This window comes from Lissotriton helveticus, chromosome 10 (genome assembly GCF_964261635.1).
Source record: "Lissotriton helveticus chromosome 10, aLisHel1.1, whole genome shotgun sequence".
Classification (NCBI taxonomy): domain Eukaryota; kingdom Metazoa; phylum Chordata; class Amphibia; order Caudata; family Salamandridae; genus Lissotriton; species Lissotriton helveticus.
Window position 1 is genome coordinate 1,034,946,280 of NC_136071.1, and position 243,793 is coordinate 1,035,190,072.

At 44.1% G+C, this 243,793-nt stretch overlaps 1 protein-coding gene across 4 annotated transcripts; it reads left to right on the forward strand.

Moving 5' to 3' along the window:
* Positions 1-75,472: 75,472 nt before the first annotated feature.
* On the forward strand, positions 75,473-239,249 carry SGCE (sarcoglycan epsilon). 4 transcript variants are annotated; one of them, XM_078663736.1, is made up of 12 exons: positions 75,473-75,620; positions 102,814-102,936; positions 147,756-147,913; positions 154,931-155,003; positions 181,199-181,397; positions 190,460-190,622; positions 204,456-204,667; positions 205,952-205,978; positions 206,657-206,845; positions 233,996-234,039; positions 234,246-234,280; positions 238,882-239,080. In XM_078663736.1, the coding sequence occupies exons 1-12, from the start codon at positions 75,548-75,550 to the stop codon at positions 238,930-238,932; spliced, it is 1,347 nt and encodes a 448-aa protein (XP_078519862.1). In that variant the 5' UTR covers positions 75,473-75,547; the 3' UTR covers positions 238,933-239,080. The 4 variants fall into 4 exon arrangements, with proteins under 4 accessions (XP_078519862.1, XP_078519864.1, XP_078519863.1 ...); XM_078663738.1 differs by lacking the exon at positions 234,246-234,280 and having other exon boundaries at positions 238,882-239,249; XM_078663737.1 differs by lacking the exon at positions 205,952-205,978.
* Positions 239,250-243,793: the final 4,544 nt, after the last annotated feature.

Sequence of the window (243,793 nt, forward strand, 5' to 3'; positions counted from 1 at the left end):
CGGGGTGTCCCGGCGCTGTATTGGGCAGAAAATGAGGCAGCATACGGAGGAGCAACTAATAAAGCAGGCTAAATAGCCAGGTCTTAAGGGCTTTGCGAGACTCACATTCAGACAGAATCAGACGCAGCGGAAGAGGTAGCTTCGTCCAACATTGGGTGGTTCCTACCTGAAAGGTTTCACCTCCTGGTCTAGGTTTTGCAAACCAACGACTAATGAGCAAGTGCTTGTCATTGGACCGTAGAGATCGTGATTGACAATAGGGACGGAGTCTCCTCCTAAGGTAGACCGGACCATGGGCTTGTCCTGCCCTGAAGGCGAGTGTCAGCGCCTTGAATTCTATTTGTGTAGCCATGGGCAGCCAATGGAGTAGTCTAAGATACGGGGAGATATGTTGTCAAAGCGAGACTCCACATACCAGGCAGGCAGCAGCGTTTTGGACTGTCTGCAGTATACGCAGCAAGCCTCGTATGAGCATTTCAGTACAAAAGGAAGGGGTCCCAGATGAGCATTTAGCGTAGTCTAAATGGGAGGTAATCAGTGCGTGAACCACCGTTTTCCGGGTTGCATTGTGCAGATAGTTAATACATCTCTTGATGATTTTAATCTTGCCAAAACAAGCGGCACCCGCCTCTTGTACCTGTGTGGCAAGGGATAGCTGATTGTCCCATCTAACTCCCAGATTCCTGACCGAGTCCTTGTGTGCCGGAGCAATGGCCAGTTGGTTAAAAAATAGGATCTTGTTGTCATCTGGATTAAGTTTCAAGAAATTGTGGTCCATCCAGGCCGCAATATTCTTGAGACAATTTTTGAGTGGGTCAAGATTTGCGGCACACACAGCATTTAAGGTGAATAGAAGCTGAAGATCATCAGCATATGATATGATTTTGACTTCAGACATGGCAATCGATTCAGCCAACGGGGTTAACTAAATATAGGTCCGGACCTGCTGTGTGCGGTCAGATAGTAAGGACCATATGCAGTTCAGCACTGAGCCCCCCACGTCTATGGTCTTAAGGCGGTACAAATGAATGGGATGGGCAATGGTGTCAAATGCTGTAGACAAGTCTAACAGCCCCAACACCGCCTTGGAACCTCCGTCGACCGCCCAGCGTATAGAGTCTGCCATTTCAATGAGGGCCGAATAGGTACTATAGCCGGGATGGAAGCTGGATTGAGAGTCGTGAAGGAGGCTATTGTCTTCAACAAAGGCCATCAGTTGCTGCCAGAAATATTTCACTGAAATCTTGGACGGAGCTGGTAAAAGAGAGTTAGGTCTATGATTGCAAGGAGATTGAGGATCTGCGTTGGCTTTCCTTAAGATGGGCAGGAGGAACGCGAGTTTCCACGCATCCGGATAAGAGCCCAATCTGAGGGAAAGGTTCCAGATGGCGTTTAAATGGTGATTGTGAATCTTAGCAAGGATGTTGTATTGCTTGGCGGGCAAAGGGTCAGTAGGGGAACCAGATTTACACATCGGCAATTCGAGAAGAGAGGCTTCCTCAGAACTTGTGGCAAAATCTGAGACCACAGAGCTGGGAAACGGCTTTACTGATTGGTCCTCAGACATTGGACAACTACATCAGCACGCAGGCACTCACCTACACAGACTACATGGGTTAGGGGGACAGCAAATTCTGGCTGGAGGACAACCACAGCAAAATCCTGCATTGGTACATCAACATTTGCATCCAGTTGTCCAAAAAGCAACACACTGCACCACACTCCGCTACAGATCCCCCAAAAATGCTTGACCTAAGTCAACACAGACGAGCTGTGTGGCACCCTCACACAGGACACTCCAACCAACGACACCACCACACCCTGCAACCGCACTCACTGGATCAGCGACTGATCCAAAACTCTTGACACATTGGCAGACTTTTCTCTGCAGCACAACAACAGTTAAGCCACCAGGGACAAGGCAGACCTACTGGACTCATACAGGTCTAGCCGGACTCTTGTGCAAACCTTGTAAAACAAACAACCATCAGTTGCCTTTCAGCCCTGAAATCCAAAACACACAGATATCACCATATCATCAGCACGGACAAGAGGAAAACCTTCAGGTATGGCCTAGGCGCCAACACACACAACATGAATGACCTCATCGGCATTGTGAGTGAACTATCTAACCCCAGCTCTCCATCCAAAAGACATCCCACCCTTGCAAGGCCAAGGGGATCCCTTGAAACTTTCTACCACTCCAAGCTCGAGGATGTACACGACAGCCTCGCCACACTGAGGCAGACAGCGCTATTTTCAACAGGGCATACCCCCCCCTCAGGTCCTGGACTCCCGTCAGCAGCAAAGACACCACCCGGCTCATGTACACCATCCACTCCGGCTCTCCATCAGGACCCTTCCCACACAACATCTCAATCACAGCATACACCATCCTTGAAGCCTACCTCCGGCATGTCATGAATGTCTCCTTTGAGTATGCCACTTTCCATGGGAGCTGGAGGCATGCAGAAACCCAGGCCCTTCTTTAACAATGGACGGCAGTACCGCAGGATCTCCTGGAACATCACCCTGCTTCCCTACCCGGCAAATGTCATCAGAAAGACAGTCAACGAGCAACTGACCATCTCCCTCCAAGCAAACATCTCCAGGCAACCCGCCCTAGACCATCTTCCACAGTAATCAACCCACTGCAACAGCCCTCATTGCCACCACCAACGACATCTTGGATCCTGCTCAACAATGGTGAGACCACCACCCTCACCCCATCGACCTCTCAATGGCATTCTACACCATGTCCTACCACACTATCAGATCACACATCTCCAACACTGGGATCCAGAGGAAGGCCCAGGATGAAAACGCCAAGTACCTCACCAGCAAGGCCCAGGGAATCCGCCTCCCCCCTTCGGCACGTAGTACACTGGGGTCATCGGGCCCATGCCCCAAGGCTCATCTCTCAGCATGACAATCTACATTGTCTTCATGACCCCCCTCTCCAACATCACATGCGCACACAACCTCATCATCATGTCCTCTGCCATTGACACCCAGCTGCTCCTCTCCATCACCAAAGACCCAGCCACTCCCAGATGCAACCTTCAAGAAGGCATGAGGTGCGTTGACAAATGGATGAACATCAGCCACATGAGCCTGGACTTGGACAAGACTGAGCTCATCATCTGAGGAATTTCCCCTAACTGGTGGGACAACTCCTTGTGTCACACCGGCCTGGGCAGCGCACAAGCACACAGTGGCCACACACGCAAGCAGGTGCTCATCGTACACTCCTCGCTCACAATAACCATGCAACTCAACACCTTCTCTACCTCATGCTGCAAGTCCCTACGCATGCTGCAAATGATCTTCTGATAGATCCACTCCTAGTCAAGACAGACAGTCACCCAGGTCCACAACACCAGCCGGCTCAACTACGGCAACGCCCTCTACGCAGGTACAACAGCCACACTCCAGGAGGACTTGTGCACATCCAGGGTGCATCCGCACACCTCATCCTCAACATACCCTGCCACAGCCACATTACCGTCCACCTGAGATACCTACAATAGGCTCACTGTCAACTACAGGATCACCTTCATACTCCTCAGCCACACTCAGGAGGCACTCCACAACCCCAGCCCCAAAGACGAACATGGACGTCTCCCCTCCAACACCCCATTGCCCCAACTCCGCCCAGCCAACCTTGCTCTCGGCACCATTCATCACATCCACAGTACAACTGCACCTCCACATGACCAATGACCTCTACACCTTCATAAAACTCTTCCAAAACTGTCTGTCCGAGCAGTATGGCAAGCCCCCTCCCCCCCTCAGCAGATTGAAACCATCACGGATGAGTATTGTGCTCCATGTATGTATTTGATGATACATTGTGACCTATGTGTGTCCTCGACCGGACTCAGATCCCAGTGTATAGATGGCTTGAGTTTGTTCCACACTCTGGCATACTTTGACATATCCCCACACGTATGTTGTTGACTCATGTAAAATGACTGCAACATCAATTTCACTTGTGTTTATTAATCTGTCTTGTGCGGGAAACATGAGTAAGTGCTAGGTGCTGTACAAAAATGCTGGGAATCCAAAGTTCACAAAGGGAGATGTGATGCCTTGCAGTTTGAGTCAATAGAGTCCAGACCACAGTGCTTGGCATCATTGTTCAGACTGCAACCAGCAAGTCCATGTGGGAGAGTAGGACAGTGAATGAAGTGATGCTGTTGCGCACAAAGGCAAGATGCCAGACCAGGTTACCTCGGAGAAAATTGGCATGGCCCACTGCCTCTCACTTTCTTTTCCTTGGACGACTCACCTTCCTTGGGGGACCCTCATATGCAAGCCTTGACGATGCATAGGAAGCTCCGTCAGAGCCTAGGACTAATCTCCCCCATTGTTGGGGATAGATTCCGCACGTTGCCCTGTGGGTGTGAGAGAAAGACAATGTTAATGCCATTTAATGCAACATCAATTTTTCATATACATTGTCGTTGGCACTGTTCCACCTGGTAGTTGTCTATGCTTTGGATTGTTCTCAATGTTCACTTGTGGATGGGTATGTTGTGGGGTCAGATTGATCTGTGCTCAGGAGTCATTGACATGTGAGGGACTATTTAAAATGACTGGCACAGCCATGCATATCAGCAAGGATTCGCCAGTCATTGTGCACCACAGCTATGCCAGGATGGATGCAACACATTTACAATGCGGAACACCATGGTGGAAAAACGGCACAGCTGCGCCACGCATCTGTGCCGTAGGAGTGGGACATTGCTAGAGTTGAGTCGCCGGCGCAACGCAGCTCCACAAATGCTCTATGAGGCCCTATCTGCACAATGCTGCGTCAATCCTTACGCCTGCTTCAAGCATGCACAGGGTTTTGAGGCAGCATGTGCAGAAAAGTGACTGAGTGATATCTTTAAAATTTCACTCAGCCACTTTTGGGAGGTGTTGCGGTGCCGTGACGGCCATCCACCGCCCGCCCAGCACCAAAACACCTACTTCTGGTGCAGGGCTTTAGAACATGGCACATCTCCCAGATGCGACACCTTGTAAATACCCAGCACCATGGCGCAACTTTTGTGCGTCCGCTGCGTCACAAAGGTGAAGCAACTGCGTCGTGAAGGAAGCGCAAGGGGCTTGTGAATATGCACCTTGCATTTTTTACTTGGATGCTTCATCCGATCTGTATTGGTTTTGTTGTGTTACATGACCACTGTGACAGTGGGGCACTCCATTGCCTGTCCCAGGAGGGTATGTTTGTGTAAGGGGTGTGTGACAGGCTGCGCTGGTAGTTGCAGTCTTATTTGGAACTGAGCCTCCCTCGTGGTGTGGCTGTACCCCCATGAAGCATGCTGCCATGACAGTGGTTGTGAGCTCCTGTCCAAGATATCTGACCTTGTTGTCCTGGTGTTTGTGTTTAAACTGGTCCCAGGGGGCCTTGTGCTGCCCACACCAGGGCCCAGTGTCAGCTATCTTGTCAGTACATTCCCACTGGGTGTGTACCTGGACCATATGGGATGAGTGCGATTGGGCATGGGCGTCCTCAGAAATGTTTATAGGGGTGGCCAAATTTTTAGCTTCATCACCATGCCTTGCACCCTTCTGGCCCTCTGCCTTGCATCTTTCAGGCCCTCTGTCTTACACCCTTCTGGCCCTCTGCCTTGCACCCTTCTGGCCCTCTGTCTTGCACCCTTCTGGCCCACTGCCTTGCACACTTATCGCCCTCCCCTTGCACCCTTAACGCCCTCCCCTTTGCACCCTCCTCCCCTCTGCCTTGTACCCTTCTCACCATCCCCCTTGCACCCTTCTCGCCCTCTGCCTTGCACCCTTCTCACCCTCCCCCTTGCACCCTTAACGCCCTCCCACTTGCACCCTCCTCCCCTCTGCCTTGCACCCTTCTCACCCTCCCCTTGCACCCTTCTGGTCCTCTGCCTTGCACCCTCCTCCCCTCTGCCTTGCACCCTTCATGCCCTTTCCCTTGCACCCTTCACACCCTCCCCCTTGCACCCTTAACACCCTCCCCCTTGCACTATCCTCCCCTCTGCCTTGCACCCTTCTCACCCTCCCCCTTGCACCCTTCTGGCCCTTTGGCTTGCACCCTCCTCCCCTCTGCCTTGCAAGAACTTTGGATTCTTCTGTGCAGACATGGTGTGGGGTAAATGTGATTGGGGGTGACGGTGTGTATGGATGTGGGTGTGTGGGTCTGAATGTGAATGGGGGTGTGGGTCTGAATGTGATTGGGGGTATGTGTGAAGGTGGATGTGTGCAGTTGTTGGTGTGTTGTCAGTGTCTGTAGCTAAATGGGCATGTTGCAAAGGATCATGGTTTGTGTGTGTGGGTCATTTATATAGGTCCATTTGTGGGTGGGGCTTATTTTGAATTTTTGGTGGGTGTGTTATAAAGGGTGGGTCTGAGTCAGGCCCTCTGTTTGCCTGTTTGGATCTGGCCAGGACATTAATTTCCAATGGTTTGTACACAGGAGACATGTTTTGTGGTGTTGTGCGAGTCGTTTTCACCCTCCTTGTGCTGTTTTTAGGGGTTCGCATGCGCTTTGTTCAGGGGGGTTCGTCTCGTATTTACTTTTGTGGCTCGCTCATACGCGACGTTTTTACGGGGTTTGCGTGCGCTTCGTTCAGGGGGGTTCGTTTCATATTTGATTTTGTGGCTCGCTCATAAGCGACGTTTGTACGGGGTTCACGTGCGCTTCATTCAGGAGGGTTAGTTTCGTATTTGATTTTGTGGCTCGCTCATACACGATGTTTTCCGTACAAATCGCAGCTCATACGTGACGTTTTCTTGTATGAATCGCGTTCTCGGTCCCTGGTCCAGATCGTACTTGTCAGGTCGTACGGCATGTTTACGAATCGTACAGTTCACTTTCAGGGTCCGTTTCGTACGGATTTTCACTTGATTTTCGTACGGTTCAGAAAGATTCGGACGTATTTTTTACCAACGGATCGTACTACGCGATTCGGACGGATTTGTAAGATTCGTACGGTAACGGCTACGAATACGAATCGTCGTACGGATTCCTTTCCCGAATCAGAAACGACCCCTTAATGTAAAAAAATAAACATACATATATAAAATGAAATATATATATAGATATATATTTACATAAAAACAATCAATACATAATAATTTTTATTAATTTTAAAATGAAGTGATAGGGAAAATGTTGGATAGCGACAAGCGAGTGCAACAGTAGGGAAAGTGTTGGATAATGGAGAGGTAAAAATTAGTACTCCCACTACAGTGAATACAATAGTACGGAAAGTGTTGGATAGCGGAGGGGAAAAGTTTACTATTCCTACTCTAATAAGTGCAACAGTGGGAAAGTGTTGCATAGCGGAGGGGAAAACATTACTATTCCCAATCCAGCAAGGGCAACAGTAGGGAAAGTGTTGGATTGTGGAGGGAAAAAATATTACTATTCCCACTCCAGCAAGTGCAACAGTAGGGAAAGTGTTGGATAGCAGAGGGGAAAAAACTACTATTCCCACTCCAGCGAGTGCAAGAGTAGGGAAAGTGTTGGATAGCAAAGGAGTAAAAATTAATATTCCCACTCCAGCGAGTGCAACAGTAGGGAAAGTGTTGGATAGAGGAGGGAAAAAAATTCTTATTCCCACTTCAGTGAGTGCACCAGTAGGGAAAGTGTTGGGTAGCATAGGGGAAAAAAATACTATTCCCACTCCAGCTAGTGCAACATTAGGGGAAGTGTTGGACAGCAGAGGTGAAAAAACTACTATTCCCACTCGAATTAATTAATGAAATGAAATTTATAACCGTGCAACTAAGCCCGAAGGCATCAAGGCGCCTCCAGCGAGTGCAACAGTAAGGAAAGTGTTGGATAGCAGAGGTGTAAAAATAACTATTCCCACTCCATTAAGTTCAACAGTAGGGAAAGTGTTGGATAGCGGAGGGGTAAAAATTACTATTCCCACTGAAGAAAATCCAAATTTAAAAACAAACAAAACATATTAAAGCACAAAAACACAAAACATTTATAAAAATAGTAAAAAAATGACACAACATACAAACATATTATAATGTTAACAAATAGCTAAAAATTACATACAGATTCATTTTTCAAAATTTTTAAATAATTTACAAATAAATAAATATTTTGTAATAGAAATTATTTATAATCAAAAACATTAACTATTACATAAATATAACTTTATTTTGTACCTACCCTATAACACCACACAATTTAAAACACACATCTAAATTTTAAATAAAAGTGTACCTCCATAATTAACACAAAAAATGTCTCCTTGTTACAATCACTGGTCCAGTGAGTATTACTTTTACATACTTTGCACCAGGGTTTCTTTTGGCCTTCTTTCTTTTTGGATTGTTGGGAACCCCCACCATTAGAAGCTATTTGGGGACCTTGAGAAGACTTCTGGTCTTTTGCTTTCTCCACACCCTTTTTGTCTGACTTCTTCTGGTCACCACCTTGGTTCTGTACCTTCTGCGTCACCCTGGTTCTGACCCATTTGTCTGCCCTCTTACCCAATTCTTGTGGAGAGGTCAAATCAGAGTCAACCAGGTTTTGATGCAATAGCTGGTTCTGACAGTTATTAAGAATTTACTCTCTCATTATAAGGTTATACAATCCTGTATAGTCACTTACTTTACTGCCCAACAACCAACCTTCCAGAGCCTTAGCAGCACTATCTACAAAATCTATCCAGTCCTGAGTGTATGTCTTCGGGGTGTCTCTGAACAGCAACCTGTACTGTTCAGTGGTTAGGCCAAACCCATCTATTAGAGCACTCTTCAGGACAGTATAGTTGTCAGCATCCTCTTCTCTAACAGTGAGGAGCTTGTCTCTTCCTTTGTCTGCAAAGGAGAGCCACAAGATTGCTGCCCACTGCCTTTGGGGTACCTGCTGTACTTTGCAGGCCCTCTCCAAAGCAGTTATCCACTTGTGGATTTCACCCCCAATCTGATACGGAGGGACAATCTTGTTCAGGTTTCTATAGTTCATGAGACCTTTCCCTACTACTTGCTGCCACCAGTGGGCACTAGCCCACACAATTTTCTCTCTCTTTCAAGAGCCAGGGTCTCTTTGGCCCGGGCAATTTCTTGCCTCCTGATCCTAAGCTTGACTTCTTTCATTCTAGCTTTGGGCTCTCTTCTCCTAGGGAAAGTCATTCTCCTTTGAGCTGAGGCAGAGGACCCTACTGATAAGTCAGAATGTCCAGATTCATCTGAAAGAGATCTGTTTCTTCTGGGCACATCATTAGGCCTACGAGGGAGGGATAGAGGGAGGCCTTCCTATGCCCTCTCTACCCTCAGGTAGTCCTGTGTTTCCCAGGTCAGATTCATCAACCTCATCCTGGGCTTCATCCTCATCATTATCATTCTACTGGTGGGTGACCCCACTAGGATCCTCTTCTGATCTTCTGATGAAGGATGGCCCCCTCTCTACTACCCTGATTATCTGGATCTGGTGCTTTTTCTAAATGATCTATCACTAAGATATCTACCAGGTGTTGAAAGGTTGGACTCTGTCCTTGCTTTAATTTTCTTATGACACACAAGCTTCTCAGTTCTTGAAAAGTGAAAGAGTCATATTTAGAAGGCAACCATGGGTTGTCTTCTAGCAGAGGCACACTAGACACTGCTTTTAAAGCCATGACTAGTGAGGTGTGGTGTGTGTACTACCTTCGCTACTTGTTTTCCTACTAGAACCTCTCTAGAAGTTGTAGTCAGGGTGTGCTAAGCCCTTAACACCTACAACTGCTAAGTTCAGTAGAACTTATGTATTATAAAACTTGATTCATATGTACCTACAGGTACATTGATGTGGATTTTTTAAATGATATTCTCAAGATTATTTGTTAAAACAATGCAAGCTCTTATCCCATCCGCTGCACAACAATGTGAGAAGTTAGCCTGGAATATGATGTCCACTAGTTCTAGTGGGCACCTTGCACCAGTCTAATCGACCCTTATTGATGGTGGTTGTAAAGTCAACCTTATAGAAAGCTATCCTAGTGGTAGAATGGACCAGCAGTCATCAGACTAAGACTTCAGAGAGCGTATTAAGCAAGTTGTTTTACCAATTATAATCCCTTGAGTACCAAATAAAAGACACCACACAAGGTATATATCAAATATATATCTATATTTATTCTAAACACAACCCCACTGCACTCTTTATGAGGTCAGTGGTAAAAGTACAATACAAGTTACTCAATTAGCATACGATAAGTTGCACAGTATACGTTATGCCCTAGGAGCCTCATAAACCATACACTAAAATAGTGGTAGAAGAACCACATGAGAATTAGAAAGCAGGCATGGGGCCTGTGGAATCGGTGGGACTACTCTAACCCCTTCGCTGCTGGCCCGTTTCCGCCGCTGTGCGGTAAACAAACGAACAGGGCGGGCCGTGACGAACCCCAGCCGTCATCCGCACACGAGCACCGCGGAGCGTGACGGCTGGGGTTCGTCACCAGCATGCAAGGGGCTAAACAACCAAAGGTTAGGAAGTAGGAGGCCCATAGGAGCCGCGTGCAGTGACTAAACACAGCCGCGGGTTACCATTGTCTTTCTATGGGAACCTAACAAGTTGCAAATTTACAATTTAAGGTCACTTTTAAATAAACTACGATTGAACCCTTTTGGACTTAGACACTAGGAGGGCCAATACCCTCGAGACTACCAAAGTACTCCTGTTACCTCACCCATGGAAGCCGGGTGCATTGGTCTCTTTTTGTGTCGGGTTTCATCGTCGATTTCAATGGAGATCTGCAAAGAAGTGCTGCAGGCGACCAGAGGAAAAGTGTCCGGGTGGATCCAAGGGTGGATCGAAGATCTGTAGAACCTGAAAGCAGAAGGGACAGAGTCTGGGTCACTTGTCAGTGACCAGGGTGGCGATAGAAAGATGTCACCAGATGTCGGGTGATTTCAGGTAAAGATGTGAAGCTTGTCTCTTCAGCCACGAGGACCAGAAGGCGTCGACGACAACCAGGAGCTGGATTCGAGTTGTCCCACAAAGGATCTAGTTGACTGCAGTGTCGGTATCCGGACTGGACCCAACAAGCCTTGGTAAACGCAACCCACACAGGAAGTTGAGATGCGCTTTGGTGCAGACCAGCAAGGTCTGAGGAACTTCTCCTTTGCAGGGAAGTTGGAGCAAGCCTGGAGCAACCAGGAAAGCAAGTTAGATTTAAAGAAAAGTCTTTGGGGAGCTCACTAGCCAACGGGCAAGGAACTGCAAAGACGCGTCAAGCTGAAATGCAAAAGGGGGACTCACAGGTCACTTGTGAAGTGGGGGCCTCTGAGCTTCAGTGAAAATGGTGCTCGGGTCTGGGGTTTCAAGCACCCCAATGCACAACTTCGAGCTACCTCGTGAAGTAGGTGCAGCTTGTAAAATGCAGGATGTCCAGGAGTTCCAGTCCCACATCTCTTGTGTCTGCCATGGGTCTCAGCTTTGCTGTGAGCGAAGGTCAGGTCAGCGATGTCTGGAAGTCCATGTCTTGTGTTGCAGATTCTTCGGGATCCGGCTGGAGCCTCGAAAATGCAGACCGACAAAGTTGCTGTTGGTGCCTGTTTGAACAGGGTGGTCACTCCTTGACCACAAGGGAGATTCTTCCATCTTTCAGTCGAAATGGAATGTCGAAGGTCCAGGATATATGTTTCAGAGTTTCATCCAGGGTAATCTAAAGTTCTAGCGACTGGGTTCCTATACTTATACTAAGTTTAGGGGTTGGGCTACTTTTAAGGTCCCTCCTATGGGTGGACCTGGGAAGGGGGCGGTTACACCCCTTTCCCTTTGTCCAGTTTCACGCCAGAGCTGGGGCAGAGTGCCCCAGCAACCGGTTTGAGCTGGGAAATGCATGGAGCACCTTGTGTGCCCCAGGCAGTGCCTGGAAAGCATTCACTGAATGCAGCCCTCCCTGCCCCAATACACAAAAGCTTGTCTGGGTAGGTGCCAGCACCTCCTTGGACAGGAAACCTATTGTCCAGGCCTCCCCTGTCGAAGTTTCGTCCAGCAACAGGAGGGCAGACTCATGTCTGTGGCAGCAGCATCCATTTTCTGATGCTGAGTCTCTGTTTAACTTTTAACCGGGTAAACCAGTAACTACATGTCTTCTCCCTCTAGAAGGATGGAATACGACCCCCGCCGCCAGAACTGGCGGGGAGTAGTATTCCAAAGTGTTTGACACCTTACACGACATGTTTTGATAAAGCCAAACCAAAGTTCGCATTAACCGCAAGGATTATAATGCACTTAAGAGTGTATGGTATGGGAGGAGGAGCTTAGCGGGCATCCAAGATGGTCGCGTGAGCACAGAGCTCCCCGGACCCGCGCCGCCCCTCACGATTATCCTGGCAACATCCTGATTTTGAGGACGGGCTTTTGTTCGCATATCCTTGCTGATCTTCGAACACTTTGAAAAATCGAATTTGGACGCTGGGGTCCACTTTCGCATCGTCTCTACTTTTTGAGGCCCACCCCGAGGCGGACCGGGGGCTCGATTGCTGCCTGCGCCGTGGAGTAGTTGATCAACAACGGCTGCTAGGGTCCCCTTCGGGTCGACCCCTCTTAACTATTGGTTTCGATTTCTGCTCCTGGCTCTGATTGGCGGGGGTGCAGCCTTTCACCACCTTCGGCGGACCTGCTGTCTCCTCTTCGTCTGGTGCTGGCCCGACTACTTGCCCACGCCTCGGCCCCTTCGTCCCTACGACACTCGGATTTGGTCTTGTCAACTGTCTGGACACTTTGCGCCCGGCCATTTTCACCAGGTCGCGAGGGCCCCTTCGGGGTCCCTTTTCCAAAATGGCTACCGGGCAGCCCCTTGAGAAACGCAAGACTAAGGCACCTCTCCGTGGTGGCCAAAGCCAGACTAATATCATGGACCACTACTCACAGGTCAAGGGGTCGCCCGGTGCTTCTGGCCGTGCCTCGGATACCTCCAAGACCCTCTTCCCGACGTCCTCGGACCCATCATTGCAGGACGTCATGGGAGCCATAGCCAATATGCAGGCCTCTATGGGACAGCAATATGAGGCTTTGGCCTCTAAGATCGACACTGTGGCCGTCGACATTACGCTGATTAGGGAGGATCTGTCGAAGACTAATGAAAGGTTGAGTCATTGGGCCTGAAGACTTCTAGTCTCACTGCGGATGTCACGGAGGCCCAGACTGAGATCGCCAATCTACGTTCCTCGCATGACCTGCTGGCTCGTCGTCTCGAGGACTACGAAAATAGGGCCCGTCGCAACAATGTGCGCCTTATTGGTGTCCCGGAGAATTCAGAGGCTGTGGGGGTCGACCTCTTGGTGGAGGACTTGATTGCTAACCATCTGTCTCCCGCTGGACTCAGTAAGTTCTTCGTGGTCGAGCGCGCTCATCGTGTTCCCGGCGGAAAGGCTCAGCCAGGTGCCCCCCCGAGGCCCATTGTTGCCAGGTTGTTTCACTTTAGAGACCGGGACGCTGTTTTACAGGCCTCACTGGACAAGGTCCCAGTTAACTTTGAAAATGCCTCCGTTTCCTTTTATCCTGACTTTTCGCTGCTTGTCCAGAAGCAAAGACTTAGATTTCAGGGAGTTAAGAAGCGATTGCGGGACTTGGGTCTTAAGTACTCCTTGTTGTTCCCTACAAGGCTTCGGATTGAATATCGGGAACGTGTCTTCTTTTTTAATCACCCTGAAAATGTCAGTGACTGGCTCGAATCCCTGCCTATGGGAAACGAACGTACTGGGCACCCTGGAGGAGCCGACGGAGGTGTGGCTGAATGAGGACTTCACCGGTGGATCCCGGCGTCTGCACTTTCTTGCTGTGTCAGCTGAGTCTGGACTTGGGTCTTTGTTAGGCCTAGATCAGCCTGGGGGTGGCGGGGGGTGAATGGGGACTCTTCCTCCTCCTGGGTTCTTTGCGTAGCTAGTTTAGTAATGGGGCGACAGGCACACTGCAAGTTGGGGTGGCTTATTAGTCTTACGCAGGGGTGCAGGGTGGGGGAGTAACATGGTTCAGTTGGGGGGTGGGGGGGGCGTGTGTGTGTTTTTGTTAATTCACGAGGCATCGTATTGTTCTTCATTTCTGTATTGATAGTGGTGTTCTATGTGGGACCTGCTCTTTCTACCTTTCGGGGATGGGGGTCGGCGAGTTGAGACTGTTATCCTGGAATGTCAATGGATTAGGGGACAGGATTAAGCGTAGTATTGTTTTGCGGTTCCTTAGGCGTCATTCCCCCGATATCGTCCTCCTACAGGAGACGCATTTAATAGGCAACGCTTATCAGGCGCTGAATAGGCGCGGGTATCGGTTGGTGGCTCACGCGGGGTTTACTTCTGGGTCTAGGGGGGCTGGTATTCTTATTCGATCCTCTCTCCCTTTCGCAGTTGACGAGGTATGACTTGACGACAGGGGGCGCTATGCGGTGCTCACTGGGAGGTGGGAGGGGAAGACCGTGTCCATACTTTCAGTCTACGTCCCCCCTGGCCTGCAGGCTTCAACCTATGCTGATCTGTGTAGACTTCTATTGGATCTTCCTGAGGGGCTTCTGATCTTGGGTGGAGATCTTAATTCGGTTGTCTCCGGCACCTCTGATCGTCATCCTCCCAGAGATCTACCTAGGGCGCAAAGGTGGTTGAGTGATTTGTTGGAGACCTTCGGGCTTGTCGACCCCTGGTGACTGCTACACCCTACGCAGTTACAGTACACCTTTCACTCTGGGGCACACGGCAGTCTTTCCAGATTGGACTATTTCTTAATGCCGGCGGTCCAGTCCTCCTCCATCAGAGAAATTCGTCAGCTCCCTAGGGGTATTTCCGATCACTCCCCCTTGTGGCTCCGGTATGTGGTAGGGGCGGGCGATGAGGGTAGAATAGCTCCTATTAACCCGTGGTACTTTCAGAACCCCAAGACCCGCTCCGACCTTGTTAAAGCCATCGACCATTATTTTGATGACAATGTGGGGTCTGTTTCTTCTGCTGTTTAGTTGTGGGAAGCATTTAAAACTGTTGTACGTGGTCAGTCCTTATCCCTGATTGTCGCCGCTAAAAAGGCTGCAAATGTGGAGGTTGCGAGCTTGGAATCCGAGATATCCGTTCTGGAGGACGATCTCCGGCTGGGCGTATCTAGTACTAAACTGCACTCCCTTGCTTTGAAACAAGCTGACTACAAGGCTCTTGTGACGGATGCTGCGAAAGTGATGTACAGGGAGCAGCAGGGACGATTGTATGATGTGGGTGATAAGGCGGGTAAATTGCTAGCGTGGTTGGATAAGAAGGAGAGAGTGAATCGTGTGGTCCCCGTGATTGAGAAGCTTGATGGTGAGTGTGTCACTGACCCTGTTGGGATCGTTCAGTGTTTTGCGGACCACTTCGAGACTGTGTACACCTCTGTTTGTGACAGGGATGAGGATGACTCCTGTCTACTGTTGCGAGACATTGCTTTGCCTTGCCTCTCTGACGCTGACAGAGACCTCCTGGATGCTCCGCTTACAGTCGATGAAATTGCGGTGGCTATCCGTTCCCTCCGTTCGGGCAAGGCGCTGGGCCCCAATGGTGTGCCCATTGAATTGTACAAACTGCTACCCGACAAAATGGCGCCCTATCTGCGAGACATGTTTCTCGAGGGCCTGGACTCTGGCTCCCTCCCCCTTGACCAACGACTTGCTACCCTTGTCGTCATTCCCAAGGAGGCAAAACCTCGGGATCGTTGTACTTCGTATAGACCAATCTCTTTGCTCAACGCCGAGCCCAAAATTTTGGCTAAATTACTGGCTAATCGCTTAGTAGCGGTGATCAGGGACCTGATCCATCCAGATCAGTCCGGTTTTATCCCGCACCGCAACACAGCTTTGAATCTGCGCAGACTCCACGGGGTTCTCGCGAGAGCTGAGACGCTTACTGAACCGGCCATTTTGGCCTCTCTTGACGCTACCATGGCCTTCGACACTATCGAATGGCCCTACCTTTGGGCGGCCCTCTCGAAATTCGGGTTTGGGCCGGGCTTCATAAACTGGGTGCAACTTCTTTACGAGAGTCCCCTGGCCCAGGTAGTTGTTAACGGACGAGTGTCTTGCGCTTTTGCGCTTGGACGGGGCACCCGTCAGGGCTGTCCGCTGTCCCCCCTGCTGTTTACTCTCGCTCTCGAACCGTTGGCGGAGTGGCTCCGCTGGGAACCTTCTATGCGGGGCATCCGGTGGTCCCCTGACTTTGAGGATCAAGTCTCGCTCTATGCAGACGACATCCTCCTGTACCTCACCTCCCCTAAAAAGACCCTTAATGTGCTTTTTGATGTTCTTACTTCCTTCGGTAGGAACTCCGGTCTCGTTATAATTGGGCTAAATCCTGCGTCTACATTTTGGCTGGAGATCTCCCTCCACTGCCGCGTAGATTTCCGATTTAAGTGACGGAGACTGGTTTCAGGTACTTGGGGATTTATGTTTCCTTGGACCTCTCTAGGCGTTATGAACTCAATTTATTGCCCCCCCTTCAGCGGCTCAAGCTTGATGTGGCTCGCTGGCGTAGGTTGCCGCTGTCGCCCCTCGGCAGAGTGGCGCTTTTCAAAATGATGTCTCTGCCCCGATTTTTATATGCACTTCAGAACTCTTTTGACCCGATTGCTTCGGGCTATTTTCGTAAAGTGGAGAGCCTGCAGAGACAACTCGTCTGGGATGGGCGTGCCCATATCGCCCTTTCTAAACTCACTCTTCCATGGTACGAAGGCGGGATAGCCCTCCCGGATATCAGGCGTTACTATTGGGCATCTCAGCTGAGTGCAATTAACCACGCGACCTACGCACCGGGCCCTGCCCCGGCATTCTCCATGGATAGATTTATTTTGCCAGGGGGGACCTTCAGTAGAGCGTTGTACTCTGGTGGTCTCCGCGGAGCTCTGACCGGTCCCACCAGGATTGCTGTGAGAGTGTGGCATGATGCAAATGCGGCTTTGGGCTGGCGGGGCAGGTTTACTCAAGCCACCCCTTTGTATGATTCGGAATGCTTGGGCCATCTGTGGAGAACGAAAGGCTTTGATAAATGGGATATGATCGGTATTGGCAGAGTGGGCGACTTGTGGTCGAAGGGTACCGTTAAGTCCTTTGATGTGCTGCGAGTGGAGTATGAGCTTGGCGATACTGAATTCTTTAGGTATGCCCAGATCCGCCATGCTCTGTTGTCTGTGTTTGCAGCGGGTGTCGATATCCCTGAGTCTTCCCCTTTGGAAGACCGTATTTTGGATGGTCACATGCCCGACAGCACGATCTCTCTCATCTACAAGAAACTCATTAATAACAGAGCTGACTTGCTGGTCCACCTCCGGGCTTCGTGGGGTGCTGACGGACTTGAATTGGATGATGAGGACTGGCAATCTGCACTGTCCTCTCCCAAGGAGGTCGCCATTCCTGCTCGATTGCGGTTCGTCCAACTAAAGATACTTCACCGAGTGTATGTCACTGGCCTAGCCTGGTTCAAATGGGTTTTTCTTTGGATGGGCTGTGTAAGCGTGGTTGTGGGATGTCTGGTTCTTTTCGCCACATATTGTGGGAATGCCCGAAGGTGGTCAGGTTCTGGTCTCGAGTGCATGATGTCATGAAAAGTGTCACGGGTGTGTCCCTGCTGCCCGAGGCCAGGCGTTGTTTGTTGAATGTCTGGGATCCTAATGACTACAGCTCAGCTCAGATTACATGGGCGACTCTTGGAAATATGGTTGCAAAGAGGGACATTGCCCAGCTCTGGGGTTCGCATAGACCACCTACCCTGTCCACGTGGAAAGACAACATGGACTGGTGCATGTTCCGGGAGAAAACTGTGTACCTTTCCCGGGGACGGCCCAAGAAATGGGGTAGAATTTGGTCCTAGTGGAATGCTTACCGTGGTATTATATGTACTCCCCCACATGATGGGACCATTGACGTGTCTTTGTCCCCCTAATTGGCATTCACTCGTCATCTATTGTATTATGGTTGCTTGTTTCCTTGTCCGCCCCTACCCCCGTCTTCTCCAACGGTGCTATACTGGTCTAACCTTTGAGCTCCGCCCACACGGACCCATGTCAATGTATTATTATGTCCTTGCCTTGTGAAGTTTGATTGTTTAGTTGTATTTATGTTTCTTCAATAAAAAATAAAAAAAATAAAAAAAAAGTATGACTCCTAGGGATTTAGCTCTGTCGACAATGATGGGTTTATTGTTGAGTAAATTCAGTTGTTGGGCAAACTAGAGTAGGAATAGTAAATAATACTATTCCTAAGTCCAGCGCGCCCCCTAGTGGAAGACTTAGTAAAGACTTGCGTTGTAGATGCATCGCGTACTAACAACGCGGTTGTTGTAACGACCGCGTTGTAATGGCACGCGATGAAATACATCGCGTAGTAAAGTGCTATATTCCTCTTGGACCCAACTGGGCTACTTCATTAGACATGTCGTCAAACTGTGATGTTTTATATTTGCAAGACCAATGTGTTTTTCACCACACTTTCTAGCTTTTCTCCTTACTATTCCTTATACCAAATGTAATGTGGTAAGCTATACATGTATGACACTGTGACCTTTAAACTTAAATAAAGTTTTAAAAAAAAGAGTGTATGGTATGGCTATATCATAGAACAGCTATAAGGAGATGGTTCCGAAAGCTGCAGAGGGGCTCAGCTCATGCTAGGGCACCCTCCTACATAAAACCAAGCACTCTGCCTCCAGGATTGTCAAGGCCTGCCATAGGATTGACTTATAGGTGTATAAGTGTCTATATGTATTTATAGATATAGGTATACTATATCTAAGGAAGGGGTGATTACACAACCTTACCCAGGCTGTGTGAACAGACCTGTGGTGTCAGTTTGGAAGGCAAACCAGGGGTGGCACAATACATGCTGCAGCCCCTGGTAGGCCTAGGGTGCACCTATGCCCTGGGTACCTATGGTACACTATACAGGGGCTCACAAGGGTGACCCAGTAACCAATCTGGTATGTACCTAAAGTACATGGTATCAATTTAGAGAGAGAACAGCTGGGCTGTGGGCCTGATTAGCTGGTCCACAGCCACACTAAAGTCGAAAAACCAGAGAATCACAGCAAAAAGTGGGGATAACATAGGAAGCAGACCCTACTCTCCTACAGTCCCGAGGAGTGCGCCGGGCTCTGGCGTGCCACGCCTTGATGTTGCTTACAGAATGCCAGAGTGTCAGTGGCATTTTCAAAGAAGCAGCGCTTACTGTCCACCATTGCTCTCAATTTTGCAGGATAGAGCATAGCTACTTGAGCCCCATGGTACAAAGTTGTCGTTTAGTTTCCAAGTATTTCTGCTAGGCTTCCTGCACTGCGATAGTGTGATTGGGGTAAAAGGAGAGTACAGTCCCCTGGAATTGCACAGGCGAGTTCTCCTGGGCCAGGCGGAGAACCCTGTCACGGTCCCTGTTATTGAGCAGACGTGCTATAATGTGGCACGGTGGGCCTCCGGGAGGGGGCCTTGGGCCAAGGCATCATTTGCCCTTTCCACCACAAAGTTTCTGGAGAGGGTCTATTTTTTATTTATATTTTTATTAGGTTTTTATCCCATTTATGCAAGGAGAGCAGAGCAGAAAACAACAGCTATTACATGAGAAGATAACATAAGCCGGCTTCCGGCCGGCTCACGGCACGGAGTCGGCACTGGTGGTCGTGTTGGACACCCTTCGATCACGGGTCGAAAGTGGTCGATCAGCGTTTTTAGTGCTGCTCGACATGTCGGCCGCGTTCGACACGGTCAGCCACTCCATTCTTATCAACAGGCTGGTGGAGGCCGGGGTAGCAGGACTTGCACGAGATTGGCTAATTTCTTATCTACAGAATAGACACCAGGTGGTGACTTTACCTCCTTTTCGTTCAGGTATCAGGAGAGTGGGACAGGGTGTCCCTCAGGGGTCAGCAATTAGTCCCATCCTGTTCAACATGTACCTCTGTCCCCTGATTGCTCTGATTAAATCCTTCGGCATCTCAGTGATCAACTACGCCGATGACACTCATCTCATCTTCTCCCTAGAAGGAGAAGATGCTGTGTCCACAGAGACCTTCCACCGCTGCATGAATGCCACTGCTGACTGGTTAAAAAACAACTCACTCCAGCACTAAGACTGAGGTACTTCACTGCTCATTAGATCGCCTTCCGCGCTCTTTACCATCTGATCTCTGGCCTTCCTCGTCTTTGGGCAATGTGGTGGCGGCGGTCTCCGCTCGCAATTTGGGAGTCATGTTTGATTCTAATCTTCAGTTGGACAGTTTTGTGGACAAAACGATCTCCACCTGTATGGCGCTACTTCGCACCTTGCGGAAAATCCTTCCTCTGCTCCCGATCCAGGCTAGGCCAGAAGTGGTGGGTGGCATTATCCTCAGTAGGATAGATTACTGCAACGCACTGCTTCTGGGGGCACCTGTCACCTTGATCAACAAGCTGCAGCGCATCCAAAATATGGCTGCGAAGCTGGCTCTCTCGAGGCCTCGTGCTGCCTCTTCTTCCCTTGCACTTAAAGATCTTCACTGGCTGCCAGTCCAACAGCGAGTCCTTTTTAAATCATCCTGCCTGGTTTTTAAAGCCCTACATGACCAAGGCCCAGCCATGCTACACAACCTCTTTTCTTGGTACCACGCAGCGAGACCTTTGCGTTCTTCATCAGCTTATTTGGCGGTGGTTCCGAGGATTCAAAGGCTCCGGATGGGGAGTAGATCCTTTAGCTACGTGGCTGCCAGGCTTTGGAACTCCCTCCCTCTGTCCCTGAGAAGCCTGAAGGACTTCCTTCTATTCAAGAATAATCTAAAAACCCACCTTTTTCCTAGAACAGTTTAATAAACGTAATTGTGTAGGTGGTCAGTAGAGTCAAAAGCGCCAGGATACCCTCTGGGTGACAGTTCGCGTTATATAAGTGCATAATACATAGATACATACAATACAATGCAGAAACAAGAAAATACATACAAATACGAAAAAAGAAAAAAAGGAATGGCCAAACATTTTCCCTTATATCCAGTCCGTAACCGGGGCCCAGAACTTCATACCAGTAGACCTTTTTTTCAGCCCTTAGTCCTATATATAGCCACTTCCAAATTATACATAGCTTAAAGGCGAGCGCGCCATGTCTCAAAAGTAGGGGGAACAGGGCTAATCGAATCATGTGTGATGCAAGGTCGCACTAACGCCATACAAATTAACAAAAAACTTTTCCTAGATTTGGAAAGTGTATCTGAGGTTACACCTATCAAAACCAATTCCCCCGTTATGATAACCGTTGACCCCAGTAATACACCCAAGAATTGTTCAATAGAAGAAAATAAATCCATCAATTTCGTACAAAGAAAAAACATATGCAGTGCGTCGGCTGCAGGTTCCCCACATCTACTACACGTGGTCCCAACCGTTGTTTCCCATTTGGATATCTTGCCAGGCATATAGTAAAGATCATATAAAGCTATATAATGTTGTGAACGCAACCTTTCTGTCATCAAAATTCTATTTGCTAAGCTGATTGATTCCTCCATGTTAATTATATTCCTACCTAACTTTATTGACCATTTATTTTGATATACCTCTAAATCATCAGGAAATGAAAGAATAGGAAATGTATAATATTGTCCTATCGGTGTTTTCCTAAACATGCTATCAATAAGAGGAATTCTCCTCAATTGAGATTCCACCTGGGGACCTAAAGCATTGATATAACTACGAATCTGTAAAAATTTAAAGAAATCACTTTTTGATAAGCTACATTTATTCTGCAGCTCAGCGAAAGAGACAAGGCGTACGTCAAGCAGTACATCACCCAGGTACTGGATTCCATTCATACGCCATCTATTAATTACAAAATCACGAAAAATTGACGGGAGGATATCAGGTGCTGCAAAGGGTGTATAAGCAGTAATCTTTGAAATACCAAGCTGTCGCTTGATTAGTCTCCATGCCACATAGGCTGATTTCAATATCTTAAATGTTTTTTTTTTAAATAACTGGGTTCTATCACTTTGAGTAAACAGCCTCGAAATTCCTCCCCAAGTGCAAATTCATAAATGGAAGGAGAATGGCTCGGTAAGATTTGTGGATTAATAAACTGCAGGACAGACGCCAAATAATAAAACAGAAAATGCGGTATACCCCAGCCACCCCGATCTTTAGGCAATATCATCTTTTTATATGCCCGTCTCTGACGCCTGTAGCCCCATAGAAATCTTGCTGACATCCTTTCTAGATGCTAAAGCAGCTAGGAGGGAACTCAAGCGGTATAGTACGGAGCATATATAGAAACTTGGGTAGTACCGACATTTTTAAGACATTGGCACGACCACAGAGAGATAAATGGAGATGGTCTATTCTCTCCAGCATTGAGTTGACTTTTTTCAGAACCGTATTTATATTTAAATCAGGAATAGTAGAAAGTGGTGTGACTTCTGTAACAGTTCTGATATGAGCCGGGGGGGGGGTCCTGGCCAACATAAAATATTTGAGTCTTAGAAATGTTCAATTTGTACCCTGAAAGGGATCCAAACTGGGTTGCTAATTCCTCTATTGTTGGTATTGCCCTCTGAATATCCGTGGTTACTACAACTATATCATCCGCATAAGTGAGAGCCCTATAGTTCATGCGAGAAACTTGAACTGGCTTTATATTCTCAGCATAATTTAGCTTATTTAAAAATATATCAATATATAGGGCAAATAGTAACGGGGAACACGGACACTCTTGCCGTGTTCCACGAGAAATAGAAAAGGAATCAGATTCCTGGCCTGCCAGCTTAACAGAGGCTGTTGGAAAGACATAGAGAGCCTTCAGAGCAGAAGTCATCTTTGGGCCAAAACCCTTCAGATAAAGCAGATCCCACAGATATGGCCAGGCTACCCTGTCGAATGCCTTTTCGGCATCCAACAGGGTAATTCCCATTGCCGTCTCAGTTGCCTGACCCCAGTCCACAAGAGCGATAAGGCGGAGGACATGATCATTGGTATTGCGTTTTGGGATAAATCCATGATGGAATTGAGAGATGATAAATGGAATTATACCTGAAATCCGAGAGGCTAGAATCTTTGAATAAATCTTGCTTTCAGCATTGATGAAAGATATTGGTCTATAAGAGGCGGGCAAGGAAGGTGATTTATCTTTTTTCAGAAAGGCCATAATCGTCGAGTGACGCCAAGATTCCGGTGCGATGCCCTTCTGTGCTTCTAAAAAAGTTAACATCAAATCTTCCTTCAGGAGGTGCCGAAACATCCTGAAGAATTCTAACGGGATGCCATCCGGGCCCACCGCCTTTCCTAATGCAAGAGAGAGAATAGCAGCCTCCATTTCTTCCCATGTTACATCTTTCTCTAAATCTGTGACCTGATCTAACGTTATTTTGGATATATTACTACTACCGCTAAAATCCAGAAGGCAATCTGAAGAATACGTTATTACCTCATCTTTATATAATTTACTATAGTATTGTCGAAAAACCTCCAGGATTTCTTCTGATTTTTGATGACTATGTCCTGCCTCGTCCTGAATACTATCTATGCAGTTGACAGCCTCCATTTGCCAAATCTTTTTGGCTAATATGCGGCCCGCATTTTCTCCCATCTCATAAAATTGCGAGCGATGGACTGCTATCTGTGCCGCTAGTTTTCCAGCAAGATTCTCATAAAGCCTTGATTTTTGAATGGCCAGATCCAACATTATTTGTTCCGTATCTTGAGAAGACCTAATGGCTGTCATACGTTTATATTCAAGTTCCTGTAGTTTCTTAAACTGAACGTCTAATTGCTCACGGGTTTTCCTTTGATTGTTAACTGAATAAGACAGCGTCTCGCCGCGTACACCACACTTAAAAGAGTCCCAAACCATATGTGCAGAGGTGGATCCGCGATTAAGATCCAGAAATTCGGTGATCCACCTCCCCATATGTTCAATATAAAGTGGGTCAGCTAATAGTTTGCGTTCAAATGTCCACGAACGGCCAGAAGGACTGCCCCTTAGTTCTAATTCTAACTCTAACATAATAGGATTATGGTCCGAAATTATTTTAGGAAAGATATCATACCTAGAATTCTTAAGCAATCTGGAAGTAATGAAAAAATAATCTAAACGCACAAATTTCTGATGGGGAGCTGAAAGAAAAGTATAGCCAGGAGCACCCATACCTTTGGCGTGACCTACATACGACAAGCCAAATTCTTTAACTAACCCTCTCATAGCTTTGTACACTTTCTTTTTTTTGCCTGGATACAAGAGATCACTAGCTATATCAAAGTACCCCTCGAGATGGATATTAAAATCTCCATATAGTATTAATGGAGCGGGCCATCCAGCAAGTTCGATGCTAAGGTGATTTAACATTTCTGAGTCGTCTAGATTAGGACCGTAGATAGCACAGATAGTCCATGACAAGCCTTCAATAAGAATTTCACTTATCACCCAGCGACCATAAGAGTCAGCCTTTACCTGTTTACAAGTCTCTTCAAAATTGCAACACCTCTTGTGGTAGTGCCTTGTCGGGTACAGCCCACGTTTTCCAAGCCTAGGTCATTAAGCCAATGCCTGTTACTCCAAGATAAATGTGTTTCTTGTAAACACAGGTCAACCATCATAGATTGGAGAATTTGGGCCGCTAGCCCTCTTTTCTTTTTATCATTCAACCCACAAATATTCCAAGAACAAACCCTTAGTTTAGCCATTATCATACACCAGATAATTTCCTGACAATAGTTTGTAATATGTGAAACCTTCTCTAAAAACCAAAGCACAAATCTCAACATATGCAGTGCAAATATATTTAATTATCAATTTACAGCAATTCCTTACATTTAGAGAGCCTGCTCTGCTCTTTCTTGCCCCACTTGCTGCCCACCCTGACCCCACCCTCACCCACCCTAGCTCCCACCCAAAAAAGGCAAAGGGACTGAATAGTCCCTCTCAATGATAGAAGGAGGGGCAGGATGCGCCTCGCCGATCGCACCTAACCTCTTGACGGCAAGAAAAAACAAAAGACACAAGGTGAAAAGCTCACACAACAAAAGAAATCTACAAAAAAGGATCTATAACTATGATTACATTAACATTTCCCTAGATAGAGGCCAAGAACTCCTTGGCACTACTCTCCGACATCAGAAAATGCGTTTTCTCCTTGTGTATTATCTTGAGTTTGTAGGGATTAAGGAGGTATGCCTGTTTACCTTTGGCCTGAAACAAAGGTATGAGCTGACGAGGTTGCCATCTCTACTGCACAGTAGCCTGGCAGTAGTCCGGCCGAACAAAAAATTCAAACCCCTTCCCCTTTCGCTTGCGGTCAGGCCTGGCTAAATCATATAATGCTTCACGTGAAAGAAAATTATTTAAACATATTAGTATAGCTCTTGGCTTAACACTTGTAGTCCCGCTAGTGTTCTTCTGCTGGAAATGGAATCGATGAGCCCTCTGCAGTTCTATTTCCCACTGCCACTGGGTCAGCTCAGGGAAGGCTTCTGTAAACAGTTCCGTGACGAATTGGCGGATATTGCTGCCCTCACCTCTATCCGGAATACCTAAGACACGCAAATTATTTCTCCTAGATCTGTTCTCTAAATCGATCAGTTTCCAGTTAATATCTTCACGTAGGGCCACTAGTGAGGAGATCTGAGTTTTATGATGCACCATTTCATCTTCAATTACAGAGATTCTTCCTTCTACCTCCCCTACCCTAGACACCATTTCATTACAAGTCTTGACAACTCGTCGGACCGTGTTTTGGAGCCTGCGAACCGCTCCTTGCGTTCGCAGGTTCTCTGCCTTCGTCTCTTCACGATGCTGTAACATTGCTTGATATATATTATTTCATGTAATTTCAGGCTCATGGTGCCCCTCTGCCAAATCCTTAGCAGGTACGCCAGAGTGAATTAATATAGGAGATCCTTGATTCACATCTCCGTTTCCCGGAGGCAGAATAGACCTACCACTGTCCTCTGTACTTTTACGTACAGTATTCTCCTCTGCGCCCCATTCTTCCCTCCTTGATGGCGTGATATCATCATCCTCTAATTGCAATGAACTCGTTAAGCTAGTCAAGCTTCTATCATCCATCCAATCCCCCTCCAAACTCTCGGTCTCCAAGGCGTTAGAAAGATCCGACATGGAGTAGAAATTGCCGGCAGAGTCAATAGAGTCCGCATCGCCAGCTACTTCAGATAAATCGTTAGGACCTACAGCTGCACCCCCCTTTACAGTTATGATTGAGCCTCCAGCGCCTCCCAAGAGTTCTTCTGGATTTGTCTGTCCTCCAGAAGCAGTTTCAGATTAGCATATTGATAGGCTGTAACCCCCCGCAATATAACATTTATATTTGATAATATTGGTGCTGGGGGGATTGCTACTGCCTTTTCCGGGGCCAGAGCTCTTGGCAACTCATCTCCAGACTGTAAAGATGATGTTACACATTCCGTTTGACTTGCGGGGTCTGTACGGATCACACCAACAGTCACATCCGCAATAGAACTCTGCAGGGTATTTATAACAGCTAAAAACTGCTGCCTACCTTTGAGTTGAGTCCTTTTTAAAAAAAATCCTGGAATTTTAGGAGTTCCTCCAGCTCCTCCGGTCTCATTCAATTTTCCTGAAGTAGTTTGGGGAGACGATAGTGGCTTTTGTAGCTGAATTGTAGGCTGAGGTGCAGTACCATTTCCATTATCAGTCACAGGGTCGCTGACACCGAGACCCAAACTGCTATCATGTATCTCCGGCATATCGGGTGCTCCCCCTGTGGCAGTGGCCGCCGCCCGCGTCTTCGGTCTCAGTCCTTTAGGTTGAGTATTGGCGTTCTTAGGTGCCATCACGTTAGAAAGTATTCGCCCCTGAAAGCCAGTCCGTTTCTTCGCGATAGTCCGCTGGAGACCAGGCGCCGCCTCCACGCTGAGCGGGCCGGGAACAGGACACCGCAGTCTGCCGATCGTGCCTGAAGAACGCTCAGAGGTAGAGCCAGGGAAACGCCAAACGCTGCGGAGGTCTGGCGGTGTAATCGAGACCAATCAAGGAGCATACCCAGCGCCGCCGTGGATACAGCAGCTAGGTGTCAGAAATCCCTCGAGTTCCTGCACTTGAAACAAGCCGTCAGGTAAGGGAGGTGCATCCCAAGCCGTTCACACAGACGCGCCGGCATTCGCCATCTTGCCCCCACATGACTTTGATCTCCTTCTGGAGAGGTTCTAAGCGCCGAATAGTTCCGTTAGGATGTTTTCAATGAAGGGTTCTGGGCGGCGCATGTTAGTGTATTCCGCAAGGCCCATTATGCTGATATTTTTTTTGCGCGATCTGGCTTCTAAGTCCTCATTCTTTATCGCTATTATTTCCAACAGTCTCTCCACCCGCTCAAGCCTGCGTGTTGTGTCAGTAGCCTGATCTTCGTGGGCAGATATTCTTTGTTCTACCTCATCTAGCCTGGTGGTGTACCTGTCCAGACGTTCTCCCATTTTGTTAAGCCTGAAGGACGGAATGTCTAGTCTTGTGTCTATGCCATGGATCCTGTACGGAGCTCCACCATTACAGCAGTAACCCCATCCATGGGTTGCGGGGATTCTATACAGTCTGCGTCTTCCTCCCTCTCCGGACCGCGGTCGGTACGTTCAACTGTATCAATCTTGTCAAAGGTAATTTTGCACTGTTTGGGATCTTCTCAACCCATCGCCGCGGTTTGTAGCAGCGTGAGCAGCAGCCAGAAAGGGATCTCCACCAGGTTCAGCAGCAGGCGCAGGGATAGAACAAGCTACCCTCCCCGGTGAATTTCCCCCCCCCCCCCCGGGCCAAGCGATCTTGGGAGCAGAAGCTGTAAAAGTGTGCAGCGTAAGGCAAAGTATCAGGCCTCTTCACTACTGTAGGTCCCGCAGGCCACAGGCGTGCCACAGACGACAGTTACTGAGTCTCTCCCCAGTCATTGAAGGTGGTATCAAGCCCTGCAGCAGGGGGCAGCAGGGTACCGAGACGTCCTACACTTCCCCCAGCTCGCAGGGCCTCCGGTGTGCTTCCGCAAGGGAGGATGGCAGCGGTCAGGCCCAACAGCTCTATGGGTCCTATCCTCAGACCCCAAGCTCAGGCAGCCATGACAAGAGGAGAGCAGGGGTGCTCGGTCCCTCCCAGTGGCACGGTGGGCGCTGTGCAGAAAAACTGTGGTGGATGTGGCGGTCCCGGTCAGTGACTCCTGTAATCGCCAATGTGCACACCACTCCATGCTGTTGCTCACGGCCTGCCATCATTGGGTTGAACTACCCTGCGGCATCCAAGGCACCCATTAATGTCCGAGGAAAGGGAGGAGGGGCATGAGAGAGTGCAGGGGGCTCCCGGGAAACCACAAATGGCACCAACGCTGAGGGGAATCCACTGCGGCTAGGCCCAGACTGCCGCCCCCGCCTCCCCCACTCACCCGACCTCAGGTGCAGGCAGCATCAGAGGGATCCGTCTGTGTCACAAACGGGGCTCGCTCCTCGAGAAAATCAGGCTGGGCTTCACCGGGATGTGGCGGGACCCGGCGGAGTACCCCAACTCCGGCTTCAGGCTCACCCGTGGACCCTGTCTCCACGGGGCCTCCGAGGCGGGCAAGGCCTACACTGAGCACCTCTAAATGGCATTGTCTGGAGCTCGTGGCTGAGGGGGGATATTCTGCACTGCTTCTCCGGTCTAGAAGGAGTCCCGGCACAATACGTAGGGCTCCTTCAACGTTAGTTACGTGTGGCAGTGAAGAAATACTGCTGTTTCAGGGTAGGGACAGGCATCGGGCGCCGGAGCTACAATGCTGTACAGCCATTACGGTTGACGGCTTGGCCACACCCCCTTTCATTTATTCATTATTGTGCAAGTTGTCTGCTTATCGGATTGTACTTCTTCAACGTCTGTGCCCAGTTGCCAGGATCAGCCCATGATTCCTTCATAGTGCAGAGCAGCACCATAACCCAGCTGATGTCATAACTACTACCAGAGAGGGACTGATTTGTAGGTAAGTTTGATCTGTTCAAACTTTGTGAGGGTGAAGTCAGGTAGTATGATCAGGAAGTGTGCACCTTATTGTTGCGCTAATGTCTGTCTTCCATCTAGGAAACTCAGCGTATCACAACCATCCATTGTTGTTGGCACCGCTGAGGAATTCAACTATTCAAAAGGGGGTGGTGATGGACAGAGTATCTGAATTAAGCAGAACACTCCTACCCAGTCAAAAGATCAGGGCTTGATCCATCACCGTTTTTTAGCTCACTGCACCATCCCAGCTCAGAACCTGGCTACATGCAAATTAGTCTGACCCTGGCCCAGTGCATCATGGGAACAGGGCAGACCAAACTACCAAGCCAATTCTTTACTGGAAAGGAAACAAGCTTCCGGGGACCGGTTTCTGGCATTACAGCCGTCTTCGGCCCGGCTTGCTTGAATCCTGATGGTGCAGTGAGCAAGGGACTCACATCTGAGCATACCCTTCCACACTTGTGGTGGCCAAAACGATTCAAAAGGGGGTGGTGATGGACAGAGTATCTGAATTAAGCAGAACACTCCTACCCAGTCAAAAGATCAGGGCTTGATCCATCACCGTTTTTTAGCTCACTGCACCATCCCAGCTCAGAACCTGGCTACATGCAAATTAGTCTGACCCTGGCCCAGTGCATCATGGGAACAGGGCAGACCAAACTACCAAGCCAATTCTTTACTGGAAAGGAAACAAGCTTCCGGGGACCGGTTTCTGGCATTACAGCCGTCTTCGGCCCGGCTTGCTTGAATCCTGATGGTGCAGTGAGCAAGGGACTCACATCTGAGCATACCCTTCCACACTTGTGGTGGCCAAAACGATTCAAAAGGGGGTGGTGATGGACAGAGTATCTGAATTAAGCAGAACACTCCTACCCAGTCAAAAGATCAGGGCTTGATCCATCACCGTTTTTTAGCTCACTGCACCATCCCAGCTCAGAACCTGGCTACATGCAAATTAGTCTGACCCTGGCCCAGTGCATCATGGGAACAGGGCAGACCAAACTACCAAGCCAATTCTTTACTGGAAAGGAAACAAGCTTCCGGGGACCGGTTTCTGGCATTACAGCCGTCTTCGGCCCGGCTTGCTTGAATCCTGATGGTGCAGTGAGCAAGGGACTCACATCTGAGCATACCCTTCCACACTTGTGGTGGCCAAAACGATTCAAAAGGGGGTGGTGATGGACAGAGTATCTGAATTAAGCAGAACACTCCTACCCAGTCAAAAGATCAGGGCTTGATCCATCACCGTTTTTTAGCTCACTGCACCATCCCAGCTCAGAACCTGGCTACATGCAAATTAGTCTGACCCTGGCCCAGTGCATCATGGGAACAGGGCAGACCAAACTACCAAGCCAATTCTTTACTGGAAAGGAAACAAGCTTCCGGGGACCGGTTTCTGGCATTACAGCCGTCTTTGGCCCGGCTTGCTTGAATCCTGATGGTGCAGTGAGCAAGGGACTCACATCTGAGCATACCCTTCCACACTTGTGGTGGCCAAAACGATTCAAAAGGGGGTGGTGATGGACAGAGTATCTGAATTAAGCAGAACACTCCTACCCAGTCAAAAGATCAGGGCTTGATCCATCACCGTTTTTTAGCTCACTGCACCATCCCAGCTCAGAACCTGGCTACATGCAAATTAGTCTGACCCTGGCCCAGTGCATCATGGGAACAGGGCAGACCAAACTACCAAGCCAATTCTTTACTGGAAAGGAAACAAGCTTCCGGGGACCGGTTTCTGGCATTACAGCCGTCTTCGGCCCGGCTTGCTTGAATCCTGATGGTGCAGTGAGCAAGGGACTCACATCTGAGCATACCCTTCCACACTTGTGGTGGCCAAAACGATTCAAAAGGGGGGTGGTGATGGACAGAGTATCTGAATTAAGCAGAACACTCCTACCCAGTCAAAAGATCAGGGCTTGATCCATCACCGTTTTTTAGCTCACTGCACCATCCCAGCTCAGAACCTGGCTACATGCAAATTAGTCTGACCCTGGCCCGGTCCATCACCACCCCCTTTTTGTAATTATTGAGGAATTCAACTAGGCCATGGGAAGTCCGCTTCAATGAGGCCCGTGAAAGAATGCGGCCGCCAGTAAAGCAGGCTTTTGGGCTCCTGGATGACAAATTCAGATGCCTGGAGAAGGTTAGGGGCGCCCTCCTCTAATCACTCAGGAAGGTGTGTCAGATTACCGTGGCCTGCTGCATGCTCCACAACATCACCCTGCAAAGGAACATCCCATATATCGCAGAGGATGGTGACCATGAAGTGCCACCGGGTGTGGATCTTGAAATGCCAAATGATGATAGTGGTGAAGAGGAAGGAGCTGACTTATGTCAAGATCTCATCGACAACTTCTCCTCATGACTGTAAGTGTGTTGTGAGAGTTGTCATGACTTTGACTATTAAAGCAACTCTTGTGATGATATGAGGAGTGTATTTAAGGAAAATATTAAGAGGCTAAAGCTCACATTTCTGGTGAAAGATGTTTGTGGAAGAAGGTTTTGACACATGCTCATTTTGTTAGTGCCACTCGTTTTAGCTTAGATTTTTGTACTGGACCATATTCTCTTGAAGTTGATTGTGTGGATTGTGTCATAGGTATGGGTCAAAGATCATCTGTTTGTTTTGGGACGTTTTAGGTTACATTCACCATTGCATAAAAAAAGATTTGGACATTCCAGAGTTATGTCTTTATCAGGGTTATGATGCTGGTTGAACGTACAAAGTGGACATTGATTGTTCCTGTGAATGTCTGTCACAGACTTTGGTTGTACAAAACCTGTATTAACACAGTTTGCACAGCAATTTGTTAGGCGTTAAGAGAAATCCATTGGACAGGTTCCTTGTCATGTTATGGTCCTAATGCAATATGTTTGCCATCATGTGCTCCAACAAAATGTTGCTGTGGACCCAAATCATGCTAGTCTCCCTTTCCAGTGGCTAAATCCTCATTGTGTATAAACTGTAAGTAGCTGTTGATGTGTCCTTTAATTATAGTCCAACGTGATTGTGGCATATCACTGACATTTATTTATGACATTCCACCAGATGCAGCAACAATGGATTGGAATGACCCTGTGATCAGAAACAGTTATTCTGCCATGTGTCTGAATATTGGTTTAAATGATGTGGGATTACTTTTGTGAGACAGGCGATATGGCTCCAACTGATGACATAGAACAATTTTATTTCACCTATTCTATAGGAATGTGCCTGATTTATCCTCTCCTTCCATGTTGTTAAGGTCTGCACTTGAAAATGTGACCACTGACACAGAATATTCGAGTCATGTATGACTTGCTATGTTTCTGACATCATGCCAGTCTAAGATTTGAACAGTGGAATAAAGATGTTATAAGACAAGACACTTGTATGTATGTGTGAGTGTGACATGGTTGTGATCCTGAGCTAAACAATGTGTACATTAACATATTCATGCTTACATAAGTAGCCTGTTTTGGCATTGTAAAGTTTACATGAGAGTACATACATACATTGTTAGATATGGGATGTAATACAGCAATTAGTTTGTGATGTGTGTTTATTAAAGTGCTATAGATGAAGAGAGTGATCAAAAATCGTTTTTCATTTCCGTGTTCGTTCAATTATAATGTGAGTAATCACAACGTTATACAATCAACCATTGGTAGTCTACATATGAAGATACATATGTCACATCACGTGAAATCTTATCCTTCCATTATTTTATTTCTAAAAAGCATGTTAAAAATAGTTCAAAACATCCTGCTTAGTACAATTAAAACATCAGCATATGAATGTTGTTACAAAGATAAAAACAATTTTTTTGCATAAACAATACTTCATAGAGGTGAAACACAACTAGCGTTGTTCTATTCAAAAAGTACATCATGTAATCTATGTTTCACAAATTCCTAAATAACCCAAATTAATTCCAATACACATAGATAAATAACAACAAAATACAATAAAAGCTTGGTCCTTGTGACGACGCGTTTCGGTGTCTATTGTTCATGTACAAACACCTTCCTCAGGACAGAACATATTAAAAACATTCAATCTTCATATAATCAATCCTCTTCCAATAATTCGTAAAGGATCAGAATATTAACTGTTAACTTGTGTTTCAGACTTCCATCTGTGTTATTGATAGGGTCACTCCTTATATAACAGGCCTGTTTTTGGCTGCCCTCTCAGAAACGTTCCTATCTTCAGTTATTGTCTCTTATGGTCGGCCATCTTGACTAATTCCCCTTGTTGAGGGTACAATTCGAGTCTTTCAGTAGCTCTGTAGATGGAGATTATTAGGGTTATTATCACTTTGCCCTAAGGATCCTTCAAATGCCATTCATCAATATTTCGGCCAAATTTAGGACCTCCTCGTATAAGTTTGTACATCGCCTCTGGGTTTCATGGCCGGAAATGCTAGCACTTTGTAATACCCGGTCCTTTCTGGTTCACCTGGGAGACTCTCTTCTTTTGGAGGCTATAGATGAAGAGATACATTGTGCAAAAAAAAACATTAAAAAAGTGAAGCAGTTAGTCATGGTGAATGAAACCATAGTTGTAGATGCCTAATCGTCTGAAGTCCAAAATACTACACCACTAGAAAGAGATAAGTGTCCTGAAATAGTCCACAGAGTGAATGTGTTACACACACTGGAAGTCGAGCTTTATTTCTGGCAGTGGTGGGTGTCTTGCCATCTACATTTCCTGGATTTTTTCATTTACATCCTTGCTTGCGAAGGTGGAGGGACAGGGGTGTCTGCAGGCATGTCTTCCTCTAGCAGGACCTCCCTTCCTGTCCCAGATGTAGATGGCCCGGGTATAGTTAGACCACAAGAAGAGGTAGATGTTGGTGGAAAAGCTCTGCACAGGGCTGTGTTGATGTCCTGCAGCACCCCAAATATGGAGCCCATGTTAGTGTTGTGGGTGGCCAACTCCTGGTGTAAGCTGCTTCATCTTCCGGATTTTGGTCAGTACCTGATCCATTACGCCTTGGGACTCATGATAGACTTCCAAGACGTGGTCAACGGTGGCCTGGATGTGAGTGGCCCCATTGGCCTTACTCAGTGGGCCCACCATAACCCCCCACAACCCCTACATCCACAACCCTGTGCCCGTGGCCCAGGCTGCCCTCTCCCACTGGGTCCTGGCTCCTCTGTGACAGGACTGGTGATTCTCACCTTAGAAACCAGGACTGTGGGGAGGGGTCACAAGATTGTAGTAACTGTGCTTGGTACACAGGTGGGTGGGGGGATAGGGAATGGCTGATGTGTTGCTGCTGAGACAGGGAGTGTTGGATGGGCACAGTGAGACTCACTATTGCCATCTGCCCAGGCTGACCAGATGGGCCAGGACTATCATCCACGGCCACGTGTCTAGGAGTGTTGTCATCACTGAGAGATTCATCGGAGGGTGAGGTGGGAGTCTGTTGCAGATCAAGCTATTGTGTAATAGAAAACATTGCTATTGGTGGAAGTGTGATATCTACAGCCAGATGTGTTGTGTCACAGTAAGTAGAGACCTAGGAAAAACAAAATAAAATACTATTGTGATGTATTTCCATTGTATTGAACTTGTTAACAAGACATTTGGAGACATTCGCTATATGTACTAGAATTAAGCAGCTCATTAGATGTGCAGATACGTTGCATTTTGAATATAAGGAATAACCATAACATCTCACAAACATTTAAGCTAACACAATGGAGAAGTAACATGTGTATTTGGCCATTCCACTGCCTAGCTGTTCACAATTCAGGTGAACTCACTACTTGATTGTATATTAGCATTAGTCATCATGTGAGCAGTGCAAAGCCAATGGGTCACCAGCTAGTTCTTGTCAACTGACTTAGCCTAATGCCTTGCAAATATCAGAGGTCTATACAGTTAGGTACTAGTCAGGGTAAGGGGGTACACTCCAAAAATAACCCCTGCTCACCCCCTTAGTAGCTTGGCATGAGCAAACAGGCTTATCTCAGAGGCAGTGGTTGAAGCATTTGTGAACATATACAGTAATCAAGTGACAACACTATAGATGGACACCACACACGTTGTATATTAAAAATAAGTATTCTTTATATAGATTTCACACAAGACCACAAACGACAAATATCCACAATACTGTACTTAAAATGGTAGAATTAGCTTAGTTCTCTTTAGATCTTAAAATGCGACACTTTGAGTCAATGTACCTTTAGATGGGACACGCAGGGCAACAAAAGTGTTGCAAAGATGGTGATGAGTAGAACTTTTGGTGTAAAGAAATAAAGACGTAGTTGCGGCACGCTTCCCCGGTGATGTGAGAAGTCGCGACTCGATGGGTCAGCAGCAGCGGCGACACTCTTCTCCGACGTTGTGAGACGCTTCCGCTCGATGCGAAAAACTGCAGCGGTGACACCCTTGTTCCGTGATGCTCCGACTGCAGCTCCGACGGGGGCACGCTTCTCCGTGGGTGCGAGGCGCTTCTCTTGATGCGGTGCAATGCGACAGCTACAGCGGCGACATCCACGATGTGACAGCAGCAGCAGCGAAGGCGACACGCTTCTCCTTCATTGCGAGCCGGTTCTCTTGATGCGGTGCAATGTGACAGCTACAGCGGCGGCATCTACGAAGCGACGGCAGCAGCAGCGATGGCAAAACGCTTCTTCTTCGTTGCGAGACGCGTCCAGCTCCTTGCGACACACAGTTCCTCAGAAGCCCCAAAACAGCATCAGGCACTTCCAAAGAACTCTTGGGGAGCTGGGGGGTGAAGTCTGTTGTCCCTGAGACCGCCAACCCTGAACTTTGAAAAACAAATCCTGGTGCCTAGTGGGCTTTCTGCGCCCAGGGGGGCAGGAAAGGGGTTATTGTCCCTATCTCCCACCTGGGGGACAGAAAGACTGTGGCAATGTTTTTTGGGGTGGGAGCATTAGCATGCACAGTCTGGGCAGCCCCCGCTCCTGAACTTTGAGGAAAAAATCCCTTTTGTATAGTGAGTTTTCTCCCCCCCCCCCCCCCCCCCCCGGGTGGGCAGATCAGGGGCTATCACCACCATCAGGGGTTATTGCCCCATCTGCCTTACAGGGGGACATAAAGACTGTGGCAATTTATTTGGGGTGAGGACATTGGCATGCCCATTCTAGGCAGTTCTCACCCCTAAATATTAATAAAAACTAAACCCTGGTGCCTAGTGGGCTTTCCGCCTCTCTGGGGCAGATCAGGGGCTATTGCCCCCATCTGCCTCCTGCGGGGGCAAAAAAACTGTGCCATTTTTGAAGGGGGTGGGGACAATGGCATGCCCATTCTGGGTAGCCACCACCTCTAAACTTTGAAAAAAATCCCTGGTGCCTGGTGGGTGGCTGGCAGAAACACTTTTGCATTTTGGGGGGGGGGGTGAGGGCATTGGCATGCCCACTCTGGGAAGCCCCCACCCCTGACCTATAGAAAAATCCCTGGTTTCTAGGGTGCTTTCAGAAAGACTGTAAATGCCCATTTTCAATGGGGGGGGCAAAGACCCTTCCCTTGGGGCCGCTCCCCCCTCCCTGGTGCCTAGTGAATGGATCCCTGCTTGAGGATGATCCTCCTGGGGTGAATATTTTACCAGAATATCGACAACCAAAACTTCAAGGAGGTATGTGCACTGAGGGAGTTATATATGCAGGGCTTCAATTACAATAAGATGGTGCAGCGCTGCAATGCAAGCCACTTTACTGCATCGATCAGCGTCATTTTAAAGGCACAGGGTTGCCTCATATTTACAACAATATAACGCATCCCTGTGCTTTCCACTGTGTTGGCGCACAATTGGCTCCCATGCACCAATGCAGGCACCCTTGCTGCCTTGCGGGGATGATTGTTTTTGTGCAGGAAGATATCCAATCAGGTGTCCAATCATGGATAGTGTTTTCCTCTTTGTATATGAGAATGCAGCTTTGCAGAGAAAAAGGTAAAAACAAAGAGAAATAAAAATATTTCTCCTCTTTGTGCATCCTTCCGCCTCCCCTGGGGAGGCATAGGATTCTGACACATCCCCAAGTTTACAAAATGTTGGAAATCTGGGAATGCGGTAGAATCCATGAATGTTGCTTGGGAACACCCACGGCACGCCCCTTTCACGCAAAGTGATGGATGAAAAGGGGCAGTATTTGCAAGTCATGAAAAACCATGCAGGGTGGCTTTGCGTGGCCTTGTAAAGATGGGCCAGAACACTGCACCCCCTGTGGGTCAGAAAAATTGACACGCCAGCGGCTCTAGCGTCTTGTGAATAAGTCCCTCACTGTTCTTAACTAATTCTGACTAATCACTCCAAGTAGACAAGCCAAATGCTTAGCATCCCGAGCTTCCATTTCACAAATTAAGGCAGTTTGGATTTTGGAGTATTGTGATCCTCAACCAACTAATGCACCCAATAACAATGAATTGTAAAGGAAATGCTGAGAGTGCAAACTTTGTCCTGGTGCTATTGAGTAATTTAATTAACAATTTTGTTAAGTGACCAGTGAAGAAAAGGAGGGAGATCCAGCTTGATCCCAGATCTGGCAGCTATCAGTGAGCTCAATCCAAGATCCTGGCCATTCCAATTTAAATATATTGAATGTAGTTCTAGTATAATCTTCTGACTTTGAAACACATTCAGCAGTGCCTGCACATTGTCTGCAATCCGGGTTTTTTTATTTTCACTTCCAGCTTGGCCAAACACAAAGGCCTCTATCTGGAGCCTAACACCTACATGCCAACAGAACAGAAGAAAACAAAGGCACTCCTCTTTTATCATTTCACTAATGCCTAAGGAAAACTATGATATGGAGGCATGATTTTTTACTTTGTTCAAGCTCTTTATGTGAGAGATATGCATGCACTGTAAGAATGTCAGTTTAAAGCGCCTGGAGTTAAATTAAATGTTTTTTCTTTGACTTCATCTGACAGAGGTAGTGCCAACTTTACCAGTAACCAACGTGCCACCGGTGTCAGGAATAGCATCAGGTGACACCTCCCTAAATATAACCAATCCTCCCCTGCACACAGAGACCCTTGCACACTGGTGCAAGGGTGCCTGCTTTGGTGCTAAGTTGTTAAACTTAGCGCCATCGCAGGGGGAAATGCAATGCTGCACCACATTCTTCTAAAAATGATGCAGTCTTGTGTTTCCGAAGTGGCGAAGCGTGTCGTTAAGCCCAGGAAGCTAACGACACGCTCCCCCACTTCATTGTACATATCCCTTTTTGTGCTTAAAAGAACACATTCATTGATTTCTATGAACTAAACTGGCTTAATCTTTTTAAAGTGATATCTTGACTTCTGTATGTTGGATTTTTATTGTTTAGGTCTTGTTTTATTCACATATATATTGGCTTTTTTCTAAACTGGTGTGGACTTTTTTTATAGTGTTTTCACTGTGTTATTGTGTGTGGGTACAAATGCTTTACACCTTACTTGAGATAAGCCTGACTGCTCGTGCCAAGCTACCAAGGAGGTGAGCAGGGGTTATCTTAGCTTGGTGACTCTCATAGCCTAACTAGAGTGAGGGTGCCTACTTGAACAGGGTGCAAACCACTGCCAACTAGAGACCCAATTTCTAACAAGTCCCAAAGGAGGAAAAAGATGGACGGCAAAAACACTCCACGTAAGTTAAATAGAAGAAACAGTGGCTGCATAGACACAGCTGGAACAGAAGGTAGATCAAATGTTCATACATTTAGAAGATGAAAGGAAAATCTCCTCCAGACTATCTAAAGACACCTGTGATCAAAAATAATAGAATCAGAGGGTGAGGAACGTGACAATAAATACTTCCCATGCAAAAAACAACAGGTGATGGACAGAATGCAGAACAATCTCATACATTCACCCAGTACAGAGATCTGGGCCTAAATCCATAGTTTTTTTGCTCACCATGCCATTCCAGTTTGAACCCAGCCATATGCAAATCAGTCTTGACCCTGTGCCCCATGGGAACAGTCCAGCCCGAATTGCCAAGCCAGGTCCTCCCTGGACTGGAAACAAGCATCCAAGGACCGGTTTCGGGCTTTCAGCCCTCATCAGCCTGGATAGCTTGATTCCAGTGGCATGGAGAGCACGGGACTCACGTCTAAGCATACCCGTCTCACTCGGGGTGACAAATGCAAAAAACAACAGATGATGGACAGAATGCAGAACAATGTCATACATTCACCCCAGTACAGAGATCTGGGCCTAAATCCATAGTTTGTTTGCTCTCCATGCCATTCCAGTTTGAACCCAGCCATATGCAAATCAGCCTTGACCCTGTGCCCCATGGGAACAGTCCAGCCCGAATTGCCAAGCCAGGTCCTCCCTGGACTGGAAACAAGCATCCAAGGACCGGTTTCGGGCTTTCAGCTCTTATCAGCCTGGATAGCTTGATTCCAGTGGCATGGAGAGCACGGGACTCACGTCTGAGCATACCCGTCTCACTCGGGGTGACAAATGCAAAAAACAACAGGTGATGGACAGAATGCAGAACAATGTCATACATTCACCCCAGTACAGAGATCTGGGCCTAAATCCATCGTTTTTTTGCTCACTATGCCATTCCAGTTTGAACCCAGCCATATGCAAATCAGTCTTGACCCTGTGCCCCATGGGAACAGTACAGCCAAATTGCCAAGCCAGGTCCTCCCTGGACTGGAAACAGGCATCCAAGGACCGGTTTCGGGCTTTCAGCCCTCATCAGCCTGGATAGCTTGATTCCAGTGGCATGGAGAGCACGAGACTCACGTCTGAGCATACCTGTCTCACTCGGGGTGACAAATGCAAAAAACAACAGGTGATGGACAGAATGCAGAACAATGCCATACATTCACCCCAGTACAGAGATCTGGGACTAAATCCATCGTTTTTTTTGCTCATCATGCCATTCCAGTTTGAACCCAGCCATATGCAAATCAGTCTTGACCCTGTGCCCCATGGGAACCTTCCAGCCCGAATTGCCAAGCCAGGTCTTCCCTGGACTGGAAACAAGCATCCAAGGACCGGTTTCGGGCTTTCAGCCCTCATCAGCCTGGATAGCTTGATTCCAGTGGCATGGAGAGCACGGGACTCACGACTGAGCATACCCGTCTCACTCGAGGTGACAAATGCAAAAAACAACAGGTGATGGACAGAATGCAGAACAATGCCATACATTCACCCCAGTACAGAGATCTAGGCCTAAATCCATCGAACTGGGGTGGCAGAGTGGGCTAAAGAACGGTGATGGATTAAACCCAGATCAGTTGACTGGGGGGTGAGTGCTTGTATTGTCAACGCTCCGTCCATCATTTCACTTGGTTTTTCTTTGTTCGCCATAAGTTAGCAGGGTATGCTCAGACGTGAGTCCCTTGCTCACTTTGCCACTCGATTCAAGCAAGCCGGGCTGAAGACGGCTGAAATGCCAGAAACCGGTCCTCGGTAGCTTGTTTCCGGTCCAGGGAAGGCATGGCTTGGCAGTTCAGGCTGGACTGTTCCCATGAGGCACAGGGTCAGACTGATTTGCATATGGCCATGTCTGAACTGGGGTGGCAGAGTGGGCTAAAGAACGGTGATGGATTAAACCCAGATCAGTTGACTGGGGGGTGAGTGCTTGTATTGTCAACGCTTCCTCCATCATTTCCTTTGGTTTTTCTTTGTTCGCCATAAGTTGGCATGGTATGCTCAGACGTGAGTCCCTTGCTCACTTTGCCACTGGATTCAAGCAAGCCGGGCTGAAGACGGCTGAAATGCCAGAAACTGGTCCTCGGTAGCTTGTTTCCGGTCCAGGGAAGGCATGGCTTGGCAGTTCGGCTGGACTGTTCCTATGAGGCACAGGGTCAGACTGATTTGCATATGGCCATGTCTGAACTGGGGTGGCAGAGTGGGCTAAAGAACGGTGATGGATTAGCCTGCATGGTTTTCAGATTGCCTTAAGCATTGAATTTTACAAAGGAAACTTTTGTTTCACTACTGTCAGTGTTGGGGCTTCTAGCCAAAATAAAAAGACACAACTTCCCTCCACTGTAGGATTTCACTACCGCTGGATGTTATCTGTACATAACGTAGGTCTGGCCTATGTATACTGAATCCCTTGGTGACTTACTGGAATCATTTTTGTGACAGATATTTGAGTCAAAAGGCCAAACCACCCATACTTTCCTAACTGGGTTCTGATGTTGTTTTGTAAATAGCATCTAATGTTGCCACTGTTGATGTATGTGAACTATTCCACCCCCATGCAATGGTGTTTGGCAATGTTCCTACTGGTGTTTAAACAACCAAATTGCTAGATGCATTACAATTCTGTAGGAGTTGATAACCTTAATGAAGGTAACAGGTATAAAGCGTCATAATACAAATACATCTCTAACATTTCAGGATCTGAAAATGTAGCAATTATTCCTAAAACAGACAGCATATTATTCACTGTATCAGTAACCCAATTTTCAGAAAAATGTACTAAAGGTAATGACATCACTGAATGAATGATAAAATGAATGAAAATTAATGAAAGTTCAAAATACATTAATCAGAATAAAAAATTGGATAATTAAGTACATCATTTACAATACAAAGGCTTGTTCAGGCCGAATACATTTATAAGTCTCTTTTGCATTTGAATTGAAAATGGACGTTGCTTCAGTTTTATGTTGATCCTGTGTTGTAGAAAGTGTCCATTAAGAGTCATACTAAAAGCTAGCTCTAAGCAAAGCCAAAACAGAAAAAGATGAACCCAGAAATACTCCATAGTTCTACTCATGGTAAAGCCAGGTCTCTATCTTTTGGAAAAAGAAAAGGTTCAAAAGTTTTTACGTGCATGTTTGTTGTTTGTTTTTGGGCTGGCCATCGCTTCCTGTTCACGTGGAGCCATGGAAAACATATCACAGTTAATGAAATAGCCAGTAGCTGTATGATCAATTGTTGAAATTGCATCGTATTTAGTTGCAGTTATTTCTGCTGTTTTTGTTGAAAAACATTGAAATGTTGAAGCTAATAGTTGATGTATTTGCTAAAAAACTTTCAGATGTTGAAGTTAATATTTTATGTTTTTGTTGAAAAACATTGATGCATTTATTATTTTATGTTTTTTGTTGAAAAACGTTAAAGCTTTTATTATTTGATGCTTTTGTTGAAAAACGTTGAAGCATTTATTATTTGATGTTTTTGTTGAAAAACGTTGAAGCTTTTATTATTTGATGCTTTTGTTGAAAAACGTTGAAGCATTTATTATTTGATGTTTTTGTTGAAAAACGTTGAAGCATTTATTATTTGATGTTTTTGTTGAAAAAACATTGATGCTCTTATTAATTGATGTTTTTGTTGAAAAACTTTGAAGCATTTATTAGTTGTTGCTTATTTTGAAAAACGTTGGTGTACACATTTGTTTTTGGTCAAATTGCAACTTGAGTGTTGTCTTGACTTTTATTTTTAATTTGAAAGGTTGGTTCAAGGGGAACTAAATCCATTGCATTGTTGCATAGTCCCCCACTCCATGGATTTGATTTCTCAAACCTGATGAGCTTTTCAGTTTGAATTTCTTGAATAGTAGTGAGAGGGACGTCTACTACTGTGGAGTTCACGAGGCCTACTGCTCAGTAATGGCCACATAGTTTTTGGTTGATTCTTTCATTTGAAATTAATCTGGTGCTTTTATCGCGGCAGGATGTGGCAAAAGTACAATTCTTGTTACCTTTCACTTTAAGGACTGGCACTTGTATTTCTGTATGAGGGGCCAAATTCCTTTGTGTCCGCGATCTTTTCCTCTCTCTGCCCAGATCCCCTACTTTTGGGATTCAGACAGGTCTGCCGTGATTACCTCGACTTCCCAGTGGTGGCCTGTTTCACTTTGTCAGAATCTTTGTTTGTTTCATTGTTTCCTTTAGTTCCTGTAAAACATCCAAACGATTATAGATACAGAATGGTTTTCATCCGCCACTGTGCCTTCACATTTATGATCACGTTTCCACATTCGTAAATGGAGTGAAACCTGCTAGAGAGCTTCTTGGCTGAGTGTGTGTTGCCCCCTGAATCCATATAAGTGTTTCACCCCACTAATGCCCCGCCTAATACCCTAACTGTTAAGGATTGCTCTATGCCCCAGTCCTTCCTCTCCTCTACCTTAATTCCCTCAGGATGGCGTTGGAGAGGAGTACCACAATACTACGTCCATCCCTTCCATGACCTCTTAGTTGGCTCGAGAGCCAAGTGTGGAGCCACAGTCAGGGTGTAACGTTGATTGCGTATCTCCTGTTATGGACTTGCAACTCTTTCTATAACAGTTTTGAGCGTCAGTCGATTGCTGAGGCCATACCTATTGGAAACTTGAGCACGGATCCACTGCCACCAAGATATATTTTTAAGCCACCGCAAAATTTGAGGGGCCACAGTGGTCCTGTTACATGACACGATCAAGTGGACAGTCTGATGCTGTCTAGCAATGGGACCTGCGCGGGTCTTGTGATGGTGTAGCCTGGCATTTGTTTGCAGATGTTGCAGTTCAAGATAAAGCCAATATTCTGACTTCTGATCCCTGGCCACCAACAGCATTGTTGCAATGAAGAAATAGTAGCTATGACCCCTGAATGCGCGGAGCCCATGCCCTTGTGTGTTTTAAATGATTAATTCCTGCCTACTATCCATATTTGGAAATACTCTATCCCCCACTCCAGGAACCTGAGCATACGGATTGCTGTTTGCACCTAACTTGTAGGAGTATTTGAGATGAAATTTTCTTAGGCACTGCTGTGCTGCCTTTGCGTGAAGCAATTGCAGTCACCATATTCTAACCGTCTATTCTCGTTGTTGGACGAGTGTGCGCAGCTATGGAAGCTGTGTGACCAGCCCCCTTTGTGGCTTCAACAGCCACTGAATTCCCTTCAACGTGCACGCTATCACGTTGATGACTCAGCGTGTTAATCACGTGAGTTTTTGGTAGGTCGTTTTTCAACTCCACTACCTGTTCCCATAATTGTTGTGTTTAATTATGCCACCCTTTTTCATCTTTAAACCCATTTTGTTCCCAATGGTGTAAATATTTATTATATCATTGAACACAGTAAAAGAAATCACACACAATGAGTGTGGGAAATTCTCGATCCAGAAGCGGCTGTCTCTAGTTGGCAGAGGTATACACTTCTGACAAATAGGGACACACCTTTTCTAGTCAGGGCAAGAGGATCACACACTTAGATAACCCCTGCTCACCCCCTTGGTAGCTTGGCAAAGCAGACAGGCTTATCTCAGAGGCAGTGCGTTAAGCATTTATGACCACATACAGTAATAAAGTGAATACACTACAAATGGACACGACACAGTAGTATTATACAAATAAGTATTTTTATATAAGGCTTAGCACAAGACCAAATAACGACAAAAATATACCACAATCTTAATAAATACTCTTGGAAGGAAAAATAATAGTTCAAGCACGGTTTCTTCTTAGCACAAAAGTCTTTAGTATCAAAAGCAACTCTTCTTCTCTAAAACACAGTTCTTGGCAACAATGTAACCCACACGGGAGTCACACGACTTCGAGGCAAAGTTAATCCAAAGGTTCGGCGTCGACCGCGAGGAGCGCTACGTCGAGCCCGGAGTCGCACAGACCCCAACAACACAGTACCTTGGAAAAGTGAAGCACTCGCTGATCAGCGGCGTCGAGATGTCCGGCGTCGCGTCTTCGGCGTCGATCGGGCCTCGGAGTCGGGGCGATCTGCAGCGGCGTCGACCGAAGTCAGGCGGGAGCAGCGCTCACGAGATGAAGCAGGATACGACGTCGTCGATGTCGATGTTGCAAGAGTGAGCAGCGCTCACGGCGTCGAGAGGGCTCGAAGTCGATGCGATCAGCGGCGGTGCAGACACGAGGTCACTTGGAGGTGGAGCCGAACTCACTACTCACTGGCGTTGCTGCTGGCGTCGATCGGGCCCGGCGCCCGGCGTCGAGGAAGCGGGACACTGGAGCCGTTACTCACGATGTCGAGCTGGATTCGGCGGCGTCCGTCGGCGTCGAGATTGCTGGATTCTTTCAGAGGTGCTGGATTCACAAACTCCAGCAAATAGCACTTTAAGCAGATGAAGTCCTTTAGCCCTGTGACTTCAACAGGAGACTGGCACTCTTCCAGCCCTTGGAGATTTTCTTAGCAAAGAGTGAGAGTACACACACAGTTCCTCTCTCCTGGTTCCTTGGCAAAAATAAAGAAGCAATGCAGGATTCCCCCAACAAACAGCACTCTGGCAGAAGGGGTAGGCAGTCCTTAGATCAGCAGGCTTCTTGTCCTTGGTTCAGGTTTCCTTGTCAGAAGTGATCTGAATTCTTGGTTCAGGGGTCCTTCTCTTATACCCCTTTTTGGCTTTGATCCCTTTGTCCATGCAGGGGAATTTCCCCCCATCTTGGGTTTGTTGTGGGTGTTGCCAGGCCGAAGCACCTGGCCTATTCACTGGGCAGGGCAGAGTCCTCAGCCGCTCAGCAGGAGCGGAGCCAGCATTGTCACTGGCAGGGGCAGGGCCATCAGCTGCCCGGCAGGAGGTGGGCCAGGAAAGTCCCAGGCAAGCACAGAGTCATCAGTCGCCTGGCAGGGGGGCGGAGCCAACATTGTATCAGGCAGGGCAGGCTATCAAGAGCTACTCTTCCCCTACTCTCAATGCAAATGCCCCACTCATCCCACACTGACTCATTCAGACTCTCTGGAGCCACCCAGCTCCTGTCACACGCACACCAGAACCAGCAGAGACCGGTAGACAGTTAGACAAGAAAATAGCTACTTTCTAAAAGTGCTATTTTCAAACACAGAGTCCAAAAACCATCCACACAAACGGATGCGTTATTAAACCCTGAGTTCAGGGATACCAAACTCGACATTGCACCATGCTCCCCGAGCCCGCTAGGATTATAGAATTAATAATCCAGGCAGCCCATTCTAACTGATGGAGAGCAGGTTACCTTACAATAGTGAAAGACGACTATGGCTGTAATTCACTATTAGGACATGCCAACCTTGTCAGGCTTGTCCTACCTTATGCTTACAATGCACCCTGCCCGTGGGCCTACCATAGGGGTGACTAACATGAAGTTAAGGGAAGGTTTAGGGGCTGGCAAGTAGGTGTACTTGCGCAGTCCTCGTGACAGTCAGACTGCACGTGGTCTAGCAATGGTAGACCTTCAGACATTCTTTTACTAGGCCGCTCTTGAGGGTGGCACAACATGTGCTGCAAGCCCACTAGCAGCATTTGTATTTACAGGCCCTGGCACTCCTGGTGCACGCTACTAGGGACTGATAGTAAACCAAATAAGCCAAACATGGAAGTCAATCAATACAGCAATTTCACATAGGGAGCACTTGCACTGTGGCACTGATCAGCAGTGGCACAGTGCCCAAAGCATATACCAGCAAAAACATCGTAAACAGAGGAGGCAAACAGAAAAAATGGAGGAGAGACTCATGCCAATGATGCCAGGTCTAACACGTGTCCCCTCCAGCTGAAATGTGGGGAGAACTACCCTTACCCTAGGGAGTCCTCATCACTAAGGCGGAAAAATCTGGACAGACCATCAGCATTGGCGTGATCTGTGCCAGGGCGGTGTTCCACCGTGAAGTCCATCCCCTGTAGGGAAATGGACCACCTCAACAGCTTTGGATTCTCACCCCTCATCTGCATCAACTATCTGAGGGGCCTGTGGTCTGTCTGAACCCGGAAGTGAGTCCCAAACAGGTAGGGTCTTAGCTTCTTCAGCGCCCAGACCACAGCAAATGCTTCTCTTTCTATCGCACTCCACCTCTGTTCCCTGGGAAGTAACCTCCTGCTGATGAAGGCTACAGGTAAGTCTCGGCCCTCTTCATTCACCTGAGCCAGAACAGCCCCCACGCCATGCTCTGAAGCGTCCGTCTGGACAACAAATTCTTTAGAAAAGTCGGGTGCCTGGAGTATGGGTGCTGTGCACATTGCAGTTTTCAGGGTGTCAAAGGCCGTCTGACAGGCGTCAGTCCAGTTCACAAGTCTTGGCTGCTTCCTGGAAGACAGCGAAGTCAAGGGGTGCACAATGTTACCATAATCCTTGACAAACCTCCTGTAATAACCCGTGAGACCCAAGAAGGCTCTCACCTGAGTCTGGGTTTTGGGCGGTGCCCATGCCAGGATGGTATCAATCTTGGGTTGCAGGGGGGCCACCTTGCCACTCCCTACTTGGTGCCCCAAGTACACCACTGAACCCTGCCCAATCTGGCACTTACTGGCTTTGATTGTGAGGCCTGCTCTGCGCAGGGCCAACAACACTTCCTGGAGGTGGCGCAAGTGTTCCTCCCAGCTGGCGCTAAACACTGCGATGTCGTCCAGGTAGGCGGCACTGAAATCCTCCAGTCCAGCCAAGACCTGGTTGACCAACCTCTGGAAGGTGGCAGGGGCATTCTTCATCCCAAAGGGCATAACCCGGAACTGGTAGTGCCCATCTGGTGTGGAGAATGCTGATCTCTCTTTTGCCCCATCAGTCAAGGCGATCTGCCAGTACCCAGATGTCAGATCAAACGTACTAAGGTACCGGGCAGCCCCCAACCGATCTATGAGCTCATCAGCTCTGGGGATGGGGTGCGCGTCAGTCTTGGTGACTGAATTGAGTCCTCGGTAATCCACACAGACCCGAAGTTCCGGTGAAGCACCAGGCGCCGCAGCCTTCGGGACCAAGACCACTGGGCTGGCCCAAGGACTGCTAGAGGACTCAACCACCACTAAGGCAAACATTTTGGAGACCTCCTCCTTGATGTATGCTCTGACCTTGTCAGTCACTCTGTAAGCCTTGTGCTTGACAGGAGTGCTGTCCCCGGTGTCCACATCATGGACACACCACTGAGTGACACCAGGAATCAAGGAGAACAGATCAGGGAATTGTCCCAACAATTGGCGACAATCCTGCTGCTGTTCAGGGGTCAGTGTGTCAGAGAGGACAACACCATCCACTATCCCATCTTGCTCTTTTGCAGACAGGAGGTCAGGAAGAGGCTCACTCTCCTCCTCCATTCCAGCATCTGTAGCTAGGAGCATGCCCACTTCGGACCTTTCTAAGTGGGGCTTTAAACGGTTGACATGCAGGACCCGCAAGGGGTTCCTGGGAGACTTCAAGTCCACCATGTAGGTGACATCGCTCTTTTTCTCCACAACCTCAAATGGTCCAGTCCACCTGTCCTTGAGCGCACAAGGTTCCACAGGGGACATGACCCAAACTTTCTGTCCAGGCTGAAGCTCTACCAGAGTGGCCTTCTGGTCGTACCACCGCTTCATCTCCTCCTGGCTGGCCTCCAGATTTGCCTGAGCAAGATCTCTGAAGCGCCTAGTCTGGTTCCTAAAGGCCAGCATGTAACTGTATACATCCTGGGGAGGTTTCCTGGGAGATTGCTCCCAGCCTTCTTTGACCAGACTCAAAGGTCCTCTTACCGGGTGACCATACAAAAGCTCAAAGGGGCTGAACCCTAGAGACTTCTGTGGCACCTCACGGTAAGCAAACAACAGGCATGGCAAGAGGTCGTCCCATTTACGCCTCATTGGTTCTTCAAGACCCATAATCATGCCTTTAAGGGTACGGTTGAATCTTTCAACCAACCCATTACCTTGAGGGTGGTAAGGAGTGGTGAACTTATAAGTTACCCCACACTCCTTCCACAGAGACTTCATATAGTTGGAAATGAAGTTGGTGCCCCGGTCTGACACCACCTCTCTGGGGAACCCCATTCGGGAGAAAACACCCATCAGTGCCCGTCCCACCATGGGGGCAGTCACTGTTCTGAGAGGGATGGCTTCCGGGTACCGTGTGGCATGGTCCATCAAGACCAGGATGAACCTGTTGCCCAGGGCTGTCTTGGGGTCCAGGGGCCCAACAATGTCAATCCCCACCCGGTCAAAGGGGGTACTGACCACGGGAAAAGGTTGGAGGGGAGCCTTCTGCTTCCGCCCGCTTTTCCCACTTGCCTGGCAAGTTTGACAAGTCTTGCACTGGATGTCTACATCCCTTCGCATCTGAGGCCAATAGAAATGGGTGACAAGCCTGTCATAGGTCTTGTCCTGCCCCAGATGTCCAGCTAACGGAACGTCATGAGCCAAACCCAGTAGTGTCGTGTATTCCTATAGGTTCTGAATCGATCCCCCTATTCCTGACCCTATTCTGGTTAAACTAACTATCAAGTTAACTAGCAGTCAGCCCATGAGGCAAGAACAGCCCCCATGATGCAGATACCGTTATCTGACGCAGTCACACTACGGCACAGGAACGTGTTATCTGATTAGGTCATAACGCTTGAGATCTAATTAGACAAGCGACATTCCTCCAGCCCCTGATAAGGCATACGACGTTCTCATAACAAATCAAACCTATGACAACCTGGAAAATCCGTGCGGCCATTGTTTTGATTTCACAGAGAACTTTAGTAAAGAATGTGCTAACGAGCAAGTCGTATGACATCTTTATTGACGTATCTATGTCCATCCTTACGTCAATCTCGGCACCTTTAAGGTATAAATATTGCCGATCTTGCCCTATGCAAACACACGCGTGGTGACAAGACGGAGCAGCCATACTTGCCGAAGCCGAGAGCAGAAGCAGACCCCGCTGGCAGCAGCCCCGCCTTCCTGACGCGCTGAGAGACGCGCTGCTATCTCAAGCCGAGAGACCCAGCACCGGCGCTTCTGGGCAGCCCTCGCAGGCAGCCTGGAATATCGAGAGCAGAGAAAGAGATACCATTCCTCATTCATCCTAACTTCCAGGTACAGAACTGAATAACCCCTCACAGAGAATTCTTTAGTTATTCACTTGGCAAAAACAAACTTAACTTAAACTGTAACTTTCTATTCCCGCCCACGCATTAGACTTAGGTCAGGTACACGGGGTAGGCGTATTTAGAAACACCAGTTGAGTACGTTTAGTCAAATGTATATGTGTATGTAAATATATTTTAATCATTTCAAACATCATATGGCTCAGAAACCATATCAATGTTTTTAGAGTATTATTTTATACTATTGCTTTTAATGTATGCACTTTACTTAACTATAAGTATTGCAATAATATCGATCCATTTCTCATGTATGAGAAAAGAGACTGATCAATAAATAACACCTTTTTATTGAACACGCCCGTCTCTTCCTTTTCTCTACATTCTGATGAGACTAAGAATGCACGTACTGACTGAGTAAAATAATTGCCTTGTGCTCACACGACTCTTGAGATTGACTCTTGATTAGGGGAGAGCAAAGTTGTCATGTTCTATGGTTGTCAGAAACTAAATCCCTTCTTGTCTAATCAGGGGAGGTAATTCTTTCCTGAACATTCGAGAAAGTTTCTAGTGAACTCTGAGCTTAGCTGGCAAACCCAAAAATTAAGTCTAGTATCGACAGTAGTAGACCTAGTTAACGTCTGGTCTAGACCTTTACTGCTGTAGGTATTATTCCAATGCGCAGAGCCTATTGGGAAAATAGGAACTACACTACAGTAGGAAGGCTCTGAAGCGCTGGGGTACCACCAGCACACGGGCTGACCCAGGCTCAGCAGCCTTAGGCTCGCTATACAGGAGGTCGTTCTCCCAGTAAACAAAATGTGACCCTGACTGATCACCTGAGGTTTGGGCTGAGGCCTGCTGCCTCATACCCACAAGAGAAGGGCACACTTTCTGTTCTGCACAGAATTCTTCCCTGGAGGGACCACCATCCTGCTGCCAGTGGGTCAGCTCGGGCAGGTCTCCCAGTTCAGCAACTTGTTCACCTGTGGGTTCCAGGGCATACCCCTCAAGGTCTGCCTCCTCCTGGACCACGGGAACTACGGGGGACGGTTTCCCGCGCCCCCTGCCTCTTCTCTTCACAGCTGGGTCCTGGGCCATACTTTCAGGCTCCAAAACCCCATCAACACCCTTACTTGCTGTCATGGATCGAGTGGTTGCACACACCCACTCTGGCACACCCAACATTTTCAAATGTGTCTCCCTCTCCACCTTAGCCCAAGGGGAGTCTTCCAAATCGTTGCCCAGGAGACAATCAACAGGCATGGCGGGCCTTACAGCAACTTGAAGAGTACCTGAAACTCCCCCCCATTCAAAGGAAACTTGAGCTACCTCACACTTTCTCTGGGAGTTGTCAGCAGCTATTACAGGGTAGAATGCGTGGGGAACAACCTGCTCTCTGGACACCAAGTGACACTTGACAGCTGTCACACTCGCTCCGGTGTCTCTGAGAGCTTCCACTCTATGGCCATTAATGGTCACCCACTGCCTATATTTCTTAGTGTTACTAGGCAGAGGGGGTGGCGGGACCAATTCCATGTCTCCTAGAGAGACCAGGGACATCTCTGCGGGACCCTCCCCACCATGGGCAACCATCTCCTCCCCTCCCAGGGCTACACTCGCCAACTGACGGGGGGCGGCACGTGGTGGTGCACTGGGTGGTGCACTAGAGTTCTTCAAGGGACACTGAGGATCATAAAAAAAACGGTGTCCCACCTGCTTACAAGCGAAGCAGGTCATTGGGCCCCTGCGAACAGGTTTACCTGTCGGGGCCTCTGATTTCTTATCTGGGGGAGGCTGGGAACCCTTCCCTTGGTTCCCTTGGGGATTACTTTGGGGCCCTTTCTGGAACTCCTTCTGTTTACCCTTGTCCCCCCCAGTCTTCTGCTGGGGACCCTGCCCACCTTTGGCTGAGTCTCCCACTGGACCCTTGTGGACCCTGGTACTGACCCAGCGGTCCGCCTCTTCAGCAAGTTTTCTAGGGTTAGATATCTTGCTATCAATAAGGTGCTGGCGCAGCTCTGGAAAACAGTTATTAGACAAGTGCTCCCAAGCAAACAAATCATAAAGAGCATCATAACTTTCCACTTTGCTGCCCTTTACCCAACCATCCATGGCTCTGCAAAAATATGACACATATTCCACCCACGTGGTACCAGGCAACTTCTTACATTCTCTAAAGGCCTGTCTGTACTTTTCTGGGGTTAGGCCATACCTTAACATTAAAGCATCTTTCATATGAGCATAAGACGTCCTATCCTCCACAGGCATGTCTAACAGGGTATCTCTTCCCTCATTTACAAAGCGACCCCACAACCCCGCTCCCCAATCCTTCTCAGGGACCCGGTGGGCCAACAATGCTAACTCATATGCTTTAAACCATTGACCAATATCCTCATTCTTCTGAAAATCTTTGATCACATCTTTGGGAAAATAAAACCTACTTTCTGCAGGCACAGATGGGATGCTGCCACCAGAGGGATTCAATTCTAACTCTCTAGCTTTGAGCTCAAACTCCCTCAACTTGGTATCACGCTCAAAAGCTAACTTCTCTCTTTCAAATTCTAACCTTTTGATCTCCATATCAGCTTCTCTCCTGCCTCTTGCATTCTCTATCTCCAACTGCCCATTTATCTTAAGTTTTGCCATTTCCATGTTGTATGCTCGCTCCTTTGCCCTTTCTTCTCTTTCTTCAGGAGAAAGACCTTTGGAGGAAACACTGCTGCCAGGAGGGGATACAGGCCCATTCACGGGCACTTCCTCCTCCCCTTCCTCTGTCGGTACCACCACCGGATCAGAGGGATCTCTGGCCTCTAACCAGGCCTGCAATGCTTTGAGAAATTCTGGTTTGTTTTTGCAGCCTGTGGTAGGAACTTTAAATTGCTTGCAAAAGGATTTCAGATCCTGTAACTTGTAATCCTTTATCTTGCTCCTATAAAACTCCTCCACAACAACAACAACAGGGGCAGTGACTCCGGCGTCACTCATGGTCAAAACTGGCAGTTTCAAAAATCAAGCTTCAGGAAATTGGAGAACAAAAATAGAATATCCAACCAAAACAGATTGTGGCTGCGCTATGGTCTGCTTTCACTATGTAGCGCACACTAATCACTGCACATGGGTCATAAATGCAAAGTTCAAATCCCACCGCTGACCCACCAATGTTAGAAGCGGCTGTCTCTAGTTGGCAGAGGTATACACTTCTGACAAATAGGGACACACCTTTTCTAGTCAGGGCAAGAGGATCACACACTTAGATAACCCCTGCTCACCCCCTTGGTAGCTTGGCAAAGCAGACAGGCTTATCTCAGAGGCAGTGCGTTAAGCATTTATGACCACATACAGTAATAAAGTGAATACACTACAAATGGACACGACACAGTAGTATTATAAAAATAAGTATTTTTATATAAGGCTTAGCACAAGACCAAATAATGACAAAAATATACCACAATCTTAATAAATACTCTTGGAAGGAAAAATAATAGTTCAAGCACGGTTTCTTCTTAGCACAAAAGTCTTTAGTATCAAAAGCAACTCTTCTTCTCTAAAACACAGTTCTTGGCAACAATGTAACCCACACGGGAGTCACACGACGTCGAGGCAAAGTTAATCCAAAGGTTCGGCGTCGACCGCGAGGAGCGCTACGTCGAGCCCGGAGTCGCACAGACCCCAACAACACAGTACCTTGGAAAAGTGAAGCACTCGATGATCAGCGGCGTCGAGATGTCCGGCGTCGCGTCTTCGGCGTCGATCGGGCCTCGGAGTCGGGGCGATCTGCAGCGGCGTCGACCGAAGTCAGGCGGGAGCAGCGCTCACGAGATGAAGCAGGATACGACGTCGTCGATGTTGCAAGAGTGAGCAGCGCTCACGGCGTCGAGAGGGCTCGAAGTCGATGCGATCAGCGGCGGTGCAGACACGAGGTCACTTGGAGCTGGAGCCGAACTCACTACTCACTGGCGTTGCTGCTGGCGTCGATCGGGCCCGGCGGCCGGCGTCGAGGAAGCGGGACACTGGAGCCGTTACTCACGATGTCGAGCTGGATTCGTCGGCGTCTGTCGGCGTCGAGATTGCTGGATTCTTTCAGAGGTGCTGGATTCACAAACTCCAGCAAATAGCACTTTAAGCAGATGAAGTCCTTTAGCCCTGTGACTTCAACAGGAGACTGGCACTCTTCCAGCCCTTGGAGATTTTCTTAGCAAAGAGTGAGAGTACACACACAGTTCCTCTCTCCTGGTTCCTTGGCAAAAATAAAGAAGCAATGCAGGATTCCCCCAACAAACAGCACTCTGGCAGAAGGGGTAGGCAGTCCTTAGATCAGCAGGCTTCTTGTCCTTGGTTCAGGTTTCCTTGTCAGAAGTGATCTGAATTCTTGGTTCAGGGGTCCTTCTCTTATACCCCTTTTTGGCTTTGATCCCTTTGTCCATGCAGGGGAATTTCCCCCCATCTTGGGTTTGTTGTGGGTGTTGCCAGGCCGAAGCACCTGGCCTATTCACTGGGCAGGGCAGAGTCCTCAGCCGCTCAGCAGGAGCGGAGCCAGCATTGTCACTGGCAGGGGCAGGGCCATCAGCTGCCCGGCAGGAGGTGGGCCAGGAAAATCCCAGGCAAGCACAGAGTCATCAGTCGCCTGGCAGGGGGCGGAGCCAACATTGTATCAGGCAGGGCAGGATATCAAGAGCTACTCTTCCCCTACTCTCAATGCAAATGCCCCACTCATCCCACACTGACTCATTCAGACTCTCTGGAGCCACCCAGCTCCTGTCACACGCACACCAGAACCAGCAGAGACCGGTAGACAGTTAGACAAGAAAATAGCTACTTTCTAAAAGTGCTATTTTCAAACACAGAGTCCAAAAACCATCCACACAAACGGATGCGTTATTAAACCCTGAGTTCAGGGATACCAAACTCGACATTGCACCATGCTCCCCGAGCCCGCTAGGATTATAGCATTAATAATCCAGGCAGCCCATTCTAACTGATGGAGAGCAGGTTACCTTACAATAGTGAAAGACGACTATGGCTGTAATTTACTATTAGGACATGCCAACCTTGTCAGGCTTGTCCTACCTTATGCTTACAATGCACCCTGCCCGTGGGCCTACCATAGGGGTGACTAACATGAAGTTAAGGGAAGGTTTAGGGGCTGGCAAGTAGGTGTACTTGCGCAGTCCTCGTGACAGTCAGACTGCACGTGGTCTAGCAATGGTAGACCTTCAGACATTCTTTTACTAGGCCGCTCTTGTGGGTGGCACAACATGTGCTGCAAGCCCACTAGCAGCATTTGTATTTACAGGCCCTGGCACTCCTGGTGCACGCTACTAGGGACTGATAGTAAACCAAATAAGCCAAACATGGAAGTCAATCAATACAGCAATTTCACATAGGGAGCACTTGCACTGTGGCACTGATCAGCAGTGGCACAGTGCCCAAAGCATATACCAGCAAAAACATCGTAAACAGAGGAGGCAAACAGAAAAAATGGAGGAGAGACTCATGCCAATGATGCCAGGTCTAACACCTTCCATGACCTCTTAGTTGGCTCGAGAGCCAAGTGTGGAGCCACAATCAGGGTGTAACGTTGATTGCGTATCTCCTGTTATGGACTTGCAACTCTTTCTATAACAGTTTTGAGCGTCAGCCGATTGCTGAGGCCATACCTATTGGAAACTTGAGCACGGATCCACTGCCACCAAGATATATTTTTAAGCCACCGCAAAATTTGAGGGGCCACAGTGGTCCTGTTACATGACACGATCAAGTGGACAGTCTGATGCTGTCTAGCAATGGGACCTGCGCGGGTCTTGTGATGGTGTAGCCTGGCATTTGTTTGCAGATGTTGCAGTTCAAGATAAAGCCAATATTCTGACTTCTGATCCCTGGCCACCAACAGCATTGTTGCAATGAAGAAATAGTAGCTATGACCCCTGAATGCGCGGAGCCCAAGCCCTTGTGTGTTTTAAATGATTAATTCCTGCCTACTATCCATATTTGGAAATACTCTATCCCCCACTCCAGGAACCTGAGCATACGGATTGCTGTTTGCACCTAACTTGTAGGAGTATTTGAGATGAAATTTTCTTAGGCACTGCTGTGCTGCCTTTGCGTGAAGCAATTGCAGTCACCATATTCTAACCGTCTATTCTCGTTGTTGGACGAGTGTGCGCAGCTATGGAAGCTGTGTGACCAGCCCCCTTTGTGGCTTCAACAGCCACTGAATTCCCTTCAACGTGCACGCTATCACGTTGATGACTCAGCGTGTTAATCACGTGAGTTTTTGGTAGGTCGTTTTTCAACTCCACTACCTGTTCCCATAATTGTTGTGTTTAATTATGCCACCCTTTTTCATCTTTAAACCCATTTTGTTCCCAATGGTGTAAATATTTATTATATCATTGAACACAGTAAAAGAAATCACACACAATGAGTGTGGGAAATTCTCGATCCGTGTTTACAGGTGCAAGTATCAGGGCTTTTAAAGCTGCCAACCAAGCCGTGCTATTATCTAGAGGTAGTTTTTGGGGCAATAAGGACGGAACTTGCCATCCAGCATCTGATCTTTAACAAAGGGGGCCGGTGGGGCAGACCCATCAGTGTAATTTTTTTTAATTCATACTGATCTAGAGGCAAGATTTCATTTGGTAGATGGTGTTCTTTTTTATATTGCAGGAATGCCTGTGTTTTAAACTTGGATCAAATTTGCATTTGAAGTCTGATGCAGCAAAAGAAATAGCCCTTTGTATCCATTCTGGATGTAAGGCTTTGGTATTAGGAATTCTAGCCCCGGTACTGGGGTGACGACAATAATGCCTCTTCCCATGAGCCACTGCTCTTTCTTCTGTTACGTCGTAAAGAAAAAACAAGGGAACCCCTACTCACAAGCGAGCCTGGGTGATTAAGTATTATAAGAAACAACAGTGGCTCCAGTGAGAAGATACTTAAATACTGATTCAAGAATTGGTGAAAGGTTCGCGTATATATGCAGGGATTGGAGTGAGATGTCAGATAGAGAAAGACATATGGACACACTGATTCCGTTCTTCAATGTTTGTATTGAAAATAAATTTTTCAGTGAAAAACAATTTTTAACGATTTACAATAAATATTTACAGTTGTGTAGTGTGTCCCAAATGAAATTATGAACCAAAATAACAAAAAACATTTATATAACAATATGTGTGAGGTTTCAGATACACTTTGTGGTTTATAAAAAGAGACCACTATCTTTTTTCTTTTTTCAAGTACATAACATCTATATGATGATAGAATGCCAGTTGCAATGGTTCGCTTTTTCTCAATTGTCGACGGCGTTTCGACCCTAGTATGGATGTAGGGTCTCTTCAGGACCTACGGTGTGGGGGACATCTGATTTCGAATTGGCTAGAGTGTGCGTTGTGCATGTGATCAACCGTGTGCAGGTGAAGTAAAATACTTACTAGAGAAACCCAGCCGGGTTCCCTAATAAGCGTGCAGGTTGTAGCAATTCTGGGATGCACAATGTCTGTCCTTTAGGTTCTCTGGCTTGCGTGAAGATTCTGAAGCCTGGTATAATTTTTGCATTCAATGCGGGTGCTTGTTTGCATTTCACGGAAAAAGGGTTAATTTCTTTCCTGTCTTTTAGCAGCAAGACCGCCAGCGTCAATCTTCCGGAGGTGCAATGACCCATTGAAGAACGGAATCAGTGTGTCCATGTGTCTTTCTCTATCTGACATCTCACTCCAATCCCTGCATATATACGCGAACCTTTCGCCAATTTTTGAATCAGCATATAAGTATCTTCCCACTGGAGCCACTGTTGTTTCTTATAATACTTTCTTCTGTTACAGCAGTCTGAATGGTTGTCAGAATTTTTTTTTCTGTTGAATTAAAACTAAATTCTGTGTTGGTGTACAGATGAAATTTGTGTTCGATTGGTACAGTTTCACCTTCATTAAAGGTTTAATAAGTATACCCGCATTGACCCAAAATGATACTGAGTACCAAGTGGTGCAAGTTTACACATGTGTGTGTGTGTGTTTGGAAGCAATATCTTCCTGCAGTGAACAAAGAATATTGGTGTGTTCTTGTGTCCAGTGTTTGACTGAAAAGTCAGGTTTGAAAAAGGTCGAAGAAATGTTTTACTCTCTCTGTAAAATCAAAAATGTATGTTCTGCCAAAATCTAGGAAAATCCCAGTATTGATTAGAAGTTGTTTAATGTCTTTGGAGGCTGGAGCAGTGCACACTTTTCTAAAAAGTTAGCTGCCAGGCTTTTCCCTTCACTTGAAAGCTCATATCCCAAAAATAGAACACAGAGGTGGGCAATTTTTGATTTTACAAAATTAAATTTGTAGCTCTCAGAGACGAATTCCATAATAATGGTGCTCACCCTGGTCAAGTGTTTCCCCAATAGGTCGTCCGTTAGATAAATATCATCCATATAGGACAACGCTTCTTCATCAAAATGTTTTAGCAATTCAGTAATTCTTTCAGAAAATACCCCTGAGCTGTTCTTATACCCACGCGGGAGATGTCAAAATTGTCGCTGGGACTTTAAAATACTAAATGCTGTTAGGTACCTGTTTTCAGGTGCTATAGTTTGACAGAAAAATCCATTTGAGATTACAAGTGTCTTTTTGTATTTTTTCCTGCATATTGTTATTCATTAATGCAGCTCTATCTGCATGTTGGACAGCATATGTCTTTGTGCAAGTGTTCAAGTGTCAGTAAATGAAAACTAGATAATGTATTATCAAGTTTTGATAAGTCATGCAAGGGATTGTTCATTTGTGAAGTGCATTTCAAATGATCTCCTGGTATTCAAGTTGATCTAAGATCTCCCTGACCTGTGTTTTTAGCTTCTTGCTTAATAGGATATTGTCTTTGAGCATGTGGTGAAACTATAACAGGATCACATGGTGAGTTGAGTCCTCATCCCATCCAGCGTGATTTTTATACAATGCTTAAGCTTGGGCTACTGCCCACTCCTGTGCATATGTATGTATAAGGTGAACGGAAAATGCAGGAAAAATTATACTTTCTCCCTTCGGGCACTCCCTGATGAATGCTGGCGGCTAATCTTGTACTGCTAACAGTATGTCAAAACCAGACGATAGGTTCTTCGCAAAGAGACCTTTTACTTTCCTGTGTTCGTCCTCCTCCATGCGGAGTGTTATTTCATATAACTTGTGTGGGACGCTCACCCTTTTGTCTGGTTTTTCCACCGTGATTTAATCATTCAATTTTGCTGTCCAGAAATTCATTCAGGTTCTGGTGAGCTATGGTTACTGCTGCCGCTCTGTCTTAGCAGTGTCTGAGCCCAATCCCCATTCAGAAGTTGAGTCCTTAGTATTCTGTGCATGTCTAACTTTGAGACCTGCAACCATCTTCTTCTTTTCTTTTTTTTTTAATTGGGGTGTGGCTTGTCTTCTGTTTTAGAAGAGTCCTGAGCATACTTGTCCCTGGACTGCTTGCGCTCTTCTTTGGGTGCTGACTTTCCTTCTCTCCCTTTGTTGTTTGTCGAGAGGAATGTGTATCAGTATCCTGATACCTGTCAGGTTTCCAGTGCTTAATTCGTGCTGGGGCTTTCCAGTGCTCAGCACCGGCACTTAATTGCCAGCACCAAGGCTTATGACTGTCTGCCACATGGTAGTGATGTCTGCCAATTTAGGTACGAGCACAACAACTTCTGTTCATTATTTAAATTTAAATTTCCAATTAGTAGTATTTGCCTCCAAAGCCATTCTTATAGCTTTGAGGGCCTGTAATAGTATGAATTGTCACACTTTTAAGAGTGTGATGATTAGTAGTGTGTTGGTGCTGTCAATGGCAGTGCTGCTAGGGGCAACGGATGGTGCAAGCTCTAGTGTCCTCCTGTGGCGAGCTCTGGTACTACGTTTTTTACAAATTAAGCACTGACTGGTTTCCTAATATTATCCCTATTCCAAAGGTTATACCTCTTTGCAGAGGGCTCCGGTTGAGGAGACCTACCTCGGGACTGAGAATCTTTTCTGAAAAATGTTTTTTTTTTATTATTGTCCCACTTCTTTTCAGAACAAGTCGGTGTCTGCTTAGAAGTGTCCTTCTCAGGACTGCCCATTAGCTGTGGTTTTAAAAGCTTTCCCACCCAAACTGTCCCTTCCCAGTTCTGCACATGCAGTTTTAATTATTTTGGGAAGTTCTTGTGGTTGGTCTATAAGACTGACCTCTCTTAGGTGTTGGCGGATCGCCACTGAAGCTGCTTCCCCTTTAATGTTAGCTAGTATGATTTTGATACCTGGTCATAATTACCTAGTAATTTCATACCTAAGGTCAGAGCTGGTTCAGCTCCATACTTGTTCTGTATCTGTCGTAAGACATCTGGAATTACCGCTAAGGAAAGAATACCATGAGTTCTGGTATATATGGCAGCAATGACTGTACCCCAATTGGTGCAGTCCTCTAACTGTGGTGTTATCCCCATGGGCAAGCAGAGTGTTAGCATTAGATGCTTTCAAATGGTGTGGTATTTAGAAAGACTGCTTCTAACTGGGTGATATTCTGAGCTACCCAGAAAGGAATCTGTTCACGTTTCTTGGGCAGTTTACCCATTACTGTGTGTGTGTTTTGTGGAGTGATTTTAGTAGCGGTGCTCTGTGTAGGAGCTGTATCATTTGTATCTACTGTGGGCTGGACACCAAGTGTCCTCATGACGAGTTGCGTCATGGCTCTGTAAGAGTTTTACCAACTCTTTGTGTTGTAAGAGCAGTGCATCTTGTGGCATTATATCAATGTCAGGATGTGGTGTGTAGCCGGGTAATGTTGGTCATGTAGCTCCTGGTCTACCTAGTGGACCAAGCCTGGTTTTATTTGTTTGTTGTAGGGCGCCATTAAACCAGAAATTGTGGTCCTGGTTAGTGAGCGGAATCTTAATCTCCTCAAAAAGAGTATAGACCGCTGGGACTTTTTCATGTATGTAAGAATGAAAAGTCTGAGTTGTTGCATTTACTGCTGGGAATGTAACCCAAGAGTAGAACACATCTGTTTGATAATCTCTGTGTGCCTCAATTAATATTACTGTACCTCCTTGGTGTGTTAAACCATGTCTGAGGGGTTTTTGTGTGAGTGTATGCCTGATTTGGGGGGCAAAATGTATTGCATTTGCTTCCTCTTCTTCGTTTGAGACCTGTGTCCCAGTGACAGGAGCAGCTGCCTCGTCAGACATTGTGTTGTGAAACCAAAAATGTCATAAAAAGGGTTTTAAGATAAGGTTTTAAAAAGGCACAATTGTTCGGGAACTTTTTCCTTCAAGCTTGATTAACCAACAGCCAATACATAGGAAGTTTGCCTACTCAGCTGTGATGGAATTTTGTGCCTACCCACTCCAGACGTCTCTGGCGTTTTGTGAGTAGGGGTCTCTGAGAATAAGCATGACTGAACTACTCAGATTCTACTGGTAAATAAGTGCCCCATTCACGTTGGGCACCATGTAGTGTAGTTCCTATTTACCTTATCGGTTCTGCGCATTGGAATAACATACACAATAGGCTTGGCATAGGACTGAGGTCAGTATGCCCCTATCATGCATATTAAACTTAATTACTGTGTACCAGCTAGCTCAGAGGCCACTAGAAACTTCTTGAAGACAAGAAGGGAATAGCTTCTGGCAACCACATAACATAAAACCCTGATCCCTCAGGATCGTGGAAACAATATACTACTTTTCATTCAGTCACTCATCTCAGAGAAGTGCATAGAAGAAACAGTTGGTGTGTTTTCAATAAAATTAATTGCACAGTTGTTACTCTAGTACTGGTTATATGTGCTGCGACAACTGTTGGACAGTAGCAGAAATATGGGCAGCAATACAGTTAAATAAAAAAGCATTGTATAGTTCTACCATTTTGCAATAGTAATGAACATGTACATGAAATACAGAATGCATTAAGATAAAGCCTATACCCCTATGATGCCTAACTAGATGCACCTAAGTGTACCTAGCATGTGTGTAGGTCTTAGAGAGCCAAGAATCCCCCTAGGATTTTGTCTAACCCCATTACCTTAGTGGGACTTAATCCTGATCTCGAGCTGGACCCTCCAGGATGGGTGGATGGACTTCTACCGGTTGGAGCTGTGGCATGACGCAGGTTGGAGCGTCTCAGGTCAGAGTGTTGGCATGGAAGTCTCGGTCTCCTCTGCTTTGCTTGGGCAAAGGGAGGTATATTTATACCTGATAGGTGGCTTGGAATGTTGGTATTGAAGTAAAGTCAGTCAGAGGAAGACGTCAGGAATGAACCCTTAGGGAATAGTGTTTCATGCATATTTAATGAGTTCTTGGAGAAATCAATAATCCTGTGCTAGGGAAAATCCCAAGAGCTTAAGGGTCTGTTTCTAAGAATTTGTTGTGACTTAGGTTAGTCACTGTTGGACATGGAGATTACGTATTTAGGATGGACCATCTTCTGTGCCCAGAGCAAACATCAGATAAGGGACAGCCTCTGTAGGTGAAAGGGCCATAAGTGGGTGAAAGGGCCTGCCTTTCTTTGTGGCATGAAGGATTTGTGCCTCTGAAACGGCGCACCTATGTTAGGGCCTCAATCTAACACATAACAAAGGCTCCAGTTTGTTTTGGTATTAATGCATTTCAATGGAACTTACACATGTAGAGGTTCGAAACGAATGCTACAGCCTGACACACTACACAGTGATAACACACTGAATACAAATATACAAACATCAGTTACCACAAGTTGCCACCTTTGTGGATTGGGAGTATGTTCCCAAAAATGCCCCATAGCTTTCTGGGATTTTGAAGATGTTACTGGGAAAAAATGCCCGAAGTAGATGCAAACAAATGTCCATGGGCTCCACAGGCCAGGAACCAACAACAAGGGGAGCATTAGCAGGGCAGAGCAACCCACAGCCAAATGCTGCAGCTGCAAGGTAAGTGCATCCTGCCCACCAGATCTGCACATTAAAGAGCTGACCCACTCAAGGCCACCTGCATGTGAGAAGATCAGTAACTGCCAGTGAGGCTTCCGAGCAGGGCGAGTTAGGCACCAAAGAAGCACAGCAGTACACCTCCCCCTTCCGACGCACCAGGTTTGTCTGGGATTTGCTTCTAAAAATCCTGGCAGGGGCATGAACTGTGGAAGCATCTTTTCAGGATCGATCACTAGGCGGACAACCATTCAAGTCTATGAGTTACTATAGCATCCTTCTCCTTCTGAAAATTTGGGAGTCGCATATGGCTTGGACTTCATTTTCCAGAATGTTGTCTACTAAAAAGGGAGCCAATTGATGGCATGAGGTTAAGGCTTCTCCTCCCTCAACTGGAGGTACTTTACTATAACTAGCTCAGACTCTTTCAAGAAAGCATTGACCTGCACCTAGAATTCTTTGATGTTGAACCTAGTTTTAGCTGTAGGTGACTGGAACCTCCAAGTAACTGCATGATAAGGCAACAATAAGAATGTTTCTGGAACCCGGCATGTACCTGTTGACAGATTCGGATTGAAGAAATCACTCAACAAGCGTGACAACTGTTCATACATTGCATGCTGCATAGGAATTGCAAGTTTCGCAGGTCATGTGAGTCTCAAAGGGTTCCTGAGCCCCATCAAGTTATATCTACACTCTGTTGGGATACACTAACTCAAAATCTTCTTGGAGTTGAAGAAGGATGGCTCCCACAGCTTTATCAGCAGCATCCATCACAACAAAAATCGTCTTTGTAGGATCTGAATTTCTTACATTTGGGGTCTGAGTAAAGTCTTATTTAAAATCATTGAAGGCTTGTTCTGCACTCAAGTCCCATCAAAACCCTTGTTGCAACTCCTTTTTCCTAATTATGCAAGTAATGTCACTAGTCAAATGGGTGAAATTGCCTACAATTACCTATAGAAACTGACTATTAACCAAAAAGAATTGTGTCTTCTTTATATTGGTTGATGAAGGCCAATTATTAATTGCTTAAATTGTCTGAGGATCCATGGAAATTCCTTGTGCACTCAGTCTAAAGCCCAAAACTTCCACCCTAGATTTAGCAAATCTGTACTTCTCTGACGTTCAGGCTCAACCATTCTCCTTTAGCCTGGACAGGACTTGGACAACATGATTATGATGTCTCTTACAGTCCTTAGAATAGAGAGGAATTTTGTCCAAACAAATTGCCACAAACAATCTGTGCATGTCTGAGAATGCATGTCCACGAATCTCTGAAAGACAGACGATCCACTGCAAGGACTGAAGAGCATCCCTCTACTCAAAACCAAGCTGGTTTCGAAAAGCTGTCTTCCACATCTCCAGCATTGACTTGTAACAAGTGGTAAGCTACACGAGGACTCATTTAGCAAGGATGCTAGCCCATGCAACAGACTCCAAGACGTCCTTGATCAGTGGAAGGAAATAACAATCCTTGATGGTGATCTTGCTCAGTAATAAACATAAGGTCTTAACTCATTTAACTTCTTGGAGACAAGAAGTTATCGATGCCCTAGCTGGAGAGGTGGGCCAAGCAGTGAGAATTTTGGAGTATTTTTATTTTAAATAGTGTATCAAAGCTCCTTTTTAGGGTTTTGATAAGGAGTATATCCTGCCTAAGGGAACTATGAATCTCAAAAACATTAGAAAATGGTATTGACTGGATGACATTAACCATGTTAGAATTGTTGAACTGCGCATACAAATCTCATTTGAAGACCAATAATTGTCTGATAAATAATAATGCTTGTGACAGAAGAAACAGAGAAGAAGTGTCCTTGTTACCTACTCAATTGACATAGGGTACATATCACACTAGCTAAAGAATTCCCAGAATCCATCTATAGCAGGGCAAGGAGATTATGTCAAAAGATACCATCTCCATGTGATCACCAAATGTCAATTCTAAAGGTATTGGCATTTCCCTGAAATACCAGAAACCAGTAGAGAACCATCCATTGCTTGGATCTCCTTAGGTGAATGCTTGCAAACCTGTGGAATACTTCTCTCCATCGCCCATTGGTTATTCGTGTAGAGTCCACTAGTTCCACAACCCAAGAGCACTGATGTTTTAATAATCTTCTTTTCTGAGGTAAGACTTTAATTCCTCTCCAAGTTACTTGGAGGGGAATTAAACTTGGAGAGGAACTTGGAATTGCTGGGGTGTTAATGCTGTGATATGTTGGTAGTACAATCATAGAAGGTGGTATTCTAGTTGTGCTGAATGTTAATGCAGAGGTTTGGGTTTTAGTGCAATATAATACCGTAGCAGGATGATGGGGTAAGCTGATGCAGTAGGGGTGTGAATGTTGATGTTACTTCTGTAGATACATAGCATTGCGGAGGGTGGTTGGTAGTAATGCTTCCTCTTTTATGTTAGCCAATGAAAGGCGTCAACAGCGTTTCGACCTATTCAGTTCAGATTAGGTCATCATCAGGACGAGGGAAAAAGTTAAGAGCAACCAACCAATTGAATTTGTGCCATCTGTATCAACCATATAACAGACGAAGATTTCCACAGCGCCAATGGTACATAACTATGGCCCCAACCAACAAACTTATAACCACATGGAATTTACTGTGGCATTGGAGAGACCTGTGAAGAATTTATCGGGCCAACTCGAAGTTCAAGATACTTTAATTATTTGAACTGCTGAAGAAATCAAGCAAGCGCTTGCGTCGCTCTCCATACTGGTCGAAGAGCAACGCAAGCACTTGTTTGACTTCTTCAGCAGTACAAATAATTGAAAGGACCTACCTCAGGGTTGACTTATAAGTAATAAAAATTACGTTTTATGCCTGTCAAAAGGTTTATCTTCCCTTTCAAAACTGCAGCTTGAAACTGCACTACAGGTTGGTGTGGCTAGCATAATTCAGGTTTCAAAAGACTACTTTAGCAGATGGCACAATGGGTGCGGAAGCCCGCTTGTAGCATTTAATTTAAAATCACTGGGTACATGTAGTCCATTTACTAGGGACTTCCAATCAAATTAAGTGTGTCAATTAGATGCAGTCCAATTTTTCCTTGTTTTCGAAGGAGAGCACACGCACTTTACCACTGATTAGCAGCGAAGAAGTGCAGATTAGCCCATAAGTCAACAAAAACTGTTTCAGCAAAGAAAGGCAAACATCTGGGGTGACCCTGCAGAAAAGGGCCAGGTCCAACCGATAGTATCTTATTTTGTTTGTTTTTGTGTGATTCACCATTCATCTCCCATCATTCAGGTTGCAATGGAACAATTTAAGCGTAATAAGTTTCACAAAGCAACAGATCTCTATGGCATTATTTTAATAAGAGAGCTAATAATATCAGGAACATGGGAAGGTGTGGGTCCGGACAGAGGGGGATTATTCCCCAGACCCAGCATTTGCAAGGCTTTGCGTAGGCGCTACAAAACCGATTGTAGAGTTTGCAGCATGCCTACCCTTTTAGCTTTTTCAATATTTGTTTTGTTTTGTTTTGTTTTGTTTTGTTTTGTTTTGTTTTGTTTTCATGTTGTATGATTTACGCACCCTGTTCTGATCACCTCTAAAGGTGGCCTTATGATGACAAGGCTGTCGTGCATATGTTGATTTTGCTAGTCAGACTTTATTCCATCCTATGCTCTTTGCCCCTAATGTTAGTGATTCTCAGGAGATTAGGGTCTAACAGTAGTCTGTTGAGATTATGGGCGTACAATGCGGTTGGTGCCGAATGTGCTTCTGTTACAGGCTGATGCTAAGTACAGTGATCATCAGTGGTCACTGGGTGTTTGTTTGTGATTTGTTTTACTCTGACTAATTGTGCTTTGTGATGGTTTTGACAGTGGGACAGTTTGTCCTATCATATGTAAACTCTTCCTTGTAAACATTATCTTGTGCCAGTTGGCTTCATGTATACCTTGATGAAGGGCCCAACATATACCCACCTCTCTTCCCGGACGGCACATTAGTTCAGATTTCCTCACCTAATGTCTGGAATATGTGCCCCCTTTTAGTCCTTTTACTTCTCCTCACCACCGATTTCCTAGTAACACCCTTCTCATATCCCCCGCACTCCTTCTCCCCATTATCCCAACATGGCCACCACACGAGTTAAGGCTGGAATTAATTGCTACAAAATCATTTATCCTCCCGGCCAGACTAAAGCTTCAGTAAAATGATTGAAGTATAACACTATTAAACGTTTCCCTGATTCCCTTTTTGTTGATCAAGTTTACAATGGTCGTTTTGGGAGGCGCAAAAATGATTTCATTTTCTTCACTCACGATACCCCCTCTTGGTCCACCAGCTTGTATAATTCCCTTAACGTCACCTCCTCCTCCTCTATCCCTCATGGGAAACAACTAAATATTTCCCCCTCTGCGTATTTCAACGGCTCCCTCACCATATAAATCTATAACAATGGTACTGTCATGATCCAAGGCAAAGACACCTGTCTCTCTCTCTTTGACCACCTCTTCCCCTCCCTACTCCCCTCCTCTGCGACCCGGTTTTCCCCTGACTCTCCATCTAGATCCACCCATTACTCCCTTTCTCCTCCCCTGAACCCCTACACTCCATTAGGCTGCACACTCAGGAGGCACAGGTCAGCCCTCTTACCTCCCCCTGCTGTCACTTCCAAGGCTAGACCCGAACCTAGATGTTGACGTTCTCACCTCTCAATGCCTCTCAGTCCTTGCAGTCGAAATCAATAACGTCGCTCCTCTCCAAAGCAAAAAGAAAAAGCCCATTCCCTCAGCACCTTGGTTCAACAAATCCCTCTATGAAGAAAGGAAGCACCTAAGACTCCTGAAGAAACAATGGAGGCAAGCGCCCTCCACCGATTATTTGGCCACGCTTCGTTCAGCAAGATCCAAGTACCACAAGCACATCTTCCTTGGGAAAGCATCACACTTCAGAACCCTCCTTGACTCAGCCAAAATTAGACCCAAAAAACTATTTGATCTTATCAAGAATACTAACTGCTCTCCCCCAACCTCCAAGTTGGAGGATTCTACAAAGAAAGCTGCGGATTTCACTGTATTCTTCGACGAAAAAGTGAAATCACCTGTGGATCAGGTCGCTCATCCTACCCCTCCAAAGGAGCGCAAATCACTAGTCATTTGGCGGAACTTCGACCCCATCTCTGAAGATGTCCTCCTCAAGTGCATCCTCGAAACAAAGCCCTCCAACCATTCTCTTGACCCCATCCCTAGTGCCATTGCCATTGACTTCTATACCCATTCTCTTCCCTATTGGACCACTCTGGTCAACCTCTCCCTCTGTCAAGGCTCCCTTCCTGTTCCCTTCAAAACTGGGCAGGTCACCCCTCTGCTAAAAAAAAACACTGCTTATGCGAATGACCTCAACAACTTCCGCCCTATCACTAACCTACCCTTTCTTGCGAAGATCACAGAAAGATGTGTTGCGAAACAAGTCCCTCGTCATATCAAGGACAATGATCTTCTTGACAATTTTCAGTCCGGCTTCATCCAAAATTGCAGCACTGAAACAGCCCTGCTGCAAGTGATTGATGACGCGCTGCGAATACTCGATTTGGGGGGGTCTTGTCTTCTTATTCTCCTTGACCTTTCTGCAGCCTTTGACACTGTCAATCACAACACCCTCCTCAACACTCTTCAACTGAGAAAGGGCATGGAGCATGAATGTGCTTAAATGGTTTGCTTCCTTCCTCTCGGATAGATCCCAAATGATCAAAATAGCGGACAGTCTTTCATCTCCTTTGGCGGTGGGTCAAGGTGTCCCTCAAGGCTCTATACTTGCACCCACATTGTTCAATCTCTACTTGGAACCACTGGGAAATCTCCTAAGTAAATCTGGGGTCCACTATCATCTCTACGCAGACGACACTCAAATCTACCTCAAGGTTGCCTCTACTCACGATCTCTCCGTCCTAAGCTCTACTCTGGACTCCATTCAAAACTGGATGTCAACGCATCAACTGATTCTGAATCCCTCCAAAACTGAATTCCTCCTCCTCTCCTCCTCACTTTCTCCTCCCCCAGTTCAATCATGGATGGACCAGATGAATCTACTGAACAATAAACCCATCATGGTCGACAGCGCAAAATCCTTTGGTGTCATACTCGACACAAAACTCAATCTATTGTCCCTCATTAATTCAATTGCAAAGTCTGCTCGATACCAACTGCGCCTTCTTTGGGGGCTTCGTCGCTTCTTCCCGGACCATGACCTTAAAACTATGGTCCAATCGCTGGTCCTCTCCAGACTGGACTACTGCAATTCTCTTCTTACTGGCCTCCCCAAATCCCACCTGTCCCCCCTTAAGTCTGTTCTCCTTTCAGCAGCTCGCTTCATTTATGGGGCCTAAAGAAGCGACCACATCACACCCATGTTATCCACCCTCCGCTGGCTTCCCATCGAGGCAAGATCTATCTACAAGACAGCCTGCATCACCCACAAAGCCTTGCACTCCTCCACTCCTTGGTACCGGGTGAATATACTGAAACTCTCTGGAGGCACTAGACCATCACGAAATGCGGAAAATCTACTGCTTGAACCTCCCACTTTCAAGAAGGAAAGATCGATGGCCCAATCCTTTTCAGGTAACGCAGTGAGAATCTGGAGCTCACTTTGCCTCAGCTCCGGACCACCACCTCCTCCCAGGCCCTTCCAAAGTTAATTCATGCCCCCTCTATTATCTGAAGGAAGACCTTTTAGTATAGAACATTTCTATTCTCCATGACTATGGAAGTGCCTTCCCAGTGTGATCCTGTGGTTTGAGAGTCTGCCATTTATTGCAGTACTACCCTTTTACCTGTGTTTGGTACTCTTTTGTAACATGCACACGTCACTTTTCTCGTGTAACACACTGTTTACTACCTCTTATATTTTGTTTGCTTTCGATACTTGCACAAGTGCCACCATTGCCTAAGTAACATTTGTTCTTGTGTTTGAGTGTCCTCCATTTATTGCAGTATTATACCTCTATTTGTACTTTGTGCGCTTTTGTAACCTGTACACTTGTCACTTTTTCCTCCTGTAATGCACCGTTTGCTACCTCGTGTATTTTGTTTGCTCACAATTGTCACTTTTGCCTCATGTAACTTAGCGTTTGCTTTTGTAATTTGTTCACCTGTAATGTTCTCATGTATCAGTTCTGTTCCTATTGTAAAGCGCTCTGACACCTTCGGGTAAAGTCAGCGCTATATAAAAACGCATAAATAATTAAATGGTGTCGTGTTGTGTGTCGCGCCACGCACAGGAACCACACAGGACACAGATCGTGTGCAGAGGTACTCCTTTATTTTGTATATCGTCCGTCTGTCTGGGCACGTCCGCCCTCGTCCTCGTCCTGCTGCATACTGTCCTTTTCCTGTCCGTCCACAGGAAGTGGTCTGGTGACCTGGTCACCGCCCTGTGACCCACAGGGTCCTAGTGTCCGGCATCTGTCTTAGTCATAGTCATCACATCTCCCCCCCTGTCGCAACAAAGTCTTTTCTGCATGCACAAATTCCTGGTATGCTGTCCACACTATGGAAGAGAGAGAGAGAGAGAGAGAGAGAGAGAGAGAGAGAGAGAGAGAGAGAGAGAGAGAGAGAGAGAGAGTCTCTACATTTCTTCTATCAGTCTCTTTGTCTTTTTGCACTCTCTTCTTGGTCTTTGTTCTCCACTCTGTTCATGTTCTCCGCCTTCTTCTTTGTGTGTTTTCATCTCTCCGTTTGTTCCTTGCTCTCTTTCTTCCCCTTCCGGTGTTGTTATTGCTCTTTCCCCTTCCTCCATCTTGAGCTCCTTGAAGTGTGAGCTGTTTCTTGTTATTTTCCGATGATCTGAGATCGCAGTCACCATTGACCCTTTTACTCCAGTCACTACTAGAGGATCTTTTGAAAAAGGGCTGTCAGATTTCCTTTGCTGTGTTTGTTTCACTATTACTAAATCTCCTTCTTTTAGCTTGTGTTCAGCTGCATTTCTCTTTTTGTCAGCATATTCTTTCATTTTCTTTTTCTCTTGACTGTCTCTTTCGGCAATCTCTCTTCTGTTGCTGTCTGTTGTGGCCTCTGTTTGTGGTAGCCTTGTCCTGCTTGCTCTTCCTAACACCAGTTCTGCTGGACATCTGCCCGTGGTGCTGTGAGGGGTGTTCCTGTAGTCTCGTAGCACTTGACAAAGCGCTTGCCCAATTGAGATCTGTGTCAACTTTGCTCGCTGAATTGCTCTTTTGATGGTCCCCATAAACTGTTCTGCCATTCCGTTGGCTTGTGGCCACAGAGGAGTTATTTTCCTGTGTTTGATTCCCAGGTAGTCCATGAACCTGCGGAATTCTTCTCCTGAAAATGGAGGCCCATTGTCTGTTTTCAGTGTTTGTGGTGAGCCCCAGGCAGCAAATATGTCGTCTAACACAGGTAAGGTGGCACCTGCCGATGTCGACGACACTTCCCTCACTATTGGAAATCTTGAAAATTCGTCAATCACTACCAGCAAGTACTTTCCAGTCTCTAGTGGCCCATAGAAGTCTGCTGCTAGTTCTGTCCATACTGCCAAGGGCAGTTCCGACATCTTCAACGGTGTGGGCTTACTAGACGACCCTGTTACTTGACAGGTGTGGCATTGTGACACTTCATCCTCCACCATTCTGTCCAGTCCTGGGAACCACACTCTTTCTCTCAACATCTTCTTTGTCGCTACCATTCCTCTGTGTGACTCATGAGCTATCTTAACGGTCCTCTTCCTCAGCCGATGTGGTATTACAATCCTTGGACCTCTCATCATGACTCCGTTCTCCGTCTCAGACAGCTCTTCGCCAATCTTTTTGAACGCCAGCAGTTCTTCTTTGTCGACCCCTTCTTCTGTGACAGTGATGCTATTGATATGTCTCCATCTTTGTAGCCTCACTATCGCCCCTATTGCCTTCATTGTTGGGTCTCTTTTTGTCTCTCGCTCCAATTCTTCACTTGTTATTGACGCTGGAGTGTTTTGCTTCACAATGAAGTTCAGATAGTCTTCTGCCATTGTGGTACCACCCTTTTGGTGCGGGAGCGGGTGCCGCGACATATAGTCAGCTGGGTTTTGGTCTTTGCCTGGTTTGTGCACTATTTTGAAATTATAGTCCATCAGCCTTATTCCCCACCTTTCTATTCTTGGTGGTATTTTCGCATTTGGGTTGCCTTAAATGGTCACTAGTGCTTGGTGGTCCGTCACTATTGTGAAGGGTTTTCCATATATGAACATGTGGTAGTGTTCGCATGCCCATACTACTGCCAAGCTCTCCTTCTCTGGCTGAGAGTATGCTCTCTCGACATCTGAGAGACTCTTGCTTCCGTAGGCTACTATCTGTCGAGGTGAATCCTTTCCAGGTTTGTGTTGTGCTAGTATTGCGCCCAGACCTACCGGGCTGGCGTCTACTGTTAGTTCAGTGCATAAGTTCGGGTCGAAATATGCCAAATGGTCTACTGCCGTTACGGACGCTCTTATTTCTTCAAACGCCTTTTTGCACTCTGTGGTCCATTCAAATGCGTGTCCTTGTTTTGTTAGTTCTCTCAATGGTGTGCTCACCGTTGGGAAGTCTTTTATATACCTCGCGCAGTAGCTGGCAAGGCCCAGAAAGGATCGCACTTCAGCGACGTCTTTTGGTTCACTCGTTTTCTCAAGCGTGTCTATCTTGCTCCGGTCTGGCCTCATTCCTTTCCGTGAGAATATGTGTCCGAAAAATACTAATTCTTCCCTTCCCAGTTCACATTTCTTCTCATTTACTGTCAGGCCCACCTCTACTAGCCGTGAGCACACTTCCCTTAGTGCCGTGTCGTGTTCTCCGTCTGACTTCCCAAAGACCAGAATGTCATCGCTGTAGTTGAGACTGTTCCTTATCGGTCTTATTATCTGCCTGATCGTTTCTTGAAATATTTCTGCTGCTGAAGATATTCCAAAGCTCAGCCTTTTGTAGCGAAACAATCCTAGGTGCGTTGAGAACGTCGTTATGTATCTGGACTGTTCGTCCAGCTCCAATTGATGGTATCCCTTGCACAGGTCTAGTTTGGAAAATGTTCGTCCTTTTTTGGTACAGCCACTATTGGGGACACCCATGGCGTTGGCCCTTCTGCTGGCTCAATGATGTCCTGTGCTAGTAGGGCCTTTATTTCTTCCTCCACCTGAGGTTGTAGATGTATTGGTACCCTTCGGTGGTGTTGTGCGACTGGCCTGACAGCTTCATTTATGTGCAGCGTTATTTGTCTTCCTTTCAGCTTTCCTAGTCCTTCCGTCAGGGTCGGGAATTCCGGTAGTATGCTCTCCTTTTCCGACATGTGGTACGTCATTTTCAGTAGGCCCATTAGTTTTGCTGTTACATTGCTTAGTAGACACGGTGCGGGAATGTCTCCTCGTAACACGTGTATTTCTTCTGTGACAGTCTTGCCCTTGTGCGTCATGGTGTCCGTGAATTTTCCCATGTTCGTGACGGGATTTTGTGCACCCCACGTAAATACTCTTACGCTTGATGGTTGTAGCGGTGGCTTCCTCTTCATCTTGTCATATTCGGTGGCACACATGATGTTGCACGTGGCTCCACTGTCCAGTACAAATTCAATTTGGTGGGGCCCCACTTCAATGGTCACCCAGTCCGTCTTCTTTATTGACTTCCTGTCTATTAGCCTGATGTGTTCCTCTTCATGCCCTCCATCTGTGGTCATGAGGTATAGGCGTTCTACTTTTCTTGTTATTTCTTCCTCTTCCTCTTCTCCTCCTGACTCTCCAGACGAGCTCCTCTCCGTCACGTCCATGTGCCTTACATGTCTTGTTGTTGCTGTTCTTGGCCTTCCGGGCCTGCCACGTTCATGTTTAAATTGCCCACCTTGGCACATGGTAGCGAAATGGTTGCTTCTGTTGCATTTCTTGCATGTTTGACCGAATGCTGGGCATGGTCCTTTGTGAGGGAATTCCAGACCGCACCAGTAGCATTGGGAACCTTGTTTCTTCGCCGCTTGTTCCTTGTGTCCTCCCTTCCAGTTCCCTTTCTTGCCTGCGTCTGACAGTCTATGTATTTGCTCTCCCTTTCGGTCCATCTGTTTCGCTTGTATCATTGCTCTTGCTTCGGCCCTTGCTAGATCTAAAAAAAATTCTAGGGTGATCGGTTCTTTTAGTAGTCTTGTGCGAAATTCCGTGTCTCGGCAGCCTTCTATCAGTTTGAGGCGAAGTGCCTGTTCATTGTCGTATTTTTCAAATTCGCAATGTGCTACTAGCTTTCTCAGCCTTGTTGCGAAATCATCCATTGACTCTTCTGGTTGCTGATATGCCATGTGAAAGGAATATCTCTCAAAGTCGACATTTCTTTGGGGGTCAAACTTGGCCGTTAGACATTGTTTTAACTTCTCATAGGTCTCTAATTCACTCTGTGGCAGTGTTATGAGGAGGTCATCCACCTCATCCCCCACATAGTTTAGGAATAGATCCAGTTTTTTTCCGTCCACCACGTCAGTCGCCTTCATGTATCGTTCAAATTTCATGATCCATTTCTCCCATCGGATGCCCACTTGTGGTTCCGATACAGTGAAAGGCACTGGTCTGCGGAATTGTGCGCTTTGCTTTGTTTCTGACATTTCTCTTGTTCTTTCCTGTTCGCTGCTCTATTGCTGCTTGTTCAACCCTTATTTTCTTATTTTGCCTCTTTTTGCCTTTGCTTATGCTTGTTTGTGCCTTTTCTTACTTTTGTCCTTTTATTTGCCCCTTTTCTTCCACTTGTTGTCGTTATTTATTCTTCTTTGTGCCTTTTTTCTCTTCTATCAGCACTTTCCACTGTTTTCCGCCTTTTGCCTGACTTTAAGATGGCCGCCGCGCTTATTCTCTGTTTCTATTGGCTTGTACAGCCTGATTCTAAGATGGCCGCCGTCTTCTCGCGAGACTTCGCGGCCAACCGCGATGCAGCCTGACTTCAAAATGGCCGCCGCGCTTGTTCTTCGTCCCTATTGGTCCTCGCGCCTGGCCCCAATATGGCCGCCGAGACTCTCGCGAGAGCTCGTGCTGGCTTCCCTTTATTCTTTGAAGCTCGCGCTCTTTGGCTGGTGCTTACCAGACTCGTTTCTTCTTCGGTTGCGGCGGTCGGGGTGGGCTCCCACGTCGCTGCTTTCTTCTGGATGGCGCTTCACTCTTCCCTCTTCTTTTTTTTGATCACGACGCAATCCAGGGTGGGCTCCTGGTTTAACACGATGTTCCGATGGGCACAGCATGCAGTCCGTCGAACCCTCGTCGCCAGATGTCGTGTTGTGTGTCGCGCCACGCACAGGAACCACACAGGACACAGATCGTGTGCAGAGGTACTCCTTTATTTTGTATATCGTCCGTCTATCTGGGCACGTCCGCCCTCATCCTCGTCCTGCTGCATACTGTCCTTTTCCTGTCCGTCCACAGGAAGTGGTCTGGTGACCTGGTCACCGCCCTGTGACCCACAGGGTCCTAGTGTCCGGCATCTGTCTTAGTCATAGTCATCACAAATGGGTTTTGTAAAATGTTATTGTTGAATGAACTGGCAGGTCCCTGTCAATATATTTTTTGGGAAAAAACGTTTGGGTCTCAAAAAACGTGTGTGTGTAGAAGTGTGGTTTATGAAAGAGTAGAATGCTGTCACTCACAGTAAAGTAGCAAACCGCTGAAGTGGCTAACCCGTTGCTCCATACTGTGTGCTATAATAGGAAGAAGAAAATGTAAATAACTCAATACAGAGCTACGGGATCGTAGACAAGGCAGAGGGAATGAGAAAAGGCCAAACCCGAGAGAGCGCGCGATTAGAGAATGGGAAAATGGATTAACACAAAAAAAGATAAGACAATAATAAAGCGAGACGCTTTGTTTTAGATGACGAGGTGAGAGAGTAGGGGACAGTAGATATCGGGGGAGGTGGGGACAGGAAAGAATGAAAGGAAGAAAGGGACGCAGGGAGGAAGGAGTCACTGCAGGGGAGGGAGGAGGCAGATGTGTGTGTGGGGGGGGGGGGAGTGGAAAGCAGAGCTCGGATGCTGATGCTCGCCGTCTCCTCCTATCGAGGAGCAGAGCTGCGGGCAGAGCAGGGAATGCAGCCATGGAGCCGTCCTCCGGCCGGGGGCAGGGCAGGATGAGCATGGAAGCCTTCAGTACCCTCCTCTTGCTCACAGGTTCGTCTCACTGCTGGGGAGGGACGTTCATGAGCACGGGGTTCAAGAGAGCGGGAGGGGGAGAGGGGGGGAGCTGGCTTTAGAGAACCGAAACCGCGCCGTTGTGGCCGCCTGTTTTCTCGCTTGAGATCGCCACCCTTTAAGCGCTGCAGACAGAGCCTGACTCACAAGCACACAGCCTGGCAGTGGGCAGCGGGTGGGCGTGCACTGGAACCAGCGACGGGCTCTGCTGAGAGGGCACGTGCGGTCACAACAATGCCATCTTTAAACACATCGTCGAAGGATGCAGCTGGCCGCATACTTTCCACTGTGCGGGGGCGGGTCCGCCGAAGCTGCTCTGGCGAGGTTGAGGCATCTTTCTGTGGCCGGATGATGTCCACGGAGCATACACATCGCGTTCACTAAGCAGCCCCCTCCCCACAGCTGTACGCTGGAGAGAGCGTCAACATCACGTGGACCGCGTATGTCTTGCAGAGCTTGCCGGTTCAAATGCAATGGCATACATACATATATTTCCAGCATATGGAGTGGCGTGGCGTGGTTGAGGTTGCAGGTGGCCCTAATACAAGCAAACAAAATGACCCCATACCCCTCCGTTTGGATAGGAAAAGATAGCCTGAAGTGGGGTAAAGAAGCCCCCATGCACCTTACGCCCCAGTACACATATTTATCTATTCCTATCTCATTATTCTGTTTTTTCAAGTCCGCATATATCTCAGGGTTTTTGGGCCTGCTGCTAGTTACTGAAATCTGTCTGTGCTCTAAAAGGTTCAGTCCTGGAAGGATTCCCGTGGGCGTGCAATGGCGGAACTGACATCATTTATACCGTTTAGGAATGGAATTGCCAGACCAGCTGCATGCAGTTTTACAAAATACTACCGTTCCTCTTACAAAATTGGGTAAGCTAGTGCGCTTGAACAGGGTCACCCATGACCCTTTGTGCTTATGTTCATTGTTGTTATCTCCACGGGAAATAGCACCTGGAGGTTGGATTTCTGATGTTAAATTCATATTTTATGTTTTATTTGTTCCAGATTACTAATAAGGAATTTGGTACAAAATACATGATTTGTCAATACATAGATACAATATTATCACCGGCAGAAGTAATGGAATAACAGTGTATCCATCTACATATATCTCCATGCTTCACTCCATGGGTACGGGAATTAACAGACATTCAATAACATATTTAAGAGAGAAGGAACAGAGAGAAAAGAAACATAGATGGAACGAAAGACAGCTCTAGATAAGTAATTCTGCTATTGCTGTCGGTGGACTGAGTAGAAAAGTACCATATACTTAAAGTTCTTCTAAGGTCATGTGCTGTAGCCAACACAAGTGTATCTAATATAAATAAGAAACAGTGTCTAATTATAAATTAAGGAGGCTCAAATATCTTTGCATATATATATATATTGAATATGCCCAATAAATGATCTGAAGTGACTTGAATCTATAGAGAATTTTAAGCTATGGGCCCGCTGCATCTCCTCTCGTGGTGTGACAGTTTCCTGTGCCTTTCCAATAGAAGAGCACCAGTTTAAAAGTAACATTAAGTAAAAGGACATACAAAGATTTATCTGAAGCAGACATTGATAATCCTGTTCTGTATACCCACAGGGTTCTAAACACTCGTTCATAATTACATATCAATGCAATTTCTTCCATCACAGTAGACCAAAAGATTTGTACACTGGAAGAGCTACCATCATGTACATCACCTTCCCCTCATCTTGAGTACAATTACAACACATCCCTTCATATCAAAGGCACAATCTTGTCATCTTGTGAGATATCCACGGAAGGCAATGCATTAAGAAATATCTAGTTTGCATGAATATTGAAGAAATCTTTTTTTCAATTTTGATTTATTTATTTGCCACCAATGGCATAAATAATCCCTCATGGTGGATATTCTTCTAACTGAAGAAGTGCACTTCCCTTTCACAGATTTAGGTAAAGAGTGTTTGGTGCCAGATAAGCATATTTAATGATTTTAATGAATATAATTCACCGTCATCCCTGCATTGTTGAAAGCTCTGTCAGCTGGTTGAGCACACACTGGTGAAATACGTGCTTGCACCAGGCTCATATATCCAAGGTAATTTAATAAAACTATTTAAGATCAAGCAAACTTTGACAACTACATTTAGCACATAGAGAACTTTGTGGGATAGTCGCCAAGCTATTTCATGATATTAAGATTGTATATAGTAAAAATTCCTCAAGTGGCATGTTATGTTTTGTTATGAAGTGTATAAGGTGCAACAACTATCCTGGTTTTGTGACACTCAGCAGATATAAGCTTCGATTTACAATAACCAACCACTGACAGACAAAAAAAGCCTATTTCAGTTGAAATAGCCAAGCTTTTTTTTTTTTCGGATTATCTCATAGTCTCTTGTCTAATGGCAGTTTATTCCCGGCCCCTTGAAATGAAAAGATGCAACCAATATCCTATTTTTCTTGAATTTCGGTGCAATCACCATGAGTTGGTTAATGATCAAAGTGACTTAGACAGGTTTATAATTTAAACTCGTCCTTAATGAAACCGAGGGCCTCTTTTGTATTACACTATGGTCTAATTGTAAATTTAAAGAAAATATGCTTCTAAACGGGAAGCCATGTAGACTTTTGAGAGATGGGGTTACATGATCCCATTTCGATAACATGACCAGTGCTTGTGATGCAGCATTATCTAGCTTCAAGAGACTATGCATTAGGTTTTCCATTCACATCATTCTCCAGAATAGACTGGCCCCTACGATAGAAGGGTAAACATGGAATAATGCTAACAATTATGAAAAAGCCTTCCTGAGATTTCAGAGATAATTCCTGGCATACCATGGTTTTATCACTATGGGAACTAGTGTGGGGCACACAACCTGTGAGGGTCGGCCAAAATCCACCTGGTCCCCCCTCTACTGAAATCTCAAGACATTCTTGAAATGAACCTCAATTGATTTCTGCACACCAAGCCTTCTACAACTTCCAAACCTATACTGGTGCTTTATGACATACCTGGAGTGGATGGGAGTAATTGTACCCCATGTTGGACACCATCAGCATAATTTCACAACCTGAAACTGAAAGAATGAGTAAGAGGCATTACATAAACATTAATTCACATTGTACTCCACATTTGTAGACCTTGAATTGAACAGAATGTAGGGTCAGCAACCACTGATGATCGACTGTTTAGGAATAAGTTAATAAAGTCTCATATTAAGCCTTTGATCATGGTAACCCGCAGTCTGCGATCCAGATGGCATGGCTGATTGTGCTGCATAGTACTGACTGATCAAAAGAATCAAGGTCTTAACATCGCTATTTGCATAAAAGCTAATGTCAGCAAGACCTGAAAGTATTACCCCCAAATGTTTTTATCCAGAATACCATGTTCCTGTACTAGAGGCTATAGCGGTTGAACTGGTACCTACTGCACAGGTTTGGCTGGGCAAGGAAGAGTAAATACTTCTGTTAATTGTACAACTCTGCTCTAACCTCCTGGGTATTTTGACTTGGTGCTCATTCCTTCCAGCCCCTCAAAAGGGTATCCTCGATAAATTAACCCCCTTGATTAATGCACACCTCTTAGAGGTGAAATTAGTTTTTTAATGATCTCACTGTCACCACTCTGAGATTCTGAGATCTTGCTTGCCTGTACATAGCGATTTAAACTGGTCTCCATTAAAAAGTCAATTTTTGATCAGCTTTTCTTCTTTCTATATCTCTGCAGAATTCAAAGTCTATCTCCATTTCACGTAATCACTGGACCTTTTCTTGAATTAATTCAGTTATAGTCTCAATGTTACCAGCTAAATATCTTGGTACAGTGTCTCATCCTTCCAGGGAGTTACTGCTTTCACCAGGTTTTTGGCTAATTTTCTCAACTTCTCCACAATTTCCCACATTTGTGGGGTTGTACTACTGAATATTGGCCCAACAATAATGTGGTACAAGAATATCAAGGGGCAAAATATTGAAAGGTGAGTGCATATGGGGATTTACTATTCCTAACTCCACATCTACATTACCTGAAAATACATATATCACCAAGGTACATGTATATGGAGTAACATATTGAAAATGCAGAATCCAGACTTACACACCTGTCCATATTTTATTTTCAATATTTTGTCCTCTATATTGTGTCCCATCGATATTCTGGTGTAGATATTCAGAATGCGCACCTGTTTGTGGTTGTGGCGACCCACTGATTTTTCTAGTAAAATAAAGCTATATTCGCCATTCTAATTATTACTTTGTTTTGCTGTACGTATCTCTTGCATTTAACGTTGATATCCTCATCACGGGTGACACGTCTGTTCTTCTCCAGACACCGTTAATCCTGTTTGGCTTTTCAGACTTTTTCAACCTCCTACTTCCAGCTCCCTGTCTCCTTTTCATATATTGTTTTAGAGGGTAATCCTGACCTATCCCTAAATACCATAGCTTCAAAGCCTGCAAAACAGACATCATTGTTTTACTCTCCTGAGGAAGTCTGACCTCAGGAGAACGTTTGGAGACCTGGTGAGTATGGAAACAGGGCATAAGATGCTGTAAGCGTATGGTTGTGAACTGGCACAAGTCCATTCACAGCATTTTGCAGCAGCAGGAATGATTTCTTACAACAGTACCCCTGAAAGAGCATTAAAAAAACGTTGATATTTGTGCATTTTGCAAAACTTGCACAACTTATAAAAGAAATTCATAAAGGTTGAGGTAAAGACATTTCACAACAACGACACACCTTTTAACTCTTGATATGCATTTGCTACTGATAAAAGGTCCAGCCTCTCCTAGCCATTTTTCTTCTCTGTAGAACCTCAAATTAGCAAATGGCACATGAACTCTGGACAACTGCCTCCTCTTGCCACTGTGGTATTTTCATACCATGTGCTTCAAGCACATTACACCCAAGCAGTTAAAGATGTGAACTCTCATAAGTGGAATACAATTATCAATCTGTTCTCATGAGATAGACATTTTCAAAATCTCTTCAAAATTTTCGTCATTTATTGCTGATTTGCTCGTCTTATAATATGGCACTAAGCAATTTCATCAGAATTTATTATTTTAATTAATAATACTAAACCATCTGTAGACAGTAACACAAGGTTATGCCCGTTTCCATACTCCAAACTTCCACCTTTAGAACAAAATGATAATTATTGAGATCTGTAATAGATGTGTTAAAGCCAATATGGGCCAGGAGTCATCGCTGTCTTACTTCTCATTTGATAAGGAGCTAATCGATGGCGTCACCCTTCCTGCTTTTGTGTATTGAATCATGGAATCGTTCCAGTTAGTTTTACAGATTTGAGTTGATTCCTTCTGCCCTCAAAGATGTATAATTATCCATTAACAATCAAATCCTTGCATTAGATCAGGAACATTTGTACAAGTAGGTACCATCATCGATGTAACAACTCTGATGTCTACCAAACGCACCCAGTGCACAATTCCCTTAAACAATATTGTGCCAAACGTTTGTCAATTTCAATAATAAAAATGTATATGCATCTATTGTAAGTGATTCAGCACCATTTTCTTTATATAGGTGTGATATTTGCAATTCTCTTCCTTGGGTTAGTTTACTGTTTAGCAGTCTTTGAAGGTAAATACGATTTCCACACACATAATGAATTTTATCCTTAGCAAATAAGACCTTATTCGATCTTTGCTATTTACTAGTGCTTTCCAGTACAGAGAAACAATAGTTATCTTTCCTCTGTCATGCATCACTAATATCGCCACTAATAGGCATTCAAGAATGTCACTTTGTTTCATGACGTTTGCTTGGGTTTTGATTTGTATTTTGACATCAATCACCAGCGGCCCATTTAAGGGACTGTCTTACTTTTGCAGCATAGACTGGTTCACTGTATAAGGATTGTTGTCATCAGTGCCCATGTTTATGTTGAGGGGCCTGCATGAGTACTTCAACCCCTTATGCCTGTTCAGCAGCATCTCCTCAGAGGACAGCTCAGTGAGCTGAGCTTTTACTGTTGAAATGTGTTTATGAATGTCAGGTGAAGTTTGGAATCCCATTCGTTCTAAATGATGACTTGGTCCTGATGAGGTTAACCAACTGCAGACTTTTACACTGGGTGATAAAAATGTGCAACGTCTACATAGATATATTATTGAAAAAAGTCTGAAGTTAGCATGAAATAAAGCAATGATTTTGTCATGATCTTTTTCATGGCTTTTGGCGAAATGGTTATTTCATTTTTTTGTATCACAGGAATCCCTTTCATTACATCAGTTAAGTAGGATCTCAGTACCCGATTTGCATACAATAGTTTGGTGTAGCATGAATATTGATGTGTGATGTGTGATGAATAGAACACTTCTGGTCTGATGTGACATACGTAATAGTATCTGAACTGCAGGTGGGCCCGACCCATAGACAAACACACCGATGTGCCTAATATTGAGGCATCCCATTTCTGTTGGGCCCATCAGTAAGGCAGGAGATAGAGCAGGGTGTTGGTAACGCGACTCGAGGGTTAGGGAGAGCAGGCCAGAGAAGGCAGACATGTTGTTGGGGGACATGACAATAGGGAAAGAAAAGTCCCTTGGGATCAGATGGAAGAGACTAGTAAATTGGGAAGTGGGATTAGGGACAAAGAATGGTTGGTTAGCAATGTCTGACAGGGAACAGTAGAAGCAAATGGAGGCTAACAGGGGTGCCCCTACTTTCTTGTGCGAGGATTATTGGATTTTAAAGGATGTGATAGAGGTAAACCAGTTATTGCCCTTTGCCCAGGATGAGTGCTGCAAACCAGCTTTAACCACAGAGGCAATGTGCTCTGCAGCATGCAAATATCTAAAACTATTTCAGACACCTAAAGTATATTATGTGAAGCTCAAGGTGATGTCTGAAAATGTTAGATGCAATGAGGTAACTTTGAAAACAGGGAAGTTGCTGCTAATAAAGGCAGCGTAAACGAGTCCGTATTTAGATTTCCAGTCGTACAACAAACTATCTTCTCTTTACTCGGTCCAGTACGTCTTTCATAATCGCTCTGCGTCCATCCAAGATGGGAATTAAAGATCCATGTTGCTGTTGAGGGGAGTGTACTGGGGTCCAAAAATGCAAAAAGATCTCTTTTAAGGGGACCCATGTTTTCCTAAACTAGTACCAAACCTTTTCAAATGAAAAAAGACCACATAAAAATAGCTTTTTTATTCTCGATCCAAACTGAGAAAAACAGTTATGATGTAGGAGTGTGTTTGGACACCTTTTTGCTTCTCAAAACAAAGCAAAGAAACTTGTTTCTGCTTTTTAGGTTTCGCCTGTCGAAAGCTGCGCAAGCAGCGTTTCGCCAGGCGAAATCTAATGTTAGAACACTATGGGAGACTTGAACATGCCCCTTCTTCCATTGGCTAGCTCCATAAATGGAGGCTAGCCATTGGAAGATATCGCTGTCAATCACTTTTTCCCGGTCAGAACGCGAATCGTGGGCGTTTCGGACTCTTTTTTTAAGTCCCGCCCCTTGTCCCGGGCCACGCTGTGATTGGCTGCCGCCCGGGACACCCCCGTGATGTCATTTCCCGGGCCGCGCTGTGATTGGCTGCCGGCCCGGGACCTGACTTGTTGTTTGTTTTTTTACTTTTCAAAACTTTTTTTCCCTCTGTTGTTTTGTGTCGGGCTGCCAGTCCAGCGCCTCCGCCATGGTCTGCCTGCTTTGCACTTTAGCGGCTCTGATCGCCTCTGCGCTGGGAGACCTGAAGTCCAGGAGCTGCTCGGAGGTCCGCAGAGCCTACATTTCCAAGGGCTTTAACCAGATCGATGTTCCGTCAAAGGGACAGTTTAATGGGCCAGAATTTCAGAGCTCAAATGAGGGTGAAAGTGCAGCGCGGAGAGAGAGAAAAAAGTTGAAAACCCCCGAGGGCACCGAAAAAATGCCCTTCTCTTGTTTCCAGGAGGGGAGGGGGCCGTGGACATGTTTCCTCTGCGCAGTTCCCAGGCCAGGAAGGCTGAACCGACTGGGAAATCCGAACCCCAAAAGGAGCGCTGTGCCCAGGTCTGTCCTGCACACAGTGCGCTGCTCTCCCGACGGCGCAAGGGCCCTCCAGCTGTGGGGTGGGGGGGAAGCCTAGATGACCTGCTTCCTGCGGTGGGCCCGGGTCATTGCACCCTGCACACGCATTGTTACACGGGGAACATACCTTGCCGGCTCAGAACACACTGCAGCCCTCCATACAACATTATTTCCTTCAACACCTTTCTCGCTAATTTGTTTAATTTTAATTTATTTTCCCGTTTCTCATCTTCATTTAAAACTTAATTTTTTGTCGGTTTTCTTCCGTGGGCCTGGATAACCAGGCGGCCGCACACTCTATTTTTTTCACCCCGTCCTAGTTTGAAATTTGAGTTGACTTGTTCATCAGACACGAGAGGCCTTAGAAGGTAAAACTGAACTCGCATAATTTAGAGTGCGGCGTCAGACTGCTCAAATTCGATGTAACGACTTTTAAGTAAACGTATTTTTGTTTTAGATTCAGTGCCCCTACCCCCCACGATCCATTTTCCAAGCCCAGACCCCCTGTAAGGTACTTTGTGACGTGGGGTTTGACCCCTAGGTTAATTGCAAATGCAATTACAGGCATTTGAAAAGAATGATTACAGGAAATCTTAATCTCTTTTGTTTCGAGATGGTCATGCAAATGAAGAAGGCTAATCCTCTGGAAGGGAATGATCGCGTTTTTTTTTCTTCTGCTTTCTAGGTGTTTACAAAATCCCCCCTCAGTCCCATTCCTTCCCCCCCCCCCCTCCCCTCCACCTCCCCTCGAGTATTATTCGGTCAGCATTCCATTCTGGAAGATTTACTGCAGGAATTGGAGCTCTTTACAAAAGTACATGTTACTTTACACAAGGACACCTTCGCTTTAAAAAGAAAACCAAAAACTATTTAGGCTCGGGGATTAAGTGAGCTGTGCAAAATCACAGGCTGTTGAGCCGGCGCCGAGACTCGAGGCTGGTTTCCCAGTTATAAAGTCGGCAGCTCTGGCCTCAACGCTACATCTTTTCCCCAGAATAGCGAAAACTTATTACCATGGGCCTTAAACTATTTGTATACTACCCAGGTGTTCTAGCAGCCCCCCCAAAACCTACATTGCATACAATCTTAACAATTCTCTTGTTCCGTCAAATCCATTGAGGGCTATTTCAAGTTTCGACATACTCGAGCCCTTACTTTTTTCATTGCCTCCACAAAAAATAAAGAATGTTATATTGATTGAAGAGTTCCTCTACACACTTATTAAAATAATGAATGAAATGAAGATCCGGTCCTAAGTCATTGCCAGAATCTACAGGCCTTTTCTCCAGTGGTTATTTCATAATGTAATACACAGTAGCACTTGTTCACCACCTCAAAGTTTCTAATCTATCACGGAGAGTTTTTCGTCCACTGTGTCTAAACACTGAAACACAAAGGCCATTGAAGTTCACGGAGGCCTTGGACTTGGGAGGGAAATTAGGAAGTTTGGACTCAAACAGCAGAAAGCAAAAAGTAAACCATCTTCCAGAAGGCGCAGCAAAGCTACTTGCACAAATGCGGCATCAGAACGGGCTGTTTGATAAAAGTTTGCCTAGTTCGCAGCACCCGGGAGAGTTTCAGTTTTTGGCACTTTTTAGCCACAGGCTGGAAAGCCAAAACACTGTCTGGCTTGTTTTCTGTTGTCACCAAGTTAAAGCGGCTGCAATACTTTGATGTACCAATGGAATGTTAGGGATGTGGTTAACTGTTGAGTCCTTGATTTGTTCGTAATGATGTCTTGAGGCTCCGCATTACCTTTCTTGCTTCCTTATTTGGTCGGGTGTTAGATAAGTGTTGTGTGATGGCTCTAACAGAAGCAAAGAATGGAGGAGGGCAGTCATTAACTTACATTGATTTTTAGGTCTGGCTTGACAGTGCATTCATTCTTTGCTTGTGCTTTACCAATTGGTGTGGCAAATGGAAGTGGTGCTTGACAAACCCTATTTTATTTCGGTATACAAAATATAAATGCATAAATGTGTCCATGTCCATTTGGCATTTTACATGCATACCTGGATAACAAACCGGAATGGTAGCCGCACTTTTTCTCTTCTCCTTCAAATTGTGGTGTCTTTGTCAAAGATTAGTTTGGGTAATTTTTTTATTATGATTAATTTGAAACTGTAAAATTATCAAAAGGGTGCCTACTGGATCAATAGGCTTGTAAGGCCTTTATAGTGCTGCTCAATTGAGTCTGATTAGCAGGCACCTTTGTTTGGCTAATAATTTATTTTCATATCACCAATGACTTTGTTGAGGCACTCCTGGATTTGCATACTATTGGAGGACCCATGTAAGTTGCTTTAGATGTAGAATGTTACATAATCAATGGCATTGTATTAAATGGACTGTGCTTGCTATGTTCATACTTGAGGAAAGCCCCAAATTAACAGATGTATGTGCTGTGATAGGATATATCATACCTGCGATTGACTAGGATACGGCCCAAAGTAATTACTAGTGCCTGAGATTAATACAGGCATTCCATCCAGCACATTTTTGTATACTTAGATGTGCACGAAGAGCACAAATTCTCAGTACCAACTGCACATATTTGTTTAAACAGCTATTCAAAGAAGTGATCACCAGTTCAAGTGTAAAACGGATCTAAACAGGGGCAGGTCTGAGTTGGTACATGTGTGCTCTGCAGTGGAATCTGAAGTACCAGATGGATGCGTGGCTGGGGAAGCACCTGGGGAGGCGCAGATCAGAGGACTCCTGTCTCAGAAGGAGACGGTGGGCTCAGGTTCTCATCGACAACAACTCTGCACTGGTATTGCACCAAGCAGGGCAGAGTGGGGTCCTGCGTTCTAGCCAGGAGGCTCTATACCTATAAAGTTGGTGGGAGCACTGGGGCATTTCCCTGGCTTCTGAATGCCAGAGTAAGGAGCTGAGCTGACAGCATCTGGCAGATCACAAGTGGTATCTATATACCAAGATGTTGCAGGGCATCTTCCAGCAGTGGTGAGAATCCTGGGTAAATCTTTTTATCACCGTTGAGCCATAATGTTGGCGGTTTTGTGCATTTGAGTTTCCACAAGAAAACTTTTCAGAGTTGCATTCTGTCTGGAATACAACACAAGACTTCTGTACGCTTTCCCGCCCCTGTGCCCAGAGTTTTGAAAAAGATCAAGAACAAATGGGCCTGGTCATCCCAGTGCCTCCAGATTGGGAACTTCTGGGCATGAGCATCTGTCTTCCCATCTTCTATAGCAGCAAGAGGGCAGGGTCCTGTGCAAGCTGGCCGTAAAGTGTGGATGTTGTATTTTAATAAAAGCAACTACTACTGGTCTCGTGCTAATGTTCAGGATATTTTGATGGACAGACTCAAAATACTGATTCCTTTCCCCATCACAAGTGGGAGCTTTTTAAAGAAGTGTTATCCATGCTTCTCCTTTCCAGTAGTTGGCTGTAAGCAGTGTCTGATTCCTTGCACTCTGCAGAGTCCAACCTGTTATCATTCTGGAGGGGCAAGGATCCGGGCCGTGTGAGATGTGTGGTCTTCAATAAGATATTGTGCCTTCCATCAGGTTTATCTTGATCACTAAACACCTCCACAAATTTCAAAGAAGCCAGGAGTGTCAAACAGGGTTTGGCTCATTCACTATTTCATCCTGGCTGGCTTTTTGGTTGCTTCGTAACCTTTCCTAGAGTGGTGGGAAAGCAACCTAGATTTAGGATGGAAGCTACGTGGTAGCATCTCGTGTTATAGTCCTAATCTTACAGCTCCCCTTTTTAGGTTTCGCCTCGCCGAAAGGCTGTGTAGCAGACTTTCTGCGCAAGCGAAAAACTTTTGTTTACAAGTATGGGGCTTCGTTCCGCCTCTCTGTCCCATTGGCTAGCTCCATAAATGGAGGTGGTGGGCGGGGTTTATTTTTTGGGTCGTCGAGGTTTCATTTGCTCATTTTGCAGCCGACCGCCACCGGAAGAAGTCCTGGTGAGTGCTCCCCTCCCGCTGTTTGTGTGCCTGTTCCCGTTCCCGCCCCCCCTCCCTCCCGCTGTCCTTATGCCCGTTCCCGTCCCCCCTCCCTCCCGCTGTCCTTATGCCCGTTCCCGCCCACCCCCCTCCCGCTGTCCGTGTCTCCGGCCCCACTTGTTTTGTTTTTGGATCCATTTCCCAAGGAAGCAAGTCGGGCCGGCCTCTTCGCGGTTAAACTAATGAGGTGAAATCTTTGTCCAGGCCGTAATACTATTTGTAAAAATGACAAAATAATGAATACTATCAAAAAATGTAATGCACTGTGCCGTATAATTTGTCTTGTGCTTTTGCATCATTAAATCTACCACGCCGCATAATTTGGTGCTCTCTTGCCGCATAATTCCAGGGTACCTGAATATACTAGATAAAAGAATGCGCATTTATTATTACACTTGTTTTAAACAACACATTTTAGTCGGCCAAGTACATTTTTTACAAGGTGACATAGAAATGTGTTTTTGTGTGCAGATATGACGTAGATAGACTAGATCCACAGCCACCAGATTGCAGTAAAATAGAATCCACGCAATCAATGAGAAACGGGCATTCTGGTGCATGTACGTCACTTCAGGGTTGGGTTGCACCAGTTTTTGTAGTGCGCATAGGGCCATTAGTACGGTCCTGTATCCCTGATGAAGGGGCGTACCGCTAGCTCCTGCAGAGCAGAGGGCCCTTCAACCTTTCAGGGCCCCCACGACCATTCAGGGGGCCCTCATTCAGCCCTAGGACGATGAATGTCTGGGATATCAGAGATTGAAGGGGGCCTCTTCGCATTCTGCACGGGTGGGGGCGTCACTTCGCGTCACTTTGCGCGCCCGCTACGCCACTGCCTAGATGGAATATTTACTCCTGGCTCAGTTTGTGGTCCCCTGCTGTTAGCAGCCAGTACTCTTCAGACTGTGACTTGAAGGAGAGGCCCCTTGAACCCTCAGACCGTGCCCACAGGCTGGGGTGACCAGGCGTCCCGGATCTGCAGCTGCCCTGGCAGATTATGATAACTTTAGCTTATGTTCCGTTTTTTAAAGCGGGTCGGCTAAAAACAGGGGAAGGGCCTTTTTTATGCGTTAGAAGGCAGGGGGAGTTGGTAGCTCTTATAACTCCATTTAATTAACAGCCACGAGGCTGGGTTTAAAAGTTGTATTTGATTGAGTTCCTTGCTGCCTCTTTGTGTCTCTATGCTGACGCACGCCGTCATTTAAGCAATTTTCTGCCCCTCGACTGATGTAAACAGTCATTCTTCTATGTTTGCTAAATGTCCCGGATTCCGAGTTATCAAAATCCCCTTCCCACAGACTGCTCAGGCACCAGGCCGCGCACAGCTACAGACTCCGCGTGGACAGTGCACTGTGGTGTGCACTGTGCATTCAGATGGCAGGACCCGTCACACTGATGCTAAGATCCTGGTCACACACACGCACCTGCCACCTGGCGTGAGGCCGTGAGCCGGAGGCACAGATCACTGCCCTGCTTAACCCAGGCAAGCCCGAAAGAAACAAGGAACTCCCCCAGACGTGCTCTTTAAAGAAAGGCCTTTGATCGTTCCATCCAGCATGGGGTGGGAAATCTAATCTGTCCCGCTAGTTTCTCTGACTGCATAACACACGCACGCCATCTCTCTCTCTCGTGCTCTCTCTTTCCCGGAAGCACACTTTAGTTTCACATTAGTTTTAAAGGATGGCTTGGATTTCATTCTAAGGACAAACAAAGACGTGAGTAGCGCGAGATGACGGAAGTAAACGACGAATGTGGCTCTTGTGGCAACAAGGACACGCCTGCCCGGGTGAATATTGCCCGGGTGAATACAGCCCGATAGTTTAGTGCGAAGGGCTCGGCTATTCGCCAGTGTAAACAACCGAGTTAAACCGGTAGGTATCCTGAGAGCTCTTATTAAAGATCAAACACTTTGGGTTTAAAAAGTGTTATTTTTTCAAACTCGCAGTCAATCGTTCTGAATAGTATGCGTACAACAGTAAACAAATGTGTCACGCCAGAGATGGGACTTTTTTAGTGTGCTTCGTCGCACATCATTGACAGGGAATGGTACTTCATACACATGGCCTGTTTTTCGCTCATACATTTTTTATTTATTTTAGGATTTTACAATATTCAGAACACATGTTAAAAAGTGATTTGTTACAAAAAATGATTTAAAATGGCAGGATGAAATGGTATTTGGACCTGTCATGAAGGTGTAGTGAGCCACCCCGCTTGTCCACAACATTGTAACACATTCACCCTCCTGGACTGGTGCGGACCAGGAGGTATAAATTAAAGGTGACATCAGCGCTCGTGGCTGACGGCACGGACTACTAGCAACGTGTGGTTGTCCCGTTATTTCCCTGTGCTCCATAAGGCCCTTATACCCCCATATCCCCACACTACACTGGCGATGAGGCGGAAGGACCGCCGACGAGTCTGGCGGAGGAGGGCAGCATTCCAGGCAAAGAAAAACAAGCATTTGCAATGCAATAGGTCTCGCATTAGGAACGTTTCCAAAGGCGAAACCATTGCATTGTAAATGCTTGTTTCTATATCCCAGCACTATTTGTTGTGTATGATTTTGTTTTTGTCATTGTTGGGCCATACCTGGGACACATTAATGTACTATCCCTCTATCTGGTACTCGTTGAACTCCATGTTGTTTACTTCGTAAGAAGCTTTAACGAGGCCTCTTTTCCTGTGTGAACTACAATGTTGTTTTCAAGGTCTTGCCGTCCATGCCAGAAAGTAAGATAGTATGTGCTGTGTTTCCCACACAGATGGCAGCGGCTGACTCTTGATAGAAGGCTTTATTTCAAATTGCTTGTCATGCCCTAAAGGCAATCCAAGAAACCGTGCTACGAAAATGACCATATCTGGAGGTTTTTAGATCTAGCAGAAGCCTGCCCATTCCCCAGCTGGAAATTCCTGTTTTAAAAAAATGAAAGGCGAAATCATTCATTTATTTTAAGGAGTTGCTACTTTCTTCCCCTGTCGTTAAAAGTGAAATCTGCGTCCTGGATTTTTCCAAGGGCTTAAAAACCTTGAGCTTTGCTTTTGCTTTGGAAGTTGACTTAATTCTAGTTTTGGACTGCCTATTTTTGTCCAGTTAGGTTTTGCTTGGGTCTATTCATGATTTAAACACGTTCTTTGAGTGTTGTTGTATCTGATCTTAGGGCGTGGAGATTTTGTTATGAGCTATATGTGTTTTGCTAGTCACTGCTTGGATATTCTTGTTACCTATCTTTTTCTTTGTCATAATATGAAAAAGTACTTACATGAACAAATAGCTTTTTAAATGATGAGTACATATTTTGTGAAGATTTTATTAGGATGTCCAGGCTCCTCCTTTGTAATGCCAGTTTTAAGTTTGGTCCATTTGGATAACCTCTAACCCGAATATGCATGTAATTATGTACAAATAACCTGCGGAAAATAATACACACTCATTTGCAATTGACATAAATATTATAGTAATAATTTCAAAAGGCTGTATAAAGTATCTTTTTGGCTCACCCCTGTACCGTCATATGGCTGTTTCTATATCAGTAGGCCGCATTCAGCCTCAGTGGTGGCCTGTGTGTGGGGAGACACGTTGGATCTGCCCTTCATGGCCCTGGAAGCAAAGAATTTGGGCGATGGGGGTGAGTTCGGTCCCATGCATGATCCCCAACTCTGCTCTCCTTTGCGGTCTGTCAGAAGAAAAAGGGGCTGCAACACGGACATCACACATGACTATAGGAGAATACACTTTACTATAGTCATCCAACAGTGCAGAACAGAGCCATAAAGATTTCAAACTGTCTTAGGGAAAAAAAAATCAAAGCCAAAACCTCTAAGGGGCGAATACATGCTGGCTATCTTTAAAATTAAAAAAATTAAGAGCATTTGGAAGAATTACTAAATAGGCTACAATGTATTAAACATTAATCACTCTGGACATGGCAAAGCAGTCTCATCTTGCATTTGTACCACAAATCATGTGGCACGTCACAAATAACTGCTATATTTATTGATCTCAATTGCTTATGAATAGGTATTCTGGTACACAGCCTATCTATGACTATTTAAATGAATATATAGATTAATTAATAGCAGAACCTTTCTCAAATATTCCCAATAAGATATGGAAATCGTACTAAATAATGGAAGTAGGTTATGTTTTAGGTCTGTTAGCCCTGTCAGCCTTAGGAAGTTCTTCCCCCAAACATCTTGTCGTCATCCCTTCTATTTTTGCTATAATTATTTTTGCTGACCATAGGACTTTGTGCGTATTACCACTGCTGACCAGTGCTAAATGACTTGTGCTCTCTCTCCTAGACATGGTAGAATTGGCTTATATCCAATTGGCATACTTCATTTACTTGTGAGTCCCTAGGAACGTGGTCCTACATGTACCCAGGGGCTGCAAATTAAATGTTCCTAGTAGGTCTGCAGCACTGATTGTAACATCCACTTAAGTAGCCCTTCTAAGCATGCCTCAGGCCTGCAATTGCAGCTTGTGCACGTAGTTTTACACTGCCATTTCAACCGGACAAGATAAACTTCTTGCCAGGCCCAAACTGTCCTTTTGAATACACATAAGTCACCCCTAGGGCCGGCACTGAACAGCCCTGAGGGCACGTTGCATGGTATTTAAAAAGCAGGACATGTACTTTTGAGCTTTACATGTCCTGATAGTGAAACACTACCAGGACATGTAAAGGCCCACCTTTCCCAAAAGATGCCATTGGGTTACCTTATTGCAGTGATAACGTTCAATTAGGAACAGGTAGGAATGCTGAGTTTGATGTCTATGGAATTGTAATTAAAAGCTTTGTTTATTGGAAAAGTATGATATGTAATCACAATTCTGAAAATGCCACTTTTATAAAGTTGGCGTTTTCCTCTCCCAACCAGTTGGTGCCTGCTGCCTGTATCCTGGGTCACATGACCAAGTGTAGTAGGCAGCTGGTCTTTGTGTATTACTCACAGAGAGTGAGACAAAAAGCAGTTAGGTGTTGGCAGGATGGACCACTCTCAGCTATCGAGGGGGAGGAGCTGTCACCTACCACATTTGCACATCAGAAAAGACCTGCCTGAGCACTCTCACAAAGGGGTCAGACACTAGTCTATTGGGACCCTAGAACATCTGGGGCCTGGGCAGGGAGGCACAAAGTTCCAAGCACCTCTGGGGGTTGGAAAACTCTTGAAGCTTCTCCTATATCAAAGGGGGCACCAGGTAGTCATACTGGACCTCAGACCTCAACTCTTCGGTAACACACCTGGACCTGTGGAAGTCTCAGAACAAGGACTGTTGTGTTGCTTTCTGCAAAAATGACTACCACTCTGCTGCCCTGCTGTACTGCCCTGTTGCCCTCTTGCCTAACTGATTAGGACTGGACAGCATCTAGAACCTAGGACCACTAGAGTGACCCCAAGGGCTAGCTGGCGGGCCTCTGGACAGGAAGTCTTATGGACATAAGAGGCTTCATCCAATCTTAAGCTCAGCACCTGGGCTCTACCAGGCATGAGTTCTGCCCTTCCAAGTGGTCCACTCGAGCCCTTGACCCTTGGAAGTGGACATGATGGTGCTCTGCCAGTCCAATTTTGGTCCCAGCAGAATCTACTAATCAGAGACACTGTGAGATGCACCACCTTACCCAAACTCCACATCAGAGCCCCTGCAGAATGCATCGCTCTCCACACACCGCACTAGGAGCACTGTGTGAACCGATGCTGATGCAGGACTTGGCATCTCCGCCTGCAACCTTCTAGTAGCTGCCACTGCTTGCTGCATGATGTTTTGATAAGTATGCCCCTTAATGCCAGACAAAAACATAGGGGGGTAATTTTCTCTCAAATTATAATGACCCCTGAGCTAGCCTAAAAAATAGTACAGACGCAAAAAGTAATTTGTTCTGCAAGGGTTATGTACTTGAAGCTGAAATTAGAATATATTATGACAAGCAGTAAACACTTACTACAGTATTATAAAAGCTCCGGGCATTTTTTCTGTTGGACATTTATATGTCAGCAATAAACACCAAATTCAGAATTTACTGCTGAATACCAGTATCTGTACAAGATCTTATCTCTACCACAAATGTTGATAATTCATGGAGGAGGAGCAGTCATTTTCCACCCGTGTCATTTTTTATCTAATGAATCCTGATTTATTTTTATCCATAATTTTGCTTTCGCATGAGATTTTCTCATTCAGAGGCATATATATGAGCCCCTAGCGCCAACGGAACGTCACCTTTTGTGATACTCCAGCCGCGCAAACCACAAAATCATGTCTATGAACCACACAACAACCATGGATTTTGACACCTCTCCAGATTTAGGGGAGTATGTAAACCTGGGGATCCTCCAAAACCTTATGCCTCTCAAGGTGAGGCATAATGAGGAAAAATAACGTTATTTTTCCTCGTTTTTTTCCGACGATTTTTCTGGCCGACAACACAGGGACCCTTGCACCATGGTGCAAGAGTGCCTGCGTTAGCACTAGGCTGCCGAAACGGCACCAAGGCAGGGGAAAGGACAGGAATGCACCGTACTGCAATAGGGTGGGTTCCTGCACTTTCACTTTGGCGTTGGGCAGCGAAGCAATCTGATTTGCTGTGTTGCCCTATGCCAAAACACCATAAATGAGGGCCTTAACCCTTTAAGTGCTGCCGTCGGCCAACGGTCGTCACGGGCACTACCTCCCCAGTGCTGCGTGCGACCGCTGGACGTCCATTCAGCACTGGATAATGGATAGCGCAGCACTGGGGAGGTATATTTACGAAGCTCCTAAGGTGTTAAAGTTACCACAACAAATAAATGTACAGCTATTATTATCATGTTTATGGTGCAAAAATTACAGAAAGTTTCCAGCGAGTTATTTTTGAAAAATGTGCTCTGGATCTCACGAAAATTAAGAAAATTATTGCATTGTCACACTTTACATTTTTTTTGTCTTCGATATTATCATGTTACGTTTTCACTTTGTCTTTGTTTGTAAAAGCTATTTTGTTAAGCTGTGCTGAAGGCAAATATGAGTCAGGTTTCTGGAAGACTAAATCCGCGAACAGGCTTGGTATTAGCAGAATAAATCCTGCTGAGAATCGAGACGGTGAGTTAAGGCTATTCACTGTAACGCTCCTGGCCCGTTCGAACTCCCATTTTAATAGTCCCCTACCTATTTTAATACAACCTACTGATCATTAATACACACATTAACAGGTAAGTTTTTTTAGAAACAGTGTTTCAGCTTTCTAATGATCCCGCTTGAGTTTGTTTTACCAGTCACCTACGTTGTACTGACTACTTTACAACCTAAACCTCTGACACACTTACAATAAATATGAACTAATAGCACATATGACCCCCCTCTCTTGGTTGCTTAACTAGTGTTAGGGAACTTGGTAATCGTTAAAGATTTAATTCATACCTGGCAATATCTTGCTATTTTTTTCCTTAAAATAAACGTTGTGTTTTTTCCCTACGTTTTGAAATGTAAGGGTGTGAAGAAATGTCAATGGATCCCATGAAACTTATTATTCCTTTTGTCGTATTGTCCTAAAGTCTGCCCAGTGTCTCTTATAAGTGTGTTCACTCTTTTGATCCGATACAGGATTTTCCTTTTGAAATAAATTATATTAGACAAACGACTCTGTCATGTTGACAGAGCCGGCCATCAAAGTTAAAAAAGCATTGACAGGAACTTCCATGAATGCGGTTCAAGCTAATGCTTTTGAAATGAGTGCCAGCTTGGCGGTCATTTCTAAATATGGTGGGCGGATTAGGGTCGGCCTGGCAGACTTTAAGTACTCCGACAAACTGATGGAGAATCCTCTGTCTGCCAAAATTGTAATCTGGCCCTAAATGATATAGATAAGAGCATGGTTAGTGTAAGAAGAAGGACAAGTGATTTCCAGGGACTAGTTGGACATTGCTCGTGGAAGAGTAGTTTCACATATCACACAATGTCATAAACTAAAACAGTAAATCAGTTGGGGAATGAATTTTTCTCACTGTCCACTCCAGGGCTGCACACTAGTCTTGATTACTACAACATCAACATCACTAGTGGGGGCATAGATTGCCAAATTAAAATCTGGAAAAGTAGTAGACAGACAGAAAAATGTAGATTGGGAAAAAGTGCCACAGTTTCCTTGAGAATGTTTTCTCCTACAATAATGTACCCTATAAAAAAAGGAAGCGTCCATCCCTTGTACATACATTCTGTCTCTAATGAATGTATTACAGTCTAATTAAGATGCTACTAGTCAAGTGTAATAAGAAAACGAGATAGCTAGTCTGCTGTAATAAATAATGACTGATGAGTTGTGAGGTCATAATGTGCGCTGGCAGAGCCGGCACCCAAAGGGAATAGCAGGTAAAAGAAACGGATAGCATCTTCTGATTAAACCACTAATAAAAGAGCGTGTTTATAGTACCCTAAAATTTCTTATTCCTTACCTAATAATCAGGCAGTTATTATACGAGGTTTATTTAGGGCACTGCTTGCATTCAATACCATTAAGCTGGAATTGTATCTCCAGGTTGCAACACATTTTGAAACTGACTTCAAATGCTTAACATATGTTTGTAACAAGTTACGAGCCGCATTTCGAAGTGCTTGTTTTTTATGTTCAGAATAATTTTATTGAGTTTCCAAAAAGTGACATAAAAAGACAATACATAAAATCAAGAAATGTCAATAAAACCCAATCAATTGATCAGTGCAAACAATAAACGGATCATAATAGGTCAAGAGATTACAATTAGCAAAATATTCAATGGAAGGAGAAATAAAATCATGGTAAGGAAAAGGGGAAAGGGGGGAAGGGGAAGAGGGTGCACATTATATCATCATATAATGACCGTAGAGTTACTATTAACATCAAAGTTGAATAAACACTAATTGTGAAAATAACACATAAAAAGAATGAGAACTAGTGTTTTAACAACAAATAAGAATCAATAGGAGCCCAGAAGGACTGATGAGAAAACTGATTATGATTAACTCCATGTAATGATAATTGGGCACCTTTTCTTGTGAAAATAATCCATGACCACCAAGCATGAACAGAGAGAGAAGAAGCATCTTTCCAACAAAAAGTGATTGATTTTAACACAGCAGAAATTAAGAAATTAAACAGTTTTGCTTCAGAAACTTGAAGAGGATGAGTAAGCGCAACTGATTTGCAAACTAACAATTTATAAGAGAAAACATCCTGAAGAGGTAATATTTTTAACAAAACGTCCCAAACTTCAGACCAAAATGTTGAAATTATATGACAGTCAAATAGCATGTGGCGTAAAGACCCAGGATGTAAATTACAGTGTCAACAAACATCGGATGGAAGTAATTTAGCACGATGCAGCCGTAATGGTGTCCATAAGGAATTAAACAAAAGATAAGCATTAGTTTGGTAGAGAGACACTGGTAACCACCCAGAAATGCTATTAAGCCAAATAGCTTTCCAAGAATCATTAGATAATTGAATTGAAAGTTCAGTGTTCCAAAATGTTGAAATGATATTAATATTGGTACCTAATGAAGTGGCAAATTGCTTATACAAAGTGGATACAGTATTTGAAGATGAGGAAACAGCGTGGAGATAAATGATCAAATCAGTTGTAACAGTAGTGGGCACACCATTCGGGAAAGAATCTAAAATTGAGTTACACAGAGATTGATATTTAATTAAATCATTCTTAGGCAGCTTAAATTTAGATTGCAAACTGTCAAAAGAAATAAAAGCATTATCACAAAATACATCTTTAAGGTAAAATATGCCCGCCTTAATTCATGAATTCCAAAAATGTATATTTCTATTCAGTTTAATAATAGCACTATGCCACAACGATACATCCATTGTAGAGCTTAAAGGAGAAGCACAATTTACATTTAAATCATTAAAAATTAATCTGGATGATTTGAGTATGGATGAATGGTGCACAACAGTAGATTTACTAGACATTGTGATCAAAGAGGGCAACGGAAAAGGAGAAACAAGTGATTTTTCTATATCAAACCAAATAGGAGGGTTAACAACAGGTGAGACAGTGAACCATAAGGAACTTTGTTTCAATATGAATGCTTTGTGATAAAGAAAAAAGTCAGGAAGGCCAAATCCTGCATGACATTTAGGTATTTTTAACTTTCTATAAGCAATGCGAAGAGGCTTATTATTCCACAGAAATGTGGATAGCAATTTATCAATATCTTTGAAGAATTTTAATGGAAATTGAGTGGGTATCATAGCAAGGGAATAAAATATTTTAGGAGCAATATTCATTGTTATAGATTGCATTCTACCCCACCATGTGAGGAGGAGAGAAGACCATCTAGAAGTTTTATTTTTAACATAATCAAGTATAAAATTACTATTTCATTTTAACGTTGAAGGTAAGGAGGAAGAAAATAAAATACCTGGATATTTCAATTTGTGTTGTTGCCAAACAATATCAGATAAAGGTAACATATCAGAGGTACAAAGAATATTTAAAGGAAAAAATTCTGTTTTATTAATGTTAAGTTTATAGCCTGAGATTGCAGAATATTTGGCAATAATGTCTAACAATGAGGGAACAGATGAAATTGGATTACTAATAAACAATAAGACATCATCAGCATAGGCTAAAGCTTTAATGGTGACATCTCTAATTGTAATACCTTGAATATCAGCACAGTTACGAATATAATTAAGCAAAGGTTCAATTCCTAGCAAAAATAAAAGTGGTGAAAGGGGGCAACCCTGTCGTGTTCCTCTAAAAAGGGAGAATTGAGTAGAAATTTGGCCATTGATAAATAAACGAGCAGTGGGAGCAGAATATAATGCAGAAATCATACGAATAAAAGAGGGACCAAAATTAAAGGAAAATAAAGTTCGAAATAAAAATTGCTATTGAATTTTATCAAAGGCTTTTTCTGCGTCCAAAGCCATAACTCCAGCGGGAGCAAAAAGGGTAGGACTTTGTTCAATAAAATGTAGTAGGGTTCTAGTGTTATTAGCAGAGTATCTATTTTTCATAAATCCTGATTGATCAGGGTGAATAATAGAATCGAGTACAGGAGCCAATCTAGAGGCAAGGATTTTAGCATATAATTTACAGTCTTGATTTATTAAGGAGATAGGACGGTAATTGGAAACTAGGGTAGGATCTTTATCGGGTTTGGGAAGAACAATAATTAAAGCATCAGCAAAGGAGCCTGAAATGGTTCCAGAGGAGCTAAAGTGTGAAAAAAGCTGAAATAAATAAGGTAAAAGATGAGGCTGGAATTCTTTGTAAAATTCAGCAGGGATACCATCAGGGCCTGGAGATTTATTCTTTTTGAGTGATTGGATGGCTTTCAGAATTTCATCCTTAGTAATGGGCAAGTCCAATCCAGTTCTATCTGAGGGAGAAATTTGTGGTAAGTCACAAGAATTCAAAAAGGTATCAATTAATGAACTATCACGTAACTCTGGTTTGTTGTATAAGTTTGAATAAAAATCAAGGAACTCTTTAACAATATCATTATGTGACAACGCAATCTTACCCTGAGGACCATGAATTGATGTAATCTGTGTTTTATCTCTTTTAATGCTTAGGTAATTTGCAAGGAGTTTTCCTGACCTATTGGAATTGAAACGAAATCTAGCACTAGATTTAGCAAGTTGAACCCCAGCTCTTTTACTAAGAATAGAATTGAATTCATAAGGTAGTTTTTGCAATTCAGTTTTGTATTGAAGATTAGCAGAAGTAATAAATAACCGTTCAAATTTTGCTATCTGTTTCTCCAAATGTTTAGTATGAGCATTAAATAATTTATTCTCATGAGCCATAATAGAGATTGTAGCACCTCTAATGTAGGATTTAAATGCGTCCCATCTATTGATAACAGAAGTAGAGTTTTCTGGATTAAATAAAAAATAGTCCTGAATAGCTTGTAATAATTTAGGTTTATTATGCTCATTGAGAGCGATACTAGTATTCATACGCCATCTGGTTTGCTTAGTGAAATTGGATGAGATATTTAAAACAAAAGAAATTAAAGCATGATCTGATATGTCAATATTACCAATAACCGGGGAGGTTGCAATTTGAATAAGAGATGGAGAAATTAAAAAATAGTCAATTTGTGAGTGATAATTATGAGGGTTAGAGAAAAAGGTAAAACATTTTTCAGTAGGGAAATGTAGCCGCCAAATGTCAGCTAATTTGGTAGTTTGAGTGAACAATTTGAAGGCATGAAACACCTTAGGGGGACGAAATCTAGTTGTAGACAACCGATCTAACAATGGGTCAGCAATAACATTAAAATCACCCCCAACAATTATTGGAGCATTACCCAACTTTAAAACTTCAGTGGTGATAGAATACCAAAAAGTGGGATCGTCCGCTGTAGGGCCATAAATATTAAGCAAAAATATAGTAGAATCATGAATTTTAATTTTGGCTATTATATATCTACCCTCAGAATCTGTAGTTTTATTCAAAACCTGACAATGTAACCGCTTCGCAAAGAAAATAGCAACTCCATTTTTCTTTCCATTAGCCGGTGATGAAACAATAGTGTCAACCCATTTTTTATTCATATAATGTAGTATCTTATCATCAATATGAGTCTCTTGCACAAAGCAAATATCAGCTTTACAACTACCTAAATAATCCAAAATTTTTGTACGTTTAACTGGGTGTCTCAAACCTTTAACATTAAGAGAAACAATTTTAACATTGTGAACAGTAGCCATTAGAAGAAGAAAAACAAGGATAGAAGGCAATGGGACAAGAAGAGATGAAGAAAAGTAGAATTGAGAGACAGATTAAAATAGCAACTCTATATTTTAGAACAGAAGAGGAGGAAAAGAAAAAAGGGAGAAAGGAACAAACAAGATACATAAATAGAAACATAGAAACGCACACACGTTCCACAAGTATGGCCAGAACCGTTGAAGCCCATAAAGATAAAGATGAGTCATAAATGTGTCATTTAATTTCTGACTAAAAGGAGTCAAGTGTTAGGGTTATGAGTATCCATTGAAAGTGGAGCTGGTTGGTCGAGGAATTGCTTCAGGTCTTCAGGACGTTGAAAGGATTGGGAAAAGTTATCTTTCCATATGCGCATTGTAGAAGGATCAAAAAGTCCATACTTGAAACCAAGGCTCCTGAGCTGTGGACGACAGGCAGAAAATTCTTTACGTATAGCAACTGTCTCTTTGGCAAAGTCTTGGTGAATACAAATTTTGTGACCATTCGCCATAAGTGAGGGAATGTCTCTTGCAGCTTTCCTTATCAAGGCAAGATGGTGATGACGCAGTACCTTAAATATCATTTGCCTGGGTTTAGTATGGCGAGGGTTACGATATGAAGGGATTCTATGGGCTTTATCCACTTCAAATTTTTCCGGAAACTTGAGATTCAAAAGACCAGGAAGTAGAGATTCCAAGTATGATCGACAATCAGAACCCTCAACTTCTTCAGGCAAATTAAAAATGCGAAGGTTTTACTGCCTATTTCGATTTTCCAATTCCAAAAGTTGAACATGCATAGGATGACTTCTAGCCACAAGAGGTGTAAAAGCGTCAACTTTACTTTTATTATCTTGTATTTTGATGGCATTATCAGATATTTTCATGGACAGAGAAGCCATATCTTTGCGCACACTTTTAATGTCAGAGGCAATAGCTTCAGTATTAATGCGTAATGCCTGAATTTCTTCCAAAATTAAGGACAGAGAAGGTTCAGAAGACTCCACCGCCTTAGACTTGACTGGAAGAGGGGAAACTTGCTGCCTCCTTTTATTGTTGAGTAGATTTTTATTTTCCATTGTGAGGAGAAAAAATCCACAAATAGTCGAAAATGATACACAAATGTGCAAAATAACACACAATTGTGAATTAATTGAGTGAAGCAGTGAAAAGAGTAATGAAAAACTCTTAAAAGCTCTTAAAATCCACGGATTGGTGTCACTACAACGCATGCTTTTACCACGCATGCCTTTACAACGCGTTTTTTACCACGCAGTCCATTACAACGCATAATGCTTTTAGGCGCTGGATAGTGAATTATTTAATTTACTATTCCAACTCCAGTCCCCGTGGATAGCAGGGAAGGTGTTGGATAGTATATTAAATACATTCCCTATCCTAGAGCGCCCCCCAGCGCATTGCGTTGTAATGGTTTGCGTGGTAAAAGTTGCGATGTAATGGTAGTGCATTGTAAAAAATTCGTTGTAACCGTGCTACACCAAATTCACTGGTGCAGCAGCTATGTTAGACTGTGGGCGTGGCTAGGCCCAAGCCAGGCCCTTTCCTGAGGAGCACTCCTCCCCCTGGGTATACAAAGCAGGCAGTACCTTCATGTGTAGCTGGGAGCAGGAACCAGGAGGCAGGAAAACAAGCTTCCAGCGATGAAAACTGCACCAAAATCGCATAGGAGGTGAGAATCCACGTTATTGAGCAAGTCCCCTTATAAAATCGATAAAGTTGACAGAAAATCGTCGTTTATGAGGAAAAACGGGCCGACGATTTTTCGGAGCCTAAACGGCGGCGGCCTTCTTGATCGACGCGCTCGCGCGTCTCCCCCGAAGTGCTTGTTTTTTTGATGTACAGATTTCACATTGTTTCGACATTCATGAGCTTAAAGGATGTCTTCCACTAGACGGAGAGAGATTTGGGACACATTTCACAAAGACACTGCTGTAGGTAGATGAGATGTGCTTTTGTAGTACTTCGGGCCCCAAGAATTTGAAAGAGGATTGCCTGGAAAATCAGGGTGTATGCGACCATGCATAAGAATTAATAATATGCCCACTACCCTATATTAAAATATTGCAAGTCACCTTGAAGTTCTGGGACCTTATTAACTAATTCCATATTTATCTCTGCTCCTCTACAATGTCACCGATACCAAGGTGGCATGCAGTAGTCATGTGCCTTATGGTACCAGAAACTTTATCCCATGTATTAGCTCATTTAACCTAGTGTGACAGTGTTACATCATGTCTACAAAATGTCTGTTGTCACCAAGCCAAACTATTACCTGTAAGACCATGATTGCAGCATTACACTCTGCTTGATGACAAGAGTCTTCTGAAGGCAGCTGACGATGTGTCACTTGTGTGGCAGGAGGGCATTATGTTTCAGTTATAATTAAGCATGTTGATTGAACACTGTTCCTTACTTTTTTCTTTCACGTTTTGTTTTTCTGTTTGCAGTGTACACCATTGTCTCTAAGGTGCACTCTGACCGCAATGTCTACCCTTCTTCTGGAGTCCTGTTTGTTCATGTATTGGAGAGAGAATACTTTAAAGGAGAATTCCCCCCTTACCCCAAGCCTGGTATGAAACCATTTATTTTATATTTGTGAAACACTTCTTACCCTTCAATGATATATTAATTTAATGGAATGCTCTTACTTTTTCTATATTAAAAGATGTTTTATGTGCCTAGATTTTAATAATGTAATTATACCAATATAATATTTATAAAGATTTCTGGAGATTGTGTTACTGTTTATATTATACAATACGGGGGCAATTGTTTGTAAAGACACTTGATTTCAAACTATGATAATGAATATTATTTAAATAAGCACCACATACCAACTCCTGTTTTTAAATCCGCTAATGGACCACTCACCATAGACAGGAGGGGAAATCAGGCTTGGGGCGTGAACAGTACACAAACGCACAGAAAGATTTGGGCCTGAATCAGCTCATATCAAACAGCGTGATAGGAATATGTAATTATAAAAACAGATAAACATAACTTCACTTTTGCTCTGCATTGATAGGACAGAGAGGCTCACCCATGCACTTAATAGAATCTTAAACTGAGCCATTAGTTGTCCCATTTCGTAAAGAAATGTGCAAATCGAAACCTACAGGTTTACTGACTCGCATGGTTGCTTATATCTTTGAGACATTCACACATCATTTCAGAAGAGCACCTTTACAGCAGACTGTTGCAGGTTTCCAGGCATACTTCAGAAAACATTTGTGAATTCCTGCTTGCAAACATACCGATATATTTCTGCATGTGTCATAGAAAATGTTTTACAATTCCATTTAGTGAATTTTGTTCAATGACACTTTTTTTTTTGTTTTCTGTGGTTTCAATGGGGAAAATATTTTTTCCTGGGTAAAAACACCTTTTATTACAACCCCACGAATTTTGGGAGTTTTCCCTTCCCTTTGACTCTCCTTCCTGGAAAGGGACGCATTTCTGTACTTGTCTGGACTAAATGTCTGCTCATTTGCAGTTTGGAGTGTGATTATAAAGGAGTTTGGGACTTTCCACAAGCTCTTGACATTGTGGATGCTGCCAAACGTTTCAAGAAAATCAAGTCCTGAAACATGATTTCCCCTGCATTTTTTTTCTTTTTACAATAATTACGCTTTATTACAAATGCTTGTTTGCACCGAGATCATGACTATGAGGTGATGATAATTATCACATCTTCGCGGTTTTCCACAGATACATTCAGGCAGGTCAAAAAGGCCCATAAAGAGTTAAAAATTCAGAATACTGTGTGTTATATACTGATTCCTTATGTTATGCCTCATTTGAAAGCTAGGTCATTTAAAAAAAAAAAAAATTTAAATATTTAATTTTTCCCCTTTCAGTAATACAATACAGACAAATCATAAACATAAGAACATAGCAAAAATAAAATCAATTTACATACAGTAAAATAATACTGACAAACTAAAGTCATAATCATCATAAACGTTCCTTCCGATCAAAATGTGAATGATACTCCACCATGACGACAGGTCAGAACAAACAATCAGCTCTTACAATACTTAACTGCACAATTGGTGTAGTGTCCGGAATACATCAAGGCCATTCTTCCAATATCACCGCTGCATTTAGCAGTTGCATCACTTTTTTGTCGGTTTATGCATACAAGCTCCAGGTACGGCATTTATGTCTAGTGTGTCTGCGGATTTCCCTCCGCCAATGGAGGTGTTATTGTTTGCTGTGGGGTACGAGTCTCAATGTAAGTGGCATATAGGCTCCAAAAGTTCTTCGGGCGATTTCTAGGAGGGAAGGGGCTCACTGTAGGTTTCAGTTTGCATGTTGCAATACAACATATCCCTGGACCATTGTTTCAATGTGGGGGGGGGGGCCTCTGGACCAATGTATCACCAATACTCGCTTGGCACCTAAGAGTGCCATGTCTACCAAGTGCCGAATGGGTTTCTGTATCTTTTTTAATAACCTAGGAGCGCTAATAGCGGGTCTGGGCTTAGGTCTACCTGTGTTATCACCTGGAGTTCTGCAAAGATCTGTATCCAGTAGTTTGCTATCGGTGGGCAGAGCCATGCTAGGTGTAGGAAATCAGCCTCTGGAGCTCCGCAGTGGTCACAGTCAGGCGCATCGCGGAGCCCGTATTTGTGAAGGCGTGTATATTAAATGCGGTTCGAAATTTTAAACCATATAAGCCTATGGTGTCCATTGAGCGAGATACATTTAGTAGCCTCACAGCTGTACCTCCACATGGCGTCATCTATGTCCAATTCCACTTTGAGATAATCCTTCAGTGATGAAAAATTGTTTTGACATAAATCACAAAATAAATACAGTTTTTACAATCAAACAACATTAAAAACAGGAAAAAAAACTTTTGTCGACGCGTTTCGGTGCTTTCTTCTAGGTTTTGTAAACACCTTCCTCAGGACAGAGCTTTATTTAAAAACAGGATTTCTTCGTTCTAAAAAATGAATACATACAATTAGTTTCATAATGTCCTATTTGAGAGAAAAGAATACCTAGCTAATCGTGTCTTAGATGTCTTTTTGTCACTAAACTATATATGTATAGATAAGTTACAATTCTTACTTCTGTAACTTTGTAGGTGTCTCTCTTGGAGTACAGGACCTTGTGACTATATCTTTGGTCCTGCTAGACATGCATATGTCCCACGGCTCCTAAAGTCATAAAGATATATTTATTTATTTATTTTACTTGTAATCTCTGATTTCATTCTTTGAGATTCATTCTTATATACTGAGTCACTTACTTAAACATTCAGGATCTCGTTAATTTTGTTCTTATGACCCTCCTCATGCGTTCATCATCAATTCTGCGCTGAGTTTGATAAAATTATGGATTCTTCAATGCCTATGGAGTCAAAGGGTAACAGTGTTCACTGTCATGGGTGCCCCCTCTGTGACTTTATAGCTATTTAAGAATATAGATATCCACTTACGTACCGTTCTGGATACTAGGAAATTCCCTCAATACTTTCTTTTACTTCTGTATCGATTTCCTTGCTAGGTACCGTTCATGGGGAATTTTCAATGTCTCCCTCAAATCGATCCTGCTATGGATTCTTCAGTTGTTTCCTATGGGAAATCAACATTATTTTAGGTTTATTTAATAGTATGTGTCTGGTTACAATTATACTCGCTGCTGGGCATACATACTATCTTTTAACTCCAGCTCTGGCTCTCCGTTTGTGTAACAACCCTCTCCTTTCCTCAATTTACCTTCCATGATTGCCTCTATAGCTGAACCGGTCTGTCAGTATGGATCTCTAGATTATGACGTATGCCGGTATTCAATTCCTTATTTATCAATTGCCAAATCCAATTGGTTATCAGGCACTGCATCTTTTTTTAAAAGTATCAATGCCGGCCAACTAGCGACTAAGAATAGTATCAGGACTCCGCTTCTTTCTCTAAGGATTAATGCAGGTCCCCTGCCAGCTTTGGGGTAACGGCCTCGAAATCGCCGCATCACAAGTGGTTACCGGCTAGCGCTGCTTGCCCCCGCCGCCGCAGCTCACCAGCGGCCGCCGAGAGGGGCTGGGCAGCCAAAACCACATTTCCCAGCGTCCCCTGCTTCGTGGGGACGCCGCCAGACCGCAGAGACTTACGCCCGGAGGCGCATTTAGCACAGCGCTTCCTCCCGCGTCGTGGGACGCGCGCGGGCGTCGCAGGGCGGAGCCCGGGCAGAGGGCGGGCGGTTTGTGGCCGTCCGGGGATGGCAAGGGACGGGACGGGCCCAACCGCTAAGGATTGCAAACCAACATGGGTAAGCGGAAACTACAAGCATCCTTGAATGGTGGGAGCCCTAACGCTAAAATCCCACGTAAAACTGCCAGCATAATCTCCTACTTGACTTCAGCTGTAGGGGTTCTTAACAAAGAAATAGAAAACACTGAACGTGAACTGGGGTTAGATGTTAATTAAACATCGTCACAGATCTTGACGCCGAATGGTATTACATCTCCCAGACAGGTGCCACTGGAGCCGTTGGTCATAATCAAGCCCCCCAGTATCCCTATTCCATCTGACCCGATCATCCCATTGAGTCCTGCCCCTGAAACTTGTACCAACTCTGAAGCCCCGAGCGAATCCATACAGGATGTGCCTGCTAAAGTATTTGTTAAGAGACCCCCCAGAAAACCAAGGCGGAGATATATTACCCGAGCGGAAAGAGATACAAAATCAATGGCACATCTTGAAGGAACTATCAAAGACATGGTGGAGAATATTTTCTCGGAGAAACTTGAATCTGTCCTATCATCGATTGCCAAAGATATCATAGACACCTTGAATGAATGTGTGGCAGGGATCTTAAAAAAGTGTGAGCGCCTTAACACCTTTATGTCAGCTTATGACCAATCCAAGATTCTGACTGCAACTCCGCCGAGCAATCAAACGGGGTCCCAAAGGGGCGAGAACATGTGAGGGGGAGATATGTACCATGACACCTCTTATTAAGGCCCCCTGCCCTGCCCCTCCACACTGTAATTCACTTCTCCCAAAGGGAGGGACCAGTACCAAGGACTTGCTCCTGGGCCCAGTCCCTAAGAACCCCACATGCCACACTAGGGCAACGAAGATTGGGAGGGCTATCACGACGGAAATAGCCCCGGTCCATCAGCCCATCATCAATCTTCCACCGGAAGCCTCTCCTTTAGTTGCTATTTTGGTGAACGTCCCCCCCTTGAGGGAGGCCGAGATAGAAACCCAAGATTCCCTGTTAACATCTATTAAGTGTAATGACAACTGTACAGGTGATAAACCGATCTCCTCTAGCATCATCATGGGTAGACGAGTGGGATGGTTGGGCCCCACAAAAAAACACCTGAGGGGTGACTGCCTTATTGTAAATTTTAATAATCCTACAGAGGCATCACGTTTGTTTTGGGATGCCTCATCTTTAAATTCTGATGAAGAGGGCATAAGAGCTCTCCCGTTGGGCTTCTTCTATCCAGGTCCTCACACTAGCCACAGACAGCAGATAGTTCAACAACCCTGGAGTAGGAGTAGGAGTGACACCCATTGGTACAGTCCCAATTTCCCAGTACAAGCGATCAGAGCCCACCCATCCAGCTGGATAACCCATAAACCGGGGTTATTACCTAAGCCCCCTACTATGCCTAGCAGAGAGTCAGGGGAGGGGCTGATCCTTCAAAACAGATTCGCCCCTTTGTCCCAGTTGGAAGAGGTAGATTGACTGGATGGCTCGACCAAGTCGCCCCCACCTACCCCTAATCAGAAAGAGGGACTGAGGGAGACGGCCAAAATACTAAGCTGGAACATTGCAGGGTTACGATCAAAAAGGGACGATGAGGTCTGGGTAAATTTCTTGAAGCAGTATGACATTGTAGCCCTGCAAGAGACCTGGGATAGGGAGTGTAGGTTCTGGGTCACCGGCTACACATCATACTTTGTCCCTGCCTGCCGCTCTTCGGCAGGGAGAGACAGAGGAGGCTTGATGTTGTTGGTGTCGGTTAACTTAGCAGGCACAGCTAAAAAGTTAGAATCTACTTCTCCCAATTTTCAGATTGTAGAAGTTAGCATGACTAATAACACGACCCTCCTGCTTATTAATTTTTATAACTCTATGGTAGGGGAGAGCCCAAACGAGCATCTTTATGCATTGGTTAAATTTTTAAAAGCGTATATGGAATGTCAAACCACTTTTGTCTATTTTATTGTGATGGGAGATTTTAATATTCACCTGTGTCATCTAAATTGTCAGTTTGTTGATGAGGATGGCCCTCCTAACTCATCCCCCCAACATTTTGAACACTTTTCAAAGGGGGAAGCTTTAGAGGACTTTCTGTCAACTATGGATCTGTATGAACCTGGCTTTTTTGATAGGAATGACTGGGTGGTGACATATAGAGCCAGGGAAAGTGAATCTATTATAGATTATATATTTATTTCTCCGGCCCTTCTAGGCTTGGTAACCTTTTATAATGCCGTCCCCTCCACGTACAGCGACCACAACCCGGTGGTAATGGAGTTGGATCACACTATCGCCATTTTTAATAAACAGACTGCTATTACAGCTGTATTGGAGGCTAAACCTAAGGATCAAGGGAGGAGATTAAAGTGGAATAAAGTAATTCCAGATGAATTCTTTTATATTATTAGCTCGAAAGTCGGGGTTGAACTTAATGTTTGCTCGGACCCCTTAAGTCGGGGGGGACATTATTGCCTCCTATGAAACAATCTGTAGTCAAGTGGCCAAAGAACTCACAGTGAAAACACGGCCCAAAATAACATCGGGCAAGGGATGGTTTGATCGAAACTGCTCCAGAGCACATAATTTGCTTATCCGGGCCCTAAAAAAGTCTCCTCAGGATAAACTGCTTGTTATGCAGCTGAGGAAAGCTTATAAATCTACAGTACTGGCCCGCAAAAATGAAATTAAAAGGGATGCCTGGGCCGCTTTGACGGATAAGGCTACTTTAAGGGACAGCTCGAAATTTTGGGCAATAGTCAACAACCCGCTATTTTCAGGTGCCGAGAATGGAGCTTTGGAAATTAATATCTCTGAAAGGGATTGGTTAAATCGTTTTGAGGCAATTTATGGGAGGCTATCTTTGTCTTTTACTAATGAGGAGGTTGAGAAGGCGATAGAGGAAACTGCAGGCCACAAGGCCTCTGGCCCGGATGGTGTGCCTTCTGATCTATATAAGATCAACCCTAAATACTGGGCCAAAATTCTTACGAATGTTTTTAATACTTCAGTTGTAACAAGGTGCCCAGCTACTTGGTCCTGTTCAACCATCATTCCAGTATTTAAAAAGGGCCAAAGGGGTGACCCCAAATGTTATAGGCCAATATCCCTACTGGATTCCTCCATCAAAATCTTGGGGAAGGTGATATTGGCGAAAATAACAGACTGGGCTGTAGAAAACGACATCCTATCAAACGCCCAATATGGGTTTCGAGCCGGCAGAGGCACGGAAGATCAATGCCTCAATTTGCACTTAATTATAAATAAATATACGGTGGCAGCCAAAGGCTCAATTTATTTGGGTTTCATGGACCTGTCCACAGCCTTTGACCTAGTTAATAGGTCATGGCTGTGGACCTTATTACTGGATCTGGGGTTGGACCGTTCATTGGTGTACTTCCTGGCTGAACTTCATAGGGACCTGTATGCAACAATAAGAATGACACAGGAGGGGAAATGCACGGCTAGGTTCAGGTCTGGCAGAGGAGTGCGCCAAGGGTGCATTTTGGCCCCTATGCTCTTTACCTTATATATTAACTCCTTGGAAGATTCACTGGTAAAGGCATCTCTGGACATTCCGCGTATGGGAGGAACGTCCATCCCTGTACTCATATACGCGGACGATGCCGTTTTGTTGGCACGGACTCCTCTTGGCCTTCAAAGATTGTTAAACTCCTTCGGAGAATTCATGAAATCTTTGGATTTAGTCATTAATACCGGTAAATCAAACGTTGTGACACTGGGTTCTAATAAATATAGCTCCAAAACCTTTTTTTGTAATGAATGTGCGATCTCTAGGGTGAAAGTTTTTACGTACCTGGGAGTGGTGTTCGACGACAGAGGTACCTGGGGCCCACAACTCACCACCAATGTTAATGCGGTTAGAAGGTCCTCTGCCGCCATCCTAGGTTTTGCTAAACGGTTAGGTGGGAAACCGTGTGAAGCAATTTTATCCATTTATAAAGCAAAGTCTATTGCTATTGCAAGATACGGGGCTGGCATATGGGGGTACAAACAACATAAGCCTATCCAGACGGAGGAAAATAAATTCCTCCGTGTCCTCCTAGCTCTCCCCCAAGCAACAGCTACCTTTTCGGTCCATCAAGAGCTAGGGATGGGCTATACTTCAGACATCATAAGCTTAGCCCCCATTTTAATATGGATAAAAACATGGCTGAACCCGAAACTCACCCTGAATCATGAGATTTTAAGAGATTGCATGAAATTGGAGAAATGGAATGAAATCCAGTGGTTGTCCTTTATTAAGACAACCGCAATGGACTTGGGATGCCCGGAGATTTTTACTAACCCAGAAGGGCTGTTAAAGGAGGACATCAATCGGGTTAAGAATAATTTTAAGAAACTTAGAGACCAGGAGCCGGAATATGTGCAATTAAACAAACCTACCGTTAGGGCCCATTTCTTACTACTTATGTCTTTATCTATTCAACCATACCTCAATACCATTACGGTCCCATTTCATCGATGGTTGATAACTAAATTTCGCTTTAACCAAATTCATTTCTTCCTGTCTGATCCTATGGGGTGGTGTAGGCCAGAGGATGCAGTGCCATGCAAATGTGATGGTCACTCACCTCAAGATATAACACACTTTATATATTTTTGCTCCTTTTATAGCAATGGCAGGAAAAAGTTTATTCTCCCACTTTTAAAAGACAAGGGTTACTTACAAATTAAACCAGCACTTCTTCACTTGCAACTAATGGAATCCCCAGTGATTATGGGGCCGATTAGGATGGCGGACGGTCTTGCGTCCGTCCACCATCCCAGAGGTGGAGGGACCGTCCGCATGGGCTGCGGCGGTCCCTCCGTGCAAATTAGGATGTGACCGCCACCCTGGCGGTCACATCCTGGATATTTAACATTGCGGTGGGTGCTGCTTCAAGCAGCACCCGCCGCAATGCTGGGGGGTACCATAGGTACCCCCCATGTGCACCCCCCACCCGCCTACACCCTGGGGGCCCGCAACGGGCCCCCAAAATCAAAAGTACACATGCTTTTCCACGGCGGAAAAACCGCCGCGGAAAAGCATGTTTACAAATGTTTCCTAATTTGGCTGGCGGTGTCTGATAGACACTGCCAGCCAAATGAGAGCTTTTCCGCCGCGGTTGTAATCCGACCGCGGCAGAAAAGCAGCGGACAGAAACCAAGACCCACCAGCCATCGTAATGCGGCGGTGGGTCTTTGGTGACTCCGCAGAGGATTTTCCGCCTCCTCCGGGCCGGAGGTGGCTTCCGCCGGCCCGGAGGAGGCGGAAAATCCTCCATCCTAATCGGCCCCATAGTTTGGTGTTGCTAATTTTTTTGTAGCATCCATCCGAAGCAGAAAGATTAGACTGGCGAAAATAATATAATGGTGCCATAAGTATGTGATTTTAATGGCATAATAATTAATTGATGTTTTTAAGTAAAAATTGCTTTTTAATACTGTCTTTTATTGTATTGATGTAACTTTGGCATTATTTATTTGTATAGTATACTTTTATGATTTTTATTAATCGAATAAAGTGTGTTTTAAAATAAATAAATAAAAATATAATAATGCAATAATATTTTGCAAGTATTGATTCCCAGATTTAGACATCAGATTCTGTTTGCTATGTGTCAGGGTCATGATGTAACCTTTGTGACTTGTAGGGTGCATCATTATATCTAAAATTAGCAATTGCATGAAGAAACCCATATGAAGAACAAGGAAAATGAAAAAGAACGAAATCCAAAGCAAAAATACATTTACATACATACAACCCCACCTCCCTCCGCCCACACCATGCCATCCCCAACTGGGCATCGTGAAATTTCTCCACCCCCCTCCCAAATTGAAAACCATCCCATTGAGCAACCATGCAGTGTGTAACACGCAGGGGCGGATGTTTCCTAAGCACCGCAATCAAACCTTTAGCAATTCCAAATATATCAAGCGAAATAATAGTATGTCAACTAACCATTCAGAACCATCGGGTTAACCGTTACATAACATATATATGTAATGTAAAAAAGAACCACCCGCAAATATTTTCCAGGCATCTTACCACAGGGCCCTCTCCACCCCATTACGATAACTGACATTATTATCAAGCATTTCAAACTGTTCCGTTTTACTTGCGATTAGTGTCAGTGGGTTTAGGCCTCCGTACTCCGTCCAGCAGCATACCAATAGCAGTGGGGGTGGAGGGCGTCGTGGCGCCTATTACACCAGATTTCCATTATGGCGAGTGGGAAACAGCACTAGGAAGTCATTGGCATACGATATGAGAAACTAGTAGCCAGTGTTCTAGTCATTGTCCTCAAGAGCGCTTCCTCTTGCTTCCGCCTCCGCCGTCGCTGCTCCGTCTTGTTTCGATTCCTTTCTCGCCTTTTTGAGTAAGTCCTTCAGTACTTTTTGCAGCATCTTCGGATCTGTTAAGATACGCGTGGAGCCATTCATGTTGACCTTCAGCTTGGCAGGATAGAGCATGGTGTATGTGATGGTGTGATCCCGGAGTTGCCGTTTGAGGGGATTAAATTGACGGCGCGCTTCTTGTACTCTTGCTGTAAAGTCTGGGTAGAGGGAGATGGCAGAACCCTCATTTAAGTTCTCCCAGTTCTCTGGCGCACCTCAACGCCGAGTCACAATCCCAGTAATTCAGGAGCTTAGCTATCACCGGGCGTGGCGGGGCACCCGGAGCAGGTCTTGGCCCCAGTGAGCGGTGAACTTTTTCAAAGACAAACATGTCCGAAAATATTTCACAGCCTAGTAGAGAGATCAGGAGCTTTTCGATTAATTGTTCTACTTTTCCCATCGGGGTCATCTTCGGCAGGCCCGTTATGCATAAATCACTGCGGTGTGAGAGGGCCTCTAAGTCCTCCATCTTGTCTTGTAGGTCCGAGATGGTTTTGGCCATTTGTCATTGCAATTGGTCCATTTCAGTTTGTGCCTCTTCAACCTCCGTGATCCGTCTCTGTGCCATGTCTGTATGCTCCACTTTTTTATCAAGCCTCTCTGCGATCCTATCCATACAATAGACTAGAGAATCTATGTTCCCGTCTTTTTTGGATAGTGGCAAACATTTGTTTCACATCGCCATCCTCCTCCTCCGACTTCTCCGGTCTGGCGTCCGCAGATCAGGCCCGATCTGTTTCTTTATGTCTGGTGGTTTAGCATCAAAGGGTAGCTTGGTTTGTGTTTTGTCTACACGCCCCATGGTTTTAGCTATTGTTCCTGCACCACAGCAGTGCGTGGCTCTAAGCGCAGGGGAAGATGCTGCTGCAACAATCTAAAAATAACTAAAAGTTTTAATTAAATAAATTACATTTCAACTATAATAAAGCTGATACTGTAGTGAAATATTGGTGAATTATTTAAAGGAAATAAAAATGTCATGCTTGTGGAAACAATTCAGGCAAACTATTAGGTAAGTACGGAAAATCTAGAAAAAATTGGTAAAACAACACATACTTTAAAATAAATATGGCAACATCATGAGGAAAACATTTTTATGATTGTGTCTGCTACCTACAATGACATTAATGAACATAAGAATATGCTTTATTGTGTCCTACTCCAAAAGGTCTTGATCCCACATCCAACATGTGTTTCACGTATTGTAACACCTCTTCAAGCCTATTGTGGGGAAAACTTCATGGAGAGATGAATTGTAGCATGAATTGAACTGAAATAGCATTTGTATAGCGCATGGCTACCCGGAGGCATCCCAGCGTTAGCAGAAGCAGCAATGAGGTGTTCAGCAATTTAGGGAAATAGTAATGTTTTTAGGGATCTGCGAAAAGAGAAATGGTTGGATTCTGCTTGCAGGTGGGGGAAAGGGAATTCCAGAGTCTGGCCGCATTAAAAGAGAATTGCCGGCCTCCACTTCTGGTCTTTCTAATCCTAGGGATAATGGCCAGGTTCATGGTTTTGGAGCGAAGGCTTCTATTGGGCTCATAAGACTGGATGATACTATGAAGAATGGGGGGACCTGTTTTGAATAAAGATTATGGACAATACACAAGGACTTGAACTTAACTCTCTCCTGGATTGGCAGCCAGTCGTGTGATTTCAAAGCAGGTTTGGCTGAATGATGTTTAGGGATGCCCAGTAAGAGTCTTGCAGCCCAATTTAGGATGGACTGTAGTTTGGAAAGGGTGGCAACGGGGCACCCAAATAGAGAGCGTTCGCATAGTCCAGCCGGGATAAGACAAGGGCCTGGACCATAATTTTCCTTGCCTGAAAAGGAAGAAGAGGAAGAACCTTCTGAATCATTTTAAGGACACCATAGCATGAGGCGGCCGTCTTCCTTGCCTGAGTTTTAAATGTGAGGTCTTGGTTGATCCAAGCACCCAGACTCTTTAGCTGGGTCTTGGGGATGGGGCTGAGTCTAGGGAGGTAGGCCATATTGCCTTTAGGTGAAGAGGAGAACGAATGCCTAGGATCATGATTGCACTCTTTTCCCCATTCAATGTAAGAAAGAAGTCACTCATCTAGCTCGCAAATTTTTCCAAGTAAGAGCGCTGGCAGGGAGGGGAGCTTTCCGCTCTATTAAGCCCAATCATCAATTGTGTGTCATCTGCATAGGTGACTATGTGTATTCCAAGGGTAGAACTACCTCTGCAAGGGTACAAGTGTAAACATAAAATAAGGTGGGGCTCAAGGAAGATCCCTGAGGCACTCCACAGCACTGGGGTGTCTGTTTAGAGGTCACCTCGTTATCAAAGACTTGGAAGGATCTGTTGTTCAGGAAGGATTGTAGCCATGCTAGGGCGATTCCGGTGATACCTAGTTTCCTGAGCCTATGGATCAGGATACGATGGTTTATGGTATCAAATGCCGCACTGAGGTCAAGAAGAAGGACCACCACAGTGCCACCGGAGTCAACTATCTTTCTTGACTCCTCCACTGCTGAGAGCAGGGCCGTTTCTGTTCCCTGTAGTGGGCGGACACCTGTCTGGGTCCAATGGAGGAGTTTATGAGTCTCAAGGAATGAAGATAATATTAAATTGAAATATTTTTCAGTGATTTTACTAACCTCTGGGAGCAAGGAAATGGGGCAATAATTTCCCAGGTTGGAGGGATCAAGGCTGTTTTTTTTTGGAGAGCCTTTACCATGGCTTCCTTCCATGAGGGGGGACCACCCCCGAGGAGAGTGAGATGTTGATCAGGTCTAAGATCATAGTGGAAACCCCACCTGCCACCTTTCTCAGTATCCATAATGGGGCAGGGTCTATGGGTGACCCACATTTTACCTTAGATAGGAGGCTTTATGACATAGTCATCTCCTTCGCCGGAATTATTACAGAGTTGAGGGGCTGGAGAGTCATTTTTGATAGGGGAAAAAGAGGAGAAAATAGTTTCAATTTTATTTGAAAAGAACTCCGCTAGTTTGTCACACTGAGCTCCCGAGGTGTCAGGGATAGCTGGCGGGGTGGGGGTGGGGGGGATTTGGGGGTGAACTTTGGAAAGAGTTTTAGCAATGCTAAAGATCTCACGGGCGAAATTGGATTCTGCAAAAAATTTGTTTTCATAGTAGGCTGCCCGTGCTGCCCTAATTTCAGCTTTGTAAAAATTAATACTTTCTCTCTATTTTTTTTTCTTGTCCTGTGAGAAACTTTTCCTCCAGTCTCTCTCAAGTTTTTTGCAATTTTGTTTTAGGCCCCGTAGTGTGGCTGAGTACCAAGGTTTTTGAATATTTCCTGTTTTGACTTTGATCTTTTTTACGGGAACAAGGACATCTAAAGATTTTTGGAGCCAGTTGTTGAAATTATCATTGGCTGTGACTGCATCTAAGGAAGATGCAGGTTTAGTTTCTTCTAGTACCATGGCCCAGTTTTCAGTTGAGAGTTTGGACCAAGGGCGTCTTGTTAAATAAATGGGGATCTTATATGGAGCTATATGGGGTGGTGACCAAGTAAAAGGTATAAGGAAATGGTCTGACCATGGGACAGGGATGGGTTTCCCTCCTAATAAAAGTCCTCCGAATTTGAAAAAATGGGGTCAAGTAAATGACCCCTTATATGGGTGGGCTCACTCATTTTTTGTATGAGTTGGAAGGCTGCTAGGTCCTTGGTGAGTTCAATTGCCGATGCCTGTAGGGGGTCGTCAAAATGAAGATTGAAGTCCCCCAGTATGGTGAAGTTAGCCAATGAGCTAGCTAGGTTTGCAGCCAGGTCTGGTAATGAATTACAAAATTCTACTGAGGGTCCCGGGGTTCGGTATATTAAAATACCCGAAAAAGTGAGGGCTGGGGAGAACTCAATAGAGAAGGCAGCGTTCTCACAGTCTGGGACAGGGCTATCAGTCAATCGGCAGTTTAAACCTTGTTTGTAGATAATGGCTATCCAGCCCCCTTTCCCTATGGGACGGTCCAGCCTCAGAATGGAATAGCTGCTTGGAAGAGCCTGAATAAGATCAGGGTCAGAGCTGGGGGTAAGCCATGTCTCTGTGAGAAACAATACCTCTGGCGATTCTTCTTTCAGTAGGATGGAAATTTCTGCTGTGTGTTTAGGCAGTGATCTACAGTTTAGGAAACACATTTTATATTTCTGTGAGTTGGTGAGGGATGGGTGAGGGTCTGTTGTTAAAAGTGAAATCTGCAGTGCGAACATGTATAGAGATCACTAGAGGGTAGGATGGAATGTTTGCATGTTCCCCTTATCACACCTGCTAGGCGGCGTAATTCTCCCGAGCTATACTGCATCCGCTGGCCAGTACGGGGAGCAGGGGTTTTGGCCCGTGGACCCGGACGGACGTGGACGGGCGCTGGCGCGCCAGCGGCACGCCCGCTGCGCGTCCAGTCCGGCATCATGAATAAGAGGAGTCAGCCCGGAAGTGAAGAGAGGCAGGGGGAGGAGCCGGGTCCCTCCGCTTCAATCAGCGATCAGCTGCGATCAGCTGTGGCGGACCGGGGACCGGGAGTGCAAAGAACAATGTGCAAAGAGTAAGTTTAAAACAATCTGTTACCCCCCTGATAGAGAATTCCCATTTAAAAAGATGCGCGGTTCGTAATACACTGGGTTTTACTAAAAACAAAGCTTTACCCCACGCTGGCAGGTACACGCTGTGACTGATTAGCATGGCAGAACAAGGGGAAAAAAGAAATGAAAGACAAAAAGAACAACATCTTAGAATGCTTTCTTAACCTTCAACTTTTTTGAACATTCTTTATTTTAAGACTGGAGAATCAAAAGTTATCCTTTTAATACAATTGAAATACAATTTTAACCATCTTACCAAATAGTTGCTTCAACTGTTCAGTGGCCAACACAAATCCTTCAATGAACCATCAATAATATTCACATAAATCCAAAAATGATTTCACCTGTTTACATATTAGTGGGAGGCTGACCATAAGTGATAGCCCTGGCCAAATCATTCTTGGGTCAAAAGCCTACAAGTGTTAGATGATTACTTAGATACTAAATAGTTTCTGTAAAAAGAAAATTGTATTTCTCTAATAGTACACTCTCTTCTGTCTACATCAAGGGCAACCCATAAGCAACACCAACGTTCTCACCCAAATTACTGCTTGCATCAAGAGCTACACTGCCTCCTACACAGCTGACACACAGCCACATAAAGTCCTGGAATGTAAGTGCGGTGCTTCGGAGTTCTGTCTCTCGCTCTGCACTGCTAGAAGACACAGCATTGCCTGACTCCAAAAAGAGGACTATCATCATACCGTAATTTCTAACACTCCAGTACCTGATCAATAATTCTATTGTGCTTCTCCACCGTCTAATAGAATGCCATCTAAATCAGCACACTAGAACAATTTCAAACTAATTTTTTGAAGAACTGAGGCAGCAGAGGCCAGACCAAAGGGTATCCTAATCTGGAAGCACAAAAGGCATAATAAAGGTTGGTAAATACTCTGATGCCTTTGCCAGCTCTATTTGATAGTATGTAGATCTCAGGTTTATAGTGTAGAGAAAAACATACATTTCCCAATTGTTCAAAACTGTCCACATTTTCAGGAGCAGGTGACACGCTGCAAGAATGCTCCTTCTGAGAGACCTGAATTTGGTACACAATCAGATTTCATCAGATTTATTTTGCTACTACAACTGTTAACCAGTTATTTTTATATCGTCCTTCTTCAATTGCGTCAGATGATCAAATAGGTGTCCTCTAGTACTCAAAGGAACTTTATTTACCAAATGCCATATTGGGATTGCTGACTCCTTCAAAATGATTTGGAGATAAAAATCCTTTACAGATTCCAATTTGTCTTTGAGTACATCTTGATGGGAGTCCAAATACTATGGAGTTCTCCATTCTCCAAGGTGCTTGAAAAATTTGACACACTGTTTACAATTTATCTACCATACTCATTGTGCCTGTGCACACCGCCCAAGAGTATTATAACCTTTGAGTGCAACATAAACCTTTAGGAAATTTCATGATCTTTGTTGGACACTTTCTCCCGAAAAAGATCAACATGTCAGCTGTGTCTCCCCAGCAAGCAATAACCTTAATTTCAGGAAGTAACAAATGTACATTATTCTCTTCAGAGAAAAATATTTTGTTGTAAATTATAGCGATTGGTGATGTTCATTTCTGTAACATTATCCCTCATACTGTGTCATACACAGGATACCCCTTGTCATTGAGAACACCATCAGTGTCAACAATTAGTATCAATGAATGTAAACTAGCAACTGGAACTGTTTTCACTTTTGCTCTACACATCCTAGCAAAATGATCAAATTTGTGACATTTGTTGCAGGTCTTGTTTATGGCAGAACATGAAGGTGACATGAAGTTGCTAAAAGGGATCATGAATCACATTCCTCTCTATACATTTTCACTCTTTGTCTAATATGCGTTAGTTTTGTTAAGTAAATCCTGCAACCACATTAATTGAAAAAGAAAATTTGATAGTGCAGTGGCGGCTGCTAAGGAGTGGGGTGGTGAAGCAGGGCGGGCAAGAGATAAAAAAATAAAAAAGATCAATTACCTGAAAAAGGCTGCAGCTTCTCTCTCTGCCCTCTTTTCTTCCTGGCTTCTGGAAGCACACAGGCTGCCTGAAGCCAATTATGACGCTGCTGTCACCAGCTTGACAAATGCAAAAACAAAAATTGATGGACAGAATGCAGAACAATGTCATACACTCACCCCAGTACAGAGATCTGGGCCTAAATCCATAGTTTTTTTGCACTCCACACCACCACAGGTCAGACATGGCCGTATGCAAATCAGCCTTGACCCTGTGCCTCATGGGAACAGTCCAGCCCGAACTGCCAAGCCATGTCTTTCCTGGACCGGAATCAAGCATCCAAGGACCGGTTTCTGGCTATCAGCTGTCATCAGCCTGGATAGCTTGACTCCAGTGGTGTGGAGAGCATGGGACTCACGTCTGAGCATACCCATCCCACTCGGGGTGACAAAGGCAAAAACAACAGTTGATGGACAGAATGCAGAACAATGTCATACACTCACCCCAGTACAGAGATCTGGGCCTAAATCCATTGTTTTGTCTGCACTCCACACCACCCCAGGTCAGACATGGCCATATGCAAATCAGCCTTGACCCTGTGCCTCATGGGAACAGTCCAGCCCGAACTGCCAAGCCATGTCTTTCCTGGACCGGAATCAAGCATCCAAGGACCGGTTTCTGGCTATCAGCCGTCATCAGCCTGGATAGCTTGACTCCAGTGGTGTGGAGAGCATGGGACTCACGTCTGAGCATACCCATCCCACTCGGGGTGACAAATGCAAAAACAACAATGGATGGACAGAATGCAGAACAATGTCATACACTCACCCCAGTACAGAGATCTGGGCCTAAATCCATCGTTTTGTCTGCACTCCACACCACCCCAGGTCAGACATGGCCATATGCAAATCAGCCTTGACCCTGTGCCTCATGGGACTGGGGTGGCAGAGTGGGCTAAAGGACGGTGATGGATTAAACTCAGATCTTTTGACTGGGTGTGAGTGTTTGATTGGTTCAGATGCTCCGTCCATTACCACCCCCTTTTGTACCGTCACCAGCATGACAGCAGCATTGTAATTGGTCTGAGCAGCACGTTTGTCTGCTCAGATAGTGCCTCTGAGCCTTGGTACTGTTCTCCACCCAGCTGTGCAACACAGCTGGGTGGAGAAATGCTAATGGTGCATGACTGTTTGGCCAGCCAAATTGTCATGCTCACTTATGGTGCATACATATTACCTCCTCCCTGTGACCCATCCTCGCCCCGCCCTAACCTGGCCACGTACTAAAAATGAAATCATAATAACATTGTGTCATTATCATTTAATTTTTCCTTTTTCCACTGCTCATAGAAGAGGATCCGGCATTGTGGTAGTGTCTAGCCTGTTCCCTTGTGGCCATGGTAGATATTTCAATACATTTTGCAATGTCTATAGTTTCCTCTAAGCAGGGTTCTCGGCTGCACAGCAATTGTTCTTGAGCTTTTTGTTAAGACATCCCAGCAAAGTTTGACCAAATGAATTCTGATACAATCAAAATTGTATGATGTGTCCATAATTCATAATTCGGTGAGGTATTGATCAATAGGTTTGAGCACCATTTGCTGTCCAGTGAAGATCCAGTGTCTCTCTACTACAACTGTTGGTGTTCGAGAGAAACAGCAGCAGAATATTTATCCGACTGGTCAAAATCTGCATTATCAGATTTGTAGATGATCAAAGATTATTTGTCCCTGTGCACCCACACATGTTTACAGCAGGGAGAATATGCTCTTAATGTAAAAAAATATCGTCAATGGCTATGAGATACATTTCAACGCCCCATAACATTGTCCACAATATTCCACTTGATTCCCATAGACCACTAAGTATGTCTGTGAGGCATTTATTCTTTGCTTGACCCCCAGAATACAGACTGACTTGTGAGTTCCTTCAAAACTAATGGTAAGCATCTGGAGTTATTGGCAAGTTCATGAGTCAACACGGCTGAATCTAAAATGATATATATTTTCTCTGCATTCACCCCTGCACTGGCTTACCTTACTATTGTCCTTTGAACAACAGGGAAGGACTGGGGCATAATTCATCCCGCTACTGAGGTGAGAACTGAGCTTCTTAGGCTCGGGTTCACATTGATGGGCATAAGGGCACCCTTTAAGACTTCCACCATCAGTTATTTGGGCTGAACAAATTGTCACACTGTGCGTTAACATCAGGCACACAATGACATGTGTTCATGATGTTTCTATTTCCCTTAGAATAGGATTAAATGCCTGGCCTTGCCTGCCCTATTTGGTGCTTCTTCAGGTTCTGTAATAGTAGTCCCACATGCTTGACTTTGCCTGACCTTTATGTCACTTGTTCAGTGGTTCAAAATGACTCTGCGCAGGAGGCAAATAAGTGGGCTTCCAAAGTCTAACCTCGGCATTTGATTATTACTTATCTTGAATAAATCAGCGTCATTTATGGATGATTTTTGTGCTGTGCCACACTCTCTATCTGTAGCTGTCTTCAGACACATCATTGATCAGGTCTTGGGGAGCCATTTTCAAGCACATATGGACCCAGTGTACTCTTCTCACTAGGTTCAGTTGAAGTTGAAGCCAATATGTGGAAGCAACGAATGCAGAATTTGGTAAAGATAGGTTTATTTTTCAGTAAGTACTAATTATAAATCCAGCTGCTAGCTCAGTTCTCGCAGCACAGGTAGCTTCACACCAGCTTATTTAAACTTGCACATCGAGTTGGAACTGGAGTAGCATTCCAAGTTCCACCTGAGAATTCCATAATGGACATAGAGAAAATTATTGAGCAACTCATCAGTATTATCAATGTAAAATACAAATGCTTGAACAGGTGTATGTCTAATAAAAGAGAGGGACCCCGACAACCAAAGGGGTAGGGTTCCAAAAGACAGTAAGTCAAAAAAAGGTTTCCCCCTTGGATGAATTCAAACCATATATTATACTTACACCCACATTCTAACATACAGGATTAAGTCTACACAGTATATCAGGAGCAAAGATGATGCAAATGGTCAAACATAAAAGTGTATGCAATTTATTGTAACATTAATAAAAGAAGAAATACAGTAAAATAATTACACAAAAATCACAACAAAGTGGGAAAAATACATAGAAAATAGTTCCAATTAAAATGAAAAGGACACAATAGTCCACCGTAGGAGGAACCTAAAGAAACAGAAATAGACGGCTTTATATCGTGTAACCTATCTAATAAGAAGTGTGGACTCAGCATTGGAGTACTGTGAAGGCTCCTTTATACCCAGAGTGAGATATATTGTATAAAGTGGGAATTTATGTTTTAATCCTGAAGAAGGTGTTGGCTCTAAAACAAGTTGCCAAACCGAAACGCGTCAATGCTATTCTGAACTGTGACACGTTAAGTCATTGGACAAAAATAACTTCTCCATTGAAGATATATTTACACCTTGGAGTATGATTTAATTATGTCTGACTACTGTGTCCTTTTCATTTTAATTGGAACTGTTTTCTATGTATTTTTCCCACTTTGTTGTGATTTTTGTGTAATTATTTTACTGCATTTTTTCTTTTATTAATGTTACAATAAATTGTATACACTTTTATGTTTGACCATTTGCATCATCTTTGCTCCTGATATACTGTGTAGACTTAATCCTGTATGTTAGAATGTGGGTGTAAGTGTAATATATGGTTTGAATTCATCAAAGGGGGAAACCTTTTTTTGACTTAGTGAACAGGTGTATGGCCAGAGGGTCTCAGAGACTCTGGGAGCAAAGAGAGTACCTCCTCTATAAAGGTGTTATTTCATCATTAATAAATATAATCAAAATAGCTTGAATAAGCCATTAAGATGAACTATGTTCACTGTTTCCTCCATGGTCACTGTGTAGGATCATGTCATAAGTCAAGAACAATGCAGAGAAGCCACTCATAACGTTCTGAGAACTGCTTCAGCACAGCAGCCATGCTTTGCTGAAAACCTCTTGAATTCAGTAAGGACACTGTGATGAGAACCTTTTCAACACAACATGGATACTGTACAATTAAATTGAACTGCCGACTAGATTCACCAGAAACCTAAGGAGCGGTATCATGATCAAGTGCATAGGCTCAGCACAGAACCAATCACCTGTTTTTTTGCATCTGGAGCGTGTAAAGCTCATACATCTAAGTCAGAATTTTTCTGAGTAAATGCATGAACTTTAGACAGAACTAGTAAGAAATATGGATCAGAGATTGCCTCTCGTTTGTGACCTACTCTGTCTAAAGCTGATGCATTAACTGAAAAATTCTGAGATACATTTATGAACCGTAGAATCATCTAACATAAAGAAAATCACATGTCTGGCTCTTGCTGAGCCAATTCAGCTCATCATGATATAAGGACTCAGAAAGGAGCTTGACTGCCTATTAACTTTGTCCATTTGTCAAGAGTGTCACACAACCTCCCTGTCCTCTAAAGAGGCCAGTTCGTCCACCACACCCAGGATGCGCTGGTTACGTGCTCCACATTCAAGGTTCAGCTATTACTGGCAGAAACAGAAGTAATCAAAACAAAAGATGGACTCTAAAGTTAGATTACCAGTCCTTCTTCTCATCCTTTGTGTACTATTACTGCACCAGCAGCTGCACACAATATACTACTAAAATGGTATGAAGGATAATCATGAAAATAGTTTTTGGATTAACAGAATAATTCTTGTTAAATTATTGCTAATCTAATATGGACATTTTATCATTCATCATCATAGTGCTATTGGGGTAGAGGGTGGAGGGAAGCTACACCCTCAAATGACATGTCAGACGTTGGCATGGTGTTATGGCCTATGAATGAGGGAGTGGCAGACTGTGCTGCATTCCTGCCGATGGTTCAAAATGAGTTGCAGTGCACTTGTAGGAAAAAGAGAGAGATAAACTACTTTCTCTCAAGCTTCATTCACATGTGTAGAGTCAAAATGCTGTCACTTATACTGCCTGACCTCCCAAATTCTGAATGATTGCCCTGTAGGCTTGTCTAAATGTTGATGACATTGACAATAATACCAATGAGTTCAAGAGGCTGATCCGTTGGCCTTTCTAAGTATTCTGTCAAGTGGGCTGTTCCAGAATGTGATGACAACTCAACAAAGCAATGAATGAAGTGGGATGACAAAATGCCCCTTTCTATGTAGGTACAATGTTGCATTATTCTACATTTAGTGCAGACAAAATCTAAGATTAAAGACAATGAGGCAAGTATAATAGCAAATCCCTTTATTACTGATGCAAGCAACAACAATGTTATTTGTCATAACTATAAGAGACAGTCAAATCCAGAAACAACCTCTCATATTGTAGGCAGTAATTAAAAAGGCAAAGACAAGAAGACATATCAAGCCCATGTAAATGGCATGCACCAAGAAGAATGATTTCATCAGGAACAGTCCTAACACAGAATGTAGTTGTAATGGCCACCTAACCTCTACCCCGCAGTAGCAATCTGCCCCGAAAAACACACCATGTAATCCTCTGGCCATGCATGGCCAGAGGCTAAATAATAAATGGGCAGTGACTGCTCATGGTGTTCCGACTCACACCAAGTACCAAGTGTGCATGTGTCATTTTTTGTCCCACAGTGTTCAGTCCTTGCCATGTGGGACCGCAATCCTTTACTGTGGCCGCTGTTGACAAGAGGCCACCACGCCTGCTACACCTTCTGGCCCACACACCCTACACAGGGAGGTGTGCACCTTAGTGAGCTTCGATTGCCCCACACCACAACATGCACCGCGGCCGCCTGCACCAGACCGCACTGATATGCCTAAAGTGTGTCGGCCAACAGCGCTCAGGCATACCTATACTCTACAGTCTACCTGCATTCTATGGACCTCCACATAGCTGCGCGGTCCGGGGCTGCCTGCTTTCAGTGCGTGTCGTGCCTTGGTGAAGCAGGCTTCCCTCGTCCTCTTTCACACCCCGGAGGGCACTCCCATGAAGCTGCAGCTCGGTGAGTGGACTGGTGGGGCTCCAAACGGGTTGGCTTACGTGGCTCGGCAGCAATCCTGCAGCATTGAGTTGCCTGAGACATATTGGGGGAATAGAGGACAGTATAACAGAAAAACAACAAAACGTAAAATAATAAGAAGGAATACAGGAGAGGGAGTGGAGGACAGAAAGGCAAAGCAGGGCACACTACTGACCACATTAATAAAAATAGAAAGCGCTAACACCCTCATACTTGCTACCCTACAATATACACCCTGCATAGAGGCCCACCCCTAGGTAGACTTACAGCCAGCATCAGCCCGCAGGCCTCAGAAAATAGCATTGCAAGTCTCCACACCCAGACCGCATGCACTAAAAACAACCCACCATGGCTGATGGCGCCAAAGCAATGCCCCCGCAGGGTCTACAACGGGTGCAACCCCACAACATGCACTCTAAGGAGTGCTGCAACCATTTAGTAAGCATGCTGATACAGTCACTACATCACTGCGCTAGAAGACTCGGACTGGAAGGCCGGAAAACTACTTCGTCACACACTGCGAAACTGATGGAGCCTGCTTCACTATGCAGGTGAAGAAATCTCAAATTATTCATACATCTACCAAACACAGGTGCAGTCAACGACTACTGCGCTGCTGGACGCATGCTCAATGTGCACTTTGATCTATAATTTAACCCTTACTTTGAATGCTTCAACGTTTGCCAAGCCTGACAGCGAAAAGGGGAGAGCTTAGAGATGTTCTATGGTCGCATACGTCCACTTGCCAGAGTGTCTACAGCAGATGACCAACATCAGGCTCAATTACATCTTCATCATGGTCCAATCCCATGATCTGTCTGCACCCTCAGCAGCCAAAATGGATCTCGCCATCACGCAACAGCCTGAAAAGACCTCTTGGTGAAAATAGAGCACACAGATGCCATCCACGTGAATGGAAGGCTGAACAAGCCCAAGATTCAAATCAACCCTCAGCCAGGGCACTGCTGCAAATACTGTGGACGTGACGAGCATCCACTTGAGGACTGCCTGACACAGTGCCACATGTGTTCGAACTGTGGTTATCTAAATTACTTTACGACCGTGTGCAAAGGGGTACCCAGAGGAAGAGGCACAAAGGGCAGGGAAACCCCTACCAAGGCCTTATTGATACTGGATGACTCAGAATCACAGGGCACCACCAAGTTGTCGCCACACCACCAACATCAACTGAAAGACAATGAAGAGGAAGCCTTCCTCATCTCATTCATCAATGACCTGAAATGGCATAGGCTGCCACAACCCACAAACGGGGTCCAGATTGCCAGTTCGGATGTCAAGCGATACCAGCGCCTCAGTAAATGCAATGGGAATCCAACAATACCTTATCTCCCCAACAAATACCAAGATCTTTACCTATGGCAGCCAACCCCGCTGCCCCTGAACGGGCAAATGACAGTTCAAGTAAAAACGGAAGATCAAGAGATCACAACCGCATTCCACGTGGTCGACAAGGAGGCCAACACTCTCATCAGGAGCCACATAGCGGAAGATCTAGGCCTTGTAACTTTCGCACGAAACATAACAGCCTTCCAGGTCGATTAACTCCTGAGCTTTATTCCATAAACTCTTCAAAGGACTAGGGTGCCTGAAAGCCCCTCCGATCAAACTACATATTGATAAGTCTGTCAAACCAGTTTCCCTTTGTCACCCAACAGTACCTTTTCATCTACTGCCACTGGTTGAAAAAGAGGTAGACAAGCTTGAGAATCAAGGCGTCTTCAAAACTTTCAACACTGGGGGTGTTTCCCATGGTCATCGCTGAGAAACCAAAACAACCAGGGAAGATACGTCTCTGCATCAAGATGCATCTCCACAATCAGACCATCAAACGGCAGAGACACATATCAACCACAATGGATGACATCATAGCGGACCTCAGTGGGTTGAGGTGGTTTTCCAAGTTAGACCTTAACGCAGGATACCACCATTGCTCCACTCTTAAGAAAGCAGATTTTTGACACACCTGCGGCTGCACCGGTACAAAAGACTGAACTTTGGCATTCCTTCTGCAGCAGAGTCTTCCAGGATGCCATCAGGGAGGTACTCTCCGGCCGCCAGGGTGTCATGAATGCTAGTGACGACATCCTGATATATTACACAACAGCAGAAGAGCACTGTAGACACCTGTGAGCCAAGACAAAATGCCTATGGGAGCATAGTGCCCCTTTGCACTGGAAAAACTTTCCCTTTTCCAGAACTCCATTGAGTTTTTCAGCTATGTGTTCAATCAGGATGGTGTGCAAGTCGATCCCCAAAAATTGCAAACCATACAACAGGCCGCTGCCCTACGACCATCTCGGAAGTCTGAAGTTTCCTGGGGAAGGCTACCCACTGTGTTAGGTTTATCCCTAACTTGGCTACAATTGCTGAACCCCAAGGAACCCTCACCAAGTATGATGTCCCCTGGAGATGGGGTGTCACTGAAGAAAGAGCTTTTAAGGCAGTAAAGACAGCCCTGCTCTACAAAGCGGCTTGTGGCACAACTTCTTACGATATGTTAATGGGTGGCAAGGACTGATGAAAGAAAAACTCACGAAAATATGGTGAGTACACAATGAGCTAAGGACCACAACAGATGTATGCCTGGTAATCCCAGAGAGACTGCAGCACCAAGTGATAGAACTGGCTCGGGCAAATATCAGGGAACAGCAAAGATAAAGTCTTGCATGAGAGAGAAAGTCTGGTTCCCTGGTCTTGAGGCCGCAGTTGACGAGATGGTAAGGCAATGCCCCTCATGCCAGCTTACCAGCTCTCAAGAAGTGCCCACACCGGTCATGACAGAAGAGCCATGTGCCATGCTGTGGTCCAAAGTGAGTCTTGACCTAGGAAGAATCTCTGATGGAGAACAACCGTAGTCATTGTCGATTTACTCAAAGTAACCTCTTGTCAAAGTTGTCAACTCCACAGCCTTCACTAATGTTGCCCCCATCTTAGAAAGAACAGTCACACTCTTTGGCCTACCAGACGAAATAAAGATGGAAAACGGACCACCTTTCCAAGTGTCTGAGTTTCAAGACCTGCTAAAGCACCTAGGGATACGACACTGCCGAATCACGCCCTGTGGCCGCTAGTGATTGGAGAGGCAGTGCGGTTCATGCGGACACTGAATAAAACTCTCAGAATTGGTATATTAGAAGGAACCAACCCTGAAGTCAGTCTTCAGACATTTTTGAGGGAATACTGTGGAACCCTGCATTGCACCACTCAACGCTCTCCTTGATCTCTAATGCTCAATGATCACTGACGGGACATGATCCCAGTCCATCCAGAGTGGTCTCCGTCACAGTATGAGCCAATGAGCACCCAGGCCCGGTGCGCCTAGGTCAATGCGCGCACAAGCCTCATACAGTGAGCCGCTACATGGGTGATCTCACCAGGTGACAAAGTACTGCTCAAACACAGCCAAAGGGGGGGAACTTCCAAACACCTTTGGATGGACTGTCACTTAGGCAAATGGGAATATGATCACCACTTGCATAGCCAATGAACTGGTCATTAGGAACATATCATGGTTCCGGAAAGAGGACTTCCCCAGCTCATCTGAACCGGAAGATGAAGAAAACGATGCAATGTGGGAGAGCCCTTCAGGACCTGAAAGTCAAGAAGAAGCTGGCTCCAGTGACAGGACCCCCGGGCAAGTTGGTACTGGGACCAATGTTGAGGTCGACTCTTGGAGGTGAGAGGACATTCCTGGCAGCAACGGTATCACCTTAGACCCAACCTGCCACCGAGACAGAGGCTCAGAGACTTTGGATGCCTAGTGTGACTGCAGAGTTCATTGCTATGTTGGGAAGGGATGTAATGACTATCTAACCCCTCTATCGTAGTAGCACCCTGCTCCGGGGACACACAATGTACATCCTCTGGCCAGATGTGGCCAGAGGCTATATAATAAATGGATGGAGACCACTCACAGTCTTCCTGCCCACACCAAGTACCAAGTGTGAATGCGTTATTTTATATCCCACAGTGTTTAGGCCTTTGCACATGGGCCTGGCAATCTTGTGCTGCAACCCCCACCTCAGTATTCAACTTGAAGAGGAATCCTACACTAGACACAAGACCAAACTTAAACAACTTTGAAGAACATAGTGTTATTCTCTTTATTCTTCTATCAAAGGTATGGCATACAAATGAGAGTACAAAGTGTAGCCAGTAACACCAAATCAGCTTTAAGTCCAAAGGTGAAAGCTGTTCAGTTGCAGCGATATCATGCAGAATGTAATCCACGGAAGAGAACATCATACAAGGACATCAATGGCAGGATGCAGAGGACACTAGGAAAACATCCAAACAGTAAATAATCTGTTAAGCAGAAAACTGGGCCAAAAGAGCCAAGGGGATAATCTTGAGATATTTGCAATAGTAGGAGGGAGAGGATCTTATACAAAATGGATACCTGCAGGCACACAGCTAGATTTAATAGACAAATTATAGTTAAAGGCAAATGACAAATGATACTGAGTAAGCAAATCTCTAGCAGTTTGGATGCCCTCTAAATGGAGACCGAGGAAAAGCAAAGCGTAACAGGCATAAATAAAAAAGAGCAGAGCTGGACAGAGACACAAAAACTATGGTGAGGCACATGGAGACAATTATTAGAAAGATGAAAGGACATTGAAGGAAAACCAGCTATTGTGGAAAAACATGGTTAGGCACTGGATGGAAGCATTTTAGGATGTCTGTATACCCTGGTAGATGGCCACGTTTTGTACAGTAATATGACAGATGGGTGGCGCCCAGTTGAGAAGTATTATGAAAAAACCTGAAAAGCAGGTTTAATGCAGCCCATCCCTAGTGAGCAGCATGATCAGTCACTGGACAGTCAATGCAGACTACACAACAGATAATGGATTAACAACTGTAAGAAGTTATAAAAAATGTTCACAATCTGCCAAGTATAACGAAGTAATGAAGCTGCCATTATCCGATCATCACAGAAGTCAACATAGGTACAAAGGATAAGAACAACTACAACTAAATTGGTTGCAAGCTTGCAACAAACGCAGGCCCGCTGAAAAAAAGAATGAAATGGGGTCCAGTGAATATGAAGAACTACGAAGGCTGTAGACAAACTCTTGAAACATGAAACAAAGATGGCAAAGAATTGGTCTTCACTGCTAAACAAGCTCCATGCATCATTAATGCAAAAAAAAAAAAAACACAAAAAATGGCAAGTAGTGCCAAAGAGGTTGGTCGCCTCGACTCCCCGAGACACGGAAGCTCCAAGAGAGCAAAAGGATGTGGCATAAAGCAGAACAACATAGAAAAGAAAGGACCACCGTCATAGAAAGTAAAATGAAAAAGGCTAGAAAACTACATGAAGAACTTGCAGGGAACCTAAAACAACGACGAATTCGGGGACAATGGAAACAAATATACACCTTGTTATCGCCCAGCAAGTTCATAAAATACTGGGGGATACATAAATGACCTAACAAATACAACGAGCAGAAAGGAGAATGCTGTACCGGCCTCTGTATGGGAGACGCATGTAAAAAAAATATATGCTGGCTGAGAAAAAACAGTCTATCCACATGGTCCTGCAGAAGAACTCCTTAGAACACTTGAATGATAGTCAAATGTTACTTACTAAGGCGGAGATACTGAAGATATTGAAAAATACCCAGAGAGATGGGGCCCCAGGACTTAATGGCCTCCTATCTGGGATATTCTTTAAAGAAGACCAACACTTTTTGCGTTCCATTGATGCTTAATCTGTTTTACGAATGTCTTACCAAATCTATCATACCGGAAGCTTGGAAGGGCTTGAACCTCCTTCCAGTACACAAAAAGGGGAATCCCACTTGACCTGAAAATTACAGGCTAATCACCGTACTGGATGTGGATGGCAAAATGTTTGCCAAAGTGCTTCTACAAAAACTAGAACAATGGATACATGATAATAGAATCATTCCAGCCTACCAGACAGGGTTCAGACCTAACTCCAATACCATGGACAATACAATTGCCCTCACTTACCTGAGTCCTAAAGCCCACAAAAAAATCGCTCCTCCTTTTTACACTTGCTTTTTAGATTATAGTGCTGCATTTGATGGTATTGACTGTAATATCCTATGGAGAGGACTGGCAGGGTGGGGCATACCCAGACAACCGCTTGCAGCAATAGCAGCGCTATACACGGACACCTGGGCGAGGATCAAGATAGCACAATCACCTGCCACGGTATTGATCCTCACCAACAGAGGACTCAAGCAAGGGTGCATACTTTCCCACACACTAATCAATCTATGTACAGCAGATCTTGGGGGAGAACTTTTGAAAGGTAAAAATTACCCACCCATATTGAGCCCGCCGAAACTTCCAATAATATAATACACAGACGACCTGGTCCTGATGGATCAGACTCGCATTGGGATGAGGAGGGCCCTGTACATACTACATATATACAATACACGCACTAGTCTCCAGGCGAATGCCGAAAAAACTGAAGCCCTGGTCCAAAAGCATAAAAGGCCGTCTCAAATGGCAACTCAGCCCACTAAAAATAGACACAGCTTCCAAATACAATTCTCTGGGAGTTTGGCTGATGGGCTTGGGAAAACAGACATTGCAGGTAACGGCACTAGCAGGAAAAGCTGCAAAACTAGCTATGCCCTATCAAAGTTATATCACAAATTGAACAGTCACTCTGCTGAGCTAATTCGAAGAGTCACTGGGGCCAAATTAGTACCTACAATAAATTATGCCCATCGTTCTTACCCAGGAAGGTTAACTGAGACATTGGAGTGCGGCCTCATAGCCTCTTACAATACAAGAAAATATTTTGCATGCCAAAAACACTTCATAATCCGGTAAGAATTCAATCTAGTAAGCATGGATATAGAGTGTAAAAAAGACATAATCAAACTCTACCTCCAGGTGATCTGGGCCGATCCCGAGTCTCTGCGGTGTGCCCTTGAGGATATATTTTCCGATAAGAAAAGCTCTTTAGTGAAATACCGACCTAACGCACTTGACAGACCTCCCAATCACTAAAGCACAACAAATAATTAAAGACACACGCCAGTAAGGTCACGAGGCAACTGGACATAAATCAAGGAAAAACATCAGAGGTGCAGAGGAGCTTGCAGCATCACATGAAGCCTTCCTCTGTCAGCAATACCTGAGAGCAGCTATTGGAAAAATGAACTTTTAAGAATATCTTAGCATTTAAGCTCTGAAGGAATACAAGGCCCACTAGAAGAACTTAGGGCATATTATCAAGCGGCAGCGATTGTTTCGTTGGCGCGCTTAGTATGAGATTTTTTATTGCAGACTATCGCTGGAAATTATCACCATGCTAGCGCTGTATTAACAACGCATAGCGTAATGGTAATAATTATTCCAGCAATAGCCGGCGATAAAAAATAGTGTTAGCTGTGTTTTCCATGGAACATCGCTTTTTTTTCATCGATGTTCCATGGAAAATGGCGATAACCTTGCTGATAGGACCCTGTTGTCGTATCAGCATAATCCACCCCCAATGTAAAGTATAGGTAAGTCAGCATTTTAGCAGACGTTAGTTTTTGGCAAAAAACGCGGTTCTCGCCAAAAACTAACGTCTGCTAAAATTCGTGGGGCTCCTGGTAAATATCGCGATGTGCATGTTACTGATAATTTACAAGCAGTACTGCCCAGTGACGCCCACTTTGCATCTCATTATAGATGCAAAGCGAGGTGTTGGGAAAACGGGTGTTAACATGCGCTAATGCATGTTAGCACCCATTGTAAATAGGGCGATAGTTTTATCCCCGCTTTTTTGACTTTTAAAACCAAACAAGCATTGGCATAGCCAATGGGTCTCGCCTTTGGGACCTTATAAGTGGAATACTGTTAACAAGTAGGGAGTAGCGCTTTTAAAAATCACAGCGCTGTAAAAATAAATAACATATGCAAAAGCAGGTGGCCACCTAAGGCACAGGAGAACCCAAAGCCCAGACGTCGCCGGAATCTTAGAGCCCCTTGTGACATGTATCTTGTGAGCCAGGAGTGAGTGACACATGATACAAACATGGGCTGGGATCGGCTGAAATATGCTGCAGATGGTGGGTCAGGTACATGGAAACATGGTTGCTAAGACCTATTGCATTTTTAATGCTTGTTCCTTGTTGCATTTGAGAGCACTTTGAAATGCGTGAGTGCTGGGTGTGCGCAATCCAAGCATGTCTCTTATGGCTGTTTTGTTCCATGTAAGAATCTAGGCCACATACAGGGTGCACACGACAACTGACATGCCTTTTAATTCACAAACAGGATTGCTGTCATGGCGGGGTGGGATGGGGGTCCTGAATATTTTAAAGTTCACGTTCAAAAACTGCCACTTTTAGTGTCTCAATGCAGTTATATAACTTGACTAGGTGGAAACTAGGTGGAAACGCATCTGCCTTTTAAAGAAATAAACTTTTTTAGAATTTTGATGAGTCTTTATAATATTTCATATGGTGTTTGAGGCACAGTTTACATTACAAGCGTTTTCAGGGCTCGCCTCATGCATCGGCTCTGAGAGCCCTGCCTGGCCACCTCGCGGCTCAGCTCTTCCTATTATTTTCTGGGCTCACCCGTCTCTAGCCACACATAGCACTCCGAAGCCTGCTGATCAAGGTGAATCAAAATGAGGCAATTGTGAACTTTCTGCAAACCTGCATGGGTCACAAAGGAACGGGATTCCCTCTGCCACAGAGAACGATTTATCCAAGGGCAAAACAACCTCAGGGGGTCATAGGGCCGGGTTTCTTATGGCCAGGCCTAAGGAGGGCAGTGAAGGGGCGTTGCTCAACCCGGAACAAGCGGCAGCGCCGAACGCACTTCAGAAGGCTACAGGGTATGCAGCAACAGCCGAACAGGAGACGTGCTCCTCTGCAAGCATAGACCAGGCTGAGGTTGCACATCCTGTTTGGCAGTCAGCTCGTCTATAGATGCATTCAGGGCACCCTATGGACCACAGGAGGCGCGCTGCACTTATCAATGGTCTATTGAAAGGCAAAGGCTGCTTCTAATCTACTGCTGCCACTGTCCTGCAGTCACATTGGCCTTGGAAACAACAGGGTCTACTATTTAATAATCAAGATCACAAGTGTTATCTACTAAAGGCACGTGCCTTCGTCACGGAGGTGCCAGCCTCTAGGATTTAAACTCATGAACTGCAGATTGCACAAAGACTGGAGCTGCAGGCACATTAACCCACTGACTGTACTAGTGTCTTTAAGGCTTCAACAAACAAACAGCGAGCGATCTGTTTTCAATTATCGCACCCATGTTTGGGCACGATAATTGAATACAGATGTGGCCTGTGCGGGTAACCGCAAGCAATAGGCCGAGGGCGAAGCAATGGCGGGACATGCACCCGCCTTTGCCCAATTGCGTGCTGTCCTTCTTAGAAAGACGCACGCAAAGCCCAATATCTTAGGAGAAAAACAAAAGCACACGCACAAGCGTGTGGTGAGCTTTCTGAAGCCCATTACTAAAAGTCTTTCAAGCAGCGCATGCGCGCTGCTCTAGACTCAACCTAAAAAGCGGAGATAAGGCCCTTGTTGATATGCCCCTGGGTTCGGGGACAGGAGCAATGTAGGCAGTCTCAATACCACTTTGAATCGGTGGCCCACATTGTATGCTGTTGTGTAAGCCAAAGACAACAGAGACAAAGGAACTTAAGGGCAATCTTTGTGCAGCATGGGGCAACAACATGCAAAAAGGAACTACTACAGTTTGGCAAATTCTTCTCATAAACCGGCAGGCTTCTATGAGAGGTTGAACAAATAACGAAGGATGACCGTCAGGGGACTACTTCTATTTAAAAAATATTTAAGGTGTTCTTTATTTGAATTTACCAAAGTACAGTCCTATTCACTTTAACTTAATCAACTTGCATAAGTCCAGCTAAGATCCTAAAAGCCGACGAAACACCATAGTAGTCTACTGCACCTCAAACTCAGTACGATATGAGGCCACTCGCGCTCATGTAGTACAGCATTGACTGAACTTCAGGCCGATAGTGCAGAATCTCATAAGTACAGTTTCTTCAATTACTCATTTGCATATTTTTATCTCAATATTAATGTGCACACCTTGCTCTGGTACTATCTTACAAAGCACTTGACTGAATTATATAATGAGATGTGTATCTGTACAGATTTGTATGTTTGATTTACATATTTCTGCACTACATTCGCTTTGTACCAGAAATTTTAACACTCTGGAGGGCAGAGGTATCAAACGTTTTTTTTTGTCGCAAACGCTGCGATTCGCAAAATAGCAGCGTTTACGACAAAAAAACTGAAAATGCGATGTATCATTGAAATCGCATCGCAAACTTAAGGAATCGCAAATTTTGCGATTTTTTAATTTTGCGTCAGCATTTAAGGAATCGCAAATTGTGATTTCTTAAATGCTATGTATGAAGCATTCAGGTTTTGCGAATTTACATTAAGAAATCGCAAATTACCACCAACTTGTAGTTGGTGGTAATATGCGATTTCTTTTACAAATGCACTTTTTGGCATTTGTAAAGGTGCCATGTGGCGCTCATATATGCCCTTAAATTTCAGGGGTGCAGCAGGTTGTCCTTAAGACACCCTTGCACCCTTGAAATTATTCGCAATTTGCGATTAGCAAATTGCGAATCGCAAATAGAGAATGACTTCACATTCATTCCTATGGGCCTCCTGGCCCATAGAAATGAATGGGAAATTATTCCTTATTTGCGAATTCGCATTTTGCTATTCGCAAATAAGGAATTTTAGGAAATCGCTAAAAAACTGCGATTTTGTAGATACATACTATTTTGCAATTCTCAAATAGCGGATATTTGAGAATCGCAAATAGGTATTTTGATACATCTGCCCCTTAATTGTCTAAATGCACTATTGAATATTCACTTCTAATCTCCATCTTCAATCAAGAGCTAAAAGATTGCTAAAGATTTCTTTTTTACCTGTGTGTTTTTTTATTCGAACTGGAGCCCTCTACGGGAGGCACTTGACACCTTTCATATAAACTACTCTGTGCAGTTTGGCAGCATGGCATCTGGGAAGAGTCGTCCTGTCCCTGGGCAATGTGACTCAACAAACCTTCCAATGTCCAGTCCTTGACAGAGGCCTCACAGGAAATAAGGTTTGACAGATGAAAATCCTTGATGTGCAGCTGAGAGACAGAGATAAACCAGAGGTACAGAAAATAGACGGGAACAGGGCGAGTAGTTCAAAGCCATAGAGGAGAGACGAATTGGCGGAATTAGGTATAGCACAGTGACCCAGAGGTGAAATGAAGAAACACCGAAATGGAACATATTTGAAATTTAAAGATAGACACCGAGCCCCAGACACACTAAAAGTTGGGCAGCACCGTGCTGTGGGACATCTGCAGCGCCATGTGAGCAAATGGTCAAATGTTGTACTTTGTCAGTTTTACAGATGTACAAAGCTGCTCCAATGATGTAATCGGCTGCATCTGCCAAAAAAAGCCATTTTAGCAAAAGGCAAGATTTCGCACCACAATACAAAGGACAGAGATAGGTCTGGAGGGACGTTTGTGCTCGATTTACATCCTTCAGTAGAATGTCTATATGATTAATAACTAAGGAGTACATATTCGCTTTCCATTGAAATGACATTTTGTAAGTGGAAATATCATGGGATATTCTGCTTGCCCTGAATTCAGCTGGTGCTAGTATTTCAGGTAAAGCAGATTCATGCTGGCTTTCATTTGCGGACGCCACAAATAAAGGGTTGTTGTGCAGGAGGGGTATTGTGGGGGGCTAGAAATAATAGATTATAAATAAAATAAAAAAACTTACCTTCAGCTGCTGGCAACCTCCAGCGTTGCGCTGCCTCTCCTCTTTTTCCTGTGTCCCAGCAGCCCCTGGGACAGACTCCCATCCAATCCCCATGTATGGTCATGGAGAGTGTTGAGTCAAGGATGAACCCTAGGTTGCGTGCGTGGTCGGTGGGTGTTGGTGCTGCTCCCAGTGCGGTCGGCCACCAGGAGTCATCCCACGCCGAGGGGGTGGAGCCGAGGATCAGGACTTCCGTCTTGTCTGAGTTCAGCTTCAGGCAGCTGTTCTTCATCCACTCGGCGATGGCTTTTAATTCTTTCTAGGAGGTTGGTTTTGGCAGTGAGGGAGTCCTTGGTGAGGGAGAGGATCAGCTGGATGTCGTCAACATTAAGGTCGTTCAGTCGGGCGACGTGAGCGAGTGGTGCTATGTAGATGTTAAGCAATGTCGGGCTGAGGGATGATCCTTAGGGTACGCCGCAGTTGATCTCGGTGGCTTCGGATTAGAAAGGGGGGCGCGGACGCTCTGGGTTCTGCTGGAGAAGAAGGAGGTGGTCCAGTCCAGAGCTTTGTCTTGGATCCCTGCGTTGTGGAGGCGTGTGCGTAGGGTGCAGTGGCAGACAGTGTCGAAGGCGGCTGACAGGTCCAGGAGGATGAGGGCCGCGGTTTCGCTGTTGTCCAGTAGGGTCCTGATGTCATCTGTGGCAGCGATGAGGGTCGTTTCGGTGCTGTGGTTGCTGGGGAACCCGGACTGTGACGGGTCCAGGATGCTTTTCTCCTCGAGGTAGCGGGTCAGTTGTCTGTTGACGGTCTTCTCAATGACCTTTGCCGGGAGCAGGGAGATGGGTCGGAAGTTCTTGAGGTCCTTTGGATCAGCCTTGGGTTTTTTGAGTAGGGCATTGATCTCGGCGTGCTTCCAGCTCTCCGGGAAGGTTGCGGCCTCGAAGTAGATATTGATGGCCTTGTGGAGATGGGGTGCAATGGAATCGCTGGCTTTGTTGAAGATGTTGTGTGGGCATGGGTCTGACGGAGAGCCGGAGTGGATGGTGTTCATGATTTTGATGGTGTCGTCATCGTTTATGTTGGTCCAGGTGAGCAGGGGATCGGTGTGGATGGTGGCCCTGAGGTCGGAGGTCTTGGTGGTTGTTGGAGCTGTCAGGGTGTTGAAGCTGTCGTGGATGTCTGCGATCTTGGGGCGAGGGCGTCGCACAGGTCTTGTGAAGGTGGGATGTCATTGGTGTTTGAGCTGTGGTTGGAGAGCTCCTTCACGATGTTGAAGAGCTCTTTACTGTTGTGTGCGTTGTTGTCTAGGCGGTCGTTGAAGGAGGCCCTTTTGGCACATCTGTTTAGGTGATGGTGTCTGCGGATGGTGTTCTTGTTATTATTGAATTTTGTACCGCGCACGGTTACCCTGGGGCATCCCAGCGCTTATAGAGACCAAGAGCAGACTGCTAATGGAAGAACAGAGGAGCTACACTTATTCTGGAAAAAGATACGTTTTCAGATGTTTTCGGAATCTGAGAAGGTTTGGTTCAGAGCGCAGCGAGAATGGAAGGGAGTTCCAGGCGCGCGCTGTATGGATAGAAAAACTCCTGCCCCCTGTGCGGGCTCTCCTAATTCTCTTTGTCTGAAGGAAATGTTTGTTAATAGAGCGTAAAGCTCTTGTGGGCTTATAGGGACAGATCATGTCCTTCAGAATAGCAGGGCCTTTACCCTGTATGCTCTTGTGGGCGATGCACAGGGCCTTAAAAGTGACTCTCTCTTTGACAGGGAGCCAATGGAGTGCTTTTAAGGCAGGCCTGGCTGACTGTCTGGCCGGAACGTTCCGCAGCAGCCTTGCTGCTGCGTTCTGCACTTGTTGCAGGATCTTAAACGTTGACTCTGGCGCTCCAAGAAAGAGCGCATTACTGTAGTCCAGGCGTGAGATGATTAAGCCTTGGACTAACAGCTTCCGGGAGAGTTCTGGTAGCAGGGGGAGAACCTTACGGGCCGACCGGAGCATTCCGTAGCACACGCCCGCGGTCTTTTTGGCGTGTGTCCTAAAAGACAAATCCGGCTCCAGCCAGACCCCCAGGCTCTTAATCTCCTTTTTTGGATCGGGGGGGGGGGTGCCCATGCAGTTAGGCCAGCTGCTTGGCGAGAGGGCAAAACTTGACTGGCCCAAGATCATCAGCTCAGTTTTTGATCCATTCAATTTGAGCGATGACCTGGACATCCAATCAAACACCTCTCTCAAGCAAGCATGTAGCGTCTCAGGCTGTTTCTCCAGCTGTGTAAGGCTCACCACTAGCTGGGTGTCATCCGCATAGCTTATGGTCTTAAAGCCAAACGGAGACACCACACCCTCCAAGGGGGCCATATACACGTTAAATAACGTTGGGCTCAAGGATGAGCCCTGTGGCACCCCGCAATAAAGTGGGAGGGGAGGGGATTTTGCGTTTCCTTCCCAGACCTCAAAGGTACGACCCTCCAAAAAGGAGGTCAACCATTCCAGGGCCACTCCTGTGACACCCGACTCAGCTAGACGTTGTATCAGCACCCCATGGTTGACGGTATCGAAGGCCGCACTGAGGTCCAGGAGGATCACTGCCACTGATCCCCCTGCGTCCAAAGTGCTTCTGGCCTCCTCTACCACTGCTAGCAGAGCCGTGTCTGTTCCATGGCCCGGACGAAATCCCGTCTGGGAGTCCCTCAACCGGCCATTCTCCTCAAGAAAGTTTGACAACCGATGGTTCGCCAACCTCTCGGCAATCTTGCTCACTCCTGGTAATAAGGAGATGGGCATGAAATTGGCCAGGTTCTGTGGGTCCAGGCCCGGCTTCTTCAGAAGCGCTTTGACAACCGCACTCTTCCAGTCAGGCGGCACAGTCCCCTGGGTGAACGAGAGATTGATCAGATCGGTCAAGGGCTCTCCTATCGCCAGGGCGGCCTGCTTTAGATACCGCATCGGGACAGGGTCCCGAGGTGAGCCACTTTTCAGGCTCCCGAGGACCTTCAGCACTTCACCTGAAGATACAGGACCAAATGACATCAGTCGATTTTCCGACATGCTGAAGTCCTCAGAAGGGGGGAATGTTCCCACCACCGAGGGGAGAGAACTAATAATGATGTCAATTTTGTTTTTAAAGTAGGTAGCTAATTCCATACATTTTTCCTGTGGCCTATCGTAGACAGGAATGGGCTCAGGCGGTTTAAGAAGCTCCTTCATCACTAGGAAGGCTTCCCTGGATGAGGACGCGGCGTGATTTACTCTCTCCCCAAAGAAGGAGGCCTTCGCAGTACGTATAGAACGTTTATATATTCTTAGTTCCATGCGATATTTTTCCCTGCTATCTGTCTCCGGGCTCCTCCTCCATAGTCTCTCCGCGCGTTTGCAGTTCTGCCTCAGGGTTCTGAGCTCTGGGGTATACCAAGTGGTAGACCCCCTTCTCTTATCCCTAATGAGCATCTTGTGGGCTGCGTAGCTGTCAAGTGTCTGTTTGCGGAGCCATATCTTCTCTAGTTTTCGGCAGGTATGCTTGGAGGCCTGGAGGTCTGCGGTGAACCAGCTGGCTTTCTTGTTGGTGTGTCTGTTGGAGAGTTTCTTGATGGGGCGAGAGTGTTGGCCCAGTTGTCGATCCACTGTCTGAGGTTGTGGGTGGCGGTGGCGGGGTCGGTGGGGTCGATGGGTGGGCTTCGGGCGAGGGTGGTGTTTAGCTGTTCTCCGGTGACTTTGCTCCAGCAGCGGCGAGGGATCTGTTGAGTGCTGTGGTACGTGTTGGGTTTCCGGCAGGTGAAGTGGATGCAGCGATGGTTGGTCTAGTGGAGTTCGGAGGTGTGGCTGAAGGAGACGTGGGGGCTCGCAGAGAAGATGGGGTCAATCGTGTGGCCGGCAGAGTGAGTGGGTGTTGTGAAGAGCTGTCTGAGTCCGAGGTTGGCAATCAAGGTGGTGGAGTTGGTGTCGTTGTTGTTCTTGAGGTGGAAGTTCAGGTACTGACTATATATGGTTTCAGGACCCCGTAGCTTTGCTCTGTGCCTACAAGTTATCATGATAGTACTACTGTGACACTTATGTGTGTCTTCTAGCAAAACTTCACTGGAGAAAATGAAGCCTTGTCCAGAATCAAGATGTGAGAGGCCACAGGTAATTGAAATACAACACTATACAAATCTTGGTTAAAATAAGAAAACACATCCTAAGATATTGTGTATTACGCACAAAGATTTTAAGAGGAAGGAATTGATTATTTTTTAAAGTGTGACTTGACAAGTAAATGTACCCAAGTCATGCTTGTTCGTCTTCGATGGCATTACATGGTCGACCCCTTATCAAAAAGGTAGCCCATCACCAGCCTCTTATTCATTCCTGAGGGGCTTGCAATATGGCTGGAAGTGCAAAGTTTAGCTACAAAACATACTTTTTTTTACTTATGTTTGCTTTCTGTTCCCGTAGCTGTCTTCCTGGCCTCTGGGAGGCACAGATATCAGCTTCTTTATTCGGCTGCCCCTTATCGATGTCCTTAGTTAAACTGTGATCTTCCTTCAGTAATGATGCTCCTAAGATACCTACCATGATTTAATGGAAAATCATATGGCCTTTTGAGGGTGTCAGTCAAACAAATCACCTATGAAAAAAACACAAATGAAAAATGTTCTGCCCCTAATTTTTTTAGTCCGCCTTTCACCATTAGCATCTGCAAAATTAACAATGAAAGCCCATTCTGACCTGGGCGCCCTGGGCCTATGTTATTGCATTTGCTTTAGGCCTACCAGGCCAGCTTTTTTGTGCGAGGCTTGGTGTAATCATTGGACCATTGAAACCTTAGACCGGCCTCATTTCCATACCCCAAGATATCAGTGGTAGCCAGATGTTCTTATTACTGTCATTTACATTGCCTTGGTCCAATCGAGCAATTCCCAATGCTGCACCCAACCAGTTCTCGTACAGCGGAGGCCTAGGGTCTTTCCACAAGTTGCAGATCTCCCTGCAGGCAATTAGGATCAAGCAAATAAATAAGCCCACTTGCACGGCAGAAAGCTGACTTGTAAGATCATTGTCCAGACCAAAAATGACTTGGGCTAAATTTAAATTCAGCTTGAGTTTAAAAATGCTTTCCAGAGTACGCTCCACATTATGCCAAAAGTCTCTTAAATGAACACATTCAAAAAATATATGTATATCATCTGCCTCCACCAAATCACATCTAGGGCACTTGGGGTGGGCAGGGGGCAAATCTTGCAATTTTCTTAGGCGTGTAATACAGCTTATTAACAACATAAAAATGATTCTTTTTAAGAGAAGCCAATTTAACAAACTTATATAAGGTTTGAAGAGATAGGGCATATAGAATAACAGATGTATCTCCCAGAGCGGATGAATTCCATACTAGATGAGAGGGGGGAAGCTCTGCATCCTCAGCGTCTAGTAGACTAATGTACCAAAATCCAACCTCTTTTTTTATTGGATTTGCATTCTGAAATCTGTACTCAATCTCCCAGTTTCCGCCTATATGCTTCTTCTCTGCTGAAAACCAGGAACACAATTGCAAATATTTAAATCTAGAAAAGGAGTCACCTATTTTAGCTCTTAAGACCTCCAATGGGAAGACTCCATCAGATGATATAAGGTCGGACCAGATCGTAATTCCTGCCTTCTTAATAGGGGAGGCTAAATTGTCTTCTAGACACACAGGCAGTCCCGGGGAATCCCAGATTGGAGCAAAGTCTGAATAGTATCCTATCCCCCATCTCGCCGTAACTTTATGCCAAACATTAAGTGCTGATTTTAATACCTTTCAGCGACCCTTCTTAAAAAACCTTGGCGCCCCAAACTTATACAGAAATCTGATACCCCCTCCCTCGATACTGGCCATGACACTCAAAATCCTCCCCCAGTTAGTTTCAACAGGATTAGAAAGTAAACAGCGTAAATCTTTGAACTAGAAGGCGAGAGAGTAACAGAACATATCTGGAAGGGCTAAACCGCCCTTAAAAAGTATTCGTTTTAGCTTCTTCCAGGGTAGCCTGGAGTTTTTATTAGACCAAATGAAGCTGCCTATTAAACTTTGAATTTTTTTTATTGAATTTTTTACTTTGAACCCCCTTATTATATACTGTCTGCTCCGATCAGCAAAAATGTTCAACCCATCTATATTTTCAGAACACAGTCTTACACTCAAGATAACTTAGGTGAGTCTCTTGTAAGAGTAACACCTGGGCTGAAGATTGGTCTAAAAATTTCATGATCAGCCTTTGTCTTCGCGGACATCGGAGCCCATTGATGTTCCACGTAATAAACCTTATCCTAGTGGTCATCATACTTCACAAATACTTCCTACTTCCGTTCCCTTAGCTGGACACTCTTAATGCAACTTACTCTTCAAGAAAAAGCAAAGATAGAGGACATTTTTATATTTTCTCCCACTGCAACCCCACCGGTGCTCCCCCTTCCCCCCCGAGTGACCCCATCAACCCCTCACAGCCCTGGTGAACCTTCCCTTCTGCTCTGAGCATACGCCCTTTGGTCAGGAACCCCCCCTCCCCCTTATGCGTGGCCAGAAGATAATTACACAATTAGAGGGAAATATAGGCTGATCCCACCAGAGCGGCAGCAGCATTTACCTGAACTATACATTTTTCCTCTATTTTTTATTTCCCTTTTCTTTTTTTGCGGGGGGCTTATTAATCCATTTAGATACCATGCACACCCTATTATTATACCTCACTAACACCTCCACTTCCACTTCCACTTCCACTTCCACTTCCATTTCTGATCTTATCTATTAGAGTATCAACTTCCTCTATTTGGCGCAGATTGTACAGGTAGATATTCCACATGATCCGAAGGGATGCAGGGAATCTTAACTGAGTCTTGGCCCCTAATGAATTCAGAATTACCATCCTTTTGCCCAGTTCCCACTGCTTTGTGGCAGTGATGTGAGAAACATCAGAGCGAATGCAAAATGAAAACGGGCTGGAAAATTGCACTTAAGATGACCAGCTTTCAAGGCCAAAGACAAGATTCTCTCCTTAATAGCATAAGTGAGAAAGTTCACCAGGATTTTCCTTAGGCGCTCTTTTCCAGGTTTTCTCCTATAGGGATCACGAAGAACCCTTTGAATATCGGCCATCAAATCCAGGTCCAAGTCAGGAAAATCTTTTAAGATAGTTACTTTCAAGAGAGAGACCACAAAACTCTTGATGTCGCCCCCTTCAAGATCTTCAGGGACATTTAACATTTTCACATTATTTTTCCTGGAATGAATTTCAAGGCGCTCGATATCATCCTTCAATTCCCTATTTTGTTGGACCAACTTGTCCATCGTGACTGAGGAAGAGCATAGAGCATCCTTAATCTTGGGGATCTCTGCCTCTTTCTGTGCCAATAGTTCACAAGAGGCCTGAATAGCAACTTGATTGGCCTCTGAAATTGTGAATCTCTTGCTGATATCCTCTTTCAGACTTAACAAGATATCCACCAATGACCCATGGGATGTCGATGTCAGGGACAGGGGCGAGGGGGGGGAATAAGGCCCAGCCAATTGAGGCCCAAATACAGTAAGTGAAGTAGCCTCTTTCCCCTTCTCCAATGCAGTTCTAAAATCATTTCCCTGGTCAATACTCTGATTACCTAGTGCTGAAAAACTATTAGAAAGTTCCACCGACGGATGCACTATTACCTGCTGATCTTGCAGTGCACTCCCCTCCCCCGTTACATTAGTAAGAAAACTGGAAGAGGGCTGAGGATTTTTGACCCCAGTGACGGGGCCAACTAAAATAGAAGTGGTGGAGATGGTGGCCATAATGGTGTTTTTATCTTGCCCCCGGTCAGCGGTGGTGGTAGAAAGAACCTTATATTAGGATTTCAATGATGGCGTAATTTTAAGTTTAGTAAAAGGTCCCCTTCTCGCTTTTTTCCTGCCTCTTCCCTTGCCAGGGGGTGTGCCCTCCATGATATGGCTTCCCTTCCCCTGTCTGGTAACAGCCTTAACTTCTACGATGGGGGCAAAATTACAGGAGGTTTAGGCAAGACTGAAATAGTATTGGGGACCCTATTTTGTAGGGTATATCGGCATACAGCAGGCTCGGATGACAGTCTTGCAGTGGTGCGGTTCGGGTCGCTCATGGGAACACAACCCACTCGCTTCTCCATGCAGTTCTTTTGTTCTCGACGTGAATGTACAGTCTCGACTGTATCTGAATGTGGCTCTAAAAAGTCCCGCCCCCTACGATATTAACCTGTTGCTGAGTCACTACATCGCCACCATAAACCCCAAAGTGAGAAAGAAACAAAGCGTCAGCCGAGCCCAGAAGGACCCGCACAGGGAGCTTCAAGACCTCACCTTGGCCACTGTAGCAAAAGACTCCGGTGGCAACAATACCGTCGTACCGACGCCGAGCTTCATCCTCTGCCTGGGCTCCAAACAATGCCTTCAGTGTTATGGAAAACAGACCCCCGAGGGAGGACAGCCGGTACTGCAGGCCACGGAGGCTCCAAAATCATCGCTATCGCTCCTCCCTCAGCACTGTGCACCATCAAACCAGCACCTCACCAGGACACTCCAGAAGGTAATGAGCAACAGAGATAAAAAAGGAACTTTGTAAGCCAGTAGCCAGATTTCCAATTATTAAAATCGAAATCTCATATATTCATTTCACTTTTAGGAAGCAGTGAGAGAGGTGATGATTTTGAGATCCTCCCTAACCTAGGGGGAGAACCAATAAGATGCCTTCAAAACAAAGAGCACATCTTGCTGAACGATTCGAATCGGTGGTGGTCCCATCCTCTTAGGACTACCACAAGCACAGTTATGGGCACAAATAAAGTCCCAATTAAAAGCCCCTGCAAAGCATTAATGGACGAGATTAGCAGTGGGAAGTGAATATTATAGTATCCAAATAATTCTACAAAGAGCTGCAGTTCACCTCGTTGTCCCCAGATGTCCCTGATGAGGCAAATACAACAGGATTTAAAATATTATACATCAAGCTGCAGTTCACCTCGTCGTCCCTAGATGTCCCTGATGAGGCAAATGCAATAGCATTTAAAATATTATACATCAAGCTGCAGTTCACCTCGTCGTCCCAAGATGTCCCTGATGAGTAAAATTCAAAAACATTGAAACCCTTTCATGAATGCTAATAATGATGCTAATCTTATCCCATAATGCTTTGCAGGGGCTTTTAGTTGTATTTTTGCCCATATCTGTGCTTGGGGTGGTTCTAAGAGAATGGGACCACCGCTGAATTGTTCAGAATGATATGCTCTTTGAGCTGTAGGCATCTGCTGGGTCATCCCCCTAGGTTAGAGGGGACCCCAAAATCATCACCTCTCTCATTGTTTGATGTTTAATAATTCCATAATTCATTTTTGTGATTTAGTTATATGCTTTTTGCATGTAAAGGTAGTTTATCAAAGCATTTGTGGATACAGTTTAATAACTGATTCTGCTACCTGAACCAATTATTTAGGGAATTACTGTTCATGCTTACAATTTATTTTTTCTCTATAGAGTCATTTTAGTTCAAGGCACTCCCATCAAGAGTAAGGTGGGAAAGGGAATAGGTGAGCTTTACATTTGTTTGTTAAAGCCCGACATCTATTTTCCACCGTCTTCTGTGTTTCAACTCAAATTAGATGTTATCACCCTCATCCCCCCAATTTTGTTTGCAGAGCATTCAGTTAGCTTGGTTAAAATGTAAAGTAATTGCTGCTTGTGCTTGTGCTTTTTTTAGAGAAGTATGCTACTGTGGCAACAAGAATGCAGTGATATGCCTTTAAATTTGTTGTGATATCGCAATTACCAGTTGAGGTAATATAATTGTCAGAATCATGGTGAGACTACGTACCGCAAGCCATGTTGACTATATGGCAAGCCAAATATACGTGGGCTGAGATTAAAAAAGTAAATCATACTCTTCTCAAATGTTTGGGACTATGTTAGTGCCTCTCCTGTCATGGTAAGCGATATGAAGAAATGCAGCTTGTTCTGGGAGGCGTAGATGGGTAGGGGGGGGCGGTTCAAAGCTCACAGCACTGGAATGAGCATTATGAACTTTATCTGCAGCACCTTTTTAGCATATATTAAAAAAGTGAAGTACCCCTTGACTTTTGTCACATAGAAGTCAGAAACATTGTTTTTGCATGTATGTGCTCAAACACTCCAGCAGAAAAAGTTTGTTAAAGACATTGGAGGGACAAGGTAATTGATACATTCATTTTAGAGCCTTATTATGAATATGCATTTCTGTTTGTACTAAGCACCGACTGCAGCGCTTAGAAGCTGCCAATGTTGGCAGTAAATATTATTTAAACTACCAATAAACCTAAATTACTGCATAAATGATCATAGATTATGTTATTGCTTTCATATTTGGATATGCTTAAAAATGTATTTAAATTGACCTAAACATTGGTCTAAGAAACCTTAATCACATTGAATTATATTGTTTTATCCTATTTAGGTGAAATGAGTAATGATCCTATAACCTTCAACACAAATTTAATGGGCTACCCTGACAGACCAGGATGGCTTCGCTACATTCAGAGGACTACGTATAGCGATGGGGTGCTCTACGGATCTCCAACTTCTGACAACGTGGGAAAACCAACCATTATTGAGGTACTGCAGTTATGGTGCATAGAATCCTGTTTCTGAAACACAGAATACTGAAGAGTGTACTGTGGCATGACTCGTTTATTTATGTGACCAGGGGAATAGACTTTGAAAAAGTTTAAAAATATTTATGTATTTAGGAGTTGTATAATGCGCTAGTCTAACACATGGGGCAAGATGTACGACCCTTTTTTGCGTTCACAAACGGGAGCTCGGCGAGTTTGCAACAGCAAAAAAGGGCAATGGAATGTACAAACACTATTTTGCTAGTCACTGACTCGCAAAATAGCATTCACGACTCTCGCTATTAGGAAGGGGTTTCCCTTCCTAATAGTGAGACTCACTGCCATGTACAAATGTTTTATGGCCGAATTTGCAGCCGCAAAGTTTACAGCTTAAGGTGTAGTGGGGGCTTGGGAGGCCCAGGGGCTCATTACAAAGATATTGGTCTCTGTTTAATTCTTGCAGAAGTACTTTTCCTTCATCCACAGTAGAATGTTGTTAGACCTGTCATCCTTAGGGTGGTCTTCCCCCAAACCTTTTGCCTTTCACCTTCCTTTTTTGCTGAATGTTTATGTTGGCCTTTGGACTCTAAGCACTTTACCACTGCTAATCAGTGCTAAAGTGCCTGTGCTTCTCCCCTAAACATGCTTTTATTGATGTATACACAATTGGCATATTTAGTTTACTTATAAGTCCCTTGTTAAGTGGTATACCACAAACCCAGGACCTGTAAATTAAATGATACTAGTGGGCCTGCAGCACTGGTTGTGCCACCTGTCTTGAGTCTCCCAGTAACTGTGATTCCTGTACGTGTCTCTCCCATGTGCTTGTCTCTCCCATGTGCTTGTCTCTCCCATGTACCTGTATCTCCCATAGTCTGTCTCGTCCAGTGTCTGTGAGTTCTGCAGTCCATCGTTGTGTCTCTAAATACCACTCCACAACACAAAATACCATTCCACATAATTACACTCCATAACACACAATCCCACTCCACATAACTCCAGTACACCCAATACCACATAATTACTCACCGTGCTACATAATCCCACTACACAAATCCACTCCACACCACACAATTCCACAACTAACAATTCCAATGCAAGCCACATAATTCCACTACACACCACATACATACACTCCTTAGCACATGGGTAAACCACATTGCCATTTGCAATGCACATAGCTCTAAATCATTGCAAATGCTTGTTTTTCTACCAGCCACCTGCTCTTCACATTTTGGAAATGGCTTCCTGTGCACCAACATATCAATGAACGACAGGGAGTTAAGTTGTCTTTGGACTATGGTTGACATTCAATATAATGCCATCCTCTGCTACATTGGGCAGTCCTTCTGTGAAATAACGTTGGAGGAAGCTAAGCAGCTGTTTCAATTTAGTTTCCTTGATGCTGCAGCGCTAGGACAAAATCATTGGTGTCTGGATGCCAGTGGGGAGGGTAGTCATGTCCATCTTGAATGTCAGGATTGTCATTCAGATCTGCAGATTTGCACTGATGTTAGGCACATCTTCACCAGTTCTGAACCAAAATGTGCACCGACTGAGTTTTACAGAATGCCATTTTTGCACTGGTCAGTTCATGAAATCATATTTTTTATTCAGGACAAATTCAGTAGGAATATTACCAAGTGTTGTTGCAAAATTTCCTTAAATGGGTATAAGATTGTCTGGCACTGACACTGGTTTTGTAATATGCCGCAGTATACATAAATATGCAAGAAGAGGGGTCAGTGTCCAAAACTTCACTCTGAATGTTAATCTTGTTACAAAGGTCGCCCAGACATACATTCCACTCAATAACAGTTTTTCCCCACAAAAAAGGTCTCTTCATTTTTAGGGCTTAGAGAAAAAGTTCTCTTCAGGTATTTTATGCATCTTTTTCTTATTTTATTGACACAATATCTTCACTATGACATGTTGAGTTACATCAACGGGCTGACATTCCAAAAGCAACATTGAACTGGATATTCCTTTTGTCGAGATTAATGAAGACATTTGACATTGATCTATCCCTCCTGGATGCAGTAGCACCCTTCTGTTGCCAATGTGCATTGCTCTGTACATATACATGTCGTTTCGCATTTGCATCAGTGCCTGCCTTATGACACCTGGTGCTTACATCAGTAGATTTGAGCAGGGTGAAGAAAGCTGCGATGCATAAGACAATGGTGAAGGCACGAAGATTTCTATTGGTGCAATGATTTCAATTGCATCCTCATCTGTGGAGCAGGGGTAAATGTTCAAAATCATTGTGACACGAATATTGCAACTCAGTTAGGCCACATAATGGCAAAAAATGTATTTCAAAGGTAAAAAAGTGTGAAAACGTTTGCATATTGATGTTGCTTTCAAACACAAACTGTAGGACCAAAGTATTAGAAACATTCAATTGACCAGCACCCCGGGCACAATAGAAATGCCATCCAATCCCTAGGTAATTTCATACAAACCTTTGCACACAAGAGCCTGTAGGCTATACTAGGCTACCATCCACCCAACAGAATATGCCTTTCCTAGGAAGAATGCCAGGTAGTGAGCACCCCAGGCAGATTAATTGAAGATAAGGGAGAACCAAAAAGAGCAGACAAGGAAGGGTCATCAGAGTATACTGAACCAACATGACTAACCACCAAACACATACCATCCACCATTTGGGCATGGCACAGTACATGAAATCTTTAGCAGTATCAATAAAGTAATGGATTCTGTAAATGCAATGAAACCTCTGTATCTGGAGCTCCCTTTCTGTGCAATTGCTGGTTAAATTTAGAACATTGTGGCCATGGCTTATGAGCTCTCTTATCCATGATTGTAGAAAAGTCTATAACTGCTTCTCAATAAAGAAGGGCAAGCCTCAGAACAGTGAATAACTTTCTCGTGGCTAGTTGTGTTATGCTTACGGAGAGTACAATTGGGGGTTGTGAGTATGTCAAGTGCCCATGGCCTCAATATTTCTGCCTGAGGCTAGTGATATCGACAACGCTTGAGTGTTCACCTTCTTTGAAGCGATCTGGTAAATCTTGGATGCCTCTTTCTGTCTCCAACATACAATAATCCCCCCATTTGTTCAGCAGCTTGGTTGGCCTCAACAAACATCATGCAGTCTCTCAGCAAGAAATGTGTGTTAGCTTGCAGGACTGATCATCCTGCAGATACTCGAGTGGCAGCAGTGATAGCCAGCTGTCATTTATGCTTTTCGTATTGACACTACCCACTCCTCTGTTGCAGGCTCCATCTCCATGTCTCAGCGATTCCCATTCTGAGATGAGTTGTAATAGCCCACTGCAACAAATGTTCTTGCATAAAATCATGGAACAAGGTTGCCCTACTAGTGTTCACAGTTTTTGTACTTTTCTGCCAACGGTAATTAAGATACATGTTTGAGAGAACTCTAACGGGCTCTAAAGGAAGGCCAATTTCTGTTTTCGATATTCCATGTTTTGTGTTTGCTGATGTTTCCTCACTTGCTTTAAATTTTCTGGGGCTCAGTCATCTAGTAATTCCCGCTTAACATTGGTACGAAGGAAGTGATAGTGAGTGCAGCAATGTGGATTGCAAGTAAAAATAGTTCCATCATCTTGCCATTGCATGGCATCATTCTGCCCTGAATAGATTTACATGAAATAGTTGTAAGATGTGATATATTGTGCGCCCTACATACTCCCTTATTAGGGAGTAGGGCAGCTCCTCAAGAGATCATCGATAGAACATAACATGAGGCAAGATATACAGTAATCAACACCACTGGACCTTGTGCAAGGCTACGAAGGTCTAGGCTTGAGCCAAACCACCTCAATGGCATTCATCAAGGCAAGTAATCAGGGGAGATGGTGATGCCAGTTCCCTGGCCATGGACAATGGCGTGTAATTTCAAATCCCCTCATTCATCCCTTTAGGCAAGTCAAAGACAACAGGGAATGCCTGCTTCCCAGTCAGTGAACAAGGAGCATGGTCCCCAACCTAATCACAGGCACAGCTGATATTCCTTTATAACTGCAACAATCACCTTGTGAAGTGACTCTAGAAGGGCTGGACAAAGACTGGCAATTCCAAAGCTTAAAGTAATGTCATGGTAAGAATATTTGTGAAAAGAGTTTCTGTAATTTCACAGTATTAGTTTCCAGACATCTGCATTCTCCTAGTCTTGCTGGAGCAGGTCTGCACCTTTACAGACTACCATGGTCTTTCACGTAGGTTTATCAAAATAATCCACTTTCTTGTGGATTTCAATCCATGGCCCTAGATTATTATCAAGTTGATAATAATCTAGGGCCATGGATTGAAATCCACAAGAAAGTGGATTATTTTGATAAACCTACGTGAAAGACCGTGGTAGTCTGTAAAGGTGCGGTTTTAGGGTCACATGTTACTACCAAATTGAGACAGCAGGAATTTACAGGAGACTGTCAACATGTAAATATCATGGAAATCCCTTAAGTAGAGTAAAGGGTTATTATTCTGCTAGAAGATGGTGGCATTCATTGGGCTTGTGAGTGGGCTTGTGAGTGTAATCCAACTGCTTTGATTATTCAAAAACTTTCTAGGGTTATGCAGACATCTGAGTTTCTGGAAGCAGTCAACCTTGAAATCAGAGTTAAAGCCTAAGTTTTACAACTCACAATATTCAGTATTTTGCAGATCCTTAGGAATTAAATATGGGATGAATTTATCCTCACAATCCAGTGGTGCCAGGCCACTCACCCTGGGTTAATGCTCCTTCATTCTAATTCGACATGTTTTTAGCTGATGAATTGAGCAGGACAAGAATATACATTAAATGAGACAGAATCTTCTTTACTCAATCCTGGTCGCTGACTGCATTTGGTTGGGGATTCTTATAACTTTTCATCTTCACAAAGATTTGGATTTCAGGACTGTGTTTAATCTGCATTGCATTTAGGATCACAATGATTAGCAATGGATGTTCAATGGAGTCCCAAAAGCAATTCTGACTTCTAGTATCAGTTACATAATTATGACACATATCTCAAAGCAATACATATAAGTCTGAATGGTAATTGAACAAACTCTAATATATTTTCAGACACTTAAGAGGATGGTACGGAAAAAGGATAGTTCCTGTGTTCAAAATCCCCAACCACAAGCAACATGGGGAATGCTATCATACAGAGCACGAGTGAAAAGCTGTAGATTCTTAATCCAACATCTACTTGACGTCCAGATGGCTCCTCCTCATGGATATCATATGGTTGCCTCATATTTCCTTTTAACATATTCTATTTTTATTGCAGTTCTTTATGAATTCACAGACATTACTCTGTATTATGTTTAACTACCTATGAAATGTGAACTCAAATGCTTGACCCACTTCCACGTAATTGTTCCGTCTCAATTTTCTTCTTAACATCATCCAGAAATGTTTCAACCCTCCCCATGTATGCAAACTCCTCTGTGACCACTGTATTTTTTAAAGGGCTTGACAGTTGTCATAACAAAACCTGTAGCTTTCTTCCCATGATACACTATCGGAAGGCAATCCATTCAACACTTCCATCTAAACACCGAAGCTCATTGTGTCCAGTTTTTGCATCAGCCATGCTTCCAATCTCAGTAAAAGTCTTTCAGTCCTGGCTATACGTCTTTCATCAATCGTTCCCAAGATTTGGAATCTAATCTGATTACATTATGCCTCTGTTCATCAAAGCACCTTGCACAAATGGTAAATTTTCAGATATTGTCCTAATATTACTGGCAATCTGTTAATCTTGTTTTTCCCATTCTCCTAATTTGTGTTATGCACAGCAGTCCACAAGGACACGTTATGCAGTGAAAGCAGTTTTTCATTTTGTGTTTGATCAGCTTCCTATAGAGTGGATTTAGCCTTATGTGGATTTGTTATATCACTTGATTGGATAATGTTATTGCAGTGGGTATAATGGAGACATGGGTATGTACTTGTTTTAGGAGTTTTCAGAAAGGTTTGTCAAGATTTGCCTACTATTGTTTTCATAGTCTCAACAAAATTCTTGATATTATTATCTCTTGAAAGCAAACATAGGTTTATGTTGAGCTACATGCTGCCACTCCTCATCATTGTGCAGTATTGCCCTGTGCTTAAACGTTATTTGTATGTCCACACCACTTGCTGTGTATCAACTTGCACTGAAAATCTATGCAATATAGGGCGTCGACACATGAGAGTGCATAACATTTGAATGAAATTCCAACTATATTCTATTTTGAAGAGACACTCAAAAAGCGTTAACATTACTTCAATGCACTCAACACATGCGCATGAATTACTTGCTTATTTAGGACATTAGCTTGGCTGTTCTTGCAAGCCCTCTTACATTCCTGATCCCTCAATGTGCATAAACTGTGGTTAATATACTGCTGTGTTTCTTTATTTTTAGGACCCGAGTCTGCATTTGGATAATTGTTGTTATTAAAAGGGTGTCTACACCTTTTGCAGCCTTGCTCTCCCACAACAAGATTTGTTTAATTGTTCTGGTTCGTTTTACATTTATCATGTTTTCAAGAAGTTTAAATATTGAACGCTGTACAGAAGGCTCATGTTTAGTTTTAATGATTAATTGTTTTTGTTTGCATGCATTTTTTGTATGCTTTTTTTTTTAACTTACAATAAAACTGAAGAGAACTATCTTACATTCATAATTGAGGGAAGCATTGGGAAGGAAATGCACCAACAGTTATCCAAATGCAGGTAATTTTATCGCTGCAACATACCCTCTTTGTAGAGAATTTGACTGAATTTAACTAGTAGTCACATTGTTCTTTGATGTACATTGGCTTTTAAAATGATATATCTCTTCATCCAGTTGTATTCAATTGAAACAAGGTCATAAAGATAAACCTGTTTTTTTTTTAAAACAATTTCCTTATCACACTGCATTTCACACGTTTCTGCAACATTGTGTACAGCAGGATAATACATCTGTTTTTGTAAATAATCGTGGATTTTGGTTACATCTGGAGATTTCTTTGTAGTAATCTGTAACTATTTACAATTACTTATTTGTAGATCACTGCCTACAACAGACGGACATTTGAGACAGCAAGGCATAATTTGATCATTAACATTATGTCTACAGAAGGTATGTGATTGAATGCCCATTCCAGCTCTGTTTTAATGTGCGTTGTTTATGTTTCAGATTACTTAAAAATATATTCTTAGTGTTGTAATAGCAGCGAAATAGGCAAAATAAGAATCTTTCTCCTTTAGAAGTGAAATACCCATTTGCCAGCTAAATCCACACACCTTCTCACCCCTCACATTGCCCACATCCATTCTCCATATCCTACACATACCTGCTCTGCTGATAGCAAATATTAGGAATATGATGACTATCTAAGGGTCACAATAGGTTATCTTAAAGCTAAGAGTGTTAAAATATGCCGTCACAAATATGTGTTGTTTTGACCCTAAACAGGGCATTTAAATTTACTGTATTTAGGCAATCGCCATAATTTACCAGGTAGCTGTATTTCACATGTTGAAGCATCCTTACCTCCCAAACAATCTGCAATTAACATCAAGTGCATTTTAGTTTGGGTGACTAATGTATGTCCAAAAAACATTAGCTAATTCCTAAGGAATTGTGTTTCAGTTATATGCCTAATCTTTCTAAATCATTTTTCCAGAACTACAAAATATGGGTGCAACTCCACAATATGCAAGGGGCTGTCCTGCACTTTCTGTACAGAAATTTGTATTGAGTTTCTTTCACGTAAACTTATGAAACAGCTGTGTGTTCCCTTTCACTCACCACCCGCGATTTAGCATCTAAACTCTTCACCCAACGTATTCATCTAATTCCATGCAGCGAGACAGAAGATGAAAAAGGACTATAGGGTTTTCTCAAATAGGGTAAACAGCAGATTACCATTTCTGATGCCCTCTGACTCAGTTGAAAGTATTCTAGTCTTTCAAATATTGTGCTACATTCTTGAATGCATGTACCTTGCCCTTAACAAACCAACTGGACAAATGTTTACATTTGCCGTTCTTCCGAATAGGCCCAGTTGGACATAGCCAAAGGAAAATTGGAGTTGCCTTATGTTGAATTCATAAAGAAGGTAACATAGTGATGGCTGATTTCAGCACTCATCAACATATTCAGTACTAAGTAAGTAACATGGATTACATACACACATAATGATTTATCTGTCTTTAAGAGCTATAAAACACCATATTAAGCTCTTGCAGCCCCTGCTTTGTCAATGCTCCAGCAATATTTGAAATGTTGTCTGATAAAGGAGCCTGCCCACCTTTACTCTCCATTAGGCAGATAGAGAACCTCCCTAAAGTACATATCTACAGATTCCCTAATATCGTTTTCGACAGAGTTCTATGATGAAAGGGCCAGTGTGAGTGTATAATACTGCTATTGACCATGCATGACTTGAATGCACAATTAAGCTCACAGCCTTAGGAAGGTGCAGTTTTACTTTCACAGTCTTCATAGTGAGAGTTGGCATGACACCTATAGAAGTATAGAGTTAAAGATAAAGTGAGATGGAAGCACAGCGGATCTAGTCATTTCAATTGGAGTATTCATTGATACACTGGATGACATTATAAGTTTGGTCATTTACACAGAACAAAAATTACGGGAATTACCCAAGATTTCTGAACAATGAACCAACAAAGTTGGTTTATGCATGTGAGAGTGTCACACTGAATGAGTGCAGATGAAACATGATATAATCACACAGATAAAAATGTACAGTGAACTTTGAAGACGCCACACCTACAGGGATTCAATTGGGTCCTAAAGAAAGTTGGGTGACAACTTTGGCATATAAAAAACGTCTAAAATATGTCGACCCTATTAGATGTGGGAGAAATAATATACTCCTATCACATCTGAAATTGTTTTTTAATACAGCCTAGGGCACCTAGCAAAATTTAGCAACAAGGGACATGAAGGCTATTTTAGTCATTAAAAAAAAATTGAATTCCAAATAAAAATAAAAACAGAGAGCTCCCCTTTCACCTAGTAGAGGTTAAGGGTCGAGCACGTCCGATAGTAGTAGAAAATCGGGCCAGAACTCAAGGATGAAACATGCCACACAAAGTTGCATGGGCGAGAGTGCTAGTAAAATAAAAGGGATTATCATTTATGGATAAGTAGAAATAGAGATTCCAGATATCATCAAAGATCCTTCTCTACTTGAAAAAGTATATTTCTTTCCATGGGAAGACCAGATGCCTCTCCATTAGGGTTACTTGCCACTCCCCTCTATTTGGTTTGATATGGGGTTGGAGGCTCTTCATATGGATGTGACTGTTCCTGCTATCTTCTTATTACACAAGGTTTAAAGTTATGTATTTGGTAATCTGGGCATCCTTCAGGTTGTCAGATTTAGCTGTCTACCAGAGCTCAAGTCATAACAAAGAAAGAGAAATATACGAGAGCATACAGAAAACAATATTAATAACATTTGTAACCGCTGAGAAAAACAGAAAAGGCATAAGAGAAATGTTTGAATTAATCTCATACTTTGCTTATTACTCTGGGCCACATTCCAAAACATTTTCTTATGTTTGCTCACTATGCCAATACAGAGACTGTCTAAACGTATGGAAATCAGTCTTTCGCCTTATCTAACAGGAATAGCTCACCCAAACTGTTAAATTACATCCCTTCTTGATCGGAATACAAGTTACCCCAAACTAATTCCGACTGTGTTGGGGGTTCTTCTTGCAGGTACAGCTTAACTCTTGTGGCACAGCGAGCACATGACACGCATCTGTATAAACCCCTTACACTTAGGTTATCTCATTGAGGAAAAAGAGACTTGGCAAAACTAATAGGTCTAGCCTTAAAATACTAACTCATGCAAACAAATGTACAATATGCATACTTGGTTGCCTGTATGTGTATCCATAAGCAAATTAGAGCAGAGGAGTTAGCTTTGCCAGCGTTTGCTTTTCTAGTGGACTCTGACCAGTTAATGTTAAATCTCCGAATCTAAGCAAGTAAATAATGTTTTTATGTTGCATGTGTAGTGTTAATGCCCATAAATAATCATATTTTTCTTCTTTTTGTTTGATTTACACATTTTTTTAATGGGAATTCTTTTGAGAGATTACTAGCCTATATTACCTTGTTTTTTAGTTATTAAAAACGTAGTAGATTTCTAACAATTTTCGAGCGTTTATCAAGGTAGGTAAATAAAGAGCAAAAGATAACTTACAAAGGTGAGGGAAACTCCCAGGTACAGATCCAAATGGCAATTACAAGAAGCAGACGAGAGAGGTTGTATTCTTCAATGATTTTGTGAGTGAATGTGGCAGACCTGCCAAAGTGTTCATTCAAGATCTGTCACTGAATCAAAACCTTGCAAAAGATATTGCCCTAATGTCAGATGTCAGTGCTCTCCTGCTCACACAGGCTCAGTCCCTGTGACATTTCCAATCCCTCTCCCCAACACCGCAAACCAAGTTACACCTGGCTTCTTCATGTCCGCTCCTAATTTGGAGAACCTGACCTTATGGGCCAGGCGGCGCAGGGCACGCCTAAGATCTCCAGGTTCACCTGCCTCGACCGACAGAGACACGAGACACTCTGTTAGGCGTAGAAAAGTAGATTTTTTAGCTGCAGCTAAGTACAGTTATCTAAGAAGTACCACACAGGTAGGTTCTCAAGAGACTGTCACTTCAATCCGTGGCGCACAGTCTATTATACAGAACAAGTTTACAATGAGAACTCCCAATATACACAAAACTGACAAATAGGAATAGTTCGAAAACAAGCTATCGGATGTCTAAAACACACTCTCCTTTCAGACCCCGCGTGCTCTCCTCCCCTTAGGTTAATCAACACTAGTGCCCGTAATTCAATTTGCAGGTGTCAAAACATGTGTAGAATGCTTCAAAAGAAGGGCTATGTAACAAGAGAACACACGAAGAGAATAGTGAAGGCCAGTTAAACAAGATAAAGATGAGAATAATGTGGGACCCAAACGGTGGAGTAAGACATGGATTAATCAGTCTAGACATGGCTTTGCGACCTCGGCCAGACCCTGACATCAGTGCCGTACACAAGGACAAAGGTTGTTCTTTAACGGAAAAGACATGAAGCAGCTGAAAAGGCAGAAAGACCATTTTACCGCGTTAGCCGTGCTGCCTGAGTGAGGCAACATAAAATGGCGGCTAGACACAAAATGGCGGCTGTAGCGAAGCGGAGCCGAAAACTGCGTAACCTCAGACCCTCCTTTTGCCATACTCAGTCAATGCACAAAGAGACCCATGTTAGTCTGAGTCGATATCAATGGTCATGAGGTCATTGAGGTGTTGTTGCACCATCATCTTAATATTTTCTGTCTGCTGTGCTACTGGTTTGGAAACACAGATTGTGGCACAAATTCCACAAATGGCTGGACCACACTGTAGACAGAGACAACAGGAAAAGATGATTGCTAAAATCATCCCAAGGAAAGTTAACACTTTCCATCCCCAAGTGGACAGTAGTCCCCAAAACCATCCCATCACAGACCAATCTCCAGTATCTTGGTGAATAGACTCAGAGATGACATGTAGCTTAGAGATGGCTTGGTATACTGTAGGGGCATTGTCAGGAATATAAATGCAACAACTAGATCCAATCAGTTTACAGACTCCTCTTTTATCTGCAAGAACTATGTCTAAAACCATTCCATTCTGTAAAGTCATAAGTCGATCCGCCTGAAGTTCGGCGGTCAAATTCTTTAATGCTCCGGAAGTTACATTGATTGTGGCATCAACCACACGAACTAACTGTCTGATATTTCTGCTATTGCCCATCGGACCCCAAAAGGGAAAAAACCCTTTCAGAAAGTCCCCTCCTTCTTGTCCTGCTGTATCTTCTGAATCTACAACTCCTCTACGAACTCTTTTCCTATGATAATCGGCAGGAGCAGTATATGTAGGAGGGAGGAGAAAAGCTACATAACACGTTCCTGAGAAGTATGTGGGAAGCCATGTAAAAGCCTTGTCATGACAGAAAAAATATGTACCTTGAGATGCCACCAGTGGTGCAGGAGTAGAAGGAGTATAAACATAAGTATGGGAGCAATTACTCCTCTCTTGCTTAGTTTTGGTATTCTGGCCATTTATTTGCAAACATAAACGACCTCTTTGGGGTAGGACCCAAATCGGTGTAAAACTTTGCTGCTTAACCTTGTCAGTGAGGCTGAGAGTATAACGAGTGATATTCCACCCAGCGTATGCTTTCTTCTCATCTTTGGGAATCTTGCTAATGTCAGCAATCTTTGCCATCGTTACAATACCCTTTATCAAAGGACTGTGACTGAAATCCACTCCACCAGTTCTGGTATGCATTGGAAAACATGGCCAGATAAGCCCAAGCAGAACCTTCATATGAAAATGGGAGGACTAGATACGGCATCCCTCTCTGTGTATTATGTGGTATGAGACCACAGACCCAACAATCAGTAACATTTACTATCAATTGATGCTGATGTAGTAATTGAATGAACGAATTGTTAAGATATTCCATTCTTCTCATTTGCTCGTAGTCTGGGAGTGAGTAAAATTTATGCGGAGAAACAGTAGTAGAGGGAGTTAGAGGGACAGAAGTGGGAACAGGTACTAACTGTAGGACGTGAATAAGCCATCCTATGCATGCTAATAAACTACATAAACATACTAAAATACACAATGCTACGCCACAACGACTGAATAATAATTTCTTGTAATGAGCTCTTTTCATCATTTTAATATCACTTCCTTTCCCCGTACTATCCATTACTCTAAAGGCGTTGCTCACGATAATCTTCCCTAATCACTTGGCTGTGATTGTTAGCCGTCCTATGACACTGCAAGTCCTGTTGACCTAGTCACTATTCAGGTCACAGCTCAAGACTCCTACCGTGACCCTGCAACTTAATGGATAAAGGAAAAAGGAACGTTTCTTTTTAAACAAAATTAAAGAAAACCAAAATTAATTGTCTTTAGATTGTATCGTCTCTTTCCAGGTATTGTCTGGTCCTTGAATAAATGTTCAGGATCTGTGGTATTAAGTCTTAGGTGTACAGGCACAGCTTCCTGTAAGACGTCATCGTCTTCCTTCTCTGAGCTAGTCCAATCCAGGCGTGCCCTGCTGAACGGTACGAACCTGGGTACCTTCTCACACTCACTATCACCGACACCTTCTCGGACCCACTGGTCATAAGGTAAAGGCAATGGTACCCTTTTGCAATGCACGCCGTGGATCCAGTTTTTCTTTTCGATGACTTTGACAGCTGTACGAGTTGTGAGTAACACTTGTCTCGGCGGCCCCCAACGAGGTTCCAAGTTCTTTTTCCTCTGGAAGTTTTTCAGACACACCCAGTCCCCAGGCTGGATGGAGTGTCTGGGATCTGAGGAGGCCTCCGGCAAAGCGTTTTGGACCTGTTGACGAATAACATGCAATTTAGTGGTGAGATCATGCAAGTAGTCAACCAACAACGGATACGGAATGTCTGAATACTTTTTGGGTCTGGGGACTCCCCAAACATTAGCTGGGCGTCCGAAAACAATCTCGTATGGGCTAAGCCCCAAACGAGAATGAACAGTCGTTCTAGTTGAAAGGAGTGCCAAAGGCAAGGCATCAGGCCAAGAAAGACCTGTGCTGGCCTGAATCTTTGCTAATTTAAGTTTGGGAGTGCCATTATAGCATTCTACCAGACCCGCTGACTGAGGATGGTTTGCCGCATGGAATTTCTGTCTAATGCCTAGACATACACACACCTTTTGCATAATTTGACCTACAAATTCACTTCCATTGTCACTCCAGACAATGCGCGGCAAACCAAACCTCGGGAAGAATTCTTTCAAAAGTATTTTTGCAGTGGACAAGGCAGTGTTGTCCTATAGGGGGTAGGCCTCAATCCATCTGGAAAAGGCACAAACCACCACCAGGACATACTTGAGATTGTTAAAGCGTTCCATATGGATATAATTTATTTGCAGTACCTCGAATGGGTATGTAGGGGGTGCAAAGTGACCTGCTGGAGTTGGAGTTCCCTTTCCTGGATTGTGCATCAAACAAATAATGCAGTGTTTCACCACATTTTCTGCACATTTAGGAATACCTTCATTTTTCCATACTGGAGCTAAAAGCTTGCATATACCCCTTGCATTAATATGGGCTGGTCCATGAGCCATAGTAACTACAGGCAGTACATACGCATCTGGTAACAACCATCGTTGAGTCTCTGACAATTCCGTCCAACATCCCATACTATCCAACATTCCTGTACTTTCTCTCCACGTACTCAATTCTTTCTCGGTGGCCTCTTTCTGAATCGCTTTCGCGCTTTCCACTGTGTCTTCACACATACCACCTTCTGCGACCCATTCTGCAGGGCCTGCAACATACATGCGACTTTCAACATTGCTCGCTGTTTCCCTCGCTATTTCATCTGCAAATGCATTTCCTTGACCCACGTCATCAGTAATCTTTTTATGTGCACTGCACTTCACAATCGCTATTTGAATGGGCAAAGCAAGTGATTCAAGAAGGTCAGTTACCAACTGACCATGCTGTATCTTGGTGCCGTGGGAGGTAAAGAATCCTCTTTCCCTCCACAAACGACCAAAACCATGGGCAACGCCAAATGCATACTGACTGTCAGTATAGACAGTCACTCTTTTCTCTTTCGCCAACACACATGCTCTTGTCAACGCAATCAACTCTGCAGCTTGCGTTGAATTGTGCGAAATGCGTGCAGTTTCTACCACTGTGTGCAAAGTCGTTACTGCATAAGCAGCTGTGGTTTCGCCATTAGGAAGCTTGAAACAAGACCCATCTACCCATAGGATCCCATCCGGATCCACAAGTGGTGTATCCTCCAGGTCTATTCGACCCTTTGTTTCTTCTTCAGTGCGAAGAAAACAATCATGCTGATCTTGCACATTTTCCTCATCAAAAATAGGCAACAACGTTGCTGGATTCAGGACATTACATCTTTTTATATGTATATGACTCGCTAAAAGTGTCAACTCATATCCAGACAAACGGGCGCTCGTTAAGTGCTGAGTTTTCGTCCTGTTAAGAAGAGTATTTACTGCGTGTGGAACCTTAACATTAAGAGTATGATCTAACACTAGTCCAGCAGATTGACGAATAGAAATTGCCGCTGCTGCTGTTGCTCTGAGGCAACTAGGTAATGCCTTAGCTACTGGATCTAATGTTGCCGAAAAATAGGCACACGGCCTTTGTTTGTCGCCTAATTGTTGCGTCAGAACTGATAATGCGCAACCTTCCCTTTCATGGACATAAAGCGTGAAAGGTTTACTGCAATTCGGAGTACCCAAGACAGGAGCAGAACACAAGGCAGTACGTAAATCAGAAAAACTCTTTTGACATTCATCGGTCCAAGGAAGAGGCTGGGGCGTATCTTTAAGTGTAAGTGCCAACAGAGGTTTAGCAAGTAGGGAAAAATTCGGAATCCACTGTCTACAGTAAGAGGTAATGCCTAAGAAAGCACGCACTTCTCTTTGTGTGGACGGTACAGGCATCCGTGCAAATGCATGAATACGTTCTGGGGTCAATCGCCTTCCCTCCTTCGACAAGAGATGACCTAAATAGGTAACTTCTTGTCGGCAATATTGTAACTTAGAAGATGATACTTTATGGTGTAAATCAGACAAATGTCGTAAGAGCGACACAGTTGCATTTTTACAGATATTCTCCGAATCAGCAGCCACTAACAAATCATCCACATATTGGATAAGAGTAGCACCCGGGGGCAAAGAAAAGGTGTCAAGCTGAGACTTCAAAGCTTGGCTGTATATGAAGGTCTTTCACAATAGCCCTGAGGTGCACGCTTAAACCGGAAGCTTCGGCCTCCGAGAGAGAAGCCGAAGAGATCCCTACTTTCTTCAGCAATAGGAATGCTAAAGAAAGGATTCTTAAGATCAATAACCGAAAACCAGACCGCTGAAGCACGAATCATAGTAAGCAAGGCAGTTATATCTGGAACAGCAGGAAACTGAGGGACAACAATTTTGTTGACCTCTCGAAGATCAATTACAAAACGGTACACAGGTGGCTGAAAGGGATCAGTACGTTTAAGAATAGGTAAAACAGGGCTATTGCAAACATTCCCTCTAGTCTCTTCAACCACACCTTTCTGAACCAAATCATGAACAATGCCCAACAAAGCTCTCTCACCATCACTAGATATTTTATATTGAGGAACACGTGGCATCTTAACATTGGGTTTAACGGTAATCACATATGGCGGAATTTGCAGTAAGCCAACATCATTCGGACCCGTAGCCCAAAGTGTAGCAGGAAGTGAACGCAATTCAGGTGGTAGCTGTTCTTTAGATACATACATCGGAGAAGTCAATTTATCACCCAAAGTGAGGTGCACACCAGAGGGTGAACAATACAGCGTAGCATGTAAACGTTTCAATAAGTCCAAACCCAATAAATTCTCTCCGCAACCTGTTGTTAAAAGAAGCGGAGCTTCCAAATCGTATGGACCAATAGAAATGGGCAAAGGACAAGAAACTGTATTTGAAACTGGGGCGCCAGAGAATCCTACAGAAACATTTGTTAAGACAGACAAAGGTGCCCCAGGGAGTTTAGAATGCATTATGGAACTTCTCATTGCACCAGTATCCAAGAGAAATGGTTTTGTAACACCTAATGCCATAACATTAACATAAGGTCCTTCCTGATCTACTGGAACTGATACGACTCCCTTACTTTGCCTATGGCTATCCTAGCTAGTATGAAAATCAACGTCCTCATTATCGAGACAATAGTCATCATTGTCATATTGTGCAGATTGAGAAGTCTGCTGATCAAAGTAATTTGTAGAATCCTGAGGGGGAGAGGGATGTCGTTCCTGAGTCGACGCACCACGTCCCCTACCTCTGGATATGGACCAGGAATCACCACGACCCCGTGGTGCTAATGGTCCACCATACCGCTGCAATAAAATCGGACAAGTATTCTTGAAATGACCATCTTCCTTACAGTAGGCACACTGATTAGGACCCAATGGAACTCGCGGAGCCGAGGGTACCGGTTTCTGCAACAACCTCTGAAACTGCGGGGGCTGTTGAAATTGGGGCTGAGCAGAACGAGGGGGATAAGCCTGTTGCAGAAGAACCTTCATTTTTAATTCTTTAGTCTTTTTGTCCGCTTTCTCCTTATCTTCCTTATCCCTATTCTCATAATATTGAGCAGTAGCCAATATCTGGGCAGTGGAAGAAACAGCCCACGAACTCTCTGATTGTTTCAATTTATGTGATAATTCTGGAAGTAAATTAAAAACAAATTTGTCTATGAACAATCGCTGTCCACCTTCAGTACTCATGTCTTGACCACTATGGTCGATGAAAGTCTCCTCGAAACGAGTAAAGAAGTCGGAGACACTTTCATCCGGCTTTTGCTTACACGCCGCTAACTTATCCCAGTTAACGCGCACTGCAGGCATCATGGTTTTCATCAAATCTATTATTCTTCCAGGTAATTCCGTAATCAAGTCATCCGGTTTGGCACCACCTATTTGTCCTGCATCCGCAGCTGTAATAGCAGCCCAATTACCACCTAAAGCTGCATCATGATCCTGTTTACGAATCCTGGTCCATATTTCTTGTGGGACTACATTTCCCATAAGTAAATCAATGTCTGCCAAATTCATAATTTAAACACCAAAAAACCTAGGGGTCTAGAGTGTGGTACCTTTCGTACACTAAAACCGCAGCGCCAGCTTGCTGGAAAACACTAGTAGGGGTGGAAAACAGATGCAACGGAAATAAAGGTGTAAGTGGTTGTAACAAAGAAACCCGCTCGGTTTTGAGGATTCCCATCAAACACTTGTATGATCAAATTCTATCATTTGGTCATCCTCGGGGGTCTGGTGTCTCTAGATCATTGAGACCCAGATATCCCCTGAAGTGGAGCGGGGTCAATGCCCACAAGCACTCAGTAACCAGTGATAGACCAAAGATGGGTATAAGTGCAGTGCAAAACTAAAGAAAGTGGTGAGTTTAAAATAGAATAGAGGACAGAAAAGTAGATTTATTAGAACGCTGTCCTCTTCCTAATTAAAACAGCATGAACAGTGCAAGGATGCAGTATGGAAACAAATCACTGCATATCAGGCCAACATGTTTCAACCTCAAAGGGAAGGACCCAAGGTTTTCATCAGGGCCCTGTTCACAACGTTGCTACTGCGTAGTGAAAAACAATTAAATTATTTTCAAATATTACAGATCCGATCTGGTAACCAAACAAAAGGATACAGCTTTTGGGTTCATAACTCCGCCGTGCAGAAGGTTCCAAAAAGTGATCTACAAAAACAACACAAACACCCCCAAATTACAGAACATCTCTCATTTCAATCTTACACCCTCCAGTGTTTCATAAGGGTAAAAAAATTATATACCACTCACCCTATTCTGTCGGGGAGTAGACCTCACCTCACCTGGACTCTAACTCAGGAATAAAGGGGAGGCCACGCTCTAAAAAGGAAATACGAGGCGTAAGGAGTGGAAAAAAGTGCAAAGGTGTACTACCCTGCTTAACATATTCTCCCTCCACATAAATGTGTCACGCCTCTGTTCCTGAATACACTTCTTCAAACAACTTACTCAAGACAAACTAGCTCTACCTCACAACAAACCTCTCAACTCATAGTTAATGACCACATGATGGTCAGAGAATTATAGAAAATACATATAGTCCTAAGTACTGCTCTTAACACACTGTCAGGTAAAGAGGTCACAGTGTAATTACAGCAAAGGCATGTCAGGCAAGCTTACTCATATAAACCCCCATCTGCCCGTAACAAACCTTACCTCTCCGTCGTTGCCCCAGTCAAATGCTGAGTCAGGGGGAGGCAACGAGGGGGAGAAGTTCCGGTCATTAAGAGCCGGCGCCGGGCCCCGCCCGAAGGGAGGTACCCTGAATATCCATCAATAACGGGACGTGTACCAGTATTGCCCGGTTTAGGTTGCAGAACGGACCCGCCATTCCTTGTTTACACCGCGAGCCTTACCGGTGTTAGTGTGTATAGCTGGGCGCATGCGCAATGGTAACTTGTGATGTCGCGCGAGACTAAGGAACTACAGAATGACGTCAATCGCGTCTCTTCTGTAGTTCAACCCACTACAAACGCCCAAGGGGAATTGAAAAAGGGCTATAAGCATAGCGGAACCTGCTCTATTAAGCCAGGGACTTATGTGGGCAACGGGTTAGTATCTTAAAACATTAAAGCCCCGAGGTACCCGCTATCCGCTGTATGGAAAATCTCCCAAGTAGTATTTGAACAAACGCTGCGCCTATTCCTATAAATACCAATATTACCTACATGGTAGGAATCCTAATTGGGGGCTTGAAAACCCACAAATTTAGCTGGGGATGACCTACTCACGAGTTATTACCAGACAGGGTCTGTCTGAAAAAACTATAGGCAAACAGTACCTTGAGAAACCCTATAGAGTGGTGCATACTCAGTCTAGTATTCAATGGACAGTACTCCCAAGGTCCTTACAGAGTGGTCCACGGGATTTCATCATTAAGTCCCTGGCTCTCTAAATGTAATACATAAATCCATTTTTGTTCTTTCAAATAAAGAAAACATGTAGGGTCCGTGACATGATTGGGTATGAATGGTTTCTCTAGAACAACCCAACTGAACTCATCCTCTTTGTGATTGAGCTCCAAAAAATGTTTGGTTAGTTTGGACACCGTTTTCTTGCATTTGAAAGAGCTTTTATGTTCAAGCATGCGGGTGCGTACTTTCCGGGTTGTCATGCCCACATATCTTTTGTTACACGGGCACGTGAGAATGTATATAACATTTATGCTGTTGCAGTTGGAAAAATGTTTTAAAATCCACGGGCGCCCAGTCCCTATATCAATTTGGTTTGTCTTCTGTGTCAAACCACACATTGAGCATCCACCACAAGGGTGGTGTCCCTGTACCGGTGGTAGTTGCCACAGAGTGTCATTAGTTACCCGCCGTACTTCACGTGGCCGGGTGTGTATCAGGCAATCCTTTAGATTTTTAGAGCTCTTGAAAGCGAACAGTGGGGGTTCAATCTTATCTTTAGTACTGTTGAGAATGCGCCAATGGCGTCTGACAATTTTTTGCACTTGATTGGATTTCTCATTGAAAGTGCTGACAAAAGTCATTCTGGTTAGAGGGGCCTTCTCCACCGGTATCTCCAGAAGGGCTTCGCGGTTGTTATTGCTGGCTTGTTTCAATGAGCGCTTTACCAGGGTGGTGGGATAATGTCGAACCTGCAATTGTCGACAGAGATTGTCAGCGTGTTTGCTATAGGTCTCGTGCGTCGAACAGTTTCTGCGAACCCGGAGAAACTGTCCATATGGGAGGTTTTCACGCAAGGACCTAGGGTGTTGACTTTCAAACAGTAAAAGTGAGTTCCTTGCCATGGGCTTACGGAAAAGTTCACTGTGCAGGCCCTCAGATGTTGCAAAAATAGAGAGGTCTAGAAAAGTGATCATATATATGTTCATACTTTTGAACAACAGGAGACACTAGCATCTGTTAACCCTTTCTTATCATCAATTGTTTGTTACAAACGCTATATCGATGATATTTTCATGGTATGGCGTGGGAATGAAGTGTCCCTTATGAGCTTTCATGAATGGCTGAATAGTCGGAACAGATTTTTGCAATTCACGATCGAGATGAATAAGGAGAGGATCACTTTTCTAGACCTCTCTATTTTTGCAACATCTGAGGGCCTGCACAGTGAACTTTTCCGTAAGCCCATGGCAAGGAACTCACTTTTACTGTTTGAAAGTCAACACCCTAGGTCCTTGCGTGGAAACCTCCCATATGGACAGTTTCTCCGGGTTCGCAGAAACTGTTCGACGCACGAGACCTATAGCAAACACGCTGACAATCTCTGTCGACAATTGCAGGTTCGACATTATCCCACCACCCTGGTAAAGCGCTCATTGAAACGAGCCAGCAATAACAACCGCGAAGCCCTTCTGGAGATACCGGTGGAGAAGGCCCCTCTAACCAGAATGACTTTTGTCAGCACTTTCAATGAGAAATCCAATCAAGTGCAAAAAATTGTCAGACGCCATTGGCGCATTCTCAACAGTACTAAAGATAAGATTGAACCCCCACTGTTCGCTTTCAAGCGCTCTAAAAATCTAAAGGATTGCCTGATACACACCCGGCCACGTGAGGTACGGCGGGAAACTAATGACACTCTGTGGCAACTACCACCGGTACAGGGACACCACCCTTGTGGTGGATGCTCAATGTGTGGTTTGACACAGAAGACAAACCAAATTGATATAGGGACTGGGCGCCCGTGGATTTTAAAACATTTTTCCAACTGCAACAGCATAAATGTTATATACATTCTCACGTGCCCGTGTAACAAAAGATATGTGGGCATGACAACCCGGAAAGTACGCACCCGCATGCTTGAACATAAAAGCTCTTTCAAATGCAAGAAAACGGTGTCCAAACTAACCAAACATTTTTTGGAGCTCAATCACAAAGAGGATGAGTTCAGTTGGGTTGTTCTAGAGAAACCATTCATACCCAATCATGTCACGGACCCTACACGTTTTCTTTATTTGAAAGAACAATGGATTTATGTATTACATTTAGAGAGCCAGGGACTTAATGATGAAATCCCGTGGACCACTATGTAAGGACCTTGGGAGTACTGTCCATTGAATACTAGACTGAGTATGCACCACTCTATAGGGTTTCTCAAGGTACTGTTTGCCTATAGTTTTTTCAGACAGACCCTGTCTGGTAATAACTCGTGAGTAGGTCATCCCCAGCTAATTTGTGGGTTTTCAAGCCCCAATTAGGATTCCTACCATGTAGGTAATATTGGTATTTATAGGAATAGGCGCAGCGTTTGTTCAAATACTACTTGGGAGATTTTCCATACAGCGGATAGCGGGTACCTCGGGGCTTTAATGTTTTAAGATACTAACCCGTTGCCCACATAAGTCCCTGGCTTAATAGAGCAGGTTCCGCTATGCTTATAGCCCTTTTTCAATTCCCCTTGGGCGTTTGTAGTGGGTTGAACTACAGAAGAGACGCGATTGACGTCATTCTGTAGTTCCTTAGTCTCGCGCGACTTCACAAGTTACCATTGCGCATGCGCGCAGCTATACACACTAACACCGGTAAGGCTCGCGGTGTAAACAAGGAATGGCGGGTCCGTTCTGCAACCTAAACCGGGCAATACTGGTACACGTCCCGTTATTGATGGATATTCAGGGTACCTCCCTTCGGGCGGGGCCCGGCGCCGGCTCTTAATGACCGGAACTTCTCCCCCTCGTTGCCTCCCCCTGACTCAGCATTTGACTGGGGCAACGACGGAGAGGTAAGGTTTGTTACGGGCAGATGGGGGTTTATATGAGTAAGCTTGCCTGACATGCCTTTGCTGTAATTACACTGTGACCTCTTTACCTGACAGTGTGTTAAGAGCAGTACTTAGGACTATATGTATTTTCTATAATTCTCTGACCATCATGTGGTCCTTAACTATGAGTTGAGAGGTTTGTTGTGAGGTACAGCTAGTTTGTCTTGAGTAAGTTGTTTGAAGAAGTGTATTCAGGAACAGAGGCGTGACACATTTATGTGGAGGGAGAATATGTTACGCAGGGTAGTACACCTTTGCACTTTTTTCCACTCCTTACGCCTCGTATTTCCTTTTTAGAGCGTGGCCTCCCCTTTATTCCTGAGTTAGAGTCCAGGTGAGGTGAGGTCTACTCCCCGGCAGAATAGGGTGAGTGGTATATAATTTTTTTACCCTTATGAAACACTGGAGGGTGTAAGATTGAAATGAGAGATGTTCTGTAATTTGGGGGTGTTTGTGTTGTTTTTGTAGATCACTTTTTGGAACCTTCTGCACGGCGGAGTTATGAACCCAAAAGCTGTATCCTTTTGTTTGGTTACCAGATCGGATCTGTAATATTTGAAAATAATTTAATTGTTTTTCACTACGCAGTAGCAACGTTGTGAACAGGGCCCTGATGAAAACCTTGGGTCCTTCCCTTTGAGGTTGAAACATGTTTGCCTGATATGCAGTGATTTGTTTCCATACTGCATCCTTGCACTGTTCATGCTGTTTTAATTAGGAAGAGGACAGCGTTCTAATAAATCTACTTTTCTGTCCTCTATTCTATTTTAAACTCACCACTTTCTTTAGTTTTGCACTGCACTTATACCCATCTTTGGTCTATCACTGGTTACTGAGTGCTTGTGGGCATTGACCCCGCTCCACTTCAGGGGATATCTGGGTCTCAATGATCTAGAGACACCAGACCCCCGAGGATGACCAAATGATAGAATTTGATCATACAAGTGTTTGATGGGAATCCTCAAAACCGAGCGGGTTTCTTTGTTACAACCACTTACACCTTTATTTCCGTTGCATCTGTTTTCCACCCCTACTAGTGTTTTCCAGCAAGCTGGCGCTGCGGTTTTAGTGTACGAAAGGTACCACACTCTAGACCCCTAGGTTTTTTGGTGTTTAAATCATTGTATTGGGGGTTTAAACCTAGGCTTGGTCGTTAAACTCCCCTAAGACCCTATTCCCCTGGTTTTGTAATATGCCAAATTCATAATACAAGCGTCAACAGTCTGGGACAACTCTTTATAATACCCAGCTGGATTCTTACGAGGGTCCGGTAAAGACTGTTTAAGTGCCAATACTTCTGACATTTTCCAAGGATCATGTACCCATATACGCTGAAAATGAGCAGGGACACCAGGAACATTACCTGCCTGTGCAACCGCATCTCTCCATATTGGAGGAACTTCTCGCATCGGATATTGTGCCATCTTACGACGAACCGCGGGATCAGGCTCTAGAGAATTTTGAGAGAAAAAGACGGATCGAAAAGTAACAAGCTTCTGAACAGCGCGCTCCACAGCAGGACCCACAATAAGTCTCTTATCAAATTGATCCTGTATGTCGAATAAATCCTGAGGAGGTGAATCTAGATCCACATCTCCCCATTCTTTAATCAAAGTATTGCACATAACATTAAACACGTATCTCTGTGTGGGCACGTTCCATTGAAGGAAAGTATCTAAAATATCACGTACACTGTACTGTACACTACTCATAATCCAATTACGAGCAAGAGAATCTAATTTAGTCCGTTCTTCCAAATCCGGAAACTGACTACAGGATTGTCACCTAGACGACGCAGGAGAAAAGTAAAGAGGCCAAGAAAAGGCGACAAAAGACCTGAAACAGTATCGACTAAACATTGTCGAGCTGTAGGGGAATCTGACACTAAAACAGGAGACAACGTATTCTGTAAAACGGAAGAAGAATCTGTAGCAAAAGAAACGACAGATGGAGGAGGCTGAGGCACATAAGATTGGGGTACAGAAGTCGCTGGCAAAGGGGCGGAACTGAAATCACAGGAATAGGCAATTCAGCAGGAACCAAAACAGCTGGATTAACAGCAGGTTGTAATGGCGGTGCATTGGCACCTAACACATAAGGTGGGGGTAATGTCAACAGATGGGACATAAAAGAATCATCATCGGGAGTTTTACTCTTCGATACAATAGGTAACACAGGATAACATCTAGCTATTGCCATACGATGTTGTCTTTCTGACACCTCAATCACCTGATCAGCTTCATCATTTTTAAATTGTTGGGCAGCCTGTAGAATCGACATACTCTGCTCTTTCTTATCCTTCTTCATTTGCTTAATTTCTTTCTGTTTGGCTTCCTTACGCCAGAGGCGCAAAGAGTCAAACATTGCTGGCCGGGCTTTTCTCTTGAATCGAATTGTTTCCAAATTATCTAATATATCGGGCTCAAAAGAACCATTTTATGGCCACTGTAAAACACCATCTTTTTTAGTATATCGGATCCATTTTTTATTAAAAACAATAGGACCCAGACCATGTTTAGAGTAAAGCTCGTAAGTAGGAGTTCCAACTGGAGGAATCGGACAAGAATCCTCTAGTCGGGAATCCCTAGAACAACCAAAACAGCAACATTTCTTAAACTTACTAAATCCAGGCATTTCGTAACGTACTGGACTTCCTTACAAACGTCAAGGGATTTGCAGACAATAGAGTCACAGCACAAACGTACTTACCCCTTAGCTTCGGTTAGCGCGCTAATCGAATAACAAAAACAAAAACAAAGAGTGGGCGCTACCCACAAATACTTAACTAAATGTTTTTCTCACGCCAACAGATGTCTGTCTAACGTCTCGCGATACCAATCATCACCAAAGGGCCAAGGCAGGGCGACAGTCAGGGCAGCAGTCGTCAGCAGCCGTCGGGAAGGAGTAGCCACGCTTCAAAAGACCTTCGGTCCACTTCGACATGCAGGGGTAGCTCACGTGGTTCACGAAATCCTCCGGAATTTTCTTGCAAAGCTCCTCACGACTCTCGGGCAAAAACTACTACCGCTGAAGTCGCCCACACTTTGGGCCGCCAATTGGAGAACCTGACCTTATGGGCCAGGCGGCGCAGGGCACGCCTAAGATCTCCAGGTTCACCTGCCTCAACCGACAGAGACACGAGACACTCTGTTAGGCGTAGAAAAGTAGATTTATTAGCTGCAGCTAAGTACAGTTATCTAAGAAGTACCACACAGGTAGGTTCTCAAGAGACTGCCACTTCAATCCGTGGCGCACAGTCTATTATACAGAACAAGTTTACAATGACAACTCCCAACATACACAAAACTGACAAATAGGAATAGTTCGAAAACAAGCTATCGGATGTCTAAAACACACCCTCCTTTCAGACCCCGTGTGCTCTCCTCCCCTCAGGTTAATCAACACTAGTGCCCGTAATTCAATTTGCAGGTGGCAAAACAAGTGTAGAATGCTTCAAAAGAAGGGCTATGTAACAAGAGAACACACGAAGAGAATATTGAAGGCCAGTTAAACAAGATAAAGATGAGAATAATGGTGGGACCCAAACAGTGGAGTAAGACATGGATTAATCAGTCTAGACATGGCTTTGCGACCTCGGCCAGACCCTGACATCAGTGCCGTACACAAGGACAAAGGTTGTTCTTTAACGGAAAAGACATGAAGCAGCTGAAAAGGCAGAAAGACCATTTTACCGCGTTAGCCGCGCTGCCTGAGTGAGGCAACATAAAATGACGGCTAGACACAAAATGGCGGCTGTAGCGAAGCGGAGCCGAAAACTACGTAACCTCAAACTTTTAAGATGTCTCAAACATCTCAGCTGGAAGTCTCAGGCTCTGGTTCCACCACAAGGAGGGTTAGGCTGGCAGGGAATGTTTGTAGCACAAGAAAAATAAATTACAGTTGATGGGAACATGACAGCAGTAGTTGTGCAGTGTGTGAGTTGAAGAGAAAAGAAACAAGACTGAGCTAAGGACCTGCCAGTAGCAGACCTAGGCAGGAGCATAAACGAGGCAGATTAAACCTGGGACTTGCTGGTGTTAGTCAAGGGCCAGAGTGTGGGAAGAAAAAGAGACCCGATAGCGTCTCCATATCAATTCAGGTTAGATTGCAAGTCATGTACTCCTACCCTGCTCTTGGGTGGAATGGGTTGTGGGAACAGTGCTGATATAAATCAGTGCTCAGTTAAGCAAAATGGATCTTTATAAGGTAAACAGGAAGGAAATTTAAAGGTTTCCTTTAATTTATAGTGGAGAAAAACTAACCAAAATACAAAGTGTGAATCACCAGTGATAAAGGCTGAATTGCTGGATGTAGGAAAGGCTTAAAATTATGGGGTGTCCTATAAAAGATTGGATTTGCTTAGGGTTTATTGGAGGGTTTTCACAGCAGCTAATTATACAACAGAAAAATATATCACTGGAGAGTTTAACAAGAATGATCAATTCCCATCAAAATGCAAATAAATTGTCAGACGAGAATCCATAACAGTAGGAATTTACATACAGAATATGTAAATATTACTGCAATTTGGGCAAGTGACAAATGTACCTGTCCATTAGGACGGGATAAAGAACGCGTAGACGGCTTGTAATTCACACTTCAAGCTCTTCCACTCTTGGAATGTATAATCTAATCAGGAGGAGGCCAGGGGCCGTTTTACATGCTGAGTGCAATTGTTTACGAACAACATGTAATTGGATTTGAGAAGCCTTTGCATCTAATGCTGTGGACAATTTCTGTGCAGCTTCTACTCGGGCTCCAGATACGTAAGCAAACGGTGGCTGATGAAGAAACATAATTCATTCAATTCAATTCTTGCTTTATTTCGATTTTGGTTGCAAATCATAAAAGCATACAATAAAATGATCATACATAAAAACATACAATAACAATACCGTACCGAAGACAAGACATGATATTTACAAGTTAAAAATATATACCCCACCTCGTCTTTTTACAAGGAAACAGAAAAGGGTATATGCATAACAACTAATTGATCTTTAGTTAAAACGATTCACAACCAACAGATTGTGTCCATTAAAGTTAAAAAGAAAAAAAGATGACATTGCAAGGTTATATTAATAAATTTCTGAACTAATCTCCGTTCAATATTAATCTAAGTTCCTACGATGTCGAACAATACATTTAAGAAAGCTAACTACTATAAATACCAACTGCTCCCCCTCCAACATCTGTAAAAAAAGTAAAGCTGGGCGACATTGTCTATAACCAATACGCTTCAGGAACGGAATAAGCCATTTTTTCCTGGATTCAGTATAAAATTTACAGAAAAGAATGGTGTGCAAAGTCGATTGTAAAGAAGTGTCATCACGGGGACAGCAAGAAAGTTCTTTAGCCCAGTTGTTTTGAGCTGGAAATGCAACCATTCGATCGAAAAAATTCATCCTGAATCTTACCAAAAGGTAACGCTCGTAACTCGTGGTGTTATAAGTGAGGTACGGCTGTATAGTGGGTACCAATTGTATCATTAAACTGTGGGTAACAGAAGGTTTGGCGGCTTGACTCATCAGTCTCAGCTGTTCGAGATGGGCGAGACATTTCTTTTTTAAGACCTTCCTCGAAACCTCACGTATTGAGGAGGGATTATGATAATATTTATCCCAACCCAAGTCATGAAAAAACCTCGCAATGTACCACAACCACCTGGACCTGCGAGCATTGTCCATTTTTAGACAGTCGGATAGAATAGATTGGGTAAGGGTTGCTTTATCCGTAGTCCAAATCCTGTGCCATAATAAAAGTCGTTCGACTTAGCTAGGTCCATCACATATACAAGACGCAGCTCTGTATGACAAGCAAAGGTACCCGCACTCCCAGGAAGTGCAAGAAGAAATCTCAGAAAATAGTTTTAGACTCTCTGAATGCTATCCGTAACCACAAAGCCCCAGAGACCCGCCCATACAAAGCCACAGATAGACATTTAGCTTTATAGATCATAATAATTTCAGGGGGAGCTCTCTTTCCCAACTTCCTGGTAAAATTGGCAAGGGCTGTAGTTTTTCTTAAAAAAATAAGTTTTCTCGTTTCTACTGCCGGTTTTCAGGATAGTTTATGATCTATTGTTATGCCTAGATAGGAGTATTTTTGTGTGGTTGCTATTTTTTCTTGATTCAGATAGATGCCCCTCATTTTAATTTTACTTTTGTGGCCAGAACTTGCCCTCATGACAAAGGTTTTACTGATATTTATCTTCAGGTCAAGGCCTGCCATAAATGTGGAATATCTGTCCAAGTTCTTTTGAAGTTCACGGGGGGTACGAGCTAATATGATGGTATCATCCGCATAAAGGAGTGCAGGTATTGAACCACTGTTCACCATTGGGAAATCCTGACACCCCTTCATCATCTCTCTTTCCAGCCAATTAGTATATAGTGTAAAGAGGAAAGGGGCCAGGACACACCCTTGCCTAACCCCTTTTTCGACTGGGAACTCTTCCGTCAACTCCCCCCCACCCCGTAACGCACTCTTGCAGTGGCATTTGAGTAAAGTTCCCTCAGTAACTTGACCAGATTCAATGTAGCCCCCATATCAACCAGTAATGTCCAAAGTTTGGAGTAGGAGACGCAATCAAATGCGGACGATAGGTCCACATAGACCATGTACAGGTCTCCTCCTTTGATGTAAACATACTTATCTATCAGTAGTGAAAGGTTTAAAGCCTGTTCGATGGTCCCTAGGCCCTGGCGAAACCCGTACTGTAGATCTGAGATAATCCTGCCATCGTCCGCCCACTCTTGCAATTGCTCTAAAATGACTCGACCTGCCACCTTTCCAAGGGAGTCTAAAAGCGTAGATGGCTTGTAATTCACACTTCAAGCTCTTCCGCTCTTGGAATGTATAATCTAATCAGGAGGAGGCCAGGGGCCGTTTTACATGCTGAGTGCAATTGTTTACGAACAACATGTAATTGGATTTGAGAAGCCTTTGGACACTGCATCTAATGCTGTGGACAATTTCTGTGCAGCTTCTACTCGGGCTCCAGATACGTAAGCAAACGGTGGCTGATGAAGAAACATAATTCATTCATTAATAGTTTAAAGCATAACCAACCTTACTAACTTTGGGGCCAGTTCACAAAAGCATTTATGAGTATGGGAAGTAGTACTACAGAAGTACACTTTATATTCTCTTACATCTCTTTGTGAATCAGCCCCAACATGCACAGTTCTCCATTAGCAAAGTGTAAAGCGGTGCATAGTCCCTTCTATTTATACTCCCATTTTTCCCTTTTAGGGCCAAAACACGAAGGCATGTACGAGTATATAAATGAGAACTACTGGAGCACCACTTTACTTACCCCAGACTGCCTTTGTGAATAGCCCACAACAAATATTTATGAGATGGTTGTTTTGTAGCTATCTGTGAGAAAGAAAAAAAGGTTGTGGGAGATGAAGGTTGTTAGCCTTCACAACTGAGCGTTACAGATTGATTGTGAATAGCAATTACATAACACTTCCGGGAGAAGCATGTGGAGCAGGTTTATAAAGTTTAAGGAATATGCTGTGTCTAAATCAAGAAAATACTGTATGGGGCATATTTTTCAAAAAGTATGCAGTGAAGCAAATCACCTTCTGAGCTGTGTTACAGGGAAAGAGCATGAATGTGCTGTATTGATCACAATAGTGTGAATCCCAGCCTTTTCCCAGCGCTAACGCATAATGGACTGCTGAGCTCCAATGCAGGCATGGTGCAAGTGTACCTGCATTGTAAGCAGGATTGTTTTTCTGCAAGTAGAGGCACCTTCCTGCACAAAAACAATCCTCTGTTGCATTTTCCTCTTTCTATTTGTGTTATGATGCCTCCATGGGAAGAGTAATGCAATACCGCAATTTGTGCTGTGATGCATTACTCCAAATCTATAAAAACCAATCAGTGCCATGCGAAAAGTGCCTTGCATGGCTTGATAAATCACATTTTAGGGGTGCTTGGGCATCTTTGGATAAGATCCAAAATAATTCATTATTTTTTCTTTTTTTTATCAAAATGTGGTTTTATCAGTCACCCTATTCCTTTTTATCATCTCTTTGTTTATTATTTTCCCTTTTCCATTCCTGTTCCTACTTATAATTAACCTCTTCCTTTCTTAGCCTCTACCTTTTCATTACAGATATGCAATTCGAGTCATCTTTGCCAGCCTAACCTAGCCTCTTACCGGTGTTTTATATGTGTAATCAAGCCAACATTCTTTACATATAAAAACAAAATAATGCAACACCAATACATGTTTATAGTAAATCATTCTACATTGTGTTGGGAGGGAAAGGACATGCACACAAATGCTGCAGGTCGATTTCACAATGCTGAGATATACTACTTCTTTCAGAGATCAGAACAGAACATAAAAGAGCCCATATTTCAAGATTTCGTACTCTGCAGAGGAAGCAGCACAGAGGATTGTCTCTTTACCTCTGCCTCATAATTGAGTACACAAGAGGCTGAGCTAATACCAGAGGTATACAAGAGGATTACTCTTCATGTGAATCCACCCATATTAGGTAAACACATCTACTAGGGAGTACCTACCCTTCTCTTTGTTGTTGGCAGTGAGGAGATCTGATTGGTTTCTGTGACAAGGGGCAAAATTACCCAGGGCTTTTCTTCTCTTACCAAGAGGCATAAAGAGATCAGCCACTGTGTTGAATGTGTTGGACACTATCAATTCACTTTCCTAACTTTCTATCCAGCATACATATTGTGTCCCCCTAGTCTAAAGCTCCAAATTTAAATCTAAGATGTGTGTTAAGTGTATGTCATAGTAGGGACACTGGAAGAGTCCTTGTGAGATGACAGACCCCGAGGGCTTTACACAACTGGATATGTGCTTCTACTTTTAACCCTTGCACATTACCAAGTAGAGGAAAGCTGTTGTAGTTTAATATAAAAATGAAGCTTTCTTGGTGTTTTGTCTTAGCTGTACCTCCATCTTTCAAGTTACAGACTAACACTAAACAAATGTTGGAGCAGAGACTGTTAATTCCCTTCATTTTCCCCCTTTCATGGCAGCACCGTCCCTGTGCCTCAAGGTATTTTCACGTAAAAACCCTGAGACCCTGCGCATTCTTTGAACAACTGTTCATTCTGATCTTGAGTGAAGGGTACCATTCTCCCATCTACAAACCTCTAAGAAACTCGTTAGCCTACACATACAATGTAGGATGAAACACTAACTTAAGACATAATTTTGTTTGACCTGAGAGTAAACATTTCCAGAATAATACTGTCTATGAAATGTTATTTTATTTTCTATATTCATTGTTTATTCCAGATAAATCTGAATTAATCCTTGTGGATCCTGATGAAATATCTGTGTCTTTCCTATCTTGGTTTACATTCATTGATTACTCCTTTACGAGTGTTTCATACTTACAAAGGAGTATTACTGCATTATAAAACAACAGCAATAGTGTAAAGTTCAAGGTATTATATAAGAAACTAGATTTGGGGAGAAGATAGATAAAACATTATTTGACAATGTTGTAGTGTCAACATTTCCGTAATGGCTGTTTGAGGTGGTGAGCAGCAGACCACCTAGAGATATTTGGCTGATTTTGCTAAGGGTTCTTGTGTAACTTCGTGAATCTACAGGCGCCCACCAGACAACATCACACTCAGTTCATGGCATGCGAAGAGCCCTGTGAGCAGCTCGTATCGAACAACAATACACTAAACATCTAATCTCTTGAGTTGGGCTCTGGAATCCAGAAAACGTTTGGGGTAGCAGTGGAGAGGTTGTGACCAACTTTCAAGTTAGTGTGTACAACTAAAGAATTGGAGCATTGGAATCTAGTGCTTCGGGGAATTTATCCCTGATCCTCTTTGGGCTGGAGGGATCAGGCAGAGAGACCTGACTTTATAAAGCTTTGCGGATGTGCAGGCACGTATCTAAACAGATCATAATTACAGCCCAGCCTTTAATCTAACAGGTGCATTACATTGCCGGGAGGCAGGCGGGTCTGCGGTGGCTCGCTGGAGGTTCAGCGAGAGAAGCACGGAGAGCGCCCTCGAGTGCGCGGCATCAATCCACCATCTTCCTTCTCTGGCTTCTAAGTGTTACCCCAATGTGCAATGACTCATTGGAGAAATAGTAATTTGTCATAAATGGCATATAACATTGCCAGTAGTCTGCCTGGAGACCTGGCAGCTGTACTGCCAGTGTTTGTGGGTACCATATGAGTACCTTTACTCATGCAGACAACAGCTTTTTTTTTACTTTCGCCCTATGCCTTTAATAGCTGAAGGCGTAAGGCTGTAAAGCTGGACCATGCAGTTAACATACAAAATTTAGCATTCAGTGAAAAATAGAACATACAAACAAGTCAACTCACAAATAGCCACCTCGTGTGGCACATAATATTGACTCCCTACACAAAGTCATCTGGATGAGAAACAAAATCAGACAGTGGGCAAAAAAGCGAGCTGGAAACTACTGCACACAATGGGTTTTCAGCTCATGCGAGGAAGCTCGGCACAACTGAAGTCCATGGGAGGGCTTTGCATCCTAGGATATTGGCAGCAACCTCAGAAAGCTGTCCGCAACTGGTTACACAGAAACAGGTTCACGGCCATGCCCTTCACCAAAGTTGCCCCTCTTCTCACTTTGATAAACAGATTTGGGCATTGGAAGGTCTGTAATTAATGGGGTTGGACATATGTTACTCTAGCAAACAACTGGTAACACAACACAGCAAAATTACAACTAAATTACGCATGTAATAAAAGTACTTAAAATGTGTTGATGAAAAATTCTCTACACTGATATTGATCAACAATTGATGAATGATGACAGTTTGACTTTACTGCTTTGGCACACAAAAATAAAAAAATGAATTTTTGTTGTGTGTTGGTTCTCTAGTAGATATTGTTATTCCTTTTTTTCATTACCAGAATATCCGTTACCCTACCAAGCGGAGTTCTACATAAAAAATATGAATGTTGAAGAAATGTTAGCAAGTGAGGTTCTTGGTGATTTCCTTGGAGCTGTCAAAAATGTGTGGCAACCAGATCGCCTGAATGCCATAAACATAACTTCAGCTTTAGACAGAGGCGGTAGAGTTCCTCTGCCTATCAACAATATGAAGGAAGGGTGAGTACATTTATCCAATTTATTATTGTTGCTATAATGATATAAAATTGTGGTTCAACTGAAGTTTCTTGTAAACCATGAATTGACTGCTCTCCAGAGCATATGTGACATTTTTGTGAACTGGGCAGGATTAATACGGATATTGGAAATGGCCACCTCAGTTAGGGGTAAAATTAAAGTTACTGGTCAATTTTCTGGTATTATATTGATCATAGGGCAACACAGTGGTTGCAATTCGTGGTGAAGCCAAAACCAGGATTTGTATACCCTGCAAGGAAAGTAGGGCTACATAATTTAATGTATCTCAATCACAATATGCTTTACTTTGACTATTTGCTCATTTATAACAATATAAAAATATAATCATAAAGACGATGTTCTGAATGCTAAAACGCATGCATGCTAGATCTAAATCAGGATTGACCCTACAGTCAGTGATAGGTCTAATCTATAGCAATGCATTTGTATGGCCTGGCTAGTATTCTTCAAATGCTTTTTCATTAGATCATAATTGCTATTCTTTTCGAAAACAACTCTGGCCAAAACATGGTATGCTGAAATGGATATTATTGATATAGATCAGCAAATCCCATTTTCGCTCTTTAGTTTCTCACGGAAGAGCTTAGACAAATCCATTACATCCTCACAAATCAAGATCTAATGTAAGGAGTGGCTGTCATGGTTGGGCTTTGGGGACATGATGAGCTGAACACAGATTGGAAGCGCTTGGAATTCAATCTATCTATCCTGAATCTCTCTCGGCTTTTGAAGAAACAACATGCCCCCAGCTTTAGTGGTCTGCTGGGAAATTTAGCAACATATTTAGCCTCTTTGTAATACCATCTATGGCTTATCTTTTGCTCCTTTTTCATCCAAACAATATCTTTTAATAGTATGGCAATTTCAGCTTTTGGAAATGTGCCCAGTCTCCACTGATTCCAGCTGTTGGCTTTTTGCCGCAACCAAACCTTCGCCGATCCCCCAGCTCTTTATTTGCACAGCGGCATCACACAAGTCCCTCCCCAAATCCTGGCTGCTCTAGGTCAAGGCCTCATCTGGCACATGCTGCACGGGAAGCCATTGCAGCAGGTCAGTAGCACATTATGCCGTATTCGGAAGTCATATCATTAAATTTGTTGCTTAATCACCTGTTACAAGCAAGCTTTTACTGTTACTGCTCATATATCACAGTAACTTTAAATATTTGTCTTTCAACCTGTGCATAAAAAAGTATGCATTTACCTGTTGCCCATCTTTTGTGTGCCATGCACCAGGGATCCTCCTTGAGCCCCACCTTGTTTATTGTATACATGACTCCACTTACAGCCATTGTCAAGTCCTTCAGCTTATCATCTCCTGCACTGATGATGCACAACTAGTTTCCTCCTAATCACAAGGCACAATCTACTCCCAGACCAGTTTCTTCAACTGCATGTCAGCAGTGGCTGATTGGATGAGCTGTAATTGCCTCAGAACTAGTTTTGTTTTGAAAAAATACCTCTCTCTTGACTACTGTGTGTTGGCCATCCAACCTTGGTCCACCTCCTCAGCCCTTGCAAGCAGCTAGAAGTATTTATCAACTATTTCAGCCTTTTTGTATTTTCCTGACCAAGAGTCCTAGTTTAAATCACCTGTTGTGATGTGGTTTATTAAAGGTTTGACACACATGTTCCCTCCTAAACTGTTGTTGATGCCGTAGTGGAACCTTAAGTTGGTCTTGACTTTTTCATTTGTACACCCTTTGAGCTGATGCACAGGGGCTCATTGCATCTTCTGACTCTAAAGACTGTGTTCCTTTATCACCTCAGCTTGTTGCATGAGCGGGTTTCATGTATTTTTTATGTAACTGCCCTACGTGACCTTTTTCCAGAACAAATTGGTGCTGAAAACTCGGGTGGCCTTCTTACCTAAAGTCGTTATTTCCTTCTATGAGCGGCAATCCATCACTTTACCAGCGTACTTCACTCATCCCCTCCCCTCCCCTCAAAAGAGGAGGGGGAGGCTTCATCGGCTTGACTCCAAAAGGGCTTGAAACATTTTCATTGATCGATAGAAATTGGGTCTCTGGTCGGAGTAAGTCAGATACACACTGTAAATTAACCTATGCTCACCCTCTGGTAGCTTCGCACAGAGAGCAGTCAGGCTTAAATTAAGTGGCAAAGTGTAAAGTATTGGTGCAACATTTAAATTACAGTAAAACAGTGAAAACACCAGCAAAATACTCCACATCAGTTTAGGAGAATAGAGAATATTTATCTGTATTTATCTGAGTAAAACAAGACCAAAACGAAAACAATCCAACAAGTAGAAGTTGAGATATGAATTTGTAACGTTTAAATCCAAAAACAGTGCTTAGAAGTCAATATCAGTCAAAAGGTTACTTAAGGTAGCAAGGTACCGGGGTGAATCCAAAATTCAGGCTGACCACAAAGAAGGGCAGGTCGGCAACAGTACCCACGCAGGGCCTGCTGAAAAAAGTACTTATGGGTGGAGCAAGAATCAATGTCGAAGACTCAATGCATCGTTTCTAATTCACGAGTCAAGCCTCGCTGACAGTGTTGAAGTGTCGGCGCTGCGTCTTCGTTGAACCGTGGAGGGTTGACTTCGAATTGGCGCTGTGTTGTCATCGAATCTCGCAGTCGGAACTCGCACCATCGTCGAATCTGCACTGCATTGGTGTCAGCAGATACTGTGTTGGTTCCAACCGGCTCAAATGTGCCACTGCGACGATTTATGCACAAAAGAGCTGCAAAACCACTTCTGAGATCCAGGACTGGAGGGAGCACCTCAGGCAAAGGTAGGACTCACAGATGGCAGAGTCCAGCAGCACCAGAAGAGTTGCAAGAAGGGTTTTTGTCCCTGAGACTTCAGAAAACAGGAGGCAAGCCCTTGGAGAATCTTGGGTTCGAGGATGTAGAGAACAGGTCCATTACTTCTAACTCCCAGGCAAGAAGCAGTAGGCAGCAGGCCAACCCAGCAGAGCAGGTAGCAAAGTGGCAGTCCCTCCCTGCCATAGCAATCAGCAGGCAGCAGGACCAAACAGCAATGCAGTTAGCAAAGTGGGACTTCCTCCTATAACACAGCAGCTCTTCTTCCAGGTAGAATGTCCTTGGTTCCAGTAGAGTTCTAGTTTGTTGGTGTCAGGGGTCTAGTACATATCCCCAAATATACCTTTGAAGTGGGTGAGATATCAAAGAGGCCTTTGAAGATGACAATGTCCTGCCTTTCCAGCTCTGGCTCCAGATATACTACAGGGGCCATGCAGCTCTTTGTGTGGGGACAGGCACAGCCCTTCAAGGGGATGTAGGACATCACAACGCATACTTTCACAACGCATGCCATTACGACGCAACTTTTACAACGCATACCATTACAACGCATAGTGCTTTGGGGCGCTGGATAGTGAATAGTTTAATTTACTATTCCAACTCCAGTCCCCGTGGATAGTAGGGAAGGTGTTGGATAGTAAATTAAACCTATTCCCTATCCTAGAGCGCCCCCGAGCGCAATGCGTTGTAATGGTATGAGTTGTAAAAGTTGCGTCGTAATGGCACTGCGTAGTAAAAGTTGCGTTGTAAAGGTTGTCTCCCCCTTCAGGTACAAGTATCAGCTCCCCCCTCCCAATCTACCTCAGTAAGGCCCATCAGCCTGGTGATGGGCCATCAGGATGCAAATATCAAACCCCACATCCCTTTGTATAACTGTCTAGGGGAAATGCACAAAGCCCAGCTGTCACCAAACCCATGCTTGTATTCAGAGAGAGGCAGTGGCACAGAATGGGTAAAGTAAGAAAATGCCAACTTCCTAAAAGTGGCATTTTCAGGCTTACAATTTAAAATCCAACTTAAGTTATTATTTTAAATTGTAAATCCACCAAACTCCAAATCCCTATTTTTCCTCAATTGGAATTTGCACATTGATTATGTTTTAAGGCAATATCTTAACTTATGAGAGTGATTGGTCTTGCAGGAGTGAAAAACGAATTTAGCATTTTTTCACTATCAGGACATGTAAAACTCAAATGTGCATGTCCTATTTATTTATAGGTTTTATAACACGCTTGAACCACCCCCGCAGGGGTATCTCTGCGCTTAGGATGAACACTAGCCAGGAAGATAGACCTTATGGAAGTAGGGCGGTTTTAAGAAGTTTTCTAAAACGCATAGTCAGGGCACTGTCTCAAGTTGGTGGGAAGCTTGTTCCTGTAAAAGGGAGCGAGGTAGGTGAAAGATTTCCCACCTAGCCTCGTTTTCCTCACCCGAGGGACCACAAGAAGTGCCTTGTCTCCAGACCTGAGGGACCTGATAGGGGCATAAGGCTTAAGTTTCCTGGAGATGTGAGAAGGACCTTTATTACGCAAGGCCTGGTGTACGATGCAGCACACTTTAAATTTAACCCGCTTGCGGATAGGCAGCCAGTGTAGATGTTGAAACAAGGGAAGGGGGAAGTTCTTGGCTGGACATTCATAAGAAGACGTGCGGCCATGTTTTGGACCACCTGCAATCTGCTTAACGATGACTCATTAGCAGAGATCAGGAGAGCATTGAAGTAGTCCAACTGGCTCATTACCATGGTCTGAACAAGGGTTTTGCAAGTAGAGTCCGGGAGGAGCGGGAAGACGCGTCGAAGTAAACCCAGCACATAAATGTAACCACTGGCAGTGTAGGCAGCATGCTCCTTCAATGACAAAGCCCGATTGAGGCGCATGCCCAGGTTTTTACCAAGAGCCTTCGGGGCAGGAGGAGAACCGAGGGCTGCCGGCCACCAATCAGGTGACCACAGCAAAGGAGCCTCACCGAAGAGCATAATCTCTGTCTTCTCTGCATTAATCTGGAGAAAATTGCTTTTCATACGCTGCACCTTGCCCATATTGCTCCCTAGGGCCTACCTTAGGGGTGACTTATATGTATTAAAAGAAACGGTTTGGGTCTGACAAGTATGTGAACTTCCCAGGTTGAAATGGTAGTGTAAACTGCACACACAGGCTCTGTAGCCATGTTTGAAGGGCTACTTAAGTGGGTGGCACAATCACTGCTGCAAGCTCACCAGTAGCATTAAATATACAGGCCCTGGACACATATAGTGCACTTTACTTGGGCCTCACAAGTAAATTAAATATGGCAATTGTAGATAAGCCAAGGTTATTACGTTTTAGGGCGAGAACAATTGAACTTTAGCACTGTGTAGCAGTCCTAAAGCCAACAAAAACAAGGTCAAAAAAGAAGTAGGAGGAAGGCAAAAGGTTTGGTGTGACCCTGCAGAAAGAGCCAGGTCCAACGGTACCAAAGACTATAAGGTAGATTTTTGTTGGGTCTCAAGAATGAAAAAAGGGAAGGCGGTGAAGGCGGTCGACTTTATCGAGGTGGCTAGTCTTCTGCATTAAGATCTGCTACGCATTGACCTAGAATAAGCCTCTGGAAGGTCTGAGGGCTCATCTCACCAGAGACAATGCTGCTACTACTGCACTGGCTTGTGGAGTGCCTGTTCTTGATGTCTGCAAGGCTTAAATATGGGCATCAGTGCCCACGTTCACGAAGCACTACTGCCTTGATAATCAGGTTTGACAGGGAGGATGTTTCACCCTTTCAGACCTTCAGGACTTTTTGATCTGAGTCCATTTCATAGACCCTCCACCTGGGGAGGTAATACTTTGGTATATATTCTAAGCTAAGTAATCTGCAGTTAAAAATATCCAACAGAAGAACAAGTTACTTAACTTCAGTAACCCTCTGTCTAGTGGATAATTTATCTAACTGCAGATTTCTTACTGCTCCCCCATCGCCAATGTTCTGTGGAGAAACCACTCTTTTAACATCTAAAATGTTCCCAATTTGGAAATTTGCACACTGGTACTATCAGTTGTTCAAGCTCCGCCTCTGGGAGTTTGGAAAGAAACAAGAATGAAAATAACCACAGGGGTTGCCTTATATGCAGCTCCACTCTGTAACTTCGAGGGAGCTATGGAGTCAATGTGGGGCTGTAGTGCACGGGAGCATTGCTAGTAAAAGCTTTCACGATCCAGTCTAGCACCTGGAAAGTATTCTGAAGTTAGATAGAATATCACCAGAAAGTGCATTACCGAAGGTTATTTACTTATTCATCAAACGCACTTGGCTAAAGGAATCGACCTAATACCTATGAGATTGCTGGTACATTATTGAATGAAAACTTAGTCCATTTCTGTATAACACAGACTTCCTAGAAAATAAGAGTTTGTCATGAATGTATCATTATGCTGATTTAAATGGAGGAAGGCTGCAATAACATGTAAATATATGGTACCAGAAATCAATGCATTCCTTAAACATGACATTAGTGAAAGCCCATTATTAAAAGGAAACATTGCACGAGTCATATGAGTGAAAATACAAAGGACTATTTTAAGATTGAGCAAAGGCAATCATTAAACTGCAGCTGCGATGGGCATTTAATGTCTTCTCTGTTTAAGGTGGGGGGAAGGATTGGTGGCTACAATAGGAATTTTGAAGGTAAACTAAGGTGAAAATAACATGAATTGAAATGAAAACCACATTACAAGGGGTCTTTAATGAAAACTCCATATCTCACTGTTCTTAAATAGTAATTTCACAGGTCAAAGGAAAGCATTCTCATAAGGAGGAGGTGTGGTGTACTTACTAAGTCACTGATCCTGTTCTCTGGCGCCTAGTGTTCAATTTGGATTTTGGGTTTTTGGCTGAACGTTTCGTGAATGTGAGTAATTCACTTCTGGCTTCATGAACAAAGCCACTTTGAGGCTGGACACATCAACACAAAATCACTGGGATTGCAACTGCAAAATCTTTTTTTCCGGTCTACAGAACCCCTTTTGTTATTCGGAGAAACCTTTCCAAAAGAGGTTTTGATCCTCATTCTGTTTTGCAGTTAGGAAGAGTAGAAGGGACTCACCCTTCTAATTGAAAATTGCAATAAGTTGTATCAATAGTTTGCGACTTCAACACTGAAAAGTTACTGATACCACAAATGAGTAGATCACACCTTCCCTTTTCGGACTGCGCCAGGCGGCATTTGAGGAGAGTAGGCAGTGGCCCAGGTGACCATTGCCTTCACTTCCTGATGCCTCCCAAATGGTAAACATATACATGTGCCAAGAAAAGGATGAGGGCACTTTATTTTATTTTATTTATGGATCAAGGATAGATAGGTATATAATTTTTTTTTAAAATAGTGTGAAAGTATTTTTTCTTTTTATTGAGGCACTGGTGTTGGAGAGCAATACTGAGGGTATGGGCGAGGAAGAAGGCAATACGGGGGTGGGAGATGAAGCAACACAGGGGTCAGAAGCAGTTCAGAAGGCTGGGCAGAAGCAACATGAACAGCACGAGTAGGTAAAGCAACATGGAGGCCGGGGAGGGGGAAGCAACACTGGCGAGAGAGGAATGTGAGTGCAGAGCAGAAGAGAAGCACAATATGCTAGAGAGAGGAGTGTGTTGATGTTTGGAGGAAGCACATGGAAAAGAAAACATGGTGGAGAAGTATACAAGGGCAAGCAGAACTCAGAGTTGCTGAAGAAGAAGCTCAAGGGGAGGACAGAGCAATACAGAGCTCAGGAGGGAAAGAGCAGCAGACAAGGGAGAAGGGTAAATAAAAAAAGATGCTCTTTTGTGGTGTGCTTAACCAAAAAAAAAGTAGTGCCTCAAAAGTAAGCAGGGGAAGGACGCAAGTAATGTGTCCATACTCCAGGGGATGGACAAAATCAAAGAAAAGGACGTAAAGCTCTATAAGCTGAGGTAAAAAAACAGTCAAATAAGAGTAACAATAAAACCTACGCATGGTAAACAAACGGCAGGCTCTAAGCCCACTTCAAGCTCACAATAGGTCTTTTCGCCAAAAACTTGTGCTGCCTAGAAAGCAAGACCTAAAAATGGATCCCATTTGGGAATGTGAAGGCAGAGGCAGTGGTCTAACGCTCCTTGCAGATCGCCATTGACCCCTATGAATGATTATTTTGCGACGTAACCTATTACTATGTAGGTTACATTGCAAAATAGAGGCAGGTCACAAAAAGTTGGTGTTCAATTTGCAACCACTATTTTCAACGACTGTACTACTGAATATCAACCCCCAGAATTCTGTGGTATACCAATATTGAAGACAAAATATCGAAGGACGAAATATCAAATGCAAGTTCACATAGGGAAGAATAGATTTAGCATTCCTAATTCCACATCTACATACCCCTTAAAGATATATTTATCGCACATGTACATATATGTGGAGTTAGGTATACACAATCTAGACTTACTTAACTGTTGACATTGTTTACCAACTTGTGTCACATCTATGTTCTGAGGTCAGTATTCAGTTTGCACACCATTTTTGTCTTGCTTTGCCCTACGTTCCTTTTTGCCTATATCCATAAATATATAATGTAAATCACAGTGGCGGCCAGTGCAGGTAAGTACGGTAGGGCAGGGCGGGTGGGATGGGGTAAGTCAACAGATGACATAATAGGTCAAATTAAATAAATAATGCAACCTATTCCGTCATCTATCGACTTCCTCCAGCGCCCCGCTCTACCACCCCATGGCGCTTAACTGCATCAGCCGCGACTGGTAAATCAATGTGTGATATTGATTTTATGATTATGAATCACAATCATGAATATATGATTATATGTAATACTGTCATTGTATTCATTCTTTTGCCCCAATCTTCACCAATGAACTCCATCACTGATCGATGCAACCCATCTGCTGCTCATGATCTATTGTGACATGTTATTACTATGCACAATAGAAGTCATTTTGAAATAAATACCTTTTTTTACTTGGACAAGTATTACAGTATAACACTGTAAATCTTGATAGGTTGGTTTTCTGTTCTCACGTTTTATTTCTTATTTCGTGGAAGTAGACTTTGGAAGGAAAGAGGACTAGATCGAAAGGGGTAAATGTAAGGACATTTATAGGGTAATAAACACAAGCTACTTCCAAGATGTTCCTTATTAGTGCATTGACACCGAGAGCCCATGCATCATTGAAAAGCTAGTCACCAGTTTAAAACTGTGCAGTAACCTTGCTTTTCTGTCTTCCTGCCTGCAGCGTCTATGTGATGGTGGGCGCAGATGTGCCATTCTCCGCGTGCTTAAGGGAAGTGGAAAATCCACAAAATCAGCTGAGATGCAGTCAGGAAATGGAACCCGTCATTAGCTGTGACATGAAATTTCGAGCTCAATTCAAAATAGACTGGTGCAAAATATCTCTGGTGAGTTAGTTGGCAGTTTTGCAAAAACGTGGACGAAAAAACTGTAAAATGTAATCTGGGTACACGATGATAATTTCATGTGGCTCCCAGAACATAAATGATGAACTGGAGCAGTTTACAGATTTGTTTCTGAAAAATGTCATGTTATTGTATCGCAGAATAATGCAATATCCTGTCGTCAAAAAACCTTTACTTTTAAATGTAGTAACGGACTTGTATATTTTGTAGTCAGCAAAAGCAGAATGTGCCATTTTATAATTTTAGATAAAGCGTGATCTATTTCAAAATCTATGTTGGCATTTCGATTAAAAAAAATAATGCAGCTATAATTCATTGAAAATGATGCACTTTGAAACAAGGAAGTAGCCAGAAAAGTAAAATACCCTCAACATGCACCTCGATCTATACCTCAAATATCATCAGGTGAGCGAAGCGAATTATCTTTACACGCTTGCATACATCCATCTTTTCAAGATTCCATCCATCCTTTCATCATTACAGTCTTACTTTACTGTCTTACATCCATCCATTCTTCCATCTTTCTACTCACACTTCCAACCATTCTACCCACCCATCCATTCTTTTTCATCCATCCATCATTTCACTTTCCATTTTATCAGTACATTCATCCATCCTTTCAACCTTCCATCTAGGGTTCCAATCATTCATCCAGCCTTTCCTCATTCCATGCATTCTTGCTTTCACCCAGCCATTCAAATGTTGATTTACCCTTTCATGCACCAAACCTTTCCCCCTTGCATCTATCCTTCATCCTTAGACCCTTCCTTCTTCTGATAGTTTCTACCTTATTTCCATGTGTCCTTTCACTTTTCCTTCCTGCCGGCTCCATCTCTTTTTTGCATCATTTCTCCTTCAGGGCGTCCTGTACTAGTACTGGCTTTGCATACCTCAACTTTCTTAAGGTTTTCCCGGAAAACGGCCACTACAACGTGGCCGTTTCCACGCAAACCTTAACCACGCATGCATTACAACGCATGCGTGGTTACCACTAATAGCCTTTACCGCGCATACCTTTACTACGAGATACGTAGTAAAGGCATGTGTGTTAAAGGCTACAATTAGAAAAAGGGGACTTGGGGGCGTCTCCCCCAAAAAATACAAAAAATGTGTGCGGGAAAAAAAGGGGGGCTTGGGTGGTCTCTCCCCCAAATAAACAGCACCTGTTGTAACATCGGGTAGTGGAGGCAATCAGCGTCGTTTTAGAGGACACGGAATGACACTTCCGCTTCCTCTTTACGACGTACGACGTCACCAAGGAAGATCAAGGAGAGGAGACGACGTGAAGAGGGAAGGGTAATTTTAGATTAAAAAAAAATATATATATATATATATATATATATATATATATATGGATTGAGGGTTCCGGGCAGGGGTAATTATAAGAAGAATTGGGGGCCGGGGGTCACTTAAGGGTATAACTTTACCAAGAGTATGCACTTACCAGGTATGAATTTGCAACGAAAATCGTTGTAAAAGTATACGTGGTAAAGGAATATTCGTGGTAAAGGTTATGCGTGGAAATAGCATTCCGTTGTAAAGCATGCGTGGTAAAGGCATGCGTTGCAACGGAAAGCGTTGTAACGTCATACAACCGGTTTTACCTTACTTTGCTTTTAAAAGCGTTTGTCTGCCGAGGGAGGTGGAGACAGAACAGGCTCATAAATATTTATTCAGTTTTTCAAGTGCCCATGTCACCCCCACTTAAGCTGCTAAAGCCAGGAGTTCAGAAAGGCACTGCCTTGGAAACAACTATTCGGAATTCGCTTGATCCAGAAGAAACTGAGAATTTTACCTAATGTATGTGTGCACTTCAAAAACATTTTAATGCTGTAGAACGGCTTTGGGGTTTTCTGTTTTTACAGACTAACAGCAAGTTTCTACTAGTCACCACTATAACTCTTCGTCTTTGGTAGCTTGCGAAAGCATCAAGATCCTGTTGATGGTTGAAGGTTGTACAGATGGAAATATCTGTGCCCATCAGTAGTAATGCTGATTGTCTGCTGCTACCAGGCATGTTCTTCTGATCTGGACCTTCTCCAGAGGTATCATCCTCCTCCTACTCTGCGCCTGTCTGGTGTAGAGGTAGGAGTGGAGAGGAGATGCACAAATCTTGGTGCATGCATTACACTCAAACTGATTCCAGAGAGCTGACAAGACTGATATGCCAAAACGGAAGCTGCACCAGGTAAATGGGGGGACTGAGATGCAGTTTTCAGAAAGGTTTCTGTCCATCAAAACATCCTTTCAGGATCCAGGGGACTATTGAAATGAAATGAAAACAAATTTATATAGCGCTACCAAGCCCAAAGGGCATCAAGGCGCCTAACCAAAAAGAAGCTAGCTGGAGCAAGTATGCTCTCTTACTGGTAGGCCTTGATAAAAAAACAAGTTTTGAGCGCTTTTTTAAAAAGGGACAGGGACGGTTGGGCTTTAATCTCCAATGGGAGTGAATTCCACAACCTAGGGGCAACGATAGAAAATGCTCTGCTGCCCCAACGGACCTTCCTAACACGGGGAACCACCAACAGATTCATCTCCGATGATCTGAGGGTTCTACTGGGCACATGGCGGGTTAGCAGGGAACCCAGGGGGTTTGGAGAATCAGCCGCGAGAGCTCTAAAGGCCAAGCACAAGATCTTAAAAGAAATCCTCTGTTGTGTAGGAAGCCAATGCAGGCTCTTTCTGGCCATTGTAGCAGAGGATGCATTAGGTAGGGCTAGAACAAATCGCGCGGCCGCGTTCTGAACGACCTGAAGGCGCTGAATGAGTCCCTTGTTGGAGTCTGCATAAAGAGCATTACAGTAATCCAACCTGGAACCCACTATTAAAAGCTGCTGATGATTGAAGCTTATGGAACACAACAGCTACCCAGAGGAGTCTTTCAGTGCTGCAGCTGGTACTGTTCCTGACAAGAATTACTCAGATTAAAAGGTGTGTTTTTGTTTTATGTCCTAAGTGTAAAATTCTTCAGAGATTTGGAGCAAAAACCTGAACACGGGAAGAGTACTGAAGTGTGCATGTGGGAGCATACGATTAGAATTTGGAATGCAGAAAAGCCTGGTGGCAAATCACCAAGCATTTAAATAATGATATTTTAGCAACAGGTAACCAATATAAATCAGTAAAATGTTTGGTGCTATTCTCAAGGCGAGAAAGAACCAAAATAACTAGGGTAGCAGCATTCTAGAATAATGGAAGAGTTGCTGTAGTAGTCTGTCACATGCCAAAATGTAACTAGTAGTTGGAGTCCGAGCGACAGCAAAACATTTCTGGACCATGCTTTGTGACAGAAATTGGGCAGCAATGGCAAAATCTACTATGTTCAATTATGAGTCCAGGATCTTTCATGAAGGGGAACAGTCTTGAGTATGGCCAATACATCTATCTATAAGGAGTTGGTCCATAAGGAGTGAGGAGGCTAGAACTAAAACCTTTTTTTGATCACAATTAATATTCAAACAAGCATAGGCAATGCCAATAGGTGAAACATTACAAGCAAATAGCATGGGAATGTATATGTTCCCAGCTTGCCTCCCCATAACACTTACACATGAAAGGAAGAAAGCACTCCTCGGGGATCGTTTCTGTAGTTTTATTCACAGAAAACTCGCACAACCAAACAGACGCGTTGACGCGTTTCGGTATCAACCTTTCTCAATGTTTACTGAAGCGTCAGGCAGCCATGTTATTTAAACATTACATTTCCTGCAACAACACTGTAAGCAGACTATTTCTCAAAACATCCTCCTTTGTAATAGGGCGAGCACACTGCAGGGCAAACATCCCATGCACCACAAAATGTATATACATATATATATATTTTGTCTCGTAAAAAAAAAAAATATTAAGCACCAGTCAGAATGCCTATCGATGGGCTTTCAAAAGCTCGGCCGGCCAAAATCCAATCCAATAATTAAGCCCGGTAAACATCGAGAAAGGTTGATACCGAAACGCGTCAACGCGTCTGTTTGGTTGTGCGAGTTTTCTGTGAATAAAACTACAGAAACGATCCCCGAGGAGTGCTTTCTTCCTTTCACGTGTAAGTGTTATGAGGAGGCAAGCTGGGAAAGTATTTGACATGCGGGAGCACCCCCTATTTAGAAGCAACCACCTACGAGTGCACCGCGCTGGTGCAACCGGGAGCGAGTATATATATATATATATATATATATACATACATACATACATACATACATATGCATATATATATATATATATATATATATATATATAGTTAAATCAAAGTGTGACCCGAGCTCGGGGATGCACTCCATCACAGGCAGATTATTAAAATCCGTACATTCAGGGGAGCCAGCAGTTGCATTGCTGAGTTAGTTGTCGCCTAACATGTTTCGGACCCCCCAGCTCCTTTCTCAAAGGCCTTTCCCAGCCGCACCAACAAAACAAAATGCACTCGTTTTTTTCTTTTCTTATGTACCTTTTAGTAGGTTACAGCTGAGTCATTTTGCTGAGGATTCTGGTATTCGTAGTGCATTATGAATTATTTTCAACCCTCCAGTGTGTGTTGTGCGGCTGAGGAGATTGTCAATAATGTAAACCCTCCAGTGGGCCTCAGTTCCTCAACTGCGGACGCATTTCAAAGTGCTGTGATGTCGCAAACAGGTAACAGTTCAGTCTTCACCTTGCGCCCCATTCTCTTTCTTGGGTGGTGCTGTCCCCCACGGCCTGGACTCAGGGCCGGACTGGGAACCAAAACCGGCCCTGGCAAAGTGCTCGGCCGGCCCCCCCGTCCCCCGGGCAGGAGGGGGCGAGCGCTTTGCCAGGGCCGCTTTTCAGCCGATTTTGTTACAAAATATGCTGCTAAAACGGCTCTGCAACAAAAACGGCCCCCAGGGCCCAAAACCGGCCCCCACCCTTGCGGCCGACCGGGGGATTGCCCGGTACCCACAACGGCCAGTCCGGGCCTGCCTGGAATGCCGTGTTATTACTTAAATCAAAGTGTGACCTGAGCTCGGGGATGCACTCCATCACAGGCAGATTATTAAAATCCTTACATTCAGGGGAGCCAGCAGTTGCATTTCTGAGTTAGTTGTCGCCTAACATATTTCAGAGCCCCCAGCTCCTTTCTCAAAGGCATTTCTCAGCCGCGCCAACAAAACAAAAAGCACTTTTTTTAAATTTTCTTAAGTACCTTTTAGTAGGTTACAGCTGAGTCCTTTTGCTGAGGATTCTGGTATCCGTAGTGCATTATGAATTATTTTCAACCCTCCAGTGGGTGTTGTGTGGCTGAGGAGATTGTCAATAATATATATATATATTTTTGTGTGGAAGCAATGAACAGTAGAATAATATTGGTGTACGTTAAAAAGTCACATAACCAATGCACTGTCAAGCCGGACCTTAACATTCATGTAGGTGAATGCCCTTCTCCTGGCTGTGTTGCTGCCAGAGAAAAATAACATAAATATCTAGTTATCTAATATACTTTAATAGTATTATAATGTCATGTGTGTGCCCTGAAAGTTCAAGCTCAGCCAGCTGCATAAATAAACAAAATGATCACAGCTGCGTAGAAGGCAAACACTTTATTTGTGTAAGCACACAACATCTTCCCAATCAAAACATCTACTTTCGATTCCCAACATGCTGTCAGAGCCAAAGTCCCTCTCCTGGTGATTCTCACATAGTTGTCTGGCAACAGCTGCCATGTCAAACCAGACCATAAAAATTGGAGTTCATCTAATTATTTACAATTGTCAAACATGTCTTATGACACTCTGGACATCAGCCATGCAGATGATGAGATGGGTGTCTTCAATCAGGTTGAGCTCAAAGACAATCCTGCAGGATGCCACAATGGAACATAGAACAGTGACACAACAGAAAAGGTAATAATTGCTCATGGGCCTCCTGAAGAAATAACCTGAACCAAAGCACTGCCTCTCACCCTAAAAAAGTAAAATGTATGTAGAATAATGGGGTAAGAAACAAAATGTAGGTAAGTCAAGGATTATTACTGATGTACTGTAATAATATTTGTTTTAAATTACACCTTACTAGAAAACAGTGGCAAGCATGGTGCATGACTATTCACTAGAAGCCTAATGTCAAATCCAAAGTCATATTATGGTAGCTAAACGACCTAGACACCATCAATATGCCCACATGGATTTCACAGGTTGATACAGAGGAATTTGTTCAGAATGCAGAAGTGTGCTGTGGTGCATTTTACTGAACACAGATGCAGGTTGTAACAGGGAGCTAGTAATTTCCATGTTTGCTCCATGGCGCACTTTACAAAAAATAAACTGGTTGCAAACAGGGATATTGCATCATGTTAGAAAGAATGCACTGCCCCTAGTGCAGTCGTAAACTAATGCTGCCCTCGGGCAGTGCATTCAAGTGAAATACGAGCAGCTGCTTTAAAGCAGCTCTGCGTTTCACGGTGCTGCCTGCACTTTAAAGAGGGGTGAGAGATCACCCTGTAAGCGAGTGCATTGAGTGACTGCACCCACCTGAAAGGGGTTGTCTGAGGGGGGTCAAAAGGAACCATTTGTCCCCTCCAGAGGTCAACTTTAAGCAGGCATACTGAAAGTGCTCCACCTTTTTATGGCACACTTTCAGTGTGCTGCTAAGGGTATGTTTGTCTCTACATCCACTACATCATATCCCAGAAACATTTGCTCCTTTGCATCATGGTACAATTTGTGTGCCACTTAGTGTTGACTGTAGTACTGACTCTACAGTCAACACTAAGGGTAATACAAATTGTGCAATGCATGTACCATGATGCAAAGGAGCAAACTTTTCTGGGATATAATGTAATGTCTGGATACACCTTTTTCCCTGCCCAAACAGATTTTTATGACCTCCTCTACCATTTATCACCCATTCCTAAAGTTCCCTTTGTAAAAATTGCATTCTGGCCCATTGATTACACTTCATCCGGCCCAATTCAGACAGTTCGGCCCTAGCCGGAGGGTACGGCCCGAGTCAGAGAGTATGGTTTGGGTGCGGAGAGTACGGTCCGGCTGCTGAGAGTACGGTCCGACTGCGGACATAAAGATATGACTCGTAAATGATCTCTGCGAATATAAAAAGTCGTAAAGTTAGACTTTTGTCTCAGATTTCCTTTGTGAATAGGTCCCAATGTCTTTTGTAAAGTCTAATTTTCATAAAAGTATTAATGGTATTATGTTACGAAGGAAAGCGCTTGTGGGCATGCATACCCTCAGATATGTGATCTAATGTGTTGGATATTTTAAAAAAATTATTGAAATGAACTTAAAATTGGTGGTAAAATATAAAACAAGGCTTCAGGAACATAGAAACCTGAGCCAAGATAAAAGTGTTATGAATAAGTCCAGCCTAGGTAATTCAAGTTTGCATATTAAGAGCGGTCTAAACTTAGTTAAATCACTTTTAGAACATGGGTATTTTCTTGCTTTGCCATTCTGTGTGCCTCTGCCTGTTTGTGTACTCGCCATCTGCTTATGTAGTGACAGGAGCTGGGGATGTACACCCACTCTAGACAGTCACACAGGTGGTTGAGGTGTGCCCTGTCTTGTCTAGGTTACTTATCGCTAGGCTGAATAGACCTGGTCTGCACTTAGAGGGGTGGGAGGAGTTTCGCTAGTACCTGAATAGGATGTGTCTCCTTTGCACAATGCTGTCTCCCCCCCCCCTGATGTGGTCAAGCTGGACCAGGGAGGACAGAAATGGTTTGGGCCAAGCTCAGAGGCTCTGAAACAAAGAGAACAATGAGAAAATGGGGTTTAAGTATGAGACCTTAAACCCCTGGACTTTCGATTACTTCTGAAAACAAGAGGACCCCGCCAAGAAGTAGAGCTGAAGAGATGTGTGCTGGGTGGTTTGGCCTGACGTTGCTGCTTCTGTCTGTGGCTTAGAAAAGGACTGACTCTTTTTGTATCCTGCTTGTGAAGAATCTCCAAAAGCTTCTGTGTGGTTGCCTCTTGTTGGAAGTCTCAGGGAAATCAAAGACTTCATGAAAGATCCTTTTTTGTATCAAAAAGCCACCTGCCTGGAAGGATAGCAGAGAGAGCTGTGTGGGGAGCGCCGCCCCTGATGTGTTTTGCGTGGGCTGGCCTGCAGTTTCTGACCCTGTCTGGGGCAGGAGAAGGACTGGACTTTATTGTAAAGGAAAGTGTGTTTTGGAAAAACTTCCTAACCAGCGCGTGCTGAGCGCTTTGTAATTGCCTGTCTCCCAGTGTGTGGAGTACTATCTCTGGCCATTTACCTTTTTGTCAAGAGTAGCGCATGTGGAGCACTTTGCAAGGGCTGCTGGAGCCTGAGGCGAGGTGCTGGAGGGCGCATTGGTCAGCAACCCCAGACACTGAGGAGTCTGCAGCACCTGAGCTTAGTGCTGGTCGGCTCACATGGGCCACAGTGCTGCAGGCAGAAGGAGAGTGCGGGAGGCCCCATAACTCAGAGCATTGTTGCACAGGACCAGACCGCCAAGGCTGAGGTTGGGAGAGACGGCCCCGGTCTGAGGCCACCGGTAGTCCTTCAGGTGCTTCCTAAAGAAACGCGTGTCTCGCACTCAAGAGAGACCGCGACATGCAGCAGTATGGGAACAGGTTGAGGACTAATTTCTCTGTGTATATCTGTTGGCAGCACGGCTAAGAAACCCCCAAGCATGGCCCCATGTCACGCTCTCAGCCGCTCCTAGTGTACAGCGATGTGCTCAGGAGCAGTGTTGGGTACAGCCTGCCTACCCTGTTGGAAGCAGGAGGCCATAGGCTGTTACCCCCGACCCCTTCAACTTCGACGGAGACAAGCATTGGATGGATTGGTGGGTCGGCCCTGGGGGAGTTATTCAGCCGCACCATGTGGCCTTCGCGGGCAGTCCCCGTTCGACTGTCTCCAGTCTCTGTGATCGGCCCAAGAGGCCCTGGAGGGCTCCAGCCACGCTATAATTGAGGAGCAAAACATCACTGGAGGCCCTGTTCGCCACCGAGAAGTGGTGGTTGTGCTATTTAGGAACTTGCAGGAGCTTGACCTAATTATCACCCTAAACCCCCCCCGGGTTCATAGTGCTCTGGTGACTCATGCTTTATAGACACAAGGGCCACCAGAAGGGCTCAGCTGGAACCGCATAATATAGAGGAGAATCACAGGTGCACTGTCTTGCGGGGTTCTCGACATTTGTAAGTGATTTCCCTAAGTGGTTATGGTTTTATAATGACATTTGGTGATTTATGTCCTGCAGTGAATTATGGGAATACCAGGTGATCTGTGTTTACCTTCCTAATCGAACTGCTGCATTTTATGTCTTGATGTAATGATATATATTTGGATGGTATGATATGCACAGTAATGGTGTCTTCCATGATGTTTTAATGATGTGTGCATCATTTAAGTCTTTACCTTTTTGCACTATCTTCGATGCAATGACAATTGCCTAGTTGGCAAAGTGATTTATGGTGTATGTTTACACACAATATATGAGACATTTTATTAGACTACTGGGTGGAGTCTCTTTTTTGGTGTATTTATTGGGTCACTGATGTGTGTGTTGCGCAACCGCCTTTCACATTACCTCTGGGATAAGCCTGACTGCTCTGCCAAGCTACCAAGGGGTGAGCAGGGTTTATCGTGGGTGTGTAACTCCCTTACCCCAACTAGAGTGGTGGGGTCTGCCTGGCTTAGGTGCATACCCTATCAACTAGAAACCTCATTGCTAACAATGCACTTGCTTTAAGAACCTGTGTTGAGACCCAGTACTAGTGATGGGCACATAGGAGATCACATCCAAACAAGAACAGGCAAGGAGTAATTATAAAGCAAATGTTGACTGGTAGTTAAGAAAATGCCAGAGTCAAGCACAGTTAACATCGAAAAGAGGCCTGTGTAGTAACGTTGTCACATGCCATCATAGAGCTTAGTCAGACATGTGAATAGGCCAAAGAATTTCAGATCAGTGTCATTGAGAGGAGATGAAACCAAAGAAGCTGCGAATGACAGAAAAGGTGCTACAACTTAAAAGGTGCACACATTTTTAAATAACCAGCACCATCCGAAACATAGGCCATTAAGCCACAAAAATGATGGGTGAACCCAGCATAATGAGGTCTTTTACTTAGTCCCCTGGTGACCAACTGGTCATTGATTCAGACAAAGCAGGCAAAACTTTACACATAACCAAGAGCAAATTCACCTGGGAATAGCTCTGATTTGATAAGAACACTTCTGGTAAACTTAGGTGTTAAAATGGGTCTAATACATCAGACAGATTCACTGTCAAAAACACACACATGTTGTTTCTTCCTTAATAGAGTAGATTAAACTGAATTGGCTAAGTGTCTTGCAGAGGTAGGTTATCACTAACCTTATAGCCGGATACAGCGGGAATGATGAGATGCTAGTTAATCCCTTCCCCTACGAGGTGATACTCATGAGTATATAGGTATAACACTGCACGGATAACACCACTACCGGGAAAAGGGAAAAAAGGGACAAAAAAACCCAATAAAGTTGCAGCTGCTACGCTCAGATAAAGGATGTTGTCGGATATGGTGAACCTCACGCTCCTACAACCCACCCTGTATGCCCTGTAAATGAAACACAATACACACATAAGATAACTCTTTCCTCAGTGACCACACCCCCATGAGCCCCTATGTGTGTTTGTACTTACATATTATGAAACTGTACATCTCTCAACATAAAACAACACAAAAGAGAAAAATAAAGAAAAAAATAGAACATAAACAGTCTTGATTCTCACAAGAATGAGGTACTTATCTTACTGTAGATAATCCTCTAGTATACTTAGTATATAATCCTTCTGGCACTTTAGCTCCTCAATGATTCTCTGAGGTCTTCTCCAGTATTTTCTCATGTATCCATATCTCTCTCTGGAGCATGTGAAGTAATGATCATTTAACATTAAGCTTAGGGCGCCATCTAGCGCATTTGCCTTTAGCACTCGGGAGATATCACAAAAGAAGATTCAACATTCAAGGTTGTTTGTTGGAGGAAAGCCGGTACAGTAAATGTTTATCCAAAAATGTTAGCGCTTCCTTAGCACATGTGCCCCTTGTCTGTTCACGTTAAAGATTGAACAGCTCCAGGCAGTCGCGCAACAGCCATTGGGCTCACGGGGCTTCAGCCACCCCCCCCCCCCCCCCCCGGTCTTTAAAAGACCATTTACGTGTAAATTAAGCGTTTGGTGTGTTTTCACCCCTTCTTTCAGTCACTCGGTCTATAGTTGGAAGGATTAGCCCCCCCCCCCCCCGCCCCCGAAAAAAAAATCAGCCCCCACTGAAATTTGGCTCTAGTTGCCCGCCTGGCTCCAGGGCTTTCAACCGGTCACAAAAAGAACAAAAAGAAATGATTCACGTAATAAAACACAGAGCGAGCGTGAACGCTCCAAAGAAAGGCAGATTTCCCTTCACAGCCACACTCGGCTTTTGCGTGCAGGCGGCAATAAATCAAACCAGCAGTTGGAGTCGACTTGGGCTCAATAATAGTTACCGCCCACAGCGTAAGAGATGCCAGGCAGAAGCGGAAAGCTTCTGTTCCGGTTACTTCGCCTTGAAAGCAGAAATCCTCATACAGGTGAGGCGACAATCCATAAATATCAAAGAGGACATAGAATGCCGACGCAGCAGCTTCCTCTCAATCCTTTTACCAAGTAATCTTCTCGAGTGACAAGCCTCGAACACTGCAAGGGCGGGGCTTAAGTAGACAAGTCAGGTGCCCTGATCTGCTCTCTCTCAGGATTGTGGTAGATGTGGTTTCTGCGTGAACATTCATACACCGTGGTGTGTTCCTACTTCTGTGTGCTTATCTCCGCCTAGCCATGACACTAAGTGAGGTGATGTTCAAGTCACAATGTTCACAACATTTTCTGGTACAGGCATAGGTGCACCCTTGTCACACTTGATTCACAAATGAGATAATGTTTAATGTACAGATCATTAGGTTATATGCACAAATCTATATGACTCAATACCAGCACCACTTTAGCAGGTCTAAGCCTCCTATTCGCTCCTGACTAATAAGGGAAGCAAAGTTGTAGACATGCTCATTCTAGGGAATCAAGAACAATGAGGTGGTGTTCCTTCCACTTTTGTCTGAGTTTCACAATAATGTTTTGCTATACTGCTCTGGACCAATTTATATTGTACTTCTTTTTAAAGAATTGCACAGCCTGTGTCGGTCTACAACCCAATGGTCTTTACCGGCGGTGTGCCGGGGACTGGTACCACTAGTCCAAAAGGAGGTCCCCGGCAATTGGCGAAGGCTGGCAGGGCTCTGGGGTTCTTGGAGGCTGCACATGTTTCGGGTGGATAGTGCAGGCCACAGTTGTACAGTCCTTTTGCAGTTTGCATGGTTTGGCGCGGGTCTCTTCTACAGCAGGGCTCAGTTCCTGGTTCAGCAGGCAGCACGTCTTATTCCTTTGTCTTCTTTTATTCCATGGAATCTGAAGTCGAGGTTTCAGGGAGCCACCTAAATACTGTATTTAGGGGTGTTACAAGGGGAGACAGACAGTAGTGAATGGGCTACTTACCTTTAAGGTGTCGGCATCCTCTAGTGACTACTTCTTGTGGGAGAAGGCACTACTCTAGCCCTGATTGGAGGTTGTCTCAAGATGGTGGAATTTCAGGAGATGGATTCACCTTCCCTGCCCCTCCCTAGAGGTGATGCAGGATTAGGTACCCTCCTCCTCATCTAACTAATTTTCCCTCCTTTCATCCCACCTAAGATAGAGCAGAAGAGAGGGCTTGGCGTCCCCCACTATCTGGGGGTTCCTGAGTTGGATTTCAAAAGCAGCATTGCCTTTGAAGCTTCCCGCCCAGAAAGGCAATCTGTTCCTGAAGGAGGTGTGAAACACCCATGTCCAAGGCAGGTATTGTTTCTGTCCTCTGAGAGTGCTGGCTCTCACCCATTGAGGTTAGAAACAAATCTGGTGGCAGGATAGTGGAAATCGGTCAGTGACCCCAAAAAGTGTTTGGTTAGGTTTCAGGGAACCTCTAAAAGGTTCTCACATGTAAATTTATTAATAAATCCAACATGGCATCAGTGAGAATTTATTAAGACAAGGCGTTTGGTACCACACATCTTAGAAATCAGTGAAACCATCATAGCACAAACCATGGGCTGGATATTCATCGTGCTGATGAATATCTAGCCCATGTATTCTTAATGGCTTCCCGGTTCACTTACGCTACAGAATGGACCAGACATTGTAGGGACATATCTACTCATGCTGATATGTCCACACATAGGGTACAGTGCACCCTTGCTCAGGGCTAAAGGCCTGCAGTAGGGGTGACTTACCTATCTCTTATGCAGTGTAGGGGTGGCCCGGCACATAGAGCGTGACTCTTTGAATTTTCCTGCACCAAGATACGCGGCCTGCAGTTGCAGAGTGTGTAGCCTTGGTGAGAGGGACCTGAAGTGGCACAACCAGCGCTGCAGCCCCAGTAGACCCTATTCAGTACCCATGACCCAGGTACCGTGGTGTCATTTACTAGGAACGTACAGGGGAAGCAGAAGTTGTGCCAATCGTGGTACTGTGTTTTGGGAAAGAGATCTGGCACTGGGGGCCTACTTAGCAGGGACCCAGTACACGTACAGTTTAAAATTACATCAGGCAAAAAGTGGGGGCTAACCATGCAAAAAGAGGCACTATCCTAAAATTTCCCTTTAAATAAAATACTTCTTCCATTAGGTTAAGCATAATAAATGTACAGCTGTACCAAGGAGATGCACAACTGCAAAAACTGTAAATGTTATAACTTGAGTTAAAGTGCACATACATAATATGGATTAATGAGTTAATGCTTTATTAATGTGCTGTACTATTTTATTTTATTTTATCAGGTTGATAAAACAAAACATGTTTCAGTTTATCAGGAAGTCATACGTGGAGAAGGCATATTACCTGATGTTGGAGAATATAAACCCCCTTCAGATACTATAAAAAGCCGAGATTATTACTCAGACTTTCTACTAACATTGGCTGTGCCTTCGGCTGTTGCACTTGTTCTTTTCATAATCCTTGGTTACATCATGTGCTGCCGGAGAGAAGGAATGTGAGTAGCTTTAAAATGGCAAGAAATATCTGCAATTGTCATATCGCTGTGTAAATTTTTATGATATGGGTCTACCCAAACTATTTAAAGCTTTCATTGCAGTATGATATTAAGCAGATTAAGGATGCCTTGGTCATAGCTAATTTTCCTAAATAGACATAAATAAAAATGTATGTTAGTGCCCTAGCAGATAAAGGGCTCGATTTAGAATTTGGTGGATGGTTACTCCATCACTAATGTGACGGCTATCTTGTCTGTGTTAGTACGCGACCACTATATTCTATAGCACTTGTAATAAGGCAGATGGGATATCTGTCACATTTGTGAAGGAATAACCTAGCAGGCAAACTCTTAATCAAACCCAAAGTTAGTAATCAAAAAGTCAATAACCCTCATGATAGAAGAGTCAAAATGTAAATGTTTTTCAGTGCACCTTCAACAGTTAATATTTTTCTAGACTGAGTCCCAGAGAAAGAATAGAAAAGAGTTTTCATAAAAATCATAATTAGCAATTAATGACACTGTCTCAGAACTCCTAAATTATAATTAAGTATTTCAGGTAGACATAGTTTATATGATTATCTAAAATCAATGTATTTCACGTACAAACCATTTAGTGCTTCCACCCCAAATTTCTCCACCAAACCCCCTGTATAAGGCCCTACTGAAACAGCTCCTGTAGTTTTCATGAACGCACACCCAAAGACAAATTACAATGCTCTAAACTTTGCCCAGCTTTGACTTGTTTTGACTCTCACAAAAGTTTAATTAATTGTTTTGTTGTTCAAGGGGCTAGCATAACGAAGCTACAGGAACCTGCATGTATCCATATGCAACATAATAACTTATGAAGAATGTACAAACGCATATGAGGTTAATATGCTCAAGATATTTTAGCTCCTAAATCATAATCTATTAAGACACGTAGAATTTAAACTAATGTGTCAAGATTATCAAACATTAAAGCAGCAAGTAACACAAACTATTTCATATTTTACATGCATCTCAATTTCTTTTATCATTAGAATTTATTTTAGACAGTAGACTGCTTCTTAACTTGCATTTTTCATGTCTTTGTGTCTGTCTCCTGTGCCACATCTTGTTTTGTGTACTCTCATCAAGACTATACCATTTCCATATACTGGTGGCCAATGCTGCTATACTGCATTGAGAAATAAAACTTGCCTCATTCATCCCATACCAAGACTTACACATCCACCAGTAGATCTAATGTTCCAAATATTAATGCTATTATTTAATTCATCAATTTTGTTTTGATTCTAGGGTAAAGAGAAACATGCAAACACCTGAGTAAGTGTCTCCTTTCCTGTTCTTTTCTCTTTCATTTGATTTTCATTTCTCAGTAGCTTGCCATGCTCCATACATGTGTCTCATACTTTTTTTCTTCCACCTTGACTCATGATTTACTTTACATACATGAACGCTGCTTTTAGACTATATACACATTTAAAAGGCGAGGAGTTCTGCGTAAATAGGTTTCACAAGCATAAAACAAGATACTGTTCTATTTTAGACATTTTCATCCGGTTCAATCCTCAGTAGGTGGTTCCTTGTCAGTTTCCAGCAAACACTTTTAAGATGATCTTTCAAAAATATCACACAAGAGGAAAGCTCTGTTGTTTTTTATCAATGCTCATAAGACGCAACCTAAAAATGGTTTTGCATTGTCTTTGTCATTATTTGCATCCTTATTAGAGAGGTAGGTGGCTAAATGTTTAAACGACCAACCCTCCCAAAAGAGAATTTCAGTAATGGCAAAGAAATTAATAATACATTTAAGTTGACTGTTTGAAATATGTTTTTGTATATTTCTAGAAGCTAAGACCTGTATACATGGTTTTCTGTACTTGCTCCAATGGCAAACAATTCATGGTTTTGGAGCAAGATTTTATTTTCCCAAAATGTCTGACTGAATTGGTAAATTGAGTTTGTCTACCTAAAACTCATTATTTCTTTGTTGTTGTTCAGCATCCAGCTAGTTCACCACAGTGCAATTCAGAAATCCACTAAAGAGCTGCGGGATATGTCCACGAACAGAGAGATAGCATGGCCCCTCTCAACGCTTCCTGTTTTCCATCCTGTTACTGGGGAGATTGTGCCACCTCGCCACACTGATAACTACGACAATACTAGCATGCCACTGATGCAAACACAGCAGTAAGTCTATATTTGTTAATGATATGCAAATGTGAATATATTTTTTGCAAAGCATTTTAAATACTTTCAGTTAACCTAATAAATACAAAGGTAGTGGTTTGGCAAGTCACATTTGAAAAGATCCCTTTAGGTATATAGATGTACAATAAATAGAGGCTAAAAGTGCATAACGTTAGGAACTTGGAATGGAGAGAGGTCAAACTAATACAGATTTCAAAATTGTAAAACAAAATTGATCAAAATTGAGACTATGACAAAAAAGAGTTACTATTAGCAAATATATCAACACTAGCCAGAGAGTAGGCAGTTTTCCACATAGAAATATACTATTCGATTGAAATACCAAAACAATTAAGAAGAATATTTTTTCATCTACAAATATTATAAAAAGGAAAGTATAATTCTAACTTTATGTTTTTACACTTCAGATATTTTGGACCTCCTTATTTTTAACTCAATACGTCAGTTTTGTAATGATGCAATATATTATACATGTTATTGAACTAAATCTTAAAAGCTCAAATGTTTGGTGTTCGATATTTGTCAAACTGAGTTTTAATAGATTTACCAGCATCATTCATGCCCCTTGCTAATAACTAATTTAGTTAGTATAGTTATAGTCAATCTTTTTGGGTAGAACTCTAAATTATAACAGTTATGTTTATTTGTGACAAACAACATAGGTAATTGCATGCAAAGAAACAGAAATAAGATTCATTTAATATTGTTTGTTTAATTTTCATAATGGGTATGTTTGTTATTTTTTGATAAAGTAGCTTTTCTATATTACAACGTTTGAATATGAGACTTGGGGAAGCGTTCTTCAACACGACATAGAGACAAGGTTATATCTCAATAACCCAAGACTCCAGAAGTTTAATTGTATTCTCCACCATAGTGAATGCTTGTGATTTTTCTTCATCTTTCTTTCAAGACTACAGATGTAGCTGTATTTTGAAATTTCAGCAAAAGTTGATATACAGTGACATTATACTTTCCTTTAAATTACTTTAACACTAGCTGTGTTTGTCAATATGTCTTTGAAACTGATAGCTGCCTATTAACTTGCAAAAATGGAGCTTGGTTGAAAGGGATTGACATCAATAAAACAGCTTTAACAGTAGATATATGTGAGGGTTCTTTGGAACCCTTACCACTTTGTTTGTTGTGACAACCTATGGCAGTCTGTTTGGCCTGGTTCTCGTGCCTGCTCGACCACACTGGTCCTCTGTGATTCCCTTCTTGGGAGCACACTGCAGTGTCTGCGCCACGCTGCTATGCCCTTCTGCTCACTGCCTGCAGCCGTCTAATCGTCCAGGGCTCAAGGGGTGACCTGCAATGCGGCCTAAACATCTTCTATATCCAATGTGCATGATTAAAAAATGCTGGGGCGTGCTTGGACGGCAGCGGTAATGGCTGCCTAACTCCGCTCGGCAAGCGGAGGAGCGATTCAGGCCATAATCAGGGATCAGATCAACCGCTTTTCGGAAACAGAGACGAGAATCCTCAACGTAATGTCAAGGGCATCATCCTGATATCAAGCGCTCTCACAGTGGACCCAATGGAAGATTGATATTTTACATCGAGGTGAGCGAATGGCAAAGCCCGCCTGGGACACCTGAAATGGCGGCGATGCCCTAAGTGCACAGGAAACTATGAGACTGCTGCTGACCTCAGATTAAGACTTCACTACTCCACTAAGGCACCCGGTACCTGATACAGTTCATTAAGGTGAGTGCTGACGATTAAAAACATAACCAACCACCTGCTGCAGAAATACCAATCCTTTCGGAACCACATGTTTACAGCACAATATGCCTGACCTTGAGATGGTCTCCTTGCAGTTCGCTAGTTTGACCCCCATATCCGCGCTCCACTGACGGCGATATTACTTGCAGCGGGGTTATATAAACACCCATACCCGCTGCCAACACCTACGATTGCTCTCGACAGCTCTGGTTAAGAGAATGATTTTGAGCGCCTGACTTTAAAATGGCGGATGCTACTGACATCAGAACTGCGGAGCAGGGGCAGACAATATAAGGAGACAGACGATGTCAGAGTGTCCTCTCCCTGCGAATGCTATCTCACCATTGTCATTATTGTCACTCTAGGTCTGCTTATATCAGCAGTCAAGCGTAGTTTTTATCTTGGATGAGTCTAGAGAGCACCTGCGGCATCAGCAGCATTGGCGGTGCAATCATTTGACCTAACCTGTTCTCCAACGATCGTTTGTGGCCAGGAACATCGCGCATTGCCATAAAACCAACCCTGGCTCTGCAACCCTCAAGCTGCTTCTGACGCCTTTGACGCTGATTTCTGCCACCACTCAAGAGCGGATTATACCCCCTGTGAGCCTTAGCCCGCCACATCACCAACTTTGGCGGCGTGAACAGAGAGAGCTAACCAATTTCTCAACGCTCGTTTGCGATTGGAATCACTGCACTGCGCCACTGTATACTCCTGCGCCACTGTATTCTCCTGATCACTCCCAGTGTAATCTCCACAATCACCCCTGAGGCCTGAGGACTGAGACCCACTTAAGACCCACTCAAGGCCCACTTAAAGCCCATCCAAGGTCGTGGCTTACCCATCACATTGCAAGCATTGTAAGCGCACAGGATAAGGACACTCGCAATTATATTGCAAGGTCATCGCAAGGACTCTGCATATTCGATTATAAAGAGGGCAATCTAAATCTAAATCTAAACAACACTCTACTCTATGAATAACTCTCTGCACTCACAGCCACAGCAGCCGTGTATCTCCAACCAACCAAACTATCACCCTAGTGGAGGAGACATAGAGAACACAGAGAACCAACAAATCGTCATCAGAAGCCATCAGTCACCAGAAGCCATCAGAAGCCATCAGAAGCCACCAGAAGCCATCAGAAGCCATCAGAAGCCATCAGAAACCTCACTGCTCCTAACACCCAAATGTAAGAGAGTGGCTGGGGCTAACCACCTCATCCCTCGTTGCAAAATGGCAGACAAAGAAAGCAGAACCTCCGATAAGAAAACAAAACTAGAACCAACCTCCACGGACTCGACAATCAAAGCCAAACCAGACCTAAACAGCGCAATGGACATGATATTTAAAAACTAACAAAAACTAACGGAGGTCCACAATATGGCAAAATCTACAAAACAAAATACAGATGCCATGCAATTGGAACTCACAGCAATCTGCGCAGATATGAATACCATGAACTCAAAAATCTGTGACGCAGAGCAAAGAATATGCGATTTTGAGGATGTGTCTACCCAGGCTAGCAAAGAAATTAAATACCTCCATAATGTCACTAGTGAGCTAAATAAACAAAACACAGAATTGGAAGACCGAAACAGACGAGGAAATATACTAATGTTCGAGGCATATGAGCTGCAGATTGCACACTGTGCATAGATCGCCACCTAGTGTTGGGCCCGGATGTTTGCAATTTGAGGTTGCCCTGAAAAGTTCTTTGGAAGTCACGAGATAGGTGACTCCTCCTTAGGACCACTTTGCGCATGGGCATCGGCTCCATCCCCAGATTGTTTTTTTCCGCCATCGGGCTTGGATGTGTTTCCTGCGCTCCAGTTTGGGACCGATTTTCCTTCGGCGCGCAATCCTCACCCAGTTCGACGGTATTGTTTTGATCGCGCTACATCGACGCGATTCTCTACCACTTCGAAGTCTACGATTTCGGTCGTCGACTACCTAGGCCTTGCTTTCTGGCTCTTGGAAAGAATGCCATTCAAGAAGTGTCCTCAATGTGGGTCGAAGTTTCCCCACACCGACCTACATGAGGTGTGCAACCTTTGCCTTTCACCGCAGCACGAGGCCAAAGACTGTTCGGCGTGTGCCTCATTCCGCTCCAAGAAGACCATTCGGGACTGACGAGCCCGGAGAACTATGGCTCGCTCATCAGCTTCGATCCCCGACGACATCTTCGAAGAGGGCGCCGACGTGCCAGAACACCAGCTTGCCGAAGAGAGTATTGGATCCTCAGACGCCGAAGACTCCGATGTCGAGGACATCACTCCAGCTCAACGGGTCGTAAATAAGACCGTCGACCCCAACCCTTCATCGACACCCTCAAAAAAGGCTTCGTCACACGCTCACCTTCGGGCCCGGGTGCACACCGAGACACTGCTTCCCACGACCCGCCTTCCGGCCCGGCAAAGAAGCCCACTAAGCCTTCAGGCGGCTTAGGCTCGAGCCAGCCTATTCCCGGTGCCAACACCGAAGAAGAAGCCATCTTCCTCTACTACGCCGACCGTTGCTCCGAAACCTAAGCACACGGCGCCGAAGACTGGCAGCAGCTCATCGATGCCGAAACCTCACTCGGAGCCGAGTAAAATAACGCCCGGAGCCGAAAAAACACCCGGAACCAAAAAAACAGGTTCCGGTAAAAGACATTGCAAAAGGGCATACTCCTAAGCCAAATGACTCGACACCAGCTACCGACTTGGTGCCGAAAAAACCTATGGAGCCGAAAACTTCGACGCCAAAGGACTTGCCCCACTCAGAAGAACTTTTTACACCGGACCCCAATCAGAAAACTCTTGTAAAGGATCCTAAACCAGTCAATTGAATCTTGGCTCCAGAATGAGGCCACTTGAGGCGCCAGCACCTCCTCCCCCTCGAAAGAAGAAGGACATTGCAACCTCTCCATTAAGGGTCCCTTCTCCACCACCTCCCCATATTGTTCCTCCTCCTACACCTCCTCCACCACATCATTCACATACACCATCTACTAATCCAGATGATGATGTAGATACAGATTCTGACAACATAGGTGGGGGTGCACACCATCCAGCAGGCACCAATAGTCCCCCTCAGTCACCTAATCCCTGGGATGATTACAACACCTCTGATGTGCCTTATGTCCCACAAGATGATGTATACCCTTCCTGACCTTCCCCACCAGAGGACATTATAGGGTTTAACCTACTAGTCCAAAGGGCTGCACAATATCATGGGGTGGACTTACACACCGATGCAGTGGAGGAAGATTGCCTACTAGACACTTTTGATAACACACAAAGGTCTACTGCCATTTTACCAATGCTAAAGGGTGTCATCAAGCACTCAAAAGAGGTTTGTATGGTTCCTGTCAGGGCTAGGGTCCTCAATCCTTGCATTGAGAAAAAATATAAAGCTGCCCCTGCAGACCCAGTTTATATTAAAGGCCCAGCACAACTAGATTCTCTAGTAGTGTCTAATGCACGTAAACGTGCAAATTCCCAGACATCAGGTAAGGCCTCACCACCAGACAAAGAATCTAAGCTCCTTGACGCCTCCAGGCAAGCGAACAGCGACACAAGCAACTAACATCTGGCGCATTGCCAACACCCAAGTGTTGCTGGCAAGATATGACAGGGCACATTACAATGAACTAGAGTCCATAATGCAGCACCTACCAGACAAATACAAAAACAGGGCTAATGAACTTATACAGGAAGGTAGAAATATCACGAATACTTCCATTCGTTGTGCCCTAGACGCTGCAGATACCGCCTCAAGGGCAATCAATACCAGCACCCTACTACGCAGACATGCCTGGCTACGTATTTCAGGTTTTAAACCTGACGTACAAAATTCCATCCTTAATCAGCCATTTGAAGAGACACATTTATTTGGCCCAAATGTTGACGTGTTTTTAGAGAAAATGAAAAAAAGACACCGATACAGCAAAATCTATGGGAGCCTTGCAGCAGCAAGCTCCCAGACGTTCATTTTGTCGCTCATCATACAGAGGCAACACAAGAGGCTACTCCTCAGAAAGTCCCTCCACTTCATACAAAACCCCTGGTCAATCCACATTCACTAAAGGCTACCACAGAGGGGGTTACAGGGGTAACAACAACAAAGGCAGAGGCAAAAACAACTCCCACTCTGCCTCTACCCCTACTCAATGACTTTCCTCCCCTCCCCCCCAACATTCCACTCCTGTGGGGGGAAGACTTCAACAATTCCTGCCTGCCTGGATCAACATCACATCAGACGGGTGGGTGCGACAAATTATTCAGTCAGGTTACAGTCTAGAAGTAACATCTACCCACCCCAAACATACCACCCAAACAGCGTCCAATGTCACAAGAACATCTATCACTGTTAAAGCAAGAAGTAGTATCCCTGCTAGAAAAAAGTGCAATAGAACCAGTTCCCCTGCACCAACAAAACAAGGGGGTTTACTCTCTGTATTTTCTGACTCCAAAGAAGGACGGCTCTCTAAGGCCTATTTTAGACCTCAGACCGCTAAACATATACATACAGTCAGATCATTTTCATATGGTCACACTTCAGCAAGTCCTTCCGCTCCTGCTGCTAAACGACTTCCTGGTTACTCTAGATCTCAAGGACGCATACTTCCACATTCCCATTCAAAAGGCTCACAGGAAGTATCTCAGATTTGTAATAGACCGGCAGCACTATCAATTCAAAGTACTCCCATTCGGAGTGACAACAGCACCAAGAGTATTCACCAAGTGCTTAGCAGTAGTGGCAGCGCATCTACGAAGACAGCACATCCATGTCTTCCCGTATCTCGAGGACTAGCTCTTAAAAGCCAGCTCATACAATCAATGCGTGGAACACACTCATGCCACAATCCAACTGCTCCACAACTTGGGGTTCACAATAAACCACACCAAGTCCCATCTACAGCCATCCAAAGTACAACAGTACCATGGTGCCACAATAAACACCTCAACAGCGCTGGCTTATCCCACTCCAGGAAGAATAGCCAGCATGCAAACTCTTATAACAAAGTTTCAGCTACAACACTCCCTCCCAGCACGAGTGTTCATGCAACTCATTGGGATGATGACCTCTTGCATCTTCATAGTACCCCATGCAAGACTTCAAATGCGTCCGCTACAAGAGTGCTTATCACGTCAATGGAACCAGGCTCAAGGTCACTTAACAGACCTAGTGTTGGTAGACAGTCGGACTCATCGCTCTCTGCAGTGGTGGAACACCAAAAACCTTTCCAAGGGACGACCGTTCCTAGAGCCAGTTCCTCAGATAGTCTTGACTGCGGATGCATCACTCTCCGGCTGGGGAGCCCACCTACTGCAACACACCATGCAAGGCAGGTGGACACTGCAACAAAAATTACTCCACATCAATCATCTGGAGTTACTAGCAATATTCCTAGCACTAAAAGCTTTCCAAAAGCAAGTAGCAAACAAAGCTGTGTTAGTCTGCACAGACAACATGACAGCAATGTACTACACACAGAAGCAGGGAGGCACACACTCCCTGCAACTCTCTCAACTAGCACACGACATATGGAGGTGGACTATACCTCAAAACATATTCCTCCTAGCCCAGCATGTTCCGGTAGTACAAAATACTATAGCGGATCTGTTAAGTCGTCAAACACAACAGACCCACGAGTGGGAACTTCATATGCAAGTTCTTCAGCCATTCTTTCAGATGTGGGGACAACCTCCGATAGACCTATTTGCCACCCACGAAAACGCAAAATGCCCAAGCTTCGCCGCCAGATATCCACACCCACTGTCAAAAGGCAATGCGATATGGATGAATTGGTAAAACAGATTTGCGTTCGCTTTTCCACCTATGCCACTAGTAGTTTGCAAACTACAGCAGCTTTCTCTGACCTTCATCCTAAGTTGCTCCAACGTGGACCAGACAACCGTGGTACACCACACTGCTACAACTGTCTGTAGTACCGCACCAAAAACTGCACCTGTCTCCACACCTCTTAACACAGAACCGTGGAGAGATCAAACACCCGGACCCAGCTCAGCTCAACCTTGCGATCTGGCTCCTGAAGACCTAGAATTTGGATATCTGAACCTTCCTTCAGACTGCATGAATGTCATTAAAGAAGCTAGACGTCCAACCACTAGGGCATGTTACGTGGCCAAGTAGAAACGATTAGTGAAATATTGTCACAACAACAATATTGATCCCCTAAATGTGTCTATTTAACACATCATAGGATACTTACTGCATCTCCAAAGATGTAACTTAGCCTATACTTCTATTAGACTACACCTTGCTGCAATAGCAGCATATCTGCAAAACAGACAACATCTATCTCTGTTCAGAGTGCCTGCCATTAAAGCCTTTATGGAAGGCCTTAAAAGAATAATTCCTCCCAGAGTACCACCTTCACCTGTGTGGAATTTAAATGTTGTTCTCACACGGTTAATGGGACCTCCCTTTGAACCTTTACACATATGTGAATTACAATTTTTAACATGGAAAGTTGCTTTCCTAGTAGCTATTACTTCTCTGCAGAGAGTTAGTGAACTACAAGCACTAATCATCCAAGAACCCTTCTTGCAAATGCATCAAAATAAGGTAGTTCTATGTACTGATCCAAAATTCCTGCCCCAGGTCATTTCTCCATTCCATCTCAATCAATCTGTGGAACTGCCCGTTTTCTTCTCGCAACCACAGTCAGTAGCAGAAAGAGCTCTTCACACATTAAATGTCAAAAAAGCATTGCTATACTACATAGAAAGGACACAACCTTTCCGTAAGACAAAACAACTTTTTGTGTCTTTCTCACCACCAGACAAGGGTAATCCCATTTCAAAATCTGGGATTGCTAGATGGATTGTCAAATGCATACAGATTTGCTACCACAAAGCTAAACGTACGTTATCTGTTCCTCCTAAAGCCCACTCTACAAGAAAAATAGGGGCTTCAATGACATCTGCAGAGCAGCTACATGTTCTACACCGCACACATTCACAAAACACTATTGTGTAGATGTGCAAACAAAACAACAAGCTAATGTGGGCCAAGCTGTTCTCAAAATATTATTCCAAACTACTGCAACAGATAGGGGTGGTCGCCGCTAAGAGTGGTATACTGCTATGCAATCTATGCACAGTGTGCAATCTGCAGCTCATATGCCTCAAACGGGAAATGCTACTTACCAGTATGCATCTGTTCTTGGCATGTAGAGCTGCAGAGTTGAACACGCCCACCCGCTTCCCGCGGCTACCCTTGTCTGTTCCAGTATTATCTTAATAAGATACAAATTACATGGACATCCTTCCTTTTCTTGCAAAGCTCCATCATTTCCCTAATGGCGAAAAACAATCTGGGGATGGAGCCGATGCCCATGCACAATGTGGTCCTAAGGAAGAGTCACCTATCTCGTGACATCCAAAGAACTTTTCAGGGCAACAACAAACTGCAAACATCCGGGCCTAACACTAGGTGGCGATCTATGCACAGTGTGCAACTCTGCAGCTTTACATGCCAAGAACAGATGCATAGTGGTAAGTAGCATTTTCCTTTTGGTATTCCTGAAGGCTCAGAGACTGATGCGGGATCATGTGTGGCCTTCCTGGAGTCTTGGATACCCATGATAACTGGGATAAATTTCCACCATGGCTTGGAATTAGACAGAGCCCACAGAATTCCATCGTTCAACCCTTCAAACGGAAAAGGGACTTGCCCCATGATTTTCAAACCACTTTGATACCAGCACACAGAAGCCATCCTAAGCTTCGTCAGGAAAAACCACCAAGTAACCTGGGAAGGACAACGGATAAACTTTACACAAGACTACCCTAAAGAAACAGTCGATACAAGGAAAGGCTTCCTTCAACTGCGCGACAAGCTGAGGGGAAAAACATTAAATTTTTATTTGCAGGCCCCTCGAAGTTTAAAATTGTGGATAATGGAAAACATTCATCTTTACAGACCCCCAGGATCTGGCACGACACCTGGAGGGAACTCCCACCCAGGAGATGGACCTTTCTGTGGGATCCTCCAACAAAAGAAAGACTTGGTATCCTTTGAATTGTGCTTTCTGGCTCACCCTTCTTACACCTACGTAATATCACTGCCATAAATGTCTAGCTATAGAGGTTTTCAAAGTGACGCGGTTACACAACTAAACAAACTCATTTGGTAAAATAATGCTTCATATCTTTCGGGAAATTAAAATGATATATGGAGTCCGACACATTTCATAGTAATTTCAGCTACTGTTCTCAGTTCTCTTAACCTATATCATGGGTACTCACAAACTTTCTCGCGGCGGCCAAATTTACAGTATGGGTTGTGTCCGAGGGCCGCACCAGTGGGGGCGGGGTCATTGGGGGAGGGGGCGGGGCTAGAGCCTACAAAAATAACTGTGACCATGAGGTTGAACACAGGTCCCTGCAGCGGACGGCTTCATCCACTGAGCCACCAGACCCCGCATACACACATATCTCTCTCTCTCCCTCTCCCTCTCCCTCCCCCTCACTCTCTCCCCCTCCCTCTCTCCCTATCTCTCCCCCTCTCTGCCCCTCCCTCTCTCTCCCTCTCGCTCCCTCTCTCTCCCTCTCTCTCCCTCTCCCTCAGACTCTCACTCTGTCTCTCTCTTCCTGATTCCCTCTGTCTCACTCACTCTGACTGTCTCACTCCCTCTCTCTCCCTCTCTCTCTCTCTCTCTCTCTCTGTCTCCCTCTCTCTCTCTGTCTGTCTCTCCTTACCTCTCCCTCTCTGTCTCCCTCTCTCTGTCTGTCTCTCCTTACCTCTCCCTCTCTGTCTCCCTCTCTCTCCTTCCCCCTCTCCCTCTCTGTCTGTCTCTCCTTCCCTCTCCCTCTGTCTCCCTCCCTCTCCCTCTCTATCTCCCTCTCTCTCCTTCCCTCTCCCTCTCTGTCTCCCTCTCACTCCTTCCCTCTCCTTCCCTCTCCCTCTCTGTCTCCCTCTCTGTCACCCTCCTCACTCTGTCGCCCTCCTCACTCTGTCGCCCTCCTCACTCTGTCGCCCTCCTCACTCTGTCGCCCTCCCACTCCCTACTCCCTCCCTCTGTCTGTCACCCTTCTCCCTCCCTCTGTCTGTCACCCTCCTCCCTCCCTCTGTTTGTCTCCCTCTGTCGGTCTCCCTCCCTCTGTCTGTCTCCCTACCTGTCTCCCTCTCTCTTTGTCTCCCTGATTACCTGTCTCAATCACTCGGACTGTCTCAGTCCCTCTTGCACTCTGTCTCCCTCTCTCTCTCTCTTTCTGTCTCCTGCTCTCTCTGTCTCCCTCTCTCACTCAGTCTGTCTCTCTCCTTACCTCTCCCTCTCTGTCTCCCTCTCTCTCCTTCCCTCTCTGTCTCCCTCCTCACTTTGTCTCCCTCTTCACTCTGTCTCCCTCCTCACTCTGTGTCCCTCCTCAATCTGTCTCCCTCCTCACTCTGTCTCCCTCCTCACTCTGTCTCCCTCCTCACTCTGTCTCCCTCCTCACTCTGTCGCCCTCCCACTCCCCCTCCCTCTGTCTGTCTGTTTCACTCCCTCCCTCTGTCTGTCTCCGTCTGTCTCCCTCCCTCTGTACGTCTCCCTCTCCCTTTGTCTGTCTCCCTTTCTCTGTCTCCCTCTCTGTCTCCCTTTTCCTCCCTCCCTCGCTCTCCCTCTGTCTGCCTCCCTTTCCCTCCCTCCTTTTCCTCCCTCCCTCGCTCTCCCTCTGTCTGCCTCCCTTTCCCTCCCTCCTTTTCCTCCCTCCCTCGCTCTCCCTCTGCTGCCTCCCTTTAACTTCCTCCCTCCTTTCCCTCCCTCCCTGGCTGCACGTGGATGCCATGTACAAGATTACCTGCCAGGTCATTTGGGGATGCTGTTGCTGGGAGAACGGGGTCACTGTAGTGATGCACTTGGAAAGGTGCACATCACTCGATGTCCTCAGCCGGCCTCGGAGTAGCGTGGCGCTCAGGCAAGAGCTGGAGAGGCTGCTACAAACGGCCTCTGTTTTAACCCCCTGCTCCCCGGTGATGTCACACGAGATCTGGATCAGCAGGGACACCCACAGTCAGGATTAAACGGGGCCTTGTTTATGCAATTTTACAACAAGGCATTGAGAATGCAGAGCACGCGCACTGATGATAGAGTGCATTAAGGATGCTCCCTTAAGGGTATATGATTAACTCAATAGACTCATGTCACAATGCCGCACAATGGCAGTATGATTTTCGATTTCACTTTTAACTCGATTTGAGTCACTTATAAAGCTGAAAATATTTAGACGGAGCACTTCAGAGATCGGCAGAATTAAGCAAAGTCCCAGCCCTGGCCTCAGGGGTCTCACACACCTAGACACCCACCCCATTTGTGACGCACTCCGGCATCAGCCTTGTAAGCAGCCCAAGGGCTTTAGGTTTAAGCCCTGCAGTGCCCAGCCGTAACTGTCAATCAGGTTTCATCACAGCAGCACCCGAGCACTTCACAGGTCGTTAAAAGACCATTCCTATGTTAATGAGGCTTTTTTCTTATTTCACCTCTTGGCGCCCCTGCAGCTCCACTCGGACTATCACTGGAATGCCCGGGCCTCCACAGAGCAGCAGAGTCTCGGCACGCAGTGTTTGCAGACACTCTTAATTTTTTTATTTTAAACATTGGTAAATTGTCGGCAAGGTCCGCGGGCCGCCACCGGCCCACGGGCCGTACTATGAGTACCCCTGACCTATATCCTTGTTAGTTACTCTAAGTAAGGTGTCACAGCGTTCTCAAGAGGTACTGCGGGTCTATCAGCTTCCAAGTTAATATTCACTAAGGCGTTAATCTGTCTTAGATTCTGACAGCCGATTGCTAGCATATAAATCAACTATTTGCCACTCATTGACCCATCAACCTACAGTAGTAGTCATATTTGTTCTTGTTATATATAACTCTCATAGTTGTTTCACAAATGTTTCCCCTGATGAGACATTGTTCAATTAATTCCCTCCAAGCTGCCAACAGACAGACCTGCCGTCGCAGCTCCTGCACTCAATTCTTTCAGGGAGGGGAAGGTGGGGAGGGAGGGGAGGGAGGAGAAGGGGAGGAGGGGAGGGACACGGGGTAAATGCACTTATGGCTGTTTCCACTTTGTTTCTACTTTATGTATGTCCATTTTGTTATTTTAACTATGTTGATGCATCAGGTATGCTCTATGCTGAATATTTGCTCAGGGAGCGATCACACTCGGACTCTAATATGAGTAGTGTTTTACAGAGGATGATCATCTTGACACAAATTGCACCATACGATTACCATGCACATACCGGGTTCTCCAACATTTACGCAACCATTTCCCATAAGCTAAAACAGTTATATAGCGGCCTCTAGACCCAAAGATGACTCAGAATAAAACCATAGCAGAAGACCTCAACATTGTATCTCTAAATGTTAAGGGTCTAAATCACCCAGTGAAGGGCAGAAAACTCTTTGAGTACTTAGCCAAAACTAAGGGAGACATCATTCTTCTCCAAGAAACAAAATTATCAATAGAGGATGTAGGCTTTTTCAAACACAACTGGATCTCTCATACTTCATGATCACCGGCAGACCATGAGAAAAAAGGTGTCACTACCCTTATTGCCAAAAAATCCAACATCACCACTACTTCACACACACACGATAAAGAGGGTTGACTACTAGTTACACAACTGCAGATAGGAGACGACCCAATCCATGTGGTCAACGTCTAAGGCCCTAAGTCTAATGAGCCTAATTTCTGGGAAACGGTCTCAAGTACAATTGAGAGCTTCCCTCAAGGTGATCTTATCATAGTAGGCGGTGACTTTAACTTGCAGTTGGATCCTCTTATAGACTGTCAATCAAAATGCAAATACCAACCAACCCGCTCACGCGAGATCCGTCATAGAATCTGCTCCAAGTTTAATCTGAAGGACTCATGGAACCTCCAACATCCAGGTACAAGAGACTATACATTTTACTCAGCCCCACACAACTCCTACACTAGGATCGACTACATCCTACTTTCTAGTACTTTCACGCACCTCATAGATCAAACAGATATAGCCCCCAAACTAGTCTCAGACCATTCCTGCGTCAGCACCAAACTTGCAGGTACCCATCCCATCCTACCCCCGAAAAGGTGGCGCTTTAACGATGAGGTACTCTCTGAGCCAGTTAACAAATTAAAAATCGAGACAGAAATTAAGGATATAGCACTTCCACTTTATGGGATGCGCTTAAGGTGACCATTAGAGGGGTCATTATTGGCATCAAAGGACAGATCAACAAAAAACTAAATCTAGAACTTGATTCACTAGAGAAAGCAATCAAATCACTCAAAATAAAGTATACTGAGGAGATAGATAAAGACGTCCTTGACCGGCTGGTTAGGAGGAAATACGAATATAATAAAATTGTGAGCAAACGTGACAAAGTGTGGATTAATAGATTCAAGGCACTCAAGCTCTGTGAAGGAAACAAAGCAGGCAAACTACTGGCCTCTTCTCTCAAACACAAGCAGAGACCGTTTACTATCTCCTCGATTAAAGACTCCACCAATGTCATCCAAACCAAACAAAAAGAGATACTAAGAGCCTTCCACTCCTTTTATGAGGATTTATGCAAAAATAAACTAACAATAGACACAGAAGACTGCACCAAATATTTAGATTCACTAAACCTACTAAAACTTTCAGAGGTAGATAGATCAGCTCTAGGGAACCCCATTTCTGAAAAAGAACTTTCGATCTCTTTTAGATCACTTAAGAACAATAAAGCCTCAGGCCCGGACGGCTTCTCAGCCTTCCTTCTAAAAGGAGTTTGATAGGTCGCTACAACCTACCTTATTAAAATTATTTAACTTCATTGCTAAAGAGGGCTATATCACTAAATCAATGAGGGAAGCCAATATCATTGTCATACTGAAAGAAGGGAAAGACCCTCTCTTAACAAAAATCTACAGACCAATCTCACTGATCAACGTGGACTGTAAGATTTATGCAAAAATCCTAGCCAATAGACTAAATGTGATCCTCCCCAAATCAATCAGTAACTCGCAAGTAGGATTTCTCAAGTATCTTATATACAATGACAACATTAGATTACTTTGTCACATCCTGGAGAAAGCTAAAATTACACCTGCACCCTCTGTTGCCATTACCCTTGATGCAGAAAAAGCGTTTGACAGAGTATCATGGTAATTCCTGAAACACTGCATGTTAACCTTTAATCTGGGAGACTCATATAGTAACATGGTTATGGCACTATATTCAGACCCTACTGCCTAAATAGCAATCAATGGAACCCTCTCGGAGTCATTCCACCTAGAACAGCGCACCAGACAGGGCTGCCCTCTTTCCCCTGCTCTGTTTCTCCTGGCCCTGGAACCACTAATTCAGGACATAAAACACAACAATGAAATAAGCAGAGTAACCTTTGGCGAACTCATGTGAAATTAGCCGCATACGCGGATGATATTCTCATTGTTAGGGAGAACCCAAGAGAATCCATCAAGGCCCTAATGACCATCATAGAAATATATTCTAAACACTCTGGTTATAAATTAAACCATGAAAAGTCTGAGGTCAAGCCCCTGAACATTCTCTGCACATGAGAAATACTGGGTGACTCCCACCTTACATGGCAGCTGGGATACATCAAATACCTGGGGATTGAATTTGGCAGCTCTATATTAGAGACGCTCAAACATAACAAAGCTAGCACCCTAGAGAAAATTAAAACTCTTCTTGATGCTTGGTCCCCAAGATTCATAACATGGTGGGGTAGGGTTGAATCAATCAATCAATCAATCAGAGTACTTGTAAAGCGCGCTACTTACCCGTCAGGGTCCCAAGGCGCTGAGGGGAGGGGGGGGGGGGGGTGCTGCTACAGCTCGAAGAGCCAGGTCTTGAGGAGTCTTCTGAAGGTGAGTAGGTCTTGGGTCTGCTGTATGTGGGTAGGGAGGGTGTTCCAGGTCTTGGCAGCGAGGTAGGAGAAGGATCTGCCGCCAGAGGTCGTTCGTGGATGCGGGGGACAGCGGCGAGGGCGAGGCTGGCAGGGCAGAGCTGGCGGGTGGGGGTGTGGAAGCTGAGTCTGCTGTTCAGGTAGGCTGGTCCGGCGTTGTGGAGTGCTTTGTGTGTGTGGGTGAGGAGCTTGAAGGTGATCCTCTTGTCGACGGGGAGCCAGTGTAGGTCTCTCAGGTGGGAGGTGATGTGGCTACGGCGGGGGACGTTGATGATCAGCCGGGCGGAGGCGTTTCGGATGCGTTGTAGTCGTCGTAGGTGTTTGGCTGGGATTCCTGCATAGAGTGCGTTGCCGTAGTCCAGTCTGCTGCTGACGAGGGCCTGTGTCACCATTATTCTTGTTTCAGTCGGGATCCACTTGTAGATCCTGCGGAGCATGCGGAGGGTGTTGTAGTAGGAGGAGGAGACGGCGTTGACCTGTTTAGACATGGAGAGGGAGGAGTCGAGGATGAATCCTAGATTGCGTGCATGGTCGGTGGATGTTGGTGCTGTTCCCAGTGTGGTCGGCCACCAGAAGTCGTCCCAGGCTGAGGGGGTGGATCCGAGAATGAGGACCTCTGTCTTGTCAGAGTTCAGCTTCAGACGGCTGCTCCTCATCCAGTCAGCGACGGCCTTAATTCCCTCATGCAGGTTGGTTTTGGCGGTGTGTGGGTCCTTGGTGAGGGAGAGGATGAGCTGGGTGTCGTCGGCATAGGAGATGATGTTGAGGTCGTGATGGCCGGCCACTAGTGCGAGGGGGGCCATGTAGACGTTGAACAGCGTCGGGCTGAGGGATGAGCCCTGGGGGAAGCCGCAGATGATGTCATGGCTTTGGATCGGAAGGGTGGGAGGTGGACGCTCTGGGTTCTGCCGGTGAGGAAGGACATGGTCCATTCAAGGGCCTTCTCTTGGATTCCGGCTTCTAGGAGGCGTGTCTTTAGAGTGCGATGGCAGACCATGTCGAAGGCGGCTGACAGGTCCAGGAGGATGAGGGATGATGTTTCGCCATTGTCTAGTTGGCGCCTGATGTTGTCTGTGGCGGCGATGAGGGCTGTCTCGCTGCTGTGGTTTCGTCTGAATCCGGACTGGGACAGGTCCAAGATGTTGTTATCTTCCAGGTGGCGGGCCAGTTGCATGTGATGATTTTCTCGATGACCTTTGCCGGGAACGGGAGCAGGGAGATGGGCCGGAAGTTCTTGAGTTCCTTGGGGTCTGCTTTGTGCTTCTTGAGGGGGGCATTGATTTCGGCGTGCTTCCAGCTTTCCGGGAATGTCGCTGTTTCAAAGGAGATGTTGATGACCTTCCATAGTTGGGGTGCGATGGTTGCATCTGCTTTGTTGAATACGTGGTGTGGGCACGGGTCAGACGGAGATCCTGAGTGGATGGAGTTCATGACCTTGCCTGTCTCGTCGACGTTGACGCTGGACCAGTAGGTCAGGCGGTTGGCGCCTGGTGGTGTTCACAGGGGAGGTGGAGTCTGGCGTAGTCAGGGCGGTCATGATGTTGAAGCTGTCGTGGATGTCAGCGATCTTGCAGTGGAAGAAGATGGCTAGTGAGTCGCACAGTTCTTGTGAGGGCGGGATGTCGTTGGCGTTGGCGCTGGGGTTGGAGAGTTCCTTTACAATGCTGAAGAGCTCTTTGCTGTTGTGTGCGTTGTTGTCCAAGCGATCTTTGAAGGAGGATCTCTTGGCTAGTCTGATGAGGTGGTGGTGTCTGCGGGTGGCGTCCTTGTGGGCTGCGTGGTTGTCCCGTGTGCGTTTCTTGTAGCCATGTCTTCTCCAGTTTTCGGCATGCACGTTTGGAGGCCTGGAGCTCGTTGGTGAACCATGTGGCTCTCTTGTTGGTGTGGTTGTTGGAGGGTTTCTTGAGCGGGGTGAGGGTGTTGGCGCAGTCTCCGATCCACTGTCTGAGTTTGCGGGCTGTGGCCTCAGAGTTGGTGGGGTCGGTGGGTGGGTTCTTGGCGAGGGTGGTGAGCAGCTGGTCTTCGGTGACTTTGATTATCTCTCCTCTTGTGAACTATTTAATAACTATGCTCCCCCTCATCCTATCAGAGGACTTCCACCATAAACTGGACATCCTACTCTCAAAATTTCTATGGAAAGGGAAAAAAGCAAGAATTAGTATGAAAAAATTCAGACTAAACAAATCCCTGGGGGGGTCAGCCTAGCTGATTTTAAACTATACCAGACGGCATTCTTAGCAAAACAAGGCTCATACTGGCTTGTGCCACCAGAAGAATACACCCCAGTATGGCTAAACATTGAAAAATCGCTCCTTAAAAATCTTGCCCCAGCGGCCCTTCTAACCGCAAACCTCACCAAAGTCACCTGTTCAAAGCCTATATTCAAAAACACAAAGTCGGACCTGATGAAGGTGGATAAACTGTTAGAAACTAGCATCAGATGGTCTAATCTTGAATCCCTCTGGGATAATCGTCTTATAAAGGAAGCACTCTACATAATGAAGCCTGGGTTAACAGGGCTATCTATTTCCCCCAGCAACTTTTCAAAGGAGCCTACCCACTAACTTTTAAGGAAATACAGGATAAATATAAACTAGATCCACTCAAATTTTACAACTTCCCAAAAATAAAATCTGCTTTAACTAAAGCAAAACTATCAAACCTACCCCCTTCCCTCCCGCAATATATATCAAAATTACACAAGTTAGGCCACCAGGTCTGCTGGATTTATAAGTTACTACGCCCACAACAGTCTGCCCTCAATAAGAAGCTCACATCCTTCTGGGAGTCACACTCCTCTCTCCCGATTTCGGAGAAGGACTGGTCCAAAACTTGGAATTCAGTTATGAGAAATAAGATCAGCCCATTACTCTCCCGGATAAAGTTCTGGTTATTACATAAGGCCTATTGGACACCAGCCCGACTACACTCACACAAAATCCGTTAAGACCCCATCTACTGGAACTATAATGATAAAATAGGTGACCTGGAACACTTATTAATTCTGTGCGAATGCGTGATACCCTTTTGGGATAAGGTCTTCGAGTTCATATCTAAACTCTTCCCATACTTCCCTAGAAGGGACCTTTCGACACTAGCATTCAGTTACCTCCGAGCAGAGTCACTGAATGAAAGGGATGGGGCACTTTTGGAACTACTCCTAATGGCAGCGGTTAAGATCATACTCAACAATTGGAAAGATACGCGCAAAGCATCCTTCAAATGCTGGTTGAACTGGGTCTCCAACCTAAGGGGGGCTGACAACGTAGCTCTCCAGAATACACCATGGATACCGCCTATCAGCACATGTGGGACACTCTTGATGTCTATTTTAACTCACACAAACCGCCATGAACCACAGTATACCTGATAAACCAATCATCCCCATGGAATACTCTCACTAGTGTTCGCTCCAGGTTAATGGCACTACTCTATAGACCATTAGATTCATACCGATATCTAAATTGTTCTGATCCCTGAGCTATGGTACTCCTTGCTGATTGTTTAGATACACTTTGCGACACAGTTAATCTACTAAGTGGCTTTTGTGAAGCTAAGCCAAGCACTACTTGTGTATGAAAATGTGATATACTGCCACACCCACCTGATTCCTCAATGCATTTGTTTTTTACTATCTCTATTTTGTTTATCTTCATATGTCTACTCCTTATGTCATTTGTAGTAATGTATGTATTGCTTTATTTGGAAACAAGCAATAACAATCTTTTTTTTAAATAAAAAAAAAAATTGGGACATGCTGTTATATGGGTTCTATGAATTTTGTAGGACTGTGTATTTGGATAAACAAAACTTCATAATACAGAGACTGCATCTTCTTTCATAATCAGCAAATGTTGGTTTGTTTGACTAGCTCACAGTGCCACATCTAAACCTCTAACCTTACAGGGTTATAGATGTTGTTGGTAACCTCGAACATGACCACTCTGATTCCCAAGTAATGGGTGGGAACCTATCGTTTGTCACTTTTGCATGCCCAAGGAGTCACAAAGAAAAGATACGATAATGCCTTTTCAAATGTTTATTGAAAAGCTTTAATCTTTGTAAATAGAATATGAACTGTGATTATTAGAAAGATGAGACACCTCATTGTTATAAGCATAATTAGAATGGTGAAAAACACAAACAATTCAACCATGTTCTTTGTTCATAATGTTAAAAAGGTTACTCCAATCTACTACTAATTTCTCTATGCTGAAGAGAACATGTCGGGAGTACCCACCTGCCAGGTCTATTGGAATGACCTAACCCCATACCTTGGTACTATATGTCAGGAAGCCGGTCTGAGTGCATTAACGAATGCACCCCATCTGAGTGTGCAAACCTGAACACTTCTCTTACACAGCTATTTTTCTTTTCACAATGAAGGTCGTGGACAGCGGCACTGCATCTCAGTCACAGCTCACTGCAGCTTTTATGATAACTCCAGCTGGAAGTGCACCTATCACCAGCTTCATTATGGATGCTGTTTAAATACTGAATGGCAAGCTTATCACAATGTGTCCGAGATGCAGAACAGGGTCTTTAAATAGTCTGGGGAGCAATAGTCATTTCTACTAGGAAAAATAAAGCAAGGCATTGTGTTCTAAGTTGTGCAACCCTTGAACTAAATGTGCAGACTACAGGGTGATAATTTGCTATCAAAATGGGTGTGTTTGTGGCACATTCTAGTATTAGGGAAAACATGCTTACCACCATTAGCTAAAGTTACCAAGTTAGAAAAGGAAAGCTCAAATGGAGACTAAGCGGACTCTCTACAACAATGCCTCTCTTCTGTAATTTGTTTCTGCTTGGAGGTCAGATTCCTATCTCTATTCAAAGACATTTACATAGAAGAAAGAAGAAAGTTAAATGAAAAAGAAATAGGACCATAGTGCTATATCAAGCCTGAATGCTACCAACCTTCATTCAACGACATATAAATAGAAACAAGACTAAAGTGAAATTGTTTTTTCTAAAAATTATACCATCATTCTCTCGAATCATTTATACATAGAATTGAAAACTAACTCTTATTCTGTGTTCTCTTAAACTTTCACAACTGTTGAACATTTTACCTTTTTCCTCTTGACAATGGCTACAAGCATGTCACATCCTCCCCATTCCTCAACGACCTAAGGGAACCCACCCTTGCATGGAAATAATGGGCAATATTATTTGAATATTACCCATTATTTCCATGCATGGGTGAGTTCCTCTCCAATATTACCTTATAGTAATTGGAGGGGAAACAAATTGTTCATAACACAGAACATTCTTCTGTCCAACTTAAGCATTGAAAGAAGGCCTGAAGCCCAGTGTGACGTCTTCCAAATCACATTTAACAGGCTTTGGGAACATATTGGGGGAAAGAATAACATGGTATTGAAACAACATAAATTCTTTGGAAGAATCCAAGGGAAAAACGAGAATGTTTTTGCATATGTTTCCGTATATATGGCAATTCTCTGAGACCTCTCAAACACAAATTAATTTGGTGTATTGTGCGACTCCCTCATACTTGATCAGATGCATAAACCATCCATGTATTCATGAGAAGCGGTGGCCCAAAAATACCGACCTAATGGAAGGAAAAGCAATAGGACACACAGCAAACAGCATAAAGAAAATGTAAACTTTTGTGAAAGTAAGTGTAATTAACATATAGGGCCACTCAGGAAAAAGTAAGGAAACTACATTATTGAGACCTAAAAAAGCTGGTGAAGAATGAAGTACTATGAAGTGGATACATAGCAAACAACATTATCTGCCAGGCCACAGATGCTGTATGTCACAAGTGTGGCAGGAGGGAACACTTTACAGGTGTGTCCCTGATTTGTCCATGTCTTATCAGGTGGAGCCACATCCTGCCACCTGATCTCTTTCATTTTGCTGTTAGAAGCCTCTTGATATGTGCATGTGCCTTTCGATCTGGGCTAACCGGCTGCAGCATTCAAACATATAACAGACAATACAGCATGTCTTTGAAGGTGTGTTTACTTCCATCTGTTCTCAAGATGATATATTGCTATTTAGCACTACAGAAAATGATCATGATATCTTGTTTCCTGACTAGCCTGAGGATGGTGGCAATAAATATCCTGAGCTTCTGCTTCAGATCGCATTATTACTAAACCAACCCTCTATGCCATATGTTTAAGTTGATATAATTGCGGACATCAGGGTTTGCTAATACAAAGTAGAAAGTGTTACCAAGACCCCCAGTGAATCCTTATCACCCCCACAATAGGAAATCCCGTACTATATTATGACATTGAATATCAACTTTACTCTGCTGTTAACAAATATAATTTCTAGCATATCACACAGTACATCAAGTGTGTCCAATCAATCAGGATTTATAAAGCATGGCTAATCACCTGATAGGATATCCAGGAACTTGCAGGCCCCAGAGACTTAGTCGAACAGCCAGGTCTTGAGGGCCATTCGGATTTCTGGAAGTGAGATGATGGTCCGGAGGTGCGTGGAGAAGCTGTTTCAGGACTTTGCTGTGATGTGGGAGAAGGATGTCCTCCACTTCTGCTTCGTTAGAGGTTCGGAGTATGGGGAAGTAAAAGGGAGGAGGAGCATAGTCTTCTCGATTGTTGAAGTTCAGACGGTGTTTAATGTAGGATGGTCCCTGGTTTTGTAGAACCTTGTGTGCGTGGGTCAGCAGCATGAAATGGCATCTCTTCTGTACAGGGAGCCAGTGGAGGTTCCTGAGGTGGGGTGTGATGTGGGGTAGTCAGGGAAGGCCAAGAATGAGTCTGGCTGCTGCATTTTCTTTGGGCTGAATCCCTGTAGAAAGTGTGCAGCACAACCTACGTAGAGGGCATTGCTGTAGTCCTGTCAGATGGTGATGAAGGCTTGTGTCCTGGTGTGTCTTGTGTGTAGGGGTAGCCACTTGAAGATCTTAAGTAACATGCGCACAGTGGGGAAGCAGGTGGAGGACACGCAGTTGATCTGTGATTTTATGGTGAGCTTGTTGTCAATGACGATACAGAGGTTTCTGGTGTGGTTGGAGGGAGTGAGTGCGGGTTCTAGGTCTGATGGCAACCACGAGTCATTCCATGTGATGCTGCTGTTGCCAAATATCACTGCTTTCGTCTTGTCTCTGTTAAGCTGCAGGCAGTTGTTCTTCATCCAGTCATGCATCTGTGGAAATTGGTTCTGGTAGTGGTGGGGTCATTGAGTAAAAGGATGAGTTGGGTGTCATCTGCGTAGGAAATTATGTTGAGACTGTGAGATCTGACGATGTTGGCCAGCATGGTCATATTGTGTTGAAGAGTATGGGGCTGAGGGATGAGCCCTGGGGGACACCCCAGGTGATCTCCTTGGGTTTAGAGGTGGGCGGTTCTTCCGTCTATCCATCTGAGCGCGGTTCCTTGTTGCCAATGTGGTGGAGTCTTTCGATCAGTGTGTGGCGGGATATGGTGTCGAAGCCTGCCGAGAGTTTGATATGTTGCTCTTTTCCTCAGGCAGTTCATATACTGATATGATCTTTCTTTTAAAACAAGTATTGACAAAACCAAAAGCTCCAGGGCCATATAATGACATTTGCACCAGCTTTTGTGCCCCTGTGGCACTTTCATATTACAGAATAGACTGTAGATACTTGTGTAACAGATTCTGTAATACAGTTCACATTTGTGCACATTTTGCTCCATCAGGGTTTCAAGGGGAGCATTCCTTCATTTGTCTGGTGGTGTTGGTCCATGCAAATGAGGGAAATCTGTTGCCCCAGCGCCAATAATATTGCCAACATGGGCGCTGGGGCAAACTGGTTGGCAGATGGTACCCTGCCTGTGCATCTCATAGTAAGCAGCCTATTGAACTTTTAGCGTTGCCACAAACAAGATATCCATGGTCAACCTATTGTAAGTGTGCATTTTGATCCGTTTCCACGTTACCAATCCTTTTCACCTCTGTTGGTGGGATACAGGGTTTTTGCTATTTGCATTAAATTATTTAAAATAACACTGTCCGTTTCCACAGTAAGGCAGTAAAAATAATATAGTTTACAAATACGTAAATGATTATTAAAAGTTGAAAAGACTATACAAAATATTGACAGAGTGTGGATGGTCCAATATTTCCAGAGCAAATTTAACTAAATACACATTATTATTTACAAGAATTGGCATTGGATGTTTCCATTAAAGCCATTTTAACACAGACATGCAAATAATACATGCATGGCATCTTACTGATGTGTTTCGCATAAAGGGAAGAATATGAACTCTTCATTTATCCCTCTATTGCATGTCAAATCCTTTGTGAAAGAAATACTGGCCACTCTCAAATTTGAAAAAACTGGGGGATCTTTTATAGCTGCTTGATAACATAGCATGACCTTTTGCTCAGCACAAGCTGCCAACATTTTTATATTTGAAAAGAGTAGAATGGCTGTGTCAAAGCTTGCGAATCTGGTAAAAATTCCCAATTTTTCAAACAACAATGTGTATACTAAGCGCTAATCACTTCTTTGGTAATGTTCAAAGGTTCTTGTGCAATGTTGAAAGTTCTGTTGTATTGCAATCTGTTCTCAGTATCTTCAACTAGCTCTTCAATTAATTTTTTTAAAGATGCAACAGACAACTTCAACAACTGATGTGAGGGTTTCACAAGCTGGTCGAAGACTTTATAGATTATTCTCTTCATCCCTTTTCCTAGTCAAATTGCTTTGGTTACTACACTTTGGTGCATCAATATGTATTTTTCCAGAAAAATATCTGCAATTGCCCTCAACCATTTAATAAAGGGCATCAGAAACCACGCACTCCTTATAATAAAATAGCTTGCATGTTAGCTTCATTACTTTGCTTCAAAGCATCGATGAACTGTTATGTATCCTTACTGTATAGAAACTATAAAACCTATGGGGAAACGTCGTTTACAACGCGGTCGTTACATCGTGATGCCATTACATCGCGGTTTTTAGAACGCAAGTCGTTACAACGACTTGCGCTGGATGGCGCTCTAGGACAAGGAATAGTATAATTTACTATCCAACACCTTTCCTACTGTTTGTAGATTGGAGTTGGAATAGTAAATTATACTACTCCTAAGTCCAGCGCAAGTTCTACACGGTCTCTAGTACATGGGCGCAACACTCCTCCTAAATTGTTTAAGTAATGGAGGTGCAATCGGATATCCCCTACAGCCTTCATCCTGTGTAAGAATCCTGGGTTTATTGTAAATATGAGACACTGCAATGTTACTGGGAATCCGTGAACTGGTTTGTTCATATATATAGGAACCCAAAATACATCCACGAGTGGTGGGACCTTGCTGTGCTGTATTTCGTGTGCGGTAGCTCCAGCCCTCAATCGTCAAGTGTGTACTTAAACACTTTAGGAGGAGTGTTGCTCCCATGTACTAGAGACCGTGTAGAACTTGCGCTTGGAGCCCTAAGGAGCCCCGCCCATATTGATTGAAGGATACAAGTTTCTGATCCATCCTTGGAATTGTGAAGGACTTTTCCGGGTCTTAACACAGGGGAGACTGTTATATAGTTTTAGTCGTGGAGAAGGTGGTTTACACCAGGAAAAACACCACAGAAACGCGTCGACGCCTTTGGTTTTTTCATATATGGTTGTATCCAGGAACTTGTTTATGTTCAATAGAGTATAAAGGGCTGTGGACATCTTAACAAATAACAGAACAAATTCCATAGGGAACAACTGATATTAGATGTGATTAATAGTTTGCACTTCTTTTTGTTTGTTTGTCTCTCATTATCACATGGATATAATATTGTGTTTTATTTTTTATTTTTAATGTATTGTGAAACAGTGGACCATCCAACAGATACTAAGAGAACTTGGTAAAAGAAAATCTTTTAACCCCTTCCATGCTCATGACGAGCTCAGCTCGTCATGCAGTACAGTGCTCCTGTGCTCATGACGAGCTGAGCTCGTCATGACCACACCCGTTTTTATTGCTGTCCAGCACAGCAGGGGAATCGCTCTAGCAGCAATGCCGCTAATAAAAAATCTTTTCAATGCATTTCCTTGTTGTATTACATGTACTATAATTGGCCAGTAGGTGTCTGGGGTCTTTTGATTGAATGTGTATAGCTGGTGAACTCTGTCGTGTAAGAGATATGTAAGAGGACTAGGAGTCATTGTGAATTTTCCGATCTTCCCAAGAGAATCTCGCAATTTTTATTTACCTGTGGTACCCCTTCTCTTGGTCAGTGGGGTCGCTCCCTTCTTTTCAAAGCTCTCTATATTTTCAGACAAAGTAAGAGTAGATCAGAAGCAGATATTCAAATAATAATACGAGTCATTGTTTTCCACAGGCTTTCTAGCCTGAAAAAATACACATATTCATTGTGAAGGTGGAACACTGATTTTGCAAAATCAATAGTATTACTCTTCACTATGTTAGCTAACAATTGTTTGGGAAGGTCAACTAAGACATAGAAAACCATAGTGGTGAAAAGGCATGGCCTGGATTCACCAATATATAATCACAATATGTGTTATGGCTATGAAGCTGAACTTGAGGTGTCTTGGTGTAATCAAACCATTGGGTGCATGTCTATCGGGTTTCCAAACATGCCTTAGTTTTCTCCATATTGTATGTCGGTCAGCCTTAGCAATTGCTTTAGAAAGATCTATAAATGCTGCATTTATCAATTGTTGTTTGAGCCTATTCCTCAAATAGTACTTGCAAGGTCAGGTCATTTTCAGGAATGGTGGAGGGTGTCCAGAAACCTGACTATAAGATTGTGTATTCCAAAGTGTGTAAGTGGATCAAAAGATGTTTTTCAATTTCCCAGTGCAATCAAGTACAGCAATCATACATTAGCTCGTAGATTCATGAATAGAAGTTTTCGTTATACTGGCAAAATACGATGCCTTTAGAAGTCCTGAAAATAAGTGTGGTACAGATTATTTTGTAAAAAAAGTTTTAATACAGCTGGTCATGGTGAGGGATTATATTTCAAAATTAGCTTTTTGCCCCTGAATAATTTGCTTGTTGTATTTGGTTTTCAGTATCACCCATAGTTGGTATGAAACAACAGTAGGCATAAAAACACTGAAATGGTATCATTCTGAATTGCACTGACCGAAATGACAATCATGGGACAATCCAAACAGCTATATACTTCAGACTCAACTGTTTGCCCTAAGTTCCACTCAAAACACAACTTCTTATTAATTCTAGTTTTTCGAACAGTTGAAGGACCATCAGATCTCTGTTGAATTATCTGCCTTTAAGTTTACCACACATATTGAAGTGTTTTAACTTCAAATTGCCCCCAAACCGCATCTTTCCAGGTCACGTACAATTCACTCCTTAGCTAAAAATTGTTTATATAACCTTTTAGAAGCTATAATAAAAGTGATGCAGTTCTCAATGTATTAGATGAATTCTGATTTTGAGAAAAATAATAAACCACGCTAAACAATTGGGACACTATTATGTTTATTACAGGCATTATAAATGTAGTATTTCACCTAAAAAGTTCACTTAAAAATGTCAATTTTTTCCATTAGGAATTTACAACATCAGACTCAGATTCCACAACAAAAGATTGCAGGTTAGTATGGTACAGGGTGAAATTATATCATCCCACAAATGATGGTGTTTGTAATTTAAGAGGCTATGTATGGTTTGTTCACTTTCATTACAGAAGCTATCACAAAATCGGAAGAGCTACATTCACATTCCTGTCAATAAACAGGCTGCTTTCAATGTTTTCATTTACATTTTTCTCCTCTTTGTTACTGCTTTCGGGAATTAAAGGAGAATATCGTATGACAACATTTCAAAGATTTGAGGCAAGTATACATCGTGATACAAAATGCTCATTCATAAATTTGTCACTATCCCCATTTCATTGCACATAGGTTTTCAGTCTTAAATTCTATATTATAATATACTTGCTCAAATCATACATGAGTGCTCAACTAGGGAAATATGCTCACATAAATGATTCAAAATAAGAAATCCATGAGTTACAGTATGATAAGGTTAGTGTAATAAATATTAAGATTAATGTACATGCATTAAATTAGAAAATACTTGAAGAATAGAGAGAGTTTTGAAAGATAGTAGGTCTCTATCAGACACAATATATATGTGTTGAAATGAAATTAAAACTGATAGATAGGGGATTACCGAGAGGCCCCTTGAGGTCGTCGGCACTACTGATGTCACAGACATTGCACCCATGGGAGGGAGTACCTCCAATAACAAGACAATGGGGAATAACTTGAAAGAATGAGTGTATGCACTCCAATTCCTGCTTCCTTTTTTTCCATTTTTGAAAGGATTTTCTCTTATACATTTTGCCACATCACATTGAACATTGTATGTAGTGTAAAAATCAACAGAAGAAACTAAAGTGGATTAGCAGACAACTGCAACTATGAAGCACAGTGCATCTTCTCAGGACATGAACGTTTTTTAGTGGACTGTGAGAGGGAGTCAGCCCCATCACAGACATGTTATAATTACAAAAGGTTCATGTTAGGGAACAAAATGAGCCATTGACACAATGCTCAGGACAGCAGAGTCAATCAGTGAAACTTGTATTCATAAATCATGTAATTTGAGGTGGCCGCAAGAAACTGTTAACCTCAAAATAAATATACTTTTGGATTGGTCAAGGCTACCATTTTTTCAGGACTCACTTAGATTTTCATGCCTTTGTTATGAAACTTTGTGTTCAATCTAATTTTCACAGCCACGCATCTTCTCCTCTCAGAAGCCTTGGCTGCTGGCAAAATAATGTTCACAAGAAAAGGAAGGGAGGATTAGGGTCAGTCCAGAACTCTACCTCTCATTTATTATAACACAAAATAGATGGTGTGCAGTTCCAGTAAGAAAGGGTGGTGAGGACACTTTCTCCTAAACATCAATGGTGTTTTTGGCCATAAAGAGGTCCTCTCATCATAAGAAATAGTTGGCACCCTCCTTTAATTCCTGACCTGTGTGCATGTATTTTTTGCTGGCAAATTAAACCACACATCAAGCATGAGGCCCATTGTGAGAATTGGCCAGATGTCTACACTTGAACATGTTCATCACTGAGTAAACCTATGTGAAAGGACACTGTTTTCACCTATTTGTAAGCCTCCACATTTTAGCAGCCAAAACACATTTCCACTTGATAATTATGTAAAACTCAAAGCCATATTTGGGCATCCAAATGCTTTCACAAATATATATGGCTGGCTAGATAAATAACCTTATGGTTCTGAAGAGAGAGATGTATTTTGAATAACCTTGTAGCCATTTATATGTCACAGAGTTCCCCAGTTTGTAAGTGGTAATCAGGGTTGGTGTTTTTATAAGTATAGGTATGGCAGCGACCTTAGGGTTCCATCTAGTACTGGTATTAGATACTTACAAAAAGGCATGGAAAACGGCATGTTTCATTTTACTGGGAGGGCACCAGTAAGCAAAATGCACTGAAGATCTGCACAATGTTACAGGTTTTTCTAACATCTGGATACCAGGTATAAGAACTCACCATCTACTAACCAGTCTGGTCTGGTCACACAATAACTAACTTCTCTAATATTGTGAACCCTAAGGCAGAAATTCAAGGTAAAATGGAGCTCCAAAAAATGGATCTTAATGTTTTGCTAAGCCTTTAAATGTAAACACTCAAAATGACCCTGGTAAAAGAAATAGTTCAGAAATCTTTACCACTTACCACAACACTGCATGTATGCGGCAAGTGTTCTTTTCCACTACAATCGCAATTACCACCAGTAACCCTTGCCCTTCTTATCATTGCCATACATTTCCTCAATTTGTTTACCCTGAAAAAAGCCCTGCAAAAACATACTTTCCTTCAAAGAGGCTCTAAAGGGAATTGGTGAAAACACTCAGAGGAAATTGGATGTCCACTTATCTCTTGGGAAAGGCACCAGTACCTAATGATTAATTATCTCTTTCACTTGAATGCCATATCTTACCTTCTTTTCAAATTTGATCATATCTTTATTCTCTGAAATTATTTTAAAATTCTTTTTGTAAGCGAAATTGCTATGGTTATTATAAATATTCTATAGCTTGTGACTCATTGTGTGCCTGTGAGTCACCTTGTTTGGTCCAGGAGCAGTTGCATTGCTAATAACAGTACATAAAATCATTACGGAGTTAAACTTAATGGTTTCTTACTCTCACTGTATTCATAAATGGCAATATTAATTGGTCTCTTTACTTTTTATATTTTTTGGGCTACTGTTCTAGGGTAGTTTTAGGGTTCCCTTTCCTTATGTAGCATTATTTGAGTGGGTGTTACTACCGTCTTGATCTCAACTGGCCGATACACACACACATTTTCTAAAGTTTGTGACTCTCTACTCTGTTATTAAAGTGAGGTATCAATCCATTCTTCTAGTACTAAATAGGAAGTTTAATATTTAGTGCACTATTATGAGATTTCCATTTGTCTTTGTTGGTGGGGTGTAGATTTTGAGTACAGTTATTGCAGCACTGGAAGAGAGGGTGAGATATTATTTTTCTTGCTCACAGTCAGAACTACTAAGGAAGAAAATTAACATTCATAGTTATGTTTTGGGCAAACCTGTGCTAGGACGTTCTGCCATGTTTAGAAATGCCTAATTTTAATTGCCTTAAATCCTACACAATAATGAACACCAGTATTTTAATAAGTAATAGCTCTGACAAAATTTTCATTTCATGGTATTTGATTCCGTTTTCTACTGTTTTCTGAGTTTTAAATCTACTACCATATCCTGGAGTAAACATTGGCAATTTCAGAACGATATTACAGGGCAAGTTCAAGGTAAAAAGCGAGTAATCAGTTACTTTGAGGGATTAAGGCACAACTGATAATCAACCCATGATAATGGACATTACTAACCACTGACACTGGCCATTAATCACTAACAGGACCGGGTCCCAAAGACAAGGCCTTGTAATTGTCAAAAGCTCAAGTTTTGCTGAATATATAATGAGCATGTTGACCAGTGATGCCCACGGTCACTGGAAACACTCTACTCTGAAATAAAAATGCAACTTTCTTTTTAAATAGAACTGCTTTCTTTGTGTAAAAATGTGTAATTGCTATAGTCTTCATTATGAAATCCGAAGGAGTCTTATGAAATGTTATGCTAAGTTATGTGCATTTGTACAGCATATTCTACCTTTTAATTGGTACTTTAGTGCTTTCAGAATCTTGGCCCTCTCTGTGTTTTAGTGTACACTGTTTATTGGATCAATAAATGCTCACCTTTAAACAATGATTTTACCAATGTGATTTAAGTGATCTAGGTGCTGCCCTTGTAAAAGGTTTGTGAACCGTGGGTCTTTCTTGTCCGCCCACGAGTTGTCTTCAGATTCTGTAAGTGCCCACATTATTTATGTTCAGCCTGGCATTTTGGATTGCCTTTTCATATAGTTTCATATTGGCTGAAATGTTTTAGAGAGATAGTAGTAGTTAACAGTTTTGAACTAAATACCAGACTTTGGCAAAAAATGATAGAACCTCTTTTTAGGTTTATTGCACATTTTTAATTCTATAAATGGTTCAGTACTTTACAAACAATTAATGATTTATTTTAACGTTTTTAACACCTTCAATGCTACAGCATTTCATCCAGAATGCTGACCTTTCTTGAATCCCATTGTTCATGACGAGCTCAGCTCGTCATGAGCACACGAGCAGTGTACTGCATGACGAGCTGAGCTCGTCATGAGCATGCAAGGGGTTAAAATATTTTTAAGATTTACAATTCTAGGGGATTTATCCTAAAGTTGAATTCTAACTTGTAATTTGAAAAAGACATTCAAAAGTTAAAATTGTTAGAGATATTCACAAACTTATGTTGCAGATTTAAATCAATTGAAATTGTGAAGATAAAATTATTTAAACCTCTAAAAAAGATATATAATGGTTTTCCAAAGTACTTATCATTATTAAAACTGCTAAATACCCACAGAAATTGTTTATTCAATGTTTAGAACAAAATAAAAATTGCTATTAAACAAAACTAACATAGAACTTGATCACAAAACCTTGACAATTGTTTTCCTTTACATATTAACATTATCGCAGAACTAACACCCATGTACAGAGATTCTGAATGATTTCCCTACTAGTCAATGACTTGACAAGAAACATCTTTAGGTTTCCATAAAATTGCTGATGATCAATACTATTGAAATGAGTTTGCTAGCTCTCCTTCTTGGTGGAAACTAGTATCAGGAGTAGACGTTATGATTTTTCACACTTGGTTCTGATATTTCTAGCAGAGGTTCATGATATTCAATATTAGAAGTCTTAAGTGAAGCTTTCATATTAATTATTTTTCAAAGTTATTCTGTACCTGACACCATCTGCTTAATTCACTCTGTCACTCTTCCTAAGCAGGTAATAATTAAATATTTCCTTTCCTTATAGGTAAACGGTATCCCTGAAGAAAGAAAACTGACTGAAGCAATGAATTTATAAAATCATACTACTGAAGTCCAAGAGCACCTCAAACTTGACTGCAGTCACAAGTTCCACATTTTTTACATATGCCAATGCATATCTACTTTCATTCTGTTCTCAGCAATCATGTGCATGAATTCTTTTGACATTTGATTCTGGGTAGCATGCATGTCTGCACAGCTCAATCCACTTTTGCTTCAAAACAAAATAATTCCGTCCATAATTGTGATGTATTTTTGTACATGCTGAACAATTTGTATAAACACTGATAACTATATATTTGTTAAAAATGTTGTTAAATATAAAACATATTAATAAACAAATTAAGAGGTTCATTGTGCCACCTTACATGTTATTCTTATTTATTTAATTTGTTTTGACAGTCTAAGCCTGTGGCCATTTTAGAGCACTTATTACAAATATGGGTTAACTGATACATTCAGCTAAAGCAGAGGTGTAATGGCATATTTTATTTCACCATTCACAATAAACAGTGTCAGGAATAGGGTTATTAACCTGGTAGAGGGTACCAACTTTATAAATTAATATATCCACTTTGGATAGGTCAAGCGAGAGGTTCTGAGAGAATCTCTGCTCAACCCCTCGTTGCTGTGGCACATCACACATTCCACAGAGAAGTGTGCATCATATTCAAGCAGTACCAACAATTTAAATGTAAAGAACACTACTCAATAAAATTCCCAATTCAATTTACATAAACAGAAAATAATTGAATGAGCAAAATGACAGTAAAATCATTAAAATAGGTAACAGGAACAGAAATGATTGTTTATGTTATAAGGCAAAACGCACCAAGAAAAATTAAAGCGACAATCAAAAACAACAGTTTGTGGCTGGCCGGGACCTAGGCACAGTTTCAGGACAACCAGAATGGAGAAAAGGTTGAATGCACCAATTGGGTCATCCCAGTCAAAGTTTTTTACCTTTGGACTTGATCTCAGAAATGGAAGTCAAAATAATCCAGAGCAGGAGGAGTGTAATATGTGCATCAGAGCCAGAGGAGGATGTCCCTCTGGAAAGTATTGGACAATGTGCAGCATGGAAGCAGTTCTTGATATGCAATTCAGGAAACTAGAGTGATGTACACTGGGGCAAAAACTGTGCAATATCTGAGTCATGCTCTGTGTGATTCCATGAACAAAGTCTTCAGCCAGATGGGTGCATTCCGGTTAGTGATTGCTTCCTAGATTGGGTATTATGGGTGTGGGGGACTCAATACATTTGAACATCCTAAATATTACCTCAATACCTCTCCCACAAGTTGATGAATGAGAGATGGGGTTATTCCTCAATTTCATGGGGCACTGAGTCCCCGGCAATAGGCACCCCACAGCATATCAAAATACAGTAATTTAAGTATGGGCACACTCAATGATTGAGTTCTAGATCAGGAATAATTGTAAAGGATTTATTACAAAAATTCAAAAGGTGCAGTACAGAAATTCATTAATACAAAACAGGAAATCGATGCCATGAACTCTCTCAGAATAGGGCATTACAGAATAATGTGCAAATCAGAAAAATTCTAAGTCTCAAGTGAGTGGCAAAATCAAAAGAGAAACGGGAAGAATCCCTAGTAGCATTGGAAAGTGTTCTGGCTCACCTACAAAGTTGAGGGTTTATATGGGAAATCTTTTTATAGATTAACAATGAAAGTGCTAATTCATCATGGTGTGAATAAAGTATCCAATTTTTAGCAAATCAGAGCGCAGTTTTATTAAATGTAATATCGCCTTACCATCTAAGCACTAGCCCACTACATAAATATTGATTCCACCCACTTAATGTTAATGTCATCCAGAGATGACAGGACAAACTAGTTACATGAACAATTGCGAGTTATTAACAATGAATAGGGTACAGTAAGCTAGCGGAAGCTCCTTGGGAAAAGAAACATTATTGTAACCATACTGTAAAGATTTCACTAGAACAGCAAGAACAACATCAATGGAAATAAAACAAACTTTGCTTGACTGCGTGCTGCAGAAATGATGAACAGTGTACGTGCAGGAGGAGACATCAATTTGAACACAATGACATTTAGGCCTAAAACCAGGACTAGTTAGGCAGAAAAACGCACTTCTATATGTCATCAGAAATGTGGAAGCAGGAACCAGGAGCAGAGACGGAGATGCTGGAGAGGAAACACGAGGAAAGAGAGGTAAGGGTGATTGTGCCTGGGGTGGGAGTAGTGTGGGTAGTGGTTTAGGTTAGTGTTGTAGTGTTGTAGTGTTTTATGGTTTTGGGTAGTGTTGGGCGGGAGTAGTGTGGGTAGTGGTTTAGGGTAGTGTTGTAGTGTCGTGTTTTAGGGTTTAGGCTAGTGTAGTGGTGTTTGGGTAGGGCTGGGGGCAGTGTTGTAGTGTTTGTGTTGTATAGTGGTTTAGGGTTTAGTGTAGTGTTGTAGTGTTTGTGTTGTGTTTTAGGGTAGTTTTGTAGTGTGTGTAGTGTTTTAGTGTTTAGGGTAGTGTTCTAGTGTTTGTGTAGTGTGGTGTTTTAGGGTTAAGGGGCATGTTGTAGTGTTTGTGTAGTGTTTTAGGTTTTAAGGTAGTGTTGTAGAGTTTATGTAGTGTAGTGTTTTTGGGTTTAGGGTAGTGTTGTAGTGTTTGTGTAGTGTAGTGTTTTAGGGTTTAGGGTAGTGTTGTAGTGTTTGTGTAGTGTTTTAGGGTAGTGTTGTAGTGTTTGTGTAGTGTTTTAGGGTTTAGGGTAGTGTAATGTTTGTGTAGTGTAGTGTTTTAGGTTTAGGGTAGTGTTGTAGTGTTTGTGTAGTGTGGTGTTTTAGGGTTTAGGGTAGTGTTGTAGTGTTTGTGTAGTGTAGTATTTTAGGGTTTAGGGTAGTGTTGTAGTGTTTGTGTAGTGTAGTGTTTTAGGGTTTAGGGTAGTTTTGTAGTGTTTGTGTAGTGTTTTAGGGTAGTGTTGTAGTGTTTGTGTAGTGTTTTAGGGTTTAGGGTAGTGTAGTGTTGTGTAGTGTAGTGTTTTAGGATTTAGGGTAGTATTGTAGTTTTTGTGTAGTGTAGTGTTTTAGGGTTTAGGGTAATGGTGTAGTGTTTGTGTAGTGTAGTTGTGTAGTGTTTTAGGGTTTAGGGTAGTGTAGTGTTTGTGTTGTGTAGTATTTTAGGGTTTAGTGTAGTGTTGTAGTGTTTGTGTAGTGTTTTAGGGTAGTGTCGGGGGTTTTGTAGTGTAGTGTCATTGTAGGGATAGGTCTGGGGGTCAGGGGAGGGTTGTGCAGGGGTAGTGTAGAGTCACTTACCTTTTGAACTTTTACCACGAGTATAGCTTTACTACGCATGCCTTTGCGTTGTAATGGCATGCGTGGAAAAAGCCTAATCGTGGTAAAGGATTGCAATGCAATGGCATGTCGTTATCATTGACATCACGTAGTAATACCCGCTTTGTAATGGCACGTGTGATATTAGTATGCGATGTAATGACATACATCCGGCATGTATTGAATATAACACAATGATATAAAATAAATGGCCCATTTCAGCAACCAGGGTGTGTCAGTGAGCTGAATGCTTTTTTCTGACAAACCTGGTGAAATAGAGTTTCAGTCTGAATCTCAGCATTGTCGACTGACTCTTTATTCTTTCTAACATCACTCATTTCAGTACCATAAATTGGGGAATAGTAACATTAGTTATTAACAGCACTTACAAAGCACTATATGAAAAGAAGTTATTAACCTCTACCGCGCTACCGCATTTTCCCGCTGTGCGCTGGAATTTTAAAAATGCGCGGTTTGTGACAAAGCCAGCTCGTCATCCGCGTAGCGCAGGTAACGCCCATGACGAGCTGGCTTTGTCATCAGCGCTGAAGGGGGTAACACGCCTAACAACACGATTCATGGTAACAGACACAGGTAGATATATATTACTGCAATTCATCTACTACTCAATCAGATAAGGAAAGCCAGTGAAGCCAGTAGTAACAATCTTTACTGAAAGGATTCAGCAAAGCAGTGCAAATGAGTCTTACAGCTGACATTACACTGTGAGTAAATAAAGTTAATGTCCATTAATCACATGAAATGATGGTGTGCACAAAAACAAATTCAGTTTCACTTGTTGATCGTACCATGCTTACATCCTTGTAGTGTTCGGAGTCACCCTTCTTCAACACCTCACAGCTGTCTCATGTGATCAAGGGCAGTCCAGAGAGTGTCTAAGGGATAGGCTCTGATAACCGCAGGTAATGAAACCGCATAGGAGAAGCAGGTGCTTAATTTGTAATATAATAAGTGCCAGCCCCCTGGCCAGGAGGCCACTGCAGCTTGCACCACTCATTGCCTCGTCATCGCTGCCAATGACGGTACCTAAACAGCAACTAACCATCTCTCTCGTCTGCAAGTGCACCAGTTCAGATTATTCCAAGTCCCCAAAGCTAAAGGAATGGCTGGAAAGGCAGGTATCACTAATTTTTTATGTATATTGTATTCATAAACAACCGTTGTTCTGCTCATTTCTAAATTAGATGAACAGCACCACCATGTGGCAGAGTGTCGTAAGTGTGGTGATGACGATTAAATGCAGGGGCCTAGCACTGGAAACCACCGGCTCAAATTAAGCACTGTGTTGTAGAGGGAGGACATATGTGCGCATTAGCATTTAATGTGTAAGCAGTTGCTGGGCACAAACGAGTGGACAGAGGCAGTCCAAGGGCCCGAAAGAGGCACATGGGGCAGAGGGGAGCAACAAATGAGCATTGGCATGAGTGGATAAATAAGAACCTTGTGGAGCAAGAGAGGTGAGGCAAGAGCTAAATTTGGAAATAATGCTTTCTCGAGGAGGAAATGGTGAGATGAATCCCAGTAGCTGAGCTGAGGGATGAAATGGCAGATCATCGTCAGATGGTGGGGATG

Coding starts and splice junctions, on each gene's coding strand:
- SGCE (XM_078663736.1), top strand. CDS start 75,548: ATGGAGCCGTCCTCCGGCCGGGGGCAGGGCAGGATGAGCATGGAAGCC. Junction 190,623..204,455: donor ACTGGTGCAAAATATCTCTG/GTGAGTTAGTTG, acceptor TTATTTTATCAG/GTTGATAAAACAAAACATGT. Junction 205,979..206,656: donor AGAAACATGCAAACACCTGA/GTAAGTGTCTCC, acceptor GTTGTTGTTCAG/CATCCAGCTAGTTCACCACA.